Source organism: Rattus norvegicus, chromosome 3 (assembly GCF_021556685.1).
Source record: "Rattus norvegicus strain SHRSP/BbbUtx chromosome 3, alternate assembly SHRSP_T2T, whole genome shotgun sequence".
Classification (NCBI taxonomy): Eukaryota; Metazoa; Chordata; class Mammalia; order Rodentia; family Muridae; genus Rattus; species Rattus norvegicus.
The window spans coordinates 87,870,589-88,158,946 of NC_141536.1; the positions used below are offsets into that span (position 1 = coordinate 87,870,589).

At 42.6% G+C, this 288,358-nt stretch overlaps 2 protein-coding genes, 2 long non-coding RNA genes, 1 other non-coding gene and 3 pseudogenes across 7 annotated transcripts; 3 read left to right on the top strand and 5 right to left on the bottom strand.

Moving 5' to 3' along the window:
- Window positions 1-40,840: 40,840 nt before the first annotated feature.
- LOC147995603 (uncharacterized) lies at window positions 40,841-67,324 on the bottom strand. The gene is made up of 4 exons (XR_015684518.1): window positions 67,176-67,324; window positions 47,652-47,836; window positions 45,979-46,095; window positions 40,841-44,284 (listed from the first exon to the last, which is right to left on the bottom strand). It is a non-coding gene; the product is annotated as an uncharacterized LOC147995603 (long non-coding RNA).
- A 435-nt stretch (window positions 67,325-67,759) lies between these two features.
- On the bottom strand, window positions 67,760-203,345 carry Trim44 (tripartite motif-containing 44). Of its 2 annotated transcripts, NM_001013203.2 has the most exon segments (5): window positions 67,760-72,130; window positions 145,323-145,342; window positions 148,307-148,546; window positions 185,651-185,728; window positions 202,197-203,048. In NM_001013203.2, coding segments are annotated over 5 exon segments (1,035 nt in total). In that variant the 5' UTR covers window positions 202,866-203,048; the 3' UTR covers window positions 67,760-72,102.
- Window positions 79,825-80,280, bottom strand: LOC147995604 (large ribosomal subunit protein eL37-like; annotated as a pseudogene).
- LOC120101996 (U7 small nuclear RNA) lies at window positions 94,923-94,986 on the top strand. Its single transcript, XR_015685083.1, has one exon. It is a non-coding gene; the product is annotated as a U7 small nuclear RNA (small nuclear RNA).
- LOC147995605 (ribosome biogenesis protein NSA2 homolog pseudogene) lies at window positions 98,087-103,352 on the bottom strand (annotated as a pseudogene). Its single transcript, XR_015684516.1, has one exon. The product of XR_015684516.1 is annotated as a ribosome biogenesis protein NSA2 homolog pseudogene (transcript).
- LOC108350422 (uncharacterized) lies at window positions 202,018-207,842 on the top strand. The gene is made up of 3 exons (XR_015684517.1): window positions 202,018-202,083; window positions 207,074-207,260; window positions 207,634-207,842. It is a non-coding gene; the product is annotated as an uncharacterized LOC108350422 (long non-coding RNA).
- Window positions 207,843-243,133: 35,291 nt separating this feature from the next.
- On the top strand, window positions 243,134-243,439 carry LOC147995606 (large ribosomal subunit protein eL19 pseudogene; annotated as a pseudogene).
- Window positions 243,440-250,434: 6,995 nt separating this feature from the next.
- Window positions 250,435-252,536, bottom strand: Fjx1 (four-jointed box kinase 1). The gene is given in 1 exon segment (NM_001108955.1): window positions 250,435-252,536. A coding segment is annotated over 1 exon segment (1,350 nt). The 5' UTR covers window positions 252,400-252,536; the 3' UTR covers window positions 250,435-251,049.
- Window positions 252,537-288,358: the final 35,822 nt, after the last annotated feature.

Here is a 288,358-nt window from a genome sequence, read left to right on the forward strand (position 1 = left end):
AAGGTCTCACTGGGCTGTGCCTACAGGCCTTCAGAGCTCAGGGTAGCAGCCCTCTGCTCCCCAACCCATTCTGGCTCCCTTCAGGGCAGGGAGCTGGAACGGCCTCTGAAGGCACAATTACTATAGCTCAGAGATCATCAGCCTGTGAGTTGGAAAACACATCCCCCCACCCCCACAGAAGAAAACTGACTGCTCCCAGGATCTGCCTGCTGGGGTTGACAGAGGAATGTGCCGAATCACAGGGAAGCAGTTTTCTCTTGGAGACATATGGAAAACAGTTTGTTTGTTACGAAGAAAATCATAACTTGTTGTCTTTTTTCCCCCAGAGGAAAATGAAAACACTCACGCATTAAGTCCTTTCAATCCCTTGTTTGTCTTCGGTGGTGCTTTTGAACTAAACTGCTGGCATGGAGAGAGAAGTGTTTGTGGATAGAGAGGAAATGTTAGTTGGAAGGAAATAAATGGTAAAAATTGTCCCATTTTCCCGAAGGCAAGAAGAAGGGTGAATGACCCAAGTCAGGTGACACATCTCACATGGGGCACAGGCTGCTTGGGACATTAGGGGTGTGTGTGTGTGTGTGTGTGTGTGTGTGTGTGTGTGTGTGTGTGTGGTGTCTCACTGAAGCAAGCTTGTTCTCCCCAGTGGAGATGAAAACAAAAGAAATGCCTGCATTTTCATTGGTTCTCTGCTCCAGAAAACCAAACCCAGGAGGCTGGGTAGATCGTCCAAGGCAAATGCAAGGAGGCAGGAGGCCCAGGCTGGGACTGCTTTCATCTGAAGTGCCCCAACATGGGTTCAGCCCAGGGGGACCTCCCGCACTGCCTTCGTCCGCTGCTCTGAACGGCCCCCGCAGCCTTTTTCTTGGTAACATGAAAATCTCTATGCATAGCTTCCAGGCTCCATCTGAATGAAGATTTAGGCCAAGTTTTTAACGGTCACCCCTCCCGGCCAATAATTCTTCCAGAGAACATTGAGTTGATTTGGAAAAAGTCTACTGAATTCCCCCATGGGATGGTGTGCATCTCAGTTGTGGATGAATGTGGTTCTGGTCCTGCCATCCATGCTCTATGTCCCACAAACGAGTCTCACAAATGTGCAGAAAATGCTCACCGGCTTCTGAAGAGAAAATTGGTTACCATGGAGTGAAGCCAGGTGTGGGCAAAGGAGATGAGTGTGATTCTCCAGGTGGGTCATTTTAGTAGCTTTCTGGGTATTTCCAGAACTGGGACTTCAGTGAGCCAGACTCATCCTGTCCTCCTGTGGAAACAGCTGACCAAGCACCTAATATGTGCCGAGAGCTTTCTTTGTTCCAGGCTTATAAAGACTTAAGAAAACTCACTCAGGGAGCCCTGAGCAAAGAAACACGGAGTCAAGCTCCATAGAACCCAGCTTTCTTCCCAGGACACATTTAAGTGGCAGCACAAGTAATGGATCCCTCAGACAGCAGTGGTCCCCTTCATTGGATGAAGAGAGATGAGGGGTTTCAAAGAAGAAGGAGCTGATCAGAGAAGATAGCCCAGATATCTGCATGCAGGTCCCTCTAGTCTATGGCCACACAGAAAGCTGCACAGGCCATAGGACTTTTCACAGGGCCAGGGGTTGGGGTGGAGGCTCAGTCAGCATATATGTGCTTGTTCCACAAAAAAAAAAAAGACCTGAGTTCAATTCCCAGACCCCACATAAAATGCTAGGCATGGAAGGATGCATGTAAGCCCAGATCTGGGAAGGCAGAGAAGAGGGATCCCTGGAGCTTGATGGCCCGTTTCAGTGGAAGAGCCTGTCTCAAAAACTGAGGCAAAAATCTAACCAGAAGACACTTGCTATCAACCTCTGTCCCCCGCCCCCAACCCGGCCCATGCAGAGCACCTTGCGTATCCTAGCAAGAACAGCTGCTGAGGGATGTGAGCTGGACAGTCTGGGGTTACAAGGATGGCAGACGTTGAGCTGTTGGCCACTCAACTCTACTGCCAAACACTGAGAATTCAGTGGAGGCTCCAGAGATACCAGTCGTAAAAAACAGTACCACCCGAGCACGTGGGCTGCTCTTGACCCACATTATCATCGCTTAAACATAAGCCTCAACAGAATCCAATAGAGTCATGAAGACATTATATGATCTGCAGAACAACTGTCAGCACTCTAGACTCAATGTCATAGTACTCATACTGTCTACCATCCAATAAGAATATTAGTAGGAAAATGAAGTAGCAAAATAAAAGAAAGAATAAGGTCAGAGGAGCATAGAAATGACACAGATATGGGCAGTAGCAAAGACTTTAAGATAGTCACCCCAAGAATGTCCGAGAATAAAAAGTAAAAAATGGACATCTCGGTGCAAATATCTTCTTATAGAAAGGTTTTTAAAAGGCCAATGAAAATTATACGATCAAAAATCTATTATATATATGTAAAAATATACATATTTTATATTATATGTATGGGAGAGAGAGAAAGAAAGAGAATGAGAATGAGACAGAAAGAAATGGTGAGGAAGTAATGGTCAAAATTTCCCCCAAAGATCCATATGTTAGAAATTTGGGTCTTGGACTGGAGAGATGGCTCAGTGGTTAAGAGCACTATCTGCTCTTCCAGAGGTCCTGAGTTCAATTCCCAGCAACTACATTATGGCTCATGACCATCTACAATGGAAATCTAGTGCCCTCTTCTGGTGTGTCTAAAGACAGCTACAGTGTACTCATATAAATAAAAATAAATAAATCTTAAAAGAGAGAGAGAGATTGAGAGAGAGAGAGAGAGAGAGAGAGAGAGAGAGAGAGAGAGAGAGAGAGAGAGAGAAATTTGGGTCTCAACAAAGAGCTATTAGGAGCCAGTAAAAGCTGCCCCAAGCACATGATGTGTTATTTTAAGACAGACCAATAGAACCTAAAAATCAATCATGGTCTTAAATGACTAAAAAAGTGTCAAAACAACCCTTTCTATTTATAAGTTAATTATCGCAAGTGTTTGTTATAGAAACAGAAAGGTGACTAACCTAACAATCAACCAATTGTAAGTCCAGGCTGAAAGACTTGACTAACTACTTCTTAAACAAAGAGGCAGTAGTCAATACACACTCGGCAACGTTCTCACCATCATTAGTCATGGAGAAAAGTCAATTAAGATCACAATGGCATACAGCCACACAGCCGTCAGTGAGGAAAGTTAAAAAGGTCAATGATCTCAAGCAATGAAGCCGTGGGTTAGATGAAACTGTCACCCATTGTTGACTAGTGCATAAAGCAAACTAAGGCAGAAGTTTTTCCACACTCTCACTTCACACTGTACAGCACTTCACTTCTGATATCCAATGGCTGCTCCTTTCACACTAGCAGGGATCCCTTCAACCTTCCACTCACCAAATGTCCACCCAGCCCACTCCATTCCAATGCCAGTTGTCTCTGCCTGTTGCTTGTCCTGCTGGCCAACTGGGTACAAAATGAGGTTTGCATAACCCAACTCTTTTCCTCAGATTCAGTCATTTGCTGAAATAACTCACAGAGCTTGGGGAACACACTTACTGCTTTGTTGTAAAGGGAAAACAGTAAAGGAACGAGATGAGGAGATACCCAGAACTAAGTTCCAGAGGGCCCAAGAAGAACCACATCTATCCCCAAAGAGTTAGGGTTCTCCATGTTCTCGGGGTCTCTCTGGACTCTGTCTTTGGAGATATTTATCTAGCTGTCATTTTATAAGCACAGTCTATTACTAGCTCGGTATGCCCTCCTTTCCCAGGATGACAATAAGGGAGGCTGAAGGTCCCTTGCTTCCATTTATGACTCTCATTCAGATAACCAGGCCTGACCCTGAAGCTAGCCAGGAGCCCACAGCAAGTCACCTCATCAAAACAAGAGAAGGCCCACTCATTCTAGAAACCCCACAGGATTTAGCAGCTTTGTTCCAGGGGCCATGGGGAAAAAAACAAATGGTAGAACAAAGGTGATTGTGGCCCCTCTGTCCTTCAGGAAGCTGCAAGGATGCTGTTCGTCAGAACCCAAAGTGTACTCGCCTTAGTAACAATCTCTCAAAAAAATCATCCAAATATTGTTTATCATTGGTTTCTTAGAGAATTAAATACACCTCTTCTCTAAAGCCAAGCATTTCCCTTAAGTATTCACACCACGGCAATCAAACTGCATAAGGACCGAAGACCTCAGCGATATTTACAGTAGCGTTATTCATTATGACCCGAAAGTCAAAACAATTCAAATGCTCATCAGAAAGAAAACAAAGGAACACATGGCAGTGCCCTTGCACAGATGGAGTTCTACTCAAGGCACAATGCTCAAAGTCGTGTTAAATGGATGCAACCAACATTTTCATGAGAGCGGAGACATTAGGGTGGGACGATCACAGATAGTGCATTTCTACATCATGCAAATAAGTCACAACAGCAGCTACTGAAGGGAAGACTGACTGGATAGAGGGAACTTTACAGAATCATGAAAGTGCTGTCTATCTTACTAAGAATATGGAAAACCTTTAAATGTAGCTAGAAAGATAGTTCAGTGGTTAACAGCACTTGCTTATCAAACAGATGACCCGTGTTCAGCCCCTTGGACCCACATCGAAGCTCACAAACATCTGTAACTCCAGTCCCAGGGGAACAGATGCCCTTGCTTAGGCACTAGGCGTGCCTGTGGTGGGTGGTGCACAAGCACGTAAAACACCCATCCACAGAAAATAAAATCAATCAATATTTTTTAAAACAATTATCAGAAGTGTGGGTTAGAGAGAGATATACTAAACTTTGGGAAACGCGCACTTAAGATGTGAGCAGTACATGGATTTAATCCCAGCTCTCAGAAGGCAGAAGCAAGTGGATCTCTGAGTTTGATGCTAGCCTGGTCTACAGAGTGAGTTTCAGGATAGCCAAGGTAACACAGAGAAACCTTGTCTCAAAAAACAAACAAACAAACCAAACAAACAAAACCCCACCACCACAACCATCACCACCACCACCAAAAAGCCGACAAGTACAGCTCTGTCATGAGACAGATGTGGGTTCAACATCTGATTTTGTCATGTATTATTTACCAGCTTTGGTTAAATCAGGTCTTAGTCTTAAAATTCCTCACCCATCAGAAGGGGGTTGAGGACAAGATAGAATACTGGGTGAAATCAGCAGGTGTCTAGGAATTGTAGTAATTATGTTATGTAATCAAAATAAAATGACACATGATGCTGTAAAAAAATGATAAGAAATTAAATAATCAACTGTAATGCCACCCAGCACAACCCCTGTAAACCTGGAAGTAGAATTCTTTTCTGGCCAAGCATATGCCGGTTTTCTCAGCAAAACTGACAGCTTATGCAATGTTGACTCATGAGCTTGTGCTTTTAGAAGACATGTTTATAAAGATATTAAAGGCTGATAGCTTCTGAAAATCTGTGTCTTCTTATAGAATATCTCCACTGAACACGTGCATCTGTGGGTTGTCATGTATATACATGTGTGGGTTTTCATGCACATACATGTGTGGGTGTTATTCCTCAGCTCCATCACATCAGGTCTTTTTTTCCCTCTTTATTCTTTTCTGAGGCAGTCTATGAACCATTTGCCTCTGCCTTCTGAGTATTGGAAATAAAGGTGTGTACTACTTACTACACTTGGCTCTCCAACCAACTAACCAACCAAACAAACAAACAACTAACCAACCAACCAACCAAACAAACAAACAACCAAAAAACCCACCCCTGCAACACCACCACCGCTGCCACTACCACCAAAAAGCCAACGAGTACATGCTCTGTTTTAGACAGATGTGGGTTCAACATCTGACTTTGTCATGCATTATTTACCAGCCTTGGTAGAATCAAATCTTGGTCTTAAGATTCCTTGCCCATTGTTTTTGATTCAACTAGGTTGGCTGGCTGGCAAGCTCCAAGAATCCCCCTTTCTCTGCCTGCCCAGTACTGAGATGACACACACAGGCCACCCTAGCTTTTTACCTGGGTGCTGGGGATTGAACTCAGGTCCTCACACTTGGGCTGGAAGTGCTTTGCTGATTGCTCCACCTCCTCAGCCCCACAAAATGAACGTTTAAAAAGGCAAACTGTGAGGGCTATCTACATGGTTATTGTATAAAATTGCTTGCTCCAAAGCCTGATTGCTTAAGTTTGTTTACTGGAACCTACATGGTGGAAAAAGTCTCATTTCCTACAAGTTGTCCTTTGTCAATGAACATGCCATGTGTGTCTAGACAAATGATTAAAAAAAAAAACCCAAATCAGACATGGTTTCTCAGACTTCACAGTACATTCAGTGTCATCAAGGCCAAGTTCAGCAGGTCCCCAGGACCTTCATGCTTGGGGAAGATCTAGACTAACCTCGAGGGTTGATGAAGACTCTTCTCCACATGTCTTCCATTCTCCTTGGACCACAGGCTAGCGAGAATGGCTGTTTCTTGGGAATGGGTTCTTGGCAGCACATGGATCTCCCAGTGCTTAAGGCCTAAGCTTCTTTGGGTTGGCACACTGGCATACCTAGCAGGCCTCATGGCCAAGATGATGTCAACAGGGAGAGAAACAGCCTGATTAAGGGAAGGTAAAGGCTAAACAGCTGGTAACAAACTAAGACCAGCATCCAACCTCCTCCAGTGCTTTGAACTCCTGACAGATGGCCCAAAGTGAGCCCTCAAATGCATCACACTGCCTTCAGACATCACACTCCTTTTCTGCTGAGTCCCAGTTTCTCATCTGCCCTTGAAGCTTCTTGATTCTCTTAGGTCAAGGTCAGGTCAATTGTCCCTGCTATGTGGCACCTGTCACAGCCCCCCTCCCCCCCATTTCACATCATAGTTCTATTTCTCTCCCAGCTGGGCTCCTACCTTTATCTCTGAAGGTTGACTGTGGTTGTCCAAGTTATGGAAGGTGAAGAGGGGGAAGTCTGTCCTGGCGTACAGGTGTACATCTTTAGTTTCTGGGAATGGAATGCTGGGTAAGGCATCCTTCAGGTGAGAAGCCTTGGGAAGGACATGTGAGGAGACACACCCCTACTTATCATGAGTTACAGTCAGAAACCAAAGCACAATGATATCTAAGCTCTCTGCTCACCCACATCTCCTTAGTGTTTTTCTTTCTTTTTTTTTGTAACAGCTGCCGGTCTTTTGGAGTCTGTGGCACTGCATACAAGTTTCTGTCTCCTGGGGCTGTGGCCTCCTACCTATGTTCCATAGTCCCTACCTGGGCCAAGTTTAAGCTAATAGGCTGCCTCACCCAGTAAGTGAACATAACAATAGTCTTCCTTCTGAGAATCAACAGACCAGGCTGATAGACAAAGCATTCTCCCGGTCACTTCACGCAACTCCAATTATAAACTTCTCTTGCTTAGATTGGTGGAACTGCTAAGCTTTCTTTCTTGTAATAGCATTCCTAGGTTTAGCTTCCCCTAGACTTCTCTATGCATGGATATTGTCATATCCTCCAAGCACATCCCTGCACTTTGCTTTCATCAAGCTAACCAGAGTCAAAATTAGTATTATTATTAAGAGCACAAAACCTTCCGGTGATCCCAGCAGGTGGCTGCTAGATCCTCCCACACAATCTCTCTTTCTCCATCAGGTAGGGAAGGAAACTTGCCAGCCTGGACGCTGGCCTAACTAGCCTACAAGCTCTTATAAGATTCACTTTTAAGAGAAGACTCCCTGGATACTTCATGAGGCAGGCGGTTGAGTGCCTCTGCATGCACGCATCTTGTCTTTGCCGAAGAGAGAAACTTCCTGTGGCAGTTGGAATATCAAGTGGCTGTTCAACATCAAGTCCTGCAGGTTAAAAACTTACCTTCATAATTATACTTGCAGAGTAGGTCTTTCGAGTATTCTTAGAGCTCTGGGGACAGACAGTCTGTGGAAATTAGCAGGATGGATGGGCTAGTGGGCAGCCTGAGAATCACCAAGTAAATCCCTCTGCTGTCTATCATCTGTCTGTCTGTCTAGCTCTCTGTGTCAGTCTGTCTGTCTATTGATCTATCATCTATCATTCATCTATCATCTACCTATGTATCGATCATCCATTTTTCTATCATCTATCCACCCAGTATTTATCATTTTCCATCCATTATCTACCCATCATCTGTCTATTCATCTATTTTCTATTAATTTTCTGTACATTGATTATCTATCATCTATTCCTCTTTCTCATCAACCTAAACCTATCTATCCATTACCTATCTCTCTCTATATATATCATATATTTATCTATTATTTATTATATATCCATCTATTCCTTATCATTTATCCATTCATTATCTATTTATTATGTATTCATCTATAATTTATCATTTGTGCATCTATTATCTCTCTCATTGTCTATCATCTATCTGCTTGCCTGTCTGTCTGTCTGTCTAGCTTTCTAGGGTCTCTCTCTCTCTCTCTCTCTCTCTCTCTCTCTCTCTCTCTCTCTCCATTAGATCTGATTGCATTTAAGCAGGCCCTAGGCATGTCTGCACTTTATATAAGGTAGCCAGCATGTTGCTAGTGATTTGGTTGTTAGTCTGGCTTGCCGAGAAGGCCTGAGGCACAGCTCACCATGGGCTGATCCTCACCTTGTGATGAAGCTTCCACTTGCTGGATGACACTAGAGAACAGAAGTGTATACTCATTAGTGCATACTCATTAGTGCCTGCTTGTCAGAACTTACTACATCCATGAAATAGGAGATTGTGAAGGACCACCCTGATTTGGAAAAAGTGACACTTCTGGTTTATTCTTAATTGTCCTTCTGTGCAAATTTTTCTTTCCCTTTCTAATTTGTTATGTGAGAAAATATTAAATAAGCCTGAACACGTAGGAACTGTCTCCCAATTTTGAGCTTTTGTTTTAGTTCCTTAGGCATTTAATCAGGGTTTTTTTCTTCTTTTTTTTAAACTAGATTTGTTTGGCAAGTTGGAGAAAAAAGATAATGGGATTGGGGGCTGGGGAGGCAGCTTTTTAAAGGCAGAAGTACAAAAGGAGCTGCCATGTGAGGTCTCAAATTAGGATGGGAAGCACACACTCTATAGCTGTATCTTACTATAATTGAATGTTTAAAACAGAGAGGACCTGATGTGACTCAAGAGCCTGCAATTAAAGTTATTTTTTCTAAGAAGTGCCCTCTTAGTATATAACACAGCCTAATGGTCACCCCTCACTAGCTTGGCGAAAGAGTGTGCTTCACTGTGAGTAGACTCCATGTTAAAGAGCACGTCTCATCTTACCGTACAGATTTCTGAGAGATGGCAAAGCGTTAGGTTTTCTGAAGACCTGGATATTTAACTCCTGTCCCCGATACTCATCTGGTGGGGTAAGCCTGAATAATCTGAGCAGTTCCCATGTCCATCAACGTGTAACTTCTTCCATGACGTAGGCGCATGGTCATGGGGCTCCGTACGAGGCAAGGTGCTCTGAAAACAGGACAAATGTTAAGACCCAAAGGACCCCAAGATGGACAGATTTATGAGACTAGATTGGGCCACGATGAAATGCATACCAAAGCCTCAGAGCCATTTAAGTGGGCTTCCTGACTCCATGGCTCTGACTAGGTTACTGTGTGGAGGGCAAGCTGCTTTCTGCAGGGCCCTTAGAATTTCCCAGTAAAATAAACCCAGTGTGAGCCCAAGGCTTTACATGTGCAGGAACTTGTCCTGCTGAGAGGTCTGCACAAGTTCATAAACTGAGGCCTGGGGCGATGGCCCAGTCGGTAAACTGCTCATTGTTCAAGCCTGCAGACCTGGGTTCTGATCCCATCACCTGAGTAAAAAGCTGGGCATTTCAGTGAGTGCCTGTAATCTCAGCTCTGGTGAAGCAGGCACCTATGGTCCTTTGGGCTTGGTGACCAAGGGGTTAGCTCAATCAGGCAACTCCAGGTTGCTTAAGGATCCTGAAAAAAAGAATACAAGTAGAAAGTGATCAACGAAGATACCTAATGTGATCTAATCTCTCCCTCTCCCTCTCCCCCTCCCTCCCTTGCTCCACCCCCCCCCTCTCTCTCTCTCTCTCACACACACACACACACACACACACACACACACACACACACACACACATCTCTTTTAAAGAAAGAAATAGCTACCTTCGACTTCTCCCTATACTCCATCCTCACAACTCCTGGTTTACGCATTGCCGCAATGAAATACTTGAACAAAAGCAGTGTGGGGGAGGAGGGGTTTATCCTGTGGGGCAGTTCAGTGTGGCCCTCCATGGTGGGGAAAGCGATGCAGTAGGAGCTTGAAGCAGCGCCGCTTTGCATCCACAACCAAGACATACACCGGTGGACAGGTGTGTATCAGGTCCTTAGTGCTCAGGCCTCTGTGTCAGACCGTTAGGGATCCCTTGCTGAGGGAATAGTCCTGCCCGCCGTCAGGATGGGCCTTTCCACATCTATTGACGCCCCTCATGAAGACAAGCCAAGAAGCCCATCTCCCACATGTTCCCAGGTCCTGTCAGAGCTAACCATCACAGTAGCCCTCTGAAGCTTTGATCGCCATGGCACAGAAGAGGAAACTGAGGCGCCAAGATGCATAGGAACCTGCCCAGCACGGCAGGAAAGGGAAAAGGCTCAGGCTCGACGTTCAGTGGTGCAGTCTGGCTGCAGACCCTGAACGCCAGTCACCCTGCAGGCGCAGGTGGAAGCTGAGCCTGAAGCTCATGCAACTTTAAAGTGCCTCCCCCCAAATTCAAGCCGCAGACACAACTTGGACATGAATGAACACCGATTTATAGCGAGGGAAGGAACTACGAGGTTTACACAACTTTAAATAGCTGACAAAAATACCACAAGCATCACAAAATTCAGAAAAATGACTTTTAAAAAATTAATTTACTTTCTTGTGTACTTTCCCCCCTTTTTTTGGCTGCTCACTCTGATCACTTAGGGTTTTGAAATATTCTTGTTTTATAAAGAGAATAGGAAGTTAGCTGACTTTCCCCTGCAGATTGGTAAATAGGCTTCCTCCCTCCCTCCCTCCCTTCCTTCTTTCTCTCCATTATTGCTGTTGTAGCACAGAAGGGATGTCACTTTGGATGGTTGTTTACCTACCTTTTGAGGTACCACACAGGACTCTACCACAGTGGACATCGAGACAATGCTCTGTTTCTGTCCCTAGACACAAAGCCTCATTCACAGTCGTTATTAAGAGTGAGCTGCTTTGTTAAGAGCATTTCTGGTTGTATCTGATAGGCATTCAACCCTGCTTGTGTCCCTCATTCTGAGAACTTTCTGACCTTAGCAATCGGTTGCACATATTTTGAACCACTTCTCTGCTCCAGCAAAATCCTGAACCTTTTTTTCCTCAGACATGTTTGTATTGAAGCACTGAACCTGTAACCCTACGAATTCACAGGAGTATTTCAAGATTTCCCATTTACATGTAGCTAGTGCTATATAGCCACACGCCATAAAAGCAAATTGAATGTGTCCCCTAGAAAGATAAAAGATCAGAAGTATATTCGTTGAATATTTGCTGCCAAAAATTGTAAAAGAAAGGCACTCATGGCAACCTGGCTTGTGCTCTCTCTCTCTCTCTCTCTCTCTCTCTCTCTCTCTCTCTCTCTCTCTCTGTGTGTGTGTGTGTGTGTGTGTGTCTCTCTGTCTCTTTCTCTCCCTCCCTCTCTCTGTCTCTCTGTCTCTCTCAGTCTCTGTCTCTGTCTCTGTCTCTCACACGTGTGGGCAGGTATGTGCCCAGGAGTGCACACAAAGGCCAGAGGAGGACGTCAGGTGCTCTTCTTTGTCACTCTCTGTCCTATTCCCTTGAGACACAATCTCCCACTGGCCCAGAAGCTAGGCTGGCAGCTAACAAATCCCAGTGATCTTCCTGTATCCATTCCCACAGCACTCTGGTTACCAGCACGTATGTGGCCAACCTTGGGGATTTGAACTCAGGTCCTTGTGACTTTTCAGTAAGCACTCTTAACTTGTGAGCTGTATCCCTAGCCAGCAACTTGTTTTAAAAGGCAAAGCACTTGGTACACCCAAGTAGACATCAGTAGAGGGCTGCGTGGACTGTGGGCAGTCAACAGAGTTGATCTATCCTTTGTAGGTTTCAGGGGAAATGAAGTATGCGTCTAGATGCAGGTAAGAAAAGGTGGCCCTTATTTCATGTGAAAGCAACCTTGTGAGACAGGGAGCTAGAGGACAATGTTATCTGTGCAAGTGCTGGCATAGTTGTAAACATACTGACATAATTTGGAAGCACATTTAGGAAACCGAGAAATGCATGTGTCTGGGGAATCTCCGAGAATTCAGGGATGAGAAGAGGAAGCTTTAATTCTTACTTAGCATCTTTTGGTACTACCAGGCTACTATTTGATGGTGAACACAATAGTAGCATAGTCTGTCTTGTAAATGATGGCACTTAAGCTCAAAAACCTAGAAGAAAATGAAGTGACTTGATCCCCATGATCGTTTGGTTTTGTAGCATCAGGCTAGGCTGGATCTGCAGGCTCTGAGGTTATGGGGCTTCTCCTGCTCCCTCTCTCCTCCCCTCCTTGAGTTTACCCTCAGTGAGACTCCTCATCTGAAGTAAAATACTAAATGGCTACTGGTTGGTTCAGACTTCAGCTTCTCTCGGCTCAGGACAAAGAAGAGAAGTTGCCTTTCCAAAGTTTCCAGTGAAGATGTTGGGATCGACTTTCCATGGATCAGTTCTGTAGTCTGTCGGTCACTGAAGCCACGGTTAATGCCAGAACTGGGAGGAGAAAGGCCACCAACCCCAATAGCCATGGTCAAATTAATTAATGCAAGCAATTAATTAAAGCAAGCATTTTTGTTCAAGTGCACAGGCTACCTCCTCCTAAGGTGGGGTTCTGGAGGTTTACATTGGATGTGAGGAAGACAGTTGTTACAATTGTATTACAAGTTATTTCTAATGATGTCTTGAAACTAAGGCACAGTTGCAAGAAAGACCTAACAAAATAGAGAGTCATGACAAGGTAGTCATATGACAAATGGTCATATAACCTTTTGAAACAAGGGTAGAGTTGCAAGATGGTTGGTTATAAACAACTTTTTGAAACAAAGACATATTTGCCACTCCTGGAATAGGCAGCACAGCACCATCTGTAGTTAAGGTTACAGGTGGGGCATAGCCCAATCCTTGAGAGACTGAGGTTTAATCCTGACCAGGAATGAACCTAGTTTGTCTTTACTGTAAGGTGGCTTTTAAGCCTAAAATAGAGGCAGGCTGGAACTTTATCGAATAAATGTAGGCAGAGTAGCAAGACAGAAGGCCAGGCCAGCTTACCCGAGTCACGTGGGAGAGTTGCTGCAGAGGAGTGAGGGGACTCCAACAAGGGGAAGTGTGTGTGTGTGTGTGTGTGTGTGTGTGTGTGTGTGTGTGTGTGTGTGTGTGTGTTGCTGTTTCCTAAACAGAGGGAAGCAGGAAGCCCTCCTCAGGTGAGAACAGCCACCTGCTACACACATTCCATTCCAGTCTTAAACCACAGGAGACCCTTTATGAAGACTGTAAGTCTTCAGGGGAAGATGCCAGAGAAAGCACAATAGAAACCATTGACTACCACAATGATACCCGGGGGAGAGAAAACTCCACTCTGCTGGCTTTTCAAAGGAACCCCAAGTTGCAGTGTGCTGGAGGAATTAGGCCAACAGAATAATTAGTGGTAAGCGTTGGGCTGAATTCAATAAATTATAGTATATCTATACAATGGGGAGTCTGCAGACAGGAAGCCAGGTGGTAGATGAATATTGATGCAGAATGCACTTACCACAACACTTTAAATGCAGACTGAAAAGCAATGTTTACAGCACGAGCTCGCCTTTATTTTTCAACTGTGCACGCCTGTATACAAAACAGAGAACAAAACCATCCCATCATCGCTTCATGGATAGCTGTTCCGGGTTTGTACATTGTTATAAATTGTTCTGTTTTACTTTGGTTCCATATTTGAATTTCCTAAGCATTCCCTAATGAATATTTATTACCTGAACATGAGCAAAGCACGATGATCCACATGTATGAGAATGTCATAATGAAATCCTTTACTGTGTATGCTAACTAAAGATTTCATAAAAATAGTTATTACTGACTGAAAAGCCAGACAGTCCCATGAAATCCAGTGTTCATTTCCGGAGACAAAAATGTTCAATGCTTTGAGCTATTTTTCTGGGACTTACCTAAGTTTCATGAGATTATGTGTTTATGCTGACGTTGGTGATGTTGAGGGAACTATGCAATATGCATTGACTCTCATTGTGCTGAGATTTTTCCAGGGGAGTCATGGCACACATGCATCCGCTCACTGTGGAAGAGGAAACGAAGGAGCAAGAGTGACGATTCTGTCAAAGTCTGGCTTAGTGAACTTAGTAAGCGTATTGGGGTCACCTACAGGGGATAGGAAAGAAGTTCTTACAGGAGGAGGGAGAACATCACTGAAGAGCCCACCGTGACATGGGTGAAGTCTCAAAAGCTCTCTACATGACTTACAGTCAGTTCCAACTGGCCGTATCCACAACTAGAGTCAGTCAAAGTCTCCTCCCGTAGCTGATGTCTACTGTTTCTACAACCTTGGGTAGGGGTCCTCATGAACTGTGTAACTTCCAGCTTTCCAGATTTATGAAGTTTACTTCCAGGGTCTCATGAGCTTAATCCCTTCTTCCTGGGATTGCATTGGGAGTATGGCAGACTCTCATAGGGATGAGAGAGGTACACTGAGTAGACCAACCACTATGGCCATTCTCCTACTGCATACACCTGGCAGAGCTAAATAGACCACACCTTTCTTTCTTTCTTTTTTAAGATTTATTTATATTATGTATATGAGTACACTTGCTGTCTTCAGACACACCAAAAGAGGGCGATTTTATTACAGATGGTTGTGAGCCACCATGCGGTTGCCAGGAATTGAACTCAGGACCTCTGGAAGAGCAGTCAGTGCTCTTAACCACTGAGCCATCTCTCCAGCCCAAACCACATCTTTCAATCAACAGATATGTGTTGTTTTCAGAGTTAGAGCATGTGTTAATATCAACCACCAGTGAGCCATCTGCTGTATTCATATCTCTTTCCCTAAATACCCATTTTTCTTAAGGATTTTGTTTTGACCCCAGAAAATCTGCCGTGGAATGAAAAACTGTTAAATTTAAAGATTAAATTAAGTGGGTGGAAATATTGAGGCATCCCATGTCAACTCTAAAATGCCCAAATGACTTTCTCAGGCAGAGAAATATAGAAGATATGACTATCACCAACATATGTTCAAATATACAATTCAGGGTGAGTTGAAAGTAACTAGTTTATGTGTAATGCCATATAAGGAAGGCTTAGCTTACTCAGCAAAGCTAAAGCCGAATCCAGGACGCGATGATTGATGGGAGCTGTACTTGAAAGCCATCTTCTCTTCAGCAGCTTTGTCGTCTGATCCTTGCCTTTCACTTGAGCTGAACATTTGAGGACTAAAGTCCAACTAAAAGGACACATCCAAGCCAATGGAGACAGCACACACACCATGCATCGGGCTCTGTGACACAGCCTTTCTTGCCTAGGGTCCTTCCCTAAGAAAGCATTGAGCGTTCTTCCTAGCACAGGGAGTGACTAATGTATCCGATGTGCTCACCACTGTCTAGAAACTTAAATCAGTCAAGGTTATGTGCTGTGCCATTGTGTGAAACTAAATGTCAAATGCGATATGTGTCGCATGTGCTTCTGGGTAAAACTTAATCTACAAAATAAAAATTAAAAAAACTGAAGGATGACAAATGAATGTTATCTGGAATTTGGCATAATTTTAAAGTAGATAGTGTGAATAGAACATTTGAACAGTCCTTGTATGAGTCAATTACCTATTTTTTTGTGTTTCTTACACACAACTGTATTTTTAAATTTTTTTTTTTGAGGCAGCATCTTGCTATGTAGCCTAGGTTGGCCTGTAATTCAGTAGGCTTCCCAGGCTGGCCTCAAAATTGCAATTCTCCTACATTAGCTTCTCAAATTGTTGGTTTTCAGAACTTTTCATCATGCCTAGACTCCATTAGTATATTCAAAGCATTATTTTGAAATAAAATTTCACATAATGTATTTTGATAATGTTTTTCTTTTCCCCCAATTCCTCCCCAAGTCCCTATCCATCCAACTTTGTTTCCTCTATCTCTCTAAAACAAAAAACAAAAACAAAAACAAGGAACACATATAGTAAGACAAAAATATGCACAAATAAAGGAAGATGCTACAGTCTATAAAACACCATGAAGTCTACCATCCATCCATCCATCCATCCATCCATTCATCCAGCCATCCATCCATCCATCCATCCATCCAGCCAGCCAGCCAGCCAGCCAGTCAGCCATCTATTTTTGATCTTTTGAGACAAGGTTTCTCAGTCTTGACTGTCCTACAACTCATTCTGTAGACCAGGCTGGCCTTGAACTCAGAGATCCTCCTGCCTCTGTCTTTGAGTGCTGGGATTAAAGGCGTGTGCCACCACCCTCAGGCTCCTCCTTCATTGTAGTGGAGCACATCCCTCACTAAAACCTTTCTTAGAAAGGGACCCAGAGGTAAAACTTTAAGACCTTGCTTCTAGAACTGTCCCTATTTAATTCTCTTTTTTCAACTCCTGTTTTGACATAGTATAAATTTGAAGCTCATTTCCTTCTGCATTTTTAACACACTGTTCTGTTGTCTCGTGTTTGGTGACATTCTGACCCCCATTTCTCCCTGACAGCATTTGTGATCCTTGTTTCTGATGATCTGAAGTTTGGGATGACAGCCTTTAATGAGAGAATTTCTTTGTTACCCTTGGCTTTTGAAGGCTCTGTTACCCTAGAAACTTGCTTCCTCTGTTAATCCTACTTCTCCCTCCCTCTCTCCCTTTTCCTCCCTCTTCTTTCTTCTGTCCCTTCCTCTTTGCTTATTTGCTTTCTTGCCTATTTTCCTCTCACACTAGAGATTAACTGGAGGATTTCTGGATCTCAGGCAAGCACACTCCTACTCAGAGGCCTCTCTAACCCGATTGCTTGGACTTTGGATTATTCTATTAGCCACCTCATTCTCTCATCTCCCATCTCTGTGATGCTCGAATTTCTGGGAATGCTCTTACCTGTGTTGATTGGGTGCTACCTCTGACTCCCTGACTTTAACTTCCTCAAGTTCTTTCTAGTTCTCTTTCACTCTTGCCATTGAGGTATTTTTCTCTCTGATTCCCCATCCTTCTGCATTTTCTTTTCCTTCTGGTCATTGTATTCAGTATCTCCCTCTCACATTACACACCTGACAGAAAACCAGGGGAGTGTCTAGGCTGCTGACCAGAAGTCCTGTCCATTTGCTGGAGTGCCTTGCCATCAATGGGACTTGTCTGTGGATTGTACCAAATGTACCATCTGGACCTCCTAGCTGTTCATGTTTAGAAGCCTCTTTATGGACCGATTAGCCCCCTCCAAGCCCTGTCCATCGTGCAGATGGGTTTAGTCTATCTGCCAGCCAGCATTACTGGACCAGTCGGTATAGGAACAGAATGTTCATGGATCCAACTTCTCCTAGTACAAGCCTAGGGTTTAACAGGGAAAGTTACCACCCTCAGTGGTTCCCGTGTCCAATGCTACAGTGTGACAGAAAGCATATCTCTTACCCCAAGTGGAGTTTCCAGACTGTGAGGATCTGTGAGGTTGGAGATCAAGGGACTTTTCTAGACAGAGCTTTAAAAGGATTGCTTAATTTTAAAGACATTTTAATGGAGAAGGACAGTAGTAGCACACTTAAACCAAATGCATATGATGGCACACAATGATTCTGAGCACATACACACCCAGGCTCCACAAGATGTCTCATCCTGAATCTAGAACATACTCAGTAAGCAGAGATCCAGGACAACTTCAGTTAGTCCAGGTTCTGTGATGAGAGCACTTAAAGCTGCTTCTCAGTTGACATCACATTCCACTACTCCAAAGTCAACTTTAACATGGCTATCAGCAAAAGGCTACTTGGTGCCCTTCTGTGAACTGGAGGGATAATAAATCAGTTTGCCCACAACGGATTTCATGCATACTGGATGCTCAACCTTGTACCAGGTGCTTCCAACCTGTGGCACATTAGACTGGTGTCCTGCACAATCCAAACCCTGTTACTGGGTTCGTAGTCTATATGAGTGCTACCCCGCCCCCGCCCACCCCCGCCCACCCCCGCCCCCGGCCCCGCCCCCGGCTTTTGCTGGATGTGTGTAGTGTACAACCTGAAGGTTTAAATCACAGAAGGGCTGTGGTTTAAAAACAATCCTACAGGGTAGTACAACTCATGCAACAGATGATGTCACTGGTTCAGAGGTGATGTCATTTGCTGAAGTTCTTACAAATCAATAGGTATTGGGTCCCAGAGTCTAGGGCCCACCAGGATGTTGCTTTCTTGTGACACTGCAAGCTCAGCAGAGACCTCTGCAGGGCTGGCTCCGTGCCCCAGCTGCCTGCTGCCTGGTCTTCAGGGCCTCACTCTAGGGCATTGAACACATTCACCTCATGCATTTTTGCCATCTTTGATCGGCAAAACTTGGACTGTAAGTAGCATGGACTTACCCAGTGTCCTCACACATTATTACCTTTGTAGCCAGAACATAAAGGACTTTAAGGAACAGGGCCATTTAGGAAGAGTCAGAAGGGACAGTCCAAGGGTCAGGAGGGTGGGCAGAAAAGACCCAGAGCAGTGTGAAGCTCAGGGCCTGTGCTTGCTGAACCACACCAGTACAACCATGTTCTGTGGGCCAAGTTTCTCACCCAGTCTCAGAGGCAAAGAATAGTGAAATAGCAGTCAAGCTTCACAGGCTCTCCCTCTGCATGAGAACTTGGGAGCTTCTGTGCACAGGCTGTGGTATGGACATACAGGACTCATGTGCATATGCACGCTCATGCATGTGTGCACAAGTGCCAGTGTATATGTTCATGTGATCATATGCATGTGTGTACACATGAGTGCATATGTGTATGAATGTGTGAGTGTGTGTGCACGCACTCGTGTGTGTGTGTGTGTGTGGTCTGTGTGTGATATTCACAATATAGTTTGGAGGGGGTGGGATGGGGTGAGAAGCCACAAAGCCTGACTTCGTGTGAGAGAGGTGTGCATGTGTCTACACACTCGCTCTCACAGGTTTGTACTCTCAGTCTGCTTTGAGCACGCAGCTTCTCTGCCCTCAACCCAGCCATATTTCCAGGCTTTCATATTTTCATCTCTTTTTAAACAACCACCTCTTGTATTTATTGCAATTAAAAAAAACTTTAGTGAAAGTCTGCACACCCGTGTGCTGGTGGAGGTATGCGTGGGTGACTACAGTGTCCTTGGGCACCAGAAAGCGTGTCTGATGCCCTGGAACTGGAGCTGTGACCGCCTGCCATGGGTGCTGGGAGCTAAACTTATGTTCTGTAAACTGCTGAGCCCCCTCCCCAGCCCCCAATTCTTGTGATTGATTGTAAAACACCTGCGTGTTTCCTAGGCAGCCTCTGTGTTCCGACTTTTATGTCATCTTGTTAATGCTTCCTGGATCCCTGTGGAATAAATATTATACATCATTTCCAGGTAAGAAAACCGAGACCCTGAGAGGGGAAGTAATGGACCAGCGTCTTATTATTTATAAACTACAGAGTACACGTCAGAACCCAGATATGATTCCAAACGCGACTCTTTGCAGTGTGGGCAATGAAGCAAATGTTTATTGGGAAGCTACCACTTGCTGGGCACCCCCTCTGACTGCTGGGAAATCATAGTAAGCAGACAAGAGCATCAGGCCTCATGGAACCTAGGTTCCACCACTGGGAATAGATATGCAAGTTAAACAGCAGAGCGTATCAGACATAAGTAATACTCAGAGCTAAGACAGAAACAGAAGGGGAACAAGGAGAACAGTTTGGAGCTCTCGAGCTCGGAACGCTCTGGAGCTTGGGTTGGTGCTGGGATGTGGCTGATGCCCGGAGTCTGGATGGTGCTGGGATTTGGGTCATGTTGGGATTGTGATGGTGTGGGATTTGAGTGGTTCTGGGTTCTGGAGAGTGCTGGGGTCTGGGTGATACTTTGGTACGGTTGACACTGAGATTTGAGTGGTGCTGGAATCTGGACGATGCCAAGCTTTGGGTGGTACTTGGGTTCGCATAGTGCTGGAGTCTGAGAGAGTTGTGCTGGGGTCTAGGTGGAACAGAGGTTGGGTGGTGCTGGCTTTTGGCAGTGCTGGAATTTGGAGTGTGGTGATATGAGAGGAGGTGGATCCATACTAAGAGGTGCATTAATATCTAAGAGACACATTCTCTTAACATTAAAAAACCTGTTTTGATTCCTTATGATTTTTGCATCAGGCACCCCAATCCTACTCATCTCCCCATCCCTTCATATCTGCCCTCTGCCCTTGCAACCACGCCCCAACAAACAAAACAAAATAAAATAAGGCCACATCTCACTGTGGAAGCTGCAGTGTGTTACAGTGTGCCCTATGGTATACCATTCTGCCCATTTCTTTCCATGCAAATGTTCATTACAATGAGTTATTGGTTTGTTTCAAGGCCTCTGGCTTCTGTTTCACTATCAATACTGGATCCTAACAGGGACTCCTCTTGGAAATCCTGTGTTCTGCTGTGTCATGGAGACCCTGCAGCTTCTTCGGATCTGCAGGACTGATCCCTTCATACACTCAAACAGTTTATAGATGAGGGAGATGCTTGGATGACCCAACCCGAAGCCCTGGATCTGGACTTGGGTGGAAGCTGAGTTGGTCAGCCCACCAGCTCTCCTGCACCCACACCACCAGGGCAAGCTCGCCAGCCCTGCCAACTCCTAGCTTACCCAGTGCCACAGTGGCAAGAGGCGGGGCTGGCTCTCCTGGTCTCTGGCCACTAGGACAAGCTTGAGTCACTGAGCTGACGGTCGAGAACTGGCTATTATAGGAGCGAGCCTTTCCTGGCTTCTGGTGCTGTGATATTCTCTTCCTCCGTGGTCACTGTTGCCATGATGCCTTCTGATGTGATATAATACAACTCTGGGGGGACTTGCAGACCTTGTGTCCTGGTGCTGGAACAGTTTGCTACCAAATGTTCAGCAAATGAGACTCTTTTGTTGACTAGTACTCAGTTTTGTGTGTTTCATCAATGTAACAGAGAGCAGACTGACAGAGTGGCCAGGGAGAACTCACAGGGGCTTTGTATGAAGACCTCAAGGGAGGGAGGGAGTTGGCCACACTACGATCTGGGTGGGAAGCATTCCAGTAGGAGAAACAGCCAGTACGAAGGTTCTGCGGTGCGGCAGGGGTGGCAGGTCTATTCCAAGGCCGTGGAACAGATGCTACGTGAGAGGAGGGGGGAATACCGTATTCCTTTGGCCACGAAATGAACACTGTGTTAACCATTTCCCACACATGGGTGATTCACCCCAAGCAGAGTAGACTCACACCCACGTTCAGGCTTCTCTAGAGCAGTGTTTCTCACCTTCCTAATGCTGCGTCCCTTTAATACATTTTGTTTTGTTCCTACATTGGGAAGACCCTCAACCATAAAACTGTTTTCATTGCTACTTCATAACAGTAGTTTTGCTATTGTTATGAATCATAAATGTGATATTCGGGATAGCTGATATGTGACCCCCGTGAAAGAATTGTTTGGGACCCAAAGGGGTTGCAGCTCACAAGTTAAGAAGCGCTGCTCTAAAACCTGCAGAGAGTAAAGGCTGGGTTCTGTTAGGGGAAGGAGTGAGGAGACCTGTCTACCTAAGCCGAAAGAAAAGTGTGTGAGGTTCGTGGCTGTACTCTGTGAGTGGGAACCTTTACACTGAATATGTAACCCTGAAATCCTCCCAAGTGCCACTATGCGTGTTGATCTTTTCTTTCCTAATGAAACCGAGCAAGAAGCCTGTCTAACTCTTAAGGCTGTGTATTCAAGCAACTTGCTCCTCCCTAAACACTGGTTTGTGAGGCGTTAATATAACAGCTGTTATACCTGACAGGTGAAAGTGTAGACCTTTCTGTTGAACCCAGGTCTGAGCTGGAGAAATGGCTCCTGTGTAGCCTTGGTTCCAGAGACAATCCAAGTTGGGAGTTTGGAGGTCTTAAGGAAATCAGGCTCAACCCAAAGGAAATCAGATACAGAAAACAACACAAATTGAATTTTCGCAGGAAATTGCTTTTTGCCTCTCCCGTCTAGCACCCGTTGATTCAATTCTTGGGACTGTATATAAGTTAGTTATAGACAATCAACTTGGTATTTTCCACCTGTTAATCAATAAATATTAAATATTAAAGAATTCAATTTGGGAATGTCTGGCGGGCCTAGGTGACAGGGTTCCAGAAGGCTAGTTATGTCTCTGCTGCCTGCTTGGGTTCCTTCTCCTAAACTACACTGGTGACACATTGGGAATTCTACTCCCTGAACTTGAGGATTGGGTCTCCTCCAAATGACAGCCATCCCCATGATGACCATCTATCTGCCTATAAGGTGCCCCCGCCCATCAGTTGGGTCCCACAGGCAACTATGCGGCCATTTAAATTTCCTCATATACAGAATTTGAGCTCAAAGCCTGAGGGCTTTGTAGCAGGAGCTAAGGATGAAGGTTCAGAGGTGGAGGGGAGGCAGACAGTAGCTAAAGCATGACAGAAGAGGCTGCCAGGGGCTGAGGCGATAGCTCAGTTGGTAAAGTACTTGCCTTATAAGCGTGAAGCCCAAGGACACAAGTTCAATCTCAGAGCCCACAGAAAAATAGCCAGGAGTGCATGTTTATAACTCCAGCGCTGGGAAGACAGAGTACAGGCAGGTTCTTGGTGTTCTAACCAATGAGAGACACTGTCTCAAAGAGAGGGTGGGTGGCACCTGACAGTGTCTTCTGGGACAGGCTCACATGAACGTGCACACACAGAAAGAGGAGCAAGGGAGGGCACCAAGCCCATGATCATCTTAGGGACTTTCTTCTTTCCATCCCAAAGCTCTTCCCTCCTAATGTGTGACTTCATACAAGGGCAGGAGGGGAATAGGAGGAAGAGGAAAAGGAAGAGGAGGGAGGAGGAGGAGGGAGAGGAGAAGGGGCTAGTGTCAAGTTGAATAAGGTCGTATCACTCCAGTTGGAAATGTCATGAGAATGGGGTAGGACAGTGTATACCTGGGAGAGACAGTCACATACATGGTTTGACTCATTTTCTTGCAGTGGGCAGAGGAGAGGGCACCTCCCTCTGCCTGCAGAATGGAGTGTGGAGGAGGCTTTGTGCAGAATGTCAGCTGAGCTAAGGCTTAAAGGACGTGATGTTCTCTAGATAGACCCGACGAAGCAGATGGACACAGAACTACTGGCCCGTGCAGTACCCTGCCTGTAGGAAAGCCAGTTCACATCTCATTTGCAGGGGATGAAGCTTTCGTTATAGTTGAATAGCTATATGGGAACCTGGGTCCTGGAGTGCTTTAATTATCTTGCTAAGAGGTTAATGCTTCAAGCTGAAGAGACATGCAGGGATGCACAGACCTGATTCTGTGCTACTCAGAGAAACATCCATCTCTAGCTTCTAAATCTTGGTCTGAGACAGTGCAAGTAACCCGGAGGCACATGGAAAGCCTCATTTCAAGGCCCGAAGGCATGGCCAGTGAGTCGTGTTCTGACTGTATGCCTGCTCTGACCTGTTCCTGCCACTGCCCATATGATGATATCAGAGGCAGCGTCTTTGGGGCGCTGGGGTATTGAGAATAGAAGGCTGGCATGTGTTTTGTGCAGCTGCCTGCCTGGGCGAACTTTTAAGGAGTGAGTAAAGTATATACTCTCTACCTGTGAGTCCTTGAATTCCCTTCAACTTCCCAGCTGCTTGAGACCCTCTTTTTTTCCTGGCATTGGTGCTTGGGTATCCTACAGGGTATGGTGCAGAGTCCTCATAAACAGGTTCAGTGACCTATGAGAAAAGTGTAAAAGGAACCCTGTGATGACACAGCCAGGCAGTATTCATAAACCAGAGAGCAATCCAGACCCAGGGTCTGCCAGCACCTTGACAGTAGCCTTTCTAAGATGCTTGAACTCTGAGAAACAAGCTTCTACTACTCATAGATCACAAGTATTTTTTTTAAGTAGCAGAATAGATCAAGACAGGCCTTATGTACCAGATCCTTTACTGTATTAGCCAATGCCTCCTTGCAGGAGATAGTGTGAGAGAATGAAGTCGGCAGGAGTCAGAAACGATGTGGGATGGCGGACAACCCCAGATGGAAGCTATATGCTGCTTCTAAAGGGACAGCTGTTTCTGGGCCCTCGCTGGTCAGTTGTTAGCAAAAAGAAATGTGGTCCTAGTTTTGAATATTTGGCTTTTTGAAAGAGGAGAAATCTGGTTTTGAAGTTGTGTGTGTGTGTGTGTGTGTGTGTGTGTGTGTGTGTGTGTTAAAGAAAGCAATGAATTAAAAAGTTTTCACATAATCATGTGGCCAAACTTAATCACAAGCAGGGTTTAGCCACCTGGCTCCTCTACTGACCTGTCTACCTACCCCATGCATCTCCATCCATCCATTATCTGTGCACACACATCTCTGCAGGCCTGCTCTTGGCTATATATTCCCTCATTCACACACTGAACTGTGTAACTGCTCCATCCACCCATCCATCCATCCATCCATCCATCCATCCATCCATCCATCCATCCATCTATCTGCTCGCTTACCCACCTACTCAGTCACCCATTCATCTGACCATCCATTTGTCTGTCTATCCATGACTCTTGCAAGGTTAAGATCCAGTCTCTTTTGAAAGATGGGAACATTTAGTTTGTTCCATTTTCTCCCTCTTCTTTGGACACTTGAAGCCTTGTTTCTGTCCAAGTTCAAACAGATTATAAATTTGTAAGGTGGTGCACATGTGTGAGGTTTGTGCCTGCCTCTCTTGATGGGGGAAAGTTCTGGTTTTCTCTCTCTTCACTGTGCTGCCTGAAGTGGTAGTGCATTTTTTTCCTCCCCTTGGATTTGAGCCTTCACAAGTGTTCCAGAAGAAAATTAAACCAAATAGAGAATTAGATTCCCCTCCCTTTTCTTGGAAATATCTTGCCACTGGGCCACGCTCCCTGGGAATTAAATAACTCTTCAAAAGGAGATCAGAAATAGATTTCTCAGTGGGGTTTCTAGACGTCAGTAAATGAATTTATGGAAAATGGGTTAGGTTTGGCAAATTTTAAACTGAGATCCAGTGGATGTGTAATATCTCCATACAGATTCCTCTTTTTCCCTTCTCCTTCTCCACAGTCAACTAGAACCATTCCTCTTTAGTTCAGCTGTCCAATCGAATATTTTCCTCCAGCTGGATGCTAATGGATGGGAAATGGGGTGTGGTAGAAAAAACTAATGTATGCTGTGGTAAACTCCTGACTGTGCAGTGGCAGCTGTAGTCTGGAGTAGGAACCCAGAGTGATCTAAACTGAGGGCTCTGATCAGGTGTATACACTGTAACTGTTTTCTCATCTGCCAAGTTGGAGAACACTTCACGTTCCCTCCCCTGAAAATACTATGAGACCGTAAAGGCATCCTGGAGCTCTCCCGTCCAGTTAGAGTTAGTCGTACGCAGGTGCACCTGAGATGACATGGACAGAGGGAGCAATATTGAGAAGCAGGATGCCGGAGCCAAGGTCTACATGGCAGCTGCACCCAGGGGCACTTTGAAGCTGCCTGAGGATTGGGGGAGCATGTTTCTCTCTCACCCCTAGATCATTTGACCAGCTGCTTGTTCACCAAGTCACCCTATCCACAAGGACTGGAGGTCAGTCAAAATACGATAGCGTCACAGACTGAGGCTTCTCCCTTATGACACTCTTCATTTCTGCCAAAGAGGAAGAAACGGGAAAGATGAAGCTAACATCGGTGTGGAGTCTGCTTTCTTCTCTGAGAAGCTGCTTCAGGTCAGGTCTCTTCAACACCAATGCCCGGCGGGCAGAGGGAGGGCTCTGCAGCTAGACTAGGGTGAGAGAACAGGTCAGGACGCACCCTACCCCTTCTCCCCTGCAGTGCCCAGGTTGGGGAAAGCAAGCATAGGAGCAGTGGCAGCCATTTTGCTAATATGGGCCAGGCACTTGCCAGGTGTTACTTCCTCTAACCCTGCCAACGATCCCCTGAAATCAGGACTCTCTGCTCCCATTTCATAACCAAGGAAACAGAGGCACCGGGGGAGACTGAAATAAAATTAATGTAGTTAGGACAGGGTTGAAGCAAAAGGGATCCTGAGGCCTACAAAGGCTAAATATTGCCTCTCTGACCCATTACAGGAAAAGCACCGGGAGCAGGGCTCAGAATAGAGCTGCTGGGGGAGCATGCGCTGTGAGGTGGGAGGAGCCCCGGGCACCCCTGATTATCCCCTTCACCACCGGGCTACTTCCTCTTACTCCTCTGCATCTTCCTGGTCTCCTTGGCTTCCTCCACTTTTTCACTGAATTTCGGCTGCTGGGAGCTGAGGTCTGGCTCCCGACTGTGCCTGCCTCTGCCTCCCTGTCTTACTTCTTTGGTGGTTTCTGGAGAGATAGAAATTTCTGGAAGACAAAAACAAATCCATAGTATTTAGGTGTCAGGGAACTCAGAACCATTGGACTTACGAGCCGCGTGACCTCATTGGGTTCCTCACCTTCCTAGGCCTCAGTTTTCCTGTCTGGGCCATGCAGCCGGCACCCACAGCCTTCTAAGCAGGCTGACGTGAATCCAGAGGGGCTCTATTGCATAGAGCTCGAGCGGCTTTGTGGGGTACAGAAAACTGACTGCCTTTCTGCCCTGGATGGTCTCCCTAACCTCCCATCTCCCCATCTCAGCCTCTTTTCTCTTCCAGAGCCTTGTGCCTACTTCCTCTTAAGTGTGGAGTATATACTCCCATTTGGGTATTTTACATGTAGACACATCCTCAGTCCTTTTGTGCTGTCTTCAGAGTCTGAATCTGGGATCCCTGAAGATCACCAAATCCCTGGATGCGTAAGTCCCTCAGACTGGACGGCGTAGCATTTGTACATTGTCTGTGTGATTCTCCGCTGGTGTACTTCAAACCCTCTCACAATAGCCAATGCGGTGCAAATGCAGTTGTAATAGGTGCCGTGTATCTCACTCAGGGGACGGTAAGGAGGAAAGTCTGTACATGTTCACCATGCACAAGTCTCCATCCCTTTCAGTTCGCTCTTCATTCATCTCATGCTACAGAGCCCACCGCGACACGGGATGTGCACAGCTGAGCGTACACACACCGATAAGTGTCCGTTCCTCTTGCTCCTCTCAGTTATCTTACTCATCTCGGCCTCACCGGTGCCGTAAACGCCCACTTGCTCTCGTTAGGCATTTCATAAACTAATAAATGCTGGTTGAATGAATGAGTGAAATTGTGTCTGTTATTTAAAAGAAAAAATATTCGGCACACCCCTGCTCCCCGAGTGCTAAACAAGGACCGTGGTCCAAGCAGCCTCACTGTTCCGGGTGAGTTGGGGCAGTTTGGATCCCAGTGTACCCGCAGATATTGAGGTGGGAACCCTCAGTAGTGGAGAGGTCATGGCCAAGGGGGAAAGGGTGTCTTTTGGCTCGGGGACTCACCTGGATTCCCTCCCTTCCTGTGAGCTCATCCTCCTCACTTCCTCCCTGTGAGGCCTTTGCTGGCAGGTGAGCGGGCAACAGCTGTGCGGCCAGCAAAGCAGGGGAAATGTGTGCAATTTCCTGAGCGGAGGACTAGGAGAGCAAGGTTCATAAAGAAGAGGAAAGCGCAGAGCTGAGACGCGAGCTGGCAGCCTGCTAACCTCATTTCCTGGGGACCCAAGCAACCTGCAGAGAGCCTCAGGGTCCCGGAGGGCGGTTTCCACAGGGTCTGGGAGGGTGGATTCCACGAGAAGCCCATGGGTCAGCAGTGCACAGCCTGGCTCCAGAGTAGCCAGGTCGCAGAGCCATCTTTATCTCTGATGAAGCCAGTGCAGGACTCTGTGGCCCTTAGGGTTTCCTCAACAGCATGTGTTGGAAGTTTGCAGCTGGTTTCAACCCTTCAAACTCAGGCTCCCTTACCTAGTTAAGTGCTTAACCTGACAGGTGAAGACAGCTTGAGAGTTCCCAAGCTTTCTCTTGAGCATGCCGCTGAGAAGTGTGGCTTCTTTTCTTTGTTTACCACAGCTCTGACTTTCCACAGGAGTTCTCAGATGCTGGATAATGCGGACCAGTCTCACATCTGTGGGGTTGAACCCACAGATTCAGTGAATTGTGGGTTAACATTTGTTGTTGCTGTTTTTGAGACAGAGTTTTGCTATGTAGATTTGACCTGGAACTCATGGCAATCCTCCTGCTGTAGCCTTTAGAATCCTGAGCCGACAATATTTTTCAAAATTTGCATCAGGATCCATTAAGATTGCTCCTCAGCTAAAGGATGATGAGTGAGTTTGAGTCCTAGGACCCACAAGATGGAAGGAGGGAACCAACCCCTGAAAACTGTCCTCTGACCTCTACACACATGCCAATAGCATATGTGCGCACACACATGTCTAATAAATATGTAAAATATAAAACATTAAAGACTTACATGAGTACTGAACACATTGAAGCTCTTTACTTGTCAACCCTACCCAGCACTGCCTGACATTATTTGTGGAGCAGTTACTTAGTAGCAACGACTATAAGTAGCCTAGAGGTGATGTAATGTATACGGGATGCTGTGCAAATTCTATGCCATTTTATGTAAGGGACTTTATAGTGATATCCAAGCAAAATCCTGGAACAATCTCAGAGGAATTGTTCAATCTCTCAGCAAGGGATGGCCTTATGTTACAGTCTAACCCCATAAGCACAGTTTGATGTAAGTCTTTGGAAGTCAGGGTTACTTTCTTTAGGTGAAAGAAAACCTCCCAGTCCCTCAGAGTCCTTTTCTGGTGTCTCAGTGTGTGGTAGGGACACATACCATGGCAACAGAGGAAGCAGATGACCTCTGGATCCTTGTTGAAAACTGATGAAGAGTGGTTGTTCTAGGGTACTTTTTGCTCTGGACCTGCTCTTGGACCTGTATGACAGGTCCAAGTCTGGTTATCACGTGGTGGCCACCGAATCCTCTCTTTCTGGGCCAGGTCCTAAGCATGCCCCTGCCTGCTCAGCCCATGTTGGTTCTCACTGGTGGGCACCTGTGACGTCTTCCTTCTCTGAAGCTGGTGGAGACACTGTGAAAGGCCAGGGATCTGTCACGCGAATGCTACCTTCCAAATCTATCCTTTCCTTTTATTATGACACTCTGTGGGAAATATCGAACATACAACACTAGTTTCAAATAAATATACATTTTTTGGTTGGTTAAGATCCAGTGGTTGGGCTGGAGAGATGGCTCAGCAGATAACAGCAATGGCTGCTCTTCCAGAGGTCCTGAGTTAAATTCCCAGCACCTACATGATGGCTCACAGTCATCTGTAATGGGTTCTGATGCCCCCTTCTGGTGTGTCTGAAGAGAGTGACAGTGTATTCATATACATAAAATAAATGAATAAACCTTAAAAACAAATCCAGTGGTCAAGATCCATAGTCACCACCTTACCACTCTATTGCCTATTTCAGTGGCTAGATAGAAAGAGACCATATGCTTAATTAAGGGGGATTTAAGTAAAAATAACTGAGTGAAGAGAACAAAAGAAGTGTCATGTGGTTAACAGAACAGAGAGGAGACAGCAACACTGGCAATAGTGGGGAACTGTGATCACCCTTTGTCCTTAAGGAGTGCACACTGAGAAGTGAGTGCATGGGAATATAGCAAGGCAAGGTGAACATTAGTCACAAGCTTTGATAAGCTATGGCCTATGGCCTACCACTTGTTTTTAAATAAAGTTTTATTAGAACATAGCCAAAGTTGGTTACTCACATACCACACTATCTGTTGCTACTTTATGATTCAGCAAATGGGAAATAGTGACAGAAACCATATCGCCCACAATACTTAAACTATTTACTGTTTGGTTCTATGCAAAGAAAGCTTGCTGATCGCTATTTTTACATGCTGGAGTACTCCCCACTCCATTCATTTGAATTCAGTTCCTCATAATGCAACTCTAGTTAGAGAAGAGGTAATTTTTGCTTGTTTGCTTTTGTTTGTGTAGACAGATTTCCATGTATCCCATCCTAGTCTGAAGCTTCCCATGTAACAGAGGCTGGCCTTGAACTCCTGATCCTCCAGCTCTCAACTCTTGGGTGTCAGGGTCAGAAGTATGTATCACATGACCAGGCTGGGGTAACATTTAACAATGAGGTCATTAGAGTAGCCCTACTCCAATCTGAGCAGTGTTTTTACAATAAGAAGTGAGGATGCTAATGTGTCCACAGGGAAGATCCTGGGGGGACGGGGGTGGGGAAGACAGCCCCCAATAAGTCATGGAGAGATACCTCAGAATAAACCAACTTTGCTGACACAAAGTTTTTTTTTTTTTCTTTCTTTTTTTTCTCGGAGCTGAGGACTGAATCCAGGGTTTTGCGCTTTCTAGGCAAGCGCTCTACCACTGAGCTAAATCCCCAATCCCTGACACGAAGTTTTAATTTAAAAACTATGAGGAAGGAAATGTGTGTTGTTAGAGGCCTTCTGTGTTTGTCCCAGTAGCCCTGAGACATGAATGCATATGCCACAGTAGAATATGTGGAGTCAGGAAGGGACTAGGTGGACTAGGCACCCACTGTTCTCTCCCACTCCTGCACAGCTGTGGAGACACCACTGGCTAAGCCAGTGGAAAGGTTCACCTCCCAGGGACAGGGTCAACGAGCAGAGAATTAATGCAAGAGCAGAGAGCAGAGTGGCCAGTGTATAGGGAGAGAGGCTGTGCTGCCTGTGCCCTGGACACCCAGCCCTACCTGCCCTTGGGGGTTGTGGAATCAGTGACACAGTCTCCCCAGCAGCAACAAGCTCATCTGAACATTGCTTCAAGCTCCTTTAATACTCTCTCCCCAGGCCCCATTGGTCCCAAGACAGCATCTCTTCTAAACAGCAGTTCCTGATTGGCTGGCATTATATGCGTCAGCAATCCTTGGTCTCTCAGGCAGTCTTCAGTTAGGTCCTCCTGCAGGAGATGCCTTTGCAACTCTGCACCCCCGGTGTTTACATAGAGGTGGCCCCCACTGTTCCTCCTACAAGGATGACCACTTCAATGATTGTTCACCACACGGGATCAACAGTTTCTTACTCTTGTGAGCACCTCTCTCCTTGATTTTCTTTTTTGGTAAGGAAGATCACAGACATGATAAAACATTGCCAGGCAGTGTTCAGTGGGTATCGCTAATAGGTAACAACTGTCGTTTTCACACCCCAAAAACTGAACAGACGTTGTTAACCATACCTCATCCTATCCCTGCTCAAAGGTCTCCATTGCCTCAAAGGTGTGTAATGCTTCCTCTCATTTGAAGGCCTGAGTGGTCATATTTATTTATTGAAAAAAAACTTTATTTGTCCTCTTTAAAATGTCTTGCTTGCCACACCCCTGTGCGGGCTCGTTCCTGTCTCCAGAATTTCCTGTAAAGTGCCAGGTAGATTTAAAGTCTCGTTAAGTTATGGGTGGTGCCTTCGACTGTACCACTTTACAGGGGTGGAGCTTCTGCTTCTCCCACTTTCTGTAACGGTGAGGACAGTGGGTTCGGAGATAGTAGCTGACCTTTCTGTTACCAACGTCTGATGACAGCTTATCTAACACGATAGCATATACTGGTGAGCACTGTCAAGCCTGCTCTTCCAGTCTGACTTGCAAAATGTTGATTTTTTTTCTAATCTAATACTTCCTCTATATTTATCAACAAAATTATTCTATAAGGAAGAACTTCCCTTCATTGACTAGAGGCCTTGAAATATAATCTTTTTGAAAAGACAAAAGTTATTTTCTTTATTGCTTTCAGAACACCGGGATGGTAGGACAGATACAAATGGCCATTTTCTTGGTATTATTAAGAACTCAGAGTCTGGGGGCTTATTAGTACTCTGACAGCAGTGAGCCTGCTCAGCAGAGATGAGGAGATAATCAATCATGGCCCTCAAGTAAACAGCCAAGTGTGGCCACTTGGTTGTCACCCCAGTACAGAGGAGGCAGAGGCACCTGGGTCCCTGGGTTCAGTGGCCCAGGGAGAAGCAGTGAGCCCCAGGTCCCAGTGAGACAATTCCTAAAGAACAAAAGCCAACTTTGACTTCTGGACACACACACACACACACACACACACACACACACACACACACACACAGACAAAGAGTTTAAAAATTGTATTTTATGTTTTTAAATCCACTGATGTCAGTATTTACTTGATGCCAAATTGCTCTATCCTCAGCCAGTGGGTGATTTCTCAAATCGGTTCTTGGTGTCCCTTTGACTCAACACCATTAGCCTTTGATAATGTCCTTGCTTTCTGGCATAGTAAGGTGCCACTCTCATCTGCTGTAGCTTTCTCTCCATTAATAAGCCCAGAGTCTCTGCCCAGTTTCTCTAGAAAACAGAAGCTGAAGCAAAGCCAGGTACTCAGACTTTATTGGGAAGAGTTTGGGAAGTAAAAGAGGCAAAAATCAAATCAAAGGCAGGGAGAGAGCGAAGGAGACGCTCATGCGGAGGGCTGTGCCCAGGCTGCCATCTCTTCTCAGTCAATTGCATGGGTGCTCAGAGCCTTTTGAGCAAGAAGGTGTGAAATAACCACACCCCAGAACAATGGCAGACACCATCTCACCTGCTCTTTCTTCCTGTGTATTCATGAGCTGTGATTCTCACAGTGCCTCTCTTTGAAGCAGGAGGTGAGGCCAGAGTATCTACATGGTCAGTCCTGTCAATGTGGAGAGGAGATGGTCTTTCTTGACATCACTGCTCTTTGTGGAGAGTCCTTAGTGTGTGGTGGTAATGGTGATCAGGGGCTTTGTGGCCAGTAGGACAGTGTATTATTGTTAGTACTTTGTGAATCAGGAAAATGGGAATAAATCCAAGGCCACTGATGTAAGTGGACCACGTAAGACTAGGGTAGCTCATTGACTGGTTCTGGTATGTCTGCCCCTTTTGCTAGGTAGATTTACATGTGTGTTTAAATCTTCTTACAATATACAGATTTAATAAGAAATAAATTATCTGCATGTCTGTACAGGGGAGGGCAAATCCAGTTGTTTGAGGTATATTGCAACCTCAAAGGACTTCAAAGCAATTAGTAAATAAAACTATGGTCTAGTGGTCAAGATCCATACTCATCACCTCACCCCTCTGCTGCCTATTTCAGTCCTGCAACATCTGGTTCAATAGAATCCGAACCATCCACATTGGTGGAAACATTTCCACCCAGACTCCAAAACCTTGCATTCGGTAGAGTCTACTGTGACCGTAGGCAGAGGAGGCTAATCTTCTGTGTCTCTACAGGGAACACCAGTAAAGCTAATTATATTTTCACTTGCTCTCTGGACCCAGCAATTTTGACAGCATGCACCAGGTTTGTTCACTGTTTGCACTATTTGGAGCAGAAGTTGTGCAAAATGACCTTGGTTTGGCCTTTTAGCTGTGATTTCACCAAGTCACTACCTCCATTTCAATCCAGGGGATTGTCTCTGGGGAACAAAGTACATGGAAGACTCTGACTTGTGGTTCAGAGTTCCTCTAGGGTAGTAAATGGTGCTCTTTAGTGTGTGACAGTGCAGTAAAAGATCTCATGAGAACAGGTCACCTCATATGGTGGTGCTGGAGTGGTATGGGGGAAGGAGATGCAACCCTATCTCTTGAGTAGTCTGATGAGGAAGAATTGATTTTTCTAATGAAATTAGAAAGCTTGATATCATTTACTTGCCACGATGTGGAGAGCTGGTTACCCCAAGATGTAGTACTGTATCCAAGGCTCAGAATCAGTCCCTAATGTTCTCCTGTATTCATTTAACATCACAGCTAGATCAGCTTCAATGATCATGAACCATGTATAGAGACCATTTCTAGTCCATGGCTACTTCAGTCTCAGGGCTACTTCAGTCTGTAGGCACCATAGAGGCCAAAAAAAAAAGTGCTGTCTAATAGCAGACCTATTTTTTCTTTACCCAATCCCGTAATTTCATTCATGTATTTCTTTCTCCAGGATTCCTGGCTACAGATCTTATTCGTGCCTCTACCATTGTTTCAGTACATTCTGTGTTGCTGTAACAGAAGACCTGAGACTGAGTAATTTGTAACCAACAGAAGTTTATTTCACTAGTGGTTCTGGAAATTGGGAAGTTCACAAGCCTGGCACTGGCATTTGGTGTGAGCCACTGAACTGGGTCACCCCTGGACAGAAAGTGTGAGGGAGAAGGTACGCAATCATTTCATGCAGGTATGTGAGGGAGCACCCAGCCTCCCCTTCTCAATGACCTTTTCCCCTTGGTAACAGCCTTGATCCTTCATGAGGATGGTGCACTCATGACCCAGTCACCTCTGAAAGGTCTGGTCTGCCTGTGCTAGTGACCTGAGGATTAAATGTGCGTAGGCCGGTGGTCAGGGACTGTCTTCCTCAATTGTTCTGTGCCTCCTACACATGAATTTTGAGAAATACATCAAAGCATAGCAGCCACCACCGCCCAACATTTAAGGACCAAGAAAATGGCTGACTTAGCATAGGAGAATCCTGCACTACTGTGAAAGAACACATGGTACTACCAAGCAGGAATGACACTGAAGACCCAAAGGCTCAAGGTTCTCTCATGCCTGTGTATCTCATCATCCAGAAACAACCAGCTAGATAAAAAATGGAGCAATGACATGGTGAAGCCTCCAAGTTAAGAGGCCTCCTCAGGCGAACTGCAGCATCAGGACACTGGAAGTGGTATATGGACTGCGGTCTTTTCTTCAGGTCCCTGACTAGTGGGCCAAACCATTTACTACTGCTAAAGGGTCAGTGTTTCCAAACATTTCCCCTGTACTGTCAGTAGCTCTGTTCATAGGGAGATCCTTCTCCTCATCCCACCCCCACACAATTCCTACAGCCAGTTCTAAAGTCAAGATCTTGTTCTCCTGAGTGAATTTACAGAGGCTTCAGATTCAAGAGAGATCTAGAGGGCTCTCCAGCTTGGCTATGCTTCAGCCGTCCTTCTGCCACTCATGATTGTGACCTAGCAGGTCTTATGGCATTAGAAATGTTCATGGTTGGGAGTTTGAATGCACTGAGAATATAGCCCAGTGGTAAAGTACTTACTTAGCACCCATGAGATTTCGTCCCCAGCACTTCTTAAACTAGGTGTGATAGTACACCTCTGTCATGCCAGAACTCAGGAAGCAGACACAAGAGGACCAGAAGCTCAATGCTTTATACACATATACACATACACAATGCATAGTACACACAGTTATACATACACACATACATACACACATGCACATACATATCATATAAACATGCACATATGTGCATGTAATATACATACATACCCACATATGCACATATACAACATACACACACATACTTACATATACACATACACATATATACATATGCACATACCTATACACACATATACATATATACATATGCACATACCTATACACACATATACATATATGCATATGCATACATACATATACACACATATATACATACATATATACACATTTATACATGTACACATATGCACATAAATACACACATGCATATATACATACAACACATATACATACATATGTGCACGCATATTGACAGAGAGACGGGGAGAGAGACAGAGACAGAGAGACGGAGAAAGCATAGAATTCTATAGCAAGGCTATTGTACCACAGATGTTCATTGGCATCTGAATACTGGTCTGATGGATCATAGTAGAAAAGCAGTGAATCACACTGCATAATAAAAATGGCACATCTGGGATTCCATCTGGCTTAATCCAGAAGGCACTAATGAACGATGTGAGCAGGTGGCGCCAGCCGCCGCGGCACCTTCTTTGCACCACAGTCTTTCAACAGAGGAACAACAGAGGAGGGCTGGTGCCTCCTTCCCACAGAAAGGAGAAGTCCTCTCCAACCCCTCGCTATTAAGGAAAAGGAAAAAAGTCACCATATCAACAGGCACAAGGCCAGTATTAGGTACCACAGCTGGACTAGCAGCTGGACTGCAACTGGGTGGCACCTGGCTCAGATTACAGTAATCCACTACCATCCACCAGAGGCTGAAGAGAGGAGGGGCGTGATGGGAGCCGATGCATCCCTTCTAGTGGGAGAGAGGTGCCCTATTCCTTGGAAGCCTCTTACACCACAGCTTTGCTTCTGGCTTACCACCTTGGTGAGGACAAAGGGTTAATCTCCCCACAGCCCTTCGGATGGAGATGGCCTTTACCACAGAAGCCAGGGACTCTGCTATGTGTACTCATCCAAGCCATGCATTCTAAGGAGAATCTTAACTGAGCATCAGAGAAGCAAACAAAGGGTGGTTCTCACTGTACATTTACACTAGCAAAAAGAAACAGGTCTGTTCTGGAGAAAGATAATTCAAGAGTTCATACTGGTGTTTCCAGCCAAAATGTAAGATTACAGTGTCGACTTGTGTGGGTTTTGCCCATCTCTTGTCTTGTTTCCATTCATTTAAAATTTCTGGGTGTATGTTCACGTGTGTGCTGATGATGCACGTGTATGTGTGTGTGTGCACTGGTAAGTGTGCAAGTGTACACAGGGCGAAAGGACAATCTCGGCTGTTTGTTGACACAGGGTTTCCCGCTGGCTTAGAGCCCAGTAAATAGGTTAGAGTGGCTGGCGAGGGAGCCCTGGAGATTGACCCATCTCTGCCTCTCCAGGGCTGAGGATTGCAGGTGTGACCCTCTGCTTGGCGTTTTTTTATGTGTGTTTTGGGGAACTGATCTTGGGTCCTCATGCTTGCAAAACAAGCACTTTTCTGATGTGACTATTTCCTCCGGCTCTGACTCTTCCTTTTTGGTTCTGAAACTCTAGGTACATAATTACATTGACGAAGGCATTTCTTTGCACATTCCTCAGTTTCCAAAGCACAGTAGCTATCGTGTCCTCTCTGCACTAGGCTGTGCCGCTGCTCGCTCAGATTTGGCCCTGAGCACTGCAGATTATACACCTGCCCGTTTGAACTCAGACTCTGTGACTTTCTTTGGGAGTGCAGTTAGAGTGATGGTGGTCATTTCCAGGGAGAAGGCTTAACAGCCCGAGTATCTTTTCTCTTTGCCTCAGTGACTGGCTTTAAAATATCCCAGACAGATGCTGCTTCCAAAGTTTGGGTCACAGGGGAAGGACGATGTGGGGTAGGGCTGAAGCCCACACATAATAAAGAGGCAGTCAGAGGCTGTGGAAGGCATCATCATTTGGGTTTATTTGGCACTGTAGCATAGCATCGCCCTGGTCCTGTCCATGTGTCCTGGTCCACACACGGCTCAATACAGCTTAAGCTTTCTTTCTTCAGTCCTTAGGATGAAGAACTTACTGTTACGGTGCTGTTATGGCGTTGACTACATTAACTCCTCCTGCTCCCTTTAAACCACTAACCTAACACTGGTATTAGCATTTCTTTTCACTGGGTTACTGTTGAGAAAGATTCATAGATGTGGCGTTGCAGTGCTGGAGGCTAGATGAACTCAGGATTTTGCTCAATGCTACAAACCTCTTTCTGTTCGGCTGGCATCTTCTGGATCTTGACCAGCACCTTGTGATAGGTGAGACTTCAGTCTCATCAGTGCAGCTCCCTGGCAGGCTATTGTACCCACCAATCTGATGGGGAAGGAAGATTGCTCAGCTGAGCCCCGACCTGCCGTTCACGGTCTGAGAAAGTTGAGCTTCTTACCATATAATCTAACGGCCATTTGTGTTCCTCTCACGGACTATTCAGATAGTCTGCCCATTTGGGGTAGCTGGCAGCTTTCTTCTTAAATTTCAGATGCTCTATATTCTTTAGAAACACTCATATTAAGTCTATGATAAAACTGTATTTCAGGGGATGCAATGCAAGGAACTATGGGAAATCTAGTATGATTACTGATGCAGCCCTCCTTTGACCCAGCCACCTCCAGAGGCATTGGACTTGACTTTGCTGAGCTGGTGGACTCCATGTATCTGACTGCTCTTCTTGTGAAAAAAAAAAATCCTTAGCCTTAAGGCAGTCGGCCTTTTGTTTATGTATTGCTTTGGTTGCTTGAAGTTTGAATATATATTCAAACTGCTGTTAATATGTATTTAAATGCTCTCTCTGTCGCAAAGCAGGTCCAAATCTAATCTTTCCCTGTCATTTCTCCTCCTCGTTTGCCTCTGTCATTTCTCCTCCTCATTTGCCTCTTACACTATCTTCTATCCCCCTCACGTAACAATTTAAAATGCAGACTCTGATGCAAAGTCCAGGGTGTATTTCTCAGTGCCTAACAAATGAATTCCCCGGTGATGTAGTTTCGTTTGATTCTGTCCTCCATAAGTGCTGGTCCTAGTCATCACAACGGTGTCCATCAGGCAGAAGTAGATTGCCTTCATTGTCCAGCCATGAATGAATGAATTAACAGATCCGTGGCTTGCTGAGGAGGTGGCTTTGAGATAAAATTAAGCTCTCATTGGCCTACTCATCTTGTGTCGGGTTAAGATGCTCTGAGAAGGCCCTCACCAGTGGTGGTGGCAGCCTTCAGAACAACAAGCCACATAAACTCCGTTCTTCACAATCTACCTACTCCATACCACAGCAGCAGGAAACAGATGTAGATGCTGGGATGTACGAGGGGAAGGTGAGTGGTCAGAGGGTTTCATTCTGTTTCTTGTTCCTCTTTTAGGAGCAAATACACTGGGACGAAAGATAGGGGACGGCCTGGCTGCTGACACTATTCCATTGCTCCATGGAAACCTTGGAAATGATCAAGATGTGAACAGGCTAGACCCTATCTGGTTTCCTGTGCCTGGTCAAGTCCCCTCAGTTCTTTAATCTTTGGCTCTTGTCCTTTCGGTCCTATGAACCATATCTTTCTCCCTTACCTGGCTGAGCTTGAGTACTTCAAGATATCTGTGGTATGCGTGTGAGCTTCCTCCCTCAGGGGGTCCAGATGCATGCACACTGGGCTGGAGGGATGAAGCAGAGCCCAGAATAAGCAGGGACTTCAGGATCCCCAGCCCAGCTAGGAGTGAGTGCTGAGGGAGGGGGACTTCTCCTAGGAAGGCCTTCTCTGAGGATTTTAGTGTTACAGCTCTTTCAGATGATACTTATTGGAAGAGCTCTCTTAGACGATCTTGAGTGAAACTGCTAGTGTGCATACCTTAATTGGGGGTGGACTTGCACACAAACATTTTGTTTGGGGTACAACAAGGGTTATATATGGACCTTGGAGAGTGGGAAGGAGTTTTCAGGGTGAGTGTAAAATTATTGGCTAGAGTTTAATGAACTGCGAATGTTTTATTTGTATGGTGAGGCATTCCAGGAAACCCAGGTATTGGATGGGCAGGCTCCTATTGGGAAAGAGGAAGTTGCCAAGAACTACTCAACCTTCCCTAGGTAGAGAGTGGGGTGGGGGGGTTGTCAGTTTCCCCAGACAAGGTCAGAGAAGGGGCCACCCTACTGGTAAAGGGAGTCCCCCATTTTGTGCCAAGCTCGGAGGAGCTATCCGGGCATGAGAGACTCTGACCTTAATTAGGGAGGTTTCCCTACAGACACCATGTTCAACTTAGGATTGTGCTTAGCATGCCATATGGAGGACCCTAAATTCACCCCTGGTCTGGTCTACTCAACAGGAACAAAAGTACTGGTGCTTAATAATTTATATTCTAAGACATTTATTAAAATGGCCTGCCTTAGTTAGGGTTTCATAATAAACACCATGACCGAAGGCAGCTTGGGGGAAGAAAGGGTCTATTTTGCTTACACTTCATATCACAGTCTATTACTGAAGTGAGTGAGGGCAGGAACAGAAGCAGAGGCTGTGGAGGAATGCTGCTTGCTGGCTTGCTTGCTCCTAATGGCTTGCTCCTAATGGCTCGCTCTGTCTGGTTTCTTATAGCACCAAGGACCACCATTCAGAGGTGGCAGTGCCACAGTGAGCTGGACTCTCCATATCTATCATTGAGCAAGAAAATTCATCACGAGTTTGCTCACAGGACAATCAAGTGGGGGCATTTTCTCAACTGAGCTTCCAAAATGACTCTAGCTTGTATGAAGTTAAGATAAAAGTAGCCAGCACACTGCCATTCCTGTGTGTGTGGCACTTGGGATAAAACCTAGGGTCTTTTCCATTCTGGGCAACTGTTTTACCACTGAGGCCCATCCCTAGCCCAGTATCTACTTCTTTTTTTTTTTTTATTCTTTTTTTTTTTGGAGCTGAGGACCGAACCCAGGGCCTTGCGCTTGCTAGGCAAGTGCTCTACCACTGAGCTAAATCCCCAACCCCGTCTACTTCTTTTAATAAAATTTCACTTATAATAATGTGTCTGTGTGCATGTGCATCTGTGTGTGTGTGTGCATGCGTGTGTGTGTGTGTGTGTGTGTCTATGTGAGTGTGGGAGCACATGTGACACAGCATGAGTGGATGAGTGGGGAGGTTACAGGAGAACCTTTGGGTCAGTTCTTTTCACTCTGGGTTACAGGGATTGATTACCTGATGGACCATCTCACTGGCTTCAGTTCAACTTGTTGTCCTTGCTACTGGGAACAGGAATGTTTCTCATCAGGTCCGATAAATGCTGGTGCTTCCCGATAGTGGGCATTGTGTTGCTTCCTAATGATGAGCAGAAACTGGATCTACTGGCCTGAAAAGGTGGCAAGATATATAAACATATACTGCATTTCCAAATCTCTCCCTCTCTCTCTCTCTCTCTCTCTCTCTCTCTCTCTCTCTCTCTCCTCTCTTTCTCTCTTCTCTCTTTCTCTGTGTGTGTGTGTGTGCACGCGCGCGCGTGCACACGTGCATTTTTTTCTTTTCTTTTTTTTTTTATTAACTTGAGTATTTCTTATTTACATTTCGAGTGTTATTCCCTTTCCCGGTTTCCGGGCAAACCTCCCCCCGCACGTGCATTTTTAAAACAAAGAAACTTACTTTAAGTCTGCAGATTTGTTTTTACTTATTCATTTATTTACTTATTCATTTACTCATCCTTATGTATGTGTATACATGTATTCTCAGGTGTGCACATTCCAGAAATGGTGTCAGACTGCCTGGAGCTGGCGTTCCAGAGAGTACGAGCCGCCTCACATGGGTGCTGGGAATCAAACTCCAGTCTCTGGAAATCCAAGCTATCACTTCAGCTCTTACACTACCAATGCGAGTCTTCTTATTATAGTGACGAACATTAAAACAATAAATAGTACAATAACACCACGATCATTTGAAGGAAACCGTGACGGGGCTGTAGGGAGAGATGGTCTCGGACTGTTACTACTGAGGATCCTATGGCAGAAAAGAAGCATGAAAGAGGAGACAAAATTGCTACTTTCTGCAAAATGGAAATATTATTTATGGTAAAAATTAAAATGGAAATGTGGAAATTAGCATCCTAAGTTATAGCTATAATATTATAATGAATATGGAAAAGTTATACAGGAGTGTGGAAAAATTAAAATATTGATTTAATTACGTGAGTAGAGCTCGGGCAATTTTTGTCTAAGATTCTGTGGCTATTTCGATGTTGTTTTTCCTAGCAACTCTTTCAAATGGGAGCTCAGTATAGCTCCTGGCGCGCAGATGCTCAGTAAATGTCAGATGCTGCTGCAGACACTTTATTTTCAGACCAGCTTCCCAAGCAGCTTCGTGTTCGTTCTTGGACTCCTTCCAAGCGCCATGGCTCCTCACAGCGGCCTCCATGGTTCCTCTCTACACTGCTGCGAGGCTGGTCAACAGTCTTGTCTATAGAGGTGTCTAGTCCTGTGATGCTAAACTCACTGCCTAGAGCATGGCAATACTGAGAGGTGGAATCTAGCCTCAGTTATCCCAGTGACCCCTTGTAAGCACAGAGATCTCTCTGAGAGGGAGGCAAGGCTGGGTGGAGATGCCATGCCGATGGGGGAAGGCTCAAGCAACATCATGAGCCAAGGACTATGGGCAGCATCTGGGAGCTGGAGGAGGAAGGAACGGTCTCCCTTGAGCAGTAGGATGACCCCCAACAATACCTGTGTCAGCTGCTTTTCTCCTTGCTAAGGGAAATGTCATACAAAGAAGCAATTTAAAGAAACAAAGGTTTAATCCAAGCTTACAGTCTGAGGGGATACAGTCTACCATGGTGGCAGGAGCTTATAGGCTGGCTGCTCACATTGCATCTGCAGTCAGGAAGCAGAGAGTAAACAGGAAAGCAGGGGTGGGGGCGAGGAGGAAGCGGGGAGCCCAGTCACACACTTCCTATGGCAAGGCTCCACCTCCTAAAGGTTCCATAACCTTCTCAAACAGGGCCACAGCTGCAAACCAAGCACAAATACCTGAGCCTGTGTGGAACATTTCACTTTGAACCCACTCCTGATCTCCTGCGACTCATTTCAGACAGGCTGTGAGAACTTAAAATGCTTTGTTCTTTCAAACTACAAAATCATAACAATCTTTTACACGACCCATAGCAAACGGATCAAAAGGCTGGTTAAAACATGTCTTGGTATTCCAGTTGCCTATATAATTCCTTTTTCCATGACTAACATTAAGTGCCACACTGTTTTCTGTTTGAATTCCTGTGTGACAGAATCCTAGTTTCTTCTCAGGCAGATGGATGCCCGGGGAACCCTCTAGACAAGGTGTATGCTCGAGAACACAACAGCATACACACATATTTACATATGTACAAATGACAGAAACAAGGAAAACGGGAGGAAATGAAACAAAACATTAGCGGTGGTAGAAATACTAACTTGTTTTACGCCTCGGGCTTTTGAGGATTTCTCCAGATATCTCTAACAAGCAGATATTACTCTGATGAGGAAAAAACATAACTTTAATTGGTTAGAGATGAGACAGTCTAAGTATTTACACCATTCTCTGGCACTGCAGAAGTCATCATGAGGGCTAGAGAGGTGGTGGAAAGGTTTGTGGGAGGACGAAATTCTGAGTAGGGCCTGGAGACATCGGAATTTGAGGACAACAGCAAGCAGAAGGTGTGCCTGGTGGGTGCTGATGTAAGCTGAGGAAAAGATTGTGCTTTCCCGGGTGTGGTGGTTCAAATGAGAATGGCCCCTGTAGGCTCATATATTTGAATACTTGGTCCCTAGTTGGTGGCACTGCTTGGAACGGATTAGAGGGAAGAGTATCACTGGGGCCTGGCCTTGAGGTTTCAAAAGCTCCTGCAGTTCCCAGTTAGCTCTCTCTGCCTCATGCTTATGTCTCAAGATGTAACCTCTCAGCTACTGTTCCAGCTCCTGCCTGCCTGCCTGCCTGCCTGCCTGCCTGTGGCTGTGCTCCCCGCCATGACAGTCATGATCTCCAACTCTGTAACTATAAACCCCACATAACACTTTTAGAAGTTGCCTTGGTTTGGGTGTTTTATCGCAGCAATCGAAAAGTAACGAAGATACCAGGCTAATCAATAAACCCAATTAACTTAAAGGAAGAATCCTTAGAGATTATAAAAAGATTACATGGAAAATGTCAAAATGTTACTATCATGGATAATTAGTGTTGGATACTGTGCTGGTGTACTCTGTGCAGTATCTAATACTGCATTATGTATCATTCCCCTAAATTCTTCCAAACAACTTCAGGAGGAACATTCTAGAATTATCTTATATATGTAGATGAGGAGTAAAAAAAGATGTTGGGTAATTTGCCAATAAATAGTTGAATCTGGATGTGAATTTCCAAATCATTCCAAAGCCTGTGCTTCCAAAGTAGGTCAGAGAAGCAGGTGAATAAAAATGCCCGAAACCTTGTAATATCTATTGATTTTTTATTGTGGTGTAACAAATCACCACAGATTTAGCAGTTTAAAATACCCATTTATCACATTGTTCTGTTGTTCTGAGGTCTGGGTGGGCTCATGCAGTTTCTCCTGATTCTCACAGTCTAGAATCTCAGCAGTGGTCAGACCAAGCTCTTATCTGGAGATTGCAGGGGAAATCCATTTCCCAATGTGTGTGTTGTCACTCAAAGTCTTCCCTTGTGGTGTAGGGATAAGAGTCTTGTTTCTTTCTAGCTGTTGTTAAATGCTTCTCCCACTTCTAAGTTCTAAATTCTTTTGATATTCACTGAGTAAGACTCCATTCCTTTCCATGAGCCCCGCCCCATTCCACACACAGTCTTCCTTTTGCTGTAGACCATGTGATTGGGTGGCATCTCAGCCTGTGAACCAATTCTGTATTCCAAGGGGAGCAGGTTATACTCCTGGGTCATTCTTAGCCCCCAGGGAGATTTTTGATTTTTGTCTTGGTGAAGAAGAACGGTTGGAGTTTTGATTAAAGAACATAATTGTGGAATGGTGGCTTTGAAGAGACTGCGGGACATTCGTGTCTAGAGGATCTGAGGTGAGGCAAAACTGAAAGCAAAGATGCCAAGAGGGCGTTCCGTAGCTGGATTGGGCCGAGCTGAAAAGGGAAGCCAGATGGGAAAGAATTAGCCAGTGAGACTTCCGTGGGTTTGGTGATTCATTCTGCAGGACTCTTGACCTCTTGGAACACTTTCTCACAGTATGTCATCTGACCCTCATAACGCACTTTCAAGGCAACTCTCTCTGGCTGACAAATGAGGAAACTTGCAAGTCTGGTGTGCCTCCAAGGTCAGACTATAGACCTGTGGCCAAAGCCACAATGGGATGGGCCCATTCTTTCTGGATCTCAGTACAAGGACACTAAGTAGCATGGATTTGTGGTCCCACTGTCATGGTCCTCTGGGTTCCTATCATCTACCCTTGCTTGGCCTGGGCTAATTCGTCCCATCCTAAGAGAAACAACTAGGGGAGTCTGATTGACAGGTGTCTGTCAGAGGATAGAAGATGGGAGAGATTTCTCTTGGTCTGAACTCTGGCTTTCTGAGGGGATAGGAGGAGTAGCAAAGGAGAGGATAGAGAGACTCTCCTCACCCCTGTAAGGTGCGGAGAAGGGAGGATTTAACAAGGACTGGAACGTGCTAAGGGGATGGAGGGTGTGTGGTTCACAGAAGGAGTGTGGATGCTTGCTAATTATGGTGAGCTGGACTTAGAGCAGAAAAATGGGGCTCTGCAAAGACAGGAGATGGAAGCCCAGCTGCCCGTACTCCAGCAGGCAGAAACAGCCCTTCCAGGATTTTAGGAGTCAAAGGTTGCAGGTTTTGCATATGGGTATGTGTGTCCTGGAATACGTGCTTACTGCTCCTGAATCTGCTTTCACAACTGATTAATACTGATGAGAGCGCTCTTCCAGTCTCTTCCAGTGACCCATGGACAGGCAGCCAGGAAGTCCTAGAGGAATCCTCCCCCATCTGAGGAAGCAGCTACTGCCCCAGGCAGCCTGGCTCTCAAAATACTATAGGAAAAAAAAATCACTCCATTAAGAAATCGAGTCTGGTAATCTCAGGCCTCAAACACTTGCATTTTCTCCAGTCTGCCTGGCTGGGAGAAAGGCAGGAAGGAGAATTTAAAGTGGCATGTATTGATTGGCTCAGCTTACCAAAAGAAGGCCCTTTACCAGCTCTTCCAATTATAATTTACTCCATAGTGAAAAGGAAACCGGAGAGACACCCCCCCCCCCCCGGAGCTGCTTCTCACTCCCCGTGAATTATGACGTTGTTGTTTTTTTTTTCCTCAGCATTTCCAAAAGCTGCCTGGTGAAGTGCCGTTCCCTGCACCTGGGAGGAGATTGGTTGACGGACGCGGTGGCAAGTCACATTCCAGAGAACTGGGAAATTGGCAGAAGTAGGGAGTGAGTTGAGTTCACAAGGTTGACAACCTGTTAGTTAGCGTCAGGATGATAACAGGATTTGGTGGGAGCCTGACTTGGGCTCCAGTCCTGCCCCTGTCCCGTTCTTTGGTTCTGAGCACTTCTCATGTCCAAGCACTGGATCCTGTCAATAAAGGGACAGACCCGCTTGCACGTTGTGAAGACTCAAATAGATGAGGTCCTTCGGGTGCATCGGCAGGATTGAGCAGAGGTATCAGCAGCACTATGGGGGATTGTGACCCTATGTCCTCTGTGGGTGCTGGGTTACTGTTCCCAACAAATAGGAAGCCATGTCTTGAGTTCACTAAAATAATTACTGGATTAGAAAATGTTAGTTCCCCTTGCTTTGCATCGCCTCTTCTTACCTGCAATTTCAGCAGCTGTCTAAGTCCCTGTCTGGTGAGGGCTCGCTTCCTGGTGACAGATGGCCATGCTGTGTCTCCACACAGTGGAGGGGCTCAGGGAGCTCTCCATGGTCCCTCCTGTAAAAACTCCACTCACCAAACATGTCACATCCTCATTCTATCTTGGGGGCTAGGATGGTAATATGAATTTGGGGGTGTATAAACATTCATCCCATTACAGTTGCCAATAAGGCTAATAAATCTATTTTTAGGGTCCCTGAGACTCCCTTTCTCTGGATTTCATTTCTCTCAGCATTCTCAGGAAGAAAGTAATTACCTCCTGAGGCAGTGAATCACTAACAGTAGCATCTCAGGTGTGTGTGTGTGTGTGTGTGTGTGTGTGTGTGTGTGTGTGTGTGCGCGTGTGTGTGTGTGTGTGTGTGTACATTAGCACACACTGTGGGGGAGTAGGAAGGAGAGACAAGAGGGAGTGTTTTGGGATAGGGATTGAGTTGAATCTTCTGCCTTAGGACTTTATGACCTTCACAAGAATATTCCTTCAGAGATGTAATTAACATAACCAACAAAACTCCATGCTATGATACAGAAGAGAGAAAAAATGCAGAGAGCTACATTTTTCTCATAGATTTCTTCATGTGCACACTTGATGCTCCCCCCTCCACAGGTCTGAAGCCTCCCAGTGCATAGTTAACCAGGTCAACCACATGGGCACTCCAATAGGCTGTTTTCTTTTAGGGGTTCAAGCATGACTCAGATGACTTCTGTATTTAAGAGGCCTGTAGACCAACAGCTGAAATACACAGAGAGTTTTCAAATCTCTGCACAGTATAGACTACAGGCCTGGACAATGACTAGCTAGGAACTCGGAACTCATGTTGGCCTATGTGACTGGGACAAATAATTTCCCTTCCTGTGCCTTGGTTTTAAGTGACTAAATAGAATCAATCTTGAAGGACTCCTCCACACATACATTCTTTTGAATATTTACAATGGACCAAATATTTGGCAATAGATTAAAAAAGAGGGACTTAGGGGTTGGGGATTTAGCTCAGTGGTAGAGCACTTGCCTAGCAAGTGCAAGGCCCTGGGTTCGGTCCTCAGCTCCAAAAAAAAAAAAAAGACAAAAAAGAGGGACTTAGTCATACAAATCTAGAGTTGCACAGCCCGTGGCTGATGTGGCAGTAAGTGGTATAATAAAACCCAGGTGGGTTTTTTAAATTTTTTTGTTTTTGTTTTTGCTATCTCTTTTCTCTGCCACACTTAAAAGAATCAGTTTGTCTCAAGATTACACAATGGTCTTCAAGCAACACCTCTTTGTTGTAAACAAGCAAAGGCCAGGGCAAAAGGAGACGGAAGGTTATGAACAGCAGAGACTGTCTCAATCTATAGGGAAGTGATGACTTCCTATGAAGTCCTGAACTGAGGGTGTAAGCCTGAGTGTGCCAGAACTGTATCCATATAGCCACTTGACTTCAAGGTGGCTAGTAACTGGATTGGACTTGGGTCTGACCCACACTGTTGGCTGCAAACAAGCAAACAAGCAAAACCCAATTTCTGTAGTCCCACATAAACACATCCCTGGACCCTTATGGCCATGACAGCATTGGCCAGTTGGTTTCCTAATGGCTTACAGAGATGATATCTGTCTAGAACACACCTGAACACAAACTTACAGGCTGTAAACTCACGGATACACAAACATTGCTCTCTTGACTTCAGCTGGGTCTTTGGTTCACAGGCTGGTTCATCACATGGCACAGGCGCATATCAAACTCATTTCCCGTCAGTGTGCTTGGACGTCAGTGGACTGTGCTCTCAGGAAATGAGAAACCCGTTGGATAACTGGGTTTTCTGGCAGCTGAAAGGTGAGGCAGAGATGCTGATGATCTCAGATGCATTCCAATTACACTGCTCGAGTGGTTTCTTCACCCGAGGCTGAGAGGCAAAAGCCATATGCTACATGTGTGTCGGGTCAGCATCCCACAGGAAAGGATGGGAATGATGGAGAAGAGCTAATAAAAGGCTGCTTACAGAGGTATGGCAGATTAAGCAAACCAGTATGGGGTGAGGAAGTCCTTTGGGGCTGGTAGTATGGAGGAGCTGTTTTTATTAGCTGCACACACAAGATCCTATCCCTCCCAAACCCAAAGGAACAAAAACAACCAAATAGAACAAAGTGGGATGGGGCCGGGGAAGGAGCTATAGCCCTGCCTGGGCCTGTGTCATGATCAGAGCTGTTACACTTAGGGGGAACTGAATGACCAATGACTGTCCCAGCTCCTTCCTCCCATGTTTGTATCAATACTTGGTGCCTGCCTTTTGCTTAGTGCATTGGAGCCCAGACAAGGAAAGGGGCCTGCTGTCTGATATAGTCCAAGGGCTTCAGACTCCAGGGTATAAAGTGGGATAAGGGGGTGTGGTGTTATAATTTACAACACGAAACAGCTTCAGTCATTGTCCCTGTTCTTAGCATAGAACTCACCAAAACTTCCTGGATTTCTGAAGTTATCAGAGGGATAAAAATAAGAATAATAAACTTTTAGAACCCCTTGAATTTATGCTAATAAGGTGAATTTTGGAAAGCCCCTCTGGAAGAAGGCTGGTTGCAAGGGAGATGACCACTTGACCAGAAGTTTACCTTTCAACTTTCCCCTTGGAGAGAGGAGAGGGGAAAGAAATGAACAGGATTAACACTAGCCCAGGATTTAGTCAGACCCATGCAAGGAAGCCTCAGAAACCAAGCATCACGGAGGTGACCACAAGTAGGAGCCAGGAGGGAAGCATACCTGGACAGGCCACAGAAGCTCTGTGCCATCCCTAAACTCTGTCACATCTTTCTTTGGAGGTTCAAAGAATGATACTCCTAAAACAAGGTGATTTTTTTTTCTTCCTTTTGGTATGTTGAACAATTTTGTCAAACGGAAATGAAAAGTCTTCTGAAGAAATGTGAATCCAGATTCCTACCCCTCTGGGACTCCCCATCCCAGGACCAAGAGAAGCCTTCCTCAAATGCCTCTCACCCTGACTGGCCTAAGCAAGAACTGTGTGGCTTCCAGTCTTCTTACTGGGATGCCATTAGTAAGAAAAGAGACTTGGTCTGTCAACGCACCTGGACAAGTATCTGCCAGAGTGTTGCCCTCTGTCTCGGTCCCACAAAGAATGTGCAAACTGTTGTCTGTTTCATGGACCAAATGTAATCCGAGGCCATGATGTGTTCTCTAACCCAATTCAGCTCCTCCCTCTAGAATCATTTACTAGTCCCTTGATGATCCCCAACTTCTGCCTCGACTACAGAAAAATGGCGTCTACTGGGCAGGTGAGCTAATCACTCTGCAGTGGCCTTCAGTAAAACAATACACATCTGATTTTTCTCCAGAATTTGCTTTTGTTATTTTTATATAAATCATGGATCATCTGAGGACAGAGGGAAATTTCCCTCTTATCTCTTCTGCTCTTTTCCCTTCCTCTGTTCTTGTCTTGTCTCCACCTCCTCCTTCCCATCCCTCCTTCTCCCTTCTCCTTTTTCTTTTCTCTGTCTGTCTGTCAGTCAGTCAGTCAGTCTGTCTGTCTGTCTGCCTGCCTGCCTGCCTGCCTGCTTGCCTGCCTTCTCTTACTTTCCGAATGGCCATATGTCGCCAGGCTAACCTTGAACTCACTGTGTAGCTAAGGATGACCTTGAGTTTCTGATCCTCATCTTCCACCTCCCTAGTTGCTGGGGTTTGCATCACCATGTGCTCTATGTGATGTTGGGGATGAAAACTGAGCACATCCCCCGCACACTCATCTTTTCTACTCTACTGTGTGCCAGCTTTTTGTTGTTGTTATTTTGAAACAGGTTCTCTCTACATAGCCCTGGCTGGTCTTGAACTCACAGAGATCGCCTGCCTCTGCCTCCCTAATGTTAGAGATATAGGCCACTACGCCTGGCTTATGTGCTACTCTTGTATCACATAATTTTGAACCAAAATCTCATGGATAATCAACTTGAGAAGGTTCACTAATCACAGTTCCAGAGGCTTCCATCCATGGTTACTTAGCCCAGGCTTTTGTCCACGTTGTAAAGCCATGCACCATGGTGGGGGCAGGTGGTGAAGGAAGCTGCTTCCCTGGTAGCATCTGGGAAGCAAAAAGAAGGGGATGTCTAAGGGGGTGTTCTAGGTCCCAGTGTTCCTTTTTAGTGCATGTCCCCATATGACTAGGAAACTTCTAACTAAGCCCCATCTTTGAAGGATCCTCCTGTTAGTGCTAATGGTGGAGATCAAGCCTTCTACACATGGGCCTTTCGGGAACATTCCAGATCTAAACTATAGCAGGCTGGCCCTAGGCTTTGCCCTTCCAGATAAACTAGTGTTTTAATAGCCTGGCTTCTCAGGGCTGTTCTTACACACAGGCAAACTTGGGAGGGACTCGGGCTCCTTTGGTTAGAGACTCCTAGTCAGAATCAGAAACAGTCGCCTGGACTGTTGGTGGTCCTGGAGTAGACGATTACTTTGTCAGTCTGGGACCTGGGGAACAACAAAATCAGGGTGGGCAGGAGCTGCCTCTGGGCAGCAGAATGAACTCTATGAAGAGCAAGATTGAAAGTTAAATCCCAGGTGGGGAATCATTTTTAGAGGGGAAAGACACCAGGGTTGCCAGTTGGGGCTGAGTTTGAGGTAGGCTCAGTGTCATTTATTGTGTATCTGCTGTGTGCCAGACTCTGTATTAAATGTATACATCATCACAAACCTGCCGGGAAACCTGTGCTTTTCACCTGGCCGGTCTAAATGAGGCTCAGAGATTCTCAATGTCTTGTTAAACAAAGAACTAGCATTCAGACTCAAGATCACCCAGCTTCAAAGGCCAAATACGTTGACTCCAGTGGCTGCCCTTTGGATGCTACAAACTGCTTTTCACACACACACCCCTTGAACCTCCAGATTTTCTAAAGAACCTTTAAGGCGGGGATTAACGTTCCCAGACAGCATGTTTACCATAAAATCCTATCTGACACCTGTGGAAAAACTGGAGGTTTGGGCAACATGCAGCTGTTGTCTGAAACTGAGTGATAGCTGCTCCAGTTACATGGGAGATTTGTTCTAACCTTTGCCACAGTCCCCAGCCCTCTTTATTGTCCCCTGAACTAAGGCTGAGGATAAGTTGTCTTATCCTATCTTTTGCATTTGGTCCGCTCCACTGCTTTACGCTTGTGTGTGTGCATGCGTGTCGCGTGCCTGGATGTGCGTGTGTTTTTGGGTGCATGCGTATGTGTCTATGAGCATAGACACCATGACCACCTCACTAATGTTCCTCAGGAGTGGTCTACCTTAGATTTTAAAACTGGGTCTCTCTCTGAGTCCCAGGCTCACTGACTAGACCAGTCTTGGCCAGTAGGTTCCCTCTCCTCTCTGTTCCCCAGTATTACAAGTGTGTGCCACTGCGGCAGGTATTTTTTTCAGAGATCCTGAGGACTGAACTCAGGTCCTCAGGTTTTGAAGGAACGCACTTTACCTACCAAACCATCTTTGTAGCCCATTGATTTATGTTGTCTTTTTTTGGCTCCAGGAGGTGCTTAGCGCCAGTCTCCAACATACCCACTTCCCTAAAGTTACAAGATGACCTATTGGAATCTGAGCATGCATTGGACCTCCACCATGTGTGGACTCCTTCCTTTTCGATATTTACTTTCATCTTTTACAGTATACTTATTATTTCAATACAACAGTAATGGTTATAAATAATTACAAGTAAATTTTGCATGCTCTTTGGCCATGTGTGCCCGAAGCATTTCTCCCATAGGACCCCCAGACAGGTTTTAAGGACAGTGGTCTTAGTCCCTACCTTTTCAATATCTGTAGAAAGCATGGAAAATGCCTTCAGCTTTGCAGGCCTAGTCCATTGGTGATTGAACCCAATGGCTCATGTGCACTAAGCAAGCACTTTGGATTCTAGCCCCATTTAATTCATATTTTCTATTTAAGATGAAGTCTTACAAATTGCCTGAGTTGGCCTCAAACTCACTCAAGGGAGGCACTGAGGCACTGAATTTGAAATCATCCTGCTCCACCCTCCCAAACTGCTGGGATTATACACCTGTACCACCAGGCCTAGATGGAGGTTTTGGTGCTACTGTTGTTGTTGTTTTGGTTTGTTTTCTTTAATATGAATGATGGAGGTATTGATATGATCTATTGGAAAATTATTTCAAAAATCTGAATCTGAGCAAACCATCAAGTGCCTCTTTGAGACAAGCGAAGGAGTACACTATATGGTGGCTGGTCTTGAAGGGTGACTGGAAGACTCCAGAGGGTATAAAGCCATCAAGTCAGGGCTGCAGTGCCAGACACCATCACCCCACCAGCAACAAGGATTGGTTCTTGGGTTCACTACTACTGATGTGTGTGTTCCTGGGATAGGGGCAGCTTTGCTCTCATTAAAAGAGCAATCATTACACTTCCTCATTTCCATTCATCTCCTTCCTTCCCTCAGCCTGTTCCTGCTTTCCCAGAGAGAAGACCTTCCTGTCCTTCACCCCAGAATTCTCATTTGCCTTTGGATTCCCTTTGGTCCAGGGAGAGTCAGGATTTAATGGCTATACATTGAGGTGAGGGTATCAGTGGAGTGCATGCTCTAGTTGTGGTCATGACTTTCCTATACCCCAAAGGGAAACTGGAGCCCTGAGACCAGGCATCTTCTCAAGGGCTGGTCAGCCTCATGGTGAGAAGATCTACATGTGTGTGGGATTTCTGTGGTGGGCTGTTCTGTGTCTGTCCTTTTGTTTTTCCAGTGGTCAAGCTTGTAGATTTTTCCTCAAATCCTCAAGGAAGTCAAACCAGCCAGGATTGAAGCCAGTGAGAGAGGAAGTGTCCTCTGCTCAAGACAAAGGACCTTCAGTGCTAAAGCTGGGACTGTCAGGGCAAGGTTGGGTGACTAGAGATTCTGGATGGTGCTGGAATTCAGACCTCAAGAAATACTGTCCAAATGTACACAATGAGTTGGATTTAGGGTCTGTGGGAAGTCAGAGAGCCCTAGAGGAAGAAAATAGGTGCGGGCAGAGTTCACTGTGCTGTTTCTCCCTATGCTCCCTCTCACGGGCAGGAGAGACTAGAGAGATGGTGCTAGATCAGATCCCAGGGGAAGGGGCTACGGGCTGTGCTTCCTCAGAGGCACGCCTTCTGGAGCATCTTCACATATGACCCAGGTCTAAAACCCCTGAAAGGAAGGTTTTACAGACAAGGGGACCAGGGTTTGAGAGGCTTGGAACCTGCTAAGTGTCAGTGTCCCCCAGACAAAATGTGCTGGAGCCTGCCCTTGACCTCTGCTGTGCTAGCTTTCAGGGCCTGTGTGCGTAGCCACCTTTTCTCCAGGTGGGTTTTCTTAACACAGGGATACTTTCAAATCCTTACTGCTGGAACTCAGAAGCTGAGCTTTATTCAGTCTTTCTGTGCCCTTTGAATGCTTGATTTCCCACTATTGGTTGGTTAGGGTGTGTGGCTGAATGTAGGGAGAGGGGGCCAAATGTCAGTGTCTTCTATTTCTAACTTATTAACACCAGCTCAGGAGAGAAGGTCAGATCTGTCAGTGTAATTGAGGTGTCTGTGAATTTCAATTACCTTATAGAACTCCCCACTCCCAGACAAGACAGTCTATGGCTAAGTCTAGTCTAGAATCCAAGAGCAAGGCATGCTACCTGAAGCATATCTCAGCTCCTGTGTGGGGAGAGACAGAAAGTCATGTGCATAGTCTCACTCTTATTAAAATTAAAATATTACTTAAAATATTTGCTAGTATAAGTCACTTGACTTGTTGCTGTGACAAATGCCTCATCAACTTGTACAAGTTGTAACAAAAACAACCCAGGGGAGAAAGGGTTTATTTTGATTCACAGTTCAGTGTACTGTCCATGATGGAACGAATTCTTGCAGCATGGGCCTGAAATGGCTGGTCACAGTCTCCACAGCGAGGAAGCAGAGTGCTGAATTCTTAGTGCTCAGCCAACGTCCTCCTTTTTAAAGAGTTCAAGAGCCCCCAGCCCATGAACTGGTACTTTCCACATTTACAGTGTAGCTTCTTATTTCAATTAACCTAAGTAATAAGATAATCCCTCACGAATATGCTAAAAGATGATGCTAGACCCTGGCAAGTTGATAAGATTAGCCATTGTGACTGACCCTGGACTCTGACCTCATAGGTAGCAATGAATATTGCTAGTAAGAGCACCAGTGGAAGGGGAAGCCCTGGGTCCTGCTAAGACTGAACCCCCAGTGAACTAGACTGGTGGGGGGAGGGCGGCAATGGGGGGAGGATGGGGAGGGGAACACCTATAAGGAAGGGGAGGGGGGAGGGGGATGTTTGCCCGGATACCGGGAAAGGGAATAACACTCGAAATGTATATAAGAAATACTCAAGTTAATAAAAAAAAAAAAAAAAGATTAGCCATTGTAAAGAGAGAGACTGTAAGCAGGTGAGACTTTACTGTGCTCTACTACACTGTTGGTGAATCCCTTGGAGCAGAAGGTATTCCTACAGCTAAAGGAAATCCATCCACTCATTCAGTCACTCTACAGGCAATTATCAGATGTCCCTTATGGGCCAGGCACCCTGGTGGGTGCTGTAATGACGTGGAACTGAGACTAACTACAGCCTTTTCCTCATGGGGTTCCTAGGCCAGCTAGCCACTGACAGGTTTCTAGATAGCCACGAAGAAAGGTTGCACATCCCAGGAAGGTCACAACAGCCAAGATCTTGTATGTAAACCTGTGTGTGCTTGGGACTAGGGAGAGACTGGTTTGGTTCACAGAGCACAGGGAGGAACAAAGGAATACAGAAGGAATCTCTACAGAAAGGAGGGAAGGAGGGAAGGAGGGAAGGAGGGAAGGAGGGAAGGAGGGAAGGAGGGAAGGAGGGAAGGAAGGAAAGAAGGAAGTCCTTTGCTTTCCAGAATTAGACACTTGGAAGGCCTAAGGGTCAATGACAAGAAAATGTTAAAGCTCCCAAGAACAATACAAACTTGGGAGCTGGCAAACTAGGGCACAAATGACGAGTTCTGAAGTTCATCTGAGAGCTTGGTATGTGCTAGTGCATTTATTTCCTGGACATAGCTGTAACTCATCTCGAGGTGGGCTTTGGAGTATGGGAAGAACTTCAGAGATTATAGAGAAAAGCAGAGGACATGTTCTAGCGTTCCATGACTATGACAAATAACTGAGACAGTCACCTTATAAAGAGAAAAGGTCTATTCTGGCTTGCAGTTTTGGAGGCTGTAGTCCATGATTGGTTGCTTTGGAACCTGGGGTGAGGCAGCATATCTTGGTGGGAAAATCAGCAGAGCAAAACTGCTTATCTCATGTCCAGGAGCCAAACAATAAGGGGCTAAGGTTTAACCATCCCATTTATAAATGTACCTCCAACGGCCTAAGGCCTTCTCCTATCACCATCCCCTCAGCCCCACCTCCTACAGACTCCACTGATTCCCAAGAATGCTACTCTGAGGTCAGCCTTTACATGGACCTTTGTAGACACTTAAGGTCCAAAAGGCATCCCAGCAGTGGAATTGGCAGAGCAAGTAGAAACTAGAAGGTTGGCTTTGGGTAGGCAAATCTACTGGGTGACCTGTGTAAAGACAGGACAGAGCAAGCTGTAGTCTTTTCCTCTGCAGACAAGGGTGAGATCGGTGAGACAAGAACACATGAGCTTTGGGAGGCAAACAGATGTGTACAGCTATTTATGGCTTATTTCTTCTACACTTTCCTCTACTTCTGTGTCTTCATCTGCAGATAGACTTCAGCCTGACTTCTCCCTGCAGAGCTGCTGTGAGGGTTGGAGCTGGGGAGCTATGCACACAGGCTGTGCAGCTTTTTCCTTTGCAGTTATGGGGAGCACTTCCTCTTTAGGTGACAAAGTGAAAGACAGGTACTATTTGGGGAAAGAAGAAAACTGGGCCCTATCACAGCTTTTTGGATGTGTGAGATTTTTCCAGAAGCCTTCACAGGTCACATGCTTACGGCTAAAAGAACTACTCATGATAAAAGAGGAAAGACTTTCCCAAGACCAGTCAGGTAAGTCTCTGGAGCTAGGGAGTCTGGCTGTTGGGGTTATCGAGGTCCCTAGCAGGATGTTGTCTAAACCCAACACTTCAGGGAGGAGGAGCAGGCACCTCCCAAGCATCCCAACGTTTCAGAGGTGTTTTACAATAACTGGCACACAGTTGACTCTCCGCCTAAAAGAATTAACATTGGGGCTTTGGCAGATCATCATAACCAGGCCTGGTATGTGAGCAGCCATAGCCAGCCAGGTTCAAGGTGCCTTTCCTTAATCCTATCTCAAGCCAATAAACCTCTAATAAAAAGGAGAGGAGAGAAGGAAGTGAGATTTTTAAGGCAACATGAGTGGCTTAGTATGGCTGGTATCAAAATCATAGTCATCTACAAAGTTCATTTGAATTCATATTGTATTTGACTTTTTAAAACCTGTAACATGAATCTCTGATTCTCCAGGGTGTTATGCCAAGCTTGATTTCATTTAGTACCCACAACCACCCAGGATTCTAACATCAAAGGCATGGAGTCCTGATAGCTCCTTTGACAGCTTGAGCTTATCTGTAGTCAGTGCCCATAGTGAGCTGGATCATGAGAACCTCCGCAAGCTGGCCTTCATCTCATCTCATCTAGAAGCAGCAGCACCTAGCTCTTGAGATTGTAATGATGAAGTCTGGTTTTCCCTGTGAGACAAAAGAGGGCTTTTGGGTGCGGGTAGGTTGGATCCTTGCCACTTTCTGTGATCTCCCCAAAGAGCAGAAAGTAGAAAGTGGTTGTGTGAAGGGAAGGGATGAGCATTTGGCAAAAACCATGCACTCTACAGTTTAAAGAGATGACAGGATTGCTGTTTAGCATGGCAACAAGATATAAATAGGCGCTAATAAGTAAAATCGGGCTAATTGCTGAAAAAAGTACATCTCATAATAAGCCTGCTTTACATAAATGTTTGCACACCCTAAAATCGCTTAATACCTGTGGACTTTATCTTATCAGCATGGAAAATTGCTAACTTTGCCACTATTAGTGGTGGGATTTCAGGCAACTCTCTTCATTTGCCTGAGGCTCAGTTTCATTGGCCATAAAATGAGACTAATAATTAACCTCTTATAAAAATGGCCCAGATGAGGTAATGTGTAGGAAGGGCCTTTAAACACTGGGAAGCACTGTACTGAAGTGTTTAGCAGTAATTGTTATAATTGTGCACAGCAAGTATATATTTCAGGGGGTGAAAATGGTTGAGAACGTAGTTTGAAAACCACCCTTCAGGATGATCCAGAGGGCATGGGGCATGGTTCTGTAGGTAAAATGCTTGCAGTACAAGCATGAAGACTAGAGTTTGACCATGTGAAGACTTACAAAAACCCAGTGTGGTGGTGTGCATGTACAATCCCAGCACTGGGGATGAGGGCCCCTGGAGGTTGCTGGCCAGCCAGTCTAGCTGAGCCTTTGAGCCCAAAATTCAGTGGGAGACCCTGTCTCCAGAAAATAAGGTCAAGGGATTGAGGAAGACACCAACATCAGCCTCTGAGAGCACGTCCCCCAAGAATAATATAGAATCACTATATACTAATCCCCCCTTTTTAAAAATCTTTTACAGTGGCGTCTATAAATTGGAGGCATATAAGTGTTTCTGAAAGAAACCTGGATGGTTCAAGCTCATAGATTAAGGTAGGTCTCCTTATCTCCTTATGAATATATCTTCTGGGTAAATAAAAAAACCTAGATTAAAACAAGCACTTCATTGTGGATAAAAACAATATTCTGTGGGTTGGACTCAACTGTTCAAAATCTGACAAACATGGATTCATTATTTATATCTAGGGATTCTGCTTTCTGAAGCCATTAGTTCCCATTCAAGTGTTTTGTTTTTTTTTTTTCCTAAAAGCAACCAATGGCAGACCCCTGCTGGCCTAGAATGGTACTGTAGTACTGTATAGGGGAACACTCCAATTCCTAGTAATGGAGATTGGAAATATTGGCTAGAGATGAAAGAGTTGAGGTGTCAGATGCTCATGGTCCCCCCACCCCCGCCCTTCTCTTTCCGTGTGTGTGTACCTGTGGAAAATGTCGGGTATCTTTCCCAAATATTCATTCTGAATAAAGGTAATCGTTCTATGTGTGCATGTGGGTGGTGGGTGTATTATGTGCACTACATGCATGTATAGGCCTGTAGAGTTCAGAAGAAGCTGGATCCCAGAAGTTACAGGCAGTTATAGGGTCTTGGGAATTAAACCTGTGCCTTCCACAAGAGCATTTTTTACCATGGAGCCATCTCTGCAGTCTGCACCTTCTTTTTTGATACTGAGTCTTTCCACTAAATCTGAAGCTTGCTGTATCAGCTAGGTTGACTGGTGAAAGAGGTCCAGGGATTGATCCTTCTGTGTCTGCTCCCTTCCAGTGCCGGGGTTACAGATGAGGGACCTGGCCCAACATTTTATGTGGGTGCTTGGGATGTACACTTAGGTCCTTAGGCTTGCATGACAAGCACTTTATCCATTGGGCCATCTCCCCAGCAGTACCTTCCTCTATTTCTAGAAGTGCCTGTATTTGTCAAAAGTATGCTAGAGTGGGGGCAAGAAGAAAAGGCTGAGATTTTTCTTTAATGAAGGGTAGTTCTTTAAGGAGAATCATGGGTTCCAATCTCCCAGTAGGGCAGTTTGGGCTTGGATTTCTGTCCTCCTTCCTTCCAAGTGCTGGAATTAAAAACATGTGACTGCCCAGCAAGTATTTGTTTTTATTATTTTTAATTATGCTTTTTTGTGTAGTATGTATGAATCCCACACAGAAGCCCTAAGTGTTAGATTTCTTGGACACAGAGCTCAGTATAGGGAATAAATGGCAGGAGGGGAATGTGCTCTTAATCACTGAGACATTGTTCCAGCTCAGATAAACACATTTCCACAATACAATTGACTATTGCTGATTTTCTCTTCTAAAATACCTGCTTTGATACCCCACTAATAATTTACTATAGTAATGCTATTATCCATAACTATCCAATTAACCTAGTAGTTCATTTAACCTCTGTAGACTCTGCTTGAAATGTCTTGTTTTTTTTTCTGTCACAGCTTTGAAGAGCATCATAAAATGAAATGGTGAGCTCATTCAAATTTCAGGCCACATGTACTGTATATTCCTAATACTAAGTCCCCATGTACTCCTACATAAACATGAATAAAAACATAAATGTACATTCATACGTACGTACATATACAGATTAAAAACTTCAAATCCCTGCGCAACTGAACTTCACACCATCAATAGCTCTTGCCCACATCTGCCTATCAGTCAAGAACTCCAAGGTAATGTTTGCCTGTCCCTGAAGACAAAGGGGAGGAAGAGTTCAAGGATATGGGTGAGAGGGGGAGGAGAGAACAAGACAGCTGTCCCTGCAAATGGGACTATTTATTCTTTACCATTGCCTCATCCTCCTGTGGCATTCCAGAGGGTCTAAAAATCTCCTAATACCGCCCTGTGTCTCTTTTTTACACAGAGGGCATGAACTCTGTACCAGACAGCCTGTAACTACGCGGGGGAAGTTGTGATCTGGGGGGATCACACACATTTCTGTAAGATGAATAGTATCCTAACTGAATCACCAGCGCGCGCGCGCACACGCACACGCACGCACGAACGCACACGCACACACACACACACACACACACACACACACACAGATTTATCTCTGGGGTAAAAGAAAGGTGATACAAACACTTCACTTAAATTATAATGAGGTGGCAAAAATTACTTCCAAGAATGCCTTTCAGGGAAACAATTGTATGAGGTTGTAAGAAATACTCTGAGAGCCATTTGGAAGTAGGTGGGGTGAGACCTCAGGAGGGATAAGCTGGAGTAACATCAGATGCCTGCTAAATGGTCTTCAGGATGCGGTTAGGGCTTTTTGTTGAGTGTGGTATGCAAGTGCAGCATAGCTCCAGCAGTAAACACCCCAACTCTTCATCCTGCCTCCACCCTCTTCTTTAAATAAACGTTGATCTAATACTGAAAGAACAGCAGGTCGGAGGGGCACAGAGCCATTTTTCTTCCTGATGTGCACATATCTCCTGCTGGTATCGAGTGCACACTCTCCAGCGTTGCCCACCCACATACTGCTGCCTGGCACACCAAAGCTTGTGTCTAAAGGTTCTCTTGTGGCCTCACGGTTAGCATACTAGTAAAGACATGGGAACAGTTAATGGCCAATTCTGTTAGAAGCAAGAGAAAACCAATTCCTTCATTCCTTCTCCTCCTCTTCTTTCTTGTAGTATTGGGTCTGAATCCACACATTCTGGGCAAGTCCAGAATATGAAAGTAAACTCAAACTGGGGTAAAGGAGGCATGTTTGGAATATTCATAAGGTAGAACCCTTAAACAGGTCTGTGTGGTATTTAATTGACATAGAATAAGAACCCTAGCTGAAGCTTGGGTAAGATTTACTAAGATTTTACAATTACAGAGCTGGAAGAGGATAAAAAAATCTCCATCTTAGAGGGCTCTACCTTTATCTTAGGAGTATGCAGAAAGACATGGCTGCCGGAGACTGCACAGTCTGTTGGTGGGAAGAGTAAGGATGGGAGTTAGGTTTCTAAACTCTCTTCCCTGTTATTCTAGGGCAAACAGTTATCTCTTGGTAGCACCACTTGTTTTAGACATTCAGCTAAAGGTATCTTCAAGTTATCAGCATCGTGATATAATATCTGGAGAAAAAGAATATATCCACAAAATGTCTGAATAGCTATGTCAGGTGAGCAATTTTGTTAACACAGGAGCCAACAATATGAAGAGCTACAAAGAATAACCAAACACACTATCGCCTAAGTCCTTAGGTGAAACAGGTGTAAACGGACTGTGCAGTAGCCCGAGGGAGGATCTAAAGGCTGTGTGGGCTAATGTAAGGACTCTATCCACAGGATCTGTCAGTGGACTCCAATGATGGGTGACCAGCAGCAGCACTGTGACTAGTTAACAAAGGCTACTGTTCTTTAAAAGCGCAGTTGTGTGCTCCAGCACTATACTAGGTACTGGATATCGTCATCCTAACTTACTTCCTAAGTTAGGAAAGGACATAGTACTAGAACCAAGACTTGACTTTTGAAACCCAGGCTCAGAAGCAAGCCTCACTTCATTTTTCAAAGGCAGAAGACACATGCTATTTTCCCCTGGAGACATCACAGTAGCATTAAGCAGTAATTCCTATTAACTGTCCTCCCCTCCACCAACCCCCAAAAATCTAGGTCTCAATTCGGTTTTTCGTTTCATTCCATCCTCTGGAGACCCTCCTCTGCTGACAGATGCAAAATCAATTACATCACATTATCCGTCGGTGCTAGTTGTGTGTTTAACACAGAAGGTGGTTTCCGTGAGCAGAGATTTTGTTTTCTATGGTTACCTCTCAAGGGAAATAGAAATACTTCTCTGAAGAGGAACACTCCTCCATTGTTGGTGGGATTGCATACTGGTACAACCATTCTGGAAATCAGTCTGGAGGTTCCTCAGAAAATTGGACATTGAACTGCCTGAGGATCCAGCTATACCTCTCTTGGGCATATACCCAAAAGATGCCCCAACATATAAAAAAGACACGTACTCCACTATGTTCATTGCAGCCTTATTTATAATATCCAGAAGCTGGAAAGAACCCAGATGCCCTTCAACAGAGGAATGGATACAGAAAATGTGGTACATCTACACAATGGAATATTACTCAGCTATCAAAAACAACGACTTCATGAAATTCGTAGGCAAATGGTTGGAACTGGAAAATATCATCCTGAGTGAGCTAACCCAATCACAGAAAGACATACATGGTATGCACTCATTGATAAGTGGCTATTAGCCCAAATGCTTGAATTACCCTAGATGCCTAGAACAAATGAAACTCAAGACGGATGATCAAAATGTGAATGCTTCACTCCTTCTTTAAAAGGGGAACAAGAATACCCTTGGCAGGGAAGAGAGAGGCAAAGATTAAAACAGAGACTGAAGGAACACTCATTCAGAGCCTGCCCCACATGTGGCCCATACATATACAGCCACCCAATTAGACAAGATGGATGAAGCAAAGAAGTGCAGACCGACAGGAGCCAGATGCAGATCGCTCCTGAGAGACACAGCCAGAATACAGCAAATACAGAGGCGAATGCCAGCAGCAAACCACTGAACTGAGAATAGGACCCCCGTTGAAGGAATCAGAGAAAGAACTGGAAGAGCTTGAAGGGGCTCGAGACCCCATATGTACAACAATGCCAAGCAACCAGAGCTTCCAGGGACTAAGCCACTACCTAAAGACTATACATGGACTGACCCTGGACTCTGACCTCATAGGTAGCAATGAATATCCTAGTAAGAGCACCAGTGGAAGGGGAAGCCCTGGGTCCTGCTAAGACTGAACCCCCAGTGAACTAGACTGGTGGGGGGAGGGCGGCAATGGGGGGAGGGTTGGGAGGGGAACACCCATAAGGAAGGGGAGGGGGGAGGGGGATGTTTGCCCGGATACCGGGAAAGGGAATAACACTCGAAATGTATATAAGAAATACTCAAGTTAATAAAAAAAAAAATAAAATGTAAAAAAAAAAAAAAAGAAATACTTCTCTGGAGCTGGGAATGTGTGTGGTTTGGGAGCTGAGTTGACAAAGAGTGGGTCCACACCACACCTTATTTTTTTCTGCTGTGAAAGGATCTTAGCTATTTGCCCCCAACCCATCCAAACCAAATCCTCTTACTCCCGAACAATGACCCAATCCTAGAAATTTCCCAAACATCTGAAATCTGAGAATATGTGTCTGGGGTCCTTGAAGTTCATGGTTTCCAGATGGAGAATCTGGAAGAAGGCATAAAGGAGTAGGAGGTAGGTGGGTGAAAGATGGGGAAGCCTGAACTTTGGCTCACTTCTGACTGCCATGGTGTCTGCCAGCCAATCATGTGCCAGGCAAAGCAGCAGTCGTCCCTCTGGGACCCGCCAGTGATGAGGTGGGAAGCAAGTCATTATGAAACTGTCTTCCCCAGGCTAGTGATGGCCTTCAAATAACACAATGTAAAAGAATGCCCATGACTTGGCTCTCAAGAATGGAGTAAACATTCTGTGTGGGCTTTCCAATGATCCCACAAGTAGTTGTCCCCAGGTGACTGGTTCTTTCTCCACAGTTTTTCTGGGGAGGGCTTAATAAGCAACTTTAGTAAATAACAGGCAAATATATTTGGAAAAAGGAGGGATAGGTATAATTAGCACACATGCTCTACCTTCCAGGGCATTCTAATCTACCAGTTAACAAATAGAATTGGCTAAGTGTTGAGAAAATAATCATCTTTCATTTTTACCCCTTTCCTTATTCTTGGATTTTATTTTTGTCATTGTTTTGTCTTGTTTCTGTAAGCCCAGCCTGGGCTTGACCTCAGAATCATCACCTCTCATCCTGCCATGAATGGAACTGGAAAGTATGATGTAAAGTGGAATGCATTCAGTCAGAGAACAAATACTGTCATCTCACCTATAGGTAGAAACTAAAGAAGTCAAACTTGCAGAAAGAGAGCATGGAATAGAAGAACCACAGGTTAAAACTAAGAAATGAATCCTGCAGAAAAACAGGAGAATACAGGAACTGAAGGTAGAAATTAAAGAAATGAGTCTGAGAGGGGGGGTCGGGAGGGGGCAGGCGAGAGATGAATGGGGACCAAAATACAGTTATATTAGGAGGAATAAATTTTGGTCTTTTGTACCACAATAGGCAACTATAGTTTATAACAATCTGCTGCCCATTTTAACAGAAGATGCCCACTTCATTGCTATCAGTGATTTGTCATTTCTACCCAGAACCACCCTCCCTCCCATTCTCACCATGACCACTGTTTTAAGTATTGTCCCCTATGGTAGTTCTGGCCTCTTGGAATAGGTTGAATTTAATTCTAGGATAAAGCCTACACCTGGGTACAAAAGGTCTTTTAATGGGTGTAGAAAAAAATTAAGTTACTTTCAGTTAATACCCCTGACAACTCGATGTTATAATAAAATAGCTTGTAGCGAACAGCTACATCCTTGGGCGTAATGTTCTCAAAGTCAAGGAGGGGTCAGCCTCTTCTGAACCTGATCTCCTGGGACACAGGAATGTTTAAAAGTGTCCTGGTTTAGAGAAGCAAACAGAATCTCCTGTGGTGATATGCCTGCAGACTCATCTTACCCTGAGGTCTGAAGAAACCACCTCTGCAAGCTAAGTGGCACCCAGTTTATAAACTTTTTGGAGAAGGACATGAATCTGGAACCTTGGGCAGGTATTATCATTGGGAAAACATGGGTATTTTCCACCTCTCTCCTTGCCTGTTGCTGACTGTGTGGTTCTGAAGCAAATCATGATTTAATTTCTTCTATAAAAAGGTTGCAAAGAAATAATGAAAAATATTTAAGTAAAAGGAAGAGGGTTGGTGGACATTACAGTAAAGACAAAAATTCTGATTGTAACTAACAGCAAAAGGCTAGCTATGGAAAAATGCTTGCTGGTGCACAAATGGCGTGAAACTGCGTAACACAACTCTAAACATAACCAACGCAGCACTGATTCTCTAACATGTGGTATTCACTGGAAGAACGGACAGTTCTACTTGAATGTTCCTGGATTTGGAAAAAAAAGTTTGGGTCAGCAGATCAGGGTCAGGTTACTCCAAAGTCCTCAATGATCCACGAGAAATGAACTGAATCTTCATTCCAGGCTTTAGTATCTGCACTCCATCGGATTAGACGTCAACTGCCCTTTGGTTGATGGCTCCAACATAGAAGGTCAGAAATGGCTCTGCAGACAAAGTTCTACAGGGTGAATGCTATCCAACTCCATGTTCACTTTGCTTCTGAATTATTCTCCCAGAACTAGCCAACAGCTTCAACAGCTTTCTAGGCTGATATTGTGTTGACATAAGGTTGATTCTTGTAGGACAGACTTGGAGAAATAGAAGTGCAATCTGTTATTACAGGTTAATTATGTTACACTCAATTTGCAGAGAGGGTCTAGCTTCTTTTTATTATACTTCTGATTTTGTTGTAATGACTATTGCCTAAAATAAATGGCAATCGACAGAGGCTTAGGGATGCCTAAGTGATTTTTATAATAGCAGTATTTGTTGTTGCAGAATTTGACCTGTATTCTGGTTATTAGTTTTATTCATCACACTGAAAACTTGGCACTTATATTGTTCATGCCATTATATGCAAAGCACTGTAGCATGAAAGTCACTTATAAAGCTAGAGGGAAAACTTCTCTGAACAGAAGAGTCTCATGGAACAATGAACCCTCAGTTAAGGGGATGTATGTACATTTTGTTTAGCTAAGTGTTCTGGATTGTCAAAGGTCTATTCCTTTTAATCCCAAGGTTTTCTTTTTTCTTTCCTTTATCTTTCTTTTTAACCATCTGTGTTATAAGCGTTTAAAAAACACTTGCTCTACAAATACTTAGCTTTGAATATGTGTGGGCTGTGTACTGCTCAGTCATCATTTTAAATGTGCCATACTGGTACTCTTTTGGGACCAAGTGTTCTCCATAAATGAGATTTGAGCTCCTCTGGCCCACTTGACATTTTGTCTATTGCTGTCACTCTTTTTCTTCATTGACTTTGGTTTCTCTGGAAGTCTGTTCCCCTTCCTTAAATTCCATCTTCTGTAGACTTGAAAACTCGTTAAACATTTAGAATTGTGTGAGAAGTGAGAACAGACGTTCTGGGAAGCGCCCAATGGTTGGATGTATGGCCTTTTGCATGTTTGCTTCGGCATTTATTTCCACTGGGCAGAAGACTTGGCTGCTTATTTTTCACTTGTTAGTCATTTTTCTAAGAGTTGCACTTCTGCTAAGGGTTTCCCAGTTGTCTCAATTACTCATTTTCAAGACATTTATTTAGATTTTATGTTCATGAACTACGAATAAATGAAGTTATCAGATGGCTGAGACCAGGTAAATGGGTAACAATGGAAACCTCAAGGAGCATGAAAATTGTGATCCATTTTTATATGACCAATGGCATATTGTAGCCACCTCGGACACAGAACTACTAGCCATCTTCATGATACTTAATTAAACAATGGACTCTATCAGAGCTGGTTGACTCTGAAGAGTCTAAGTCCACAGTCAAAGCAGCACTGAACACCATCTCTCTGTGATTCCCTTATGTGTTGCCTTAAAATGAAGGAGGTAGCGGCAGTCTTCCATTGCACTGCTATCTTCAGTCCTTCTGTCATCCTGTTTTCCACACTATACAAAGCAAAGGCCCGATACTTACATCATGGCTGAACTGTATGGACAGAGTGCTGGGGACAACATGCTATTTATCAAGCTAGATGACTTGGTGTGGCCAAATATGAAGAGCAGACACTATACTCTGTTAGCCTTGACTTAAATCCTGGCTCTCTGCTTATAACATCTCTGAGCTATACAGTGAGAGACTGTACTATTAGTGCTTTGAGAATTAAATAGGGCAAACAAGGAGAGTCCCTGGCCCAGACAAAGAGCTAAGTGGTAGCTATTACTGTTAACAAAAATAAGTGTTTTAATGCTAGAAACTGCAATATTTAACAAACAGACATTTGGTGCGGCCACTGAATAACTTCAAGTGGTCTTGCTTCTCATTTATTTGTTGAGACATCATTCCTTCTTATTGAAAGGCTGGTAGCCTGACTTCCTGTTGAGCATATCTCACTCTGGCGCCTTGTGAAGACCAGGAGAGATTCCAGACAAGCTGCAATTTCATGTTTTTATGAGTCTAAAGGAAATGAGGCTACATGTAAGTAGAATCAAGAAACAATCAATTTTAAAAAGGAGCTGTCTAAAGGAAAGGCAATAGAACGAGAAGGATGTGAGCCATAAGATGTGGTATTGAGGGACTGGCCCTGGGGGCAGGGATGATAAACCTGATACACTGTGGTCTGAATGCTGAAGAATGCCAAGTGCTACAGTGCCTGGCAATGCCACCTACCGACTGCCCAGCGGAAGAGGTGCCCTCAGCGACTGGGAAGTGGTACATAATGATTGCTCCTAGAGACAGTATTATGTCCTGGGGCTTTAATCCAGCTTGGCTTACTGGATGACCTTGAGTGACTCCATTGCCCTGGTTTGCATAATTTTCTAAAGTTCTCAAAGTACCATGAAGAAAGGGTAAACGAAGAAACATCCGATAGAAGCAAATTAGATCAAGGTTCATGAACATACCTGCTCATAGCTTTTAGGATTTTGAAGAATTATGTTTTGTGCTTTTTGGAAAGGCTTTCATTTTCCAGATTCCATAGGGCTTCACACTGGGCTACTGATGTCCTAAGTACTTAAGTCCAGGTTTCAGTACAACTGCTGGCCTGTGTTAGAAGCCAGACTGAAATGAGTTTACTTACTACTTAATTCTCTTATCAATTATATTCAGATACCTTTAACGTTCCAGAGAGATGGTACTGCTGGTAACTTAACTATATTTGCCCAAGGGTGCTGGTTAGTTTTTATTTTAAAAGAACATTTGCCAAAAACTAAATTTTGACTTTCTTCCTAGTTAATCAAAGTCACAAAGCTGAAAAGATTCCAGGAATAAACACCTTATAATCTATCTCATTACCTAATCCTCTCTGGTCTACTCTTCCCCACCTTCCCAAAGTCTCCTGTGGCCCTTTAAGAGGTCAGGAGTAACTTAGGTCCCTCATCTCACCATCATCTCCAGCATCACCACAGATATGTGTACGCATATACATATGATTATCTTGGATATTTATACTTAGCAGGGTCCTTTGTGAACAACTCTGAGAGACAAATGGTATTTCCAGTAATAGTTTATTGATTTCCAAATGCACAGGGGAGCCAAGTCCGAACATCCTGGGATAGCAGTAAATCTCTCTTACAAAATAATTTACAGTATGAAAATGATATACTGAAACATTAACTCAGATATGTAATTCCCTTGAAAGACTGAGTGTTCCCTTGTTTAGTGTAAACGGTGGAAGGGGAAGATGACCAAGGAGGGAATGTGACTGTGTACAGGACAACAGGCAGAAGACAATGGACTCGTTGGTTCGACCCACTCACGCATGGTGGCCTGTCACTGCAAAGACTGGTCAGGTTTAACTTCCATAAAGTATAAACGACTGGTCCCCTTAAAGCCACATTAAGCCCAGCATGGACTCTGGCTATTTTCCCAACAGTGCACTCCAAGTGTCTTCATTTATCTCCATGTTCCTGCTCTGGTCCTTGTTCTAGTGTTTCTGCTCAGCCCCAGATAGTAATGGGGAACCAAGCGATCCAAATGATCTCTTGTGTGATCTGAGGAATGCCTGGCTCCTGTGGCTCTGGGAATTCTATAGGACAGTGGGCCTCAGAAACACTGATGGGTGAAGGCAGCGTCAGTGAGATGTGCTATGGCTCTGTGGGCCTTTTCTCTTAGGGCAGGGCTGGACTTGATTTATAATGGGACTTTTGCCTTTAAACAAACAAAAATCTAGATGTGCTCAGCACATGGTAAACATGCAACCAATTTATAGAGACGTGTGTACCGAGCACCTACTTCATGAGTAGAATATCAGGAATCAGCAGGACATTTTCTCTGTGGAGAGAGAGGACTTCTTAGACCACTGACTACTACAAGGTTATAAATTTTGCAGTTCTATATTCGGGCCCAGATGGAGTGACAAAATGATCCAGGTCACCAAATGACAAGGCATCTGCATTTCCCATGTTATTAGTCATGGTGGAAGAGGGTTGGGATGTCACCTTGGCTTAGTGCTGTAAGAGTTGACACCTACCACGGGGTTATTCTGGAAAGCCAGCAGCCACACTCCCAATTATCTGTTTATACTTACATGGACCTAGGAGAAACCTTTGTGGTATATAACATCACCAGGAGCTGCTTTGAGCTTCACTTAACTCTTAAATAATTAAGTGGTATAGTGTATGTGGGTGTGTACAAATCAACCCACCCCTCTCCAGGAAGGGAGTTCAAAGTTAGTGATTTGAATTGGCACCTCTCATAGAGTACAGACTTGGTAGCTGGGTTTCCTAAAACATAAACATTTGCTTTTCTATAGTAAAGGAGCAGGTGGTATTTAAATAAAGTTAGAAGACTACCATCACCTCCAACTCTGTCTAAAAACTTTACACTCTTGAAGGCCTTTATTTTCCTTTGTGGGGATTGTACCAAAAAGAAAGGCTCTCCCAGGTCCTGGAAGGAAGCTCAGGTTAACAGTGAATACTTACACATTTACTAGAGTAGAGGACTAAGGCCATCTTGATGTCTTTGAAAAGGAATTCATAGTGTGAATGGGCATACTGCACTGGGAGAACTGAAAACCTCTCTTTCAATCTGTAGGTGAGTCATGATGTGGGGCAGAAGGCTGACTACAGCTCAGGGAGTGCTGTGTTCAAAACTGGTTCCATTGTTTTGCTAGCAACTACAGACAAGTGACTTGTCCCTTGCACATCTACAGAGAGGCTCATAGCCTGTCCTAAGGTTACTTCTTCTTACTGGCTGTCAGAGCTGAGAAGTCAAGCACTTCTTAGAACTGCGCTAGATGTAGTGGTATCAAACCAATGAACCAATTACTCTCAGCACTTAGACACTTAACATTCAGAAGGTATCCAGGACTTGTTTGGAGGACCCAACTTATTTTAGAGACATTCATTACCTGCATCACTTGATGATTTGGGTAAACCTTGCTGTCCATAGTCTGCCAGGACACATACAACTCTGACATTCTTAACTCACACTGACCTGGAAAAGCAAGAAGCTTCGTTCACTATGGGACACAAAGCCAAGCAAGAGGTCATAGCTCTGAGGACGAAGCTGATACCAGTACAGGAAGCATCCTAGTTCTTACATTGATAATTGCTGTCACTAGGAACTTAGGGATCTAGGCAGGGGCTGCTATGAAATGTTTAATGCTTTCCTGGTTAAAGTTTTATCAGGTGCTGAAGACAGCAGGAACCCATAAAGTGAACCTGAAACCCTTTCTAAGTAAAGGGCAAATGCTTTCCTTGAGGACTCTAGAGATGATAACTAATAGAGACGGGTTGGCAAATCTTCTTAGATTTGTGTTTATAACCACTGTACAAATGCTTGGATTCCCCAAACACTGATTGAAAGTAATAGCATGATTGGGTGGAGAGGCAATGATCCCTTCATTGCTAATGAAGGTCAACATGTAAAGATCAATGATTACTGGGGAAAGACAATACAAGCTTCCAAATTGTCAAGCCTTTTCAATCTTCTGATATTCTACACTCTTTCTAGAATGGTCTATCTTTTAAATTTTTGTTAGAATAGGATCTCATTGGAGGTTGTTAACTCTAGATGTATTAAATTCTCCAGTCTTTGCAGACAGATGGTAAAGCACCAAAATTGTCTAAGCCATCTACTAGCTACCAGTTTGGAGAAAAGTATCTTTTGATCTTACACTCCTCTCTGCCCCAGTATTCTTGTATGTGTAGTGAACTAGGGTAATCCTAGCCTAGAGAATCAGGCTTGGCAGTTTCCTGGCCTCAAAGGGATAAATCATTTTCTAGCATGCATAGGGATGAACAATGACATAAACAGGACTCCTACATAAACATATGTTGTTTCTGCCTTAGAACTATCCTGTACATACACATGTTAGCTGCCCCTAAAGCTTTGTGGTAAGTACACAGGCAAGCTAGATGACAGGAAAAGGGAGATTTATCCCAACAGGGACTCCTTGGATCTGGAAGTCTAGACCTTGGTCAACAGCAACCCCAAGGCTGCTTGAATCCAGTTCGGACAGAATCTCTGCGTGTACATGGAAATACCACACACGAAGAGGAGAGGGAATCATGTCCACTTACAAATAAGAGTTTCCTTCCAAGTCTCCTATTTTATGTTAACGATTTAAGTGTATGGACATTCTCTTCTATAACGTGTTTGTTCTATTAAAAATACAGTTACCCCTGACTTTAAATCAGTTGGAAAGAAAAACTAATGTCTCAAGAAGATATGGTGTTTGTGAGCTTGCAGTTGGGTATCTCCTAGCACACTATTTCTTCCTTGACCCTGAAAAGTATGGTCATAAGAGACTGTGATCTGCTAGTATGAGATGGCCAGGAAACCTAGCTGTGGGGCATGCCTGGACATGCTACATAAAGAGAAAACTGGGGTGTGTGAGGTGAACCGAAGGCCTGCTGCAAGAGAAAGGAGGATTCCAATTATAGTAAATAGAGGGAATGCTTGTTAGCAGCCAGGGAGTGGCAAGGATTCCCCTCATAGTGCACTGACCACGACAGACTAACCTCAGAGTGGAACTACTAAGTTTTACAGTGACAATCTCCACCTGCCAATATACATGCCAGCCTTTTATGTTGTGACAAGCCCGTTAATCCACACAGCTGGCCCAAGAATTCAGGTTTTTATCAGATGCTTTTGTGACCATTTTGGAAAATTCGGGCAATCTGAATTCTGAAACACTGATTTCAACTTTTAATCAGATTTCTTTGCCTCACCCCAGTCCTTAAGGTCATTTCCTTTCCACCATTTCAATCATTTTTTTTCCATTTCCACAGCACTGAATTATGAATCTGAAGTCCTAGATAACTTCACATACTAAAAATATCTTCTTTCTAGCTCTGGACTCTTTCTCCAACCCTATTTCAGCCCAGCTGCTCTAACACTTTTCACAGAGGCAGGACTGGACCATGACAGACTGCCTCCTGAGTCAGTTTGGCCCCACTTGGCCACATTTGCTTTAAGCTTCAGTATAAACAAAGTGGGTTTTCTGTTTGCAGGTAAGGAAAACTGATTTCCTTTCGAGATGTTCTAGATCTTCCTAAGAAAGTGATACTGTTGACTTGCACAATAATAATCCAGGGGCTGGCTTTCCTGAGTAAGTTCAAAGCAGCCATTGGGGAGTTGTCTGAAGAGCCCTCCAAGTTGATCAAAGGGGCTCCCCCATGACCTATCACAAGAGAACAAGAAGCACACAGTCAGTATGCATACAATCCCTGGTCCCTTGGAAACGTGTGCCTGCTGTGGATCTGGGGACATATCCAGTGGAAGAAGTTTGTTGCCGGGCAGCTTTCACAGATATCAGAAGCCATTACATACACACTGTCACATACACACAGGGAAGGGGTATTTTCTGCAGGGAATGGTGAGTCTTCATGTGTCCTCTTCTTCACTGGCACCACTACAAAAGAAAAGGAGAAGCAAGTGAGTTCAGACATCACAGAAAAGGAAGCTACACAGTACACAGGTTGACAGCCTCAGGCTACTTCTATCATGATCGAGCAGTAGGGCCACAGGAAAGTGTCTTAGCTTCTTTGATTTCTCATTTCTAAATTTAACTACAGCGATCATGAAAATGAAAAAAAAAAAAGTACTTACTATCTCAGGTTCTGAGAGACTCAAATAAGATTACATGTAAAATACACAGTGCCCAGTATATAGCCGGTAAGTAAAGGAACAGGAAAGCCATCAGACTGTGAATTTAACTAACAAAATAAACTGCTGGTGGGTTGGGGATTTAGCTCAGTGGCAGAGCGCTTGCCTAGGAAGTGCAAGGCCCTGGGTTCGGTCCCCAGCTCCGAAAAAAAGAACCAAAAAAAAAAAAAAAAAAAAATAGGCTGCTGGTAGAAATCAGTTTTATTTCCTCTAGGTGTTCAGACACTTATTATTAGGTCAGAAAATCAAACAGTAGCAGCAGCAATTGATGGCACTTGGCACTAGGCAGAGCCAAGTTCTCATCCATGCTGCAGAGTCAGTCTCCAGGAAGTGCTCTACCTCATCACGTCACTGGGTCATTCTCTGTGTACCTTCCTTCCTTCTTTGCTCTTACGCATTCTATAGTTTGGCATTTATTCTCATTCCTCCTTCTTCTGCAGTATATAAGGTAGCATTACTACTATCTTACCAATGACTACACATCTAGTAGTTGTACAATGATCATGAGAAGTGTTCAACGGTGACTTCTAAAAACAACAGAAACAAAGGGTAGGAGGAACAGATGGAGTTGAAAATAGCCCCAACCACTATTGAGATAAGCAGAGGATTCCTGGCATCAGTGTTTCGGTGTCAAAACATAAGTGCACAAAGGCATGACTATTATTTCAGATGCTTGGTGTTAAAGTGTCACTGGTCTGGTTCTGGACAGCACAGTATCACAGAAGACAGGGGCAAGGAGAAGACACAGCCAGAAAAAGAAAGGCAAAAGGGATGTGTACATTTACAAACAGGCAAAACCAGCAACCTGCCTAGGCACTTCTCATCCACTTCTAGAGGTCCCCAATTCATAGATGAATAAGAGTCAACTCCATCTCCTGCTTATTAAAGCTGAACACAGAAGTACCACGACCTGGAGGTTGGTGTTGTTTACCCAAGTTTTCTACCACTCCATCCCCAGGATACTGCCATTACTATTTTCTGCACTGCCCGGATGAACAAAGTGAAGATTGAGATGTAAGAACCTAGGGTCCTTAAGACCAAGTTTTAATTTTGACTGGAAATCTAAAGTTTCAAGCTGGTAGAGACAGAAAAGGTTTGCAGTAGATTAGCTCTCAGCTATGACCTAGAGACATTCTCAGAAAAGGATTATCTTTGTCTACATAAATCTATGTTCTTTGTTTCCTTCTGGGGAAACCATTATGAGAAAAATATTCTAGCTGTGAGTTTGCAGTCCTTCAGAGATGGAAACACTCCAGATACAGTCCTACAGAATGAGGTGAGTGAGTACTCTAGAAGCCAGAAGAGCCACTTCAGCAATATGCCACACTCACAATCCTGCCCTGTTTCTACTCTTTTCCTGTTGACTATCCAGTCATGGGATGAAGGGTACATGTAGGCAGGCCTGGCCAGAGGACTGCCACTGAGGCAGTATTTGGTGGCATCTGTCCCAAAGGAAACAAAGGGTCTTTTATAAAAAGCTTCTACCCCACAATCAAAGAACAGATGAGCCTGGCACCATATCCTCCCCTCAGTATTACATTCAGAGCAAGCTCAGTTTGTTTCCCTGTCAGTCTTACTTCTAATAAGCGAGGACTGACATTAACTCCGCCCTTTCCTTAAGCTGCAGGTCATTTTTTAACATTCTTGAGATAAACGGTTTATGAACCTACTGAGATTGTATTCAGAGTTTTGTCTGTGTGTGTCTTTGAGAAAGGCCACAATTTTTACCATAGTTTTGAAGAGGTCAACAACTCCAACCCCAAAATGAGAATATCAAACACACATAATTTCTTTTCCAGTTTTCAGGTTTGTTTTATAAAACTTGGAGCAGCTTAGAAAAAAGGTCAGAAGTATTTACCAACAAAATCTGTTTTCATTACCCTAAGAGAGAACTCTTCCTGGGACTGACAAGGTTTATCTTACCATTTATAGTATGAGACCTTGTGTCTCTGACATATCACTAATTTCTTCAACTGTTAAACATTTATTCAGCTTCCTGTGTATTAGGCTGGATGGGCACAGTACTCACCCATCAAGACATCACAGCTTAGGAGTGATGTGGGCTGGGGAGATACCTTGAGTTTCTATTGTTTTTTAGAAACAAGAAAATATTTTCATAGCAATAACCTGTTTCTTGTAATAATGATAAAAAGACCTTAATCAAATCTGTAGCACAGCTTAACCCAGTGGTATATGGTCTCTTCTGATGGGTTACCCATAACTTCATCAGTGGGGGTGTCATCTCCCTCTACATTCTGCTTTCACTTATTACATCAGCCAGTGCATATGTGCACGTTCTTATCTGAAGTGCCTAAAGTCTTCATCACCTCCAAGTGAGGAGCACAGTCTTTCCCCTTATGCACTCATATTCTTCCACAGAAACACCCACCTGCCAGACAGATGTAAAACTGGATGGAGAGGCACATTACAGAGACCTTCTTGGTGCCTGTTTAAGGAATATATTAATTTCTAATGGACAAGAGCAGGGGCAGCATTATATAATGACACCGAGGTCATGAGACTGATTAAGCCTAAATTCTTGAGTGAATCTCAACTTCCTTGCCATATATCTTACAGTGTATAAATCAAAGTACAAATGAAAACTTTATATATTTTACCCAATACGAATGATTTTTAAAAAATTCAAAATTCAAAATTTAATTCCTCCTAACCTTCCTTTAATACCTTTTGGTTTAGTATCTTATATTACAGATTAAGTATGCTATTTTCCAACTGCCTTCAGATACCTGAGATGAAAGGTTTTTTTAGTGTGTGTGTGTGTGTGTGTGTGTGTGTGTGTGTGTGTGTGTAGCTGAGCATGTGCCTGTATAACAAGGTGGAGGGCAGAGGTTGATGTTTGATGCCCACCTCCATCTCCTCTTCACTTTTGAGAGAGCCTTACACTGAACCTGAAGCTTGCTATTTCAACTAGAATAAATGTCAGCAAGCATGAGGCATCTGCCTGTCACCAACACTGTTCTCCAAGTACTCAGGTGACAGGCATGCACTGCCAAACAGTTTCCATGTGAGTTTCAAATTTAGATCCCCACACATTTGTAGCAAGCACATTATGCATTGGACCATCTCCCTAACCCTTTTATTTAATGACAACTTCAAAACTAAGGAAACACAGGGATTGGACAGAAAGTTTCATGGTTCTAACCATCCTAAGGAAGTTTCTAGAAAAAAGTTCCCCTGTCAATGCTGATAACAGTGGGTCACTGAGTGCTGTGGATTAGCCAAGTGGCTTCTGCTCAGTCACTGACTGGTCTGGTTTGAAGGTATTATATCTAGAAGTAGCAGTCTTAAAGCTGTAGTGCACATTCCCTGGTTGTACTTAATGACTTTCCAGGGATGACTCAATCATGGGTGATTGTAAAGAGACCAATTTACAAGTCCTTAATTTCTATATATTTTCTCCCCTAGAAGTGATCATCTCAAGAACGTGGGTATAGTTGATCTTTGTAGCCATGTCCACTTTCAAAATCACCTTATTCTCACTTCAGAAAAAGATATGAACACGTTTCTTGACACTGCTTTATCTATGCAAAGGCTTTAAAGTGATTCCATGAGGGCAGGGTGAGAAATAGTAAGACATCATTCCCTAGTGTGTCTAGACAAGGTTACGTGCTTACCAACAGGTTTCACTAAGATTTAAACTCAGAAGACAGCTGTCAAAACGTACCATACCAAAAAGTATGTATATTTGAATTGGATACAAATGAAATCAGATCTAACAGAAAGTGAGTGCAATTTGGCTAGATAGTTTGGGTATAAGAAATGGATCTGTCAATAAGATTATATAGTGAATCATGTCTGTAAATTTAAGGTCTATGATGCCAGTTTTGATAAAAACATACATAAAATGTCATGAAAACTACATGATGTCAGCAGTCACATCTTTCTTACTTATCTAAACTTGACCCAAGTCCTCAGAAGTTGACGTAAAGGTAGGTAAGAAGGCACATACTTTTCCATACATTCCTTTACAGGATGTAAAATCAGAAAGTTTAGGTAAAAGAATTAGGAATACCTAAATTCTGAATGGGATGGTGGTGTAAAATTTAGCACCTCTCTGGCTAGAGACAGGGTTTGGGGGAATGGAATGGGGCCAAGGAGTCCCAGGTAGTATAATAAATAATATCCTTTTCCCAGACTAAACATATAAAGATAGCCTTTCTGTAGCACGTATTAATGCAAACTGGGAGAAGTATCCAAGGCCCAGTCATGTTCAACTCTAACCCTGCTGACAGAATGGTTATCATGCAGAAGGGAAGCTTTGGGAATTTTTAAAGATGTGATCCACAGATAGATGGCTCAGCTTCCCAGGTTGTGTCCTCAGAGCTGCAGGAATGGAAGAGGAATAAACATGTGAGGTGGCAGGCACTCTGAGTTCACAGACTTAGGAGCTTCTTTTCCTATCTAGATAATAATATACTTAATTAGACTTGGCATTACTTGTGTCTGATGAGTTTGTGGCTATTTGTTAAGTAACCATTTCTCTAAAAGAATTATTCAATTCAAGAGAATAGGGAAATTAAAAGAAAACTAGATAGAATTAAAAAAAGATAGATTTAGAATTCTTTAAAAAAAATTTAGGCCACATAGGCATTGCACAAAAAGCTACCTGGGAAAGCCTTGAGCGTTTGCGGAAGCAACTGCCTAGTTCTAGTTAGTATTCAGCTGTGTGTGGGAGGACCACATACTCTGACCCAGGAGCTTTCCTTCAGGAGACACACCCACCTACCCCTACAGCTAAGGGGAATGAGCCGCCATGCCATTAAGCATGGGAACTTACTCTTACTGACCTGTGGGACCAGGTAGGCATAAACATAAAACAAAGCGAATGTTCCTGTTCCTCAGTCTAAGGAGAAGAGCAGGAGAAGGCTGATATTATAGTCCAGGCTCTGCTAGGTGATTTTGGAACATTTTTCTCACTTGAGAAACTGGGATAGCCTGAGCAATAAATGTAATTTAGAAAAAAACTCCAAAGCAGATAAAGGCCAATAAGGTCCTCTCCAAATTAAACATATGTTGAGTCCAGTTCCAAAGGACCCAACATCACCTCCACCATCACCTGGTATGCATGTAGTACACAGGAATACATGCATGCAAAACATATATACACATAAATGAAAGTCAATGAATCTTTAAAAAAGAATTTGGATGCTATTATTTTTATAAAGATTCTGGTAAGCATCATCTCTATTTTACAAAAGAGACAACTGAGGTACAAGGAGGTTACATGATTTATTTGTTCACGGTACACAGCCTGTAAATGGTAGATGTATGGGAAACAATTAGCTTCCCGAAACACACCAAATTCAGCAAAGAGCTGAGTTCGTAATCTTCCAATTCATTGTTTCCCAGTCCTATAACAAGTAACAGTTATTTAAGTTTATTTTAAACACCTGACAAACAGGACAGCAATGCCCAGCGTTTTTTTTTTTTTTTTGGTAGTGGAATGAAGAAATGTGTATTACTTTTTTTAAGATTAAAAAAAAAAAAAGGCAGGCTGGAGAGATGGCTCAGTGGTTAAGAGCACTGGCTGCTTTCCAGAGGTCCTGAGTTCAAATCCCAGCAACTACATCGTGGCTCACGACCATCTGTGATGAGATCTGAAGCCCTCTTCTGGTGTGTCTGAAAATAGCTACAGTGTACTTATAATAAATAAATAAATAAATAAATAAATAAATAAATAAATAAATAAATAAATCCTTAAAAAGAAAGGAAAAAGGCCAGGTAAGAAGGCCTATCGAAGAAGGAAATGCAGAAATGCAGATTGGGTTTGTTTCACAGAGCCCCTAGGTTTGCAGATCTATTTAGAACCCTTAGAGAGGCTTGGTCTCTTGTATAGCTTTAACCAAGTGTTAAATATGATCCCTATGAACCTAGCAACCATTTTCACAGGTGGTGCTCCTCACACTTAAAAGTGTGTGTAAAGTCCTGCTTCTCTAGATTTATAGCCAGTGTCCTGATATCGGGAAGAAGGTGGATTAAAAAAAGGCAGGATCCTTAGTTAATGCCACATCTGCTTTAGCGTTCTTTTTGAGGACTGAATCCTTTGTTGCTACCAGATTAAGTACTGAAGTTACTTCTAGCCAAAACAAACAAACAAAACCAAAACAAAAACCCAACAAAACAAAAAAACACCCCAAAACAAACCACCACCACAACAAAAACAAAACAAAACAAAACCCAACAACAACCCTAAAACCAAAGTAACCTACTGAATATCTTTCGCTTTCTATGTTAAACGGGCACTGCTTCTATGAAAAAGAAAAACAAAAATTTCTATAGCACTATACACCAGGGATAATCTCCATTAACACACAGAAATACATTTGCATCTATCTTTATTATGCATGCATAAAATACACACCTATCTTTCATAAACTTGTTTGGTCTTTCCTAACTTCATTTTACCTACTTTTCCCACTCATCCATCAGCCATGAACTTTTTTCTCAAGAAATGTATTTAAAATTATGATTCATGATTGAATTATATATATTTAAAAGACCAAATATTAGATATTTAAAGGATTTCTGCCTTTTTACTATTTCCTACATCTCAGTGAAATACATCAATGTGGATGAATCATCCTTAATAATTTCCAAAGAAAAATAGAGGGGAAAATCCTCGGTCAACAGGCATATTTGTACTTTTAAAATAGACTGTAAATTTTTGAAAGACTTTAGGTTAATAAAAGAGATTATGCTTAGGTTTCCCTGTTGTCAACAAGAACTGATTCATATCTTGTTGTCATTTTCTGTTCTGGGAAACCACATTGTGTGGTCTTGATTCCTGGGACTCCTAATGATTGCCAGGGCTATTCTTGATGGTATAGTACTGAGATATTCTGTAGGGATGCCCTTCACATGGGATGTGTCGAATGTCTTGCTCATGATTATGGGGCTTTAGAAGAAGACTTCAGACTCTATCAAAGGTTCAAGTTCAATATAACTTCACACTGTTAAAGCTGATCATGATCATTGGTTTCAATACTGATTGGTAAATATTCTTTTCCCATTTCATATAATGTACCATTTGGAATAAAGTTACTATACTAAGCTCAATTGAAATTAGAAGCCATATTCCTGTCTCTTTGAAAAGTATTTACATAAACCATCTGAAATATTTTTGAACATAAGATTTTGTTCCTTCTTTTACTCACAACTTCAATCATTTGTACCAATGTAGACTCCCGAGTCTTGATTTTTTTACTTGAGATTATAAAACTACATTGTTGCTTGGTTGCTCAGCCCCCAATGCCATTTCCTCACCGATATGACCATTTTAGCTTGCCTTTGAGCACATCTTCACTTTATGGTGTTAGAACATATGGGGACATGCTTGTCTTACGTATTTCCTAGTTCTTAGAATCAGCTATTTCTCCAACAAGCCAAGGGTATATGTTTCTTTTTTTTTTAAATGGAGTATTTATTTTATGAATGATTGAAATCCTTAAGATGAATTGGATGCTGCAACAGCTGCCCTCTTGGGTTTAGGTGTTATTCCTTCATGGGATCCGTGTCTGAATCTGCAATAGACAATATTTAGGTGCCTCATCCACCCAGTCCCGGTAGTGTTCCATTTCTTAGCTTTGATACTTCAGTTATACTTTCACGTATGTCTGTCAGGGTGGCTACAATTGCTATAGGTTGACTCCTGAAGGTGGGAGGCCTTAGAATCACAGCAGCGACACAACATTTCCATTTTACTGTAATGCTTTCCAAAGGATGATGTTCCTTTTGTCAGGGAAGAGGGGGTATGTGTTTCTAAACGTTCTTGATGCACTATTGGTAAATGTGTGGGAGAAATCATTGTGTGCTGATTTGTAATCACTACTCACACAGGGAGAATGTGAGAATGCTCATTTTACCTATACTCCTGCCACAAATGGGATGATTTGAAAGCATATGCAGAAAACTGAGGTAGCACTGGGGTGGAGAGGAGAAGGAGGAGAGAGGGGGAAGGGAGAAGAAGAGGGAGGGGGAGGGGAGAAAAGGATGAAGGAAGAGGGGCTCATGCCTGTTAGAGGCAAATGGCAGGAGCCTAATAAGTTTTCCTTTTCTCTGACATTACACTGTCTGTTTGCAACCTTCTTTCCTTCCCCCACCATTTTTGGATCTTATAACACTGCTGATCTTCCATGGTAAGAATTAAGAGGAACCTTTCCATACCCTCCATTAGGGTTCATGCAACTCAAGGAGGGTGAAAAATGAGAAGCAGAAAATAGCCCAAACTTTTGCCTTCCCTGCTTCCTATACCTTCAGGAAATCACCTGACCCAGTTTTCTCATCTTCACTTGGCATATGAATAATAGAAACCAAATCTCAAGCAGTTTCCTTAACACCCCCCCAAAAAACTCCTTAAACCTAAGATTTAATAAAATCTGGGTCTCAAAATTTCTGTTGCTGCAAGCTGCTAGATCGTACAAGTTACCAAGGTAGAAGGGGAAAAGATCAATAAATACTGTTCTTGACACTAATCTCATCTCTATGTGAAAAGTAGCAGTGTGCTCATGATGACTGTGAGATAAGGTCTGCAATCTGCAGATCACTCTATGTTGGAAGAACTATAACTCTTAAAAAACTAATGCTACTTCTATGACTAAGAGTTATGGATGTTGATCTTGGAGTTAAGTACACCAATTTGAGTCACAGCTCTACCATTTAGTAGAGCTTTTGAGTTCTGTGCTTTTACTTGAAAATGAAATTAGTAACTTGAAATTAGTAAATAACTATTCTAAAGAGTTGCTAAAAGGAATTAAATGAGATTAGCATATATGTATATAAGTTCTATCTAGAGAATATATTGATATAGAGTATACACACATACACACAAGTGTGTATGCATGCATGTGACCGAACATGGTAAAATATTTGTCACACATCTTATGAGTACGTAAACGACTGAAATCATCACATAAAGAATGAATATTTTAAGAAACCTTCATAGCAGACCATGTCACTTGTTGGTCCTAGAGACATTGCTCAGACAACTATGTTAACAGGTTTTATAGGTAAACAGTTGTTTTTACAGGTAAACAGAGAACCCATTTTCTTTTCTAGTTGTCACTGAAATGAAGTCTATATAATCACTCCAATACTAAGTATAGATTAAAATGCTATATCATAAACAATGACTGCTCTTATAAAAGAACAGTCTTGCTGGTAAAGGGCAGTTCTGGTCAATGGACTGGTAAAACTCTTATCTTTGAGGGCTATTTTAGTTACTTTTCTATTGCTGTAATAGCATGATCAAACATTTTATAGAAGAAAAGAGTTTTGGAGGCTTACAATTTTGGAGGGCTAGGCAGGCAGATAGGCAGGCATGGCACTGAAGCAGTATCTGACAACTTTTCTCTTGACAGCTAACTGGGAATGGCATGGAGTTCTAAGACCTTCAAGCCTACCTCCACTAGTATACCCCTCCAACAAGGTCACACACCCCTCACTCTTTGCCAACAGTTCTATCGACTGGAGACCAAGTATTCAAATATATGAGCCTATGGAGGCTATTCTCATCCAAACAACCAAAAGAGCACAGCAGAAACAAGCTTATATTTAACATCTCTGATGAGAAAACCTCAAATACCTATTTATATCCTTGCAGGAGGTTCTCATCTTGCTTCTGTATTAAGCAGCTACATGCTTGGAATCGTCCAGTGCTCTGCAACCTAGCTGTGAGCTATTCTCAAGAGAGACCCAACTGCAAGAGTTTGAATCATTCACCCCTTGCTTTAACAACCCATGGTAGGAGAGAGATAAGAATGTTATTAAGTCTTCCAGCCTGAAAGAGTAAACATTCTTCCAGATGAAATGTCACTTGAAGCTTGGATCCAGTAGTGGGAAAGCCACAATGGAATGTGGTTGTAAATACTAGTAGAAAACACATACACTCATCTTCAAGATTATATTCTAGCACACATAAACAGTAAGTTTCTACACTGGTTAAAAGAGGACATAGACACATTACAAGCACTCTCTATGGGAATGTTATAATTATTTGTTATGCTCACGTTTTTATATTGTTTTTACAGTAACTGTGTAGCAGCCCCTTCATTTTATAGATGAAGAAAATGAAGTATGAAAGTCTCAAGGTTCCAGAGCTAGGCAGAAATGCTACTACAATCAAGGCCTGTCTGTTGGTTTTAACACTTAACAGGAAAACTCAGTGATGGTTAGGCAATTCATTAGAAGGCTTGTGAAGTTAATCTCCTGGCACCTATCCAACTAGCTTCCAGCTAATGCCTCAATGCTAAAGATTTTCCAAGGCCCTAGCAGACTCAAAATTTCACTTTGGTTACATTTGCTAAAAAAGTTTTTCATGTTATGGAGAATTCCCAATAGACATGTCAAAGGGGGTAAGACAACAGCTAGATTATTTATTCCTTTCAGCTTTTACAACTATAGAATGTCTCAACTTTCCTGTTATAACCTTGCTGAAAGGCAGCCTTTTCTCTAAGCTTCCAGCAAACAGTCATGCAAAAGACCCACCACCAAGACACATGAGAAACAGAGTCACAAAGACACTTAGAACGGAGTCCCCCAGGTCAATTTCAGTTCTGTCTGTCTAGAGTCAGAAGCACCAAGCTTGCTTGAATAAAACACTCTACAGTAGTAGTTTTCAACTTTTGTCTCATTTTCTTTTTTCTCTTCTGGAAAATCGAATCTAAATTAAGTTCAGATGATGTGTCCTCACACACCCAGTGGTCAGGCCTGGCACTTAGGCCACATTCTCCTGGTAGCATAACCCTCATTCGGTTGATGAGGTGAAAGGTGGAGAAACTACATCCAACAGAAAAGAAGGCCTTTTCCTAGTGTCATTAAGTCTATCTATTTGGAGAACTCTTAAGAAAGATAGTATAAGATTATCTACTTAAGAATATGACCAGGATTCTTGACCAGGTCTGTCATCTGAATTATGTGCCTTTGACAAAGCTATTTAACCTCATCCATTATTTTAGTGATCTATGGAATAAAGTCATCAAATCATTTATCCTTTCAGTGAAAATATTTATTGAACATTTACAATATATTAAGCACCTTAATAGGTCCCGCCTTATAGCGCTGAGAATGACTGATAAGGGTTTGGCTCTCATGGAGCATACTTTCCAATGAAAAGACAATATGCAAGCTAACTGTACTGAGTAGAAAGTACTATGAAGAAAGGGAAACAAGATGATGGGATAAAAAATGATGGGTGCTTATGTCAGGGCTATTCAGGAAAATGAAAACACGAGGCTCCCCCCTACAGCTGAGTAGAAAACAAATAAGACATGGAAAGCCTTTAACATACTACCTAATAATTAGTACTCAGTCACATTCAAATCTTTTTTGTAACTTCTATAACTTGTCTTTTTCATCTCACAGTAGCTGAACCCCTACTATGTGCAAATGAAAAGGAATGAAATATATTTAAGGACCTCAGTGGGCAAAAAAGTAGGTGCTCTGCATACTACAAGAAAAAGAAATTGCGACTTTCACATGACAAGTAAGAAATGGCTTTATCACTGACAGATGGATCAGTACTTCTCAGGAAGACAGTGGAGTCAGGAGGGAGGCATGTCAGGTAGATGAAACAGCTTGAATAAGCTCTGTAAGATGTGAAACAGCTTAGCATGGTCATAGGGCTGCGAAGAGTCCAGAATAGCTAAAGATAAAGCAGAGGAGAGTAGTGAAAGTGACTCATCAGCAGCTCTCAGGCTTCTTTTCATGCATGGGTCATGCCTGAAATGTCTCCTAAGAAGATAGGGGATGTAGACGGGAAAGAATAGAAGATGAGAAGAGTGTCAGAGCTCCATATGGCGTCTACCACACTGCTAGCACTTCAAAATGTGAACAAGAGCAATGTTTAAAATATTCAGGCTACATTCTGTGCAACATTCCCCCAAGACAGCACAAACAGATGTTTTAGGAAAAAAGAAAAACAAATACCCAGTGGTAACTCAATATAAACTCTGCGAGGGGGAAGTAGGCAGGCATCAGGCTGCTGAAATGTATTCATATAATCAAGATTGGCCTGAGACTCAGCATCAAAGAGTGTCAAGAGCCAGTGTTCTAATGCTAAGGGTCTGGAATAAGAGACACTTGCTTCTATGCAGAGCCTGGGGTTCCCTTTCTGCCGGGGCCAAATTAACTTATCTATCCTAAGGCCCATGCCAGGGACAGTAAGAATACTCTCTTAATGGCAAAAGGAAACTCTGGGGAGACAGATGTCTTCTGCCAATAAGCCATGGGTCTCTGTGGAACAACTTCTCCAGGATTCTGAGTAGATGATTTATAGAAGATAACTGAGGGTCCCTGTTCTACTGCCTGATTCCGTCACCTATTCCCCCTCTTGCAGTGGATATGTTTATTATATATTTCTCTAGGAAATGGAAAAATGCTATAAAGGCTCTACTAGTCCCCTATTCAAATATTCAAGAAGCTGAGAAGACAGACAGCAGACACAGACTCAGTGGAATCTGTAGGATTTCTCTGTATAGCCCTGACTGTCCTGGAATTCACCCTGTAGACCAGGCTGGCTTGCCTCTACCTCCCAAGTGCTGGTTTTAAGGTGTGCACCACCACCCATTAAAGAGCAACTTCGATAGGAGTTTTTTATTGGCCTCTGCAGACCTATTAAAAATAATGAAGGCTTTATATGTTTCTCACATGTTCTCATACTCAGCATCTGTTACCTACAGAAGTAACAGGTTCCTAAGACGGGTTCCTATAGTCAGTCAATCTTACCAGAGGCTCTGGATTGTACTCCAGTGTTATCTGATGAGAAACAGCACCAGTTTGGTCATTACTAGAAGACCCCCCAAACCCATGACAACACCAAACAGGAGAGAGGGAAGAGTGAAGAGAGAGAACCACACACACACACAGGGGACTGAACATGGTAGCCTTCCATCTATTGCATATCATCTAGATTAAACTAAACAAAGCTGACTGCTCTGTACTCAATGTGTTCTGCATACTGGAGGAAGTAACAGATACTGAATAAGAGAGCATGTGAGAAGCATCTAAGGTCTTCAAACTTTCAACAACTCTGCAGAGGGCAGTAAGTAAAATTCTCTTTATAAAAGTTGTTCTTCAATGGGTGGGTGAAGGACTTGGAAGGCAGAGGCAGGCCAGTCCTGCACAAAGAAATAATCTCTTGGGGGCTTGGGGATTTAGCTCAATGGTAGAGCGCTTGCCTAGGAAGCGCAAGGCCCTGGGTTTGGTCCCCAGCTCCGAAAAAAAGAACATAAAAAAAAAAAAAAATAAAAAAAAAAAAGAACCAAAAAAAGAAAAAAAAAAAAAAAGAAAGAAATAATCTCTTGGAAAAAACAAATGAAACAAGGGAAAAAACAGAGTTCCTAACTATTCTTGTCATATATTTGACTTGTTCATCTGCTTGAGTTAAAAGCTGGCCGTGGGACTACCATAACCCAGGAGAGAACCAATGAGTTACTAGAGGAGCCAGTTGTAATTACTGAGTTGGTGGGATGAAGGTGGATGGTTAGGCTTTCCTGGAGAAAGAAAAATGCCCAGCTTTAAGGGGCTAGGACTAGTATGTGTGAACAGGGTGCTAAACACAGGTAAGGGTTGTTAAAAACACATTTACTTTCCTCTCAGTTTTTCCTAAAGCCAATTTTCCTATGACATTAAAATCACACAATTCTTTAACTTCGCACTCCATCGGGATCTGCTCATGTTTATCTCAACACAAGTCTAGTGTCATGGTATTTATTTATGATACTTGTGAAACAATCACTCTCTGTTGGCCCTACTATAAGGCTCTGCCAGATAGAGGAGTACAAGAACTCCAGCTGATAAACAACTTCAACAAAGTGGCTGAATATAAAATTAATTCAAATAAATCAATAGCCTTCTTATACAAATGATAAACAGGTTAAGAAACAACTTACTTCACAATAGCCACAAATAATATAAAATATCTTGGTGTAACTAACCAAACAAGTGAAAGATCTGTATGACAATAAGTTCAAGTCTTTCAAGAAAGAAATCAAAGAAGATCTCAGAAAATGGAGCGATCTCCCATGCTCATGGATTGGTAGAATTAACATAGTAAAAATGGCCATCCTACCAAAGGTGATCTACAGATTCAATGCAATCCCCATCAAAAATCCCAACACAATTCTTCAAAGACATGGAAAAAGCAATTCTCAAATTCATCTGGAAAGGAAAAAGCCCCAGAATAGCAAACACAATTCTTAGCAATAAAAGAACAGCTGGGAGAATCACCATCCCTGACCTCAAGCTCTACTCCAGAGCAATAGTGATAAAAACTGCATGGTACTGGTACAGAGACTGACAGGTTGATCAATGGAATAGAACCGAAGACCTAGAAATAAAACCACACACTTAAGCACAGTTGATCTTTGACAAGAAGCCAAAAATATACAGTGAGAAAAGAAGGCATCATCAATAAATGGTGCTGGTCTAACTGGCTGTCTGTATGCAGAAAACTGAAAATAGACCCTATTTATCACCTTGCACAAAGCTCAAGTCAGAGAGGATCAAGATTCAGATACACTGAATCTAATAGAAGAGAAAGTGGGAAAGAGCCTTGAACTCATTGGCATGGGGGAAATTTCCTAAACAGAATTCTAATGGCTCACGCTTTAAGATTAAGAATTGATAAATGGGACCTCATTAAACTGGAAAGCCTTTGTAAGGCGAAAGACATAGTAAGACAAATTGGCAACTTAAAGACTGGGAAAAAAATCTTCACTAGCCCCAAATCCAATAGAGGACTAATATCCAAAATATATAAAGAACTCAAGAAGCTAACCACCAAAGAACCAAATAATCCAATCCAAAAAATATGTTATAGAACTAAACAGAGAATTCACAACAGAGGAATCTCAAATGGCTGGGAAGCACCTAAAGAAATGTTCCTAGTCCTTAGTGATCAGAGAAATGCAAATCAAAACAACCTTGAGATTCTACCTTAAACCAATCAGAATGGCTAAGATCAAAACCTCATGTTGGCAAGGATGTAGAGAAAGAGGAACACTCCTCCATTGCTGGTGGAATTGCAAACTGTTACAACCATTCTGGAAATCAATTTGGAAGTTCCTCAGAAAATTGGAAATAGATTTACCTAAAGATCTACAGCAATACTACTCTTTTTTGGGAATATCCCCAAAAGATGCCCCATCATGCCACAGGGACATGTGCTCCACTATGTTCATAGCAGCCTTATTTATGATAGCCAGAAGCTAGAAACAACCGGGATGTCCCACGACGGAAGAATGGATACAGAAAATGTGGTTCATTTACACAATGGAATACTACTCATCCACTAAGAATGAGGACATCCTGAGTTTTGCCAGCAAATGGATGGAACTAGAAAATACCATCCTGAGTGAGGTAATAACTCAGACCCAAAAGGACATGTATGGTATGTACTCATTAATATGTGGATTATTAGTCAAAAAAAAAAAAAAGAAAGAAAGAAAAGAAAAAGAAAAAGAAAAAAAAAGTACAGAATACCCAAGATACAGTCCACAGAACTCAAAAAGATCAACAAGCTGAAGGGCCCAAGTGAGGATGCCTCAGTTCCACTTGGGAGGGAGAAGAAAGCAACCACAAAGGGGAAGAGAGGGAGGGACTAGAGAGGGAAAGAGGATGGGGGTGGGGTGGGTTGTAGGGTGGGGGAGGGGAACATGATTTGGTATTGGGTGGGGGAAAATGACTGAAGCCCTGAGGGCCAGCAGAAAGAATGGAAACAGGTGACCCTGGGAGGTAGGAAGTTGGAAGGACCCTCCAGAATGCACCAGAGACCTAGGAGGTGAGAAACCCTCAGGACTTGGGGGGTGGGGACCCTAGATGAAATGTCCTACAGTGGTAAGAGGAAACTTGTAGAGCCCACCTCTAGCAGAAAGACATCAAGAGAGGGATGAGTTTGCTATTCCACAGTCAAAACTCTAACCCATAATTGTTCCTGTCTGAAAGAACTACAGGGATGGACATGGAGAGGTGTCTGAGGAATAAAAGATCCAGGGACAGACCCCAGAGGGGATCCAGGTGGGGGTGAGGGGGGCGCAAGGCCTGACATCATTACTGAGGCTATGGAGCATTCACAAAAAGGGGCCTATCATGACTACCCTCCAAAAGACCCAACAAGCAGCTGAGTCAGATGCAGATATTTGCACCCAACCAATCAAAAGAAACTGCTGACCCCTGTGGTTGAATTAGGGAAAAGCTGAGGAAGAGGGTGACCCTGTAAAGAGGACCAGCAGTCTCAATTAACTTGGATCCATAAGATCTCTGACACTGGATCACTAACCAGGCAGCAAACACCACCTAATGTGAAGGCCCCAATACATATACAGCAGAGGACTCTTGAGTCTGGGTTTAGTCAGAAGATGCATCTAACCCTCATGAAACTGCCCAGGGAGTTTAGAAGTCTAGCGAGGTGGGGAGACCCTAGTGGAGACAGGGGTGGGGGTGGAGTAATGGGATGTGGAACCATAGGAGGGTGGACTGGGAGGGGAATAAAATCTTCAGTGTAAAAATTAAAAAACAAAAAAACCAGGGGACAATGCCCCGAGTAAAGCCTAATCACCTGCTAAGTCTGCCTAATTGAGGGTCATCTGCCAACAGTCTGGATGACAGGCTTCCCTGCTGCCAAAACTTACAATTTTGCTTTTCAGACTCAAGAGAAACAAGGGTTAGTCAATCCTTTCACTTAGTAACTCTCCTGCAAAACTGACCCTCCTTGGCCTCAGTTTTCTTGCTTGTGACTCTTTATGAATAGCATAGGAAACACTGGTAAATGATCCACATTTCCATTAAATGTTATGAGGACAATGTCTGCCTACAGTAAACATACAACATAATGTTCTGCTCCCTTCTTCCTTAAAGAGTTACAAGTCTCAAGATTCTTATGTTCTGAGCCTCAACCTGCCTTGTTTAATATAGAACAATGCATTACAGACAGCTCTGTACACTAGCATGAGAAGTAAACAGAAAATACATAGACTGTTTTGCTTTCCCAACCCACTGTATTTAAAACATTCCCTGGCTATCTTCACTGAGGCCACAATACGTGTGGAGGAATGGTTACAAAATAACGATTTCATGCATCACTTCTAGGAGAAGGGAATTCTTTTGTTTTTGTTTTTTTTTTTTAACTAAGATCATTTGCTCTGAGACAACAAGACACTCCTTTATTAAACTATTTTTAAGGACCTTCAGATAAATAAATAAATTTAACAACTCTCAAGTTTAAATAAAGCCCCTGAGAATTTTTGTTGTTGTTGATTTGGAGAGATGGCTATTTCTCCACAAATTGATACTCTTAAGTATCTCTCCAGTCAAACTACTTATAGTAAGTAGTAGGGGACCTGGTGGGCCTAACCCACTGGCTGTTAGTAATAATCATTTGTTCACTGAAGAGAATGGGCAGACTAAGCCCTGGAAAATTAAATGCAATGGAAGCTTGGAATCACTGGTGTATGTAAAAAGCAAAATGATCCCCCTACTTATCTTTTAATTGTTTTAATTGGCATGGATGGCTATGCTTTATATATGAAAAGACTGAGGCTCAGGGAAGTTGGAGACATGGCCACAGCTAGAGCCCACATTTGGCCAATTAAAAAACCCATGGTTTGGGGCTGGGGATTTAGCTCAGTGGTAGAGCGCTTACCTAGGAAGCGCAAGGCCCTGGGTTCGGTCCCCAGCTCCGAAAAAAAGAACCAAAAAAAAAAAAAAAAAAAAAAAAAACCCATGGTTTTCAAGAACTAGAAAGTGGAGGCTGACTGTGGATTTTTGTCAAGTCTGCATCCTTATTAATTAGGAGATGGATGGGCACAATGCAAAGCATGGTAGAGCTTCTATGCACCCGATCAAAAGACGTTTCAAACTACTGGTCTCAGGTAGACTATAATACAATCTCTCTGGTGGATCTTTCTTTGATCTTACCAAAGAAAAGGGTGGGTATATAAAATAAAGAAAATAAACCAAGTAAACTTTGGGGGTGTCATTTGTCTCTCTGAATTCCAGTGCTCTCAGCTGTAAAATGTGTCATATATAACCTATGTAATAGTGTAGGTGTGGGCCTAAACGGGAAACCTTACTAAGGCTCTAGCACAGGACAATATTTTTTTTAAATAAACTACTAATGTAGCTATTGTTTTATTTTTGATTAATAGTTTATAAAGCTCATAGGCTGACATCAGTTTGTTCTCATTCAATAAATAGTATTTATAGTTAAAAAAACAAAGTCAAACAAGACAAAAGAACTGCAGTGGAAGTACAGGGGACAGGGATTGTGACATAGTCACATTTTCTTTAGGGCCAGCCCTCTCCCATATGCTTCAGTCATTTTAGAGCTGAAGAGCTTTGCAGAAATTAGATGTATGTGGAAGGTCAGGAACATTGAGCATTCAGAGGGTCAAAGATCTGTGGGGTGAATTGATGCAAGTGGTTTTGCTCTGGTTTAGAGTTTGCAAAGGTAGATTTGTTAGGCACTCTGTTAACATGGGCATCTCAACAGAAGCAATGATCAGGCTGGTTTTTAGGCTTCCCTGACAGTTTATTTAAACAAAGAGCAGTGAAATGAGAGAGAATCAGACTGTTACCAGAATATTCCTGCTCTCACCTATAATGGCTGAAGTCTGAGGAGCACAGACCAAAAGTTTCCTTTGTTTGAGTTTCAGTCTTCCTGCAATTCTGATGTAAACTTGGTCTGGTGGTAAACTGCACTTACCTCCTATGTTCAGTCCACAAAAAGCTGTAGCAGACACTGCAGGGGGCAGCTTCTCTCTGCACCTTCATCTCCATGTCCCTTTCAAAAAGGCTTTGTAGGCTGAAAAAAGGCCAACCCTGCCCACAGCAAAAATAAAATGTTCTTCAAATCACTTCCCTGAGGAAATGGTGAACATTATGGCTGACTGCCCAGACTCAGGTCTCAAATGTTTTTGTTCTCTTGATGTTTCTTCCTACAGATATATCAGTCACTCAGTGTTTAAACTCAAATATGGGGATCAGAGGTACAATTGACAGTTATTTATTTGCATTTTAACTAATCCCTTAAAACTAGGCATTTGATTAGACAGAATTTGTGCAAAGTACTAGTAGGTTTCTAGGACAAGTATTAGTAGCTTTGTAGCATAAAGGGGCAGAAAATAACTTCTTTAACATTATTGCTTGGTTTCATCATTGCTTGTATTTCTGGACAGGCACAAGGAAATTAGTTCTTCCAGTTATTGACAAAGGAGTCAGGTGATACTTTGTGTAAAAATTAAATTTTGAAAGACTCAGAGAAGGAAAAAAATCCCCCCCCATGCCACAGAAAAGGAGACACCGGAAGTTCCATAATGAATTTTTGGATAGACTTTCAGGTATAAAATTCTGCTAGAACTTACTATCTCATAAAGATACAGAGAGCATTTTAACTTTCCCTAAGCCAATTTCTAGAAAAAGTCTAAGCCTTTTCTTCCTCTCTTCCCTACCCCTCCTTTTTTGGGTAACATTTGTTTGAGGTAAATGAACATTTTTTTTGAACCCTTAACACATTCGTCTTTATATATATATATATATATATATATATATATATATATATATATATATATATAGTATATACAGATAAAACATAATACACTAACACATTCTATGTTTAGTTTACAACTACTATCTTGTCTTGGATTTAATAAATCAGTGATCTTAAATGAAGTAATCAAACTTTATTATGGGGGCATTCCTAGATACACGATTTAGCTGGTGTAATACAAGCATGTACTATTCCTTAGGATATTATTATGGTCTGTGGACTATAAGCCCTCTTACCGTTTAATTCCTACAACTTGTGAATAAAGATTCATAATACTGGCTCTTACAAGGTTTTCTCCCCCCAGGCATTCTTTAACTGCTAAGCTCAGAAAATGTGTCTGATAAACTGTGTATGTATATGTAAGTCTCCCATAATGCATCCCTATAGACAGGCTGAGTGGCCACACCATCATGTGTAGATACATTGTGCAAACAAAAGACTTAACTTCTTGGATAATAGAAGTCTACACCCTCCCCTCCACCTTCCGCCAAGCTTCCAGAGCTTACATCCATACTTAGCCTTTACTATACAACCCAACTCTTACTATGAAGGTCAATCCTCACTACTCCCAATCTCAGCTTATTCTGCTTCCAAGTGGGGTTCTTTCACTATTCACTCTCAACACTGATGGTTATGTCAATGTGTGGCTGACAGACAAGCAGATGGTAGGTCCTAAGCATAACAGCAACCCCTGGTGGCTGTGCACTTTAGAATGAGATCTTAGAGGACACCATTTTCATTTTCTTACAAAATCTAAGTACAGTTTATGCCTACCGAGTAGCCCAAACATTCACAAAGAAATCTGCTTGTGTAGGTTTGCCAGTAAGCACACAAATATTCTTCAATGTGCCCTTCCAGAAAAGACCTAGACTCTCATTTCAGGCACACAATTCATTTTGACCAAACCATTGTATCTGCTGCATGAATGCAAGAACATATGCACACACACAGGGTGCCCCTCATTTCCTCTGGAGTAATGGGAGCCTGGGCAATACTTTAAGCATTCATTTTCTAACATAAATTAGAATGAAACATCAAAAACGCCAGTGACATCTGCATGAAAACAAAATGTAGCCATTAGAGTTGGTGCTATTACAATGAAAGGAAATGTATTCATAATGATAGAACATTTAAAATAATGTGTTGCTAGATTCTGTGTTCATAAAAACAATAATGAAGAAACAGGATAGGTTACATAAATTAAAAGGAGAAACAGGAGCAGAGAACTACAAGGGCTCTGGGCAATGTCAGTGGCATGGTACATTCCTAGATACACAGGGACAAAGTCTTGATAGATAAAAAGTAGAAGAGGCTTGAAAAGCACCAGGCTGGCACTAATAAAGTCTGAATTCTGTTTCTGCTCCATCCCATCCAGTTTTGTGATACCTGGCAAATTACATTACTACTTGTCTATACTTCTGTTATTCAGATACATCTACAAAATAAGGAGAGCTGAATCCCTTCCCACCAGCCCCAGGAAGGGAGGAAAGAACAACATAGATAAAGTGCTTAGCATGCAATGCATAGTAGGCATACAAATAATCAATAAAATCCTTTTGTTTTTGCTACTCCTAAGTGTGTGACACTATGATTTCAGCATCACTTCTCCAAATGAAGTGGAATTAATAAACCCCCCACTTTCTAACACACAAGCTTACTATGAGCAGCAAACAAAGTCTATTTTATATTCGTCAGATATTACATACTCATTGACTTGGTAGTTGTTCCCAGCTCATTCTACTAAAGAGTATTTGCATATGTATCCTACACTGCAGTTAACATTCATCATGCAATCCTACTGCAATGTGTATTATAGAAAAAAATCTGGTTTGGTAGTAGGGTTATTAAGTATGCTCTTGGGAAAGTGTGTACTTCCTTGATTAACAGAGACATGGTCCTTTCATCATGCTTGAGCCTGACTACAATATCTTAAGCTGCAGCCCCTTTTCAGTCATAAAAAAAAAAAAAAAAAAAAAAAAAAGGAATCCTAAGGTTTGCTGATGACTGAGTAAAGGAGCTTGATGTCAACGCTGCCTGAGTTTGATCTAGGACTCATATGACTGAAGCAAGATCAACTCTTGCAACTGCCTCTGACACAGAAAGTACTCAGAAGAATCAAAGGCATACACTTGGCTTTATATTTTCTTTGCCAAGATTTTTCTTTCCTTGGTTTTAAACCTGCTGGCAAGGCCTTGGTGGGGTAGAATGACATGGCTCTTGCCCCTGGAACAGAGCTAACAGGGTACAGGCCGCTACAAGTATAGATGGCTGCTGTGGGCATAAGGCTCGTTTGTATAATAATGAACATATTTTCACAAACCTCTAAGGAATGAATGCCCTCCCTGTTAATGTTAATGATTCCATGCTAGTTAGAAATAGTACAAGTCTAAGAGGTGAGAGTGTGTCTGTATCTGTAGCAAAATGGTAAACATTGAGACTTTTAGGACAGTCCTAAAGGCTGTGGATAAAAACTCTAAAACACGAATTGGAAAATATATAATTTCTCAACTATGCAAAAATATAAGGATGCAATATAAACTGTATAAGGAGCTTCACAGATAGAAAGAAACAGAGGCTGCTATGCTATGAGCCAGCTTGTCAGAAAGATACTGAGATAGGCAGAGATGCAAATGCAGGCAGATTCCTGAGTTCAAGATCAGTCTGGGACATAGTGAGTTAGGTCCAGGCTTGGTAGGAGTGGTTAATTCCATGGCAGGGTCCGGTCTTGCTATTTTGCTGTCTGTGCTTTTATTGCTTGCTGTCTCTTCCTAAATATCAAGGGGCTATGGTCATGGAATGTTGATTTGTGGCACGGTCTAGAGGGAAGTTAGATAAATAACTGAATTGATATGTAAATAAAAAACTGAACTTTTGGTCTGCATGAGCTAGCAGAGTGCCATAGTGGTTCTCTTTTAGAATTTTTTTTTTTTTTTTTTTTTTTGTCTAAGGAGAGCTGAACTGTCTGGAGATCTCTAGAGAGAGAACAAAGCTCTTTTAGAATTTTTTCTAATTGGATTTCTGTCCTTGGTAGGAAATCCCAAGAACTTCTTAGAGAGCGAATACAACTGTTTAAAAATGTTTTCTAGCAGCTATCCAGAGAAGGCTGTCTTAAAGAGTGAACACAGGGCTTTTAGAAATTTTATTTTTTATTTTGATTGGAAAACCCAAGAATTACTTTTAGAATTTTTCTAACAGGATTTCTGACTTGATTGAAAAATTCAACAATTTTTTATAGCAGCTTTTCTGACTTTGGTCAGAAAACCCATGAGCTATCTAGAGAGCTTTCATAATTTTACTAGCAGGGAGAGCTGTCTTGTGCAGAAAACTTGGTGTCTCAACAAGAGAGTTTTTTAAGAATAGCAAGAAAAGGCTGTCTTGAGCAGAACACACACACACACACACACACACACACACACACACACACGGGGAGGGAGGGAAAGAGGGGGAGGGGAGGGGAGGGAGGGGGAGAGAGAGAGAGAGAGAGAGAGAGAGAGAGAGAGAGAGAGAGAGAGAGAGTGAGTCTGAGTCTGAAAAGCTGTCTCAAGCAAACTACAGAGCCAAGCCCTATCTATAGAGAGCTGTCTAGGGAGCCATCTTGACAGAACACAGACTGCCAGCTTGGACCAACACTTTGACCTTGAGTTGTTTCTTTCTGATGCTCCCAAACACCCTTCCTGTCAGAACTGGGACATGGTCAAGGCTGGTCGTTGGCAATGATCACTAACTTACATAATATTCTTTTTGTATGGACACAGGTTTTATTCTTCAGATCTCATCCACCTTCTTTTACTTGTGTTTTTTGAGACAGGGTCTCACTACTCTGGAGGTCACTGTGTATAGGCTAGGCTGGGTGGTCTGTGAGCCCCAGGGAATCTTCAGGTCTCTCCTCCTCAGAGCTGGGGTTAAAATTGTAAACCGCACCTGACATTTCTACATGGGCTCTGGGCATCAAATTTGAGTCTTCATGAAAGTATATATTTTACCAATAGAGTCAACTTTCTATACACATTTGAATTGTATTTCAATCTGTTTTCTGGAACTCTGATTTGATATCATTGTATTCAAAGTTACCTGCATTTTAAGTTATAGCTTCCTTATCCTGCCTCTGAGTTGAGAAAAGCATGGGTAAAGACAGTACTGTTGTCTTTAGCATTTTAATAGTTACTTCACGTGATTCAGTGAGTTCATGCCTTTTTCTCCATTCCTCAAAGTATTTTATACCATATACTTAATCTACTCTTATTTACACAAAATAGTTTTATTTCTTTCTTGGCTATTTACTATTTTTTGTTTTCCTTCTTTCTTGGTAGTAATCTTACTTGGCACCAAAACACATGTTCACATCACTCAGCAGTTCCCTTCTGAGGTGTCCAAGTTCCATTCTAGTGATCAAGACTGGAAACTTCCTGTTGCATCAAGTACTGACCATTCCTTCTGTGGTCTACAACTCAGGATGCACATAAAGTTAGGTAGTTCTCTGACAGAAAACAACATAAACTCTGATGCTCTCACCCGCTCACAAGTCAGCTTGTCTCTGGGATTTATAAATTGCCCCTTCTTAGAGTAAGATCATTAGCTTTCTTTCCAAAATACCCCCAAAATAATAACACTAAATAATGTAATACTGAATGCACAATGAATGACACACTGGTCAACAGAACCATTACGTATGCAAGTGGTATATTATACTGCTTAATGATATCACAGCTGTTTAAAAGTTCATTTTATACATTTACACAATGACTAATCACACGTTTCTCAGAAGGGTTCCATGTTGCTGATGTATGACTATATTGTAATTAAGATATGTTGGAAACACGTTCCATAGTTATTAAAAACACATGAGAGCAGGAAAAAGAAGTCTAAACATGTAGTGGTCTCATGTAGGACTGGAGCTCTGTGCTCTTTAACTGAAGCTCCACATCCACCTCTTCTATTCGTTGTGGCTTGGCTAGCTCCTTGGTTTAGTCAGCTTTCCACTCACAAGCCTCCTTCAATCCTTTGAGCATTTTCCTCACTGTATCTATAGCAGCTTGCTCCCCCATGCTTCTGACTCACTTCTCTTTGGCTCATATTCTCTATAACATTTCCATCTGAAATGAGTTTTTTATTTAGTGGTTAGTTTTACTTTGCTTTTCCAGGACAGAGTCTCAGTGTGTATGTAGTCCAGGCTGGCTCTAATCTTCCTCCTGCTTCTACTTCCTTAGTCCTAGTACTATAGGTATGTGTCACTATGATCAGCTTTGTTAGGTTTTTCTTTTCCTTTTCTTCTTTTTATGTCTCTTTTTCCAGTAGAATAAGATTCTACCAAAGATAAAGATATATTTATCTGGCATCTTGGCATCAAGGGCTGTGTTCAAACGCCTAAAAAATATGACTTGAAAACAAGAAAAAAAAGTACCTCATGTATTCACTTAGTACACCTAATCTGATGATCTTGGTCTCCTCTTAGAGGAGGGATTGGAGTTGATGAATTGGTGCATGCTATGAGCAATGAGGTACACTCTGGGAGGCTATGTGGTGTTGAGGAAAAAGCAAAAGTCCTGGTCCAGTCCTTACAAAATGCATAGCAACTAGAATAGAGCTTTAGTTTCATCTCTATGAGAAAACTGGTTCAGAGGATCATGAAACAGGATATGACAGTTGGCTAATTCTTTGCTTTGAGGAAGCAGTGTAGGTCTCCCAGCAAAGTGGTCTAATATTTTACCCATTTCAAGTCTCCTTAGTAAATGTCCTGATATTTTAGAGCTTTGATTCTCAACCTTCCGTTCATGTTGTGGTGATCATTTCATTGCTACTTTATAACTGTAATTTTGCTAGTGCCATAAATCATAATGTAACTATCTCATCTGTAACCCCATAGGGGTCATGATCCACAGATTGAGAACCATTGTGTAAAGCAATAACATCAAGTTGTCATGAAGTTGAGCCCACAGGCCAAGACTTGAGTACATTTTCAAGACCCTGAGCATGTGTCTGCCCTAAAACATGATTTACTTTTCACTTCTTACTTGATGCTCATTTATTTAATTTTTTTTAAAATTGGGCAGTGTTTTATTTTCCTTTACAATCTAATAACTACTTCTTGATGACTGCACATGGGGTAAGGCTGATTGGTAGTTCAGAAAGATCACTGCGATGGTGTTTTCCTGACACTGTAGCCTTCCATAGTGAGTGGAATGACTTGTATGACGTCACTGTCAAACCAGCAAGACTGCATTTATGTACCCATCATTTTCAGGATTATTGGTAACTTGAGCACACATTCTTCAAATCACCTTGCCTCCTTGTGTCACAAGGCTCAGCTCGCTCACATTCACTTCAATGACTGTACCTTTGGTGATCACACCCGGGTTGTATATAATGGGGATGAGGGATTGTTTTTCATACCGAGTATAGGCAGGCAAAAGGTAGTTTTCAGCTCAGGGTGTGTGACATGGGCTTTTTTGAAACGTAGACCCATTGGCCTAATGAACCTTTCATATTTAGTTGGTTTTCTTGTAAAACCATCACCAACAAAGCAGACTTTTGTAACCATTCTCTTCCATGCCTTCTTTTTTATTTTTCCTGTTCAAATAACTTTCAATACTTCTGTTTCTCCTTGGGCACGAACTTTGGGTAGAGGGACCTCCCATTTTCCTGTCTTTTCTGTTTCTGCTTAATCATGTTGGAAAATACTTTTGCTCTTGACTGCCCCTCTCTGTCCAGCAGGTAGACAGGAACTGCTCCCTATGGAGTCTTCTCGTCATCCTTCTGCTTGATGTTTCTCTTTTCATGCATCTTAATGGTCTTTTTCATTTGTATTTTCTCGGCATGGCACTGTTTATGATAGAGCTTAGCCTTCAGGCCGATCTTTTTTTTTTTTTTTTGCTTTCTTTGAACGTTCATGGGCCTCCAGACCTTCTTTCTTTTTCTCATGGTAGTCCAAACGATATCCATATCGCTTGTGGTGCAATTCAATATATTCATTCTGTGGCATGATAACAGCCACAGAGCAGTCGTCTGCGACCTCCCGGGTTCCAAAAACTTCTTAATTCCTGGGTATCACTGGCCCACCAGCCTGCTTCACTCAGGCCGGAACGGGAAAGGGTAGTTCTTTAAGTAGGTCGAGTGAAGCTCGAGCGCTGCACAGCAGTTCCGTGTTGTCTCTGTTCTTACGTAGAAGAGCCGCTCATTTATTTTAAATGGCTAATGCACCCACTACAGTAAGGACACAGATCCATTCTAGAGAACTGTGTTGATGCTTCCAAAACATGACTCCTTTGGTTTTTATCGAACCAGAGCATTCAAAGCCTCAAGGCCTGCTGGAGAGAATACTTGTCACAGCCCTTTGGAAAAAACTCAATACCTTACATTCATTTCATTCTTTTTATTCATTTGTTCATCAGTAAGTACTAAATAAATGCCAATTGCATGTGTAGACCTAGTGGTAAGTTACCAAGCCCTGAGCAGTTATTAAATGGTAATCATTATTACTAAGAATATCTCCAACCTATAGACAAGAAACCTAAGGCTGAAAAGCTTATATAAACTACCTTCTTAATTAAGAAAGTGCTTTCCCTCTCCGTCTCCCTCTCTAATTTCTAGGTCTTGCAAACTGGTCTCAAATTTGTAATTCTTCTGCCTCATCCTTTCCAAGTGCTATGTGTATAGGCACTTCACTCCACCACACTTGGCTTAATTAGGCCTTTGTGATACCAAATCCTATGCTATTAATGACTACATTCTAGCAAGTAAGTTCTGAACATGCCTTGGTACCTATAAGGATGTTAGATACTTTCTTAAATTAAAAATAATCCAGCTGCATATGTAGCACAAGACGGCATTGTCTGGCATCAATAGGAGGAGAATCCCTTGGTCCCGTGAAGGCTTATTTCCCCATTGTAGGGAAATGCCAGGGTGTTGAGGTGGAAGGGAGAGCATCTTCACAGAAGCAGGGAGACAGGGAGTAGGTGAAGGGGGGAACTGGGAAAGGGGATAACATTTGAAATGTAAATACATAAAATCCAATAAAAATAAGACAAATACTCTATAATACCATTAGATGTTATTATTTTGCAGCAGAAAAACAATAATCAAAGAATACTGTAATATGATAATGTCATGAATCTTGGTTCTCAGAAGTACAGGAGAAGCTTTGCTTTGCCCCTCTCTAGGACGGATTCAATGTTGATGGCTAAAAGTTCTCATTCATGGGAACCACTTTACCTTTGAGAATGCCAAATTTTAATCATTAGACTCAAAAGCACTATTGAATCAGCAAAAAAAAACCAAAAACCAAAAAACAAAAATAGAATAAAAACTGCATTTTGTTTTATCTTATAACAAATGTTTATTGTATTTGATGCATGTGTGTACTGACTGGTATTGTAATTTATGGAAGTAAAATTATATTTTAGAAGTATACCGCAGGGGTTGAGGATTTAGCTCAGTGGTAGAGCACTTGCCTAGCAAGCTCAAGGCCCTGGGTTCGATCCTCAGCTCCAAAAAAAAAAAAGAAGTATACCGCAATAAAGTTGAATATATATTCATAAGAAATTAACTTAAAAAAACAATCAACTAGATTATGACTTTCCTTAGGTTGGAAGATTCTATCTTATGACAGGTAGAATTAGTAAATGAACTGGGTTAAAAAAGACTGTGGTACAATGAAGTATTTAAAATTTGGATTTTAAATGCTGATCTGAAAATTTAAAACTATTCAAGGCAGACAAAACATACCTTTAGGACAGATTTGATTAATGACTTAAGTTTGCAGTCTTAAAATTCAATTAGTATCTCATAAATTTAAAAATATTTTCGTATGTATTTGAGTGCATGTGTGTTGATATACATGAGGGTGTCAGATATCATGGAGCAGGAGGTACAGGTGGTCGCTGTCCAATTTTAAGTGTGGGGCACAGAACTCTGGTCCTCTGCAAGAGCAGCAAGTGCTGTTAACTGCTGAGCCACCTCTTTAGACCTAGTTCATAATCCTTTATATTCAAGGGCCCTCACTTACCCTCAATGGACTTCAGATTTTGGAATTCTTAGTTTTGTGAGGTAAATTCTTACTTACCACACTGCAAAGAGAGTAACAGGCAATGCATGACAGTCTTAATCTTCTAACAAAAGCATTTCAAGTAGTTAATTAGCTTCTATATAAGAATTAAATATATTAATTGACTATAATTATAGGAATATATTTGACGAATAATTAGATATATTAATCAGGTCTTCATAGGAGAAAAGTATTATTACTAACTTTATCCTAAACAAATAAAGGTGGCATTTTTATTCATGAGTACAGCTTAATGTTAAGATTTTTTCATTAAAGTTTTAGATTACTGAAAATACATCATAGATTTTATTTCTATCTTGCAATTTGGAAATTATATTTATTGAATTAGGCAAGTGGGCTCAGTGATCTAATAGCAGTATAGTGGAAAATATGTACTCTAAGATTTATACTTTAAGAGACGGTTTCAATCCTAGCCTTTACTGTGTGACTGTTCTAGTGTGATTTCTGTTGCTGTGAATAAAAACTATGACCATGAGCACTTGTGCTCTGTGTGTGCGTAGGAAGGGCAGGTGTGGTCATGGGGGGGATCCCATCTGACATCACTGAGGAAAGCCAAGGCAGGAACTTAGGCAGGAGACAAAGCAGAAACCATAGGAGGTTTCTCTGGCTCCAAGGTCCATCTGCCTTCTAACTGTGTCTATCACTTACTGATATGATACCCACAGTGGGTTAGGCCCACCCACATCAATTATCAATCAAGAAAATGTCACACAGATATGCCTACTGGCCAATCTGATGGAAGCAATTACTCAATGGAGATTTCCTTTTCTCAGGTGTGTCAAGTTGACAACCAAGATGGTCACTATAGTGACCTTCAATAAAGTATGCAGCTTCTTAAGTAATTTCAACTACATCATAGGATTTTCCTGGGTAGTAAAATGAAATCAAGGAGACAAGCTACTTTGCAGGGTGCCTGCCATTATCAGGATATTAACAGTAAGACTTCGTTAAATTCTGTTCTGTGCCTATGCTCAAAGCTTGAATCTGTGTTAAATGCTCTCTTTGGGCCACCTAAAATGAATCACTGAGCTTTTAATTTTCATTCTTCACTTAAACTTCCTTTAAAACATCTTATGTGGTAGGCCTTTATAGGTCACCTTTCATCAGAACTCACAGACTATAGACTATGGTCCAGAAAGTACTACAGTGCAGCACAGTAAGCAACATCTTAGACTGATTATAGTTTGAGAAGTTTTCCTACTGTCAATTACTAAAATGTCCCCTGCAGCTACCCACCATTTCACTACCTCTACCTGGGTGAAAGTTCTCAGGGCCAGGATCATCAGGAGCCTATATAATTCTAACTGTATCCATCACTTATTGAATATATGAGTGTTGAGCCTTGTTCCTGCACAGTACAGGTAGAAAACCTGAAGGTCACACACAGGTCAACAAAGTTACCAAGGTTATATCCATTAGAAAATGGTATGACTTTTGACTTTTATCTTAATTTCAAAGGCCATGCTGTCTGGACTGTACTAAATTGTCTTTCTCCAACTAACAAATCTTGGGTATATGTATTTGTGTATTTGCACATGTATATATATGTTAATGTCCTCCTTTCACAAACACAGAGACTGTTTATGAGAATGTTTCTCCATTATTCCAAGCACAGTAGAGAAACAGAACTGTCAGTGCCTCTAACCTCCTTCCTGATTCTCCCTCCTGGAACAGAGCAGCAGCATCAAGGATTATCAATTGCAAAAGAAATCTGAGGGATGGAGGAGGAGAGCCTTGGATGATTACAAGTCTTTTCTTTGCTCCTATCTCCATTCAAGTAAATATTAGCCTCCATGCTTTTATTCCTCTCATCCTAACTCAAGGAAGCACCTTGATAACACCCTGCTTAATATTATTCTTATTGTTAAAATAGTTCTGGCTCACGAATAAAATGAAAATTCTATAACACACAGAACCATGATGATGGGGAACACACATCACCTTCTATTACATCTTTATTCAGGGTAGTCCAGTGGTTGATGACAGCACGAGTTAGAGCTGAAGAAGCAGAAACTTAGTTGTTGAGTCTTACTGAAAGCCATGCCTTATTAGGTGAGCAGATATCAGAAGAGTTATTTCTTACCTGCTCATGCTGATAGCCAGAAACCAAATATTTCCATCTCTATCACAACAGTTAGTATTTACTAACAGTTAAATTCATAATAAAGTGATTCAATATCGCCAAAGTTATCTGATAAGATTTATCATGGCATTATATAACACATTATAACACCATCAGTGAGGCATGAATCCACCCTGTTTCCTGTATTAGGGAACAAGGATCCTTCATTTAACTATAATATCCTGAACTGGCTATGACTAACACAGGGAAAGTTAACCAACACTCAAATGGTTTTGCTGTGCTTTCTCTGAAGACAGCAGTAAATCCTGTAAAGCAGTAAAGTAAACCCTGCATCACAGAATTCCTGTAGAGCTGAGGCCAAAGTGGTGCTTGGGCAAGGAAGCAGAGAAGGCTCTTCTGTTGTGAGGACAATGCATTAAAGAAGCAAAGCAAAAAGTGAAGAAAGCAAAAAAGGAAACTGGAAAAAAACCCGAAAACCAAAAAACTGTCTCTTATTCTATCCGGACTCCACTACCCTCAGCAAATAAACACCTCTTCAGTTAGATGAATAACACTTTTCCATACTGCTCACCTCACCTGTGTTATTTAATCTGTTTTAAGGGGGCGTTTCTGTTGTTTTTAAACCATTAAATTGCTTCTGACTAACACAACAACAAACAGGAGACATGAGAGCAACTAAAAGGGTAGATGGTTAAAAGGAAACTAAGCTTTTTGGTCCTATCAGATTCTACAGAAAGCATAGAGAAGAACAGACAAAATAACTTCAAGATTGAGAAAGCCTCAGTGTAAATTATGACTTCTTAGAACACACATTTATTTCAACCACGTTGATGCTCTTTTTAGAGTTAGAACGATAAATACTGGGGAACCTCTCTCCTTCACACAGTGAAACCTGATGCCCACAAAGAACTTAGAAAAGTGCTTTCTTCATTATGGACCAGAGTTCAAATTTCCCTTGTAACTAATGTGCTTCTCACTAATCAGGCAAGTTACTTCTTTTCCTAAGAGAAGCACCAAATAAAGGATAAAAGAAAGACAGAAGCACGCCCTTCAGAAGAACAAAGACTTGGCAGAGTTTCTGATTATGTAGAGATGTGGCAATAGGGAAAAATAAGATTTCTCTGTAGACCTCGGGGCTGGCATTTATAAAGACGTTATGATACTGCAAAGTATACTGGTGGGAACATATAATGACACCAGGATATCAAAAGATGCTGGAGAAATGTTGTACAGAAGGCTACATTAATTCATGACTTCATGGCACTGTATGTTTCCAAAGATCTGACCTTGCAGATGAAGGATCAATTCTGTATTTGGATTCATAATACAGCCTAGAAGAAAGTTGGGGAGAAAGCTGAGCAAACTTGGAAGGCCACGTACACCAATGCACTCGGACAAATACAAAATGGAGCTGTTATTAACAACTTTTGTTTCCAAACTAACCTTCCTTTCCAGCAGTGCCCCTTCTATTAGTCTGTGATCTCCAGAAACAGACATTTTAGAAATACATTGAGAGGGTTAGAAGGAAGTTTTAGGAGCACATCAAATTCAGGACTCTCATTTTCTAAATGTTTAAACTCAGGCCTAAAGAATTCCAAGGACTTTCCTGAATGTTTTTAACTAAACAGTGCCCCTGCTAAGCTTACTCAGGCCATGATCTTCATTTAACTCCACCCTTCTTTTCATTGTTGCTATAAAGGCCATGCTCACCACTTTCTAAGAAACAGCCATGGACTAAGGAGTCATTTTTCTATCAGGACCATGGCAGAAAGGGCTCACTCACCTTAAACAGATCTACTACACACTGCAGAGAGAAAGAAAAATCAAAGGACTCGAATTCTTGTATGCAGGAGCATGCATAGCACACAAAGAATGTGACACTGAAGGTAAGTTAACAATAGAGATCAAAGTGGGAGTCCAAAAAATGAATTAAAGAGGCAACCTTGAAGGAAAGGTCTGGGATGGGTAAAACAAAGGCACCGAAGTCTCCCAACAGCAGAGCTCTATAGTAAGAACCAGCTGAAATGGCCCCCAGCCACTGATGCTGTACTAGAATCAGAATGTTTTTTTGAGTCATATAAGGACGATTTCCCCATTGCATACAATAACTAACTTCCCTTTAATTTAATTAAAATATTACCATGCTTTTCTCTGACACAACACCAAAAATTAGTTAATACCAATAAAAAGAAAAACATGTTTAATTCAAAGTCTTAAGACCCAAGCAAGTCTTCACAGGTAAAATTGTTGGCATTTACTAGACATTTAGTAGACCCGAATGAACAAATTGTGTTATAATTTTACTAATTACTATTGCCAAAGGGGTATAATGTTCTATTTCACTTCTTGATATTTTGATAAAGAATTAATGACTGTAATTTGACTCAGTTCAGGAAAAAAGTTAAAATAGAGTACATACTTATAAAATAAAAATTTTTGAATTTTGCAAACATTTATCAGGATAAATTTTTGTGAGGGAAATATAACACAAATGCAATGGCAAGAAAAAGGAACAATACATAGTTGAATACTTTACATGAACTTATTACTAAATGGATATGGGTGGACTGCAGCTTATTAAAATATTATATTCTACTATATAAAATTTAAAAATGGCATAAAAGCAATTATTATAATTATCAGTATATATGATAATAAAAATATGAGATCAGACCTTTTCAACTAAGAGTTAATCACACACTAAAATTAGGCAGACCCAAAGAGCATACAACTCAATGGGCTTATATGCAATTAGAATTGCCCTTCAGAACAGAAGCTGTGGAACATCACAGTGAACTTTATACGTTCAGGCTGCAGAGATGGCTCAGCACATTATAGCCCTGGCTGTTCTTACAAAGGACCTGGGTTTAATTCCTAGCATCTACAAGACAACTCACAACTATCTATTATTCCAGTTCCAGGGAACCTGACACCTCACGAAGTCACACAAACAAAAATTAATGTATCATAATACATTTTATGTACTTACTCTCAGTGTTTTTCTAGCTCTAATTCTGTTGCGGAATTTTACTTATTTTGGTTGTGGAAAAACTAATTTAATAAAAAGGAAAGAAGGAAGGAAGGAAATAAGGAAGGAAGGAGTAACAAAGGAAAAAGATACAGATGTTCAGACACAAATACCTTCAGCCTCAGAGCTGCTTTATTGACATGCTTCTGCTACACTGACTTGTCTCATCTATTAGGCTACCTCCAGAAGCAGATAATAGCATTTCCCCAATCTGTACTCATCAACCCGAGGGGAGAGGAAAGGAGAGGGGAGTGGAGGGGAGCAGCAGGCAAGGCTCTTGGAATGGTCCAGTCCTTTTACCTCATGAAGAAATCAACCCTTTATCTTTGTTTAGTATAAACCAAAGCACATTTATGATTAGGTCTTACTTATTTGTGGGGAGAAACTCATTGTTGCAAAATATATGCTACCAGTATCACACAACTTACGGAAGTCAGAACTTATACTGCACCAGTTTCTACTGAGAATGAAATGTTTCTAAGTAAGTACATACATTAGTCAAAGAATAAGCAGTTGGCTTCTTAGATAAGGTATGGGGAAAAGAGGGACTATATGGGGCAGCGGGCAGTGAAAGGTACCCTGAGTGCTGGTAGAGACAGACTGAACCCCGAGAGACGCTCAAAGGGATGGCAGGCTCATTCCCAGACTTCCAGATCAGGGCCTCACTAGCTGCAGCCCTTCACAAACCCCTGTAAAGAGGTTTGAGACAGACCCTCCTCCACAAGTGAGAACGTGACCACAGGTCACTTAGGCTGAAGTGAAACAGGACAGAGAAACAGGACCATGCCTCTGAATATATAGATGAGGTCTTCCCAAGCTCTCAGGCCAAAACAATAGGAAGTACCTGGTGTCAGACACTGACCCATCCAAAAAACTGTATTTAAGTGCCGTGTTCAGAATTAAAGGTGTGCAGAAATTAGTCCATCATCTGAGAGCTTCTGTTATAAGAACTGTAACATCATTGCTTGGGGAAGAGATTTGCTCTCCCTGAAATCACCGCCAGAAGCTCCCCTGCACACCTCACCTGCTAGTCTGTCTCCTGCTGGCAACCGAAGTGGGCGGAAAGAAGGACCGACAGTGGGGGTGGTGAAAGCTGTTCTCCCTCCCTGCCTGAGTTCTCTCCCCCTTGCCCAAAACCACACACATTTAGGGCCAGAGATGCTGTGAAGAGAACCTCGGTGCCAGAGCCCTACAGGACTGAATCCACTAAGGCCACTATAGGGTTATAAGTTCACCATAGGGGAACGACAAAGGGTAGATGTCTCTGAAGGGAGTTTTGCAGTATGTGAAACATGGTGCTTACAACAGGAAGAGCAGTTTCTTCAAGTTAGTTTGGTAGCTACATATCTTTCAAAAGAGCAACAGTACAGATCTGATTTGAAGTAATGATAGTGTTATTTGTTTATGTATGCACAATCTAGAATTTATCTGAAACAAAAAACAAAGAACATACTTTACTATCATGACAGTCCTCCCCAAGTGAACAGTCTAAAGTGTTTTAAAATTATTTGACTTTTAGCAGTAATTATGGTGCATAAGTATTTCTTCCAACCATTTGGATACTAACTAACCATAGGGCAGAGGCAGCTCTTGAGTTGTTACTCTAAGGATGAGTAAAGGCCCTAAACTGAGATTATGACACAGTCTGAGCAGAACCTCTGCCCGTTGATTCCTAAGTATTGAGTACAATGTTGCTGATGAAATAGATTTGAGGGATTTTCCCTTACAATGCTTTCTAAAGGGAGTACAGGCTGAGTCACACCAACATTTTCTCCTCCATATCTAAAACATCTTACTATTTCCCCAAACCTCATACATTCACACATTTAATTCCTTGTTCCTAACTGCTAGCACTTTGCTACCTACAGTTTTTGGACAACAGAAGCAGGCTCATAGTAACAGCTGAAGGGATATATCTTAGTATGATGACTGATTCTAATCAAGCAAACTCAATGTCTTTGTATTCCAAACCAAGGTTCTTAACTCTACTTCCAAAATAAGATCTGGAAAGATACTTATTCATTCAAAAATAAAATGAGTGTCTATAATGTTCTATATAGCACATTGATCAAAAGGCCAATAAAAAAAAAAAAAAACAACCAAAAACAACCACAACCATTCTTTCCTGACCAAGAATGAAGAGAATAGTCAAATATAGAACACATTTTTATGTGGCACCAGGTTTTTACAAAACTAAAGCAGGATACGGAATAAAGCCCTAAGAAGAGGCCTGGATAAAGGAAGTGAACAAAGGGTGTGAACATCCAGGGATAACCAACCATTCAGGCACACAGGTCAGGATGTAAGAAAGAATTCCTCATCTGTGGAAGAGGAGGTAAGACATGAGTGTGGCTTAAAGTGTACAGTAGTGCAAACGGCTGGCATGAGGGTGAGATGGTGGGCAGAATGACACCTGGGACTTTACAGTCGATTTTTTCTCTGGGTAACTCTAAAGCAAAGCTGGGTGTGTATGCCAACGACTCCATAGTACATGCTGTTCTCAGCACCTGAAGTTTCCTATACCTTCTATGTGAAGAATTAGATGGAGAAGGTGAGAAAGACTGGCAAGAGCAGCAGAATTCTCGGAGAGAAGTTATGTATCCTGGACAATGAAGGAAACCTAGAGGTGGTGACAGTTTTTGGATTTGGCAGATGCTTGAGGATAAACCTACCAGGGTCTATCAATTAGGTATGGGATGCTAAGAAAACAGAGATGATGAAGATGACTGCTACCCCGAGACACATGTTACCATTTTCTAAGAAAAGAGAGTCAAGGATAAAAGCATTTGGGAAGAGAAGGAAACAGGGTCATGTTTTGAAGAAACCAAGCTCTGAGAACAAAGACATGTAAGAAGGAACAAGAAGCAGCCCTTTTAAGTCCTCTCAACTTGCAGCTCCAGCTGAGCAAACCTGGACAAGCTACTCTTCATTCAATTTAATCCCCTGCCTACTACACTGACAGTAAAAGCACTTCTCATGACTGACATGTTTGTGGACACCCTGTAAACTGTAACAGTTATGTATCAAGGTCATTCCTTGCTTCTCTTTTGATAATTCTCATTGTGAATTTTGGTGTTTGTTTAAATATTTCAATCTGAGGTTTTCGATATAATTATGTCTTCACAGATACCATGACAAAAAGACTTGAGGATAAACATATCAATTAGGCAGACAACTTGACTTATCATTGAATATTATTTTCTGTTTAGTAATTTACATTTCAAAGGGTATAGTATATATTGTTTCTGATGGTTTTTCTCATATATAACCTTTTACATGTATTATCTTAATATATACAAAGGAACTACTAATGCCTCTAAATATGACAGATAGAAGGCAGGCAAGTTCTACTTAGGCCTTTCTGGTCTCACTATCTGGTTGTTGGCCTGCAATTCAGAAAACTGAGATCTTGGTATAAAAATCTATTTTTCAGGCTGGAGAGATATAGGTTTGTTGGGTCCAGCATCTGCTCCACCACAGGGCTTGACTGCTTGGGTTGGCAGGATGCTGAAAGTTGACCAGGCTTACCCCACACTGGCACCTGGTGGGTGTCGTGGCCTTAGGGAAGATGCAGGATACTGCTCCAGGGGTGGGGAAGCACAGTCTGAGGCACAGGACATAGCCAGAGATGGCTCGGGAGTCCCTGGGCCTGCAAGGAGGCCAGGCCGCCCGGTTCTCAGGCTTTTGTGCATCCAGGCACTGCTAGAAGCTGAGTAAGAGCTGAGAACAGATTTGGAACCCGTGGGCTGAATCTAGCCCAAGGCCAAGGCAGAAAGAGGGAGCTCCTGTTGCTCCCACAGCGAGTTCTTCTATGGGAGATTAGATGGTGGCTCTGTAGGCTCCCCACAGATGGCCTGATGAAAAAAGACAGTCCATGGTTCTAAGGAGATTACTGTCATGGAAGAAAATAGATGAGTAAAGCCATACCCTACTTCTCAGGGTAGACCTGAGAGTAAATATATCAGATAAAGGAAGTTCATTGGCCTTTAGGTACCTCATTATAATGGAAATCTGTTTTGAGCCTACAGGACCACATGATTACTAGCCACAAATCTATGGAGGGCTGTAGCTAGTGACAGGGGCCTGGTTTCCCAGGAGTCCCTTCAGGGCCACAGGGGTCTCTAGGCTTAGCTCAAACAGGAACCAGGCTACCTTTCACGGTCTCACATGGAGATGGCTCGCAGTTAAGAGCACTGACTGTTCTTCCAGAGGTCCTGAGTTCAAGTCCCAGCAATGGTAGCTCACAACCATCTGTAATGGGGTCTGATGTCCTTTTCTGGTGTGTCTGAAAACAGCTAGCTACATTATACTCATATACATAAAATAAATCTTTAAAAAAATCTATTTGTCATTGAAGCCTAGCCATATTAAGGGACTTTCTGACTCACTAAGTAGTATTTTCATGACCTTTAGTGAAAAACAAACAAATAAACAAAACCCAAGACTATTCAACAGATGCAGCATTTGATAGTTTGCAGAATACTTTTTTTGGGGGCTCCTGTCCATGTAAGATATCCTTGACATCTTCCAGATGTACAAGAGTACTATCATGTAACCAAAGGATAATCCTATTTTAAAACACTGACTTTAAACTTAAAAAAATACCACAGTAGACTGCTGCTTTACATTCAGTAATGGGCCTTGCTGCTTTTGTGCATTCACTCATTTAACCAACATCTGAATACCTTTGTGCTAGCTAGCATGCTACATGTCTGGGATTCAGTAGCATCAGAGCTATGCTACTGTCAAAAACACGAGAGGAGAGCAGGTGTGGCAGGATACTCCCAGCATTTGGGAGGCTGTAGCAGAAGGATCCTGAGTTCAAGGCCAACCTGGGCTATTACAGAGCAAGATCCCATTTCATAACACCAAAAAACTCAAAACAAATAGAAAAAAGAGATTACAATGTTAACTAAAATGAAGATGATGAGTCCTATTTATGATATTTTAAAACAAACTTATGGGAATTGTCTTTTAAAGATAAAGAAGAGTTGATTAAGAAATTATGGAAATTGTCTTTCAAAAAAATAAAAATGATTTTTAAAAAGTCTCAGCAGTCTTTTCTAGGTTACCTTCTTCCAGGAATGTACAGTAGCTTTACTATATGTTCATTATATGTGCATTTGACATTTACATCTTCATTTGTGTAGGAAAGAAATAATAATAGCAGTGAAGTAGTATAAAAGTATTTTGAAGCAATGGGCAGTAGGATTTAAAAGTATGAAGGTGAGGTCATTAAATCTTTACGCCCTCTTCCTGGATTAGCAACATGCAGTGGAGAATGAGCAGCATGTCCACAGCTCAGCTAGAGACGCACTATTTATCAAGAGCGTGTTGTGGGAAAGGAACCTACTGATCATATATGGAAATGCTAGGGTAAACAAAAAACCCACACCTTATTATCACAGGACACGCTTAGTTTTAATCATATCATGGGGTTTGTGAAACCCCAAGAGTCAGGGAAATAGGCAGCATTTGCCAAATTTAACACTGGCACATGGAGCTGAGTTTAGAAGGTCAAGTTAACAGCTCAATTTAAAATCAGTCTCAATCTTGCTAGAGGATTTCTACTTGTAGCTGCATGTGACATCGGTCTTCCTAGTAGTTTGATGATTCTTTAGGTTTGCAGAGTTTTGAGCTAATAGAAGGAAAGAAATGCAGAGAAGACCATAGGCTAATATAGTAAAGAGATCAATGCCCACAAGGATTGTATGTGGTTTTATTTTCTCCTAAGATCCAGTATCTAGCTAGCACTGTGCCACACAGGTTGGGCATTTGATGAAATCTGTTATTCAGCCTGATGAAAAGTATGATAGAAAGCTCATGAGATTTTGGATGACAGTCACAACTTTCTTCCGTCTTTAATTATTTCAGTTTCTATATCTATTGTGGTAGTTTGAATGTGCTTGGCCCATGAGAAGTGGCACTATGAGAAGGTGTGGCCTTATGGGAGAAAGTGTGTCACTGTGTGGGAAGGCTCTGAGGCTCTATGCTCAGGCTCCACACAGTATAGAAGAGATTCTCTCTGCCTGGCTACATTTGGATCAACGAAGCGCTCTCAGTTATTCCTGCATCATATCTGCCTGGATGCTGCCATGCTCATCTAGAGATACACCATGATGATAATAGACTGAATCCCTAAAACCGTAAATCATCCCCAATTAAATATTATCCTTTATAAGAGTTTCCTTGGTCATGGTGTCTCTTCACAGCAATGAAACCCTAAATAAGACAGAAATTGGTACCAGGGATTAGGGTATTACTGTGATAGGCCTGACTATTTTTTTGTTTGGAGGATTGTAGTTTTGGAACTTAGGATTTTGAAAGCAGTGGAAGGCTTTAAGAGGAGCTTAATCAGCCATTATAGTAGGAATATGGCAGACATGGTGCTGGAGGAGCCAAGAGTTCTACATCTTTATCCAAAGGCACTCAAGACAGAGTTTCTCTTCCACACTGAGTAGAGCTTGACCAAAGACCTCAAAGCTTGCCTACACTGTGACACACTTTGTCCAACAAGGCCACACCTCCTAATAGTGTCACTTCCCATGGGCCAAGAAACCACCACATCACAACTTTCTTCTGTCTTTAATTATTTCTGTTTTCATACCTATACTTTTTTTAATTAATTTTTTTTGGAAGAAAGCATTGAAGACTATTCCAATGGTCTTTCAGACCATGACCCTTATCACATTCACATGCACTGTTTTTGTTCATGATCGGCACATTAACAACATGCATTTGAAGTAATCCTATCTCTATTATACAGGATAATTACATTTTCGAGCATAATTAGAGTCAACTGAACTAAATTCTGAGACTGTATCATATGCACGTTAATTTACTAGTTTGTGAAAGTTCTGGAAAACTGTAAATAAGCTCAAGAGTTTTCAGTAATAGTTATCACTCTATGTTCCATACTTTCCTTCCAGTCACAAGGATTAAGAAGAATATCTTTTGTCATGAGGGAAATGCAAATCAAAACAACCCTGAGATTCCACCTCACATCAGTCAGAATGGCTAAGATCAAAAACTCAGGGGGTTGGGGATTTAGCTCAGTGGTAGAGCGCTTGCCTAGCAAGCGCAAGGCCCTGGGTTCGGTCCCCAGCTCTGAAAAAAAGAAAAGAAAAAAAAAAAGAAAAAAAAAAAAAAAACTCAGGCGACAGCAGATGCTGGCGAGGATGTGGAGGAAGAGGAACACTCCTCCATTGTTGGTGGGATTGCACACTGGTACAACCATTCTGGAAATCAGTCTGGAGATTCCTCAGAAAGTTGGACATTGAACTACCTGAGGACCCAGCTGTACCCCTCCTGGGCATATACCCAAAAGATGCCCCAACATAGAACAAAGACACATGTTCTACTATGTTCATAGCAGCCTTATTTATAATAGTCAGAAGCTGGAAAGAACCAGATGCCCTTCAACACAGGAATAAATACAGAAAATGTGGTACATCTACACAATGGAATATTACTCAGCTATCAAAAACAATGACTTTATGAAATTCATAGGCAAATGGATGGAACTGGAAAATATCATCCTGAGTGAGGTAACCCAATCACAGAAAAACACACATGGTATGCATTCATTGATAAGTGGATATTAGTCCAAATGCTCGAATTACTCTAGATGTACAGAACACATGAAACTCAAGAAGGATGACTGAAGGATTAAAAATTAATAATAAGCCGCCTAGCTACCCAAAAAGAAGAGGTAGGGTCTGTGAGAACATGAACTTTTCGCCCCTCCCTTGCTGTACAATGGTTCCTGGAACATTCTTGCATGAAAGGTTTCCTGGAACAGCCACAATGACCCATAGCCTCCGGCCACAATGGTCCAATGGCCCTGTAAAATGTCACTACCCCTAATCACAATGTCACAAAGTCCTAAATTGTATGGGCAGTTTATGGTTTTGGAATTCCCCTCCTCCCTCCCTCTTGATCCCCCTGGTTTGTGGTTTTTTCCTTTATAAGCTCTGTGAAAATTCAGGTCGGGGTCGAACTCCTCTACTCCCTGTGTGGTGTATGAGTCTCGACCCCAGCATGCTGGCCTGAGCTCTCGTTTCATCTCGCTCACAATAAATCTTCCTCGTGTGATTACAGCAGGTCGGTGTCTGTGTCCTACTGGGTGCGCGTCTTTCCCGAGACTTGAGTGGGGGGCTCCCTTCGGGGGTCTTTCATTTGGGGGCTCGTCCGGGATCTGCGCGACCACCCAGGGGTCCTAGACCCACTTGGAGGTAAGATTCTCTGTTTTATCTCAGCGCTGTGTCTGGGTCTGTGTCTATGTTCTGTCTGGGAATCTGGTGCGATCGCTGTTTCGGTTTTGCGGACGCTCAGTGAGACCGCGCTCCAGGAAGGAGAGCGGGGTGGATAGGGATAGACGTGTCCAGGTACCCACCGTCCGTTCGCCCTGGGAGACGTCCCAGGAGGACAAGGGGGGACCAGGGACGCCTGGTGAACCCCATCTGATAGGTCCAGAGGAGACTTTACTCCTTGACGACCGGTTTGTTAGGCAAGGTCTGCGACCTGCCGATCAGTTTCAGTGCCTCTGGTCGACACGAAGTCGACGTCGGTTTTGTTTTGTTTTTTTTTTTTTCTCTTTTGTTTGTGCTCGTGTGTGTGAGTGTGTGTGAATTAAGTCCTGTAGTCTGTGTTTTTCGGTACCGGTTTAAGGTCTTAGTGCACTGTCTGGGCAGATGAAGGATTCCTGCCCTGTGCACGAGAGTCTTAGTGCACTGTCTGGGCAGAAGAAGGTTTCCTGCCCTGTGCACGGGTGGAAGAAGGTTCCCCACCCCGAAATGGCGCCTGTGAGTAGATGAAGGATTCCTACTCCGAATAGTCTTTTTCTTTCTTTTTTTCCTTTTTAGAAAGCGCACCGGGGGACGCCCCAATCGCGCAGGCTCTGGGACTCGTGAGAGACGTTCCACGAGTCAGCCTTTGTTGGGTCCTGGCTCTGGGACGCGTGAGAGACGTTCCTCGAGCCGAATTTTGTCGGGAGGACCCCGCAACGGACAGTCAAAAAGATCTGACTGTGACTTTGGAGGTCGAGTTCGGCTGCCTATTTAAGTATAGGCACGGACAAGTGTGCTTAGATGTGTTAGTGTCTGTTGTCTGTATTCTGTTTCTGTGTTTGGTATCCCGGAAGCAGCTAAGGTTAAGCTGCAGTTTGGGCCAGGTACTGAAGGTACCAGGCATCTGTGGAAATTGGTTATAGGATGCTTTGTCTTGGTCTTATTTGTCTGGATTGTTTTCTGTGGTATTGTCCAGTGTTTTTTTGACTTTTGTTTCGTGTTTGAATTTGGACTGACGACCGTGTTTAAAATCTTGGACTGACGACTGTGTTTGAAATCATGAAACTGTTTGCTTTGTTCATCGAAGAGTTTTACTTGGTCCCCTTAATGCTTAGTAAGAAACTTAATCTTATGGACCCCGCTCTAGTGGCGGTGTGTTGGTTGATAGCCAAAGTTAATTTTTAAAATAGTGTTTTATCTGTGCTTGTGCTCGCAGCACACAGTAGAGGGGAGCGAAATTAGCTGCGGAGCTGCTGCAGCGAGCATGGGGACTTCTCAAGTCTCACCCAATTTTTCTGGCTCTTCAGGAGCTGTTTAAAAGGAAAAGGCTTAAGGTAAAAAGAAACACTATAGAGAGATTTCTTAGTGAATTACTACACCTTGGTTCGCGATCTCTGGGAATCTCATGGTGGACAGCTGAGATAAGCTGGAAAAGGATTTAAATTTTGCTTGGGAGCAAAGAATCTTAAAGGCGGAGTTTCAGCCGGTATGACACTTAGTGCGTAGCTGCCTAAAAGATCAGAAATACTGTTAATAGGCTATAAAAAAGGGACAGGCTGTGTTAGAAATGCTACAGGAAGAATAATCTAAAAAGGCTGAGAGCTAGGTGGGGCTATAAGGAAAACAAGAATAGGAAAGGAATTTCTGACATTTGCTCACAGTAGGAGAGCACTCATTTAGAGAAGTTCTTTAAGGAAGCCTGCCTTATCTGCTGTCTTTATTCCAAGGGAGGAGTCAGTCTCCAGCACTAAATTACTTGGAGGTAGCCAAGGTCAGGATTAATGTTTTCTTTTCCATGGGCCTTTAAACCCAGTGAGACAGTTTGGTAAAGGGCTACTACTGAGGTCCTGATAGCCCCAGGTGAACTGGTTACAATTCTTTTATCAGCCCCCTGGCATCTAGCACCCAGGTTCTAACCATCTCTCCATCCTTTTGTTATTAGTTGTTACTAGAAGCCTAGTGTCATTTGGAGGCTGGTTCTCTTGAGAGGCAAAGCCATGGAGCTGACACTGACAATGGCCTTTTTGTTCCAAGAAAGGCCTCCTGGTTTAGCTGTGTGACTAAATGCTGTTTGCCCTCTTCGGTAGACTCTATTCTCAAGATTCTCTTGTTTTCTCACCATCCCATTTGATATGCTTGTTAGTAACTGTTACAGGTCTTCTTTACCACTGAGGAAAGACGGAATCCTACTAGAGGCCAGAAAAAAAAAAAAAAAAAAGGGTTCCAACACGCATAGAAGGCCCTCACTTCTGCCTGCTCTCTTCATACCCCTGAAGGTAGGGAGTGCTCCAGGTCTGCCCCCAGGCTCCAAGGGTGGGTCTCCTAGGGGCTGGAAAATGCCCCACCAATCTGGCTAAGATAAGGAAAAGATATGAAGAGAAAGTTACAGAAACTTGAAGGGTTAAGCTAAGTCGCTGAGAGAGTTATTGTAAGTTGATGCATGGTTCAGGGTCTGTGCAGAAAAGTGGACAGCACCTAATAGCTGTAGAAGAAGATGCAGAGAGACAGAAAAAAAAAGAAAGAAAGAAAGAAAGAAAGAAAGAAGGTAAAAAGAGCAGGAAGCTAGGGAAGAAAAGAGACTAAAAGAAGAGGAAATTAGAGAGCTAAAGAGAGATAAAAGACAAGAGAGGAACATATACTGGCCACAGTAGTTAGGGAACCTAGGAAGACAGTACCTGGCAACAGAAGAGAATTCCTGGCTAAAGATCAGTGTGCCTAATGCAAAGAAAAAAAAAAAAAGACACTGGGTCAGGGACTGCCCCAGAAAGAACAAGAGGGGACACTGGAGAGCCTCTTGGTCCTAGAGTGCTGGCTATGTACAGAGATAGAAGGGAAGTGTGGATGCAGGGACCCAATGCTCTGTGCTCCTATGCCCCCCTCCAGTGGGCCAGTATCCAAAGACCTTGGGTACAGGGGCCTACTGGCAACAAACAATACTTATGGACTGCCCGAAGAACAGTGGACCTTGGCGGGGGCCGGGTAACCCACTAGTTCATAGTCATTCCTGACTGCCCCTATCCCTTGCTCATGAGAAAATTGCTCTCCAAAATGGCTTGCGTGGGCTGAAATGGCTGGGTGAGGCCATGTGTATGCATATCTACAGACTGTGTATGCGGAGCTTAAGACCTGTCTCAGTGCACCAGTACCTGATGCTGGGAGACGAATGGCTTAGCGCTGTTCTACTTGGAACATATCACTCCTGCCAGCCGGGCACTAACAATTATCACCCAATCCAGGACTTAAACTGTGATAGAGTGGCTGATGTTCTGCCTTTGAATAGAGTGTCCCAAAAGATGGGACCACTGGTCAGCTGCCATGGACTAGATTCTCCACCGGTTGGGGACAATCTGGTCACCTTGCTGCCCAATCCGGACCTGGAGCCACCACAGCACGAGTGTCAAGTACTGGCAGAAGCCCATGGGTGGAGGAAAGACCTCTGCGACTGGCTGATTGACCCCTGCTGAAAGCCGAGGACCTTGTCCACAGACGGGAACAGTTCTCTTCATGAATGAAGGTCAGAGACAAGTGGGTGCTGCCATGGTGGACAACACAATGTCATCTGGGATGGCTGAACCTCTACCCCCCCCAGTACATCAGCACTGCAGATGCCTTTACCATCTCTTGGATGCCCTGGTGAAGCCAACAACTGTGAGTACTATTCATTGCTCAGGATATCAGGAGGGAAGAGATTCAGTGACATGGGGCAATAACGAAGCAGATAAAGTGGCTCGAAAAATGGTTATGCAGGAGCCCATCCTGGTTGCAGGCCTGCAAGAGACAGCCACTGGGAACTGGGATCGGACTAAGGGATGGCCTCACTTAGAAAAGGCCCAAATTGCTTAAAAGATAAAGGACAATGGCACATTGAGGGGAAAGCTATACTTCCCAGAGAACAAAGAAAAGACTCACTTTGCCAAATACAGAAATGGACTCAATTAGGAGATAAAAAGTTTGTCCAAGTAGTTAAGTGTATGTAATAGACTTTAAGATTTTAGCCAGAGAGACAGTAGAAAGTATAAGGTATGTCAATAAGTGAATGCTTAGCAAGCAAACAGGGCAAAGAGACCTAGAGAGTTTGGTGAAAAGTCGAAGTGAACTTCACTGAGATAAAACCAGAAAAATATAATCACAAGTATCTCCTAGTGCTTGTAGATACTTTTTCAGGAATAGATAGAAGCTTTCCTCACCAAACAAGAGACGGCCTCTGCAATCATCAAGAAGATACTGGAAGAAATCTTCCTCCGATTTGGAATGCCCAAGGTAATCTGGTCAGACAATGGCCCTACTTTCGTTGCCAAGGTAAGCCAGGGTGTGGCCCAAGTATTTAGAGGTCGATTGGAAATTACATTGTATTTACAGACCTCAAAGTTCAGGACAGGTAGGGTAAATAAATAGAACTCTAAAAGAGACCCTGACCAAATTAACCATGGAGACTGGCACAGACTGGGTGACACTCCTTCCCTCTTGCTCTCTTCAGAGCAAGAAATACCCTTCCAGATTCAGCCTTACCCCCTTTGAGATCTTATATGGGGCCTCAGCCCCCCTGACTGTATTAGATGATGTTACTGAACCAACATGTCATAGTGCCATAGTAATAATGATTTGTGTGCCAGGCTAAAAGACCTACAGGTGATACAGAAAGAAATCTGTTCACAGCTGACAGCAGCCTATGCCCCGGAGACCCCTGAGACATCCCATCAGTTCCAGGTTGCAGCTACACTGAGTCCAGACACTCGAGCCTCGCTGGAAAGGACCGTACCTGGTGCTGCTGACCACCCTGACAGCTGTCAATTCTCAGCCCTCACCAGCCATGTACTAGCTGTTGGGGCTGAGAGCTAGAGGGAAACTCAGTCATGTTTGTCCTGGGTTCTATCAAGATAGGTGTGGGATAGGCTTGATTTCCATTACAAATGATGTAACATTGCATATGTTAGTACTCTTAACACTTCTTGGGACTGTGCCTCAGGGATCACAGTCCGTATAAGCTTAGAAGTTCTAAAAGCTAGTCATGACCTTGGTGGATAGGCTTGGATAGTGTCCAGGTTAGAATCCTCATGTTAAGACTACAATACCAAGCTGTTATGCTAGATGAAGCTGAGTTCTCCATGAAGTTCTAGGATTAGAACTATTAACAAAAAAAGAAGAAGTGGGGAATGAAGGATTAAAAATTAATAATAAGCCGCCTAGCTACCCAAAAAGAAGAGGTAGGGTCTGTGAGAACATGAACTTTTCGCCCCTCCCTTGCTGTACAATGGTTCCCGGAACATTCTTGCATGAAAGGTTTCCTGGAACAGCCACAATGACCCATAGCCTCCGGCCACAATGGTCCAATGGCCCTGTAAAATGTCACTACCCCTAATCACAATGTCACAAAGTCCTAAATTGTATGGGCAGTTTATGGTTTTGGAATTCCCCTCCTCCCTCCCTCTTGATCCCCCTGGTTTGTGGTTTTTTCCTTTATAAGCTCTGTGAAAATTCAGGTCGGGGTCGAACTCCTCTACTCCCTGTGTGGTGTATGAGTCTCGACCCCAGCATGCTGGCCTGAGCTCTCGTTTCATCTCGCTCACAATAAATCTTCCTCGTGTGATTACAGCAGGTCGGTGTCTGTGTCCTACTGGGTGCGCGTCTTTCCCGAGACTTGAGTGGGGGGCTCCCTTCGGGGGTCTTTCATGACCAAAATGTGAATGCTTCACTCCTTCTGTAAAAGGGGAACAAGAATACCCTTGGCAGGGAATAGGGAGGCAAAGTGTGTAACAGAGGCAGAAGGAGCACCCATTCAGAGCCTGCCCCACATGTGGCCCATACATATACAGTCACCAAACTACATAAGATGGATGAAGCAAAGAAGTGCAGGCCGACAGGAACCAGATGTAGATCTCTCCTGAGAGACACACCCAGAATACAGTAAATACATAGGCAAATGCCAGCAGCAAACCACTGAAATGAGAACTGGACCCTTGTTGAAGGAATCTTAGAAAGGACTGCAAGAGCTTTAAGGGGCTTGAGACCCCATATGAACAACAATGCCAACCAACCAGAGCTTCCAGGGACTGAGCCACTACCCAAGACTGTACATGGACTGACCCTGGACTCCAACTGTATAGTTAGCAATGAATAGCCTAGTAAGAGCACCAGTGTAAGGGGAAGCCCTTGGTCCTCCCAAGACTGACCCCCTAGTGAACATGATTGTTGGGGGGAGGGTGGTAAGGGGGGGAAGATAGGGAGGGGAATACCCATTGAGAAGGGCAGGGGGAGGGGTTAGGGGGATGTTGGCCCAGAAACCGGGAAGGAGAATAACAATTGAGAAATGTAAATAAGAAATACTCAGCCAGACCCCGTGAGAGAGAGAGACCTCACCGCCTGGTCAGGTGGGCACTCCTGAGGCTGCAGAGCGGAAGAGACCACCAACACTGCCCACCCCTGCCCACATCCCTGGCCCAAGAGGAAACTGTATAAGGCCTCTGGGCTCCCGTGGGGGAGGGCTCAGGAGCGGCAGGACCCCTGCCTGAGACACCGCCAGAACCTGAAGGAAACAGTCCGGATAAACAGTTCTCTGCACCCAAATCCCATGGGAGGGAGAGCTAGACCTTCAGAGAGGCAGACAAGCCTGGGAAACCAGAAGAGACTGCTCTCTGCACATACATCTCGGACGCCAGAGGAAAACACCAAAGGCCATCTGGAACCCTGATGCACTGAGGCTCCCGAAGGGGGCTGCGCAGATCTTCCTGGTTGCCACAGGGAGCCCGAGGGCAGCACCCCGAGAGCGAACTTGAGCCTCAGGACCACAGGTAAGACCAACTTTTCTGCTGCAAGTGACCTACCTGGTGAACTCAAGACACAGGCCAACAGGAACAGCTGAAGATCTGTAGAGAGTAAAAACTACACGCCCGAAAGCAGAACACTCTGTACCCATAACTTACTGAAAGAGAGGAAAACAGGTCTACAGCACTCCTGACACACAGGCTTATAGGACAGTCTAGCCACTGTCAGAAATAGGAGAACAAAGTAACACTAGAGATAATCTGATGGCGAGAGGCAAGCGCAGGAACCCAAGCAACAGAAACCAAGACTACATGGCATCATCGGAGCCCAATTCTCCCACCAAAACAAACATGGAATATCGAAACACACCAGAAAGGCAAGATCTAGTTTCAAAATCATATTTGATCATGATGCTGGAGGACTTCAAGAAAGACGTGAAGAACTCCCTTAGAGAAACACAGGAAAACATTAATAAACAAGTAGAAGCCTACAGAGAGGAATCGCAAAAATCCCTGAAAGAATTGCAGGAAAACATAAATAAACAGGTAGAAGCCTACAGAGAGGAATCACAAAAATCCCTGAAAGAATTCCAGGAAAACACAATCAAACACTTGAAGGAATTGAAAATGGAAATTGAAGCAATCAAGAAAGAACACATGGAAACAACCCTGGATATAGAAAAGCAAAAGAAGAGACAAGGAGCTGTAGATACAAGCTTCACCAACAGAATACAAGAGATGGAAGAGAGAATCTCAGGAGCAGAAGATTCCATAGAAATCATTGACTCAACTGTCAAAGATAATGTAAAGCAGAAAAAGCTACTGGTCCAAAACATACAGGAAATCCAGGACTCAATGAGAAGATCAAACCTAAGGATAATAGGTATAGAAGAGAGTGAAGGATCCCCGCGGATCACGGCCCGCAGCAGCTCTCTGCTCCCAAACCCCGTGGGAGAGAGACCTCACCGCCTGATCAGGTGGGCACTCCTGAGGCTGCAGAGCGGAGGAGACCACCAACACTGCCCACCCCTGCCCACATCCCTGGCCCAAGAGGCAACTGTATAAGGCCTCTGGGTTCCCGTAGGGGAGGGCCCAGGAGCGGCAGGACCCCTGCGCCTGAGACACTGCCGGAACCTGAAGGAAACAGACCGGATAAACAGTTCTCTGCAACCAAATCCCGTGGGAGGGAGAGCTAAACCTTCAGAGAGGCAGACACGCCTGGGAAACCAGAAGAGACTACACTCTGTGCACATCCAGACGCCAGAGGAAAACACCAAACGCCATCTGGAACCCTGGTGCACGGAGGCTCCCGGAAAGAGCGGTGCAGATCTTCCCGGTTGCTGCCACCGCGGAGAGGACTTAGGCAGTACCCCACGAGCAAACTTGAGCCTTGGAACCACAGGTAGGACCAACTTTTCCTCTGCAAGAAACCTGCCTGGTGACCTCAAGACACAGACCCACAGGAACAGCTGAAGACCTGTAGAGAGGAAAAACTACACGCCCGAAAGCAGAACACTCTGTCCCCATAACTGGCTGAAAGAAAACAGGAAAACAGGTCTACAGCACTCCTGACACACAGGCTTATAGGACAGTCTAGCCACGGTCAGAAATAGCAGAACAAAGTAACACTAGAGATAATCTGATGGCGAGAGGCAAGCGCAGGAACCCAAGCAACAGAAACCAAGACTACATGGCATCATCAGAGCCCAATTCTCCCACCAAAGGAAACACGGAATATACAAACACACCAGAAAAGCAAGATCTAGTTTCAAAATCATATTTGATCATGATGCTGGAGGACTTCAAGAAAGACATAAAGAACTCCCTTAGAGAACAAGTAGAAGCCTACAGAGAGGAATCGCAAAAATCCCTGAAAGAATTCCAGGAAAACACAATCAAACAGTTGAAGGAATTAAAAATGGAAATAGAAGCAATCAAGAAAGAATACATGAAAACAACCCTGGACATAGAAAATCAAAAGAAAAGACAAGGAGCTGTAGATACAAGCTTCACCAACAGAATACAAGAGATGGAAGAGAGAATCTCGGGAGCAGAAGATTCCATAGAAATCATTGACTCAACTGTCAAAGATAATGTAAAGCAGAAAAAGCTACTGGTCCAAAACATACAGGAAATCCAGGACTCAATGAGAAGATCAAACCTAAGGATAATAGGTATAGAAGAGAGTGAAGACTCCCAGCTCAAAGGACCAGTAAATATCTTCAACAAAATCATAGAAGAAAACTTCCCTAACCTAAAAAAAGAGATACCCATAGGCAAAGAAGAAGCCTACAGAACTCCAAATAGATTGGACCAGAAAAGAAACACCTCCCGTCACATAATTGTCAAAACACCAAATGCACAAAATAAAGAAAGAATATTAAAAGCAGTAAGGGAAAAAGGTCAAGTAACATATAAAGGCAGACCTATCAGAATTACACCAGACTTTTTGCCAAAACTATGAAGGCCAGAAGATCCTGGACAGATGTCATACAGACCCTAAGAGAACACAAATGCCAGCCCAGGTTACTGTATCCTGCAAAACTCTCAATTAACATAGATGGAGAAACCAAGATATTCCATGACAAAACCAAATTTACACAATATCTTTCTACAAATCCAGCACTACAAACGATAATAAAGGGTAAAGCCCAACAGAAGGAGGCAAGCTATACCCTAGAAGAAGCAAGAAACTAATCATCTTGGCAACAAAACAAAGAGAAGAAAAGCACACAAACATAACCTCACATCCACATATGAATATAACAGGAAGCAATAATCACTATTCCTTAATATCTCTCAACATCAATGGCCTCAACTCCCCAATGAAAAGACATAGATTAACAAACTGGATACACAATGAGGACCCTGCATTCTGCTGCCTACAGGAAACACACCTCAGAGACAAAGACAGACACTACCTCAGAGTGAAAGGCTGGAAAACAACTTTCCAAGCAAATGGTCAGAAGAAGCAAGCTGGAGTAGCCATTCTAATATCAAATAAAATCAATTTTCAATTAAAAGTCATCAAAAAAGATAAGGAAGGACACTTCATATTCATCAAAGGAAAAATCCACCAAGATGAACTCTCAATCCTCATCTTCGGTTGGTTTATATACAAGTGTGCAATTTCTAGGCTTGAAAGTAAAATGATGCTATCTGGTGCTGGATAGAGGAGCCTTATTTTTTATTATGGCAGCTTGCTATTTTTGTAACATGGTGATTTGGTTGAACACAATAAAGTACAGTAGTAACTGATCTCCCCTTCTTCCTGGATGAGTGAGGAGATGATTAAATGTTGATGTCAGCATCCTTGAGCATATTCAGATGAGCTTCTGCTTCTGTTGAAAAGGATGCTGTGTTTGACTGTGGTCCGAATCTTTGAAGCACTACTTGGCATCTCCTTCCTTGGAGGTCTCACTGTTTAAACATAACAGATTTGATAGCTTTTTGGTAAGGTGAGGTCCAGCTTCTCTCCACCAGGTCATCTTCATGTGAATCCGGTGGTTATACGGTTTTGGTGTAGGGATATTTCATTTTTTTAATAACGGTTTTAGCTGACATTCATGGAGAGAATGAATCCTTAGAACTGTGCCACTAGTGAAAGGAAATCCTGTCTAGAGTATGTTTCCTTACAAAGCTGTGTCACACCATCCTTTGGGCCCTCTGCTGGAAAAGTAGAATCAAGTCTCAAATAATACCTTTTAAATTGTATCCTCTAGTATTATAGATGTAGGACAGTACTGTATCATACCTCTGTGGATGTAAAATAGCTTGTACCTGCTTTATGATACGTACTAGTGACCGTGCTTTATCAGAGCTGTTTTTAATGATGTTGCTCAGAATGTTTTCTTTCCAGATGATGATTGAGAAGCTAATTTTAAAAAAAATGGTGCCAGGTACCACAAGAGTAACAGAACTGTGCTGTTTTCTCGGGTTTTGTTTTTTTACTTTTTTTTTTTTTTTAAATGGAGTGTGCTGGATGTCTCTACAGTTTTGTTCAGATGACTGCAGAACCTGGAAAAGCTGTTGCTGCTGTTGATGCATAACACACTGCTATTATTGGTCTTTTTATATAAATATAAATATATATATACAGATATATAATTTGAATTTTTTGAAACTTTAGCTGTGCTGTCAACTTTGGAAAAAAGTATCCCCGTTTACTGTGTTGAGTTGGCACTGTACAGAAATGAACAGCCATATTGGTCTAGAAATGTTGAACTTAAGTTTTTTTCCATTTGTACAGGGGTAACACACTGTATTAAATATGTAAGGTCTTATCTACGTGGGTTTGATTACAAAAACTAATAAAGTATTCTCTAAATTTAAAAAAAAAAAAAAAGAGAGTGAAGACTCCCAGCTCAAAGAACCAGTAAATATCTTCAACAAAATCATAGAAGAAAACTTCCCTAACCTAAAAAAAGAGATACCCATAGGCATACATGAAGCCTACAGAACTCCAAATAGATTGGACCAGAAAAGAAACACCTCCCGTCACATAATTGTCAAAACACCAAACGCACAAAATAAAGAAAGAATATTAAAAGCAGTAAGGGAAAAAGGTCAAGTAACATATAAAGGCAGACCTATCAGAATCACACCAGACTTTTCGCCAGAAACTATGAAGGCCAGAAGATCCTGGACAGATGTCATACAGACCCTAAGAGAACACAAGTGCCAGCCCAGGTTACTGTATCCTGCAAAACTCTCAATTAACATAGATGGAGAAACGAAGATATTCCATGACAAAACCAAATTTACACAATATCTTTCTACAAATCCAGAACTAAAAAGGATAATAAATGGTAAAGCCCAACATAAGGAGGCAAGCTATACCCTAGAAGAAGCAAGAAACTAATCGTCTTGGCAACAAAACAAAGAGAATGAAAGGACACAAACATAACCTCACATCCACATATGAATATAACGGAAAGCAATAATCACTATTCCTTAATATCTCTCAACATCAATGGCCTCAACTCCCCAATAAAAAGAAATAGATTAACAAACTGGATACGCAACGAGGACCCTGCATTCTGCTGCCTACAGGAAACACACCTCAGAGACAAAGACAGACACTACCTCAGAGTGAAAGGCTGGAAAACAACTTTCCAAGCAAATGGTCAGAAGAAGCAAGCTGGAGTAGCCATTCTAATATCAAATAAAATCAATTTTCAACTAAAAGTCATCAAAAAAGATAAGGAAGGACACTTCATATTCATCAAAGGAAAAATCAACCAAGATGAACTCTCAATCCTAAATATCTATGCCCCAAATACAAGGGCACCTACATACGTAAAAGAAACCTTACTAAAGCTTAAAACACACATTGCACCTCACACAATAATAGTGGGAGATTTCAACACCCCACTCTCATCAATGGACAGATCATGGAAACAGAAATTAAACAGAGATGTAGACAGACTAAGAGAAGTCACGAGCCAAAAGGACTTAACGGAACATTCTATCCTAAAGCAAAAGGATATACCTTCTTCTCAGCTCCTCATGGTACTTTCTCCAAAATTGACCATATAATTGGTCAAAAAACGGGCCTCAACAGGTACAGAAAGATAGAAATAATCCCATGCGTGCTATCGGACCACCACGGCCTAAAACTGGTCTTTAATAACAATAAGGGAAGAATGCCCACATATACGTGGAAATTGAACAATGCTCTACTCAATGATAACCTGGTCAAGGAAGAAATAAAGAAAGAAATTAAAAACTTTTTAGAATTTAATGAAAATGAAGGTACAACATACCCAAACTTATGGGACACAATGAAAGCTGTGCTAAGAGGAAAACTCATAGCGCTGAGTGCCTGCAGGAAGAAACAGGAAAGAGCATATGTCAGCAGCTTGACAGCACACCTAAAAGCTCTAGAACAAAAAGAAGCAAATACACCCAGGAGGAGTAGAAGGCAGGAAATAATCAAACTCAGAGCTGAAATCAACCAAGTAGAAACAAAAAGGACCATAGAAAGAATCAACAAAACCAAAAGTTGGTTCTTTGAGAAAATCAACAAGATAGATAAACCCTTAGCCAGACTAACGAGAGGACACAGAGAGTGCGTACAAATTAACAAAATCAGAAATGAAAAGGGAGACATAACTACAGATTCAGAGGAAATTCAAAAAATCATCAGATCTTACTATAAAAACCTATATTCAACAAAACTTGAAAATCTTCAGGAAATGGACAATTTCCTAGACAGATACCAGGTACCAAAGTTAAATCAGGAACAGATAAACCAGTTAAACAACCCCATAACTCCTAAGGAAATAGAAGCAGTCATTAAAGGTCTCCCAACCAAAAAGAGCCCAGGTCCAGACGGGTTTAGTGCAGAATTCTATCAGACCTTCATAGAAGACCTCATACCAATATTATCCAAACTATTCCACAACATTGAAACAGATGGATCACTACCGAATACCTTCTACGAAGCCACAATTACTCTTATACCTAAACCACACAAAGACACAACAAAGAAAGAGAACTTCAGACCAATTTCCCTTATGAATATCGACGCAAAAATACTCAATAAAATTCTGGCAAACCGAATCCAAGAGCACATCAAAACAATCATCCACCATGATCAAGTAGGCTTCATCCCAGGCATGCAGGGATGGTTTAATATACGGAAAACCATCAACGTGATCCATTATATAAACAAACTGAAAGAACAGAACCACATGATTATTTCATTAGATGCTGAGAAAGCATTTGACAAAATTCAACACCCCTCCATGATAAAAGTCCTGGAAAGAATAGGAATTCAAGGCCCATACCTAAACATAGTAAAAGCCATATACAGCAAACCAGTTGCTAACATTAAACTAAATGGAGAGAAACTAGAAGCAATCCCACTAAAATCAGGGACTAGACAAGGCTGCCCACTCTCTCCCTACTTATTCAATATAGTTCTTGAAGTTCTAGCCAGAGCAATCAGACAACAAAAGGAGATCAAGGGGATACAGATCGGAAAAGAAGAGGTCAAAATATCAGTATTTGCAGATGACATGATAGTATATTTAAGTGATCCCAAAAGTTCCACCAGTGAACTACTAAAGCTGATAAACAACTTCAGCAAAGTGGCTGGGTATAAAATTAACTCAAATAAATCAGTTGCCTTCCTCTATACAAAAGAGAAACAAGCCGAGAGAGAAATTAGGGAAACGACACCCTTCATAATAGACCCAAATAATATAAAGTACCTCGGTGTGACTTTAACCAAGCAAGTAAAAGATCTGTACAATAAGAACTTCAAGACACTGAGGAAAGAAATTGAAGAAGACCTCAGAAGATGGAAAGATCTCCCATGCTCATGGATTGGCAGGATTAATATAGTAAAAATGGCCATTTTACCAAAAGCAATCTACAGATTCAATGCAATCCCCATCAAAATACCAATCCAATTCTTCAAAGAGTTAGACAGAACAATTTGCAAATTCATCTGGAATAACAAAAAACCCAGGATAGCTAAAGCTATCCTCAACAATAAAAGGACTTCAGGGGGAATCACTATCCCTGAACTCAAGCAGTATTACAGAGCAAGAGTGATAAAAACTGCATGGTATTGGTACAGAGACAGACAGATAGACCAATGGAATAGAATTGAAGACCCAGAAATGAACCCACACACCTATGGTCACTTGATTTTTGACAAAGGAGCCAAAACCATCCAATGGAAAAAAGATAGCATTTTCAGCAAATGGTGCTGGTTCAACTGGAGGTCAACATGTAGAAGAATGCAGATCGATCCATGCTTATCACCCTGTACAAAGCTTAAGTCCAAGTGGATCAAGGACCTCCACATCAAACCAGACACACTCAAACTAATAGAAGAAAAACTAGGGAAGCATCTGGAACACATGGGCACTGGAAAAAATTTCCTGAACAAAACACCAATGGCTTATGCTCTAAGATCAAGAATCGACAAATGGGATCTCATAAAACTGCAAAGCTTCTGTAAGGCAAAGGACACTGTGATTAGGACAAAACGGCAACCAACAGATTGGGAAAAGATCTTTACCAATCCTACAACAGATAGAGGCCTTATATCCAAAATATACAAAGAACTCAAGAAGTTAGACCGCAGGGAGACAAATAACCCTATTAAAAAATGGGGTTCAGAGCTAAACAAAGAATTCACAGCTGAGGAATGCCGAATGGCTGAGAAACACCTAAAGAAATGTTCAACATCTTTAGTCATAAGGGAAATGCAAATCAAAACAACCCTGAGATTTCACCTCACACCAGTGCGATTGGCTAAGATCAAAAACTCAGGTGACAGCAGATGCTGGCGAGGATGTGGAGAAAGAGGAACACTCCTCCATTGTTGGTGGGATTGCAGACTGGTAAAACCATTCTGGAAATCAGTCTGGAGGTTCCTCAGAAAATTGGACATTGAACTGCCTGAGGATCCAGCTATACCTCTCTTGGGCATATACCCAAAAGATGCCCCAACATATAAAAGAGACACGTGCTCCACTATGTTCATCGCAGCCTTATTTATAATAGCCAGAAACTGGAAAGAACCCAGATCCCCTTCAACAGAGGAATGGATACAGAAAATATGGTACATCTACACAATGGAATATTACTCAGCTATCAAAAACGACTTTATGAAATTCGTAGGCAAATGGTTGGAACTGGAAAATATCATCCTGAGTTAGCTAACCCAATCACAGAAAGACATACATGGTATGCACTCATTGATAAGTGGCTATTAGCCCAAATGCTTGAATTACCCTAGATCCCTAGAACAAACGAAACTCAAGATGGATGATCAAAATGTGAATGCTTCACTCCTTCTTTAAATGAGGAAAAAGAATACCCTTGGCAGGGAAGGGAGAGGCAAAGATTAAAACAGAGACTGAAGGAACACCCATTCAGAGCCTGCCCCATATGTGGCCCATACATATACAGCCACCCAATTAGACAAGATGGATCAAGCAAAGAAGTGCAGACCGACAGGGGCCGGATGTAGATCGCTCCTCAGAGACACAGCCAGAATACAGTAAATATAGAGGCGAATGCCAGCAGCAAACCACTGAACTGAGAATAGGACCCCCGTTGAAGGAATCAGAGAAAGAACTGGAAGAGCTTGAAGGGGCTCGAGACCCCATATGTACAACAATGCCAAGCAACCAGAGCTTCCAGGGACTAAGCCACTACCTAAAGACTATACATGGACTGACCCTGGACTCTGACCTCATAGGTAGCAATGAATATCATAGTAAGAGCACCAGTGGAAGGGGAAGCCCTGGGTCCTGCTAAGACTGAACCCCCAGTGAACTAGACTGGTGGGGGGAGGGCGGCAATGGGGGGAGGGTTGGGAGGGGAACACCCATAAGGAAGGGGAGGGGGGAGGGGGATGTTTGCCCGGATACCGGGAAAGGGAATAACACTCGAAATGTATATAAGAAATACTCAAGTTAATAAAAAAAAAAAAAAAAGAAATACTCAAGTTAATAAAGATGAAAAAATAAATAAATTTTAAAAAGTACTCTTATTAGGGCTGGATAATAGCTAACTGTAAAATGCTTGCTGTATAAGCATAAGGACCTGAGTTTGGATTCCTAGCATTGTTTTAAAAGAAAGGTATAGTACACAGTTGTAATATACAGAGGTAGATTGTGAGGCAGTTAGATACTGTGGGTTTGCTGGCCAAAAGTTTAACCCAAATGGAGAGCTCCAGATTAAGTGAGAGACCAGTTTAAAGAGTAAGTTGGAAGGGCCAAAGAGATGACTCAGTAGGTCAAGGTACCTGCTGATAACCCCAGTTTGATCCCTGTAACCCAAAAAGAAGAGAACCAACTCAGACAAGTTGTCTGACCTCCACTTGTACACTATGGTACATGAACACACACACACACACACACACACACACACACACACACACACACACACACACACACACAATTAATATGCCCTTTCCTTGAGGACTAGCTATTATAGTATCAGAAGCTGCTATGGAAGATGCCAAGAAGGAAAAGCAAACAATAGCTTTACTTAACTGCAAAGCCTAAACCACAACAATTACCAGCCCACAAGACATCCCAAATGGTACCATAGTGGCGGTTTCATTTTGGGGGTAACGGAGAGCTGTCTAATTAGACGTAAAGCTAGCTCAGTAGGAAGGAATCCATGTTTGGTGGTCTAAACCTAGCCAACTAGCTGTGCCTGGAGAGGTTATAGAACCTATAGAGGAACCTACCACTGCCAATTTCCTAAACAACTCTAGTACCTAATGGTGTTCCAAACACTCACGCCCATAGATAAATGTAGCTCTTAGCCTTCATCAAAACATCTTCTTTCTGCAGCAGATACAGACATTAACAGAGATACACAATTGGTCAAAATGTAAAGATCAAGTGTCTGTGGGGTGCCTAATCCCAATTAGTACATCTAAAATGTAATCTCTACACCTAAGACTAGGGAATATTATAGAAGTCAGGACAGAAAGATTCTATGAGCCAGAGGCTCATAATGCTAGTATCTTTAGATATGATAGGAAAACTGCACCAAAGAGATCTCAAAAACATGGTTGCTAAACATGACCTTCATAATGACATAGCAGTGGGCATGCCAACAGGGATGGAAGCAGTTCTGAAGGCACACCTTGATGAAGAGCATAGGCCATGGCTGCTGGGAAAGAATCCTTCTCCAGAGATAAGCCCCCGATCGGTTATCCAATCCCAGTGGCCCACTCTAACACAGGGACATACATGGACATGAGCACACACATGTAACAATAAGAAGAGGCCATGAGTTTGAGAGGGAGCAGACAGAATGAGCTGGAGGAGGGAGTAGGAAGGGTGGAAATGATGTCCTGTATTAACAACCTATACTTTCTCACGAAAAGCCTTGCAACATCAAAATGCCTGTGTCTGAGAGTGTTTTTCTTTTCTTGGTGCTAATCTTTATAAATACAATACACAATAGACATTTTTATTCCTCTTTTTAGAAATAAAGTAATAAATAACTTAGAATCTTGAGAAAAGTAAGGAGAATGATAGAGGGAAATGCTTGATGTTAACTGCTTGAATCTACACATACACATGTAGATACACATGCACACACACAGTTTTTTTTTATGGATTGTGGATTGTTTAATGTGTACTTCAGGCTGTTTTTGTTTTTTGTTTTTAGGTTGGGATATGATCTCCCAACAAAATGTTATAAGGTAACGTATTAGGACAACAGGATTAAGTATAAGGACCTACAAATTCGCTGGCTTGCTTTAAAAGTACTCAACATTTCTAGGTCTATGAGGATAATACTGTCTTTTCCCTTGGTTGTAAGGTTAAACAAGACAGATACTGGGTCATGTGTGTGATAGTATGCTTTCATTAACACAGCCTCTAAAGAACTAATAAAATAATGCTACGATCAAGTATCTAAGTTGATCACTTCTACAAGTCTTTCTACTTTATAAAAAACCATTTCTCCTTCCAACTGCAGAGGTAGAAATTCCTAAGGAACATGCTTTGTGGCTCTCATTCTTCTGAGTTTTAACAGTATTTCTGAATTGCTTCTGGCCAGGTGATGTCTCTGAGGTACTCATTCACATGCCCTCCTGAGTTTGTTTTCTCTGCCTACATAACATTCTTCTTTACTCATGTTCCTGAAGGAGACTCAAATGTCTATAGGAACTTGACCATTAATTCTTATATATCAAAATTCCCAAGCAGAGGGGATGAATGCTGAATGTTAAGGGAATGTTGGGTTGAAGCATCTGTGCCTGGCCTTTGCATATATGCAGCTTGCCAGTAATTGCGAAGTTTTCTCTCTGACAACAATTATCCCCCCAATTTCTTCATCACTCCCACTCCCCCACCCCCAGTTAATTATCAGTTCTGGAATTAAACTGCTTGCTTCTCCTGTAGTTGTCATGGTAACAGTTGGCCTGCACCTGCCACTGGGTGAACAGTGGCTCTTTGAGAAGAGGCAATGGCAGTTGCTGGCTCCACAAAAGCCAGGGAGTAAACTAATGTTTACCTGTCTGGGGACTGAAGTTCCTGCTTATTCAACCTCAGATTCTTTCTTGGCAAGCCTAGTCTCAACTTATTTTTCCAAACTGTTTGTTTGTATTTGACAAAGAAAAGAAAAATGGTGGTAAAAGGCTGAATCCCTGTTGACTGTTATAATCTTACCCATCAGCTTTACTTATTTCTCGTGAGTAAATTGCAAGATCTAAATGGTCTGTCTCCTGACAAAGGAACTGCAATATAAAGGCTGAACACAGAGAACTTTAAGACTGCTGTATCTGGGTTCTAAATCCTAGTGAAATTGTTTGCTTACTGTATGACCATAGGTGAATCACTCAACTTCTTATAGTATCAATTTTATCATATACATAAGGGTGGAGAGCATAACTAGGACTCCAACAGTTATTTTAAAGCTCTGAGATTACACTGGTTTAGCTCCCATTCAGTGTTCGCGGTATCGTAACTCTCACTGCTGTTGCTGGTTAGCTACCAATCCTGGACATCTCTTAAGATAGGACAAAGCTGCCAACTTGGTCACTTTATACTTGTTTGAGTGACAGTACCTCTGGACAGATAAAATACACTGTGCCGCAACATCTAGATCAAGATGCATCTAAAGCCAGAACAGAGAAATACTGAGAAACGATGCTTTCCCTGCCTGGCACCCTTGAAGTTCTCTCAGCTCCTCCCTCTCTGTGCTGTGTTTTTCATGCTCTGTCTCACTTTCCTTTAAATAGAATTGATGGAATCAGAGTATAAGGAGACATGTATCACCAAGGAAACAAAATCTTTTCATTTTACAAGCACACTTCAACCTACAGAGAACTTGTAGTGGTATTGAGGACTTAAGGGAGGGAGGCATTTACATAAAAAGGAACTTTTCTTCCCTGAGACACCAGCATACAGACAAAGTTTTTCTTTCGTGAACCTCTAACTACTCATGATTAGGCTGTCTAAACAAGTGCATCTTGGTCCATGGTAAGAACAAAACAAAACACCCCCCACTTGAGATACCACACTCTACGTGTACATATACACATCATATACATATATAAGTTTTGTCTTTTCTTAAAGATTTGAAATCATTTCCTTGCAGTTCTAATGTTAAGTCAACTTCTACTTAGTGAATCTAAACCTTTCACCACCTTAAAAAAAAAAAAGGAAAAAAGAAAAGAAAACCAAAACAAAACCTATTAGTATGTGTTCCCAGCATGTTGTAAGGATGTCTCCTGAAAGTTTCCATTCCCCACAACTACCAAAAATAGAAAGTAAAAGGAAAAAAAAAGGGGGGAAAGAAAGAAAGGAAGGGAGGAAAGAGGGTATTAGAAGGTAGAAAAATATGTTGTTACTGTTTGCCTGTCTCTCACTGGGAAGAAAGAAGGAAAAGAACTTGAGACTTAAAGGCAGGTTTCTTGAAAATAAAACAGACTCAATAAACGATTTTTCTGTGACTACCCACATGTGTGTGTGTGTGATAGAAAGGCTATCAAGAATAGTTATTCTTTTAAAAAGAATAGAGTTTTGACTTCCTAAAACATATTCTGCTAAGAACCAGGACATAATGGTTAGGAAGACAAACAAGAAAGAAGAGAGTAGGGCCACAGCCAGAATCCTTAGCCTCAGTTTTAATTGAACACCAACACAGCATCAGTTCTCACCAATCTCTTTGACTAGTTTTTAAGTAAAACGTCTATGTCCTCCATTTGAAAAATGTTGGTACATTTAAGATTGCCTTTCTTCATTTATTTGAAAGGAATTAGGTAAATATTTTCTAGACTTTATTTTAAATTAGAGGAAGGTAGAACTGTAAACATAGGAATATAAATAGAATGAAAATTAAATAAAGCCCTTCAAATATTTTACCTCATTTCATATTTTTGCATGTAAAAACTAAAAAGAAGAATGGTTTCTGTGCTTCATGGTGTTTGTTAAATATAATATGTCAGATTTTTAAAATTACATGTGAACTTTGTGTATGTGTGTGTGTATATGTATGTATGTATGTGTGTGTGTGTGTGTATGTATGTATGTATGTATGTATGTATCCAGAGCATGCATGTGGAGGTCATAGGACAGTTGGTTCTCTACATTTATCACATGAGTCTCCAGAATCAAATTCAGGTCATGATGCTTGGCAGCAAGCCTTTTTAGTAGCTGAGCCATCTCACTGGCCCAGGTGTCAGATTGATGGAGAAACAGAGGCATTAAAAACAAACTAACAATTTATGGTGTATAACAAACTATGAGATGTGATTAGAGGAATGTATAACAAACTATGAGATGTGATTAGAGGAATAATAGAAAATCTTGGCTTCAAGAAGTACTGTGAAGGTACCCAAATTCCAGGAGGGAAAGAGCTAGATTCTCGGAAGTGCAGATAATCCTGAGAGCTCTGGAGACCACCACTTCTGCTCACATTCCTGGCCCAAGAGGAACCGGCCTGAGCCTGCTGGACACAAGAACCTAGGAGCAGTCAGAGACAGGATCCTTCTGGTCTCTGTTGTACCCAGAGCTGAAAGCCAGTCACCAGGAGCTCTGACACACCTGAGAACAGAGGTAAAGCCACTAGTTTTGCTCTGAGGGACCTGCCTGGAGCCCTCAGGATAGAGGAACCCAGGAGCAGTCTGGCACAGCATCCTTCGGGTTTCCACCTGCACCCGGAGCTGACCGTGTGACACAGCTCTCTGTACCAGATCCTGCTCGGAGAAAGCCAGTCTCCAGGAGTGCTGATACACAGGTTTACAGGAGGGTCAAGCCCCTGTCAGAGATGGCAAGACTAGCTAACACTAGCAACAACCAGATGGCAAGAGGCAAGTGCAGGAATCTAAGCAACAGAAACCAAGACTACTTGGCATCATCAGAACCCAGTTCTCTCACCAAAGCAAATACTGGATATCCAAACACACAGAAAAGCAAGGTTTGGATTTAAAATCACATCCCATGATGATGATAGAGGAGTTTAAGAAGGACATAAATAACTCCTTTAAAGAAATATAGGACAACACAGGTAAACAAGTAGAAGCCCTTAAAGAGGAAACACAAAAATCCCTTAAAGACCAATGACTTATGCTTTAAGATCAAGAATTGACAAATGGGACTTCATAAAATTTCAAAGTTTCTTTAAGGCAAAGGACACTGTCATTAGGATAAAACAGCAACCAACAGATTGGAAAAAGATCTTTACTAATCCTACATCTGATAGAGGGCAAATATTCAAAATATACAAAGAATTCAAGAAGTTAGACTCCAGAGAATTAAATAATTCTATCAAAAAAATGGGGTACAGAGGTAAACAAACTCTCAGCTGAGAAATATTGAATGGCTGAGAAATACCTAAGAAATGTTCAACATCCTTAGTCATCAGGGAAATACAAATCAAAACAACCCTGAGATTCTACCTCACACCAGTGAAAATGGCTAAGATCAAAAACTCAGGCGACAATGGATGCTGGTAAGGATGTGGAGAAAGAGGAACACTCCTCTTTTGTTGGTGGGATTGCAAGCTGATACAACTACTCTGGAAATCAGTCTGGAGGTTCCTCAGAAAATTGGACATAGTACTACCTGAAGACCCAGCTATACCACTCCTGGGCATATACCCATGAAGCTCATGAATAAGGAAGACCAAAGTGCGGATGCTTCAGTCCTCCTTAAAAGGGGGAACAAAAATACTCATAGGAGGGGATATGGAGACAAAGTTTGGAGCAGAGACTGAAGGAATGGCCATTCAGAGCCTGCCCCACCTGGAGATCCAACCTATATACATACAGCCACCAAACCCAGACAATATTGCTGATGTCAAGAAGTGCATGCTGACAGTATCCCGATATAGCTGTGTCCGGAGAGGCTCAGCCAGAGCTTGACAAATATAGAGGAAATTTCTTGCAGCCAACCACTGAACTGAGAATGGGGTCCCCACTGGAGGAGTTAGAGAAAGGATTGAAGGAGCTGAAGGGGTTTGTAACCCCTTACGAACAACAATAACAACCAACCATATCTCCCAGGGGATAAACCACTATCCAAAGAATACACATGGATAGACCCATTACTCTGGCTGTACGTGTAGCAGAGGATGGCCTTGTTGGACACCAATGGGAGGAGAAGCCCTTGGACCTGCCAAGGCTCAACTCCCCAGTATAGGGGAGCACCCTCATAGAAGGGGACGGAAGATGGGATAGGGGTTTACTGAAGGGAAACCAGGAAAGGGGATAACATTTGAAATGTAAATAAAAAATATTCAATAAAAAAAAGAAGTAATGTGTAACAGGAAATGTCTAAACCTTTGATGTGTCAATGCGGCATCCTAGTCACTTTAAAAGCTGAAGTCTACTTATCTTCTAGAGTCTAGTTCCCATCGGCACATGTATCCTCATACCTCTAAACCTTTATATTTGTTGGGTTTTCTGTCTGGATGACTTTCTTACTCTTTCCCTCAGAAAATGCCTAGCTTCACCCATCTGTCAGGATCCAGAAGAATTCTTTGAGTTAGCAGTGCAGTACTCTACACGCAATAGATTTTACTTATAGGATTATTACCATGCAACAGTGCAGCTTATACTCTGGAATCAAACTACTTGAGCTTGGAGACTGCCCTTTTTTTTTAAAAACTCCATGATCTCATAAATCACATAAATGTGAAACTTCTCTATGACTAATTTTTTCATCTTTGATGAAAAATGAAAATATATAAACATAAATACAAATTAGGGCTACTGTGAGCAATAAGTGGTTTAATATATCTAAATATTTAAAATATATCTACATACTTGGTACTTCATTAATGTTTCTTTAAATATCTTAATGATAATTATCTTATTGCAATTGAATAGGATAATAAAATTGTCTATTTAGCTAGACTTTGAGACCTTTGTAAATGCAAGAACACACATCTTTGTCCTCCTATCCCTAAGGCCATGGCCCCCTCTTCCTTAACAATGTGGCTACTAAAAAACAAAACTGTGATTTAAAATTTAAAAAATACTAATTAAAACACACCAAGTAAAATTAATAAATATCCCAAAGACTATGTGCTAGAGGTTTGGTTACCAATTCTGCAGTGCTGGGTAGCAGTGTGTGAGACCTAATGAAGAACTACCTGAGTTATGCCTTGAAAGTCTGGCTCTTGTATTTTAACTCCTAGCCACCACCACCATCTACTACTTTCCATGATGTACTGTTTCATCACAGGTCCAAGGACTAGACAGCCAACGATCATAGGTTAAAGTGTCTGAAACTATGCATGAGGAAAACGTAATTTTCATATATATATATATATATTAGAGGAAATAGACTAACGTGATCCTCTGAGGACTGTGTGTGAATTCTCTAGGTTTTCACATAGGGTCCCAAACTATCGCATGTATTTTGTTGCAGCAATGAAACAACAACTAACACAAACCTCCTAACTTGGCAAAGGTGCAGTAGACAAAAATAACAGTACACAAGGTTAAATGACTTGTCCAAGGTCACACCATTGGTTGCAGGCACAAAAGAGAAGAGAAGTAGGTCAATGCCCTTTGTTCTTATTTCCTTCCAAACATGCTTCCTGTTTGATCACACAAGCAGCATGGGTCACATTCACAATCATCTCAACAGGCGCTTTATGTTTGAATAACAGACAACTTTGAAGATGAAAATTCTATAGAAGTTCCCTGTATAGTTGATATTATTAAAAAGCCATTTTTCTCTTAGTTTAAAGAGGAAAAAAAAATAAAAAAAACCCAAAAGCAAATCAAAATTTAATCCTGATCTTGCTCCTTTTTCTCCAAGCACGAGAGTTTAAGGGTCGGTCTTTCTCTCTCTCTCTCTCTCTCTCTCTCTCTCTCTCTCTCTCTCTCTCTCTCTCTCTCTCTCTCTCTCATTGCCTCCCACAAAACAATTGCTTTCACACCAGCAGATCATACTGCCACCCCCTCTCCTCAAGCACATATTACCTCTCAGCAGGCTTCGACAGGGGTAGAGAAGGAGCCAATCTGTGAGGCAGTGAACACAGATCTCCCATAATAGTACAGAGAAGACAGAAAATTGCTGCAGAAAGTGTAAATTGCTTTTTTGCTTGAAGAAGAAATAATCATTCTGGGTTTCAAAGAGACGGTCTTACAAGATGACTCCACAGTAGTTAATATTCACATTCTACATGGTAAAACTTTTGCTTTACCATACCCACTGAGGATCCTTGCCAGCCATGACTGTATATCATGATTTAAGGGGTAGTTACTATATAGCAAGTAATAAGCAACTATCCAATGATGTCAAACAAAGGCTTGCTTGGCTCCCTAGAGAAGCCTCTTGGTGTTGGTGCTTAGGAGATATGGTGTGAAGATTAAATAGATGGCCCTGGATAAGCACAGTAGCTAAGGAGAAATCCCTTTCAGAAAATAGGCCACAGCAATTACATGTCGGTGAGTCACAATGCAGGTTGGAGGGAGTAGACCAAGGTGAGCGTCTGAGGACTGTGAGAATTCTCTTGGCTTTCACACAGGGTTACAAACTTGCCTCCTGCAGATAGTTCAAATGTGCCCTGAAAACAGATCAGACTCATTTCTTAGTTCTCCTACTTACTACTAACTAGCCTGTGATGTCTGTATAAATTTATTGGTAAGTCCTCATTTGACAAATGGGATAACTACATCATAGGTCTTGCATGAGGTTAAAGGAAAATGTACAGAAAGCACTTTGGACATAAGTCTTTAGTACAGAGTAGGTACAATTACTATTGTTGTTAATTTGATAGAAAACTACAGAGCAAAACTTGATGAGGAACAGGCATAAACGATAGCACAATATCTGGCTAACTCTTATCTAACAGCCCAGAAAGCCAAACCTAAGAACAAGGAGACTCCAGCTGGTGGACAGGAAGGAAAGTCTATTCCACAGGATATAGGATTTCTGTTTTTCCTTCCACAGTAGAGGACAACTGAATATGGGATCTAGTATCCTAGCTATTCTTTATGCAGGGAGAAGTACATTTCCTTTACACACCAAACCCTCACTTAATCTCTCAGCAACACAGAAAACTTTGGAACAAAATTCTCTTTGGCTTGTTGAAATGGTAAAGTGTTTATCATAAGTGAGAAGAATTTTAGATCAAAGGCAATCTGCCCTGAAGTGGTAGCTGGAATAGACTGAGCCAAATGGTGTTCAACACAAATAAGCGGAATGGAACCAATAAGCATGGATTTAAAGGTTAAGAAGAAAATATGAATCCTCTCCCCTCTTTTTTGCCAATTTAGAACATGCTCTTAAGTGTACATAATATTGAAAATGATTTTGTCAAGTCGTGGTCCAAGAGAATCCTGCTGACGTCCACAGCAGCCTGGCTTGAGGTAGGCAGCTGACATCTCTATGCCTTGTCAAACGACATTAAGGTATCTATCTCCAGGTAAACCTGAAAGCTAGTCTCACACACTGCCCTGCCAGCATCCTCATACTTTTCTAGTCAATGTTACCTTGGAATGTGACTATAACAAAATGAGAGTGTTCAGTGTAATCGAGCTGTCAGATAGAAGTTCCATGTACTAAGCCACGGAGCCTTCCCATACTTCTGCTAAGCTCTTGTCTTTTAGCATGGTCTTGCTTGAACTCTCTTTGGCAGAAAGAAGGTTTATAGCTGTGACTGTCCTTGATTTCAAGGAGCTGGAGAATAAAGGGGCAAAGTGCTGTGGAGAATCTGGTGTCCAAATCAAATGCTTGTGCAAAATGGTGAAAACTTGGTTAATAATTAGAGCAAACACTGATTCAGGATCCTGTCATTACTAGTCTTGTGCTATAGCTTAGACATGATGTATCCTTGAAAAGTTTGTAAGAAGTAATATAACCTTTAAAGAGTGAGGATTAGTGGAATGTGACTGGGCTACCACCCTGGGAAGAAATTAATTTAGGTCTATGGAATTGGATTAGTTTGTTTTTTTTTTAAATGGGAGTCTGAAACCTCCCCTTTTGTGAGGCTTTCTTCTGGACATATTCAAGCTACCATGATGTCATGCACAATGAGGTCTTCACAAGAGCTAATCAGATAGTGGTACCATGAGCCTTCAAAACTGCAAGGGAATCAATTTCTTTATATAGTAGTCACCCTCGTGTATTTTGTCCAAGAACACAAAACAAAAACCATCTAGCTTAATCAATTTACCTAGGCTTCTTATGATTGCCTCGAGTTAAGTTTTCTACTCTGAAGACAGCAGATACAAAAAACGCAAACCTGCTCAGGTCAATTTTTTGTTTAAATTGCTGTTTTGCTTTTTTAAGAAGTGTCTCATATAGCATAGGCTAACAAGGCTGACTTTAAAACCTTAATCCTTCTGCCTCTACTTCCTGACTGCTGGGATTATAGGACTGTCGTTTCAAATTCTTTAATGGCTTTCCACTGATTCCAGGATAGTGCAAATACTCTAAGAAGGCTTTTAAGACCAAAATTACCACAATGCTTCTTTATCTTCCACTTTCTCTGATCTAGTGCTTTTATACAAGAAATTCCCTTACCTACAACAACAACGCCACACTCAACCTTTGTGTGCTTTCCCATCTTCAGACCCCTGTCTATATATAACCTTTTCTGTTAGGCTTCCTCTATCATTCTTTCTTTCTCCTTTCCTCCCTCCTTCCCTCCCTTTCTCCAAACACCCTCTTGCTTTCCTTTCTTGGTTTTTGTGGAACAGACAATGGTTTAACCCTTTCCTCAAGCAGCCTGACTTCCCTTTTCATTATTCCCTCCATAATGATGCTTTGTATCCTTACCTCTGTCTAGACTCTAAATGTGTCATGTTTGCCTTAGTTACCATTATGTGGGTAACACTGTGTAGTACATGCCTGACACAAAGCAGGGTCACACACACATTTTTATGTTAAGTGTTTGCATGAGTTTATGTGTATCCCATATGAGTCAGAAAGAGGGCATTAGAGCCCCAGGAACTAGAATTACAACAGATGGTTATGACTTGGTACTTGGGAATAGTTATGTCTCTTAACTGCTGAGACATCTCTTCAGTTCCTACAAATACTGTAAAAAGATGAGAAGGATTTAGGAAGGAAAGAAACCATAATATAGAATAGACTTATTCCTGAAAACATTTAGAAGGTTGAATCTGAAGTGATTCTCTGGAGCCATATAGGTTTAAAGCATGATGCTGCTGGTTTGAACCACAACTGACCAGAGCTGGTTATTTCCCTGTAGTTCTGAAGTGGAAGCTCAGGAACACAGTTATCAAAAGAAGGAAGTATCAAAAGATGCACATTAAGGATATCATTTGGAACATCTTAAGAAAGGGGTTCAACTGTGCCAGTATGGGTTACTTTCTATTCATCAGTAGGTCCCACAGACTCTCCCACAACATTATAGGTTATTGCCATTGCTCTTGCTTAGCCCCCAGAAGTTGATGGTAAGACACTATTGTTTAAGACACCACATATTTGAGTCAGTAGACATGGAGAAATTGATCTGGTACTAACTAACCTAAAAGTTTCATCTCTACTGGCTAGCTTCGAAAATAATAGAAAGTACCATGCAGGCTCAGGAGCGGGGAGGGAGGTGTCAATAATCTAACTCAGGTGTACATCTTGCAAGATATGTCCATGGGGGAAAATGGGACTAATGCTATGAGAGTAACTGACAACTTTTCTGGTTAGATTTAAGGTCCAATCCATAAGATAGAATTCATGCCCAGTACTATCTGGATCAAGAATCCAAAGCTGGGTAGGGTCATGAGCCCGAGGGGAGAACCTACTATTATTCTGCTTAACGGACATCATTTTAAATTATTCCCTAAATATGTATCTTTATACCCAAAAATTGGTACATTTTCAAGCCCTATCAGAGAAGCTTCTTTTTGTAGTAAGTGGTGATTAATACAGAGACTCACATCTGATCAATATGCAGAGAACAAGATACTAAAGTCTGTTCAGCCCTTAACAGGACACCCATATCATACCCTTCCTCCACAAATACTCCCCAGGAGATCACTAGAGAAGAGGGTGGAAAGATTGTTAAGAGCCACAGTTAGAGGAGAGCTACAGTAAAACAGTGTTTTCAGGATATAACAGGCCACTACACACATGAACTCAGTGGCTCTGATTGAACGCACAAGGCTTAAACAAAATCAAGCCAGTCCTAACGCCAGAATGGATGAGGTAGAGGTTCACAATGTCCCAGTCCTAGGTGAGGACCTATTGGCAACTGACAGCTGCTAGGGGAAGAAATATGTCAATTTTCAAGGATATAACCTTCCATAGGTTGCCCCTGTTCCAGTGGATGGTCCTACACCCATGACATACTGGCAGCACTAAAGGGTTTAAAAAGAAATACATGGAGTTGGGAAGTAAAAATGATTGTGGGGATATGGAAAGGATTAAAGGGGAGGGAACAAGAGATAGATTTATCAAGACACATATTAATATATGAAATTCTCAAACAATACATTTAAAGGGGATCATTCAAGATGAGGTAATTAGTTTTACCTGTCGATTTGACAGGATCTAAAATCACTTTAGTAGATAAACCTCTATCCATGTGTACTTGGGAAAGACCATCTCGGTTAGATTGGCCTGGACATGGCTGTAGCGAGTCATCTTTATTAGTTTAACTGAGAGGGGAAAGCTTTCCACTGTGAGTAGCACCATTCCGTAGGTGGGATCTTAGACACTGTATAGATAAAGGAAAAACTAGGGTGAGCACAAGCCTACAGTGTTCTTTTCCTCTCTTTAAATGCAATGTGACCTGCTGCTTCAAGTTCCTGTTGCCTGGACTTTCCCACCATAATGGACTGTACCTTGGCTGTGAGCAAAAACAACCCCTCTCTCTCTTAAATTATCTTTGCCAGGGTATATATAGTTCATCATATAGTTCATCACAGCAAAAGCGCGCGGGGGGGGGGGGGGGGGGGGGGCGCAGAAACCTGAGACATGAGGGAAAAAAAGAATGGCATTTGTTGGTCAGAAATAAAACCAGAGTCAAATACTGGCTCTATTGGCAATCTTGGACAGTGTATTTAAGATTCTTTTAAGAAGGAATTGAACTATATTAGTGAATTCTGCACTGAGATCTGAGGAACTCTGTCTCTGTTCAACTGGGATTAAGAAGGTGGCTCACCATGTTTCCTCTACACCTCGCTTTGCATCTTTTTAGTTCCTCCCCTAGAGATCATTTATAGCAGGTATCTTAGAGAAGTAGCAAGCAAAATTCTGTTGACAATGACTTGTAATTTGAAAACTTATTAATATTTAAGTATGTATTAAAATGCGTATGTTGAGAATTGGTAAATATATTCAATGCATATTAAAATGACTCCAAATTAAAAAAAAAATTAAACCTTCAAACCCAGAAACAAACAAACAAACAAACAAGAAAAAAAAAAGGTGGCTCACCAAGGGATATAGTCTTAACTCCACATAAAGAAAAATGTTTTATATTTAGTGAGGTTCTTCTTAAAACCCATTAGAAAGGGCAGTATGTGGTTAAATTAAAGTTTGAATAGCAGAGACCCAGACATCCTTTCTAATATCTCCCTGTCATAAGTCCTTTAGTCTCCATGACAGATGGGGGCTGTCTGGACATTATAGTTTGCTTGATGGCACAGCTCCAGCATTTCCTGTAGTCTTTTCTCACTACTCAAGCAGATGAAGAGGAAAGTTCAAGTTTACCATAAGGCTGAGGCAGTAAAAAATATCCTATTAAATTTCTTCCAACTATTGATATAGAAAAGTACAAAAGCCTTTCCCCATTTAAACAATTTTTATACCTATTACCTAGTATTCATTGTGACATTCATTGTAACAGAAATAATATAGTCTAGTGCACATCCACAAAAGTCAATTTTTATCCAAAAAAGAACACCGTAAGTTTAGTAGGTCCAGCCAGTAGTCTAATTCCCATTCAAATGTAGAGTCTGCTCTTCTTAACAAGGTATTCTGAATGTGCTAAAGAACAAAGCAGAGTCTTTGTCACTTACATACTTTCAAGTCTATCTTTATCTGAAGTTTACAGGCAGAGAATGACACAGATGGGGAAGGAGATAGGAGCTGTACAAATAAAAGCCTCAAAGCCCTGAATTAAGACAGATATCCCTTTTCTATGCTATCCTTTCTTGTCAATATCTCAGGGGCCATTAGAATGCCACAGTGTCATTCCACATCTAAGAACAGACAAGCAGCCATAACATAATCTTACCTGGGTCCTTCCTCATCACCCTGAAAAACAAAGAAGAAACAGTATTAGAATTCATTGTTGGTAAAAAACTGGTCTAGATTTCTCTAATTTCTCTCTTCATGCCAAACCAAAAGCAAGGTTGTCTATTTAACAAAAACAAAGAAGAAGACATCTAAGGCAATGGTTCTCAACCTTCCTAATGCTGTGACCCTCTAATTCAGTTCATGTAATGATAACCCCCAACCATAAAGTTATTTTTGTTCCTACTTCATGACTGTAATCTTGCTACTGTTATGAGTTGTAATGTAATATCCGATAGGGAATCCCTGGGAAAGGGTCGGTTGACCTCCCAGAAGGGTCACAACCCACAAGTTGAGAACAACTGGTCTAAAGGGTAAGATGAAGACTATTATATCCCTATGTTCACACTGCCCAGCAGAAATGAAATGATAATTTGCCCTTGAAGCATGGATTGTGAACACACAGCCCTAGGAGGTCTAAATCATAGCCTTTTGTTTTGTTTTGTTTTGTTTTGTTTTCATTTCTATGTCTGGCAGTATTCTGAGCAAACTGAGATCCTGAAATAGCAGTAGGTCTTGGGCAAAGCTAACCAGCTTCAAAAGCAACAAACTGTTTTCTTCAAAAGCTCATTTCTGTCATGGTCTAGCACTTTTTCTTGAAATAGGAATACAATGTTCTACTATACAGCATATTAAGATGGGAAGACTTCTGAACTGGCACTCAGGAAACATTCTGGTTGAAGTTCTGAAAGTTCTGAGTATGTGCCACCATATCTAAGGTACACAAGTACATAGTAAGTAATTACACAGGAGTTCAGGCAAAGATAGAGCAGGATTTAAAGTTAGTTTCTATTGCCACTATAAGTTAATTCTGGTTACAAACATTAGAAGTGACTAATATTAAGCAATACTCCCCAATCCCTCCTTTAAACATTGTGAGTGCCCGTGGGTGGCACACTGCACAATTGACCTTTTCTATTCCATTAGTGGAAATAAGGTTAACCTAAATTCAAGTTTAATCCTAAACCTGCTTAAAAAACCTGTAGCCATTATGACAAGTTAAACAACAAAAATGAATGTAAGAAAAACAACTGTTGTCCCCAAGAATTGGTTCTTGAGAACTTAAATGCTTCATAACATTGACTATACATGGTAAAAATTGGTAACGAATTTGATTATAGGTGGAACATGCAAAATACTACAAACAGATTACGACAACATCTAAGAGACTACACTTAACTTGCTTTAAATCGTATCTCCACCATTACCAACATTTTAGCCAAGAAGTTTATTGCTGCATTCTTAGGGTGCTGGGAAGCAAACCCACAGCTTTACATACTATATGTAACACTTCCTTTGAGCCATGTCCTAGTCCTAACTGGGCATTTAAAGTGGTAATGGATGTAGGTCATATTGAGAATATGACTTTCAACTTGAATTAGCGAACTTGTATTTTTCTAAAAACACCTGTATTCAAACTCAAAACTAGTAGAATTTTAAAGTTAAAATAAATGTTTAAGCTATGTACATTTTATTTTTAAAAATTTCTCAAAAGAAACAACTTTTTGTATCATTATCTTCCCTCAACTCAGAAAACTCCTTTCAAAAACTGACAGACGGGTTGGGGATATACTCAGCTGATAGTGTGTCTAACATGCACCAGGCTCTGGATTCCAGCCTATGCACTACATACATTGAGCAAGGTGGCACATGTCTGCAGTCTCAGCACTTGGGATATAAAGTCAGGAAAATCAGAGGTCATTCTCAGCCCCATGGCAAGTTTGGAGCCAATCAGGGTTTCACAAGACCCTATCTCAAAACAAAACAAAACAAAACAAAAACAAGACATATCCACTAGGCATAATATGAAAATGTTCATGAATTACAGATACAAATGCTTGATAAAGCATATCAGCCTTTTTTTTAATTTGGATCACATCTCTCATAGCTCCTCTCCTCCGCTCTCTCCCTCCCTCACTGCATCCCTTTCCCTTACACACACACACACACACACACACACACACACACACACACACACACACACACACAAACACACAGTCTTTGGTCCATATTCTAAAAGTACAATAAAAGATAGCAAGAATGTTAGCTACACATGTCACTGGCAATCACTGAACACTGGAGCACAGAAGTGAAGGTCAGATTGCAAGAAGACACCCAGGAATGACTTCCATTATTTCTTAAGCATATTATTCTGAATAACAAAAAAAACTAGATAAAATATTCTTAATATTTAAGTTTGATAGAGCAGCTCAGAAAACAAAGAAGGGAATACTTTGTTTGAATTATGAAGCAAATGTAAAACTAATATCAAACACTGACAAAAACATAGACATAAAAATTATAGATCAATATACCTCATGGAAAGGTATAAAACCTCTTAAATTAACAAACTGAACCCAGATAATACATCAGAACTGGATAAGAAGTCAATCCTAAGAATGCAAGGTTAGTTTAATATTGTAAAATTAGTCAATATAACTAATTAATCATTAAAAAATACAGAAAATTAATCCAGCAAATAAGCCCTCAATTTAAACAGATGGATCCATAACACCCAATGGGAAGTACTCCTTTGCTAGTTGCAAAGTTCAATCCACAGTTTTTCACTCTGGACTCTTTTAGGCTTTACTCCCTGTTCATTCTAATTCAGCCCTGTTTTCATCTCTCAAAGGACTCTCATCATTTGAGATGGGAACGTGTCAGTCGCTTGCTCTCTTCTCTAACTGTGACTAGTATCTGCCTCATTGACTACATTCCTTTAATTTATGTTGGACAATATTTTGCCAGGCCCAGGTGCCAGGAATAGACCTTGGTAGCCAATACCTCCACTTCAGTTGAAATCCTCCCCAAGTTTTCAGTTCATTTATGTTTAGAGATCATAAACGGCCATTTTCAAAGTTAACAAATATGGCAGTCATGTTCCTCATAATTCTCCTGCTACAGATGACCAGCATTTTCATTTACCTCTGCCTTTGGCTCAGCTGATTCATTAGAGGTATCAAGTTGTTCCTTGGCCTGGGCCATCTGAGTCATCAACCTATCCATGTGAGATTGGATGTCCGCCAATATCTCAGTCACATGAGCCGTGGCCATTGCTTCTTGGATGTCCACTAAATGAAGAGCCTTCTGCTCCTCATCAGCAATCACTTTCTGAACTTTCTTAAATTCTTGCTGTATAAATACTTTCATTTGGTCTCGAGTTACCTGTAGAAGAGACAAGAAGTGTAAATTGAACATAATGAAGAAATGAAAAGGTAGAGTTTTTTAATAATATTAGGCAGCTCTGTACAAAATACAAGCTAAACTATGGTTGCTATCTCATTTTGAAGTCTTAGAAGTATGTGTTCAATAATACTTCTCCAACACCCTTTATAAATCTCCTTTATAAATCACCATCTTTATTGTTCAGGAACTAATTCCTTATCCTATTTTTTTCCCTTTGAGTTTTATTGATTTACCAGTAACATATAACTACTTTAAAATTATAATAGATGAATACATAAAATAAAAAGTGCAATTTCTAGCCAGATATGGCGTTTCACACCTGTAATCCCAGCATGCGAGAGGTTTAGACAGAGGAATGCCAAGAGTTCAAAGCCAGCAAAAGCTACTAAAGAGTTCCAAGATAGCTGGGCTATAGATGGCTGTTTTAAAACAACCAACCAAACAAGAGGAGGAGGAAGAACCAGGAATAGCTGTATATGCCTGAAATGTCAACACCCAAGAGGCAGAGCTAGGAGGATCAAGGGGGTTTGAGTCCATGTTCCTCAGTACAATAAGACTGTCTTGAAAAGTAAAACAGGAGAAACAAAAAACTCATATGAACAAACTACCAGTTCTGTAAGTAGTCTATTTTTCTATATAGTTCTCACACATATATTAACTGGGTAATGTTTCTATAAATGAATTACAATAAACATATGGTTCTGTATCTTGCTTTTCCACTTAAAAGTGACTACAGACAGTATCTTCATATTTTTGTATTACTTTTTACCACTTGCAGGACATAAAGATATATCCCATTTATTACACTCATAAGATAATGTATAATTTTTATATTTTTACTATTACAGACAACACAAAATGAATATCGAAGGAATTACTATTAATATTTTCATTACTGTCTACAGAGATCTTATAAGTCATAAAACCATTTTATATATATATATATATATATATATATTATTGAGTGATGCTGTTAAACTACTTTCTGCAAATGATGTAGCAATTATAAAACAATGTGTGAAAGGAAGCATTTCACAATAACCTTATCAATACTGGTTAATATTATAGTTTCACATTTTTCAACATAGTAAGCAAAAATGTTATTGTCTTATTTTATTACAACTACACACCAAATATACACATACAACTATAGCTGAAGCTGTATTAAAAACCTATGGAAATAAGAACTTTTAAATACTCCAAATCTTGACAGTTACTATATATTGCAAGTATGTTATTTTAAAAACTGTATTTTCTTGGTTTTGCTTTGCTTTTTTTGTGGTGCTGAGGATCAAACTAAGAGCGTCACACATGCAGGGTAAATGCTCTGCTACTAAGCTACATCCCCAGTATCAGGGTGTTTTGAAATAACTATTCATATTATGCATGCTTGAGATAAGAACAGGGAAGAGGGCATAGGAGATGGTTAATTTGGTAGAATGTTTGCTGTGTAAGCTCAAGGGCCTGGATTGTTATCTCCAGCACTCAAATAAAAAAAAAAAAAAATGGGTGCAGTGGTGTGTAATGGCAACCCCAGTGCTGGTACAAGAGCAGATGGAACAGGGCAGACAGACAGATCCTGGAGCTCAGTGTCCACTCTAAGAGAAAGAATGAGCTCCAGGTTCAGTAAAAATAGCATAGCAGCCCATCTGTAATCATAAAGGTTAGAAGGCGGGATCAGAATATAACTGTATCTGCAAGCTCTGAATTCAATTGAGAGACCTTGCCTTAATGAATAAAGGAGAAGAAGACTGAAAAAGAATTCTCATGTCAACATTGGACCTCCATTTGCATACACACATCTACATACATGCAAATATGCACATATACAAGTTTGCACATTATATACTCATGAAATTTTAAATTTGAAAGATGAAGAACAGCCCACAGCTCCCTGCTTCCAAACCCCATGGGAGAGAGAGCTCACCGCCGAGACTGCAAGGCAGGAGAGACTGCCAGTACTGCCCACCCTTGCCCTCATCCCTGGTCCAAGAGGAAACTGGATAGGGCTTCTGGAACAGGAAGATAAGGACACTAAATGCTGTGGTCCAAACACTGCCCGGATCTGAAGGGACCCGGTCAAACAGCTCCCTGCACCCAAATCCTGTGGGAGGGAGAGTTAGACCATCAGAGGGGCAGACACGCCTGGGAAGCCAGAGGAGAATACTCTGCTCACATTTCTGACTCTAGAGGAAAATGCCTACCGCCACGTAGGCCCCCTGTGCACAGGGTCCCGAGCGAAGGTGGGGCAGACCCTTCAGAGAGCTGAAACCCAGCTCTGAGGAGCAACTCCAGGTCCAAGACCAGAGGTAAGACCAACTTTACTGCTCAAGGTGACCTACTTGGTGGACTAAGGGCACACGCCCACAGGAACACCTAAAGACCACTAGACAGGAAGGACTACACGCCTGAAAGCAGAACACTCTATTCCCATAACTGGCTGAAAGAGAACAGGAGAACAGGTCTACAGCACTCCTGACACACACGCCTACAGCATGGTCTAACCACTGTCAGAAATAGCAGAACAAGGTAACACCAGAGACAACGTGATGGCAAGAGGCAAGCGCAGGAACCCAAGCAACAGAAACCAAGACTACATGGCATCATCGGAGCCCAATTCTCCCACCAAAGCAAACACGGAATATCCAAACACACCAGAAAAGCAAGATCTAGATTTAAAATCACATTTGATCATGATGGTGGAGGACTTCAAGAAAGACATAAAGAATTCCCTTAGAGAAATGCAGGAAATCACAAATGAACAAGCACAAGCCTACAGAGAGGAAATGCAAAAATCCCTGAAATAATTACAGGAAAACACAATCAAATCTGAATCCAAGAGCACATCAAAACAATCGTCCAAAATTATCAAGTAGGCTTCATTCCAGGGATGCAGGGATGGTTTAATATACGAAAAACCATCAGTGTAATCCACTATATAAACAAACTGAAAGATAAAAGCCACATGATCATTTCATTAGATGCTGAGAAAGCATTTGACAAAATTCAACATCCCCTCAAGATAAAAGTCCTGGAAAGAATAGGAATTCAAGGCCCATACCTAAACATAGTAAAAGCCACATGCAGCAAACCAGAAGCTATTATTAAACTAAATGGAGAGAAACTTGAAGCAATCCCACTAAAATCAGGGACTAGACAAGGCTGCACACTCTCTCCCTACTTATTCTATATAGTTCTTGAAGTCCTAGTCACAGCAATCAGACAACAAAAGGAGATCAAAGGGATACAGATTGGAAAGGAAGAAATCAAAATATCACTTTTTGCAGATGACATGATAGTATATTTAAGCAATCCCAAAAGTTCCACCAGAGAACTACTAAACCTGAAAAACACCTTCAGCAAAGTGGCTGGGTATAAAATTAACTCAAATAAATCAGTAGCCTTCCTCTACACAAAAGAGAACCAAGCCGAGAAAGAAATTAGGGAAACGACACCCTTCATAATAGTCCCAAATAACATAAAGTACCTTGGTGTGACTTTAACCAAGCAAGTGAAAGATCTGTATAAGAACTTCAAGCCTCTGAACAAAGAAACTGAATGGAAAGATCTCCCATGCTCATGGATTGGCAGGATTAATATAGTAAAAATGACCATTTTGCCAAAAGTGATCTCCAGATTCAATGCAATCCCCATCAAAATTCCAACCCAATTCTTCACAAAGTTAGACAGAAAAATTTGCAAATTCATCTGGAATAACAAAAAACCCAGGATAGCTAAAACTATCCTCAACAATAAAAGGACTTCAGGGGGAATCACTATCCCTGAACTCAAGCAGTATTACAGAGCAATAGTGATAAAAACTGCATGGTATTGGTACAGAGACAGAGAGATAGACCAATGGAATAGAACTGAAGACCCAGAAATGAACCCACACACCTATGGTCACTTGATTTTTAACAAAGGAGCCAAAACCATCCAATGGAAAAAAGATAGCATTTTCAGCAAATGGTGCTGGTTCAACTGGAGGTCAACATGTAGAAGAATGCAGATCGATCCATGCTTATCACCCTGTACAAAGCTTAAGTCCAAGTGGATCAAGGACCTCCACATCAAACCAGATACACTCAAACTAACAGAAGAAAAAGTGGAGAAGAACCTCGAACACATGGGCCCTGGAGAAAATTTCCTCAACAAAACACCAATGGCTTATGCTCTAAGGTCAAGAATCGACAAATGGGATCTCAAAACTACAAAGCGTCTGTAAGGCAAAGGACACTGTGGTTAGGACAAAATGGCAACCAACAGATTGGGAAAAGATCTTTACCAATCCTACAACAGATAGAGGCCTTATATCCAAAGTATACAAAGAACTCAAGAAGTTAGACCGCAGGGAGACAAATAACCCTATTAAAAAATGGGGTTCAGAGCTCAACAAAGAATTCACAGCTGAGGAATGCCGAATGGCTGAAAAACACCTAAAGAAATGTTCAACATCTTAAGTCATAAGGTGTAGAGAGCTGCGACATGCCGCGCCTCAAAGATGGCGCTGGTTTCCGCCTTCCACCCTTCCATCGGTGAGCGCTCCTTGCAGTAAACAAGTCCTTATTTGACTATGTCTGCCTGGCCTGCTAGCTTCCGCATAGTGACAGCCTATCTACATGACCCACGTGGCTTGCTAGGACTGGCCAGAGCTAGCTATTTAAGTGTGGTGCAGGGTGTTCCCCCGGGGAGAGAGAGTAAGAAGAGATAGAGGTCAGAAGATTGTACCAAGATTCCTGAGTAAAACTGCTTGAAGAAGATCTCCTGTGGTCGTGTCTTCCTTGCTGGTCGAGGTTGGGCGCGGCAAGTGGTGGCCCGTATGGGGAACTCCTCGAAGCCACCGTAAAGGGACTCAACTCTCTCTGAGATCAGAACTTCTTGCAGTCAGGGCAGCGCTGGAGAGTTCCCAAGGTAAGGTGGGACCGTAAGGACCGCAGGAAATAGCGGCTATAAAGTCTCAGGGTAGTGAGCAAGTAAAGTTCGTGGTAGCAGCAAACCAAAAGTAAAGTTCGTGGTAGCAGCGAACCAAAAGGAGACAATAAAGTTCCCAGGTTTTGGGACGAGGGTTAAGTTCTCGGATTGAGACAATAAGGTTCCCGGTTTTGGGACAAGTCGCAAAGCTCTCGGATTGAGACTATAAGGTTCCCGGTTTTGGGACAAGTTAAGAGGGACGTAGCTTACACCTGGAAATCTGGAGAGTTTTCTGCATTACTAAAGCCATTGTTATTGTTAATAGCAGTTTCTGCTGCCGCAGCCATTGCTGCGGCCATATCCCTTACCTCCGTAGTACAGACTGTGGCAGCTGTAAGTAATTTATCCGCAGCTGTAAGTAATCTATCCGCAGGTGTTGCAGAAGCTTTAGATGTTCAGGGTAATATTAATAGTCAGTTAAAAGCAGGAATTTTGCTGCTGTATCAAAGGGTCTATTTGCTCCAGGAACAAGCAGATATTATGATGGGTGTGACTTTGAGTTTTATGGTTATATTATTACTCTGGGAGAGTGTACAAGATACAAGCTTTTCCGGTTTCAGACTAAGGAACACAGTATTCTGGGAGAAAGATTTTGTCTTAGTGCTTTTAAAAGGTGTGATTAGGCTCTGGAAACCTCACAGAGTCATACTGATCAGATTTGACAGAGGTAGACAACCTGAAAAATTTATTCAGGAGCAGCGAACTGAAAGTATAGTTCGCGGTAGCAGCGAACCGAAAGTAGCAAGACGCGTGGTGAATTTAGCCATAGCAGCAAAGAAAGTTTTTGTCATGGGGACCTCACAGTCTCGTCCAATTTTTCTGGCTCTTCAAGAGCTGTTTGAGCGAAAGAAACTAAAAATAAAAAGAAGCACCATAGAGAGATTTTTGAGTGAATGCGATGCCATTGCACCCTGGTTCGCAGCCTCTGGTAATCTCACGGTGGCGAGCTGGGACAAGTTAGGGAAAGACCTTGATTTTGCCTGGGAACAGGTGACTCTAAGACCTGGGGTCCTTACAGTATGGTGCTTAGTGCGTAGCTGCCTTGAGGATCAGAACTGTTGTCAGGCAGCTATAGAGATGCCCTAGAAATGCTTCAAGAGGAGAGGTCAGAAAAGCAGGGAAGCACAAAGGAGACAGACTCAGAAAAGACAGATACAGAGGAGGAAACAGACGAAACAGATTCAGAAGAAGAGTTACAAGAGTTGATAGATCAAATACGGAAACAGTCTCTAAGGAATAGACAGAAGAAGAAAAGGAAAAAGCCTAAAATGGTGGAGGAACCTCCTGGGCGGTTCCCCTCGGCTCCTCCTCCCTGCAATGTTGTAGAGGGAGGAAGTAGAGTTTCGGGTAGTACATTCTGCCCAGAAGTGTGGAAGGCAGTCCTCACAGCTGGCCTATCCTGTTTATGTGGATGCTAATCAACAAAGGTATCCTGAGCCTTTAGACTTTAAGGTGATCAAGTCCCTGGCGGAATCAGTCAGGACATATGGCATTACGGCCTCATTTACCACAGCTCAGATAGAGGCTCTGCACATATTTTGCATGACTCCTAATGATTGGACCAACCTGGCGCGAGCATACCTCAGCCCAGGACAGTATGTAGATTGGAGAGCTTTTCTAATTGAATATGCCAATGAACAGGCTGCTGCCGATTTGGCGGCGGGAGATTAGAAGGTAAAGGATTGATTATTGCCCCTGAAAAGGTACAAAAGGGCAATCTTGTAAATTATTTAGGAACAAAAGTAAGCCCTTATATCATTATCCCCCAAAAGGTTGAATTGAGGAAAGATAACCTTAAGACTCAATGATTTTCAAAAATTATTGGGAGATATTAACTGGGTCAGATGTTATTTAAAATTACCAAACTATGAATTAAAACCATTGTATAATATTTTGGCTGGGAATTCGGCCTTGGATTCTCCTAGACAATTGACTGATGAAGCAAGGGAAGCTTTAAAGAAGGTTGAAAAAGGATTACAAGGCGCAATGTTAATCGATGGAAGGAGGGTGCAGACATTGTGCTATGCATTCTAGTCACCTACATGCAGCACACAGGATTATTGTGGCAAGATGGCCCTCTGCTTTGGGTTTATCCCAGAGCTTCTCCAGCTAGATCAGTAGAGTATTATCCTACAGCAGTTGCACGGTTAGCCCTGAATGGGATTCAACAGTGCATACAATATTTTGCTGTTTCCCCAACCTCGATCATAGTGCCCTATACAGGTCAGCAGATGAAGATCTTATGTGGCACTGTGGATGATTGGGCTATATTACGCTGTGGATTCCATGGAGAGATAGTCATTATCCAAAACACCCTTTGCTATCCTTCTTTAAGGAACATCCCGTGATTTTTCCTAAGGTTACCTCCAGTGTTCCCATACAGGGGGCCCCAAACATTTTTACAGATGGATCCAAAAATGGCTGTGGAGCCTATATGGTTGACCATCAAGAGCCAATTTTGTGTCAATATCAACCCGCTCTCCACAAATAACTGAACTCAAAATTGTGCTGGAAGTGTTTAAAAATTGTTCTTTTGCCTTTAATTTGCTCTCTGATTCATCATATGTTGTTAATGCAGTTAAGATATTAGAAGTGGCTGGCCCTATTAAAATTAGCAGCACGGTATGCCAGCTGCTGAGGGAACTTCAGGAATTGATCTGGAAAAGAGGTCACGAGTTTTTTGTCCAACGTATTAGAGCTCATACAGGTTTGCCTGGTCCTCTAAGTGAGGAAAATGATGTTGTGGATAGATGTACCCGAATGGAGTTTATCTTCTTAAGCTCATCATTGGATCAAGCCCGACAGTTTCATCAACAATTTCATGTGCCTACCAAAACCTTACAGCAGAAGTTTCATCTGTCTCAAGCAGATGCTCGACAGATAGTTTTAGGATGCCAACAGTGTATCACTTTCCATCATCCCCCTAGTGTGGGGGTTAATCCCAGGGGCTTACTGCCTCTAAAGATTTGGCAAATGGATGTAACTCACATATCTGGATTTGGGACTCTAAAATACATTCATGTTTCTGTGGATACCTGCTCAGGTGTCATTCATGCTACCCCTATGAGTGGGGAAAAGGCACACAATGTTATTGGACACTGCCTAGAAGCCTGAGCTGCTTGGGGAAAAGCCTCAACACTTAAAAACTGATAATGGCCCAGCATACACTGCCCAATCTTTCAAATCCTTTTGTAAACAGATGGATGTGCAGTTGAGCCATGGTCTGCCTTATAATCCCCAAGGTCAAGGTATTGTTGAGCGAGCACATCGTACCTTGAAGGAATGCTTAATTAAACAAAAAGGGGGAATAGGCCAAGGCAGAACTCCTAAGGAACAGATATCCTTAGCCCTTTTTACTCTTAATTTTTTAATTTTGAATGATGATGGCCTTTCTGCCGCTGACTGACATCAGTGTTGGGCGGGCACATTGAAAGGTTATGTGAAGTGGAAAGATGTGCTCACTGGCTTATGGCATGGGCCAGACCCTGTGTTGGCGTGGGCAAGAGGGTCTGTTTGTGTGTTTCCTCAGGACCGGCAAGATCCGTTGTGGGTCCCTGAAAGATTGACCAGGAGGTGCAACAAGAATGAAGATCCTGCTGTTGCTGACACTTTTCGGTGTGACCCAAATGCTGGTCAAAACGGAGCCCCAGAGTGGGATACTATCGGTGTTCCCGAGACTCATGCCGATACATCATGACCTTTAAGCCCACTCCTCTAATTTGTCTAAACAGTTGTCAAGTTATTTTTTAGGTAATTGGACTGGAGAATTCGATTTCTTAATGGATCAGCTACGTGTAGCCATTGTGACTGTGAATTCCACATGTGCAGATGCTAGACTGGCTACGGAATTGTCATCTTGGATTGCTGCTGCTATGAATCATCTGAGGCAGTGGGTGGGTATGGGAGCCCTAGCTGGATTCTTGCTGCTCGTCTCCCTAGTGAGCCTGTAGTGTCTCTGTAGAATGAGGTTTGTTCAGAGGCGGCACATGGCTATGGTGGTACAGACATTTACAGCCATTAAAGCAGGACAGTCCTCTCAAGCCTGGCTTATGGTCATTCAGAAAACCTAGTTGCACCTCGCCCCTGAGCATATGTGAATGACCTTGCCCAGCGACGGGCAACTTCCCTTCTACCTAAGGATTGGAACCTTGTGGGCGACGAGGTGTCCTATGATGGGTTTAATGAGGGGATGATCCTAAGACAGGGGGGGGGGGGGTCGCCATGCTCAGCGGTGCCTTTGCCTGCTTGATTAATTAAACAAAAAGGGGGAACTGTACAGGTTGGCGTGACAATAAGGGAAATGCAAACAAAACAACCCTGAGATTCCACCTCACACCAGTGAGAATGGCTAAGATCAAAAACTCAGGTGACAGCAGATGCTGGAGAGGATGTGGAGAAAGAGGAACATTCCTCCATTGTTGGTGGGATTGCAGACTGGTAAAACTATTCTGGAAATCAGTCTGGAGGTTCCTCAGAAAATTGGACATTGAACTGCCTGAGGATCCAGCTATACCTCTCTTGGGCATATACCCAAAAGATGCCCCAACATATAACAAAGACACATGCACTACTATGTTCATAGCAGCCCTATTTATAATAGCCAGAAGCTGGAAAGAACCAGATGCCCTTCAACAGAGGAATAGATACAGAAAATGTGGTACACATCTACACAATGGAATATTACTCAGCTATCAAAAACAATGACTATGAAATTCATAGGCAAATGGATGGAACTGGAAAATATCATCCTGAGTGAGGTAACCCAATCACAGAAAAACACACATGGTATGCACTCACTGATAAGTGGCTATTAGCCCTAATGCTTGAATTACCCTAGATGCACAGAACACATGAAACTCAAGAAGGATGACCAAAATGTGAATGCTTCACTCCTTCTGTAAAAGGGGAACAAGAATACCCTTGGCAGGGAAGAGAGAGGCAAAGTTTAGAACAGAAGCTGAAGGAATACCCATTCAGAGCCTGCCCCACATGTGGCCCATACATATGCAGCCACCAAACTAGATAAGATGGATGAAACAAAGAAGTGCAGGCTGACAGGAACCAGATATAGATCTCTCCTGAGAGATACAGCCAGAATACAGCAAATACATAGGCGAATGGCAGCAGCAAACCACTGAACTGAGAACGGGACCCCCATTGAAGCATTCAGAGAAAGGACTGAAAGAGCTTGAAGGGGCTCGAGACCCCATATGAACAACAATGCCAACCAACCAGAGCTTCCAGGGACTAAGCCACTACCCAAAGACTATACATGGACTGACCCTGGACTCCAACCTCATAGGTAGCAATGAATAACCTAGTAAGGGCACCAGTGGAAGGGGAAGCCATTGGTCCTGCCAAGACTGAACCTCCAGTGAACGTGACTGTTGGGGGCATGGCTGTAATGGGGGGAGGATGGGGAGGGGAATACCCATATAGAAGGGGAGGGAGAAGGGGGATATTGGCCTGGAAACCGGGAAAGGGAATAACAATTGAAATGTAAATAAGAAATACCCAATTTAATAAAGATGGAGGAAAAAAACAAAAAAAGATGAACAATTAAAAGAGACATTGCACATCAACTTTTAGTATGTGTACAACTGCACACTAGAATGCATACATACACATGTAACACACACACAATGAAGTAGAACTATAGATAAGAAAAAGGACCATCAAAAAAGGGTGTGGGAAGAACAAGTAGTTGTCAACTACGAGAACTTCTTTTAAAATAAGGGAACAGACACTTCTAGGAGAGGAAGAGAGTTCAATTTTCTTGGTCTCAACTTGGTACTTTGTTCATAGAAGTCTAGCAGGGGGAAGTAATAAAACTGCAGGGAAAAAATGTAAGAAAGGAAACTGAGGAGCAAAGAGACTAAAAGTAGGTGAAGGAAGTGACACCCTTTTTAATTAGCTTATTAGAATAATAAGCTAAAGTTTGGTGAGGTCTTAAGCAGCCTTTGTAACAATTCCATAAAGATGCCAAAGCAAAAGAATGCCTTTATGCCAAGTAGTCAAGAACACACCAATCTTAAGTGATCTAAGCCCTCCAGAATTCAAAGTGTCTCTATAGGTGCTCCTCCTGGTGCAGGGAAAATGTTAAATGATATTAATGTTTCTAATGAATTTACCAGATTGGGAACTAGGATTTGTGGGTCTATGATTCTTTTGTATTTCTATTTTAATGTATGTTCATGCTGCTATAATGAGCATTATCAATACATTTCTACTAAAATAAACTGTTAACTGACCTTGGTGCTTCTTTCAAAAACCTAATCTACAAAGTTTCATTAAGGGATGCCTGGTTATCTCTCTAAATATTTTTTAACTCCAAGTGACTGAAAATTGCAATTATGACATAAATTTACTGCAATCTATTTGACTAGACCTCACATACACATGTGATTCAATGTTAGGAAGCTGACATCACAAGCAGGAAAACTGGATCAGAGAAAAGGCAAATTAATCCTAAACTTTAATAATTAAATTTCTCATTTCCTACTGCTTCAAATACTTTTTCAACAAGACACTTCAGCTTATATAAAGGAATTTTAAAAAAAGTAGAGAATAGAATAGTCTATCAAGCCTTTAGACTGTCCTCCTACTACCATTTATATCAATTAACAGATATTCTTCAACCTAGTTCATACTTCTGAGAAATGACTTCTGAGTCATGGCCTTCACCTTATTCCAGAGCTTATGGAATAGCCTCCCTGGGAGAGGGCATGTGGAAGATGAGTGTTCCATACAAGACCTCCTAAATTCTAAACCTGCTTCCAGTTCTATTCTACCTTGTCATTGAAACTATCCTGCTAAAAACCACAGTTCTCAAAACACAGTAAGCTTCATGCTTACTTCATGCTTCAGGTTCCTATTACCTGGAAACCTCGGTATTATTTCTGCATGCATTTCTTGCTACTTTTTCAGCCTGTCCTAAAGTTCAGCAATAGTTTCACTATATGTGATGTCGATAAAAAGGGGAAATTCTACAAAGTAAGGGAAGAAAGGTAGATATACAGAATGGTGGAAGTGGAATCAGGAAGCTTCTTTCTAGAAAGTATCTACTTAACAAGCCTCACTCCAAACTAAATCTTAGTGTGGAATTTCAGAGGCTAATTAAACCAAGATGCAACTTCTTAATTAAGAGAAAACTATGCCCCCTCCTTTGAAGTGTATACTTAGTAGGGCACCGAGTGTCACCAGGAAAATGTCACCTGAGAGATTTGGTCCTTAACACGAAAGAAACTGTAAATGGAGCGTCCTCTCTTTGGTCATCTGGTTTCCAATTTGCCAAAACCCTTAATGCTTACCTTATATGAACATAATCTTCTATCGGGTTACAGCTGTATTAGGGTATAATGTTAATACTAAAACACAGCATTGTCTATGATTTGGAAACATTGGTGGTTAATTTTTATATGCTCAGAAACAACAGGAAATATCAACATAATCAACAGATTAATAAGAGGAGCTCTGGGGAAGAACAGTCATAATGTCAAGTTTGGTCCTGTACCATATGTTTTCTGCTATAATATCTGCCTCTACTGATCACTTTTGAACTGCTCAGGTCCTTCTAGATAATTTATTTACTTGAGGCCTGGCTGTTCTCGAACTCAAAGAAATCTGCTTACTTCTACCTCGAGTTCTGGGATTAAAGGCATGTGTCACCCCACCTACCAATGGAGTTCATTTTTACCAAGTTATTTCCATATTTTTTAAATTATTTATTTATTATATATGAGCACACTGTAGCTGTCTTCAGACACACCTGAAGAGGGCATCAGGTCCCATTAGAGATGGTTGTGAGCCATCATGTGGTTCCTGAGATTTGAACTCTGAACCTCTGGAAGAGCAGTCAGTGCTCTTAACCACTGAGCCAACTCTCCAGCCCTATTTCTATATTTAATAGGACACTTCTCATATGGTTACTACTAGGATAAAGATTTTACATCTTACAGAGTCAAATCTTATTTCATGATATATTGTGTTTGTTCTTGAATTTAATATTTCTTTGCTAGACTAGACCCAAGAGTTATGTACACTAATATTTTACTACACATACATAATTGAACACATAAAATCTTGAATTAAGAAGCTTGTACTTAAAAAAATATCCACTCAACATATCTGACATGAACTAGAAGCTATTAACTCCTTGCTAGCTGAACAACAGAAGAGCAAGGTTTTATTTTACTAATTAGAGGTGGCTTAAAAAGAACAAGAAGATGGACAGGAAACTGGGAAGGGGAATAATGTTTGAAATGTAAGTAAAGAAATATATCTAATAAAAAAAATTTAAAAAAAAGAACAAGACTGATAGCTAGGAAGGCACGTGGCTTAATAAAGATGGCCTCTTCCAATGTTAAGGTCGCCAAGTTCATATATGACTAAAAAGCTAGTTTATGAATTAAACAACAGAGCATTTCTCAGGTTAGGAAAATTATCAAGAAGTTTAGAAACAGTTCCTGGTTGCTGCCGCCAAGGAGAGCTCGTAGACAGAACCCCACGAGCAAACTTGAGCCTTGGGACAACAGGTAAGACTAACTTTTCTGCTGTAAGAGACCTGCCTGGTGAACTGAGGACACACAGAGGCAAAATTCCTCTAGGACCGGGCACTTCCAGTGTTTACCGGGAATCCCAAACCCGCGGATCCCGGCCCCCAGAAGCTCTCTGCTCCCAAACCCAGTGGGAGACAGACCTCACCGCCTGGTCAAGTGGGCACTCCTGAGGCTGCTGAGCGGAAGAGACCACCAACATTGCCCACCCCTACCCACATCCCTGGCCCAAGAGGAAACTGTATAAGGCCTCTGGGTTCCCGAAGAGGAGCGCCCAAGAGCAGCAGTGCTGGACCGCTGCGTCTGAGACACCGCCAGAACCTGAAGGGATCTACCGGATAAAGAGTTCTATGCACCCAAATCCCATGGGAGGGAGAGCTAAACCTTCAGAGAGGCAGACATGCCTGGGAAACCAGAAGAGACTGCACTCTGCACACAAATCTGACGCCAGAGGAAAACACCAAACGCCATCTGGAACCCTGGTGCACTGAAGCTTCCGGAAAGGGCGGCGCAGGTCTTCCTGGTTGCTGCTGCCCTCGGAGAGCTCGTAGGCAGCACCCCACGAGCAAACTTGAGCTTCGGGACGACAGGTAAGACCAACTTTTCTGCTACAAGTGATCTGCCTGGTGAACTCCAGACACAAGCCCACAGGAAAAGCTGAAGACCTGTAGGTAGGAAAAACTACACGCCCGAAAGCAGAACACTCTGTCCCCATAACTGGCTGTAAGAAAACAGGAAAACAGGTCTGCAGCACTCCTGACACACAGGCTTATAGGACAGTCTAGCCACTGTCAGAAATAGCAGAACAAAGTAACACTAGAGATAATCTGATGCCGAGAGGCAAGCGCAAGAACCCAAGCAACAGAAACCAAGACTACATGGCATCATCGGAGCCCAATTCTCCCACCAAACCAAACACTGAATATCCAAACACACCAGAAAAGCAAGACATAGATTTAAAATCATATTTGATCATGATGCTGGAGGACTTCAAGAAAGACGTGAAGAACGCCCTTAGAGAAACACAGGAAAACATTCATAAACAAGTAGAAGCCTACAGAGAGGAATCGCAAAAATCCCTGAAAGAATTCCAGGAAAACATAAACAAGTAGAAGCCTACAGAGAGGAATCACAAAAATCCCTGAAAGAATTCCAGGAAAACACAATCAAACAGTTGAAGGAATTAAAAATGGAAATAGAAGCAATCAAGAAAGAGCACATGGAAACAACCCTGGATATAGAAAAGCAAAAGAAGAGACAAGGAGCTGTAGATACAAGCTTCACCAACAGAATACAAGAGATGGAAGAGAGAATCTTAGGAGCAGAAGATTCCACAGAAATCATTGACTCAACTGTCAAAGATAATGTAAAGCAGAAAAAGCTACTGGTCCAAAACATACAGGAAATCCAGGACTCAATGAGAAGATCAAACCTAAGGATAATAGGTATAGAAGAGAGTGAAGACTCCCATCTCAAAGGACCAGTAAATATCTTCAACAAAATCATAGAAGAAAACTTCCCTAACCTAAAAAAAGAAATACCCATAGGCATACAAGAAGCCTACAGAACTCCAAATAGATTGGACCAGAAAAGAAACACCTCCCGTCACATAATAGTCAAAACACCAAACTCACAAAATAAAGAAAGAATATTAAAAGCAGTAAGGGAAAAAGGTCAAGTAACATATAAAGGCAGACCGATCAGAATCACACCAGACTTTTTGCCAGAAACTATGAAAGCCAGAAGATCCTGGACAGATGTGATATAGACCCTAAGAGAACACAAATGCCAGCCCAGGTTACTGTATCCTGCAAAACTCTCAATTAACATAGATGGAGAAACGAAGATATTCCATGACAAAACCAAATTTACACATTATCTTTCTACAAATCCAGCACTACAAAGGATAATAAATGGTAAAGCCCAACATAAGGAGGCAAGCTATACCCTAGAAGAAGCAAGAAACTAATCGTCTTGGCAACAAAACAAAGAGAAGAAAAGCACACAAACATAACCTCACATCCAAATATGAATATAACAGGAAGCAATAATCACTATTCCTTAATATCTCTCAACATCAATGGCCTCAACTCCCCAATAAAAAGACATAGATTAACAAACTAGATACGTAACGAGTACCCTGCATTCTGCTGCCTAGAAGAAACACACCTCAGAGACAAAGACAGACACTACTTCAGAGTGGAAGGCTGGAAAACAACTTTCCAAGCAAATGGTCAGAAGAAGCAAGCTGGAGTAGCCATTCTAATATCAAATAAAATCAATTTTCAACTAAAAGTCATCAAAAAAGATAAGGAAGGACACTTCATATTCATCAAAGGAAAAATCCACCAAGATGAACTCTCAATCCTAAATATCTATGCCCCAAATACAAGGGCACCTACATACGTAAAAGAAACCTTACTAAAGCTCAAAACACACATTGCACCTCACACAATAATAGTAGGAGATTTCAACACCCCACTCTCATCAATGGACAGATCATGGAAACAGAAAATTAACAGTGATGTAGACAGACTAAGAGAAGTCATGAGCCAAATGGACTTAACGGATATTTATAGAACATTCTATCCTAAAGCAAAAGGATATACCTTCTTCTCAGCTCCTCATGGTACTTTCTCCAAAATTGACCATATACTTGGTCAAAAAACGGGCCTCAACAGGTACAGAAAGATAGAAATAATCCCATGCGTGCTATCGGACCACCACGGCCTAAAACTGGTCTTCAATAACAATAAGGGAAGAATGCCCACATATACGTGGAAATTGAACAATGCTCTACTCAATGATAACCTGGTCAAGGAAGAAATAAAGAAAGAAATTAAAGACTTTTTAGAATTTAATGAAAATGAAGATACAACATACTCAAACTTATGGGACACAATGAAAGCTGTGCTAAGAGGAAAACTCATAGCGCTGAGTGCCTGCAGAAAGAAACAGGAAAGAGCATATGTCAGCAGCTTGACAGCACACCTAAAAGCTCTAGAACAAAAAGAAGCAAATACACCCAGGAGGAGTAGAAGGCAGGAAATAATCAAACTCAGAGCTGAAATCAACCAAGTAGAAACAAAAAGGATCATAGAAAGAGTCAACAGAACCAAAAGTTGGTTCTTTGAGAAAATCAACAAGATAGATAAACCCTTAGCCAGACTAACGAGAGGACACAGAGAGTGCGTCCAAAATAACAAAATCAGAAATGAAGAGGGAGACATAACTACAGATTCAGAGGAAATTCAAAAAATCATCAGATCTTACTATAAAAACCTATATTCAACAAAACTTGAAAATCTGCAGGAAATGGACAATTTCCTAGACAGATACCAGGTACCGAAGTTAAATCAGGAACAGATAAACCAGTTAAACAACCCCATAACTCCTTAGGAAATAGAAGCAGTCATTAAAGGTCTCCCAACCAAAAAGAGCCCACGTCCAGACGGGTTTAGTGCAGAATTCTATCAGACCTTCATAGAAGACCTCATACCAATATTATCCAAACTATTCCACAAAATTGAAACAGATGGATCACTACCGAATTCCTTCTATGAAGCCACAATTACTCTTATACCTAAACCACACAAAGACACAACAAAGAAAGAGAACTTCAGACCAATTTCCCTTATGAATATCGACGCAAAAATACTCAATAAAATTCTGGCAAACCGAATCCAAGAGCACATTAAAACAATCATCCACCATGATCAAGTAGGCTTCATCCCAGGCATGCAGGGATGGTTTAATATACGGAAAACCATCAACGTGATCCATTATATAAACAAACTGAAAGAACAAAACCACAGGATCATTTCATTAGATGCTGAGAAAGCATTTGACAAAATTCAACACCCCTCCATGATAAAAGTCCTGGAAAGAATAGGAATTCAAGGCCCATACCTAAACATAGTAAAAGCCATATACAGCAAACCAGTTGCTAACATTAAACTAAATGGAGAGAAACTTGAAGCAATCCCACTAAAATCAGGGACTAGACAAGGCTGCCCACTCTCTCCCTACTTATTCAATATAGTTCTTGAAGTTCTAGCCAGAGCAATCAGACAACAAAAGAAGGTCAAGGAGATACAGATCGGAAAAGAAGAAGTCAAAATATCAGTATTTGCAGATGATATGATAGTATATTTAAGTGATCCCAAAAGTTCCACCAGAGAACTACTAAAGCTGATAAACACCTTCAGCAAAGTGGCTGGGTATAAAATTAACTCAAATAAATCAGTAGCCTTCCTCTACACAAAAGAGAAACAAGCCGAGAAAGAAATTAGGGAAACGACACCCTTCATAATAGACCCAAATAATATAAAGTACCTCGGTATGACTTTAACCAAGCAAGTAAAAGATTTGTACAATAAGAACTTCAAGACACTGAAGAAAGAAATTGAAGAAGACCTCAGAAGATGGAAAGATCTCCCATGCTCATGGATTGGCAGGATTAATATAGTAAAAATGGCCATTTTACCAAAAGCGATCTACCAGATTCAATGCAATCCCCATCAAAATACCAATCCAATTCTTCAAAGAGTTAGACAGAACAATTTGCAAATTCATTTGGAATAATAAAAAACCCAGGATAGCTAAAATTATCCTCAACAATAAAAGGACTTCAGGGGGAATCACTATCCCTGAACTCAAGCAGTATTACAGAGCAATAGTTATAAAAACTGCATGGTATTGGTACAGAGATAGACAGATAGACCAATGGAACAGAATTGAAGACCCAGAAATGAACCCACACACGTATGGTCACTTGATTTTTGACAAAGGAGTCAAATCCATCCAATGGAAAAAGATATCATTTTCAGCAAATGTTGCTGGTTCAACTGGAGGTCAACATGTAGAAGAATGCAGATCGATCCATGCTTATCACCCTGTACAAAGCTTAAGTCCAAGTGGATCAAGGACCTCCACATCAAACCAGATACACTCAAACTAATAGAAACTAGGGCAGCATCTCGAACACATGGGCACTGGAAAAAATTTCCTGAACAAAACACCAATGGCTTATGCTCTAAGGTCAAGAATCGACAAATGGGATCTCATAAAACTGCAAAGCTTCTGTAAGGCAAAGGACACTGTGGTTAGGACAAAACGGCAACCAACAGATTGGGAAAAGGTCTTTACCAATCCTACAACAGATAGAGGCCGTATATCCAAAAGATACAAAGAACTCAAGAAGTTAGACCGCAGGGAGACAAATAACCCTATTAAAAAATGGGGTTCAGAGGTAAACAGAGAATTCACAGCTGAGGAATGCCGAATGGCTGAGAAACACCTAAAGAAATGTTCAACATCTTTAGTCATAAGGGAAATGCAAATCAAAACAAGCCTGAGATTTCACCTCACACCAGTGAGAATGGCTAAGCTCAAAAACTCAGGTGACAGCAGATGCTGGCAAGGATGCGGAGAGAGAGGAACACTCCTCCATTGTTGGTGGGATTGCAGACTGATACAACCATTCTGGAAATCAGTCTGGTGGTTCCTCAGAAAATTGGACATTGAACTGCCTGAGGATCCAGCTATACCTCTCTTGGGCATATACCCAAAAGATGCCCCAACATATAAAAAAGACACGTGCTCCACTATGTTCATAGCAGCCTTATTTATTATAGCCAGAAGCTGGAAAGAACCCAGATGCCCTTCAACAGAGGAATGGATACAGAAAATCTACACAATGGAATATTACTCAGCTATCAAAAACAATGACTTTATGAAATTCGTAGGCAAATGGTTGGAACTGGAAAATAATCATCCTGAGTGAGGTAACCCAATCACAGAAAAGCACACATGATATGCACTCATTGATAAGTGGCTATTAGCCCAAATGCTTGAATTACCCTAGATGCCTAGAACAAATCAAACTCAAGATGGATGATCAAAATGTGAATGCTTCACTCCTTCTTTAAAAGGGGAACAAGAATACCCTTGGCAGGGAATAGAGAGGCAAGGATTAAAACAGAGACTGAAGGAACACCCATTCAGAGCCTGCCCCACATGTGGTCCATACATATACAGCCATCCAATTAGACAAGATGGATCAAGCAAAGAAGTGCAGGCCGACAGGAGCCGGATGTAGATCGCTCCTGAGAGACACAGCCAGAATACAGCAAACACAGAGGCGAATGCCAGCAGCAAACCACTGAACTGAGAATAGGACCCCCGTTGAAGGAATCAGAGAAAGAACTGGAAGAGCTTGAAGGGGCTCGAGACCCCATATGTACAACAATGCCAAGTAACCAGAGCTTCCAGGAACTAAGCTACTACCTAAAGACTATACATGGACTGACCCTGGACTCTGACCTCATAGGAAGCAATGAATATCCTAGTAAGAGCACCAGTGGAAGGGGAAGCCCTGGGTCCTGCTAAGACTGAACCCCCAGTGAACTAGACTATTGGGGGGAGGGCGGCAATGGGGGGAGGGTTGGGAGGGGAACACCCATAAGGAAGGGGAGGGGGGGAGGGGGATGTTTGCCCGGAAACCGGGAAAGGGAATAACACTCGAAATGTATATAAGAAATACTCAAGTTAATAAAAAAAAAAAAAGAAGTTTAGAAACAGAGCAGATGTGAACTCTGAACTACATTCCATCAACATTCTCAGTAAAGCCATTCTCATCATCTAGTTAGAAACCTGACTTTCTTGGGTTTTACACTGGGGTGTTGAAAATATTTGAGAAGACATTAAATACAGTGATGTTCAAGTCTTCCTGTTGGGATACAGCCCAAGAGTAGAGTGCTTGTCTCTGATGTGCAGTGTTCTTGGCTTTGATCCCTAGCAGCATAAACAAACAAACAAACGAACAAACACCCAATCTTCTTTAAACCAGCATTCTCATCTTCTTTGCATGCCTTCAGAGAAAAGCAGCCATGTGTATGGTCTTCCCTTTCCTTCATGATCCCAGTTATGTTAACAAGCTCTAGAAGATATCCACTTCTTCAAAAACTTTACTCAAGAAAGAATGTTACTTAGGAATCACTTTTTATCTGTTATTAAAGATAAGAATAAAACCACTGCGAGATGGGGTGTGACTGATTCTGAGTAGTAAGACTGTAAGTACATCTCTAATTTTGGGACTGATCTATCTACATCTGTCTGTCTGTCTGTCTGTCTGTCTATACATACATACATACATACATACATACATACATACATACATACATACATACATCGAAAAGACATGTATTTTTTTATGTACTCTACAACTAACCTACATACTTTTAACCCTTCAGTCTAAATTTTCTATAATAATGTATAGTATTAATTGTGTAATGAATTTTAGAAGTGTGGCTTAAAGAAAGAGTTGGAAACTAGATGTGGTGGTACACACACCTAACTCCAGCAGGAAGATTAGGAGTTCACAGTCATCTTCAGTTACATAGTGAATTTGTGACTATCTTAGACTACAATGATATCTTACATGAGACCTTGTTTAATAACAAAACAGAAGAGAAAATTAAATCCTCAATAAGCTATTAGCAAGTCAAGTCCACCAATGTCTAAAAAGAATTATATAGTACATAAACACAAAATTTATGCTAAGGTTAGTTCATCACTTGAAAAATCAGTTCATATAATCTATCCCATCAACAAGTTAACCATAGTCCCCATGATTAAATGATTGTCACTAAACCTTTTAGAGACTCATTTTTTATTCTAAAAGGGGACCCCAAATTTAATTTTTTCTAAAATGATATAACTGTATAAACTAAAACAATAATTCACCAATCCAGATTTGTCTCTGGATACATTTGCTACCCAAACAAGAAGCTTCCTTCTTCAGGGGAATGGAGTCCAAATCAGCAGTTGTGACAAGTATAGAAAAACACAGAAGAACCTTTTCCTATGTTAATGCTGTCCCATCAGCATCACCCATCTCTCCTAACTTTAACCAAGCGTTATCAAGACATGTAACACATGCAGCCCTTTCTTTTCCACCTTTAAGAAATACATTAGTCACCAATTCCATATCACTTCCATTGAACTATCTATAGGATTTGAGCTGTACCCTGAATTCTTTCACAGTTGCAGCACTTCTCTAGCCTCCTCATTATCAGCTTCATCTTGGCAATGCTATACAATATTCACATGTCACTAAGATTGAGTTTTCAACCCTGCACCATTGACACTTGTAGATAGCAAGTAATTCCTTGCTGTGGGGAAATGCTAAGGCATTGTCTGATGGCCAGTAGTATCCTCCCTACCTCAGCTATGACAATCAAAAGTGTCTCTGGACATTGATGGAAGCAATGAGAAGCACTAGACTCTGCTTTAGCAATTTCATCCCATCTCTGAAATGCAATGATCACAACCTTGGAGAAGGCCCTTTATACCTGGACTTTCTCTCCTGGCAACCCATCTCACTGCTCCCCTTGACACAGGACCCTCTCCATCTGGGTACTTTTCTAGTACTTAAAGCCTCATACTTCAAGCTGAATCACCACCAACCCCTTACTGTTCCTACATTTGTTTTTCTCCCAGTATTTCTTGTGTTAAAGACTATCAGAAGCTCTATGTGTGTATTTCTTCAGTTAGTCAGCACTAACTAGGTACCTTCACTGTGAGGAAGCTATTATTATACTTAGTTTACAGATGAAAAAACTGAGGTAAGGAAAGAAGTCTAACTCTGCCCCAAGTAAATGGCTGACTGGAGTTCAAATTTGCATAGTCTGAGTAGATAATTTGCCTTCTAACTATGTTGTTTTCCATAAAACACTGATGTGCCCTCCCACCTCCGTTCAAAGGGCATTTAGGCAGGCATCCAAGATACCCAGCTTCAGTCCATTTTATTTTCCTCACCACTCTCCTAATCTCTGGGTCTTACATACAGCAGGAGGCCAATAGTTCTGAATGAAGCCACACTACCCTTGACCTTCTACAGTGTAGCTGGGGTTTCTCCTGTCTATGAAAATCCCCTTCTCTCCTTAGCATCCCCTCCCACTGCTCTTAAGTAGACACCCAGACCCACATGTTAGCTCTCCAGTTCAGCCCTCCCTGCCCATTCTATTATAGCCCTTTAACCTGCTCCCATCCCTCCCACCAACTTTCTAAAACTTCTAAGTCACAGCATTTGACGTGAGCCTATGGTTAGAATCCTACTCTACTTTCAACCATGTCTTAAATTTCTTCTCATTTCTTCTTGGCCCTGAATTCTTAGCTTTCTGACCTGGACTTCAATGTTATTTTGATCCTTTCCGTCTTAGTGACTACATACAGTCCCCAATCTCACCACATTGGAGGCAAAACCCTAGCTTTGATAGTTTTTCACCTGGTTCATACCTCTAACTTTTCAAATCATATTCTCACGGACAATAATCCAAAAATTCTATCAAAAATATCCCATCCTTCTTCTAGTATTTATTTCTTCCCTCAACTGTGAATTTTGGTTTTTGAGCCCTAAGTTGTAGAGTTTTCTACATATGGTGCTATGCTTCCTTCTCTCTTTCCCCCACAGTTTTCCTTCCTCAACACAAACATGCCTGTGCTGTGTAACTGTCAGAGGCCAATGTGTCTTGGAGATTCGGGTACTTGAAAGGGTCTGATAAGTGCATGAGTGAATCTGCTGATGAAATTGAGAAGTGAAACACTGTCCCCCGGGAAGCTGAGATACAGTCACTGTCAAAGCAGCCTTTTTGAGAGGCATGAACATCTAACCAATTAAGAACACAGCATTTCTGCCAAGCATCTTCTCCTTCTGGGACTGCTTGTCCTGCTGTCAGCTGCTGTGACTTTATGATCTTGACAACCTGATGTGTAACATGCACTGAAATGGATGCAAACAGTTCACTGAGGATGAATGCTGTGTTCGCATTGATGTGACATTGATAGTTGCTCATAAGATGTTTCCCTCTTTGCTGACCCCAGAATAGTAACAGAGGCCAAAATTACAAACTTCTGAGCATCACTTCTGAGAATGACCTGTACTATGGGAATGTAAAAGTAGACAGTCTCCAAGGACATGCAGGACCTATAAAAACTAAGAAGAGTGCTTCTTGTTCATCTTGTTTTCCTGTTTCCTCTCCACCTGAACACAGCATAAACTAGAGAGACAGCTATTGGTAATGAAGTGGGAGGAGGAAAATGACATTAAAAGTTTGTGGGACAACAGCACAGAATTTATACTACTTTTGAGGCTGTTACATTAGAGAGAAAGAAGGCCTATTATTTTATTTCCTGAAGACTAAAAAGGACTTAGCTCTTAACCCAGGTCCAAAAAGACAAAATACCACATATTCTCTCTCATATATGGATCTTAGCTTGAATTTTTAGTTGTGTGTGTATAATTTACAATTATCTATAGAGCTCAGGAAACTAAAGAGATACCATGAGAGGGGGGAGTAAAGAGAGGAGAGCACATGTATGAGAGTAGATGGAGAAATACTGGAAATTAAAGCTTTACTCAGGGGTGAGAATGGGGAAATAGAGGACAGGATGAAGTGGTGATTTGATTAAACCAAACTAAGGATTTATGAAAAACGCTATGGAAACTCACTACTCTGTAGGCTAACTTAAAATAAATAAAGAACAGAGAAAGACTCACCTCTCAAACTCCATTCTAGTTGTCTTTCGACCTGAACACTTTCCCCTCAAAACCAATTACTTGTGTATTAGGAAAACTCTAACCCCAAAATAACTGCATACCCCCAGGAACACTCACGAGGGTCTTTGCTCCTGCAAGGGCCCACAATGGCAGAGCCAGGTAGCCTGATGTACTAGAAAAAGGGTTTTAGGACTGGCTCTGCTAAGCCACTTTTTGAAGCTCAGGCAAATAAAAGTTTATTTGTAAAGTAGAATAACTGTTCTCGTAGATATTTTTATGAATTTAGCATAAAATACCACATGAAAGAGCCATGTGCTATTCCCAGCATATAGGCCGATGAGTAATCTGCTGCTGAGAGATAACAGTATCTGAACAGTTACTGTGGGCTTCTGTGTGATACAGAGCTCTCATAAGCTGTTTCTAGCAAGCTTTCTTAAAGAAAGACTCCACACTTAGGAACTGAAAATCTAGTTTCTCGAGAGCACACAGGAAAAACCTTCTTAGAAATGGGGATTGAAACATTTTGCCTCAGGAGTTCCACACTGTTAAAAAGCAATGGCAACCTTCTCTAGTTTGATAAGATCTCACTGAGCTTCATCCCAGATAGTCTAGACTACAACAATAGCAAAGCAGAATATATAGGAAGGGCAGGTCACATTCTGCTCTGTGGCACCTGTTCAGAGTGTGCAGACACAGAAGTCTCTTCAATCTTACAACTTGACTCTATGTCTTTTTCTGTGCAGATATAAAAACCCTATTCCTTTCAAATGAGAAATTCACACCCTGTTTTGTATAAGACAGCCTCAAGAGCAAACTACCACTATTTTCAGAAGTTGGGCTGGACCTGGTCATCAGAGTTAGGCTTGCTGTCTGTTGGCATTCTCTTGAAAGGAAGCAATGGGAAGGATCGTGCAGCACATGCCTGAGTATCCAGCCCGCCCTCCTATGTGTGTCCTAAGTACATATGGTCTTTGGTCTCTGGGAAGGACTAGAGTATAAAATGGGGAATTATGTGGGGAAGAGGTTACATCTATGCAGCTATAGGGAAGCTACCATCCTTCCTAGGTGCTAATGTAAGGTCACTTCTGCTCCTGGTCCATACTCTCTCACCCATTGCTCTGTAAGGAAGTCTAATAAACTGGATGAACCTTGATGGAATTATAATTTGGTTTGTCCTTGGACCTGAGGAAGAGGGGTAGACACTGATCATGTCTCTCTTCAAGGGAAGAAATTTTAGCAATACCTGTATATCAAAAAGTAAAGAACCATAGTGGTCATTAACGAACATGCTTTTCAGGTTCCCAAAGGCTGTGAGAGCAAATGTTCATTCATTTTCTTCATATCTCCTCAAAACTCTCCAATTTGAGGTCTACATTTGTAATTCAATGATATGGTGCTACTCTAGCATATACAAAGTCCCCAGTTCACTCTCTGGAACCACAAAATAAAATTTTCCATCTTCAAAATATTAATTACAACACAATATGATTAATTCCATTCTAAAGATAAAACTGAAGGCTCAAGAATATTAAATGACAGATAATAAGTGCTGTGCCAGGTGGACTGGACCTTCTGACACTTTTACCATAAGTGGAAAGAAAAGCATGTCATGCTTGGTATAAATATTTCACCTTAGGGTGTGTGGAAACTAGTGTGGTTTAACGTAGTACATAACGTGTACATAACGTAGTACAAAAAGCTCAGCTACATGATGGCTTCAGAGTCTGTACTGCAAGAGGCTTTTAAGAGAATGCCATTTGTCAAATTTTCATGTTCAAGAACACCCTCTAAGATCTGTACAGTGCACTGAAATAGTCTTCACTCCATGCTTTAGTTTGGCTCTGATTGAATTGTGTCCCACAAGGAATGGGATGAAACTTAATCTTCATTGGAGTGAAGGGTAGAATTTTCATGAATTAAAATTAAATAAGGTCACCACAGTGAAGCCCCTATGACTGAATCCTGGTGGCTTTAAAAGAAAGGGGAGTGAGGCCAGAAAACAGACAGACAGACAGACAGACACAGAGAGAGAGAGGGAGAGACAGAGACAGAGACAGAGACAACAGACATAGACAGACAGAGGGGGGTGTACTATCTGCTTTTTACCATGTAAAAACTACCTTAAGATTAGGCCGGCTTGTCATGTATTCAAATAAACTGCCTTTCTTAACAAAAAAAAAGATAAAAAAAATATTTCACTTGAAAGTCTGAATAAATTCTGCATTGGTATTTATTCCTAGTGTACTTGTATAGGTAAAATGTCAATAATGTCCTACAGATACTACATAAAAATCATAGAAGCCAGGTATAGTAGTGCATGCCCACTACCCAGTACTCAGGGAGCAGGTCGACCTCTGAGTTTGAGACTAGCATAGTCAACAAAGTAAGTCCAAGACAGCCAGTGCTACACAGAGAAACCCTATCTTGAAAAATAAAAACAAAAAAATAAACAAAAAGGTCACAGAAAGAAAATTCATCAGCATCATAAGCTCTATGACCTTCCATAAGTTACTTTATTTCCTCAACTTTTGTTGATTTTAGCCTTCTATCTACATGCAGAGACAATTAAAAAGGCATTACTCTTAATAATTTTATATCTACACAGCCTTAAAAGCATCTACATATAGACTTCAGTAGACTGAGAGTTGCACTTTGAAGACTTAGTTTTAAATTATCAAAGAAAGCATCTTTTTACTGAATATACTATAATTTTAGTTTTTGAAAGGTTTAACTTATCAGGAAAAGGAGAGGAAGAGTAGGGGGATGCAGGCTCTTAAATAAAAGTCTAGCTGGCTTTATCACCCCAGTCATTGTAGAGTTTTCTATCTAGGTTCCCAGGCTCCTAAATTAAATGTCAAATGCAATCCTGCATTCCAAACATGAAGCGTGACTGCTATTGAGGAATCGGACAGCTCAGCTCCCCTCTTCCTATTAGCCATGTAATCAGCCCCTGCAAGCATTCAGCAGAGTAGATTATCAAGTCTTCTGTCAGTATAGAAAGAGCAAGGGCAGACATCACAGTAACTTAGTTTTATTAAGCTATTTAACGCTCAGTCCCTTTATTTTCTAACAATACTCCAGCTCACCTAGTGACTCAAAAATCATTGCCACCTTACTTTTAAATTACCTATAGTCAATGTATGTAGGAGTTCATTATGATTTGAGGGCTCCAATAAAAAAGAGTACAGTCAAAGGCTAAAGATTCAGGGGAAAGAAGAGGGAATAGAGGGAAAATGAAGAATCTTCATGGCATTTACTTAAAAGTGGGGCTACAAGTGGTGTGACTCTTAAACGGAACATACCTGCTCTTTCCTTTAATTTGGCACTAGGTAATTCTGCTAACTAGAGCGTAGTCCAGAACAGCACAACAGATGCTATGCAGTAGTCTTGTTTCTATCAGGAATACCTACGCACAGCTGACATACTCATGACGGACATATCTGCCTTGACTTGCATGAGCAGAGAGCTACAGCCAAACCAGACCCACAGAGTGAGCCTGCTGGCCACACCAAGAGATCCCAACTGAGAGAATTTAACTCAATCTATTTGCATATCATTATCACTCAAAGAAATGTTGATGGTCCTACAAGAACTGATTCTCAATGAGAATAGATTCAATAAAGACTCTAGTTATAGAATCAATATAGAATCTAGTTATTTTTAAGTGGGTGACTCTTTTTCAGAAAGGATTGGAAGGGTCTCCTCAATTTTGTAGGGAAATAGCTGTCCCCAAGTCCACTTGTCCCCCTTGTGAAGAGGTTTCTCCAGGACTAGAAGAAAACTAAAAGTAGCTGTACTGGCTGGTTTTGTGTGTCAACTTGACACAAGCTGGAGTTATCACAGAGAAAGGAGCCTCAGTTGAGGAAATGCCTCCATGAGACCCAGCTGCAAGGCATTTTCTCCATTAGTGATCAAGGGGGGAGGGCCCAGGACATTGTGGGTAGTGCTATCCCTGGGTTGGAGTCTTGGGTTCTATAAGAGAGCAAGCTGAGCAAGCCAGGGGAAGTAAGCCAGTAAGAACATCCCTCCATGGTCTCTGCATCAGCTCCTGCTTCCTGATCTGCTTGAGTTCCAGTCTGACTACCTTTGGTGATGAACAACAACACGGATGTGTAAGCAGAATAAACCCTTTCCTCCCCAACTTGCTTCTTGGTTATGATGTTTGTGCAGAAACAGGAACCCTAAGACAGTAGCCATCATTAATAAGATGTCATATTAAAACATTTTATCTCATATAGTCTTCCATACACCCTATTAAATATATTCTACTACCCATCCCACTCCCCTTTTTACAGACAAAAACCAAAAAAATCAAAAGGTGAGCAAGCACAGGGTTTGCCCAAGCTTTACTCTTGAGGTAGGAGCTGATTCCAGAAGACTGCGCTGGGCCCTTGAAAACATCAAATCTACTTTCTATTTCTACAAACTTGCCAGTTTCTACTTTTATATAAGTAGAATCGTATAATATTTGGTCCTCTGTGAATAACTTTTTAAAAACTTATGTAAGGGATATGATAGCCCCAAATGTCAGGGACAAGATATTTCAAAATACAGCTGTTGAAGAATGGAACAGGTTACCTCAAAATACAATTCACTTTTAGATTATTTTGAGTTGACTTCATTGTTACTGTTTTATCTTATAGATAAGATCTCACTATGTGGCCCAAGTTGATCCTGAATTCACAGCAATCCTCCTAGCTCAGTCTCCTAAGTACTGAAATGACAAACACCCTTTACCATTCCCAGCACTGACCTGTAATTATTTAACACAGAAAACTTACAGTCTCATGAGAGAAATTTACAAAGAACATCTGTCTAAGGGTTTCTCCCTCTCTGTTTAGAAAGGGAAGGTGCCTCTATATCACCAATGCATATGTACCACCTATACCCTCTCTCCCTTTTTGCTTACCAATCTGTTTTGGCCATCTCCCAGAACTGGCCTATTTCAGTGGTATTCACATCTCAACTCAAGCCTATTCACTGGGATATACCAGCAAATAAATTTTTATTCTCTTTTCTCCTGCTGATCTCTTTCTGTTAAAAGTTTCTAAATTAACTCTGACTAAGGGCTAGAGAGATGGCACAGCAGTTAAAAGTACTGACTGCTCTCCCAGAAGTCCCGAGTTCAATTTCCAACAATCACATGGTAGCTTACAACTATCTTTAATGGGATCTGATGTCCTCTTCTGGTGTCTAAAGACAGCAACAGTGTACTTATATATGTTGAAAGGAAGGAAGGAAGGAAGGAAGGAAGGAAAGAAGGAAGGAAGGACAAACAAATGAACAGAGGGAAGGAACAAACGAACAAACTCTAATAGAGAAAAGAGTTGTTTTTCCACTACATGATATTTCCAAGGGTACTTGATAGTATGTCCTATATTGCTACTTCATTTTTCATTGCTAAGTAGTATCTCACACTTTATCCATTTAACAGTGAAGGACAAAGGTGTCTACTTTCTGGACAGAATGACTAATGCTGCTGTGAAGAAAAGTGTGTATATTTTTATGTTCACCTGTTTTCATCTCTCTTAAATATTTTTGAGTACCCAACAACAGAACTGCTGCATAATATAATTCAATGATCAAAGCCATTAAAGGGACTGAGACTACTGACCAGTGTGACTATTCGTCCTAGTTACAAAGGCACGCAGGTTGCAGTTTCTTTATACTCACACACTAAGGGAAACTGCAGAGCTGGGGCTGAGTTGTCAGCCGCCCCCGTTTCTGTTAAACTTGGCTCAGTAAGTCTTTAATTCTTGGTTCTGTTTCTTCCTCTCTGAAGTGGTGAGAGGACTGGAGCAGGTGGGCATCTTTACAAGTGAGCACTAATCAGCCACCATATACATGCCATATTAACCATTAAGGACACTGATGTAATGAAGTAGGTAGTGTATGACTAGGAGCCCAACTTTGCATTTTCACTGTTCCTGAATTAACTGTAGACTATATCTGTCATATTTATCAAAACACACAATAAAAACAAAACAACAAAAACAAAAAAATGCTGCACAGAATCTTTTCATGCTATGAAAAAGCTTAAGGGTAAGCAAAATTTCTATTTGGCAATAAAGGCAAACTGGCTTTCATGATTCTAGTACCCTCAAACTAGGGATCAGTGTATTTAATGACACAAATGTAAGCATTTATAAAGGCTGTTACATATAAAGTTAGAAAACAAAATTACATATATAGTATGTTTATACAGAGAGAGAGAGAGAGAGAGAGAGAGAGAGAGAGAGAGAGAGAGAGAGAGAGAGAGCGCGTGCGCCTGAAAGGCAAAGCACAGAAGCATAGTGGTATCCTACATTTTAACATCTCTCATTTAACATCACTGTCTTGTACCTGCTAATGATCTAAGCAGATCTCAGAACTACCACTTAATCATGTGAAGTAGCTGAGATTCAAGAAGCAGCACTAACAAAACCCCCAGATTTTATAAACGAAGATGGGCAATTGAATAAGTGGTTTCTTTCCTTCCTTCCTTCCTTCCTTCCTACCTTCCTTCCTTCCTTCCTTCCTTCCTTGTATGTTTAAGTATTTTTCAAAATATTTACGGAGAACTCACATTATTTTTCCAATAGAGGGGTATAAAGAAGGGTATAAAGAAGTAAAAAAGACTCAGTTTCCCCTTTGTGCTCTCTGAGTGTCTACAGAGGATGAAAGGGACCACAACTGAGTCTGGGTGGTTCTTATGCCAGAAGCTAGAGCTGGCCAGAGAAAGGAGTGGTTTTTCCAACTGCTGTCCTCCACCAATCAAGTCAATCACCTGAAGCTCTTTCCTTAGCAGAGCTCTATGTCATGGCTCTCTGCCATCTTTCCACGTTGTCCTTTAGAAAAGGTTACTAGCCAATTCTGGTGCTCTGGGACTGTGGCCACTTTGACTGAAGGATCCCAATAAGGGAAAGGACAAGAAGATGTGAAGGGAAAAATAATTCAAGAATGGCCGTTACAGTCTACATGCATCTATAACTTTTATCTTCTTGTTTACAGATTCAACAGAGTAGAGGTAAAGAACATGTAATAAGACAAACCAAAAGTTAAGTCCTTAGCCATGTGTGGTGGTACATGCCATTAGTCCCAGCACTTGAAGACATGGGCAGGAGGATCTCTATGAGTCTGAAGCTACTCTGGTCTACATAGTTGGGTTCTAGGCCAGCCAGGGCTACAGAAGGAGAACCTGTCTCAGTAAAAAAAAAAAATGTTCAGTCTGGTCCATCACTTACTAGAAGCTATTTAACTCCTCTAAGTCTCCAACTGCTCATTCATAAAATGAGAAAAAATTGTTTATTTCATTGTGATTCTTTTTTTTTTTTTTTTTTTTTTTTGGCTTCATCCCTTGTGGTATCAGGCATCATACAACCAAGCACCAAGCAGGGAAGGACAGAACAGAGCCAAGTTCCCCTTGGTGTGCCAGACTGCAAAGCATACAGGGTGGGAAAGGATGAAGTGAAGTCTGGAATTGGTGGTTCAGCAGGATCCTGGTTGGCAGTGAATGCCAGCAGGGAGGAAGTTTCCTCCAGTGATATTCATGAAGCAGCTCTCTCAGTATTCAACAGAACCACTTGTATGCATACTTTATTCAGGGTGAACAATGACTATATAAACTGTGGAGAGTAGGACGAGGTCTGCTTAGGGTGAGGTTTCTCTGGCTAAGGTTTAAGGTTCTGGAGATACCTCACCTGCATGGAGAGGCATACCGGGAGGTTGGACCTGTAATTCCCACCAAGGGTTAAGTGGCATTCCTTAGGTAGTATGTATGGGGGGGTCTGGGGGGATAAAAACTGGGGGGTGGCGGGTGAGGCTTCCTACATAAGGTAGAGAAGATGAAGCCCTGCTGGAAAGAATTCCTCCATTTTGCACCAAGCTCAGGAAAGTTATCCAGACATAGGAGATACCAAGCTTAATTAGCAGGGTTTCCTAATATTTCATGGGTGTTGTAATAAATGATATATATTAATTACTGTGTTTCAAGATCCATACCAGTAAGTGTTGAGGTTACAAAACAAAACAAACATGACTTATACCATCCAGCATTCCTACGTATAGCTTTGTAAATAAAAGGTACAGAAACAGGTCACTAATTCACAGAACTGTTTAATCAAAACAGCAGGCTCACATGCTGTAAGCAAACTAACCAGCATAAAAGGTTAGTTTGAGATTGGTATGTTATGCTTTTGATTCAGTGCTTTCTCAGATAAACTATAAATGGCCACTCAAGAAAGCCATTAATATAAAAGAACTTGGTTTTAACTTTCTTACATGTCCAGGGCTCTCCCATACTACCACACAGGTAAGCACCTACATGACTATATATTTTTGTTTGTTTGTTTTGATTTATTCAGCATTGAAGCAGAGTCTCACTGTGTAACCCACTAGAATTCAGGGTGAGCCTGCTTTAGCCCCAAAAGTACTAAGATAGCAGGCCTATGGCATTACTCTCAAGTGGACATCTCTTATTTCACTGAAGTCAAGCAAAAGTATAAGAAATCTACATGCAAACAAACAAGCAAGAGACAAAAAAGAAAACAAAAACAAAAACAAAAAAACCCTGTTTTGTGTAGCATGTTTCTGAAAGTTTGATTAGAAAAGAAATTTTTGCACATTGGATCATATCAAACACATCTGGACAGTTAATACTCTAAAAGGCTACTTCCTACTAACCATTTTTTGTTGTTATTGTTGTTTTTACAAATTAAAGGTTGTTATTAAAAGCAAGCTTCATCCACAATATAGATTTGAGATACCTGGAGGAATGTAACCTTTAAAACAAGGTCCACCAAAGCACACATACATGATTCCTTTAGACTAGTGTAATTTCTTACCCATCTCTGGCTCCGATTCTTGTTCTCAAGGTTAATGCTAGTAGCATGAGCGGTTTCCTCTGTGTCCTCTTGTTTTAGAACTAAGTCTCTTCTCAGAACCATAGCACAGTTTACTTACCCTCCTGTTCTGACTTAGCACCTCATTTCACATTCCTCTTCCTGACTTGGCTATTTCTATATTAGAAAGAAGACTGTGAAACCACCCCATCCTCTCACACAGACAGAACTGACTTCCCATCTCCCTTTCCCATCCCCATTTCTTTGTTACTTCTGTTCAATTCATTTGTTTCCTAAGCTTAGATTTTTATATATTTCATTTTCTTTTTCAAATTTAAAAACAGTCATATTTTTATGTGCCCTTCTATTTGAAGAAAGCAGAAAAATAAAACAAACAAGTGACAAAACAAAAAGAACAAAAGGAAAACAGCCCAAAGTTGAGCACAGTGGTTCTCACACAGTCTGGGATTCTGTTAGCCCACATCAACCAAATCAAAATTCTGGGGGTAGGCCCAGAACTCTGTTTTAATAAATCTTCTGGGTGATTTTTATGAACAATAACATTTAAGAACAGCTGATCTAGAAGAAAGTGTGTGACATGCTTTGATAAAATGAAGTGTTAGTTTTCCTTTCTCTAGCTTGATAAGCTTACGTTTTCATATCATAGTCTTCATGCATACAGAAGGGAAGCCAGAGCAGGAACTCAAGCAAGAACTTGAAGCAAAGATCATACAGGACTGCTACTTACTGACTTTCTCACAGGTTCATGCTTAGCTAGCTTTCTTAACAGGACCACCTGCCTACTTAAGGTGGTACCCACAAGTAGGCTTCACCTTCCACCATCAATTAGCAGTTAAGACACTTCCCCTACAGACAGGTTCACGGGCTAATTTGACCCAGGTAATTCTCTAATGAACACTTTCCTCCCAGATGTCACTAGGCTATGTCAAGTTGACATTTAAAGTGAACTAGGACTCGAATCATATCAATAAGAGTAACTAATATTCTATTGTCAACACAGAAGAATGTCTAGAATATTTTCATAATGAAAAAGACAACATAAAACCAGAGGCACAATATAATTTTTGCAAAAAAAATTAAAATTCAAAAAATCTAGAAAGTTATATATCAAACTGTCAATTGTTGTAAGTAATTTGAGGGGAATTCACTCCACTTTCCTTTATGAGTACCTGTACCTTTTATCTATAAGCATATATTGTTTTATAATTATAGAAAACAGTTAATCTATGCATCTTCCATTGCTCTTTGGCAAAACACACAGCTAAAAGTGAACTCAGAGGCTGGAAAGATGGCTCAGTTACTAAAAACACTGGCTACTCCTCAAGAGGACCTGAATTTGATTCCCACATGGGGGGTCACCACCCACCCCAGTTCCTCCATGAGCACAGCATGTGTGAAGTGCACAAACATACATGCAGACAGAATCCCACACTCAATCAGTGAGTGAGTGAATGAGTAAGTAAGCAAATAAATAATACAAATTTTTGAGTAAATTCAGTCTGCAATAGACTTATCTCTGGACTAATCAAGTTTCGCGATGCTTTAGAAGTTCTAGAAGAAGTAAGGCAGAGATAGTGCTCAGTCCCCTACAATTCAATCACTGTACATAAGGCAACTGAGTCCCAAAACGACAGGTCATAAAGCCTGAGCTAGTTTGTCCTTAAATAGGTCAATCCAAAAAGGGGATGGTAGGGCACTGTAGGTTAGCAGAACAGACAGAAAACTTAAGGGTACTTTTGGAAGATAACAATTGATTTCTGAGAACATTTTTTTTTTCAAAAAGTTTCTATTAAAAGTGGCCTGTTTTTATACCCCCTTACTGGTTGGCTGTTCTTCACTTACATTCACCCTTTCTCAAGCCAGCTCCATATACACAAAAGCAAAGCCTTGGAGTAGTGAAAAGGGGGCTTGAAGGTAAAAGTGTGGACAGTGTATGCACCCATATCTAAGAAGAAGTCAGGCCCTTACGATCATCTTTTAGCTTACATTAAAGCAGTGGTCCTCAACCCTCCTAATGCTGTAACCCTTTAGCCCAGTTCTTCATGCTGTGGTGACCCCTAACCACAAGATTATTTCCACTACTACTCCATAGCTGTAATTTTGCTGCTATTATAAATTGTAAATATCGGGGTTGGGGATTTAGCTCAGTGGTAGAGCGCTTACCTAGCAAGCACAAGGCCCTGGGTTCGGTCCCCAGCTCCAAAAAAAAAAAAAAAGAAAAAGAAAAAAATTGTAAATATCTAATATGCAACCCCAGTGAAAGAGTCATTTGACCCCCAAGGGGGCTGTAACCCACAGGTTGAGAACTGATGCATTAGGGTACCCTTTGTTAGATTCTTCTCATCCCTGCCAAGTTTCTAAAAAAGGTACTGTCTGTATTCATAATGGAGGCCAAAGCTCTTCACCTATAACATCACTCTCTCTTCACTTTGCTAATCACAAACATACAGGTATGGCAGAGACAGAAAATATAGCTTGGTTTCTTGTAGCACAGCTATAACCCACAAAACCAAAGAAACTTCTCAAAGTGTTTTTCAATTATCTTTAGTACTTAATTGGTTCCGCTTTATCAATGGAAAAATTACTTATACTAGGAATCCTAGTAGAAGAGTGGTTAAAAGTTACACAATGGGATTGAAGAGATGGCTCAGTGGTTAAGAGCACTGACTGCTCTTCCAGAGGTCCTGAGTTCAATTCCCAGCAACCACATGGTGGCTCACAGCCATCTGTAATGGGATCTGATGCCCTCTGAAGATAGCTACTGTGTACTCATATACATAAAAAAGAAAAGTTATGCAACTTTTTTTTGTTTTTTGGGGTTTTTGTTTTTGTTTTCTGTCTAGACACTAACTTATTCAGAAGGAGAGGAGCCAGCACTAAGGTCAGTACTTTCAGCATCATCTGAAAGCAGACTACTAATGGCTGCAGTTACCTTTCAAAGAGCCCATTGCTGTCAATGGCTCTGCATCATCAGTGCTGCAGCTTAGAAAACATGACTAAGAGCACGAGATAGACTGATACTTGGTCTGCAGTGTGAATTGAAGACAAGAGTAAAGGTACAATTATCTGACTTTCACCTCCACAATATTCCAGATTTGGAGCAAATAACTCTATTCCTTTAAGCCTCACTGTGCTTAAAATAAAGCAAATTAATCTGGGATAAGGAACAACTTCCCGGGAGTTTGTAGCAATCAAAAATATGGGGAGAGAGGGAGAATCGAAGAGTTCTATCTAATAGGGACAAAGTTTTAGTTTGAGACAATGAAAACATGCCAGAGGTGGACAGTGGTGATGGCTATGTAGTACTGTAAATGAACTTAATGCCTCTGAAACACACATTTAAAATGATTAAAATCTTGTCATATATTTAATCACAGGACCTAGCTTCTTAGATACTCCTATTAAAGAATTTGTGAGAAAAAAAGAAAAAGAAAAAGGAGAGACATAAAAATAAAAGCATGTTCCTTTCCCTATTTAACAGTGAAAGGCTCTGAGTTTCCAACATAGCCAGCTGGTCCCAATACCAGGTAGTGGTACTGTAAGGTAAGTGTCTGGGTGAGAAGAGAAGTGAATCTACGAGTCATAATCCCTCCTGCACATTCAGCTCCCAGCCTGCCACCTCCACCCTCACCCCCATTCCGGTTTGGCATCTCCCAGAATATCAATTTTCCAGTTTCCCAAATCTTACAAAAACTCGAGGATGCTCAAATCATTTCCTAGATCAGACTCCAGGTAATGAAGATAAAGACATACCCAGGGGCCTCCTGTAAGTCAGGGAAAGACAAAGTATATCAGTACCAACTGGCTGGGCGTCCAGGGCCAATAATTATGTTGATTGGTATCTCAGATACCTTTGGCTAGATCTAAGGGACACAGAGGACAGGCGTCTCAAAGGTCTCGTAAGGAAAGATTAAAAATCCATTTCTCTGTAATTCAGAAATAAGTATTAATGATTATGTGTTATAAATCATAAAATGGAGAAAGAGAAAGAAAGTAGATAACTTTCCCCCAGGCATATTAGAACACTGCTTGTGATGGAGAGGTTTATTCTAAACAGAAAGTACAGATAGAGAATCATTAACACCCCCTGGTCTTAGACCAAGGAGAACAAATGCTTGAGGTACCAATACCCAGTTAATTCCAAAACAATACTTACTTTAGGATCTGAGCTCTTGAACTTTAACCTTTCCACCAACTCTATCATAGCTGCCTTCAGTCCACCAGAATCTTTGCTCTAGGAGAAAAAACAGTCAGAGTTACTAGGCAGCATATCATCGAGCTCTCAAACACAGTATTTCAGAGAACAGAGAGGATAGTGACACAGAAAGTAAAACTGTCTTCTTATCAGATAAGAGGACTAAACAATTAAGGAAGGCATGCAGTCCCATTCCCCTTCTCCATGGACAAGGAGAGGCAAAGCACAATAGTTGGGATGAAAATTAAGCACATTTTGTAGCTGGGTGTGGTAGCACGGTACCTTTAATCCTAGCACCCAGGAGGATCTCCGAGAGTTTAAAATCAGACTAGATTACATAGTGAGTTCCAAGCTAGCCAGTTAGTCTATGAAAGGAAGGAAGGGAGAGAGGAAGGGAAGACAGAGGGAGGGAGGGAGGGAGGGAGGGAGGGAGGGAGGGAGGGAGGGAGGGAGGGAAGAGGCAGGGGAGGGAGGGAAAGTTAAAAAAACACAATGTGCACTAGATGATTTCACTGCTTCATCTCAGATTCAGTTATGTCAAGGCCCTGCAAAAGAATTTCTATCTTATGGACTACTGATTTTTATTTTGAAACTTTATGTATCTGATACAGAAGTATGCATGTTATATATACTTATTAAAACAGCTCAGGTTTAAATTCAAGTCGAATTACTGTACTCAAGTTAAGAAAACAAGTTTTTGTGTCAGACATATGGTTTTGAAGTTGTCACTAATTAGTTGACTAACCTAGGACAAATTATTGAATTTCTCAAATTCTCTCTTGCCTACAAAACAGGGATAATATACAAGGGTAATATGAGTAAATAGGCAGATGAGGGTAAAATGAGGCTTATTTGAAATGTTTGCAGAATTATTAGCAGAGTGTACAGCACACAGTGTTTCAAAATGACACCTGTCTGTCATTTATAGTGCAAACCAATAAAAATGTAATGTGAGCCCCCACAGAGGCAAGCCTCTATGAATGTTAAGTTTGAGAGTGCAATCCAACAAAAATGTAATGGAAGCTCCCATAGAGGCAAGCCTCTATGTAATCTTAAATTTTAGAGTAGCTATAATAAGAAAGTAAGCCACCTTTAATAGATTTTGTTTAAATCATTGTCTAAAATATCAACAACATATAATTTCAATATGAGGTCTTAACTATTAAGTCTCTGACCTTTGTGTGCTTCTCTTGGGAATTCTTTCTTTTCAAATAAATATATTACCTCCCCCCTTACACACACACACACACACACACACACACACACACACACACAGCCCTCAAGGTGGGTGGAGATGGAAGGAGGGAGGAGAGGAGGGAGAGAATGCTTATGCTTCCTACCCATCTCCAACTAGGTCTTCAAAATCCAGTTCTTATTCTTACAGCCACATTTAACCTGACTAGACACATTTCCTGTAATATGAAGTGTCATGTGACACGTGGCTAGTGCGCACTGTAAAGGTCAGCACAGAATGTAGACCTTTACCGTATGGCTTCAAATGCCAACTCTCTCACCAGCTGTATGAGATTAGGCAAGTCTATCTTGCCTGCTGCACCTCTATTTCTGTCTATAAAATGAAGCTAACCTCAGGTGACAGCAGATGCTGGCGAGGATGTGGAGAAAGAGGAACACTCCTCCATTGTTGGTGGGATTGCAGACTGGTAAAACCATTCTGGAAATCAGTCTGGAGGATCCTCAGAAAATTGGACATTGAACTGCCTGAGGATCCAGCTATACCTCTCTTGGGCATATACCCAAAAGATGCCCCAACATATAAAAAAGACACGTGCTCCACTATGTTCATCGCAGCCTTATTTATAATAGCCAGAAGCTGGAAAGAACCCAGATGCCCTTCAACAGAGGAATGGATACAGAAAATTGGTACATCTACGCAATGGAATATTACTCAGCTATCAAAAACAACGAGTTTATGAAATTCGTAGGCAAATGGTTGGAACTGGAAAATATCATCCTGAGTGAGCTAACCCAATCACAGAAAGACATACATGGTATGCACTCATTGATAAGTGGCTATTAGCCCAAATGCTTGAATTACCCTAGATGCCTAGAACAAATGAAACTCAAGACGGATGATCAAAATGTGAATGCTTCACTCCTTCTTTAAAAGGGGAACAAGAATACCCTTGGCACGGAAGAGAGAGGCAAAGATTAAAACAGAGACTGAAGGAACACCCATTCAGAGCCTGCCCCACATGTGGCCCATACATATACAGCCACCCAATTAGACAAGATGGATCAAGCAAAGAAGTGCAGACCGACAGGAGCCGGATGTAGATCGCTCCTGAGAGACACAGCCAGAATACAGCAAATACAGAGGCGAATGCCAGCAGCAAACCACTGAACTGAGAATAGGACCCCGTTGAAGGAGTCAGAGAAAGAACTGGAAGAGCTTGAAGGGGCTCGAGACCCCATATGTACAACAATGCCAAGCAACCAGAGCTTCCAGGGACTAAGCCACTACCTAAAGACTATACATGGACTGACCCTGGACTCTGACCTCATAGGTAGCAATGAATATCCTAGTAAGAGCACCAGTGGAAGGGGAAGCCCTGGGTCCTGCTAAGACTGAACCCCCAGTGAACTAGACTGGTGGGGGGAGGGCGGCAATGGGGGGAGGGTTGGGAGGGGAACACCCATAAGGAAGGGGAGGGGGGAGGGGGATGTTTGCCCGGATACCGGGAAAGGGAATAACACTCGAAATGTATATAAGAAATACTCAAGTTAATAAAAAAAAAAAATGTAAAAAAAAAAAAAAGAAAAAAAAATGAAGCTAACCATAATAGTACAAGTTGCATACAGCTGAGAGAGATAATTGTGTTCATATATGCCAGGATAGTTAGAACAGGACCTAGTACTAGATAAAAAGAATGAACTATGAATTTTTTTTTTTTTTGGTTCTTTTTTTCGGAGCTGGGGACCGAACCCAGGGCCTTGCGCTTCCTAGGTAAGCGCTCTACCACTGAGCTAAATCCCCAGCCCCATGAACTATGAATTTAATTATTATTTTTGTTTGTTTTCTTTATTAAAAGTTCCTAACTTTTAATGTTTGTATCTCTTATACCCTGCTTCAAGAAGGTGCTGCTTTACCAGGGCCAGAATAATGGCTCAGCAGGTAAGGCACTGCAGCTAATGCTTTCAAGCCCAATGACTCGAGCTCAATCCCTGGAGCCCACATAAAGGTGGAAGGAGAGAACTGATTTCACAAATTGTTCTCTGACCTTCACACATGCATTGTGGCATGCATGCCTACAAATATTCTCTAAAAATTTTAGGACATACAAGGTAGTGTTTAAAACAAAGGTGTAAAATGTCCACTGAAAGAAATTAATAACTGAACATAAAATCTTAAGAAAAATGTTCTTGTTGTAATTCATGGAAGTAGCAAAATCTAAAGTCACAAGAACTAATTTATTTTCTTATCTCAAACATTCTATGAGCTAGGACAAGACCACTTACTGTGCAGTAAGGAAACAAGCATAAAGACAATTATTGTCATTTTTTAAGGGAGAAGGGTCAATTAAGGAGTGCAAGGATAAACATACTACAAAAATCACTTACTCAAAATCAGCCAAGAGCAATCATAGGACCATCTCCAAATCTACAAAGCAATTCAATTCCTCCCCAACAGGAAACACTTTGTATGAGTCCATTCCATAAATTAAAATACACTCAAGGCTGTCTTCTCCTGCTAAACTCCTTCCCCTCCCAAGACTACAAGTCTAGGATCATAGGACCATGCCCAGCATTTGCCTTAGATGTGCTCTTTAAACACAACTCAGATCACATTTCCATTCTAGCCATGGTTCTAAAGTTTAGTAATTTTTATTTTTTAAAACAGCTTCTCCACTCATTTAAGCTTTTAATCTCTATAGTCTTACAACTGACAGTTGGGAACAGGAATCTAGAAGTCATATACCAGGAAGGGTGAAACCTTAGTAGCTAAAAAAAGGTTAAGTTGCCAGATACAATCCTGCTTTTTATAAGATGATCAGACAAAAAAAGCCTGTCTGGTGATATCATTCCTCTAACCTATTCTCATTGGCTGAACAAGCAGGACAACTTGTCCCTGGAAAGCTTTTCCTAACCCCCAAAATACACACACACACACACACACACACACACACACACACACACTCTCTCTCTCTCTCTCTCTCTCTCACTCTCTCACTCTCTCACTCTCTCACTCTCACTCTCTTACTTCAGCTGCCAGCACCCATTTTAAGCTATTCAGCAAGAACACTAATGGATTATGACTTTGCCCCTGGCTGTAGAAAAAAAAGGAATGCACCAAACCATGTCTTAAATACCTTCAGAAAACAAAGAACGAAGAAATCCCTCAGCAGCCCACAGACTGAAGACAGCTGTGCCTTGCTAGTATAGAGATGAGGAAATCCTTTGTCTTTTCCTAAAAATGCATTTAACCATCAGAATCCTTCCTCCTGCCCACAAAGCACCAAAAGCATCACTGACCCACAGGAGACACAGAGCAGTAACTGAGAGAGCCTCCCTTCAGGAAACCCCATTTCTACATTTCCAGCCAACTCAGTTATTCTCAAGCAGTCATTGGGCTTTCTATTGAGCCTGCTATGTTCAGCCTCAAAACGAGAATGAAGAAAAGCTTCCCTAATACAGCCACCCCCAAATAAAAATGAAAATGAAAGTCTCTCAGGGCAGATCTGTCTCTAACAAGTTTTAGAATTGATGCAAAACTACAAAAGGAAGATCCTGGTACAAGTTCACCCCATCCACAGCCTGTATTCCCCACACCTATTCCTTCCTATACTTTATGGAGTCTTATGCATAGGTGTTCAACCCATGCAAACACCTTCTCAGTTTCCATGGCCACAATATATCTAGTCCCATAAATGAAGAGATTCTACCATGTCATCTTGAACCAAGTAACATGGCAGGAGAAGAGAATGTATTATGGCTGCATCCCAGAACACATTCCAAGACACTGGCCAGTGTGAGCATACTTTGCTTTATGCACTTTTTCCTCCATCAAAAGTGCAAAATAAATAAGTGCTATGCTGTGACACCTAAAGCTCAGAATCTGACCAATGCTCACAAAAGTCAGTGCATAGGGACAAACCACAGTAAAACTAAAGGACAAAATGACTCCCACTTCACAGTCAAAGCTCCAAAACACTTCCAGATACTCTTTCTCTGGTATTCCTCAATAGCCTTAAAAGTGATGTATTCTCATGTCATAACTATGAAAAATAGCTGGTGAAAATCCAATGAGGAACCCAAAGGGCTTGAACACCCTTTCACTAGCAGTTCACAGTAAAACAATAACCAGAGGTAGTGTGTTCACACTTCACAGTGTATAAGAGTGTTGTGGAAATTAAATCATGCATCCCAAATCACAGAACCAATCAGGGGCAAACCAGGAACAGAAAGATGGAATTAAAGATTTATAAAATGCATGAAGGAATTAATAGCAACAATATATGAAAATGTTTAAGGAATTTCTATAAATCAGTACAAAAAAGCCAAGTGAGCTCCCAAAAACTAGAATGGAAGATATGAATAGGAAATGTGAAATGACTGACAAATACATGAGAAGACACAAAAGATGCTATTAATAATTATGTATTATTTCTTACCCATCAGGATAAAAAGAATGTTTTAATCTGGTAACAGTACTAAGTGGCTTTGGGGAAATTCCATACATACATCATTTGCTTTTGGATCTATAACATGGAAATGCTACTCTGAAACCACATGTCTATCAGGTACACTGTCATTTTCCTCTTAAGAAAAGATATGTCAAAGGGGCACACACCAAATTATTTTTAATATTTTCAATAGTGAAAAACTAGATACCATAAGCATACAGTAGTGAATGGATAAGAAACTATGGAATTAAAAACTATGGAATATGATAATAGAGTAGATCTATATAAATCTTGATTTATGACTATGAGATTTCTTTTAAAGTTGCAAAATAATTCATATAATATATATTTGCTATGGGCAATAAACATATAAATATGTAAGTATATATTATATAAATATATAATTACATATATATTTAAAAAATAGGCCCTAGTATTTAAATTTAGGCAAACTAATAAGGAAGGCATTAGAATTAGGGGCCCTGGCTTTTCTTCCTTACATCTTGTCTTATTGCTGTTATTTTTTTGCAGTAAATTCATGAACCAGTAGGAATGAGAGGATCTTTATCCACTGTTCTTGTGTAGATTTCGAGAGGTGGTTTCTCTTAAGAGTTAGCATAAGGGGCTGGAGAGATGGCTCAGTGGTTAGGAGCACCGACTGCTCTTCCCAAGGTCCTGAGTTCAAATCCCAGAAACCACATGGTGGCTCACAGCCATCTGAAATGAGTCTGATGCCCTCTTCTGGTGTGTCTGAAGATAGCGACAGTGTAATCATAATATATAATAAATAAATAAAATGTTTTTAAAAAAAGAGTTAGCATAAGAAAAAATACTCTATTTCAAAAAGAGAGAGGAAGAATCTCAAAATTTCAAATTTAGTGATAGAGCAGGAAAGTTCAGAGAAAGTGAGTGAAGCCAAACACAACCTCAGCCCAAAACAAAGCTCCTCAGCAGGAGGAGGGGAAGCAGAGCCTCACCTAAGAGATAAGCCAGCAGGGCTGAGAAAATGGGACCAGCAGCCCTAGCCATCAGACAAGCCCACAGCTAAATTGTAAGCTTTGGAGAGATGGTGATTACTCTGACAGATTCTAGGAGAGCAGTGCCTAGACACCTAGTAGTGGGAGAAAGCTACTATTTCAAACTGAGCTACCCTGGAGGCCTGAGAAAAGGAAACAGTTACAAGTCAGGGAGCTAGAACTCAACTACCAAAGCCCAGAGTGGGAGAGAACAGGACACTAAAAAAGCAGAGGCATAGAGGCAAGAGGCTCAGTGAAATGATTGATGCCCACTGGGAAAAGGAGCCCTGCTTTCCAGCAGACATCATCAACTGAGACTAATTATGAGGTCTGGTATTCCTGAAACTGAGGTTAGCAAGCAGATCAGACAGCTAGAGCCACCAATCGGCCATACTTTGCTGTAGAGGCAAGTACTCTGAACAAAGAACCACTTGGCACCGCCAGTGGGGCAGTTAATACTTTCTAGGTTTTGAAAGGACAAAGACAGGTCCTGTACAAATCTCAAGACTGTTTTGCCACCCCTCACCCCCAATACACTTGGAGACATACATCCTCCAAATCTATCCCAGACAGAACATTAACCACCCTAGGGGACAGAGTCTGGGAAGTCTCCACAAAGAAAAAAGCATGCCCAGCCATTAAAATACAAAGCTACATGTGGACAGCAGAAGCTTTTGATATGCAAAAGGAAGCTACCAAAATGAAGAGTGAGACTCTTGTAGAGTTCAGGCTCAGCACCAGATTAAATCATCTGACAAGCAAAAGTTTTCAGGTTCAATATACCTTCCCTAACTCAAGAACAAAATGTCAGTCTTCAATTATTGGGGCCCAGGAAGAGACTGCTCTAACTTTTCATTCCTATTTTTTTATACCTTTTTGCTTTGCCTTTTGAAGCCAGTATTACTCTGATATCAAAATTAAGACAAGACAACAACAGCAACAGACTAAAGATGCAAAAGTTCTCAACAAAATACCTGAGAACCAAATTCAAGAAAATGCTAAGATCATCACATATCATGATAAAGTTGGTTATCCCTTGGGATGTAAACTTGGCTCAAAATATGAAAAGAAAAAAGGGGGAAAGAGGATACAAATAGTTAAGGAAAAGTCAGACCTGCAAATATTTTTATTTGCAGATGATATAACCATATACTTAAGAGACTTAAAACTCTACAAGAACATTTTCAGACTTAAGTACCTTCAGCAAAGAAATAGGATATAAAGATAAAAGAAAATTATGTACCAAGAACAAACTTTTCCATGGACAAGTTAAGAAAACTATCCCATTTATAATAGCTTAAAAACAAAATCTTGAGCTTAAATCAAAACATAGAATTAAAAGACCTCTAAAATAAAAACCTAAAGACATTAAAAAGAAAAAACAAAACAAAACTCTGAAGACTCTAGATAATGGAAAGACTTCCCATGCTCAAAGATACAGAATTAATATTGTTGAAATAATGACATCACCAAAAGTAGTCTACATATTTAACAACCTACATCAGAATTTCAATGGCATTGTTCACAAGCAGAAAAACGTTATGGACAAGAGCCCAAATAGCCAAAATAATCCAAACAGGAAAAAAAAAATCAATGCTAGAATGATCACAATATTTAATCGTGGCTTATATTACAGAATCACAGTGATAAAACTTTATGGTACTGTACAAAACAGAAATGTAGACCAATAGAAAAGAACACAGGACCCAGAAACCACACAGCTATGGTCCCCTAATTTTTGACAAAGCTATCAAATACACACCAGGAAAATGGTCCTTGGAAATTGGGGCAACCACATGTAGAAGAAATTAGATTGGTACTTTTTTTTTCCTGGACAAAATCAAATGGTAATAAATCAAAGACTTTAATTTAAAATCTGAAATTCTGAGGCTCTTAGGCTCTAGGAGCTTTCCTCAGGAACCTACAGGAAAACACAGCAAACACACATCAAGATAAAGATACAGGAGGCAGGTGACAGTGGAGACAGGTGTGGTGATGCACATCTTTAATCCCAGCACTTAGGAGAGAGAGGCGGAGGCGGAGGCGGAGGCGGAGGCGGAGGCGGAGGCGGAGGCGGAGGCGGAGGCGGAGGCGGAGGCGGAGGCGGAGGCGGAGGCGGAGGCGGAGGCGGAGGCGGAGGCGGAGGCGGAGGCGGAGGCGGAGGCGGAGGCGGAGGCGGAGGCGGAGGCGGATCAACTGTGAGTTCAAGGCCAGCCTAGTTTACACAGTAACTGTGTAGCCCAGTCAGGGATACATAGCAAGACCAAGTCTCAAAACACAAATAATAAAAAGCAAACAAAAATCCAGGTGGTGATGGCACACACCTTTCATACCAGCAGAGGCGGGAGAAACTCTTGAGTTGGGAGGCCAATCTGAGGCTAGTTTGTGGACAGCTAGGCCTCTCTCAAGAGGGACAAAAGATACAGAGGTAGATGTTTAATGCAACACCATTCACAACAACTAATTTGTGGAATCAACATAGGAATGGCAGAGTATGATATACACAAACACACAATGAAAATATTTTCAAAAAAAGAATGAAATTATGGCAATGGCAACAACTGGAGATACTCATATTAAGCCAATTAAGACAATGGCAAAATGCTAAATAGCATGTGTTCTCTTACTTGTGGTTCTTAGATGTATGTGTACATGTATGTACCTGTGCCTTGAAAGCAGAAGTAATGTGAAGGGGACCAAAGAGAAGACAAGGGTTGGGAAAAGGAAGACTGTGAGGGGAAATATGTTCAACACACACTAATGTACAACAGCTTAAACATATAAAAAAAATTGTTTTTTAAGTTTGAAAAGAGGACTCAGTGAGTGCACCCAGAAACCATCAATGAAAATTTAAATACTAAATGAAAATTCCAGTTGGAGAGATGGGCTATTTTCCTTTGAGTTACCAATCAGGGAAGCCCCAGAGAATGTAAAAATGATAAGACTCCCATGACTTTATGTTAAGACCATCTAACTGAAGATACCAGATATTTTGGTTGCAGGATATAGAGAGAAATCAAATAGGAGCTGAGCTGAAAGTTTCCTCCATGCTGACTGGCTTTCACAGTGCCAGAAGGTTCCACGCAGGCTGCTGCAGGAGAGATGTCATTAACAGTTTTACCCAGCTATGGATCCTGTGAAGGTCCAGGCAGTAATGTGCACACTAGTGCAACAATGAATGGCAAAACTTTTTTAGAGGTAATCAACTCCTTTTTGTTTGGACTGTATTCACAAGAGCAAATTCATATCTGGTACTGAAACCTGACTAACACCCATGGCCAGGGAGATCATGGGCCCTTGTGGAGAAGTTACAGCATCAGCATCGACATGTAGCTAAATGGACATGATGTGCCCATCAACCTGTTTTATAAATGTTTGTGCTTATGTTCATAGGTTAGTGTTATCATCAGTTTTGGTCAGAGAAGCTTCTTTTTCCAGTGGGCAGTTACTGGAGAGGTGCATAACCACCAAAAGTCCTAAGTTGACCCTGAATCTGTCTTAAGGGTATTGAAGTGAACTTTAGATTTAATTAAGCAATCCTAGTTAAGGTGTGGTCCTGCCCATTATTAATTTCTCAGCTCAGGTCCTGCATGTAGTCTGTAATTTGTTAAACCATCAGTTTGTTAACAGCTAAGGCAACCTGGCCCTCATGAATTTTGATCTTCATCTAAAAGGTGGTCTGTCCTTTCAGGTTTTGCTCTTCTTAAAAGTCAAGATGACTTAAGAAGAAAGGTTAAGGACAAGAACTTATTTCTCTCCTTCAGTCATAGCACAGAATGAAGGCAGATGCCAGGCTTCTGTCTTGCTTTTGGATGTCTGTCAGCCCATGTGAGGAGTCAATACTGTTTAGCAAAAGTAGTTTCTATATACCTGTTTCAAGGTAAGTCCTATTCAGACTCAACAGCCTTCCTCTCTTCTCATCCTACCTGCTCTTTGTCTCCCTCTCTATTTATCATGAAATTGAGCATTATTTAAAATATTATTACTTAACTTTGTTTAGTGTTCATAGTGTTAGTTTTGTTCATAGAATGTAAGCAGTGACATCAGGGACTTAGAATTACTTATTGTTAGGTCCCTACTGCCAAAAAATATTCCACATATAAATTATTTTTTCTAGAATTTTAAAATATAACTGTAACTATTCAATACATATTTTCTACCAGTTGCCTGCTTTTCAAACATTGTTTTGAGATTTATTTATAGCTCTGGTTTATTCACTTTCATGGTAATTTATAATATTTAATAATGATTATTCCATAATTTACTTGTGCTATCTTCTGTCAATTGGCATTTTAGTTTCAGTGACTAGTTGGAAGCAAACTCTCTTTTTTCTCTCTTTCTGGTGAAAATCTGACTCACTCAGGTACATGAGAGGTTCTCTTAGCTGATGGCTCAGGAATTCCCTAAAAAAGGTTTGGAAAAGTGTGCTTCCTCCTACACATTTAAACGGACAGTGAAACTGAGCATGCATGGGGCACACACCTATAATCAATCTCAGAACTTGGAGGCCTGAGACAGGAGATGTCTCAAGTATGAGGCTAGACTACATTATCAAGTACCAGACATGCAAGGACTACATAAAAGACCCAGTTTTAAAAAGTCAAAAATAAAGAAATAAACATAAATTGACAGCTAAAATATTTCAGCATAAACTTTTACCCAGAAAATTTAAGAATTTCAATAAATACATGTTGAATGGATGAAATCAAAAGAAAAAAAATTTTCTTCAACTAACACAATTTCAAATAACATAAATACAGCTTAATAATTTCTCATAAAATTGTGGATTTAAGTTAAATGACAAGCGTGTTTGAAGTTTACAGTACAGACCATAGGTCACAGACAGTTCTCCACACATTTTTGTTGCCATTGTAATTGTTACTAAGTGAATACACAGTAACAATTAAATATCAGATAATAAACTAAAAAACTGCTGAAGAGAAAGAAAACAAAGAAAGCCACTTGTTTTGCAGAATAGAAAATCAGAGGGATGAGAAAATAGTTTGAAAGTATTTATTTATACAAGAAGTACCCAATAAACAGGAAAAATGTTTCTGTGAAATGTAGAAATCATAAGTGATTTCTAACTGCAAATCCACACAGAATAAAAGCAATAGGAAAAATATACATTCTAGTGTCAGAACTGAATTCAAATTCTTCTTTTTACTTACTACTGTGAAATGAAACAAACAAATAGCCAAACAACAACACTAAAAACCCCCAACTCTGTTATATCCCACAAGGCTGATTAGAACTTCTCATCAGAAGCAAAGAAGTGCAGGCCAACAGGAACCAGATGTAGATCTCTCCTGAGAGACACAGACAGAATACAGCAAATACATAGGCGAATGCCAGCAGCAAACCACTGAACTGAGAACGGGACCCCCATTGAAGGAATCAGAGAAAGGACTAAAAGAGCTTGAAGGGGGGGTTCGAGACCCCATATGAACAACAATGCCAACCAACCAGAGCTTCCAGGGACTAAGCCACTACCCAAAGACTATACATGGACTGACCCTGGGCTCCAACCTCATAGGTAGCAATGAATGGCCTAGTAAGAGCACCAGTGGAAGGGGAAGCCCTTGGTCCTGCCAAGACTGAACCCCAAGTGAATGTAATTGTTGCAGGGAGGGCGGTAATGGGGGGAGGATGGGGAGGGGAACACCCATATAGAAGGGAAGGGGGAGGGGTTAGGGGGATGTTGGCCCGGAAACTGGGAAAGGGAATAACATTCGAAATGTAAATAAGAAATACTCAAGTTAATAAAAAAAAAGAAAAAAAGAAAAAAAAGAACTTCTCATCAGAACTTCTGAGATGATGGAGAACTCGAATGTTGCTATTCTGAAACCAAATTATTTTACTATCTTTAGTGCCTTAAATAGCTATTTATTCGCCCATCTCTATGTTTAAACTAACACCCTTTTAACTATCAGACAAGATTTTTGGAATGTACAAACTCTAATTTCTACAAATCCAAAGGGTAAGAATCTTACCAAAAAGCACCTGAGGTCTATATCGGAAATGTCTCCACTTTGCTGTAACCTGTTCTCTGATGTTCCCATCAATGGATTTTTAAGACACTTTTATCTATGTCTTCTTTGTTCTGTTACTATACTTCATAGACCTATTACTATGTTGGGATAAGGTAACCTGAATAGGGTGACCTGAACCTGTGTTCCTGAACAATAGTCACACATACTTGGCTCTGATATAAACTCTTATTCTCTTTGCAGTGAAAATTGTGATTTTTTTTTTCACTTACTACTCTAAGTGAGTACTGAGTCAAATCTGCACTTATACCCTATCGGGACTTATAAAGATTCCAAGTCTTGCCAGGTCACAGGGGCACACACCATGCTCATGTTAGAAGTAACCAAGACTCAGAGAAGCTGACTGAATTAGCCAACATGACACAGCTAGGACTGTAAAGATAAGCAGGACAAAGACTTCACTATTCATCCTACCATTCCTCCTTAATAACAGAGTGTCACCTTTTAAGCTTGTCATATTATAGCTTGGAGAAATCATTTCCCATCCTCTCTTGCAACTAGATAAACCATGGGATTAAGTTCTGCCTCATGAAACCGAAGTCAGAATACATACTTCTGGAGAGATAATAGAGGGGTGTGTCTTTCACTTCTATGTCTGTTATCTTAGAAGTTAGAACTGCTGGCTAGACCTTCAGAGGCCATCTCAGTTTGTAACAAAGATATCAGAGAGGAGCTGGCAAGTGCCAAGCTTTCTCTAACCCCCACCTACCTACATCTAGACTTCACTTACACCAAGGAGAAATACACATCCATGCCACATGAACTGCTGCTAAAGTTATCCCATTACTTTACATATAGTTGAACTTAGTCCCAATATAGATATTGATACACTACAACACAATCTCCTTATCACTTCTTCAGCAATACCTTGGAAATAGATAAAATTATTATACTTCATAGCATATATTAACCAATATTCCATGTGTGTTTATTATCTGATAAGCCTTCTGTTAGGTGCTAGGAATACAATGATAACTAATACATACTACTAAACTTAGAGTTTATAGCACAGAGAGAATAGACCTGACACTGACATAAAACCCAATACTTTGTGAGACAATAAATGAATACAGATTGTTGCTATGGCATGATAGAGAAGGTTTATGTAACATCGTACCTACCTATTAAATGCTTCCCCTCTTTCAAAGCATGTTTCAAATACCACTTTCTCAATACACCATTCCTGGTCATGCCTCAGGCTAAAACCACTTTCTTTCTCTAAATTCACACATTGTGTCAGTCTGTAACTCTAAGGCCAAGAAACAACTCTTCACAGAGGTCCTCTAAATATTCAAACACACACACACACACACACACACACACACACACACACAAAGCAAAACTATATTTCAATAAAAATAAGTTTTATTTTCCCACTGTTGTCTGTCTGTCCGCCAATGAGTATCTGCCTCCCCTGGGCCAGGTTTTTGCATTTCTCATACGATTTCTCATCTCCACCCCACACACCAGAACTATACAGCTTTGTTCTTTGACTAGACTTTGCCTTCGCTTCGGAAAGGCCTATGAGTATCACTGCTCATTCCTCACCCAACAGTTTAGCCCAAGTTAAAGATATTCAAGCAGCCAACAGGAAGAAATAGATGAAAATAAGCTACCATCCCAGACTGAACAACAAAAAATTCTCAAGTTGAGGCTGAAACAAACTCCCAAGGCTTGAAGAATCTTTCCACTGATCCACATAAGGAAGGTTCTGACTAGATACCAAGCCATTCCCCTTTATCTTCAGCTTTATCCACTTCTGATAAATATACTTACTAATCTGTGTAGCAGCCAGTGTTTCATGGGTACTATTAATATATTAGAAAAGGAAAAGAAAATCCATCAAACAGAAGATACTAAAAATACATATAAACACTAAAGAAACAGTATCTACCTACATACATACACACATGTATATGTGTATACATATACACTCCTGTAAGTTAGTGAGAAAAAAGGAGATAACTTGAGTCTGCTCTTTTGACCTAATGGTACTTTACAAAAGAGGAAATACAAAAGATAGTTAGAAACCAAAGGAATGAAGTTAAAACCACAATACATCATGTTACATAATTAACACATTGAGAAAGATTAAAAGTATTAATACTAAGTGGTGGTGAATATCAGGACAAGAAGTGTCTTTATAATCATGAAACTAGAACAACCACTTGGAAAGCAGATGGTAACATTTGGTACTATTTCCAGTTAAATATAGAAAATGGATATCAGGAGGCATGACCAAGAATACCAGCATTACTTTTTGAGGGGGTGTGCCATAGAGACAGTAATCTCACATAATAGGCTAGCTTCAAACTCACTAGAGAACTGAGGTTGACCCTGAACTCTGATCCTACTGCATTCACCTCTGGAATGCTGGAATTACAGGCGTGAGCCACCTCACTAAGTAACTGTTTATAAAAGCAAAACATTCCAGAAAGCTGGAAACAAGTTAGAGTTCATGTACACAGTGATTTCTGGCATATCCATAAAATGGAATTCAATACACCAGTGGAAAGTAAACTGCTGCCAGTCAATGAATGACTTCACAAATGTCTTAAAAACCCAAACTTGGGGCTGGGGATTTAGCTCAGTGGTAGAGCGCTTACCTAGGAAGCGCAAGGCCCTGGCCTGGGTTCGGTCCCCAGCTCCGAAAAAAGAACCAAAAAAAAAAAAAAAAAAAAAAAAAAACCAAACTCAAAACACTGCATGTCAGTAACGTAAAACCATAATGTCAATTCACGTTTAGAATGCATACAAATGCTGTAAACACGAAGGTAACCAAATAAATTGTTAGCCCAAAAGTCAGGAAAATGGTTACCAAGACACAGTTATAACTGGAAAGTTATGAAGTGTCAATATTACTAATAATAGTAGTAATACTAATAATAATTAGTAATAAGTACTAATAATGATTTCTGATCTGGGTGGAGGTCTCATGAGTAATCACTTTGTGGTTATTTGTTAAACTCTATATTTTGTGCAGTTCTGAATGTGTACTTCACATAATAAAGGTAGGAATAAGGAAAATATTAATATGGAGCATTTTCATTTTCAAAATAGTAGTTATTTTGAGGCCAGCATTTGTAAAACTGCATAGGGAAACATAATAAGCAATATTAAGACGTTTACCAACACTCATTACCTAATGAACACAAAAATGTTATCAATGTAGCCGTCCACTGTATACATAAAAGGCACCCCAAATACAATCAATATTTACTAAATGTTTACTGCTGACCAAAACCAGGTCCAAGCTGTATCCAAGTCTAGCCAGTTAACATAAAAACCTCCATCTCCTCACCAATTTAGCTTTCCGGCTACACTTGTTTCCTACTAAGTCTCAAAAAAACAAGGTATCTAAGGCAACTCAAGCCAGGCACCAAAACACCAGTACCATCATCTTCAGTCTTCTACCAGAGAGCAGCTACTTGGGTTTGATCAAAAATCCTGGTGTCTCACGTTTTCAGGTGGGCAGAGTTGCCATAGCAAGAGCCCTAAGTCAAAACATTTATCCTAACATCGGTGATGATGTAGAAATTGGCCTAAATGGCGTCATAATTCTCAAGAAAAGGTCTGAGATCCAGGGAGACGTTTTTGCAAATTGTCAGAAATTATACCCAAGATTTTTCTGTGTACTTGTATTTTCACAGATGAGAACCGACAACTTGACAATTTCAACCAAAATGGTAGGCAATGCTCCCAACATGGCGACTACATGAAAATGAATGTGGTCACAGCTACGCTATCTGAAATTGGGGGTCCTGTTCCCTTTAGACATGTTTGAATGCCCAATACTCACTCTCAGCTCTTCGAAGGCTTCATCTAACGTGGACAGCTGGTGGCCCCGGTGAGCCCCAATGACTGGACACAGGACACAGATAAGCTGCCTATCTTCCTGGCAATAGGTGCTCAAATCCAGCCCATGGTCTGGACACTTCCTCTTGGCCACTCTCTCCGCTTCCATCTCTATTTCGGGGTCAAATTCGCTTTCTGCCTCAGTTTCCCCTTCTGCCTCAGATTCTCCTTCTTGGTTGTCTTCCTCCGCCTCACTTTCCTGCTCATCTTCCATCTCTTCCTCGCTGTCTTCTTCACTCTCCTCATCACTCTCATCCTCACTGTCTTCCTCTGTCTCGCTCTCTTCTTCCGACTCACTGTCTACCTCCGACTCGCTCTCTTCTTCCCCGACCTCGCTCTCTACCTCCCCCTCGGCCTCCCCTTTGGCCTCGACGTCTTCGGGGAGCGCGTCGTCCCCGCTGGCTGGCGGAGTCCAGGCCTGGGCGCCATGGACGTACGCGGCCAGGCGGTGGCTGAGGAACTTCTGGCGGTGCGCGTCAGCGTGGCGGCGGCAGTAGCAGAAGCCGCAATCGCGGCACACCTCCTCCGCCCCGGGCGCCTCGTCGGGTTCACACTCGTCACACGTGCCGTCGGGAGGCAGCTCCTCGCAGGCCGCGCCCACTCCGGAGGCCATGTGGCTGCAGGGACGAGGCCGAGGCCTAGCAGCTTGCGTACTCTCCGCCTTCGCCGCGGGGCCTCCTCACGCAGGCCCGCCTCCCCGGGGACTGGCCAGCCGCCCCGCTCCGCTGCGCCGCGTCTGCAGCTGCTGAGGCCTGAGGGCCCGGCCAGCCGTCAGCGCTGGGCCTGGCGCCCACTCAGTCTCTCCGCTGCGCGCCGCGCCCCGTCCCTCACGCGCCACTTCCGGCGCGGCAGCCCGCGCCCCGTCGGCCCCTGCGCCGCACTGCTCGGCCTCCGTTGCCGGGCAAAATCGCGGCCGCCGCGGGCCCACGCCGCCCCGGTTCCACTTTACCCACGCCGTCAGCGGCCTCCTTTCACTTCCTGAGTCACTTAAAGCGGCAAGGACCCTTTTCTGCGTTTTCCCGCGGGGCTGAGCATCCCCCCGGAAGGAGAAGCTGGAACGCAGTCTCTTCTCGGGGAGCAGGCGACCGGCCCCGCCTCCCCCACGCCCTCCCTGGAGGTGTCAACCTGACCGAAAACCACTAGCCTGAGGTCCCTGCGGGCTTATGTCACTGTAGAGACAATCTGTCCCCGCCCCATTACAGCCCCAGGATTCTTCAGGGGCCAAGGACCAAGGTGCTTTATCACACCTCATCTGCCCTCCTGGGATTCCATAAGGCCCCCAAAAGGGCTGTCTTGGTTCTTCTAGTATCCCGGGGTCTCAGTCTGGCTGAGCAAACAGGCAACGTTTTCGATCCAAAGCAATACTGCGCCTTGTGTGTTTGCAAAGTCTATTTGCATCCTAGCCTTCTAGGGATTCAAAATCTCTGGGTGATAGCTGTGTCAGGTGAATGGAGGTGCAGGAGATCATATTTTTGAAGTGATATTCCAACTCCCAGTCACTAGCCTGTCACTCTAGATTGAGAACTGACTCCGAGAGAAAGGAAAGCAGCTAATACACATTAAGCGATGTTAAAATGCCCCCAGACCGTGCTGGATCTTTTTGTGGTGTTTTCAAAATCCACTAGAGTCTCCAAATCCTAAGGCCATCACTTAGTTTTGTAATCATGGACAAATTAATTCACCTTTCTGTTTTTCCATTTTAAAAACAAACTAAAAAAACTCCTTCGTGGGGACTTGTGGATTAAATATGAAGTAGTCTGTACTGAAGTGATCACTAAGCTTTATTAATTTTAGCACAGTTTGTAGTTAATGCTGACAATGACCCTTCGAAGGTCATTTTGTATCTTAAATGTAAGACATTTTTGGCAGTCTGCTGGTAATGTAGGCATTCCCCTTCTCTGCCCTCTATGTTGTCTCTCCAGTAACAGAAATTTCCTTGTATTTGAGAGAGGAGAGGGGACATTTTGATCTAGTGGGGCAGAGGAAAAGTGGGTTACAAAATGGAAAATGTCTGGGCAGATGATGCACACTTTCCAGCACTTGGGAGGCAGAGACAAGTGGATCTCGGGTTTCGAGGCTAGTACCTCCTACTTAGGGGTTCCAGGACAGCCAGGGCTACATAGATCTTATCTTTGAGGCTAGTGGGGGCAGAGGGAGGAAAGGAGAAAGGGATGGGTAACCTGGTTTCTTTAAATAAGAGTGCTAGGACTTCCAGATCGCCACAAAAACATCAAGGGATGTAGATTAATAGACATTTTAAATAATGCTTGATATCGCTTAATATATATTTAATCTCTGTGCGGTTTTTTATTAAATATATTTTTTAGACAGGAGTTTTGTTCTTTTTCTTTTTAACTTCAGAACAGTTCTATAGAATGCTGGAAAAATAATTTGTTTTGTTCCAATTCTGTGCACATTTCTGTTTTCCTTCAATGTATTTCTCAGAAAATGACTTCTATGTCTTCACTCAAAACAGGGATTGAGGCACCATTCTGGAAAAAGAAATTGACCAATGGCAACCCAGACTCCAACATTACTCCATCTGTGAGCAGTGTTTGTTGCTTGGTTATTTCCATCTGGGCTGAGAATAAAACTATTTAGGCTTTAAAGGAACACAATGGCATTGTAGTTACAAAATTTTTCAAATGGAAATACATCTTAAAAAGAATTTTTGACTATGCATGGTGGCACACATCGTTCGTTCCAGGTACTTGGAAGACTGAAGCAGGAAAGTTGTATGTTTGAAGCCAATCTGGTCAACTTAATAAGACACTGCCTCAAAACAAGATTAAGGAAAACTGTAAAGACTGTAGCTCAGAGGTAGAGTACTTACCCAGCACACAGAGGCCGGGGGTCAATACCTAGTGCTACACTCCCTAAAAAACACATTTATGGGTCCCAGAGTCTTTGGTAAGAGGAAGTAACATGTTATCATTATTATTTTTGGTTCTTCTTAATTCTAACTTAACAAAACACAATGCTGTGATGTTCAATATGTGATTCTAATCCTCTGATCCTTCTGTGGAAAACGTCTTAGAGAAGTAGATGAAATATTAAAAAGGGACTTTATGAAGTCTGGTGACCTGGTTAGCAGATTCAGTAAGGTAATCAGATTCCCTACTCCTCTCCAGTGAAAGCAGAAGCATCCAACTGTGGGCGCCGTAGTCTCTGTGAATGTCTAGAGATCGGCAGACATACCAATCTATTACTTCCTGGGAATCACCTTACAGTGCAGAACCTGGATAGAGCAGACTTCAGTGCTATCACCTCGTTTCCATGAGTAAAGAAACCAGGAGTGGCTTAACTGTGCTTAACTGTGTGTGGCTCTGGCTTAGAAATATAAGCAAGGACATGGTACTCTAGGCACTTAAAGGCTAATCTGCAAATGTCCTGTGGCCATTGAGAGGACCTAATTTTTACAGGACTGTTTGATTCTCTTGGTAAGCTGAAGTTCCCCAAAGCAAGAGAGAACATGGTGGAAGACATAATGTCTTGTATGACCTAAGCTATACACCATTATTTCCAACATAGATTGTTGGTCACAGAGATAATGTTGTCCTATCAAGTGTTGGAAGAAACTGATCAAGGGCATAAATACCAAAAGATCTAAGTTTTGGGCATCATCTTAAAGGCTACCCAAGTTTACCTTTCGGTCGTCAATGATCTATGCATCTCCCAAAAGTAAAATATTCTCACTTTTTCCCATAGAAATCTCAACCCAACTATCATCACTCCAGACTCAGATCATCTAAACCCACTGTAGATGTGGGTAAAGCCCCCGGGTGTGCTTTAAGATAAGCTTCTCAAGTGTAATTCCTGTTCATCCTAACATCCAGATACACTGGTGGGATAGGCTCAGCATAGCTGAAATAATCTGTTCAAAAGGAAGTTAGGAAGCTCTGAACGGGAAGACCCGTCAGGACCCTTCAGCCCAGTTATGTACGTGTTGGCGTTTGATTGGTTAGGGCTTTCAGGCCTATTGCTGTGTAGGAAGGACTTTCTATAGTTAATGAGTTCACCTGTTGGACTCTTAATTCCTTTTCCATTTAAAGTAATACATGTTTGGAACTGTATACTTTGTCACTTTGATTTCTAATAATAGACTATAGCAAGTCCATATGACACTTTAAGTTACACTTTCTCCATCCCTGTTGGTGATACTTTAAAAAGTCTCCTATAAATACAATTCAGTTTATTCTGCTATACAAAAGTCATACTTATAAATCTGTTCAAAACAAATCCTTCCCCTCAGAGGCGGCCCCCTGCTGAAGCTGCGAGGCGCATATCAGGGCATCTTTGAAGTCCTATTTTTGTCTGAATGATTTTTCCGATTCCTTGGGATGGGCAGTTTTGAGTTCTAAATAAAGGATTGTACAGCCATATTCTCAGTCCATCACTGGTATTTGCAACATCCTGGAATTGTCTTTGTCTAGAAGCCATTTTTTTTTCAGAGCTGAGTCGAACCCAGGGCCTTGCTCTTGCTAGGCAAGCACTCTACCACTGAGCTAAATCCCCAACCCCTGGAAGCCATTTTTTAATTTCAGCATTATCCGCCACCTTTAGCTGGAGATTTTCAAACTAGACGCTTTTTTGAGGCATTCTTCCTTTGGATTTTCTCTTTCCTTTCACATTTAAAAAGGTATCAGGCAATACCTTCAACACTCTTCTGGGAAACGATGTTGGCTACAACATCCAATGATTAGGCGCAGTTTCTATTTTCCACATCACTGTAGGTGGCAGTGCCACTAACCTCCTGTCTCTGTATAACAAATGCCACTTCTAGTTCCCAATAACATTTTCTCACGTACAACTGTCTTGTAGAGAGAATATCCTTGTGTCTATATGGATGTGCACCTGTCAATAATAAATCCGATTGATGGCCTATGGCTTAGGCAAGAAATAGGAAGTGGAACATCCAGGAGGCAGAAAGAATTCTGGGATAGAGCCAAATACCAGAAGATTCGCCCAGACGAATGTGACCAGACAGAAGCACGGTAACTGAGCACAGGTAATAAATAAGCCAAATGGCAGGAAGTAGGGTAAAATAAATGGGATAATTTAAGTTATGCGCCAATAAGAGAAAAAGCCTCGCTATATGGCCAAGGTATTTGTAAATGTGTTTTGAGTCTGAGTTTTATTTCTGGGAGCATGGTGATGAGAGGAAGAATTGGGCCAAACTTCAACATTATCTCAAAGACCATTAGAATTACACTAGTAGCTTCTTTGTGTTTCCTTTTTTTTTTTTTTTAATCTAATTAATATTTACCTCAAAATCTCCTTGCTTCTTCCTGGTGCTCAAGCCTAAAGCCCTTCCAATTTTAGAGTTTTCTTACGGAAGAGCATCACTGAATAAAATCTGTACTCACGATCTATTGCTGCAGAACAGTTACTTCGAACTTTGAGCTATCTTCAGGCCACTCAGCACACTTGGCACTGGCCTTGTCTTCTCCCTGTGGCTAGCAGCAGCTGTGAGGTATCTATCGCTAAGGTGCTCAGCCAGCAGATGTGGAGGACAGAGCATTCTGCAGCTGTGACTCTTGTGAATGCATGTGAGGGTTTCAGAAATAAATGATACATTTCTAAATAGCAAGTGTGTGTCATTATGTGGCTATTAGTCTTAAGCCTTTAAACATTCTGTCATTGAGGATCTCCCTTTGACTCCCTATGACTTTCTGGTCCTGGGAACCTCCTCTAAAAAACTTCAGACAAGACACACAGAGCATAGTGTAGAAGATAGGTAGAGCCTTCTCAGGGGCTGAGAGTGGACAGGGGCCAAGAGGACCTTTGTAAGCAATGCCCACTCTTAAGGGGTGACTGTTGGACAACAGCCAAGGAGAACATTATGCTGATCTAAAAATTTGGCAGGTTTTAGCCTGTTTCTAAAGTCTCTAGAAAAGACTGCTTTTCCTGTGGTGTGAGTTTTCTATCCAAGTGATTGACAGGTCCACTTGGATTGATTTTTACAGGAGGGAACAATGATAAGTACCAGAAAGCCTGCTGCTAAACATTAATTTCACAAAACTTAGTTATCTAATAATAACCTCCCAGGAAGTTTAGAATAGCAATGTCTCTAACTAGGGCCGGAGATAGGGCTCAGATCTCATTCTTTTGACCTGTAATCAGAGATTTGCAGTTTTTACACACACACACACACACACACACACACATCAAAAAAACAACACCAACTTCATAAAGGTTACCCAACCCGAGTGTAACTGAGCTGAGATTCTGGCTCCTTCTTGCTAGGTCCCTCCAATCCCAACTCCCCCACCCCTACCCCTACCTCAGCTGGGATAGCAACGTGTATCCTCTTCCACTGCTTCAAGTACGGAGAGTTAAGGCTAGCGTGATCCATCATGTAGCACAATTAGTTTCAGAAAGGCCTTCAGAAGTTCAAAAAGAGAGCAAGAAGAACTTCAAAGCCCACTGTTGCTGAGAAAGTGGATGGGCCCCCTTCTGCTGCTCAGATTTCTACGAAATTAGACCATCATCTCAGCGCCTGGTTTCATTTTCTCCAACAAGCCCCTGAGATCACCTAAATCTCTTTCTGTTATCATATTAACTACCATCTTATCCTATTATGTCAGTATAGTGAAATATTATACCTCCCAGCCCAGCCCGGCCCGGCCCCACCACAATATAAAGAGTGAAGTCTTTGGGGCTGGGGCTGACTCTGTCCCTCAGAAGGCTGTTGATGGTGGATATACAAAATACCGAGCTGCTTGGTGCAACTTCTGAACACTTCATTTCGTTCAGTGCTCACACGTGAATGGTTGAATGGTTCGCTGCTGCTGTGAACGCTTAGTTCCACCTTAACAGCAAATACCTGCAAAAATAATCCTAGATACATTATCAGCCCTGATCAAGATACTTGAAGACATTCAGTTAGTATGTTATCCGTTCAGCATGCATCATTTTCCTGATCATCGTTTCACTCACCTCAAGAACTCAAAACATTCCCCTGACACTTACGTCATCAGTGCTTTCAAATGCCTTCTATAAATCACTTCCTAGTGGGTGCCTCCATTGTGCCAGTGTGGAAACTGCAGGCTGGGGGAAAGAACATCCAGTCAATTGTGAGTTAATCTCCGACTTCCTCCCTGGTCTCCAGCCAGCTCCCCAAACCCAGGCTGATGCTAATTCTTTTTGTCAAAATGTTGTTTTCAGGCTCCTCTTCTAGGAAGTGCTTTCCTGGGGGGTGGTCTTGGCTTTTATCTGCACAGACTGTTAAGGAGGAAGACAGGCACTTAATCATCTGTGAGATCTGCACTCTGGGAATGAGGAGGGGAAAAAGTCCCTGTATTTGCCTTGCATTTCTCACTTGGAAAAGCAGTCACCTCTGGACTGGAACTAATTAAAGACTTTGTATTTCGGAGGCTGGTGCACTGCACTTGTAAATCAATGATTATGAGGGCAAGTCTCCCCGAGGCCTGTTCTCTCTGTTTATTATTTATTTTGGAACTTGAGTGCAGGTAAAGCAGTTAGCCACACCACTCAGATCCTAATCTGACCTTGGTTCACGCAAGACAACTTTCTTACTTTGTTTAATTTTAATTTAACTTTATTTCTTCTTTATCTTTAAACTCTATTTGTATTCTCCCAAGTTTTTCCCAAAAGGTTTCCACAAAAATTCTCTTCACTGTGTTAGATAAATGTCATTACCTATGTATGTATTTTTTAAGCATATTGTTTTGTTTAATGTATGTATTAAATTTTACATAAGAATAAAAGCTGAAGGGTTTTTTTGTCTCATTATTTTACCATGCTGTGTTGTTAAAAATCTGTAGTATAGGGACCGAAGAGATGACTCAGTAGGTAAAAACACTTGCTGCTTTTTCACAGGATCCAATTTTGCTTCCCAGCACCCATGTTGTACAGCTCACAACTACCTGCGACCCAGGTTCCAGTGGCTCTGACTCCCTCTGCTGCTCTTCTGGCCTTCATAGGGACCCGCACACTGGGTGCTCCAACATACACTTGGGCCCACAGACGTGTGTGTGTGTGTGTGTGTGTGTGTGTGTGTGTATGTGTGTGTGTTGCTATTGTTGTTTTGAGACTGGGTCTCTCTGTATAGTCTTTGCTGTCCTAGGCCTTACTCTGTGAACCAGGCTGGCCTCTAACTCACAGTGATTCTCTTCTGTCTCCTGAGTTCTGATAGTAAAGGTATGTGCTACCATGCCCAGATGTGTGTGTGTGTGTGTGTGTGTGTGTGTGTGTGTGTGTGTGTGTGCGCGCGCGCACACGCGTGTGTATAATCTCATGAAAAATCATTACAATACTATTTTCTTAGCATCTTAGTTTTTTAATAAAAGTGAATAGTTCTTTGAGATGAATATTCTGTTCATAATTTTCACATTAGTATTTCATTTTCCTTTATTTTATTATTTCTTTAGGATGATTTCCTTGGACTTTCTAGACAGTAACTCTGGTCAGTTTAAACCTTGAAAACATCTTCTGATCTCTACCTGTCCACTAACATTGCTAGTAAGGTGTGAAAAGAGGGCTTATGTATTAATGTGGTCAAACCTATTTGTGTTTAAGAAGTCTTTCTTTGCCCCATGATCATAAACATATTGACAGTTGGAGTAAAACACAGCTTTTGCCTCAAAAGAAATAAGAGATGACTCATTCTCAGAAAAATATATGACCCTAGTCCAGGAATGCAGATTCAGATTGCCCACATGGAAGTGGTTGCATGGATTTTTATTGTCATAAATAAGATATTTTCTGAATATACTGGTGGGAATATCAGGAAGGCAAGTATCATCAGCCTCAGAAACTATCTGTTGGCTACTTCTTAGCTTTGGGTTAGTGTAGTGCCATATTGGATTTGGGCCTGGCTGCTTTGTAACTGCATGGCCACAGTTAAGAAGTCATGGGATTGTTGGACAGAGGCCTCTCCCATGTATTTACGGCACAGGAAAAAAAGACCAAGTAGTAAACACCCGATATCTCCACTGCATGACCTCTGCTGAGCCCGGCTGATGCATGTGGAACTGACACACCTGGACCACACCTGGGTGGTGGTCAATTTACTTCTGCCTTTTACTTCCTCAGCCTTTATCCTTGAGATTTAGGCTGGTCTTCTGGGATTTCTCCCTAATTAATTCAGGTCTCGTAGTTGGTCTTTTGTTTTGTAGCCAGGTAGTCACGAGCCAGGGTTTCCCACTGTGCTTCCCAGTTATTTTCTACCTGGAGACTTGGGTATATAAGTGGTGAATAAAGCTACAGGAGACTCTCACTCTTCTTCCTCACTCTCACTCTTCCTTCCCATCTTCCACTCTCTCTCTCTCTCTCTCTCTCTCTCTCTCTCTCTCTCTCTCTCTCTCTCTCTCTTTCTCTCTCTCTCTTTCTCTTCCTCTCTTCCTCTCTTCCTCTCCTGGCTTGACACGATAACCTGTGTGTGTATGTGTGTTTCTTTCATCCCGTAGGCTTTCGCCCGATTCTCGGTACCAGGTCGGTGCTGGCGCCGACAGGTTAGTGGAAGCTAGTGGTCTGATAACTTTATATATTCTAGTTGTTTTACCTGGCAGCCAAAGGGATGTTTGTTTATTTGGATGTACAAATGGGCTATGAATGACTTCTTTTTAAAGATTTATTTTATGTATATGAGTACACTCTCACTGTCTTCAGACACACCAGGAGGGCATCAGATCCCATTACAGATGGTTGTGAGCCACCATGTGGTTGCTGGGAATTGAACTCAGGACCTCTGGAAGAGCAGTCAGTACTCTTAGCCACTGAGCCATCTCTCCAGTTCCCATGAATGACTTAAGGGAATTAAAGACAGCCCAAGTTAATTTTGACTCTGATTCTGCAGCATTCCAACTCAGCTCGATCACCATTTTAAGCAGCCGGTCAACCCTGTAGATCTGTAGCATAGAGCATGGCTGTTTGGGTTTTTATTATTCCTCCTCCCTCAGAAACCTCCATTTACATCTTTCATCACTGTCCTTTAATTTTCACAGTAAAGACTATTTTCAGGTCACTTTTGTGCACAGCTGAGTGGTTTAGAGTAGGAATCTATATTTTCCTTATAGAATTTGACAGCTTTCTTAACAGCCTAGTTCACTTTTGCATCTAACTATTGCTGTAGACTCTTGTCTGGTACGAGGGACCGCAGATAAAACGAGAGGTGGCTGTCGGCTAACTTGCTCCCTCTTTCTTGTTTGCCAAATACGTTGTCTTCAAAAAAACAAATTTTAACACGGTATGTTGCCCTGGTAGTTCCTTCGAGTTTAGACTATCATAACTAAGCATTACAAGAATTCAACACATAGGCCGGAGGAGCCATGGTCATGGTCAGAGGTGGAAGAGCCATGGTAAAGTACTCCGGTCCACCTCCTCTGCTGAGCTGTGATGAGAGTTGAGAACAAGGAGTTGCATCAGAGTGAGTCACTGGTTCATTCCCTCCCTCAGTGAGATTTGGCTGGTTTCCATGGCTCAGATAGGGAGCTCTGAGGAGTATGGAGAGTGAAGGAAGGACAGACTCATGCAGAAAAGCAGGGTCGGGTGGGCTGCGCTCTCTGATGGAGCTGTGCTAGCAGCAGCCAGAGAATTCATGCAGCAGAAAGGAGGGGAGGATTAGCCGATCTCATGAGGGGCCTCTGCAGGGGAGCAGTTTCGGCTTCCGTCTTCTAAGGAGTGGGAAGCTGTGCTTGATAACATCTCAACACATTATCATCATCGACACTCAGACCTCGAGGGCCTTTGCATTCCCATGGGTCTGAGGCATTGTGGTTTCCGACGTGGCAGTGTTCATGTCAATAATACATGCTCATTCACGATGCTGTTGCCTCTCCACAGACTGACAGGAATGAAATTACATGATCTGCTTATCCACCTTCTCTGACAGTAGCTTGTGAGCTGATCAGATCCTTTTTTATTGTTTGTTTGTCTGTTTGTTTGTTTGTTTTTTGAGACAGGGTTTCTCTGTGTAGCCCTGGCTAGCCTGGAACTCACTCTGTGGACCAGGCTGGCCTCAAACTCAGAGATTTGCTTCCTCTGCCTACTGACTACTAGGATTAAAGGTGTTTGCCACCACTGCCCAGAAGATGATCAGTTCTTACAAGGCTTCATCTCATGCCTGAGAGGAGAGGATACTGCACCAAGAAGCAACTGAATGGACAGGCATTTACAATTTTATTTTATTTACACTTTTCTTTGGGTTTTCTGTTTAGTCTATTAATCACAGTTACACTGTTGGCCTTAGTCCAGTCATACCTGTGCATTAGAGACTCCATGAAGGAAAGGATGGGGTTCGGAGAACTTCTGCAGAGTGACACATGGATGTCCCAGGGGAGTGGTACACCCAGACAGGACACGGAAGCTTCTTTTATTTACGCCTACTATGGGGGAGCCAGGCCAGTCCAAGACTCTCTCAGAGGCACTGTTGAAAGAAGAGAAAAAAAAAACCCTCAAGTTAGGTGTTCCTGCCTAGGCGTGAACTCAGCAAGGCAAGTCTGAGGCTGGAGCATGTTGCTGGAGGAGTTAAGGTTGCAGTTTCTGGGGACCCAATTCTTCCCCTGGACTGTGGTTATTAGTCCTAGGGTAGCTGATATTCTCCTTGCCAATGTTGTCTAATTTAGCTCTCTGCTGACCTTGGTCATTTTCTCCTGAAAATAGTATGTAGGAAGCTGAGCTTAATAAACATAGTTTGTGCAAGTCCTCCTGACCCCAGCTTTTATCATTCTTCTCTATCTTTCTCATCCCCTGGCACCCCCCACCCCTCAGGATCCTGTCACTGAAGAATGATCTGCTGGCCCAGGTCACCATCTAGGCCTTACCCCATTCATCATTTGTCTGTCTTGGTTTATTTTGTTGTTTCTTTTTATTTGTTTTTCAGGTAGGGCATTGTGATGTAGCCCAGGCTAGCCTGGAACTTGAGAGGTTCCTCCTGTGTTAGCATCCTAGGATTATAGCTTTGTTCTTCTACACTCGGGACCTTTGAATTAGTATCCTTTATCATAAAATTGTAAATGTGTCTGCCTGGGTTCTGTGAACCACTCTAGCACATTAATCAAACTGACAGGAAGGTTGTAAGGAACAGGATTTATAGCCAGTAAGCCAGAAGCACAGGCAAAACAACCTACAGCTTTGTGATTGGCATCTGAATGGGGATGGTAGTCCCAGGGCCTGAGTCCTGACTGAATTGGATGCGATCTTCAGAAAGGTGTCAGCATCATGTGGAAGGACCCATAGCTGCTGCCCACTGCAGAACTTAGCATTTTCTTAATGTATGAAGGAAGCGCCTTCATTCTTCAAATGCACACACCTGATGCCAGGCCCAATCTGGACTGCGAAGCAACCACAGGCTGTACTCTGTACTACCCTCCATAATGGCTGTGGAATAACTTTCCTGAAACTCAGATTTAGACAGTAGCCTTATCTTCTGAACAGCATAGATGACACCATTGTCAGCTCTGAACAGGGTGTGACATCCAAGTCCTCTGACTGGGCCATCTAACTTCTTTCCAATCTAAAGTCTCTCTCTTTACTTCCTCAGCTGTCCACCTGGTGTCCCAGGGACCAAGTCATAGTGTGTCCCTGAGTATCATGTGCCCAGATAAGGAGATTTCCTCCTTTTCTCGTGATAGGCTCCCTCCCACGTTTTTAGTCAATTTAAATGCACAGCAGTATGGGGTAAGACTGAAAATTTGCAATGTCTACGTTAATATTTAATATGTTTCATTAAGTTAGTTTAAATGAACTATTACGTGAAATATTTGAAAGCTGGCTTTCGTCATTGTTAGCTAGACAGCATTTATGTATTTATGCTCGATTGAACTCAGGGCTTCATATATGCTAATTATGCCCTCTACATTGAACTGTGCTCCTAGCCCTTACATATTGATGGTTTTGTTCTAGTTTGCCTACAAGTTTGGGAAATGATTTACTCCCATCTTCATTAGTGGCTCAGACTCTTCAACATCACTAGAGCCACTTTCACCTCCTTGCTAAGCAGCTCAAGCTGACTTAAAGTCTCAAACCTTCTGCCCTAGGCTCCCCAGTGCTGGGATTACCACCACACCTGCCATAGGGCCACTTTCTAAATCAATGAATGCAATTATTCAGAGCATATTATTGTTACCATTTTCTACAATGTTTGCCACTTTTTGAGAGTCAAATGACAAAGCCACAGGCAAAGAACAATACTAAGTCTCTCTCTCTCTCTCTCTCTCTCTCTCTCTCTCTCTCTCTCTCTCTCACACACACACACACACACACACACACACACACACACACATCCTCTTTATTGCTTCCCCATCTTACCTTCTCCCACAAATGGATTTTTTTTCATTTAAAATAAAGCTAACTAGGAGACCTTCTCATAAAATGAGGTCACATGGACGCTGAATGTGGCAGCTCATGCTTACAATTTCAGCACTTGGGAGGATAAGACGAGATTGCTACAAGGCCAGCCTAGGCTACACAGTGAGTTTCAGGCTAGCCTGGACTTCAGAACAATGTCCTGTCTCAAAACCATAAGCAATACCGGAAATAAAAGATTGCTGTTGCTTGTTTTTGTCTCTCATTTGAAGTGAGATACTTGAGGAAATCCCAACAAGATGAGGCTTGCATTGCACATGGCTATTGGGAGTGGCTGAACGCTCCCTAGGTGTGCATGCCTCTCTGCTTCTGCCCTCCTGCCTTTGAGTTTGCTGTTCCCTCTCCTGATATCCCTGCTTCACCTCCTCCCACAGATGCTGCCCAGCACTGTGCTCCACGAGGCCTGCTACTGTGCTGAGTTCTTTTTTTGGAAAGCAATTAATGTGTCTTCTGTGTTATGACTTCTTCCAAGACAAAGGACAGAGAGGGGCTCAGCACTGGCCACCTCTAATATCTACCTCTTTCTAAAACCCCGGAGTGCTGTGCTGGGAGCGCCACATGACTGACAGGGTCAGGATACCATGCGATATCAATGGAGCCTATCTACAGTCAAGTCAGGACACTAGGTATAGATCAGAGTGGCCCCGGGCAAACTATCACACACAGTCATTGTACACAGTGACAAGCAGTGATGGCTTCGGTTGCTAGTCTCTAGACACTCCTAGACCATAGTTTGTCCTCACTGGCCCAATGTCCTACCTGCTTATCTCTTCTTTCCTGTCCTTCCGGACCCCTCCCCTCCCCTCCCCCCTTACCCAGCAAGAGTGTACAAAGTTTCTAAACCAGAATTCAAGGCTCATCCTTTACCTCACACGCAGTTTAAGGATGAGAAGAGCCCAGGAATCTTAATGCAGAGTAAGAAAACATGGTGGGGAAGGAATGAGAAGTGCCATGAATGTCACTCATCGAGGAAACTCAAGGCGTTTTATATTTCCACCCCGTAGAAGGAGTCCTAGGGATGATGCACAGCGAATGTTCAGTAATGCAAAACTCTTTGAGGATTCCAAACAGATCCACTCTAGCTTAATCCTGAAATCTATACTTACCCCAAGGCACAGTTGAGACACGGTGAGAGTTGGTCTGAGTGCAATCGCTGCATCACACAAGAAAGAAAAACCTCATCCATGGGGAGGATGCCTCTGAGAGTCAGTGAGGCTGTTTATCATGGTGGTTAATGCACAAATATCTCAGTCTAGCATATTGGGATGTGAATCCAGGCCCACTCCTACTTAGCCAGCAGACTCTAAACTCATTATTTAACTCACTGTGGAGCCTTGAACTCCCAGTCCTCCTACAACAGCCTCCCAAATGCTCAGGTTATAAGCGTGCTTTCTCCCCACCCCAACTCCACTATTGAAAATTTAAATTCTATTACGTATAAAATTCAAGAGCATGTCAAACCTGAGCTAATATATATAGGATTGTGCCAAACACATAATAGGCAATCATTTAATGGGAGTCACTATGCCTGTCAACAGAAGGTAAAAGTGCACCCATTGTGTACAATGAAACAGTTATGCCAGAGGACTGAGAACACTGGAATATGAGTTTTCACTATTTTTTGTTTTGAAGCAGGGTCTCCAGTCACAGATGCCCTTAAGCATCTGATCTTTTCACTTCCTCCTAAGGGTTTGGTTTATGTGGACTGTGGATCAAACCCAGGGCTTCATACACACCAGCAAGCACTGTATTGGCTGGGTTACATGTTCCACCCTGATTTTTGAGTTTTTGAAATAGGGTTGCATACAGTTCAGACTGGTCTCAACTCATTATTTAGCTGATGACAACCTTAATTGATCCCCTACCTCCAACACCTGGTACCTGTGTCACCTCACTTGCTTTTTTTTTTTTTTTTTTTACTTTGGTTTGTATTTTATTGATTTATTTTCAAGACATCTGAGTACTTGAGCTGGGTATGATGACACACATTCCTTAAGTCCAACATTTGGGAGCTAGAAGCAGGAGAAAGCATAGCTTAAGGTCAGCTTGGGCTTCCTATTTAGTCCCAGACCAAAATGAGCTACACCAGCTCCCTATCTCGTCGTCGTCGTCGTCGTCGTCGTCGTCGTCGTCGTCGTCGTCGTCGTCGTCGTCGTCATCATCATCAACAACAACAACAACAACATCAAAATCCATAAACTCCCAAACAACAGGTGAAAACATAAGAAACCAGAATTCTCACCAAGTTTTGCCTCTCCTAAACCAGGATGTTCTGAGCAAGCCTTCGGTTTCACTGGCAGCCAGAAGTGAGTGGTGCAGAGGGCTTCTGCTCCCGCTATTTCCATGCCACACAGGCCCCCAAAGTCTCATGTTTTAAAACAGTAATAGCCAAGGTTTTTCTTGGGACCTCGTGAACCAGCAGCACTCAGCTGAGCTGTTCTGCTCCATATGGTGTTGGTTGAGGCCGCTCATTCAGCTACAGGCAGCTGGAGGCTCAGTGGGGGCTGCCATGCCCAAGAACCGGTCACGCACATGCTTCCCAGCTGTTCGCCAGCCTCGGTTCTCCTCTGTGTTCACTCTCATTTTCCGGGGCCATTTCTTCGCTGCACATCCCCTCCAGTACGATAACCTCTTTATGTAGAATCTGGATTCCCAGAAAACAAAACAAAACAACAACAACAAAAAAAAACCCAAAAAAACTCCAAACAAACAAACAAACAAACAAACAAAAAAAACCAACAACAACAAAAAAATGGAAGCTTTAAAGCTCCTTAAAGCCTAGGCAAGATGTCACACATACTTTCACTATAACAGTATGTCAAAGCAAGGGAGAGGCCAGCCAAGAGTCAAGAAGAGAAGAAAGCTTCTTCCTGACTCGGACTCGGACTCGGGCATGCACGGTGGGAGGGATTGAAAGGATGTTAATTTTCACTGTCAATTTGACTAGATTTAGCATCATCAGACTTGATGATGCAGAGCTCTGGGTGAGACTATTTACAAAGAAGATGGGCTGATGGAGACTCATTCCGAATGTGGACTGTCCTGGGGACTAGGTCCTCAAATGAATGAAATTTCCATAGGTGGAAGCCAAGTTCTCTGATACTTCCTGGCCTGAGGTGACGTGAGCTACCCTGCTTGCCACGCCCTCCCTGGCACAAGAAACTGAGCCTTCAGAACTTGTGAGCTAAAACAGATCCTTTTTCCATTAAAATATACAGGTCAGGCCTTTTGTTTCAGTGACACAACAGTAACTAAAGCAATGTGGCCATGCTGGTTCCAGTGGTCCTTATTTGTGCTTGAATCTCTGAGGGATTTATTGTGAATCCCACTATGAATTCCTTAATAGAGTACCTAGTATGTCCAGGCCTTGAACCCTTCTTTGTGTCTGTTTCTGCTCCAACAGACATCCTTTTTATAATATTCATTGAGACTCTCTCTGCCTCTTTCTCTTAACCAATATACCCAACATCCGTCCGGATATAGCTGGTTACAATTTTATTCTCATCCTTCTAAATAATTCCCTACAAACTATACAAGGCAAATCTTGGGGGAAGCTTCTGGAAAATATTTTCTTCCTGAACAAAAAGAAAAGAGCATATAAAAAGAAATCCATCTCTCCCTCCCTCCCTCCCTCCTTCCCTCCCTCTTTTCCTTCCTCCTTCTTCCTTCCTTGCTTGCTTTCTACTTTAGCATCTTGCTGTGGTGGTGAAGCTGTGGAAGCCATCTTGTAATCTTGGAGGCACCTAAATGGTCAAAGAAGAGCATGTAAGCCCTTGACAAGACTAAGCTTCAGATTTAACCAGATAATCCCAGCCTCTGGATTTCTTGCTATGGGAGTTAGGAAGTCACTATAAATAAGCAAGTCTGTTCCCTGTGGTCTATAGTACCCCTTCCTGATTGATCTCTGTGTGTTTTTATGGTTCTGGAAATACTGGCTCCCTGCTGAACTCAGAAAGGATCAAGTACTGGAACACAGAGGTAGCTTTGAAGATAGACCAGGGTCTCTGGCAGAGGCAATGAGGTAGGAACTGTAACTCTCCTTGGGACCTTTGGAGAGAGACAGTCACTTGGTTTTCTTGCTAGATTTAAAAGCTGAAGAGAGGTGACAGTTAGGACTGTTGTGGCACTTGTATTAACACAAAGAGTTAACTAGGAGGAAGGCAGATCCCGGAGAGAAGAGCAAACTGATTGTTGGCAAGTATGGCCATGTACATCATTCTTTCAGTACTGTGGGGTGTCCCAGCATTTGGGAGGTGGAGGTGAAAGAATTGGAGACCGAAGGTTACTCTCAGCTATCTGGGAAATCCAAGGCCAACCTGGGCTCCAGGACCTGTTTCCACCCTTTCTCTCCACAAAAAGCAGATAACTGATAAGATTACTTAACCCCCAAATCCAGCCATGCCCTGGCCCCTGGGTTTGGAGTAATTGTTCTGATAATACTTTCCATCATCCTCAAGGACAGACTGTCGGCAGAGGAAATTTATATACTGTAAAGCATGCACTAAGCTGCCATTTGGATTTTTAAGGTATTCTCTTGAGACTTTTCTTCAGAACACCTCTTACTCGTTTAAGATCATCCACACCAGTAGCTGACATCCATAATTAGACAATTTGTGTTGAGAGGCCTTGCAAACAATCCTAGGTTCAAATCCCAGCTCTGCTAATGATTACGTCTATGACCTTGGATTTTTTTCAAGTTCTGGGAGCTTTAGTGTTTAAAATCAGGGCTATGATGTTCATGATTCACTCAATGGTTGTAAGGATAAAAACAATGATGTTTGCAAAATTTTTAGGCATCAAAATGCCTGATGCATGTTAGACTCTTTCAAACATTTGCTATTATTTACAAAAATGTAATCCATATGGTAGGCAGAGCAACAATTCAGCAAAGATATCTGTGCTCCGATCCTTAGAACCTGTGACTATGTCATGTTATATGGTAAAGAGAAGTTAAGGTTGCCAATGGAAAGTTATTGTATTAGTCTAGTAGAACAGAACAGGTAGGATTAATAATATATATTGAAAAGGGATTTATTAAAGTGGCTTACAGGCTGTGATCCCGCTAATCTAACAATGATCATCTACCAACAGGAAGTCTAAGAATCCAGTAGTTGTTCAGACTATGAGGATGGATGTCTCAGCTGGTCTTCGGGATATAGTGGGATCCCTATTAAGTAGGCTCTAATGTCAGGGAAGGACTAGATATGGCAGCTAGAGTGAGGACAAGCAGGCAAAGACCAAAGAGCTACCTTCTTCCATGTCCTTTATATTGGCTGCCACCAGAAGGTATGACCCAGATTAATGGTAGATCATCCCACCTCAAAAGAGCCAAATTAAAGATGGTTCTTTCTACTTCAGGTGATTTAATCGAGACCCCCCCCACACACACACACACCATAGGTGTACCCAACTCTTGGGTTTTAATTAATTCCAGATGTAGTCAAGTTGACACCAAGAGTAGCTACCATAAGTCCATCTCTGTCAACTTGGTATATAGTCATATCCCCTATGTCATACTTAATTTCCAAATAGAAACAATAACTAGCTCATAATTACCCCTAAGATAATGTAACTACCGCTCGTAAAATTGTAAAAGCATTACATATTTAACCAGGTCATAATTATGCCTAACATGATATAACTATCCTCTGTACAAACATAAACCCATTGTAAGTTTTGGAATATGTGGCAATGTCCCTTGAGGGACATTCTTTTAGTATTTCGAAGCTTAAATATGATAACCATTGATATTCTCTTGATGTTACATTACATATGGCGGCTTGAATAAAGATGGCCACCATAGTGAGTGGCACTATTAGATGTGACCTTATTGGAGTAGGTGTGGCCTTGTTAGAGAAGGCATGTCACTAGGCACGGGCTTTGAGGTTTCAGAAGCTCAAGTCAGGCCTCATGTCTCACTGTCTCTTCCTGAAGCCTTTGGATCCAGATGGAGAACTCTCAGTGACCTTTCCAGCACCATGTCTGCTGCCATGCTGCCATTCCCACCGTGATGACAAGAGACTAATCTCTGAACTTATGCCCTTGTGTCTCTTCACAGCAATCAAACTCTAAGACAACGATGAAATTGAGAAAAGAAAGCACAAATATCTGAATAAATAAATAATTCTTAACAAGATGTGAAAGAAACACTCATATCAATTATAATTCTTGTTTCTGCCACTGGTGAGTTGGCCTTAGCTGGTATTTGTAATTAGCTTCCTTCACTACCTGTTCTGTATTTTTTATTCACCATCAACAGGTCCCTCAGCAGGTCTTGATTCTATTCTTGGAGGAGCAACCCATACCTTCATTCCTGAAGAGGCTGTGTCCTTTGTAATCAGTCCTGGTTTAAGCTGCTGTAGATCCCCATTGACTTTAATCACAGGACATGTTAACACCAACAGATGCCCTAAAGGATAGCCTACACTCCAGACATAATCTATCTTCCCTCCATTATGGAAAAGCAATCCAACTTCCCCTCGGTTATCTGGATCACCCAGTCCTCCTAACACTGTTATTCTTTTCTTACCCTGATGACTTAAGGGAATCAGAAGCCCAAAGAGGCTAGAAGGAAGTCTGAGCTTTCATTTCAATGGAATGTTCATTGTGGCTTCTGACATGAGCACTCCCTCTTTGGAATACAAAACCTCTAGCAAAACTTAAGGTGGCAGGGACAGGAAGCAAAACTTTTCATTTTCCATCCCTTGATTCTTGGACCTGTGAAGTGTGTCTATGTGAATTTGCACACTGGTTCAAATTATATATTGCTGCTGGAGAACTCTGCCCCAGCCCTCCAGGGTTCTGCTACCTAATTGGTGTTATAACTGTGTCCCCAAAGGCCATTCTATCAGGCCATCTGTTTCAAAATGATGGGAAATATGATAATACCAACAAACTCCATGGTCATGTGCCCATTGCAACACTTCTGACTGGGAATTGAGTTCCTTGATCAGAAGCAATACTATATGGAATACCATGATGGTGGATAAGGCATCCTATACATCCACAAATGGTGGTTTTGGCAGACACATCACATGCAGGAGAGGCAAATCTATAACCAGAAGGAGTATCTACTCTAGTAAGGACAAAGCATTGTCCTTTCCATGGAAGAAGTGGTTCAATATAGTCAACCTGCCATCAGATTGCTGGCTGGTTACCCCTTAGGAATTGGAATCATATCTGGGGCTCTGCTCTTGGCAGAACCTGTGTGCATGCCCTGTTAAATGGCAAAGAGAAATTAAGGTTGCAAACAGAAGGTTACTAACCAGCTGACCTACTAATAATGAGGAGCTTATCCTGGATTATTCAATGTAATCACAAGAACTCTTATAAATTGAAGAGGGGATTGTAAAAGATAGAGTGATACAATGCAGGAAGGACTTAGTATGTGCTTTTTCTCACCTGGATGATGGGGAAAGAGGACCAGGAGGAGACCAAGGAATGTAAATAACTGCAAAAGGCTACTAGTCTTTTATCTTAGGAGAAAATAACAGCTGTTAATTAGACTTAAGGCACACTCAATGGGAGGAAATTCATGCCTGGTCTATAAGCACCCACTGCTGGAGTGGTCATGGATCATACAAGAGAACCTTCTACAATCCTTTTTCCTAAACCAATACAATTTCTACTTGTATTCTAAATACTTATCCTTATGCCCATGGATAACAGAAGCTCTCATCCCTTATCAACAAAGCCTTTTCTTTTTAGAAGCTTCAGGGAATTAGAGTTTAACAAACGATTATAATGCAGATAATAAGTGACTGCTGTATGCTCCATCCTCGGTTGGGACATCTACAATGCAACCCCCACACCTAAGGCTCAGAGGAAGTCCTGAAGGAGGGCACAGAAATGTAAAAGCCAGAAGTCTCAGGATGTCTCAGGATGCCTGCTGTGAAATAATACCACTCAGTTACGATGGGGAAGCTGCACCCATGACTTCTCAACAATGTGGTCTCTAAACAAGACCTGCATAACTGCAATGCCAGTAGACACGGCCATGAGCATTGAGAAAAATTTACAGGGCACCACCCACAGAGGAAGAACTACAGGCATCAATGGTTGCTAAGAAAGGGAAAAGCTGTCTGTTCAGGGACCAGTTCCTTAATAGGTTACCCAATCCCAGGCACTCAGCCTTAAGCACATATACATGTGAACAACACTTAAAACACAACGATACTAAAGAAGAGGTCGTGAATTTGAGAGGGAGTAGGAAAGGACAAGGAAGGAGTTGGAGTAGGGAGATGGATAGGTGAAAGTGATATAAATGTAACATTTGTATATGAAATTCTGAAAAAAATTAAAATTCAAAAAAAAAAAAAAGCCAAGAAAGCAAATTCTTGCCTGGGGCATCAAGAAAAGGATACAGCTATGCTGACCAACATCCTGAACTCAGCCAATGATGCCTAAGCTGAATACCTTTATTGAGTCTCCCTGTGGCTTAAGACCAGGGTCTCAGTCAGGAATGTGACAGACATGCCCTACTCTCACAGAGTTTATAAGGGCAGTGTTCTGTGCTAACTAGCACTTTATGAAATCCTACTGGTGACTGATCCTGGCTTTTCTAAGGAGAATGAGAAGGTGTTAAGTCAGGACAACAACATAGCAGGGATGTGGGACAGAGACCCACGAAGAGCAAAAACGGCATAACATCACTATATGTGTTACAGAGTGCATGTTTATGTCCCCACCAAAACATAGATCAAGATCTTAATCATTGATGAGATAGTATTAGCTTATGGAAACTTGTTGGTAAGTAGATCATACAGGTGGAGGCCTCGTGATGGGATGAGATGCTCGGTGAGTGAGCTTGCTGTAAGAAAAACCTACAAGATGGTCACCGCCAGTCAGGAAGCAGACCCTTAATAGATGATCTGTTGGTACCTTAGTCTTGGATTGTCCAGCTATGGGGCTATGGGAAATTTCATTGACGACATACTTCTGGCTTGTCTATGATTTCATTTCCTTTTACGTTAGCCTGGACAGTTTAAAAATGTCTAAAGTGTGTGTGCCCTTTGAAAAATTTCTTTAGACATTTTATATTGCTCAAAATATTGTGTTAGAAAATATCTCCATAAACTTAAATATTGAACTATTTCATTTATTATGCATTGGATACAGTACTATGTCAAACTCCTGTCAGCCTTATGAATTATGTTTCTATTATGTCCATTTGCTGACAATAGAGTTGAGGCTCTGGGAAGTTGAGTTCCTGGGGTTGAAACTGGAGTTGTTAAAGTGCTTACCATACAAACACAAGGATCCCACCATCCACTTAATAAGCTTAATGTAAGAGCTCTCGCCTATAATCACAGCTCTAGGGAGCAGACAGAGGAGGATCCCTGGCTCTTAATGGCCAGTTGCTCTAACCAACTCAGTGCACTTTAAATTCAGTAAGAGACCTGTCTTTAAAAATAAGATGGAGAAGTCTCAGGGGGAAGAGCATTTGCTGTGTGGCTCAAGCCTGATGACCTAAGTTCAATTCCTAGAATCCATGGAGGAGGGATAGCACAGATGCTCGAAAGCGGACCTTTGACCTCTATACACTCAGTTACTGTGGCACCTGCACCCATGACATGCATACATACAATAATAACAAGTGAGATTTAATTGAAAAAACTAGATGGGCAATGAGGAAAATGTTGGAATCATTCTCTGTTGTCTACACACATGCAGACACACAGACGTGCACACACACACTCATGCAGACACACAGACATGCACACACACACTCATGCACATACTCATTAACATATCGTTGTTGTTGTTAATGTTTAGGTACTTGTTCACAGAGCCAGCAAATGGCAGGCATAATGCTGGACTTTGTGTCTATGTCCTTGATCACTGTTATAAAGCAAAAGAAGAAAGAGCACAAAAGAAGACAAGGGCTTCATTTTCCTTTAAAGTGTATGTGTGTGTGTATGTGTGTGTGTGTGTGTGTGTGTATGTGTATGTGTGTGTGTGTATGTGTGTGTATGTGTACGTGTGTGTATGTGTGTGTATATGTGTGTGTGTATATGGATGTGTGTATGTGTGTGTATGTGTGTATGTGTGTGTGTATATGTGTATGTATGTGTGTGTATGTGTGTGTATGTGTGTATGTGTGTGTATGTGTGCGTATGTGTGTGTGTGTGTGTGTGTGTGTGTGTGTGTGTGTACTGTGGCCCTAGGAGAATATAATTAATGTCTGCTTTGTCCCCAGCCTCTCCAAGCTGCTTACCCAGTTCTCCCCCAAGTTGGTGCTTTTTTACAACCCAGTACTTTTTTTTTTTCTTTTACAAATCCGTCTCTAGAATTTTAATCATTCTTGGCTCACTTCTCTGACAGCTTAACCAGAGAGGAGATGTGTGCTGGAATTGCAATCAGAAAAGTGCCCTGAAAACAGAGAGAGAGAGAGAGAGAGAGAGAGAGAGAGAGAGAGAGAGAGAGAGAGAAAGCAATCCCAAATTCTTTTTAGTACATCTAGTACATCTATCTGATCTACACAGGAAATTAGAAAACACCACATACTCACATACTTAACTGGAAAAATACTTAAAATGAAATGAAAAGTGAGATTTACTGTTATTTAGATTTTGATTAAAAAATGTTTATCCCTTATCTAAGGCTCCAGGACACTGGAAATGAAGGAGCAGAGAGAACGCTCACTTTATAGAACTTTAATGATCTTCTCCTATTATGTTATATTGCTGTTTCTTAAGCCTGTGGTCAAATACAATAGCTTTATTAAAGCTGTGATTCAGTTAGAAAGGGGAATGAATTTTTCTGCCATGGGAGGACTGGTGAGGGGTGGGAGAAACCAGTATTCTAGGGAAAGAAGAAACCCTTCCAAAATTGCAGAAAGCATAGGATGGGGGTGGCTCACTAGGAGGGCTGGGGTGTGTTGTGCCTGGGCAGTGCTTTCCTGAGTTACTGATGAACACGATTAGTTAGTTTCTGGTCCATTTCATATGACAAAATGGGCTGTTGTGAGAAAGCTTGCTTATGTTGTCTCTGTCCCCATGAGGTGTTGGTAATAGCAGTCTTCATCGTTGAAATAGCAGCAGCAGTAATAATAATAATAATAATAATAATAATAATAATAATAATAATGATGATGATGATGATGATGATGATGATGATAATGTAGCCAGAAGAGCAACAACAGCAATGCTCACATTTGTTAGTCATTTGCAATGCAGCCAGGTGGCCTGGCCATTCCTTTCTGATTTTCATATGTATTTTCAGCACTTTCATGTAAGTGTACATTGTCAGTTGAAGAGATTCTTGCCTATGACCCCCTTTTCTTTTTCCAAATTCCTCCCAGCTTCTGTAAGTGTTCTTTGTTCACTTAGACTCTTTCTTTCATGTCATGTATGCATAAATGATTTTATGTGTTTGCTTAAAAATCTAGGAACCACAAACAAGAGAAACCCACAATTCTTTTCTGAGCCTGAGAGATGACTCAGCGGTTAAGAGCACTGACTGCTCTTCCAAAGGTCCTGAGTTCAATTCCCAGAAACCACATGGTGGCTCACAACCATCTGTAATGGATTCGATGCTGTCTTCTGGTGTGTCTGAAGACAGCAAAAGTGTACTTACATGAAACAAATAAATAAATCTTAAAAAGGAAAGAAAACACAATCTCTAGTTGTACCATGTTCCTATAAACAGTATAATTTCATCCTTCTTTATGATAAAAAAAAATACACTGTATACATACTACATTTCTTTATCCATTCCTCTGTTTTTTGTTTATTTTTGAGACAGGATTTCCTCATAAGCCTTGTCAGCTCTAGCTCTTTCTAGAGTTAAGGATGGTCTTGAATTTATGATTCTCTTGCTTCTCTTTCCCAAGTATTACAGGGGCTATTATTAGAAACTGTAGTCCATATCTTATTTTCTAGAACAATCCTAAGATATGAATATAATTATCACTTGTATTTTATAAGTGTGGGAGCTGAGGCAGGGAGGTTAATTTGCCTAAGTTTACTCAAATGATGGATCCATGATTTCAACTCATATTTTAGTCCATACACTTGGCCATCATTATGTGGCTATGTCCAGTACTCTGCTTCCAGCTGTCCATGTTTCCAGGCACATAGGGATGGGGCTGGAGTAGAACGGGCCCTCTCAGAGAACCAATAGCTCACAGCAGCTTGAGAAATGAGGGATTTGGAAGGAAATGTTGCGGGGCCTCCTAACTAAAGCAGTTCTGGCTCCTTTGAAGAGAGAGAAATGGAGCAATTTCAAAGGGTAGGGGAAGGTTAGAGGTCAAGACTAAGCCACCGTAGCTAAGCAGTGTAGAAATGCAAGCCTGTCATTGCTAAAGTAACAAAATAGAATATCAAGACACTTTCACAACAACCTCACATAATCATTATGGAAATTATTAACTGCTGTCATTTCTGAGACATTTTTGTTAGCTACATGAGGGACACATGACATCATGAACAATTACTGATACAGCAGAAGACGAGAAATTGAGACAGGGCAACTCTAATCTTGGCCAATTTACTTAACCTCTCTGAGCCCTAGTTCCTTCATTTGTAAAGTGGAAACATTAATAGTATCTGCATTCTCATGCTCTTGCAAGGCATACAATGATAGTAATATAAGCAAAGTGTCTGAAATATTACACTGTCCATAGGAAGTGCCCAATGGAAGTCCATTCTTCCTCTCTGTCTCCCTTGTTAATTCTATCTGCTCTAATACTAGATCTCAGTTGTCTTGAGAGAAATGTAGTATTTACCTATGGATACAACCTTTGAATTCTAATCATTCAACAAACACTTACGGAGCATCCTGTGTGCCCCAGGGAGGATGTTACATGCTAGAGATGTAGGAGGGCTTTCTGCAAGACTTATGCAGTTTATAGTTTGATGCAACGAGGATGTTGACCATAACAAGAGCAGCAAGGCTGCAACTTCTGTAGGAGTGGATCTAATGCATTGTGAGAGATCAGAAAATGCCTTCAGGATGCCCCATGCAGACTGGAGTCTAGAGAGCTAGGTTATCAATGGTGTGAGAAGTTAGGAATGGAATGGTGGGTTTATTGGCAAAAATGAGCCCCTTATGTGAAACTCAGAGGTCCACAATCTCTGTTCCACCAGACTCTAGATATTAGAGCCCAGAATGATAGAATTCTACAAGCTCTTATATTCCTCCATGCTGTCTAAATTCACTAGAGAAAACAAAGACTACCTAACGTGTCCAAGACTGAAGGTTCATGAGGCAGGGACTTAGAAACGGAAGGTGAAGAGGGTGGCTGGAAAACAGAGAGGCAGCCCCTGGCCATCTGTTTCAGCAACCCAAGAAAAGGGCTTCTCTGGGGCTCTCCTGGAAGCTACTGAAGATCACCCTGTCCCTCAAGTCTGCCTGTAACTACCTCAGAGGAAATGGTTTCTCCTATTTCATGTTCCAAATATGATGTCAGGGCTTTGTCAATCAGGCTTCACCATGGAACGAGGCAGGGAAAGGGGTTCTGAGAAGACTAGTTCCTGGCCTCTCCTTTCTGAGATGTAAAACATTTTGCCTGGGAAGGAATGTACTGTACTTTTGTCCAGTCTAAGACACACCTTTATTGAACGTCCTTCAGGAAAGAGGAATATGCTAGTTAAGCATTGTATTGCTTCCTTATCAACAGCTAGGTATGTCTCCATTCCAATGACATAAAAATACATGAACACACAGCATCTCTAATAATTGACAGAAGGAAAACTATAACAGCAAATGTTGATGCCAGTGGTCTTTCTAGATGCTCATCTTCCAAAACAATGCTTACCAAGGGAGAACGAAGCAATGTTGGGTGTCTCATTTGGTGAAGCTCAAGGGCTCCTTTCAATGGGAGTAAAATGCCTGTCTTGCCTCTGCCCTGTGCTGATCGATCACCTTGATTCACTTTACAGTGTTACCCACAGGGACTGAGAGGAAATTGCAGCTTCTAACAGGATCACAAGAGTTACCCTTGATGTACAGCCAATCTTGAGGTTTTGTTTTTGTCTGGCCTTGACTTCACTATATAGTGCTGAATTCCTAACTCTCTCCTGCTTCTCTCACAAGGACTGGGTTTGTATATATGTCCAGATGCATGTTCATGTGTGTGCAGGCACATGTGTGTATGTGTGCCTGTACACCGGAAGACAAGCCCAGGTGTCATTCTCCAGGTGTTGTCCATCTTTTTGTTTTTGTTTTGTTTTGTTCAGTACCTCTCGCTTGCCTACTAAGCTAGTCTGGCTGTCCAGTAAGCCCCAATAATGACTGTGTCTGCTTCCCCAGTGCTGGGATGGGATTGTAAGCCACCATACACAACATTTTTAAAGTGGGGACCAAACTTGGGTTCTTATACTTGCAATGTAAGCACTTTACCAACAGCCATCTCAACTCTAAACTTTTTTTTAAAACATTGTTAAAAATTATAAACTGTATCACAGAGAAAAGTAGACAAGCCAAAACCATCACATAGTAAGACAACAAAAAGTACACGCACACACACATATACACACATACAGAGAGAGAGAGAGAGAGAGAGAGAGAGAGAGAGAGAGAGAGAGAGAGAAAGAACAGAAGCCTCAGAATCTGTCTTTGTGTCCGCCTTCAGTCAGGATTTCTGCCTGTTTCCTTGCCTGAGGTTATTGTCCTCTTGGCTGGTCAGTGTTGCCTTCTTTTAAACTGAATCCAGGGGCTTCGATGACCCCTCAGTGGTAGAGTGCTTGCCTTATGCATGGGACCTTAGGATCTATCCTCAAGGGATGCAAAACACAAAACAACAAAGTAGAGAATGATGAGAATAGAATGGGTTTTCTTGGCACTGCTTCCCTTCTCAGGTAAGATTTGTCCATGTTGTGTGCCATTGTTCATTCTTCATGACTTGTGACATTCTATTGTGGTGTTGGGTAATTTGGGGGCACTTTTGGTGTAGGACTATTATAAATGCTACAGATATCCTTTTGTGACACGTTTCTGTTGGCTGCAGTTCTAGTAGTGGAACTGAATATGTAGCTGGCTTTAGAGATGCTTTAAGTGTTGAGCATGAAAGTGAGCTTCCTGGCTTTTGTCTATCAGTGATCACAATAGCATAATTTTTCAGAGGAGCTTCCAGATGTAGATTTAAACCCTGGATAAAGTCCATAGAGAAGAAAATGACTGTTCTACAGTAATGAGATAGTGGAGCAAGCTCATGGTCTCAGGGCATAAGAAAGAGTTTGGAGGTGGAAAATGCAGTACTGTTCAGTGGCAATGGAAGACATTTCTGTTGGAAGCCTCTCTGTGGGGAAAACTTTTTCCATTGTTTTACTTGTGTGGCTACCAAAGCACATCCAAAGTTCTTGGCTTCAGCTGTCTTTTTTTTTTTTTTTTTTTTTTTGGTTCTTTTTTTTCGGAGCTGGGGACCGAACCCAGGGCCTTGCGCTTCCTAGGTAAGCGCTCTACCACTGAGCTAAATCCCCAGCCCCGGCTTCAGCTGTCTTTATGTGTGCTGCTGATTTTTGCATCAATGGCAACACATATTTCACATACCATCTCATTTCAAACAATGGGAAATTAAGCATTTGATGTTTCAGATGTTGAGGTGAAGAGTGGAGGAGGCGAGAGACTGTGTTTCCAAGTGGCACCTTGTCAGACGGAATGTTTAATGCAATGCACTTAAGGGAAGGTGTTGCTAGAAAATCTTGTTCTGTGGTGTGCATAAAATTGTTCCCACTTCCACTTCCTTTAGCCTGCTCTGCCCTTGCTTGTTGACTTCATCTCATAATGCAAAGCTGTACACACTCACATACATGCACACACACACACACTCACACATACATTTACACACTCATACTCACACATGCACACACATACATTCACACACACTCTCACACACACACTCATACTCACACACACACTCACACACCCACACTCTCACACACACTCACACACCCACACTCACACACACACTCACATGTACACTCACACACACCCCCACACATTCACATACACACTCACACACACAAACACACCACACACTCAGACATACACACACACTCTCTCACACACACACACTCTCTCACACACACACTTACACATGCTCACACACACAAACACACCACACACTCAGACATACACACACACTCTCTCACACACACACTCTCTTACACACACATACCACTCATACACTCACACTCACACTCTCACACACACACTCACACACCCACACTCTCACACACACTCACACACCCACACTCTCACACACACTCACACACACATTCACACACACTCACACATGCACACACACACACATGCACACACACATATACACACACACTCAGGCAAGCAACAATTGTAGAAATAAAGCAAAGAAAAATTCTTAAAACCAGCCACCTGTTTGCAGACTTTCTTTTTGGTGTCTCACAGGAGCTGGCCTTCTCTAAATATCTGGTTAATAAGTGACCTGAATGCTGCCTAGTGTCTCGGCAGCAGGGAAGGTGACGCTGGGGATCACATTCCATTTGGGCACCCATTTTCCTGTCATGATTCCTAATGACTTAATGACTTAATTCTATGATTATCTTTATGCCCTAATAAAAGTGCTTTTTAACAATTAGGGGTTGTCGCTCTGAAGCTGTTTTTTAAATTAATTAGACAGTGTATTTCACAGCTTCCACTGTCTGTTAATAGTCCTGTGTTGAAGAATGGCAGGTGAGTCTGTTTATAGTGACGATTGCTGTCTCTCCCTTTGGTTTTGTTTGGTGTGTGTGTGTGTGTGTGTGTGTGTGTGTGTGTGTGTGTGTACATGCCTGTGTTAGTTTTGTTTTCTCTACCCATCAGCATCAAAGAAAGAGAAGGGATGATAGGCCAGCAGAACTGCCAGAATGAGAAATCAGCTCCAACGGTGAGAAGTAAACAAACCGTGGTCTTTCCTTTTTGTCTCCTTTCATGTTGAAGCAAGCAGCATGTTGCAAGCAGCTTTACGGACACAACAGACAGGAAGCAACACTCTTTTCTTGGCAGCTTTTGGTTGGAGAGGAAAAGGTCTCAAGTCCTTGTCACTTGCACTTCTACATTTAAGGACAACCTTTCATTTGTCTGAGAAGCACACAGAAGGAACCACAGGCCACAAATGTGTGAATGCCAGGTATTTCGAGTTGAGTCTGGCAGGTGGAAACAAGACCCTCTGACACGTCTCTATTTATCGTGTTATTTTCCCCAACAAAGGCTCAGATGCTAACTAGCTTTGTGAGTAATTTGTGGATGGGAATGTGACCATTTTTCTAAGTCAGCCGGTGGGCTCAGTTCATTGCACTCCCCACCTAAAGATAAATTCTCCGGCTGACTGAGAACATACCGAGACTTGCTGCAAGTGAAGCAAACTTATGGGGACCATTAAAGTGCCAGGGCATTGGAAAATAACAGTCAAGTGAATGCTGATTTGCATTTATGTCATAAAATAACTTGTCACCTTCAATTTATCATAGTAATTGGTACCAGAGGAGAATGTGAGATGCTTACACTCGGTTCAAAGCCACCTTTCTTCATCTCCCATTCCCTGCCTGAAGCAGCAGTGGGTAGACTTCAGAAAAGAAGGGGACTCAGACTGTTTCCCCATACCTTTGGAGTTTGAGGGATGAGAAGCATCATTAGATGCAGGAAAATTAATAATTGTGATTAATCCATGCCCAAGTTTCTTTTACAGTGGGTGCCCCTCTGAGTAGGGTTTTTATTCATCACTGAAGTCAGATTTCACAACCACCTGAAAGTTCTGTTCTATTGTTGTCTCTGTAGCACCCAAGCAAAATGGAAGGTACACAAAAGTGGAGTCACTTGCTCAAGGTCATATAACCAGTGAGTAGTAGAACCAGATTTGTGCCCATGAGGCAAGACTCCTGAGCGTATGACATCACACGGTCTGCTGAGCCTCTGTCTGAGGCACAGTGCAATATTAAGGCTGCACGGCCACCTGGGAAAACACTAGATCTAGGAACAGAATATAATGCTAATGAACCAGCATTGTCCCTCACTAACCAAAAGAGACACCTGGCTGGGACAAGTCACCTATTCTAACTGACTTTAAGAAGCGAATCAGTGGCTGGTGGTTTTTAGTGAAGGCATGCTTCTCCGGATTACAACGGACTGCCTTAGAGACTGGGATTCCAGTTCGGCAGAAAGAACTTCCACACCGATCCTAATTGTCATCTCTTGATGAGTGCCGTTCTCCAGGTCTCTTCATACCACTTTCATCAGGGAAGACTGCATATTTTATTTCTGTGAACTAGAAGTCATCTTCCTCTGATGGCGTCGTCTAACATATTTCTGATTTTGGGAAGGAGGTCAGCAAGGCTTCATCTGACTGTTGTATAAACACCCTGAGAAGGTAACACATGCTCAGCTTTCGGGAGTATGTAAATCACACTGCATTTGATGACAGACCAGGGTTTAGATCTTCCCTTCCACTGCAATGGAATCCAGCCAATTTACTCTACCTCTCTGAAGTAGAATTTCCTTTTCTGTCAAAGCAAGCTGATGATATTTCCTTGAAGAACAAGGAGAGTCAAGTGTGCACGGTTAGCTAAGATCAATCAGACACATAATAGATGATGTTACTCATGCTGGCTTACTCTCTGGAGGGACTCAGCTGTAGACGCTGTTTTGTTTTGCTTTTGCTTTTGTTTTTATCTTCTGAACACTGTAATTTGACTGAATGTTCATCTGTGTGAGGGCCTCCCATCCCTAGAACAGGAATTACAGACAGCTGTAAGCTGCCATGTGGGTGCTGGGAACCCGGGTCCTCCAAACAAGTCGCTAGTCCTCTTAACCACTGAGCCCTCTAGGTCTTTTTTTTTTTTTTTTAATATTGTAAGATATACAGTTGGGAACCTTATTGAGCGCCATGGCCTTATGTCACACACATTGATATATCATCATCGTCGTCGTCGTCGTCATCGTCATCATCATCATCATCATCATCATCAGCAGCAGCAGCAGCAGCAGCAGCAGCTGTGTTCACAACTTTATCAACCCTGTGCCCATCAAGTGATATCTCTTCATACCCTGGCCACCACCTTTATACTTTTGTCTCTGTCAGCCTGACTAATCTACTTATCTCCTATAAGTGGGAGAATGGAGTATGGGCTGAACATCTTCAACCCAAAAAATCTGGTATCTGAAATGTTTTAGAGGCTGAAGCTTTCTGAGTACCAATGCGATGGCACAAATGGAAAAATTTACACCAAGAAACTTCATTTTATGTTCAAAATTATGAAAATAATTGTATAACGCTATCTCTATACCATGTATTTAGATATATAGGAAACAGAAGAGAATTACAGTTTTATATTTATTTATATATTTATATTTATATATTTATCTATCTATCATCAATCTATCAATCATTTATCTATCTATCTATCCATCTAAAGTATTTTCCTCAATTTAAAAATAAAACATGCTCGTTATAAAATATCACATAAAGGAGTCTCAATCTAGATTTGTGTTTTTGTTTTCTGTTCTTTCGGGACAGCTTACCACTTTGTAGCCCTGGCTGGCCTGAAACTCATTAGGTAGCCCAGGCTAGTCATGGACTCTCTATTTTGCTCCACTACTCAAGTTCTAGGATCATAGTAGTGTGCAACTCGACCTTGCTTTTATCTGCCATTTTGAGCTTGGGTTATTTCGCTTAGCACAGTGTCTCCACTGTTTGCACAAGCTGTAGCATGCGCCACATGCTGCACAAGCATAAGTCATCCTGTCCTTAGGTGGAGCGTTGTCTGTGTGGTGTAGACATGTTACATCTTGCTCTTCCTTCATCACTGTGGGCATTTTGGATACTTACACCCATTGGCAGTTATGAATGATGCTGCTGTAGGACCCGTGTACAAACATCTGCTCAAGTCCTGGCTCGTGCAATCCATTTATCTAGATGTGAGATTGCTGATTAAACAGCAATTTTATGTGTTGACATTTTGTTTAATTCTTATGAGTCCAGGTTCCTTTTGTATATGCTGTTTGGACTAGAAATGATACCGAAATGCACCCTGTGGGGATTCTCCAGCATTCTTGCTAGACTGCTAATTTAGGTCAAGGACCTAGAAGGCAGCACCATAAAACCAAGAGTGTGTTACTCACTCATTTGGGCTCTCTGACGCCTACCTCTCTTTTCCTCCCAGTTACAGGTGACAGATTGCCAGAGCAGGAGAAAATAATCCCAGAGCAGGCAGCAATATGGTTTAAAACTATTTTGCTATAGATATGTGTCTGACTGTGACACTTATCCCGCCCCCAGCCCACCCCCTCCTTTCTCCGCTGGAAGAGCTAAGGCAGTCACTTCCTCGGAGTTTGTTAACCCTTCTGGATCCAGCATCAGCGACTCCTTCAAAGTGTTTGATGCTTCAACAGCCTTGCCTCTGAACAGAAACGTAGCCAGGAAGCTGACAGTCACTTGATGACATCAATTGTACCGTAACTGACAGACACTGAAAAGTCTCATTATCACCAATAACAAGAACGCCTCACCCATATCACACCTGTCAAGGCAGTCACGTTGGGTCACCTGTGTTGTATGTGCCAGCAAAAGTTGGCTTTTGCCTTACAGACAAGGAGACGCCTGCACACTGCTGATTGAGCTTCCTGTCCAGCCTGGTCTTCAGAGGGACGTTGCAGAAGATCAGAAAGAACACTCTTCAGAGACTGAATTCATTCTTCTGATGGTCTTTTGAACCTGTTGCTGATCTTAAGAGAGACGAGCTGTTTAGAGAAAGTGCTAACTTAGGGGACCGCAAGCCAATGGTAGAAATGTTAGCAAAGGGTCCTCTGACTGGTGCAGTGACAGCGGTTCAGTGGTCACTTGGCAAAATCATCTTCAAGATGCTCTGGCTTTCTAGGAAAATCACTTTTGGCTGTGGTATTGGGAGGCCTATTTAAAGGTAGACGTCACTGAGGGTGATGTAGAGATCCCACGGTTTGGCAGCAAATGGGCTGGGGTTATCTCTATACTAATAAAGTATGGTATAGGGGAGCAAATGATTTAATCTTGTTGTGACCGGTTTTTCCTATGCCCTTATTTAGATTTGTATACCACAGTGATGCACATATTTTTTCAAAATAGCCAAGATATGGAGCCATCAATAGATGAGTAGATACAGAAATTCTGGCCATATACACAGTGGAATTTTATTCAGCTGGGTTTTGTGAAATACACTTGTAATCAACCCTTGGAATCTGAGGCAGGAGGATCAGCAGTTTGGGGGCAGGAAGTCATTTGGATCTGCAGTGAGACCCCCCACTATATTTAAATATTGTAACAAAGTACATACTCTGTAATTATTAAATATTAGTTTTATGCTACTTTCATTTTTTTAAATATTAGTGTTATATATACGTATATATTCAGAGGGTATGTACAGAATATAGAATTTATACTCAATTAGAGTACATCTGTGTTGGATTTCCCTGAGAACAACTGGCAGCATCATTCCTTTTTTTTTTTTTTTTGGTTCTTTTTTTCGGAGCTGGGGACCGAACCCAGGGCCTTGCGCTTCCTAGGTAAGCGCTCTACCACTGAGCTAAATCCCCAGCCTGGCAGCATCATTTCTGTCAAGGCGTCTGAGTCTGATGCCACCTCCCACATTCTGGAAGCCAGAAGCCTTTCCTAATCGGATTCTGAGTGTCAGTCGAGTAGCATGATCAAGTGAGTCACCTCCAGACTCAATTACCAGGGTTCGAATTACAGCACATCAATCTCCGTGCCTTAATCTTTGAACAGCTTCTTATTTTCTTCCTGTTTCTGTTTCTTAAACTATAAAATTGGGGAAAAACTTCTATCTGCCACATAGGTCTTCCTGGCGTGGTACTTGGCAGGGTGCACACTGCGGAAGCGAGGTCAGACATTTTTACTACTCCATCTTGCCTGTACACGTGCTGTAGGTAGATGTAGAGAGGTAGTGCTGGATTCCAGCCGGGGCACAACGGCTCAGCTCAGAGCTGGTTGTGTATGTGTCCCCAGGTCTGCACTCAGGAGACCTCGCCATGCTGTTACACACATGGGAGTGCTTGCACCATGGACACTGGCAAACGGTGCCAGTCAAGTGCTCTCACCTTGCTCTATGCAATGCCAGTTACTGAACATTCACCACCACACTGCTGGGTACGAGAGAGTCCACTAAGTCACCATACCTGCTTTTCCATAGCTCCCTCCAAGAGGTGAGTGGGCCTCTGGACAGTTCAAAGCCCAACAAACCATTAAGCACATGGGTAGGGAGAGATTTTCCTTTCTTGGATCTGTAACTACAATGACAAAGAACTAACATATTAGATAAAATACATACTAATATTAAAGCATTCATTCATTCATTCATTCAATAGGTTCTCAATAGGTAGCTCAGACTAGCTTTGAACTCATAATAATCCTCCTGTCTCAGATTCCTGAGTACTGGAATTTCAGATGTGTACAAGTATTACTTTATCCTTTCTACCCATGATTGCTCTCTCTCTCTCTCTCTCTCTCTCTCTCTCTCTCTCTCTCTCTCTCTCTTCTCCATCACTATCACCACCACCACCACCACCATCATCATATCCAAGGTCTTCTTATGTAGCCCATTGCTATGACAATCCTCCTGCTTCTGCCTTCAGAATTACAAGTTGGGTCACAAGTTTGACTCATTATAGTAAACTTTATTCCCTCTGTTTAAAAAATACATTTATCTACTGGGTGTGCGCATGTGCTCTGTGGCGGTCGGAGGACAACTTGAGGGAGTCAGTTCTCTTCTTTCACTCTGTGACTACTGGAAATTGGATTCGGACCATCAGTCTTGGTGGCAAGTTTCTTTACCTGCTGAACCAGATAACTTTAGCAACAAAATCAGGCCCTGGCAAACATGAGGGAGTATGGAAATTTAATCGCAGGAAATGGAAGAATCACACGCTTAGAGAAAAGTTTGTGGCAAGTGGCTTGAAACAGACAGGCCCTGGCAGACACACAAACTTCTAATAGTAGGGACCCTGTTGCCCTGGCACTGTCTCATAGCTCAGACACAGAGTCTTAGAAAGAGGCAGTGTGACTGATGTAATTTAATCTGTATACTTCTCAGAGCAACTAGATTCGGCAGAGTCTCAATGGCATGCTCCCAGGCAATCTGCATATCTGGAAGAAATGCACATTGGTGGCCACAACTGTGCCAAATGTCCACTTCTAGCTTCTTAGTTCACTTGGTGGAAAATGTTTGGTGAGTCCTCTCTTTAAAGAGTCACTAACCAAGCCTTCCATGCATAGTCTTTCAGAGAAGGCAAGCGTTACATGAAAAGCTTCACAGCTACCAGACTGCAGGAAAGAATGACATCCAGGGAAGATGCTAAGCTTATAAGGTGAATGCTCTTGGTTTCCTGAATTCATGATGTGCCCTTTGCAGAGCCATCTCTACGAGGCTTTCCCTAGGGAAAGCCTTAAGAACTTAATCGGCCCTTTCAACTCCAATTTCTCTGTTCCTGCCCAGGGTGATTAATGCACTGATGGCTTTGATGACAATGCCTCAGAATCCCCAGGGATCTATAATCTTGGGATGGCGTCCTAGGACAATTTGTTTCCTCGCAGGCCCCAGTGCATTTCTGTAGGCATCAACTTAACTCCGGGGAGGGTCTTTTGTAAATTTCCTGAGAGCCGAGAGTGGAGCGCCGCTGGGGCTCCCAGAGCCTTGCTCCTCTGAGTTGCTTTCCCCTTGCACTCCTCACTGCGCTCGATCCTGGAGGTTTTATTCTCTGTCATTCATTCTTCTTTGTTTTGTTTTATCTTGCTCGTAGCAGTGCTATAGATGATGGCTTCATTTCTTGGACACCATGTGGTGGCTGCAGAAACCCTCAATGGCTTTACTGTTTTGGGTAGAAATCTACCAAGAAAATAATACGGGGAAGTAACACCCCCTCCCCGACTGAGAGACACACATATGTCTGATGTTGGTGACAGAAGGGAAGAGGACAGCAGGGTAAGCATCTCATGAGCAGCAATGCACAGGGCACAGCAGCACAAGGCTGATGCATTGAAATAAGATTATTATTACAAAGAATATTTTGTTATGCAACTACCTATGAATCTTCCTGTACTTAGCTTAGCCTCCTGTGTTGTATCCTAAAGTCCATTTCCAGTGTTCCTCAACCTCTTCCTATGAGTTAGGCATTGTCCTAAGTGCTTTGCATGTGTTGGCTTGTATGATACTTGGATCAAATACAGAACAAAAGCAACTTATGGAAGGAAGGGTTCATTTTGGCTCTAATCTGAGGGTACAGACCATCATGTAGGAAATTCCTAGCTGTAGGAGTAAGGAGTAGCTGATCCCATTGCACCAGCTATCAGGAAGGAGAGAGAGAGAGAGAGAGAGAGAGAGAGAGAGAGAGAGAGAGAGAGAGAGAGAGAGAGAACTACTCAGCTCACTTACTCTTTGTTCAGCACAGGGCTCCAGCCCATGGAGTAGAGTCATCCACATTCAGGGTGGGACTTCTCTGCTCTATTAAACCTTTCTAGAAACACCCTCATAGACATAATAGACATAAACAGGGGTTTGTTTCCATGAATATTTTTCTGTCAATTTAACAATTATGAACAACCATCACAACTTATTAAAGTAGTTTTATTGCTATTCCTATTTCCAGACAAAGATGCTGAGGACCAGAGAACATGGCAGGAGGGATTTAGCTAGTCATAGGTCTAGAAAATTGAAGGGGGGCCTTGGTAACAAAGAACTTTTCTTTAGAACTCAGCCTTTTATCACTATGCTCCAGGGTATCCTGAACAGACAAGGATCATGATGTCATCATATCCTGCCCTCTGTGCCTGTCACTCAAGGGATGCCTGTTTTCTTTACAGCCTCAAGTTCTACAGTTCCCTTTCTGGTCCCCACTTTGGCCTTCTTTTGTGTCTTAGCAGTAGGTGCTTTCTCCCAGGCTCTCAGACAAGTTATTTCTGATCGAAAAGCTCTCTCCTCCTACTTTCCTCCTCCAAGACGGACGACTTTTGCTCAGTGCTCTGGTCTTTGTTTAAATGCCACATCCTTCAACCTCCAATGTGAGGTTGTCCCTTATTACTGCTCTTAAAGGGCAATGTATTTTCCTGTCACTCCATTTATTACAGTAATGATTTGCTTAATGTCTGTCACCTCTACCAGATTCTACACTCCTAAAGATTAGAAACCATGTCTTTTTAGTTGACTTACTTGTCTCTACCACTTAACACAGTGTCTGGCCCAAGGTGAGCGAATGGGAGATACTTGGGGCATAGGCAGATATGCTCACTGTAGTTTTGCCCCAATAAATGAAGACTTTGGATAGAGCAGAAAGGACAGGTTTTAGGATGACAGCATCACTGCTCCACAGATCTGGGCTACTACATCTTATAGACAGGGAATGCTGGTCAAATCGTAAAAGGAGAAACTAGGGCTTATTTTTTATTTTAGAGTAGGGGCACTATCCAAGAGAATCTTCAGAATGTTAATCTGTTATGTGTTCCTTCATTGGACCGTATGGGGGAACTGCTCAGGAAAGGGATGGCAGTGGCTAGCAAAGTAAAGAAGGCACTTTGGTGATTTGGGGCCACAGGCATTTGTTAAATGAACTGGAGGAATTTCAACAGTGTTATAGCCAAGACAACTGTGTTGGTATTTGCAGAACACACCTGGGCCATAAGTATCCTTTGAAAGAACCCAGTAGGGATTTCACATTGAGCACCAAATCCTGAGTTGCTGGGTCAGGATCATTATAATAACGTTTTACAGCACGAGTCATGTGTACAGGGTCATAGTGTGAGAAAAGGCACAAATTTTCTGTGGAGCTGGGTACTGAGTATGACATTATAGAGAGACTTTGGATGACTCTCAATTACACAGATGGAGGAGAGGGTCACACAGCAACATTTTTTTTTTTTTTTTTTTTTTTTTGCCTTGTGAAGTAAAAAATGCTTTACCTCCTCTTTCATTAACCTTTTTTTGATTTTGCTAATAGGTCACCAGAGAGGGGCTCACAAAATGATGAACCCAAATGTTCTGCCCCTGGAAATGCTAGGTCGAGATTCAATATACAATCTCGATGGCTTCATTTTTTTTGTAAGGTTGCCAGACTGTGGTCTCCAAAGTCATGAGGCCAAAGATCAAGTGCCCGTGGCTGGGTTTTGCATCGTTGGGAGCTGTGGCAGAAGCAGGAAGCTGACTTTAAATGAAAACTCATTTTCCCTGGAGTTGCTTGGCCTTCCTTTAATCCTAGCTATAACCGGCCAAGGTGAGAGCTCGTCCCTCTGCAGTGAGGCATTATTTGATATGCTCTGATGCTGGCCGAAGGTCAAGCTCAGGGCTCTATGCACCAGAGGCTAAGGCTGCACCTTGGGTGGCCCTGCTATGTGGACGCTTTTTTTGTCTTGGTCCCACTTTTACCTTTTCTCTCTTTTCCTTTAACTCATTTTCCTGGTTTGTATCTTAGACTTGCTAGTGGCAAACAGAACAGAGTTTGTTATTGACTCCCAGGTCACTTGTTTCATGGATTACTTTAGGTCAAATCCTATTAAAGTTAATGTCTCTTCGGTGGGAAATCTCTGAATAACCAAATAGGGCATCTAATCCTCAAGGAAGGACCAGCCTATGGCAAGCAGCGTTTGATAGCACGGTTTATAAGGTGCTCAGGTGGACTTTGTCTCTGGCAGTAAGACAAATGACATGACCTAAAAACCTTCCCTCTGTAAAACACCTATAAATGTTTTATAAAATATAACAAACATCTTTTTAAATGCAGAGCTCAACTCATAAAAATGTAAGGAAATCCCTAGGGCCTCCATACAAAAAGGGAACCCAAGGCATAGTGATAGATGTGAAGAGAAAATGGGTCTGCCTCGTGTGTATGTGTGTGTGTGTGTGTGTGTGTGTGTGTGTGATCTTAGTAAGAAGATTAGATTTACTGTGCCCCAGCTAGAGGGAAAGTGGGACTTGTCTGAGACCCTTCAAAGCCAAGATCCTCAAAGGAGAAAGCTAGCATCTTACAAAAGGAGATTGCTTGTTGCTTGTCTTACCCAGACGCTGGCTCAGAAAACTTAGTCTCTCCTCACCCCCATGTCAGCCTCTTCTTCCACTCCCCTCCTGCTGTAACGCGCCTCTTGGTTTATTCTTTAGAGCTCTCTCACCTGCTAAGGACTTCAACTACCAGGCGAAATAGTTAAAAGACCAAATTCTGGTTTCAACTCTGGGGATTCTGACCCAAGAAATGAGAACAAAGGGGGTAACAGATTAAAAATCTCCCTGAGCATGAGCTTATGACCCCAAATTACAAAATGCAATGCCTCTAAGCATCAGAATATGTTATTTAGGAGAACAAAGGGGAGTGCTCCGCTAACTTTGCATTTCAGAAATATAATACGTAATTTTCAATATACTATGTCCTAAATATTGCATGCAACATATGTATATTAAACATTGATTCACTGAAGACTTAAAATTTAAAGTTGACTTGGCGTCCTGCGTTTTATGTGGCAACTCTAAAAATCAGCAAGATTAGACTACCCCAGAGCCTCAGACGCTGGAGCAGTCTGGTGCACGCTTGTGAATGACATAGAGCGCCAAAGTCTAGAAGGTGACCTGGATGAGGAGGATGAGGATCCTGTGCCGGCTTCTCGGGAGATACAGGGAATCTAAGAAGACTGACTGCCATATGTGTCACAGCCTGTACCTGAAGGTCAAAGGGAGTGTGTTCAAAAGCAAGCGGATTCTCATGGAGCACATCCACAAACTGAAGGCAGACAAGGCCCGCAAGAAGCTACTGACTGACCAGGCTGAGGCTCACAAGTCTAAGACCAAGGAAGCATGGAATTGCCTGGAGGAGAGCCTCCAGGCCAAGAAGGAAGAGATCATCCAGACTTGGTCCAAGGAGGAAGAGACCAAGAAATAAAGCGTCCCTCATGTCGGTACATAGTGACCTGGCTGTGGCCTCATGTGGATCAGTCATTAAAATAAAACGAGCCTTTCAAAAAGAAGAAGAAAGTCTAGAAAACCAAAGAAAGGAAAACAACATAAAAACAATGACTGGGAAGTCCTGAGAGAAAAAAAAAAAAACAAAAACCAAATAAAGCTTCTGGCAGTAACAGAGCAATGTCTTTGAGTTAAAACGGTTGAATCTAAACTTCAGAAGTGGACTACACAGTAACTTTGATGTGTGGAGAGAGAACTCATTGATCAAGAGACAGATCTTCACACTCAGTGGATGTCTCAGAAAAGTAGAGACGGAAAAGATGTGAAATCATTTGGTCCATTGAGGATGGAAAGGCAACCTAATATATGCCCAATAATTATATATTATATTATATGCCCGATAATATTTTCAGAAGAAGGTAATAGGGTAGAAAAGAAAATAAGTGAGGAAACAATGACTCAGAATTTGTTTAGACTAAGGAAGGAAAATCACAAAGAGAACTTTTTAGCTTTGAGAAACACATTAATTTTTCTACCAAAAAAAGTAACAGCCCATATTTAGAAACATATAATGGAATTAGAGGACAACAAAGACAAGGAGGAAGTCTGGATATGAACACAGTCTTAAAAGCATAAATGAGAAGGTGGGGGAGACAAAGGGGAAGAGAAAAAGCATTTGGCACTAGAAAGACTTGTCTTTAAGACTGAGCCCCACCTCATCCAGCCACAGGGGCGCTTGACTTAGGTCTGAACCTTCCTTTCCAATCTGTAAAAGAAATATCCTCTCATTGCTAATCCTCAGAGCTTTCCAGGATGTGTAACAAAGCCTTGTTTGTTAATATGCAGTCAGCAAAAAAATAGCTATTAATATTATTGACAGACCTAATTTCCCCCTGATATTAATTCCTACCATGCCCTTCCTATGCACCCAACCTCAGGAAGATTAATATTTAGGTGGATAACACGTTGCAGATAACAAATCTACTAGAAAAACATTAAACCACCAGTTTAGGGCACCCTAACCCCTCTGCCCCTCACCAAGAGAAACAGCAGAAGCCACACCCTCTAGTAGTCTGCACCCCAGAACAGCCACAAATTGTTTCGGGGGAACTGCCACAATAATTCCCATATTGTACTCTCCCTGCCAAAATTGTTCTAAATTTCAAAAAGTAAAACAAAGCCAAATTGTCAAGGTTCCTGACTTCTGCGTAGGTCAGCTTAAGAAGTCACACTACAAGTCCCATTGCACTTTTCTCCACTGCGATTTACTTAGCACATCTAATTTCTGCTAGATAATTTTCTGTTTCCACTCTAGGTTCCAAGCTCCACAACGGGAGATCTAGTATCTGCTTCACCGTTGAACCACAGTGCTTAGCTAATGGCCCAGACTAGAACGTTGAAAGGTTATTCTCTCCACCGGTAAAGAAACAAGACTCCAGGAATAGTATTTACCCCACATGTGAGGTTGGCATAGATAACGATGTTTTCCTAGAGCTGAAAAGGAAGCTAGAGATGTGTCATCTTCCCATGGCTTTTCCAGAGGGAACTAAGGAGGTCCTTAATTTGACTCAACTTCCTGGGCTTTTATGGTGTAGGAATGAGATTTGAACACAGTACAGCCTGTTACCAAAGTAATGCCTCACTTTTATCATGTTGCCTCCATGAACAAGACAGTGGGCAGAGATGTAAAGTAAAATAGAGCAAATATCAGATGATTCCACGCAGGAAAATATCCAGAAGAGGTAATTTTATACAGTCAGAGAGGTGACTGGAAGCCAGAGGAGACGAGGGATGAAGAGTTACTGCCTTATGGTTCAATTTTATTATTATTATTATTGTTATTATTATTATTATTATTATTATTATTGGAGATTGGTGGGAAAATTCTAGAAATAGTGGTATGGTCGCACAAGTTTGTGAGTATATAAAATATACAATTAAGCTTGCAATTTTATGTTGCACATACACATTTACAACTTAAAAGAAAAAAAAAACCCTCATGGCTGTAGTCAATGTCTTAATCTTACCTTTCTAGGCAATGTGTAGAATGGGACAAAGTAATGTACAGTAAAGAAAAAAGACATCACCAGGAAGTTATAAACAGCAAGCAGAGACAGCTGTGGAATAGAGAGCCACTGGCTTAAAAGTGACAGGTTTCTATTATAACCCATAATTTCTCAGCAGAGTAAAATCTCTGAGCTGCTACTAGAAAAAAAAAAAAAGACAGCTCTATAAGCTACTTAACTTTTCTGGATAGGAAATAAAATAACTATTAAAACCATAAAAGATACCATACGGCATTCAAGAAAGGGGGAGGGGGGAAGAGATCATTTCCACGGTTGTTTCTTCAACGAACAATTAGTTCTCTATTCTCCTATGGATACGAAATAATAAAGTGCCATTAAGAACAAGAATCTCAAAAGTGCCAGGAAGATGTATCTGAAACAGAAATAAAGTTGAAAGATAAATAAAATAAGCATTCCTTTGCTATATTTGGTGGAGTCCTGCAGAGAAAAAAATTCCAGCTAGGCAGCATTGAGACATAGTTTATTAATGCAGTTTCCCCCACAGCAGGACACAGAAAGAGAAACTGGTAAAACAGCCGCATTAAAAAATTATGACTCTTACATCGGATCTTTATGAATACACAGAAAAGAAACTCCTCCTGAGCCATCCTTGAGCCCCGTGAAAGTAGAGATGCGAAGAGTTATTGTTCTGTTTTTTTTTTGTTTTGTTTTGTTTTAAGCCACAGCATTATTTACTCACACATGCTTAGAGCAGACTAAAAGTTACCTCCTACATTCAGAAGTGTTTATGAGAAGACCCTGTGGAAGATGCTGACTGGCTGGTTCTCTCATCTACATCTTGAATCTTCATTCATCCCTTTAAGTCTTTTCTGCCTACAACACTGAGATCCACGTGTGTTCCCTTTGGGGGAAAAGGCAGTGGGCTATAAACTGGTTGTAAATGGAATTTTCCCAGAGCACAGTGAGGAGCTAAGCCAATGGTTTGTGTTGCACCTCTCCGATCGATTAAGAAACCACTGTAGAGGGAGAAGACAGAGCACCACCACATAAAGAGCCAAAGGTGTGTGACAAGTACTGTTTGATGAGACTTTTGTTTCATTTGCGTGGGCGCGCGCACTCGTGTGCATGTGCCTGCCCATCTGTCTGTCTGCCCCAGGTCACACTGTAAAGTATCTAATCCTGTGATTCTGGAAGCTAACAGCCTCATCAATCATCTTCTTCCATGTAGGAGAACCGGAGCCAGAGAGAGGAGATGGCCGACTTTTCACAAGGGGAGCCAGGAGCCTGGATCCTTTCACACCCAGAATCCTTTCCATTCAACTCTATTCATCAAAATATGCTTGGAGGCGATTTGTGTCTGTGGATATGGGGCGTCAGCTTGACAGGATCTAGAGTCATGCAGGACACAAACTCCAGCGTCGTGTTTGTCGAGTGGTTTCCAGGTTTGGTAGAAGAAGGGAGATCCGCCCTCAGTGTGGGCAGCATGGTTCTACCGGCTGAGATCAGGAGAGTGGACTCTGTTAAGATGTATCTCTCTCTACTTCCCGGCTGCCTATGCACTGTGACCAGCTGTGTTACACCCCTGCTGCTGACTTCTCTGCCAGGACACCCTGCCATCTAAGACTGTGGGTCCAAATAAACCCTCCCTCTCTTAAGTTGCCTGTGGTAACAGAGTTTTTATGTTACCTCAGCAGCTGATGGGAGCAATTCTGGGGGCTTTCCTTCCTCCCTCTCTTTCATTCCTTTTGTCTTTCTGTTATTTGGGATCAGTCGTTGTGTTGGGGTGAAGCAGGCCTATAGAGGGGCAGAGTAGCACCCACCCTCAGATGATCCATGGCTCATAAACAGCTTCTGGTATTAGAGGAGCCTGCGAAATGCCACAGCTGATTCTCCCTGAACCTGACAGGCCACATGAAAAACAGAACTACAGTCTCCCTGTGAGAAAGAGGGAGGTACCTATGCTGACTTTACCAGACATCCTCAAAAACAGATGCCCTAGTGAGGCAACAGTGAACTCTAGGTATTTCCTACCAGACTCATGCACTCCTCTAGCCTGTAGAAAGTGTTCTTATAACCACAGTGAAAAGGCTGGATCATGGGAGGATCTTGCCTGGTATTCAAGGTGTCTTGGGCTTTGACTTAGCCAAGAAATGACATGCCACTTTAATAAATCCCCACTGTGGTTCCTGTGTGTCAGGTACTCCTCTGAGAGTCTCGTCAATATTTACTCATTTAGCTCACACTGCCTGCCTCTGGGTTTCAGAGGTCTTTCCTAGCTACAGTTGTAGTTAGAAGGCTGAGAAGTGTCAAGATGTGCTAAAATCATTTGCTTTTCTTTCCGATTTGAAGACAGGAGGGTGAACATACTTAATAGAGTTTAGAACTATGTCGCCGACAGAGTGAATTAATCAACAGTCAAACCGAAGGAGAAAGGTCAACTGCCTACTTTCTCTTGGCAGAAGAAACTGGGAAGAGGATTGTTCTTGCAAAGATTCATCACTTTTTGATGCTTTCCAGAAGTGGTGATGGATTTGCAATGAGCCATCTTGGTTAGTTTTTTTTTTTTTTTTTTTTTTTAATCTTTCTCATGTATTTTAGCCCAGCTGCCTTGGTACCAGGGATGTGCTGGTTTCTGAAAACACCCACTTAAAACCACGCGGAGATCAAACCTGTGCCCTTGGCTGACTGAATCGGTGTTTTACATAGTGCCAGAAGAGGGTCCTCCACAAACACTTTGTTGAATTAATTTATCACCACATGTCAAGACTGATCTTGACCTTAGAAACAGCTAGATTTGGCTTTGACAAAGAGCTAAGTAGAAGCTTCCTGGAGCATAAGAGGAAAAGATTTTTTTCCCTTAAAGAGAAATGGGAATTAAGGAACTTTTTCGTCCTGCATGCTTCTGATATGTGTGTGCTTTATATGTTAACATTGAAATCCCACAGTACACTGATTGCAGTTCCATCTCACAGATGAGGGAATGAAGTTAAATGACGTCATGAAGGTAAATATGTGAGGGACAGAATTCAGATTGTAGTCTCCCTGCAGAACCCATTGCTTTCCCCCCAAGTCATCCCCAGTTCAGAGAATGAATCCAGGGATCATTCATTGACCATAGCACACTGTTAATGGATCTTTCCATGCCCCGGCCTACTGACTAGCCACAAGGAATACCAACAGTTAAAGCCCTTTGTCTATAATTATGCCTTGGTTCCCTTAACAACGCTACCATGCAATTAAGCCGATTTTGCCAAGGGGCAGATAAGCTTCAGTAGAGAATCTGAGAAGAGCCCTTTACATTATGCTGTTTCCTGTTCATGTAACCCATGGTCAAGTCTGGGCTTGGAGCTGAAACACAGGAAGAATGTCTAGAATGCTGTTGTCCCAGAACTTGCGCATGCTCAAGAAAGCATGTAACAGGGCAGGGTGCAATTCCTGTGCAGTTGGTGAAACTCCTACCTTACCTCTACTCATTGTTCCCCTCAATGAAATGTGCTAAGGAAAAAAAAAATGCCAGTGGCCTAATATCTACCCTGCTCTTGGAGCAGCCTCCATTAACTTCTGCAGCAAATCTCACAGTTATTAATCACCAGAAATGAAAAATGTCTCTTTTTCAAAAGTGTAATTATCAGAGGTCTCACCGTGTCTAGAAAGAAGATGCATTTGCCATTATCAGCACATTCTGTATTTAGTCTCTGAAAAAATTTGGCTTGCACCACACGGTTTATGCACCATATTTTACTTAAAGCTAGAATAAAGCTGTAGAAATATAAGGATAGCATTAAATAGTTAAATTACATACTACGTTACAGTGCTGAGTGAGAAGGGGGACCCACAGAGGCTTAATACTTTCCTGCATCCATAAAACTAGGTTTGCAAACGCAAGTCAAATAAAAAGCTATCGGGGTTGTGACTAAGAGTTGCTTGGATTAAAGATCATTAAATGAAATGGTAATGAGCAAGGCCACCTTGGGCCCAGACACCAATCCAAATTTCCTAAATGTTAAGTTTCCCAAAGTCCACAATCCAAATGTCATGTACTGAAATGCTTACTGTACCCTTTGTTGTCCCAGGGGCTGCCCTGAGAGGACATGCAGTTACTAACTAGCCCCCAAAGCAGCCCAACCTCCACAGAGCACCAGAGGAGTCCAGATGTTCGAGATTATGATCCCCTGAATGCAGTGGAATGTATGCCAGAGATTAAAAGGCAGAATTAATTTATAACACTCTCTACCTGTCTGCAACCTGTGCTTAGCTTATTATCTGTGCACATTGTGTTGCACGGCAATTACAGTGTTGGAAATAACCCGCAGCACGTGACCACTGCCGTTAAGTTTAAAAGGGGAGCATTTGTCATGTTTTAGCCCGCACATCTGGTTCTACCATATTTACCACATGATTAATATAGGAACATATTACAGTGAAATCCTTTCGTATCAGTTTTATTCGCTGGAAATGAAGCATTCTTCTTCCCAGTCCCCCTCTCTCTTTCCAGGCTGAACTCAGATTTCCAGTCTTAAGGTCCATTTGAGGGGAGAAGACAGAGAATCTGCTTTTGCCTTTGTTCAGCTCCCCAGCCCCAACCACAAAGGGGGTGGATCTGCATCCTTTGTTTTACAAAGCACACCCACTAGCCAGAGAAAACTAACCCCTATGCCAAAAGGAGAGGAGATCAGAACCCTCCGTCAAACCAAACCTCAGGAATTAAACTCTAAATTTTAAACTCCCTTTTATTGAAATATAAGTTTGTTTAGTCTATTTACACCACGATTTATGCACATATATACACAGAAGGCAAATTCTGTCAAATAAAAAAGTTTTCTTACTAAAAAATTAAAATTAAAAAAAGTAAAGTGCATGAAACTGATTTTTTTCTTTCTTCTGGTGAACATCATCATTGTCAATTTTGGTCAATTGGGAGATGCGGGAAGAAATTCATTATTGACTCTGCTTATAACTAGTTCCGAATTCATAGCCTTCAGGCTAAAATGACAGGGGTTCAGGAATGGGTCAGACAAACTGTCAGGGTCTGTAGGGCTCCCAGGGGCGGGGAAGTCTTGCTCTCTTTGTCCTATCCAGAGCTGTCCCTCAGCTTGGAACAGTTATCTCACCATCGTGCGCTGGAACAAAGAGAGAACACAGGAAGGGGGCTCCACCAGCCCTTGTCACAGCCTGCTCTGGGGCCACCGGCGCTGTGTTTAGTAGGAAATAGAGGAATTAGCTCAAACGGAAGTTTTCCTTTTTTGGGAAGGGGGGGGGGCAAGAATGGACTGCATCTCCCAAAGAGACTGCCATTCAGGGGCCAAACCCCAGCAGCCAGTTTCTTCGGATCCAATCTCCACACAAGCACAGATTCCTTTTTATAAGCTAGGTGGAGGGAATGTTACACTTCTTGCCTCGGTGAGTTTGCCCTTCCAGAACTTGGAAAGGAAACAGCCTGGCATGAAAAGAAAGGGGCAAGTGGGTAACACACAAGTTTTTAGACAGCTTGGTATTCAGACCACTGGGTGGGCGTTGGCCGGTTGGTCATAGCCCGTGGCAGAGAAGACAGCCCTAACCCGCATCATTCATAACCCAGTCCCTCTCTTCCTCGGAGTGTTATTAAGTCCCCGGGTCGGCGGCCGTACTTGGCCTTACAGTGCAAAATGTGTTTGGCGAGGAAGTCAAGGCGGCGCTGTAGCAGCTGAGCGTGGGGGTCTGCGAGCTCCGCCAGCTCTGGGAAACGCGGTTCGTGGCGACTGTAGAGGCGCAGGAGCCGGGCTGCCGCGTCCTGACCCCGGTGCAGCTCCAAGACGCGCCTAGCAGTCCGCTCTCGGAATACACACACCGACTGTAGCAGCGGTTCGTTATACTTGTCCCACATGCCGGCTACCCGGTACCCGTGCACCAGGCCCGCCTCATTGTCCAGAAAGACCAACGCCCCTCCTGGTCCTCGGTGCAGGTTGCTTGTAGCGCGGTGCATAACGCGTGGGTCCCACTGTAAGCTGAAGAGGTTGCTTACAAGCCGGTCGAAGTTGGCTGTCAGGTAATCGAAGAGGATCAGATCGGTCCATTGTACCAGGTCCACCAGCTCCGCCTGGCTGAGGTTGGTCAGCTCGCCCCCGGCGTCGCGCAGGGGCCGCAGACGGCCGTCCTCTGATCGCCAGGGCTCGGGCACCACCACGTCGGTGAGGTTAGGCAGCCAGCGCGTCAGGCTCACCACGCTGCCCTCGGTCCAGTGCGCCGTGCGCAGCTCCTCCTGCACCTGCACCCACTGCGCGCCCCGAGCCTCCACCCGAGCCAGTGCCAGCGGCGGCACGTGGCGCTGGAGGCCCAGCAGGCGCGCAAGGTAGTAGGACAGGGCCTCGCCCTGTATCTGCTCTGGGTTGATGCCGTAGCGTACACAGGCACGGGTGCCGTCGGCAAAGCGGGCTAGGCGGTTGGAACTGCGTCCACAGCCCCCGCGATCCAGAGCCACCACCCGAGCTCCCCGTGCCACCTCCAGCCAAGCTGCTGCTTGGGCTTCGGAAAAGCCCCGGGGCACCTGCTCCTCCAGGCCGCGGCTCCAAAACACGCCCCCGTGCACTGCCGTGTGCTCCGCTGGCCAGGACAGCCCGGAGGGCACGTGCCGCCCGCGATCGTCCGGGTGCCTCCCAGGCGGGTTATCCGCGCCGGCCGCCAGGGTGAGCAGCGCCCGGAAAGTTTTCAGGGAGCCGCCGCGGGCGTCCCACACTAGGGGCGGGGGCAGAGGGAATCGCGGCTCGGGCGCGGGGCCGCCACTCTGGATCGGATGCCGAGGGAGTCGATCTTCCGGCGGCCGGGAGGCTGGCAGCTCGGTCCGTGGTGGCAGGAGCCCTCCCCACAGCGTTAGCAGCGAGCCCAAAGCCAGCAGCCAGAGCCCCGCGGCGGCGGCGCCCCGCATCTTCCGCCCCATGCTCCTGCCGGCGCGCCGGTGCCACCGCCGCCGCTTCAAGCCAAGCCCGGGCGCCCGGGTGCGGGCGGCGAGGCGGGCCCGGCTGCTGGCTGGCTCCCGGGCTTCGGGTGCCGGAGCCCCATCGCGGCCGCGGAGCGCTGCGGGGCTCTGACCAGCGCTCTGCCCCGGCGCTGGGAACTCGCCTCGCCGTGGCTTCCCAGCTGCTTTTGTATTTCGCTGTGAGACCCTCCGGCGGGCGCGATTCACAGGCGCCCGGACCACGTGGGAGCAAGGGGGATCCCCCTCCCCCTCCTCTGCCTCCTCTCCCCGCCCCCACTCCCCCGCCCCTTCCCTTCCTCTTCCCCTTAAAGCGGCAACCGATCCTTCCAGGAGCGAAAGGTGGCCCCACTCTCTGTCCCGGACTTCGGGACAGGGAGGAAGCCGGACTGGCGGCGTCCATGCGGGGGCGTCGGAGCGGGAGGGGGCCGAGGAGGGGCAGAGACCAAATATAGGGCTTGGCGGTAGCGGCGTGTCCGGTGCTCTTGTGGGAGTGGGATGATCCCCTAGTACCCTCGTTTGGACTGTGTCTGATCCGAAAACTTCAGGCAGACTTCCACCGCAGTACAGGAAAGGGTCAGGGTGGGTCCTTTTGCAACTTCACTTGCTGTGATTCACGCTGGCTTATGTAAATTCTCGGGAATGTCCGGAGCCCTAGAGGATGTGACTCCAGAGGGGAGAGGAACCATCAATGACTTTGAACCCACAACCCCTCTCCAGAGCAAGCTCTCCAGTATGGATCATTGCAGTCTTGAGAGCCATGTGGTTGACTTTTGTGACTTTTCTTAGGGATGCTGTGCAAGTTGGATATTCAAGTCAGGTCTCCTGGTCTCATGCCACTTGGTTTTCCCTTTTTAAAGAATGTTCAATATGTAGGAATAGCGATATAAAGACAGATATAAACATTTATTGCCAACATTCTCAACTTGTTTTTTAGTTGTCATTTAGTCACCTTTTCCCCAATTATAATTTTCACCCAAACAAGGGAAAATAAACAACAATCGTTTTTACTAGTTTAGTGTAAAGGAGAAAAAGTGGGAAGGGGACAGTGAAGAAAAACCAAACCAACACAACATAAAAACCGATGCATCTTCCTCCAGACTTTCTTGGTTTAATCTACCAGAAAAGTCACTGGCAAACAAACTAGCTCTTTTCTTTCCTTTCTTGTATCCCATATCCAAAATCAGAGATTCTTAGTCATAAGTTCAGGGCTGTGAGGGTTCAGTTGTCCCGAGAGCCAGATCTGGCACGCCAGGGAACTGTCCCAGGACCTGTGCATACTCCCAGGTTCTCTAAAGGCTACTCCCACAGCCCTATAGCCAGAGCTTAAAATCGGCTTCTTTCACATTGTGGGTCTTTTCCTCTCCTTATATCCCTCTACTCAGTACACATGAGAGGTTTCAGCTGCCATACTGTGTATATTTATCCTGGAGTTATAGGGTAGACAATGTAATGTTTCTAACAGAGTAGAAACATTAACCCTCTAAAACATAGCTGGCCCAGCCCTGACCCAACACATACACCTTCATGGGTTTCTTCCCCACGGGTGCTCTGTGTGCTGCGTGAAGTGTGGGGTCTTTCTTGAATGTGTTCCCAACCATGGGCTTTTTATAGCTCAGATCTGATAAAAGGATTACAGTGCCTCCCATATGGATCCAGTACAATATATTAATTCATTAAAAAGGTATTTTTTTCTCGCCTTGTGCAAGCTTCCCCCTGGTCTTTCCCTAGAGAGCAGGGGCTGTCTCTTATCAATTTTTATTTCATTTACCAGCTAATATAGTATATTACATGAAATAAGCACCGAATTCATTGATTTTTATTTTTGCTTTTGGTTTAACTTTTTTTTTCTTTCCTGTATTGGGTTCATTGTGGGCAAAATGTAAGCAAGATCGCCACCTTGTGGGCACAATCAGAATGTCCTCTAATTAAAGAACTACATTTCACAGTGGTGATTTAGTTAAACTCAGAATGCCACCCTGGGCCAAGTTATGTCCTGAGGGCAATGGGGCAATTTGAAGTGCTTGGTGGCTCCGTGTTTTTGGCTCTTAGCAGAATCTATGAGTGTGTAGCTCCCAGTGATTCATCATGGTACACTGCATGGGGAGTTCTCTTGCCCAAAGCCTGGCACTGAGTGAGTATTCAGCAACAATCTGGAATTGAGATGAAACTTTTCAAGTAGCATTGTCAAGCTTGTTTGTTTAAATATCTCGCTGCTACAGGATACATAAAACCATTTTTCTCAAGTTCTTAAAAGGGAAAATTATTGTTGAGGCCTTTGCACAATGAATGTGAGGAAAGCAAGATTATTAGTCTGGGAAAGCAGACTTTAAAACCAGTCACCCCAAATTCCAGACTCTCACAGTCGTGCTAAGGGTACTGATGAAAGGGAGGCTTGCAGAACCAGGCTAAGATCCCATATCTCAGACGATGAGTGGACTTTACATTTGAGCCCCAGGACCTGACTTAGCCCCAGGCCTGAGTACACTCTTTACCTGGATGAGATGTATGAATAAAAGGTTTAACAGCCAAAATGCAGAAAAGCAGAGGAGTAACCTGGAGAAAGGAAGCACACATAAACACGCCCTGCAGAGTGGTATGCTGTTTGATTTATAGTGACATTTGATTATTTTAGACAGTGTTTATAGAGCCTACCCGTGTCCTGTTAGCTGATTGCCCTCCTAGCTCTTTACATTTGAAGTATGAAGACAGCAAGTCCGCCTGCTTTCCCCGAGGCTCCCAGGCAGGGAAACACCATCTCTTTAGACCTTTGGCAGTTGCTTAGGGTTGAGGTGCCACTCATCTCTCCCCAAATAAGAAGCTATTGTCTCTTTTAAGAGTTTCTTAATACTCCTTAAGCTTAGACTTCCAATATATTCAAAATTGCCCACAGTTCTTTGTGAACCGTGATCAGGCTCAAAGAATGGCACTTTCTGGGCAACACAGAAAAGGCAGGGTGAGCGCTGGGAGCCAAGAATGAGGCTTGACGTTGGAAGACTTTGAGTCTGGCCTTCCATTTTTCTGACTTGTTCCTTGGGCTAGTTTTCATCTTCCATGCATTTCAGTTTCTCAACTTGAGAAATGAGGATAATAAATCGCACCAAACTTACAGGTTGTTATGCAGCTCGGGTGAAATATTAACGGTAACCATAACAACGGCATTAACAGGCTCTTATGAATTCCTTACTTCTGGGCGTGGTGTGGGGCTCAGCCCAGTCTGGGCTTTACTGATCCATGTAGCCCTCCGAGCAAATACGATCATTGTCCTCATTGGAGAGATGGCAGATTAGAAGTATAGCCGGAAAGTTACATGGCTGACAAGTGACGGAGCTGAGGCTCCTGCACCTTTGGCGTATTGTAAATGGGTGGATGCAATACCAAGCATAAAAATGGTTGCATTAAATCAAAGATTTTCAACTCAAACTAAGTTTCTCCCGAAGCATGCTTTGGGGTTCGTACTGAGTGAAATGGCAAAGGCTCTCTCTGTAGTCCTGACCTCTGTGTATAGCTCAAGCTCTTTCTCTTCAGTCACATCTTCATTTCTTGGTGGCCGTGGTGGCAGACATTCATCATGTGCCTGGATCCAGTGAACCTCCAGGCAGCCTCAGGCAACCCACTCATGGCTGCCTCTCCACCTGGCCTCCTTCATTCTGATTTTTGCTGGCTTTTCTGCTGAGCTACATTCTCCTCTCGAAGATAGAGATGCTCGAGTGCACTTTTTTTTATGCTTCTACAAAAGTAAGAGAAAATGTGGTGGTGATGCACATAAGTAGATCCTTCTTTCCTGGAGGTGGAAGCAAGATCACACGTTTGAGGCCAGCCTGGGTTCCATGGTGAGACCCTGTCCTAATAATCAAGCGAGACGCTCTACAATAAATAGATAGAAGAGAGGGAAAAGAAGACCCTTCACGCTTACTCTGATTCCAAAATGATTCTGTGACTCCAATGTTGGTCAATACTGCTGACCTTGCACAGCTTTCTAGCTTGAGGCTGCAGTTCCATTGTTTGTATTGTTATGGGCTGGGTGGCTGTGTTCCCTCCAGCGTTATGTATTGAATTCTCAACCCTAATGCCATTGTGTCAGCTGCAGGGCCCTCTGGAAAGTCATTGGATCCTGAAAGTCGTGATCCCTTCGTGAATGGGATTGATATCTTTGTAAAAAGACCCCATATCTAGTGCTCTTTTGACCACACAAAGACCCAGCCAGAAAATTGCTGGGTATGAACCTGTAGGCGTGCCTTCAAAAGACACGAACTCTCATGCACTTTGCTCTAGGACTCCTCAGTCCAGAAGTGTAATAAACATGATTTGCTCTTTGAGCGACATAGACTGTGATACTTTGTTGTAACAGCTCAAATTAAGACAGTCTTTACTCTCCATTTTCTCTCCCAGGAAAGCACAGCACCTTTCTGTCTGGGGGTTGCTCTCCCTGTCTTGGTCTTGCTGTATGACCATGATATGTGTCTTTCTAGAATCACTTAGCTGTAGCTGGAGAGATAGCTCAGTTCGTGAAAGTCACATAAAAGCCAGGCATGGTGCAACTTAGTGTCATGGCGTGGAGACTGGCAGGTTTGGGCCTCATGGACTAGCCAGCCTGGCCAAAATGACAAACTCCAGGATAAATGAGAGTTTGTCTGGAAGATAAGGTGAAGAATGATAGAAGACAGCAACCTGTGCTCTCCCACTGCCACACACACACACACACACACACACACACACACACACACAGAGAGAGAGAGAGAGAGAGAGAGAGAGAGAGAGAGAGAGAGAGAGAGATATGAACATACACACACAGAGTCAGACAGATGGACAGACAGACACACATACACACAGTCAGACAGATGGACACACACACAGAGAGAGAGAGAGAGAGAGATATGAACATACACACACAGAGTCAGACAGATGGACAGACAGACACACATACACACAGTCAGACAGATGGACACACACACACACACACACACACACACACACACACACACACATTCAAGGATTGCTTAGCCAATCTCATTCTCATGGGTGTGGTTGTCATAGGCAGTCCTCATCCAGAAGGACTATCTCCCAAGCTCTCCAGCGGCTGCTTGGAGTCTTGCTATGCAGTACTGAACCCTCCATTCCCTTACTTCCATGTCTGCGTGGCTGGATTGCCACACAGTGTATGCATCTTTATGCCCTGGTACCTCCTCATCATTTACTCATTTACTCATGAGCTTTGAGATCGTCATTAAGAAAGTGTAGCATACTATTGTGACCAATAGTCTGGTGACAGATGGGTGGGCAGCATATACAGCATGGATAACCTGGGCTAAAGGATAACTCATATCCAGAGCGCAATATTTCGTGTAGCTCACCTCTGTGATGTTCTGCCTAACTGTAGGCCTGGCATCAATGGGCTCAAGGATGATTGACTGAACCCTGTGAAACTGTGAGCCAAGAGAACTCCCCCCTCCCCTGCTCAAATGGTCCCGTCAGATACCTGGTCACAGCCTTGGGAAAGTAACTGATTCAGACGGCATGATTCAGATGTGGATGGGAGCCCTGCAGTTGAGACAGGCATTCTATAGGGGAAAGGGAAAGGTGACTCAACTCTACACCTTTTAGCAGAGGAGAAAGATGGAAGGAACCAGAGTTCCTGGTTTCCATTTGTCCCAGTTCATTGGCCACTGTTCCCTGGACTTCCGTGGAAATTCACTTTGAGTTGGAACTGTTTGCAAGTTGGAGTTTCAAGGGCTACGTGCCCTTACAGGAGAGCATACAAACTAGAGAGGGGGACAGATATGCAAACGTCTTAATCACAGACGGACTGCTGGGGCGGCTGTGCTTTTGTTCTTTGGGAGTACAGCCAGGCTGTCTTGTATGCAATAGCTGTCTCACCTAAGGAAGATCACCTTCCCTCTCTGGGCTTGTTAACTCATCCGTGAAGAGAAGATAACAATTCGGTGTTTCATTACCATGTAGATGAGATGTGCCTTCCACATTTAGTAATTGCTCAATAAATTTTTATTGCCTGCTATCACAATCTTGGGACTTTATTTAGGAAGAACATTGGAGCACAAAACAGGGAGCAACTGATCCTCCCAGGGAAGTCCAGGAAGGCTTCCCCAAGGAGGCAGATGTTAAAATGGGCTGCACTTGGAGGGCACATTAGGACTCATGAGTCCCAGTTTGAGGGGTAATGGGCGACAGAGAGGACAGCCGGTGAGTACAGCAGCCAGGTACCAAGAGTACACCACCACACCTTTCAGGCATTCCATTTCTTAATCCTTGAAAGCATCTGAGTGAGTGAATTTGTTTAATCCTCTTGTGGAGCAAGTGTTAGCCCCTCTCCCTCTCCCCCTAGCCGGAGAGGCATGATATGAGAACTTCCCCACCCCTTCACCAACACTCCTGGACTGTCCTAACCCACTCTGAAGAATTTACTCAACAAACATTTTCTGCTAGAAATGTGACTGTCCCCAGCTTTGTTGACTTTGGTGCTCCCGGGCTGCCTGGAGCTTTACCCAGTGCGTAATTAGCGATTCTGCACCTCTCCAGCTTCCCCCCGGCCTGAGTCTCATCAGTCACATAGATGCTGAAGCTTAATTAAGCTTGTGAAGCCTTCTGATTTCCTCCGATGAGAGGCGGTCCGTGAGTACCAGGTTTTATTTTGGTGGCTCCTGCCAAGTGTTATTATAAATGGGACTTAGTGCGATGTGGCTGGGCTCTTAGGGTGATAATGTGTCAAGACCAATCGAGGCTTCGGAGAGCAGAGATATTATCATAATGGTTCCATCGTCTGCGGTGGGTGTTAATGGAAGTGGACGTGAACGGGGGAAAAGAAGTACTGCAGGCAGCAGAGCTGGGATGGAGGCAACTGCAAGTGAAATATCGCAGCTCCTGGGATCTCCATCATAATCATTAACTCTATTAGCCTCGGAGCTATTCTTCTGCCATCTCCCCTAGATCAGGCTTGGCTCAAATAAAAAATGGATGCTTTAACTTCAAGTGAAAATATATTCCTTTGCTGCTTTTTAAAATCCATTTATGTTAAAATGATGGCCAGCAGGTAGTAATTTATAACTGGGGGCTCGCCGCAGTACAGGCTAGTCCTGAGCAGCTCCAGTGGGAGAGTGAGGCACTCTGGACCCAAGGAAGGATGTTGCCTCTGGACTGCAAAGCTGGTGTCAGGGAGGAGGAAGGATGAAGGATGCTGCTGGCAAGGAGGAGGAAGGATGCACAAGAACCTGAGGACACTCACCTGGAGGAGGGGATAGTGAACACAGAGGGGGTTCCTGTTTCCACAGAGAGATGGGTCCAGTTCCCTCTGTGATGCAGCCCTACTTTAGAATGCACCAGTTTCCTCAGCTCCAGACTTTGGCTGAAAACCATTTTGTGCCTCCTGTGGTAACATCAGTGGTCCTGACAATGGTATGAACTGGTTGCTACCTGCAACTCCTCTGTATCCAAAGTCCTATTGGCTGGAGGGATCCAAAGACTTTCTCCCGGTCTGTAGCATCCCTAGAACTTTGCCTCTCAGGCTTGTCTCCTTGGGTCTCCTTCCTGCTCTCAACACAGGTTTCTATTTTGTTTTTTCTTTTAATGATCTATTTATTTTTACTTTATGTGTATTGGTGTTTTGTTCACAAGCATGCCTGCCTGCATATATGAAGGAGTCGGACCTCCAGAACTGGAGTTACAGACAGTTATAAACTGCCATGTGGGTACTGGGAGTTGAACCAGGGTCCTCTGGAAGATCAGCCTGGTTCTTACCTATCTCTTTTTGAGCTATCTCATTTTGTTTTAATTATTTATAAAATCATGTACCCCCTCTGTCTCTCACTGTCCCTCTGTGTCTCTCATTCTCTCTCTCTCTCTCTCTCTCTCTCTCTCTCTCTCTCTCTCTCTCTGTGTGTGTGTGTGTGTGTGTGTGTGTGAGTGTGTGTGTGTGTGTGTGTGTGTGCACAAGTGGAAGCAATAGGACAAGTTTCTGGAGTCAGATCTCTGGCTCACTAAGTGGGTCTCAGGGATTGAACTTGGGCCAACAGGCTTGTCGGCAGGCATCTTTATCAGCTGAACTGCCTCACAGGTCAAGTTGTGAAGTTCCAAACCAGCCAGCCCCTTTCCCCTCAGGTATCAGCAGTTCAATGAGTTTCCTGGCGTTCTGAGGGGCTTGTCACCTCACCCTACCCTCTCCATGTGGCCTCCTCGCCTTCTCCCCTCTCTCCTTTCCCTTTGTAGAGAAAGGGGGAAAAGTCCCTTTCCTGTCCTGTAGAGCCCACCTCTCCACCTCAGCTTCTGATCCAGGTTGCTCCAGGTGTAGAATTGGGAAGCCCGAGTGAAATGTTCTGGTGGACAAAGTTTAATATTTTCAGTCCGTGCCTTCACTACCAGAGGATGCTGAGAGCCTTTCTACTCATTTCATCTTTAAAACCCGCTTCTTATCCCCATATAATTGATGGAAAACTAGGGGAGCAAGGCTTGGCTTCCAAGACTGCTACTGTGGTACAAAGGAGAAACCTGTCTACAGTCTCCTGAAAGGCACACATTACGTTGTTCCCAACACCGGCTGAGCATCTCTAATCCGAAAACCCCAAATTCAAAAATCTGCAAAGCCTCAAGCATTTTGAGTGCAGACATGACATCATAGATGAAAAATTCCACACCTGACCTCATATGATGGGTTGTAATCAAAACACAGGTGCAGCAAAAACATTGCACCAGGCTAAGCGTATGAAGACACTTAGATGAACATTCGTAAGTAAATTCTGTGTTTAGGCTGGGGCTGGGGTGGGAATTCCCATGACATCTCATGATAGATATAGTCACATGTTCCAAAATCCACAGTGTTCAACATCTGAAACAAACACAATTTGGATAAAGGGCACAGTACACAGCCTGTATGTTGCAGGATTCCGGGGCTCAGAAGCTCTCTACTGTCTCCTCTAAACTTGTCTGAAGTTGATAGTTCGCACTCTGAATCTCTCCTCCCGTGTTAAGGGCTGGAGCCCAGGACTACTCACAGGAGATGAGGGAAAGAGGGCAGACTAACAGTTGTGAGGATAGCCCCACCTCTGTCTTGGATCCTGGCACAGATGAGCTGGCTGTCAGTCCCCCTGTGGTTTTGACCTCCTCTTCCCTGGAGCCAACTCTGAGTTGTCACAGAAAAGGTGTCCCAGTGGGGCTGGGCCATATTTGTTATGACACTGAGACTGGCTTTGGAGTATCTCCAGCTGCCTTTCATCTCTCCAAAGGATATAGGAAGAAAGAAACCATGGAGGCCATTTCCTGCTGAGATTAAAGACTGGCTATGGGTCTAGGGACACCTGATCTAAGGAATAGCAGAAGAATGCTTGGGGAATTATTGCGATTCTCATATGGTATATTGATATATATTCATATTAAAGGGACTCTAGCCAGTCCAAGCATGGCAATGTCTTACCCTTCTCCCTGATTCCCTGTCCTTTGTTAGAAGCCATTAGATTACATTCCTAAAGCTACCCTCCAAGGTCTATTCCCTTATTTGGTCACTTCCTTCTCCCGAGGCTGACTATCAAAGTATTGAAGTGTAGCAATCAAAAGCCCCCCCCCCACCCCCGTTGGCCATCATAATTAAAATGCCCAATTAAAAGTGAACACCTCATCCTGACACAGGATTTTCCCTTTTCCCTTTATAAACTGCCATTTTCCTATGGGCTGTCTCCTCTCTATCCAGAGGTAGTCCTTTGTCCCACAGAACAAATATCCTTTCCCTCCTCCCTTGTTCTCTTCCCCTTCTCTCTGTCCTCTACCTCCTGTCTTTGTCTTTTGTTCCCTGCTTTTTGTCTGTCTGAGGCAAATAAATCTCCTTTGTGCTGAGAAGCTGGTCTTGAAGTGTCCTGTTCCAATATGGGTCCCTTTACCCCCAATTCACATTCAGCTTTGTTAGTCTGGCTGGTGGGGTAACAAGGCAAGGAGAGTGACTGCTTTTGGTGAAGAGAAAGACCCTTCAGAGAGATGCGAGGCAAGTCCTGGGTTCATAGTTTCCAACATTCCTGAAGCAGGAGTGCATTTTACCTGACTCCTACCTCAGTGGTTCACATGATGACTTCCTGACCCCCACCCAGCCCCCAGGGAGTTTGCTCATCACTGCACACATCTGCACTCTCTGTCACCTCAGAGGTGTCTCTGGTTTCCATTGCCTCAGATCCTTACTGTCATCCACAAGCCAACTACGTGTGCATGGTTCATGTATGCACAATCTCCACAGACATGCCAGTAAATGAGGACAGAAAAAGAAGCCTGAGAATCATCGAAGGGCTAGAACATTCCCAGCCCCACTCCCATTTGATATAATATCTCTCTCTCTCTCTCTCTCTCTCTCTCTCTCTCTCTCTCTCTCTCTCTCTGTGTGTGTGTGTGTGTGTGTGTGTTGGGTGGAAAGAGAACATGATTACTTTGAAATCATTTTCTCTGACTTCCTGTTTCTGTTGGTGACCACAAGAACTAATCAAAGCAGCCAGAAAGACAAAGTGTAATAAAAAGGAAGAAAGCAAAAAAGAAGGAAATAAAGAAGGAAGGAAAAGAAGAATAAAAAGAAAACATAAAATGACCCGGAGATGCTCACGAGAGAATGGCGAAGAGCAAAGGGCTTCCCTCATTTTCCTGCTGCTGTGATGCCCTCACCCCCGAGGGGAAAGCAGCGCCACATGCTGTGCTCTGTGGCCTTTCACCTCTGGAGGGCCATGGAGTGGGGGGCAATGGTGGATCCTCATGGTTGTATAGAATCTATAAGCCTGCCTGGATGACACAGGAGTTTTCCCATCTTGGTTTTCTCCCTTCCAGAATGAGATAGATATTCCTGCTTCTTCACCGAAATAGTCTGACTCAACTGAGAATATGGGATTAGGAACGGTATAACACGTGAAGTGTTGGTTCCAGAACATCGTGGTTTTAATCAGTATTAAAAGCCCCACACCCAGCTGCATAGATAACGGTTATACTTTAACTGTACACATTTTCATTCTATTTCATAGAGCATTATGCATACATGCGGGGTGTGTGTGTGTGTGTGTGTGTGTGTGTGTGTGTGTGTTGTGGCACATATTAGGATCAGATTCAGAGTGTTAGAGAATGGAACACTTTGCACGCCTGCCTGTGCGTGGCTGTACAATGTAGAGGCGTCCCACTGGCGTTGGCCGCTAGCTATTACATTGTGGAAGACTTGGGGCCGACAGGCACAGACCAGTGTTGGGCTGTGTAAGCATCTGTAAGCAGGCATTATTGTTTTTGTTTTTGAGATGGGTTCTCACTAAGTAGCCCAGGCTAGCCTTGAACTTAAGGATCCTCCTCCTTCAGCCTTCTGAATGCTTAGGCTGCAGATGCTGCCTTTGCCTTGGAGGCTTTCTATCGAGGGTGTGGCCTTAAGATGTCCCTGTTTACCATTTATTTGTGCTTTTACATTCCAGGAGGGAGAAATTTGATTGGTCCCCTTAGAGACAAAGATTCCAGACTTTGACCAGTAGCAGAGCAGGTATTGTTAAAGGGTGGCTCTGCATGGGACCACCATTCCCCATATCTCGCTCCCAACTATTTTCTGTTTTTTGATTTTCAAACAAGTATAGCCTTGCATTCCTTTGAAAACAATAATGAAAGCTCTCTGACAGTGAACAAAGCAGCCGGAGCCAGACTGTAAGATCTCAACAAAGAGCATTTGCTTATCTTCTATGGGGAGCCAATAAAAATTGCAACCAAGCAGCATGATCCATCATTCATTTGCTGTGTACTACATGACAGGGTGACACATCGCCTTGGGTCTGAGTAAATGGTGATGGCGTTCCCTCTGCCCTGCAATAGCAGTGAGACCCGTCTTTGTAGTTCCCGCAGTTAGCAGATCCAGCATTTCCATACATTTGCTTAGTTCTGACTGACAGATTAATAAAGGTTGCCATTCAAGACCTTGGTTTGTACAAAGAAAAGTAAATAGGAGTGGCTCATTTTTTCTACAGCAGGCTGAGTCTCATATTGATAAAGTGTACAGAAAGTATGAGGAAGATTGCAGATGGGGGACAAGGGCAGGCCAAGGAGAGCAAACATCCCATTGCCCCCAGGGCAGGATGATTTAAGGACTGCCTGGAATAAGCTCAAAGGCAGGCTGCATTTTCTCTGCTGCCTGTTTGTGTTTCCCAGGAAAGAGGAGCCCAGCCAGGACTGGAGAGGTTGAAGAAGGAGTGAGAAACTGAGAAAGTGGGAGCCTGGCCATCCGGGAGGGACTGGGAATGCTTTTGCCCTTAGCAATGCTTCCTGGCAACGTCTGCCCACAGAGGACTTGCCTGGAGGCCTCCCTTTCTCAGCCATAGAATCCGTCCCAGGGTCAGTAAATCCTCCTTCAGTCTGTCCAACTCATTCCTTGTGATTTGTTTTGTTTTGGGGGAAATGGAGTTGTGGTGTTGGCAAATGGTGAGAAGCTCTGTGTAGAGGCATAGTCCTCTCTGGTAACCGTTAGTCAAATGTGTAGGACTCACTACATGTAAAGCAGCTGGTCTCCTTACAGGGACCCTTGGGTGAAGTTACGGCCCCCATACAGAAGAGCAAGTAAGATTCAGAGAACTTAGGTGGATGCAGAGGGACAACCAGGTGCCAACCTGTGGCGGGACATTTCCAGACCATCCACACTAACCTCTGTATTTCGGAAAGCAAGTGTACAATGACCCCAAATCTTGTATCTCTGTAACACATCTCTGGGACCTATCAGAGAACTGCAGTATTAAAGCTCATAGAGTGAGAGTTAGGGCGTCCATCCTGTTCCCTAAAAGCTGTAATAGTCCTGTGACAGCAATCTTATAGTTTGGATCTGAAATGACCCTCCAAAGGCCATGTGCTGAGGGCTCTTAAGGGGTGACTGGATCTCACTCATAGGATGGTCTGATGATATATTTATAGTTGAGTGAGCTCTTGGGAGGTGGTGGACACTATAGAACAAGGTTTACATTAGAGGAACTAAGTGTCAGGGGCACGCTCTTGTGACCATTTTTGTCCCATCTCACCTCTCTCCATCTCTTGTCTGCCACCTTTCTGCTACACCTGCTCCCAGTCACAATATTTTGCCTCTGGAGGGCCCAGCAACAGAGAACCAAATGGCCATAGACCAAAACCTTTGAAACTAAGAGCAAGAATAAAGCTTTTCTCGTTTCAGTTGATTTTCTCAACTATTCTGTCACAGTGACCGAAAGCTGATTAAAAGGAGTAATTTTAAGTTAAACCTTTGAGTCTCTTTTCTTTTTATTGCTAAATATAAATTTTTAGTTAATTTTTGGGGGAATTTCAAATGTGAAATCTATTGTTAACATGTGGTCAGGAGACTAACGTACTGTGAACAGCCTACAGTCCGTAACTACACACTCAGAAAGGAGAGGAAAGCTCTTTCTAAAACTTATATGGAAAAAATATTCCTTCCTTCTGCCCCTCCTGGTTCCCTCTCTCCCTCTGTCTGTTTTGTAGATACTGAATTTAGTAAGTAGCCAAGGATGTCCTTGAACTCCCAGTCAAGGGCTGGGATGGCAGGAGCATGCACCGTGTCCTGTTTAGGCAGTGCTGGGGACTAAGCCTGGGCTTGTGCACATTAGTAGAGGAGCACGCTGTTGAGCCCTAAAACGTTTCATTTCCTGCAACCTCAGGCTCAGGGTGTCCTCTTCTCTGGAGGCACTAAAGCAGGACAGGAGGTTGACTGGTTTTATTAGAATTAAAAATACTGTGAATTGTGAGCTAACTGCCTTTGGCCATAGCAGGAATAAAAATGATGCCACTTCAGATGATGCCATGCACTAATTAAAGCAGCAGAGACAGGAGCAACAGAAATACAATAGCAACAAAAACGAGAGTCCTGGGCCTCGGCTCACTCCCCTAGTAGGACGGCTGAATTTAAATTTCCATTATTTTGAGTGAATGGGGCCCCAAGGAATCATATAGGGATGGTATTTTATGTGATTTCAGGAAAGTCTCTCTTGTAGCAAGAGAGCTTTTATGAAACTCTGCTGTGCGTTGTTGAAAAATAAAAGTACCAAATACACACATTTCCGGAAAAAACTCCAGGCAGATACACACCTAAGTGCTAATACACATTACAGAGGAAGACATTTAAAGAGAAAGCTTTATTTTTAATTAAGAAAATATTTCTAGAGTCATTAAATTTTTTATATGCATAGTTGTTTTTGAAAACATTTTTATTAGCATGTGTCACTCATACTTGATGAAGTGTTTCATTGTGACATTTCCACAATTCACATGTATTTCAACCATACAACCCTGATACCCTTCTTGCTCCTTTCTTACTTCTACCAATCTTCTTCTTCTTGCCACCAGCCCTCCTTCTAGGTGTGTGTGTGTGTGTGTGTCCTAATGAGTACTATCAGAGTGTGGTCTGTGGGTAAGGGTTATTTACAGAAACATGAGTGCCTATATCATTGTAGAAAATGTCTTGCCCTCCACCATCAGCCTCTAATTATGTAAATCTCTACATAGGGGCAGGCCCATGAGCTTTTCCCTCTTCCAAGACAGGGTGTTGATTAGCATGATCTTGGAGGGACTTTGGCACCACCTCTTTTTGAGCAGGCAGGACCAATGATGGCTTGCCTCTGGAATGGTTTGTGCTTCACTGTACTAGATCATCAGAAGAGAGCGGAGACAGCGACTCTTAAGAGGCAGGATGGATGATGTAGCTCAACTGATAGAGTGCTCACCTAGGCCCTGCGACCCCTCAGCCCATCCCTGGCTCTGCACGAAGCCCACATGTGGCTCAATCTATAACCTTAGCATTCGGGAGGTAGGAGTAGAAAGATCGGAAGTTCAAAGTCATTCTTGGCTGCAGCGTGAGTTCAAGGGCAGCCTGAGAAACAAGAGACCCAGTAATAACTCCTGCTCCTGCTACCCTTTTCAAGAAAAAAATATTAAGAAGCTGCCCCACGGGAGGATGTGAGCCTCTGCAACAGCTGCAGAGAGAAATGAAAGCAGAGGGTGGGAGTGTAAGTGAAACACATGGCTCCAGGGATCACCTGAACTGACTTAGTAACTTCTGCTATGGCCTGAGAGTAGCCCAGTGGCTGACGCTGGACCATAGAGGGGACCCCCCCCCCAAATCCAGGATTTGGCTATTTAGATATTGAAACAATGGTGCAAGGGACTAGAATACTCACAGGAATTTCATGTTGGGAGAAGGAAAAGGCTGAGTCCCATTGCCAGATGTAGGGGGACCCATCTATGGAAAGGAGATGTCCCACCGTTCTGTCTTGTGAGAATGAAGCAGAGACAACAGTGATGGGAGAGATCACGCCTGGACAAGGGCTGCTCAGTTATGCATACCTCTTGCCCTCTATTTAAACCTGGACCTCCTGTTAGAACCTCGGACATAGGCTGGGGGAAGGAGGGGGTCACTGGGCCTCTGTGATGCTCATACCAGCACGGCCACACTGAGTGAATCTTTCTCTGATTTCCCTGCTACCTGCCTGTTTAACTGGCCCATGAGGGCAGGCCAACCCTCATTTGAGTAGCCAGAGCCCAGACTCTAACAACTCTAGTAACAGTCTCATTGGTTCCTCTCCACACCCCAGACAGAAGATGTTTATATTCTGTCAGCAATTATGGCACAGTCGCCTTCTTCAAACTCCCATTATTCTTGGAAGAGTCTAACACAGGGATTACCACTCTTCCACAGATCTTTTCTGTTTCCCAGCCCCACACTTGTGCAGTAGAAAGTGTCTAAAAAGCTCCACCAACAACAGCCTCAAATCAAATGTTATTGGCATCTGTTATTGGGCAGTGCATCCCTGGGGAGAAGGATGGGTAACTTCTTTGGCGCTCATCACTTTGGTACCCATCTCAGACTCTCAAAGTGATGCCCAACTGGCGTCTGGGATTTCAGGAACATTTCCCCCTGTCTGCTCAGTACTTCCAGTGCCCCTGAAAGGCAGCCTACTTCCCACAGTCCTCAGGGAAAGCTTTTAACAAACAGAGGAGCAACTGTTGACTCAGGCTTTGTTTGCTTGCATTTAATAAATGCAGGCTCTTAGCTTAATAGGCCAGTTATTGTGCATCGTCAAAATGGCAAATTAATTGCTAAGGACTGTGCTTGAGATAGACCAGAGGTGTAACCAAGTTAGCCACTTGCTCCTAATGTGCACTAAGCATTGTATTCCCGGACCAGGTGGTATTTAGCTCAAGTAACTATGTTGCTAAACGGTAGCCAGTTAATTGGAAGTGAAGAATGACTGTCAGCAGGTAAGGAGGGTTGGATCAGTCAATGCAGAGAGACACTTCCACATACCAGGATGCCAATGCTGGCTCAGGAAGCTTGGCGAATTATCAATAGTTCATCATCCAGGAACAGAGCCAGTTATCATCCTTGCATCAAGTACCCCCCCCTCCTTGCTTATAAACTTATAGCCACGATGTCAGTGGCAGCCACTCTTCTCTGTGCTCATGGTGTGACAGGTGCTTTGAGCGAGTACTCTCCAGTTCTGATTTGCAGAGGGAAGCTGGCATAGAGTGGGCATAGAGTCTGCCCAAGGTCATGGATATGGGTTAATTGGCAGAGCTGGGTTTCAAATGTAGAGCATTGAGTGCTAAAGCTATCCTCTTTCCAATTGCAGAGACCCTGAAGCCCTGAGCATGAGAGTTTGGGTTAATACACAGGGAGGATCTGCCCTTGCCTTCTTGGATTACAAGCTGATAACCAGAACAGTTTGTTTTACTCCCGTGTTAAGCCCTGGGCTTGCTCTATCATACTTCTCCTTATTTGCAGTGCTTCTTGGATGCCGAGGAGAGACATCCCACCCTATGCCTGTGAAGTCACTGCCATATGCAGTGCTGTGTATTCAGCAGGAGGGCTTAGGCTTAGCATCACACTCTGATGAGAACGAACAAATTCCCATGGAGAAAAAGAGTAAGTCCTACCCTCTGATGAGTTTCCTGTCTGCTTTGCAAACCTATCTACAGCCCTCAGTTACAGGCTTCTGGCTTAGCTGAGACCCAGCAGTCAGTGGAGAAACCCAAAGACTACCTGTCCCAGATGGCCTGACCATGGGGCTGAGTGGCCAGGTCACGTGGTTCAAACCAACCAGTGGATAGAGCAGAGATAGTTCGGAAGCTGGCAGCCCATTTGCGCCATTCATTACATATTTTTGTTTGGCTCCCCCCCAGTGTTGATGTAAAGGGTCTGTGATATCACATGAAATGTCTTTGAGGCCCAGGACCAGTACAGGAAGAAGCATTCCTAGAGTCCCAAATAGTCCCAGGGCTAGCACTGGATTTCCCATGTCTGGAAACATCTCTGCCCTGTGGGATGATTGCTGCCTTTTTGGTACCTACCTTCTGGACAGTATGTATCATTTCCAAGTAGCCATTGTGTGCCAGGGCTGGGAGAGCAGCAGAGGGCAAAGGAGGTTCCTGTGCTCCAGGGCCTCTTTCAGCAATAGTAGATCATTCACTCAAGCATGAGAACTATGACTTGTAAGGAACTTGAACCTGAGTGCTACTAGGAGGCTTGCTAATGAAGCTAGGAAAGCTATGTAGTAGAAGTCTGTTCTAGTCAGGGTGGTTAGAAAAAGCCTACATGGGGCTGGTAGTGAACAGAAGTCTTTAGGAAGAAGAAGGCACACACTCAAGGGAAGATTTGGGGGGGAGAAGTAAGGTTGTTCGAGCTGAAGGGTCAATAGCAAGGCCCTGATGTGGGAACAAATATGCAGTCTCTGGGGGAGGGGCCATAAGAAAGGTTAGAGTAGGCTAGTGTAGGGAAAGGGGAGAGAAAAGAGGAAGGGAGGAGTGAGTAGAGAAGCATGTCGGGGTCTCTGGTGGTGGAGTGCCTTGGTAGATGCCCTTGGGGACTACCCCTCTCAGAAAAAGAACAGTGGTCTGGAGGAGGCAGGTAGGGCTGGACAATGTGCTCCACGGGACTGAGAAGGGAACATCTGTTATGATTTGAATGTGAAATGTTCTCCATAACTTCCTGTGTTTGAACAGTTGGTCCTTAGCCAGGGGCACTCTTTTGGGGAGGCTGTCAAGCCTTTTAATCATAGGATCTAGTTAGCAGAAGTAGGGTTGAGGAGTAGGGTGTGAGGGTTATGGACCACCTCAGCTTCTGATCCTGAGGTCTCAGATCATCAGAAAGCTGATGGCTGATAGAGTATAACCAGTAGCCTCAAGCTACCATTGCCACAGCTAGGAGCATGACTGGTACAATGCCTCTCCCGCCACACTGGGCCATGTCCCCTGGACCCTGTGCTAGAGAAAATTCTTTAAGCTGGGGGAGGGAGTGGTGTTCTGTCATAGCAAAGAGAATTGTAGCTAATGTTCATATCACACAGTCCTTCCCACTCTCATGCCCTTGACTTGTGGGGTCTTAGTAAATGGGCAGCCATCACACTTGCAGGGAAGAGTCATCACATGCTGAATCATTCAGGGGCTATGGTGAGGCCCAGCATGTGCCCAGCACAGATTGTTTTCTTTATGGTCATCTTTTTAGCAAGTACAAGAAGAAAATGGCTAAGCAAGCAGAAAAGTTCCGCATTCTTTGATCCATCCATCTTCTTGTGTGATTTCTCATTGGGGAACTCGCTTGAGCGGCTCCTATCACCAATCAGGAGATGGATGGAGATGGGAAGTCAAGCGTTCTTCCCTTCATTGCCATCAGAAATCTTGTAGCATCTGACAGACCGAGACAGATTGCCTCTCACTCAGTCAGGCCTGCATTGCAGAAAGGGTCTAGCCTGAAGGCCCCAAGCTCTGTTTCAATGTTGTTATTGGCAACATGATTGAAGGGAAGTCAGCAGCCTGTCAACTTGGCCTTCATGGGACTATTAGAGAGAAGCAAGTGATAAAATGTAATTTGTTTTCAACAAGATTCCCTTTCTGTCCTCCATGATCAAATCCAAAACATACCATAAAAAATGGCTCCCTGTCCCTCCTCTTAGGGCTCAGAAATTGTTGGATGAGAGTGAAGACCTGAGAGTCAATCTCCATTAAGGAATGTGATGTTGCTTTTGGTGAGGATGATGTTGGTGGTAGACAATGTCTCCTCCCTGAAATACAATAAATCCTGTGCATATGTCATGTCATATAGACAAGGAAAGGTCAGGTTGCAGGTAGATTCAAGGAGGCCAACCAGCGGCTTTTAAAACATGGAGAGTGGACGTGGAGTGGTGGCTTGTGACTTTAATCTCCTCACTTGATAGGCAGAGCCAGGTGGAGTTCCACACGGCAAGCTCCTGGGTACCAGAGATAACCTGTCTCAAAACAAACACCTCAATAATAATACCTGTCTAATGGGCACGGTGGCATGATGCTAAATCTCCACACTGGGGAGATACGGAAAGGAAGATTGCTAGCCAGTTAGTTCCACTTACTTGGGTGAGCACCAGTCCACTGAGGGACACTGTCTCAAAAAACAAATTGGGCAGCTTGTGACATAAAGACTGACCTCTGACCTGCACACATGTTCTGTGTGGGAGCACACACTGGCATCCACATTTATGACCATATAACATATGCCCACCTTATCATACACATAAACAAGTTAGTAGAGCAGGGAGACTCTCCCAGCTTATCCAGGTGGACCCAATGGACCTAGTGGGGCCAGTAAATATGCAGGTGGGGATATTGGAAGGTTGGACTCCCTGGGAAAGTTTTTGTCACCGCTAGTTTTGAAGATAGAAGGAGCTCACAAGCTAAGAAAGGAAAGTGTGCAGCCTCTAGTGGGCAAAACCACAAAGGATACAGATGAATTGTTAGAGTCTTCAGACTGGAGCCCTGCTGACACTCTCAGCTCAACCCCAGGGGAAAAAATGGTAGTGTGGGACTGGGAGACAGTGGGGAGATAGCTTAGTCAGTAAAGGGCTTTGCTACACATGCCTGGGAACCTGGGCTCCATTCTCAGTCATGGAAAAAGGCCACAGGTAGTGGCATAATGGTAATCTCAGTTCTGGGGTGGCAGAGACAGGAGGATTCCCATCACTTGTATTGATGGTTTGTAGAAGGATGAGATCATCAGTTTGTTTCACTTCAAGCTACAGGTTTGTGGCATTGGGCTATAACAGTGATGTCAAACAAAAACTGCATTTTATTAGATTATTGATCACTTAAAAGTCAATGTTTTCTTTTGCTATATATGCAGCCAGAGTCATGGGTCACTCCATGTGTACCCTTTGGTTGGTGGTTTAGTCCCTGAGTGCTCTGGGGGTTCTGGTTGGTTGATATTGTTGTTCTTCCTATGAGGTTACAAACACCTTCAGCTCCTACAGTCCTTGCCCTAACTTCTTTATTGGGGTTCCCATGCTCAACCCAATGGTTGGCTGGGAGTATCTGCAACTATATTGGTCAGGCTCTGGTAGAGCCTCTCAGGGGACAGCTATACTAGGCCCCTGTCAGCAAGCGCTTCTTGCCATCAGTAGTAGTGCCTGGGTTTGGTGTCTGCAGATGGGATAGATATCTAGGTGGGACAGTCTCTGGATGGCCTCTTGTTCAGTCTCTGCACCACTCTTTGTCCCTGAATTTCCATTAGACAGGAATAATTCTGGGTAAATATTTTTGAGATGGGTGGATTGCCTTATCTGGCATCAATGGGAAGAGAGGTCCTTGGTCCTGTGGAGGCTTGATACCCTAGTGTAGAGGGATGCTAGTGCAGTGAGGCAAGAGTGGGTGGATGGGTAGGTGGGGAAACACCCTCATAGAAGCAGTGGGGAGGGGGATGTGATAGGGGGTTTGCAGCGGAGAAACTGGGAAGGGGGACATTTGAAATGTAAACAAATAAAATTATCAGTAAAAAGAAATAAAACCAAAACCAAAATGCCAATGTTTTAAGTGTCCTCATTTACGGTAGGCTTTGGACAAAAATAGTGTTAGCATTAAAAAAAATCCTAGGGTCTATTGTTGGTTTGTTCATGAAACTGAGGAAGTGAGATCAACTTAGCTGTCCATCAAGAGATGAATGGATAATGCAAATCTTGTCCATATGTAAAATGGACTATGTTTCATCTGTAAAGAAAAATCATAAAATTTGCAGGAAAATAGATGGCACAGAGTGCATGAGGTCATATAATCTCAGAAAGAAAAAACTGCATGTTCTCTCTCATATACAGATCCTAGCATATATATACATATATATATGTATATGCATAATGTATATATGTAAACAGATGTACATTTGGGTGTAGCCTAACGTGGAAACAAGAAAGAATACATATTGGGTGATGAGGAAAAATGGACTTCAGGTAATGGGCACATTAGTCACTAAGGAGGATATAATGCTAATAGTTTTTCTAAATTTGTTATTGAGTTTTCTTTTTTGTAGTGAATAAATTCATAAAAGTACAATTGATGGTAAAAGTGCAAAATCCAATGTGATACTTCATAGTCTCAGAATGTCTATTCTAATGTATACCACTTCATTAAGATGTGCAGATTGGTACTGACTAATCTCACTGTGTATCTTTAAAATAAAATTTAAATGCATATTTTATATTATGCAAAATACTTACATAATATATAATTAATATAGAAATACATTAAATTAAGTTTAAATATATAAATATATAAATATATAATATTTATATGACAATATTGATATATATTTAAACTTCATTGTAAAGATACACAGTGATATATATCACATATATATACACATATATACAGGCACATACATACACACGTGCACGATTCAGGGTGGGGGTTTTTACCCTGCTCCTCCTATTCCGTAGGAAACTACTTGGAAGCTATTTTTTCCAACCAGAACGAGTCATCTGGCTGATGAGTCTGGAAAACATGGCTGAGCATGCTGTCATGGACTCGTTCTATTTGCTGAAGCTATTGTGGGCTAGTGACTTGGTCAGGACTTAGTAGGTATGGTTTGTCTCTGTGCCATGTGGTCTTAGTTCAGTTCGCTCATGTGTTTGTGGTCAGTGGCTTGTCAACTGGGTGTAGGTTGATTCTGCATGATGGCACTCCTAGGCCCAGCAGTAGCCAAGGTTTCAGCTGAGGCACTGTGGTATTTATCCTCGTGCCCTTCCCACTGGTATAACAGTGTAAACTTCCTCACTTTAGATGGGCTCTAGAGGAAGGATGTAGTGAACCCTTGACTCAGCCTTGCCACAGAAGTTGAATAACACTATTTGATGCTTTCTATTGGTCAAGGCAAGTCACAGGCAACTGTGGTAAAGAACTGGGAAATACTCTCCTTGATGTAAGCATGAGTGGGTCCCCACAATAGGGGTGGGAAGAATCCACAGCTAATGTTTGCAAGCTCTGGCCTCAGTGGCTTTGCAGTGGCCTTCTTTGGCTTGATGACCTGAAGCTCATATATTCTGTTTTCAGTTCTGGCCCTTTTCCTTTGGTGATGTTATGAGGGCCCAAGGTTTAACTCTGAAGGGGAGAACCTTGAATATGTCCAGCTGCTATGACGGTGGAGAGATCACTGAGTGTAGTTCAGAGAGGAAGGACTGAGAAATTAATCAATGATACAGATTAGTTCCCACTCACAGAAGTAGCTAGCAAAAGAATGCTTTCATGGCCTTGGTCTCATTCCTGGGGGCATTTTTCCATTGCTTTATACCTTAGAGGAGAGAAAGCCATAAATAACAAAACCTCACAAACCCGACGACAGTAAGGACTTGAAGGAGTTAGAGAAATAAGTGACAGCACCAGGCCAGGGGATTATTCTGAAAGCCATGTCACAATTTCTATCACAAGAGGAGGAGCTAGTTGCACACTAGAAATGCTTTCACTATTCTCGAGGACCACACTTGAAAAGTGCTGATGAATTCCGGGAAGCATTTACTGCCATTGCATTAACATTCTGCTTCTGTCTTCCTCTGCTGTTGCTGACTCTCGGACAGCTCTCCGGAGATGGTGATGGGATGTGGCATAAGCTGGCATCTGAGCATTCAGATGTTGCAGTTACTTCTAGATCGTATTTTCCACAGACGGCCGGAGAAGGATGCAGTAAACGCATGTATGCATAGACACACTTTGAGTATTGTTGATACAGCTGATGGTGGACACAGATGTGAAGGATACTATGGAGGGTGAGCCCAATTCCGTCAGTTTTTAATCTAGAAAGACTTCTCTTCCCATGACAATAGTAGAGGAAAATGAGAGAATTCTACAGCAGCTCTCATTTTGTAGGATCCATAAGGAACATCTATCTTTCCCATGTGGCCTCCAAAAGCTCAGGGATTCACTCAGCCATCAGGAAACATTGTGCTCTGCAGACTGAAGTAAAGGCTGGACTTTGGTCTTTTGTATTTGCGAATTCCTCACTTTGAAACTTTGGGAAGTTTGTTTTTTAATTCGTCTCCATTTCTTCTGTAAAATGAGTGGATAATATTCATTACATGACACCTCAGAGGATTATGTCGCATATATTTCTAATGTCTGTACCTATCATGTTGCACATTGTGATGGCCAAATGGCATCAAGAACTGACTGAGAGGAACTGTGATTTAAACCATTACACAGGTTTGTGCAGTAGTTAGAGCAGGAGGAGATGGGATCAAAGCTAAGTATTTTGAAGGATGTGTTTTTCTACACGTGTTAAGTACAATAGTGAGAGACAGTATTAGAATAATGAGTGTCTTTCAGAGAGTTCTTTAACATTTTTGAAAAAGATTTATTTTGTTTATTTTAAGTTGATGGATGTTTTGTTCCAATGTTTGTTTGTGTACCACGTGAGTGCCTGGTGCCCACAGAGTCCAAATAAATGTTGGATCCCCTGGAACTAGAATTACAAATGATTGCGAAATACATGTGGGTGCCGGGACCTGAACCAGGATCCTCTGCAAAGAGCAATAAGTGCTCTTAACCACGGAGTTACCTCTCCAACCCTCTCAGATAAGTCTAAAAGGAAAAAAATATATCTGGTGTCAAAGCCAGGGCTGGTGGTGACAGGGTTTGGTGATAGGAGGTAGAGGCAGAATAAGATGTGCTTAGGATCAGCAGAGGTGTGCCACACCGTAAGAAGGTGACCCATACTGCTCTTGAGTCACATCACGGTCACTGTAGAGGCCCGGTGTTTGTTCCTCTTGTCTCCCCTCTGGTCTATCTCATTGGCTTGACAAGCATGGTTCTGTTGAAAGTCTTAGACTGTCAGTTCTAAGACTTCTCAATGTGTTCTAGCATGACAGGCATACCAAAGGACAGAAAGCAAGAGCCCGCACACTCTCCAGTTGAGCGACTCTGGCAGCCAGTGAATAGCCAGGAAAAAACCACTTCTCAGTTTAGCTCTTTCCTCCACCAGCCAAGGTCCCCAGTGCTTCTCCAGCTCCTTTTCTACAGCCCAACATAGCATTCGGGAGAGAAGGAATCCAAACTGTCTTTCTAAACACCAGTCCTCATATTTCTGGCTCCCTTGTTATTACAGTGGGGTCTCCTTAGGGACAGTGAGCCACATGCTGAGAGCAATGAACTGGCATCCTTGGAGCTAGTCTGACTTCCTCTGTCCCAACAGGGTCAGGAATGAGTCCACTTGCCAGGAGAGTCAAGAAAAGCTTCTTTGTCGTGATCCTGTCTGTGTCAGAGCCAAGGCAGGCCCAGCTTTGCACATTACAGCTGAGATGTGTGAAGAGCCTGAAAGGAATTTCCTTTATTTTAATAATCATGTCCTGCTCTCTGAAGTACCACCGTTCCTACCTCAGGAGAGTAAAAAAAAAAAAAAAAAACATATGCAAGATGACGCCTCTGAAATGTTCCAGTTCAAAATGTCCCTGTAGGTAAGTAGGCTAACCGTCTTCTATCAGATGGTTTTTCTTGTACGAGGTTGTTTTCCACTCTTTTGGGAGCCGGTATCTCTGGTGGAGGATGGTGGAACTGTAAGCATCCTGCAGAGAAGGGGAGGAGCCTTTTGTCTCTCTGCGGTCCTTTGGGCCACTGTTCCCTGGGGTCTTGCCCTAGCCACACAGCCTTCCCTGCATCTGTGAGAGGATTGGGTACATGAGTCTTCTCTCAGGTAGTGGAATGTAATCTCAGTCGTCTCTCAACTGATTCTTGCCACCTGCTGACAATGGTTCACCAAGACAAGGTCACATCCTCAAACAGCTCCCACTGCCTGGCCAGACCCCACTGTGGCCTCTGCTCTGGAATTTCTTCATCTTATGCTTAGTGAGCCCTCATAGGCAGGCTTCCAACTTCCTCATTCTCACATACTGCCACCATGTCTTTCAGAAGCTCCTAGATCTCTGTGCTCAGAGGAGCCCAGAGGAGCCATGATTCAGAGTGGTATAAGCTCTCTTGGGTCTCATCTACACAGGAGCTTCGTCCTACTTTCCTGGTGGTGCTCACACCCAATGCTCTTCCATAGACTAGGGACTCTTCGTCAGCCATGGCTTGCTTCTTATTTGTTTGTTCAAGACAAGGTTTCTCTGTATAACAGCCTTGGTTATCTTAGAACTTTCTTTGCAGACCAGACTGGTCTCAAACCCAGAGAGAACTGAGTTCTGGGATTAAAGAAAAGCTATGGCCTTTTAACATTTCACAATGTCCCTGTGTTTACTCACACCCAGCCCACACTGCGGATTTGATGTGGATAGGGAGTAGAGTGAGGAGGCCATGTCTCTCTTGTTCACCTTTTCATCTCCTTTAGCATCTCCTTACTCCCTGGAAGCACTTTCTGCCACCCCCACAGGTGGGTTGTCCATATCTCGTTCTTATAGAGTACTCTTTGACTTCGACCTTTGCCTTTTGGATTCAAAAGAACCATAGAGAAAGAAAGAAGACAAGACAGCCGTCTATAACTGTACACTCCAAGGTTGGCACAGGCCAGTGAACCATGAGTGATTTATGTTATATTGAGAGGTTATGATGCCTTTTGTGGATTTTGAAATCAAGAAAACATAGACTCTTCTGCTATAACCTAGAAGAAGACTCAGAGAAGGGAAAGGACTTGCCCAAGCAATTACACTCCTAATTAGTAGAAGGGACCCAGCGCTCTCTCTGCTGCCCCTCTAGCTTCCTTTGCCAGTTAATATAGATCCTAAAGCACAATGAAGACAGACAGGGAATGAACTGCAACAATAGGAGCCTGAGGACAGCCACCGAGGATGGAGAGGAGTGCAATTTGTCAACTCTTTGGTTAGTTATTTCAAGGAAATAGCATTAGTTGTGTGCGTGCGTGCGTGCGTGTGTGTGTGTGTGTGTGTGTGTGTGTGTGTGTGTTCTATATTCTATATACTATGCACATCTATCTGTCTGTCTGTCTGTCTACCTATCATGTTTCTGCCTGTCTTTTAGTATTTCATATATTTTAAAAAACATGATATATAATATATATATATATGGAGAAAGAGAGAGAGAGAGAGAGAGAGATTTGTCAAGTTCAAAATCTAATAGAGGAGCCTAGCAAGCTAGAGCTTGGAGCTGCAATTTAAGCCCACACTTAGTCTTCTGGCAGAAAAGAGTCTTCAACAATATGGAGAATAATTTTTTTTCAGGTGTACTTGGGCACAGGGTTTTATTTTTTCTTCCATTTTTATTAAGTTGGGTATTTCTTATTTATATTTCAAATGTTATTCCCTTTCCCGGTTTTCTGTCCATCATCCCCCTAACCCCTCTCCCTCCCCCTCTCTATGGGTGTTCCCCTCCCCATCCACCCCCTATTACCACCCCCCCAACAATTCCCTACATTGGGGGTCCAGTATTGGCAGAACCAAGGGCTTCACCTTCCACTGGTGCCCCAATAAGGCTATTCACTGCTACCTATTGCAGTTGGAGCCCAGGGTCAGGCCATGTCCCTGGGAACTCTGGTTGGTTGGCATTGTTGTTCTTATGGGGTTGCAAGCCCCTTCAGCTCTTTCAGTCCTTTCTTTAACTCCTCCAAGGGTGGCGTCCCATTCTCAGTTCAGTGGTTTGCTGCTGGCATTCGCCTCTGTATTTGCTGTATCTGACTGTGTCTCTCAGGAGAGATCTATATCCGGTTCCTGTCAGCCTGCACTTCTTTGCTTCATCCATCTTATCTAGTTTGGTGGCTGTATATGTATGGGCCACATGTGGGGCAGGCTCTGAATGGCCATTCCTTCAGTCTCTGTTCTAAACTTGCCTCCCTACTCCCTCCTATGGATAGTTTTGTTCCCTTTTAAAGAAGGAGTGAAACATCCACATTTTGGTCATCCTTCTTGAGTTTCATGTGGTCTATGCATCTGGCCTAATTCAAGCATTTGGGCTAATATCCACTTATCAGTGAGTGCATACCATGTGTGTTTTTCTGTGATTGGGTTACCTCACTCAGGATGATATTTTCCAGTTCCATCCATTTGCCTATGAATTTCATAAAGTCATTGTTTTTGACTGAGTAATATTCCATTGTGTAGATGTACCACATTTTCTGTATCCATTCCTCTGTTGAAGGGCCTCTGGGTTCTTTCCAGCTTCTGGCTCTTATAAATAAGGCTGTTATGAACACACTGGAGCACGTGTCTTTGTTATATGTTGGAGCATCTTTTGTGTATATGCCCAGGAGAGGTATAGCTGGGTCCTCAGGCAGTTCAATGTCCAATTTTCTGAGGAACCTCCAGATTGATTTCCAGAATGGTTGTACCAGTTTGCAATCCCACCAACAATGGAGGAGTGTTCCTCTTTCTCCATATCCTCGCCAGCATCTGTTATCATCTGAGTTTTTTTATCTTAGCCATTCTGACTGGTGTGAGGTGGAATCAAAGGGTTGTTTTGATTTGCATTTCCCTGATGACTAAGGATGTTGAACATTTCTTTAGGTGCTTCTCAATCATTTGATATTCCTCAGCTGAGAATTCTTTGTTTAGTTCTGTACCCCATTTTAATAGGGTTATTTGGCTCTCTGGAATCTAACTTCTTGAGTTCTTTGTATATTTTGAATATAAGCCCTCTATTGGATGTAGGATTGGTAAAGACCTTTTCCCAATCTGTTGGTTGCCATTTTGTCCTAACCACAGTGTCCTTTGCCTTACAGAAGCTTTGCAGTTTTATGAGATCCCATTTGTTGATTCTTGATCTTAGAGCATAAGCCATTGGTGTTTTGTTCAGGAAATTTTCTCCAGTGCCCATGTGTTTGAGATTCTTCCCTACTTTTCCTTCTATTAGTTTGAGTGTATCTGGTTTGATGTGGAGGTCTTTGATTCACTTGGACTTAACCTTTGTACAGGGCAATAAGAATGGATCGACCTGCATTCTTCTACATGCTGACCTCCAGTTGAACCAGCACCATTTGCTGAAAATGCTATCTTTTTTTCCATTGGCTGGTTTTGGCTCCTTTGTCAAAAATCAAGTGCCCATAGGTGTGTGGGTTCATTTCTGGGTCTTCAATTCTATTTCACTGGTCTATCTGCCTGTCATGGAGGGTAATTTAAGTTATTCAAAATGTATCTAAACCAAATCCCCTTCCCCTTCTCTGTCTCTCAGTCATTGTCTCTCTGTCTCTATCTGTCTCTGTCTCTCTGTCTCTCTGTCTCTCTCTCTCTGTCTCTCTCTCTCTCTCTCACACACACACATACACACACGTACCCTACAAACAAATACACAGCCACAGAAAGACATCTTCATAGGGTAGGACATGGTGGTAGATACCTTTAATCCTAGCTCTTAGGAAGCAAAGGCAAGCAGATCATGGTGAATTTGAGGCTAGCCTGGTCTGCATAGCTAGTTCCAGGACAACTAGAGCTACATAGAGAGATTCTGTTTCAAAAAAAGAAACAAAAAAACCAAAAACAACAAAACAAAACAAAACAAAACAAAAATATTCACAGAAACATTCAGAATAATGTACTGAATATCTGGACATGGGGCTACATACATACATACATACATACATACATACATACACTAAAATGAACTGTCATAGGCTGAAGAAGCTTCACTGTAGACTGGGTAGTGGTTGCCAACAATGACCCACTGCCCCATCATGAGCTGAAGTTTCTGAAGCTACAGATTTCATCTGCATTCAGGTTTGCAATGGCACCCACCAGACATTCCCATAGAGAAGTAGAGAAGATAAAGGATGCTGAGCAAGGAGCGAGTGGCAGGAGCTTTCACCTGCTTTGCACAGACCATGTACAGCATCGAGAAAAGCTAAACGCGCAGTTCTGAACGACAGAAGCCGGTCTGCAATGACTTCATACTGTGTGATCCCACCTGCATGGCTTTCTGGAAGACACAACGATATGAAGACCATGATGAAAGTGGTGGTTGTCAGGGGTGAGCATGGAGGAAGGGTCCATATGCAGAAGATTTAAGAGGCAGCGAAAATATTTTATATGACACTGTATTGGTGGGAACATGTACTTGCACATTTGTCAAAACCTATAGAATGTAACCTTCAAGAGAGGAACCCAGATTCTGATATTTAGGGGATATTCAGGAGTCTAAGTCGGCATATCAATTTTTCCCCAGTTAAGATCTGGTTTTAATTTCCCAATATAGGCAAGGATGCCATTCACCTTCTGATCCCCTGCCTCTACTTCTTGAGTAGTGTTATTATGTGTGTGCTACCATGTATGTGGGGTTGGGGATTGAATTCAGAGATCTCCTACATGCTAGGAAAGCATTCTGTCAACTCAGCTACATCCCCACATGTACATCTTTTTTCTCTTTGGAGGCACGGCCTTATGTAGTTCAGTCTGTATTTTAACTTGTTATGTAGCTGAGGATAGCCCTGGACTCCTCCTTTCACCTCTTGAGTGCTGGGATTGCAGGCATGTGAGGCATTGTGGTCAAGGAAATGGACCAGTTGTAACAAGTACATTTACTACTCTGGAGGGCATTGGTAAGACGGGAGAGTGCAGAAACGGCTGGCTTCATGGGAGAATTGCCAATACTTTCCTTACAATTTTATAGTAAACTCAAGCCTGCTCTTCAACAACATGAAGGCATCATAAAGAAACACAGCAGTTGAAGCTTGCTTTGCCTGAAGGGGTCATTATAGACACAGGAGAATCTAGGAAGTCATCAACAGCAACACGATGGGGTTTGGAAAAGGACTGGGTTCAAGAACGGGACTGAAAAGCATGACTTCTGGGTTCCATGTCTCTGCTCTCCACTGCTGTCCTTTGTTGGAGGCTGTCTTCCTTGGCTTCTCCCCTCCCGACTGGAGGTTATCCACTGAATCTCTGATCTTTTAAGCAAAGTTATACACACTCTTCTTTCTTGAGTCTGTTTCTACTTCTTGGAAAAACTTTGCTCATTCAGCCGAGGTGAATAGCTTACCTTTGATCTAGCCAATTATGACAGAAGATGGAGGTTAGACTTCAGACAGTTACTGGCAGAGGCTGCAGGGACAAGGAGGAGTTAAAGGTTTCTACATGAACTGGTCAGATAGTGCCAAGAGGAGCCACTCCTCCATCCCAGTGAGCAAGCACTGCGGGATGCTGAAGTTCATAGGCATGGGGATTGGAACGCAGCCTGCCTCTTATGAACCCCGCCACCCCGACTTTTGCAGGAGGCCTTCCCACTGTGACATTTCTCAGTTGGTGACAGTAGCAAAGAGAGCCGATGGGAAATGCCAGCCTACCCCTCCCTTCCGTGGAGGGCAGATTGGGTCTTGTAGCTGTTAACAACCGTGGAACTGAGGGTCACACTATTGCTTTGCCTGAAACGAGAGCTCATTCACAATTCAGTTCATGGTTCAAGAAACAAAAATAATATTTAATGAGCAAAAATCTTCTTTGTTTAATTACGGGAAATGTCAAGGTTGAATCCAAGTGCTTTGCTTAAGGTCAAATGCTCAGCGCTATCAAAAAGCATTTAAACCAAAGCTGATGGGCTATTAAAGCCCAGGCTAGTTAAGAACCGAGCACAGTTCCTCAGTGATTTATTTCTCCCCATTGGAAGCAGACACACTGGAGCTGGAACAATCCACCAGCGGCTTATGCCTTGCTCATCCCTGCAGTATTCTGTGGACTGATGATGAGTTCCATGATGAAGTCAACACCTCGAGCAAGTCTTCCACGGAGTTACCCCCAAGGCTCAGGCATTCGCATTTCAAATTGACAATGATAAAAATGTACTGACCTCTTCCCAGGGCGTCTAATCTAATCAGTGACGGGTAAGACCTGGGCAATAGTATTTTTTAAAGGCTTCTAAGGGAAGTGTTTTCAAATATGTAGTGGGATTAAAAATAACTGGCCTAAATGGTTTAGTTAAGGAAAATAAATGCCGAGAGCTGAGGACCCTGTGTCCTGGACTTCCCTCCATATTTCTATCCTTTCTTGTGGTTTGAACTCAATAAAACACATATAAACATCTCGGCTGGCCTGTGCTTCCTTGGAGCCCAGAACCCCCTCCCTTTTGGAAGGGGCTTGTGTGAATGGGTTTCATAAGGCACATGTTCACCATAGCACACTTCCCTTGTCTTTGGAAGTGAATGGGATGTGAACTCTCCCTAAAATATCCCAGCCCTCGCACCACATGGGTCCTGAAGGGCAGTTCTGGCGCCTCAGGAGAGAGATGGGAGCTCAGACCAGGTCTAGGTCCCTTTGGATGGTCTGTAAAGAAGAGGCCAGTGGGTCGTTCCTGCATGGTGAGAAATCTTTCTCCTGTTATTTATGCATATGGCTTCGCTGTTTTTTTTTCTTTCTTTCTTGTCATACAATAGAAATAATGATCTTGGTGCTGGACCCTGTGCTGCACTAGGACAATTAATCACCCAGCAAGTCATTTATTTCCTCTTATTCTCGTCCACAAGGACCATTATCCTGTAGGTAAACAGAGGTGACTGTAAATCACACAGAGAACACAAGTCCACGGGAGAATAGTTGATTAAGCGCCCCTATAACTTATAGTTACATAGTGCCTCTTATCCCAAAGAGCTCCAAGCACCAGATAGAGTGATGTATGTCCTGGTACCTAGCCCCTATATATGTCATTTTCTACCTCAGTGCCCAGGTGTGTATGTGTAATGTTTATTGTCCTGTCCTATCATCACCCCCCCTAACTGCAGTCATGGACCAGGCAGGAAGCAAAGAACCTTTCCACTTCTGTGGACCTACAGGTACTCAGCCATCAAGCAGAAACCCAGTAGTAATGGAGGAATAACCCAATCACCCTCTCGAACAAAACTCCTTGGGCTCATGACATGCTGGGCATCTTAGAGCATTCTGCTTTAAATCTTCTGTAGTTGGCAGTAAGCAAGCAGGCTCAGAGGCAGAGTGTGAGCTGTGTCCTGATCGAAGGTTGCCAGGGGGAACATGGTCAGAGTCTGCGAGATTGATATTCTAGGGGAGAAGTCAGCAATGATTACCTGCACAGAGGCCTCAGCACTATTCATGATAGCCCTGCCCCTCAGGTTTGGTAGCATATGGACCTGCCTGAAAGACAGTAAGAAGCAATTTCTGTTTATAGCCAGTATTTATTTCTATCATTTTATTAGCTATGTGGCTAATCCTCTATATATCATACCAAGTAATTAAGGATTAGGGGAGGTAAATAACCCCTCCTCCTAATTACCAAGGATAGTGTGGGGTGTTTCACTCTCATATATCTTAGTTGATCTTTTTCTTGCCTGGGGTTTTCTTCTTTCCTTCCTTCCTTCCTTCCTTCCTTCCTTCCTTCCTCCCTTGCTCCCTCCCTTTTTTAGAGGGGAAAATAATGATAATTTGAGCCAAATATTAGGAGTTCCTAATCAGACTCATCCTATGCATCTGATATATGTACAAACCCCCAAAATGTTAAATTAAATAGAATTCAATACAAGTTCATTTTGAGCAAAACAACAAAGCCAATGCAATTCGATTTAACATTAATTTAATGGAAAGGATGATGTTGTTTTGCTGAAACCAAATTGCCCATCAGATGAAAGCATGATGCTGATTGCTGCCTGCCTGTGGCTTGGCGGGCTTGTGCTGCCAGGTGCCATGTGATGACCATGGTTCCCATAATTGCTTTCAATTTAAACTGCTGTGAGAAAAAAAAATCTCTGTGAGCCACGCTATCAACTTATTGGGCCTTTATTTTGGAAAACCTCACATTTCTCTGTGAAGCTCACGTCTCTACCAGAGAGCAAGCAAAGGCTCCTGGGATCTCAAGGTATGATTTGATTATGAGGAGCCACGAGAAAGATGCAGAAAATGACAAAATTCAATTTTAAAACTATGGTCAAAGGGGAGACCTCAATTAAGACAGCACCATAAAAATTTTAGCACACTCCTGGGAGTCTCTGGAACTAGAGGCCCCATATTGAAACAGATGTTGGAGGTAACTAGGTTTAGGCTAATAGTGACTTTAAAGATGGAATCAATGGAAATAAAAACAAAGCAGCAAAATAAGATTTAAACATAACATGACAATAACATTTATTTCTTCATACCAGAGTGTGGACTCTTATAGGCATGCCAGGGACAGCCAAGTCTAAGTGTTTCTGTTCATTCTTTTCCATTGAGTGTGTGTGTGTGTGTGTGTGTGTGTGTGTGTGTGTGTGTGTCTATGTTTTAGATGCCATATGTATAGTGTATGTTCACCATGTGTATAGTGTATATTCATGGTATGTGTTCACATGTATATATGGGTATACATACTTTTGCATGGGCAGGGGCTAGGGGAGAACTATTCTATCACTCTTGGCTTTGTTCTATTGAGACAGGATTTGTCGCCAAACCTGGAGCTATGTTGACAGCCAGGAAGCCCTAGACTCCCTCCTGGAAACTGCCACCACACTACTGGGTTACAGACATGTAAGTCCCACCCAGTTTTTTACACTTACATTCAGGATACAAACACAAGTCCTGATGCTTTCGAGACAAGCATTCAATCAGACCCACTGAGTTATTTCCCCAACCCCTCCTTAGTTTTTTGATTAGGAAGAGGACGCCATAGGTAGTCTTAGACGTTTGGTGTGGTGGTTTGAATATGCTTGGCCCAGGGTGTGGTGATATTAGGAGATATGGCCTTGTTGGAATAGTTGTAGCCTTGTTGGAGGAAGGGTATCACTGTGGGGTGGACTTTGAGACCCTTCTCCTAGCCACATGGGAGCTAGTCTTCTGTTTGCCTTGTGAACAAGTTGTAGAACTCCCAGCTCTGCCTGTACTATGCCTGCCTGGATGCTGCTACGCTCTTGCCTTGATGATTATGGATTGAACCTCTGAACTTGTAAGCCAGCACTAATTAAATGTTATTTTTATAAGAATTGCCTTGCTCATGATGCCTGTTCACAGCAGTAATACCCTAACACATTTGACTAATCAGCTGATCAGCAAAACTGTTTTCCAGTTTTTCATGCAGGTCATGGTCCTAAAGTCAGACTCCTGCTTAGTTAATAGGAGCAGAAGTCTTCACCTTCCACACCCTCATTGCAAAGATTGCCTACTTTCCAGATTCCTCTGTTCCCTTGGGTGTGATACTGATTGGCCAGCAATAGCCAGGAAGAAGCACTCTGAATAGACCTAGAGGGGAAAAATATAGAAGAAACCTGGACCACACTGTCATTTTATAGACCAGAGCCTCAATCTGCCTTGATCACCACTGTTCTGCTTTTTATTGGTTAAACCATAGTACTTTGGTTTTTTGTTAAAACACATTTTAGATATACTCTAGCTGATACAGAAAGTTCAGTTCTATTTACTGAAGTGCATTTATTTTGGCCTTACTAAACGGTGGTAGATTAGGTATCAAACAGTTCTGGGTATTCCTGGAACTGGGGAGTGACCCGGAATGCTTTTCTCTCACATAGCTTGGTTGATCGTTGCTTACTTGGGGTTTCCTTTTCTGAAGGGAACAATAATGATAGTTTGAACCAAATTATAGGGTTTCTAACCTCAAAACAATGTTTACTCATTACCACAGAGCCAGCATTGTCCCCTGTGTTTATAGAGATGTACAGAGAACCCCACAGTCTATCAGCACTACAACGGCCAGCATAACTCAGAGAGGGAGGCAGAGGTTGGGGTGGCTAGTTGAAGCCAGTGCTTACAAACTGGAGTTGGGTTAGGTTGGTTCACTCTAGTGTTCTACAGCAGAGCCCGGGGATGAGGAACAGCAGAGAACAAGGCTGAATGCAGCAGCTTCCTTCCCCCAATCCTAAGGCATTCTCCTCCTCTTCTTCCTCCTCCTCTTCCTCCTCCTCCTCCTCTTCCTCCTCCTCTTCCTCCTCTTCCTCCACTTCTTCCTCCTCTATCTCCTCCTTTCTTCTTTCTCCTCTTCCACCTCCTCCTCTCATCCACCACCTCCTCCTCTCCTCCTCTTCCTCTGCTGCTGCTTCTGTTTCTTCTTCCTCCCTCCCTCCCTCTCTCCTTCCCTCCCTCCATCCTTCCTTCTCCTCCTTTCTGTTTATATATACTTTTGTTGTCCATTTCTCCAAAGAAAAGATTTCCCTGGTTTTGTATCTGCCACCGATTCTCTAGTGACCAGAGAAGAACTCAAAGGCATTGTTGAGCCAATAAAAGAAATAAACAGAAGTCAGGAGAGGACAAATGCAGAAAGGAAGACACATAAATCATGATACCATGAATCATAGCCAGAGCTGTTTATTTGCTGGCAGAGTAAAAACTGTATGTTTTCAGTAAAACAAAGAAATATCATTGTGTCCTACTAGAAAGATGTTCTCGCTCTGGAACACCCCTCCCTGCCTGCTGCCTTTCATTGTCTTATCTCTTGATGTATTGGTCATTTTGGGGAGATTATAATGGAGCCTGAAGCAGGCTACTTGTGAAGGCTAAAAGTTTTAGCAGAGTAGTGTGGTCCTGCTACAGGTCCCAAGACAGATACCATATGCTGTAGGAGGATGGGTCACATGGTGGATTGTTGTCTGTTCGCAGGTGAGGTTGGGTGATATCTTATTAGTCAGATAAGGCTAGAGCCTGTGATTGGGCAGTGGAAAAAGAAGGCAGAGCTGAATGTTTTAGAGGGGGAACAGAGAGAAGAGACTGAAAGAAGAATGAAGAAGATGAAGAACCAGATCCACGTGGCCTGAAATAGCTACAGGTAGCTATGGATATCATAGAAGAGCATAGAATAATGTAGGGCACATCTGTTC

Bases quoted from the DNA above. Each gene is read 5' to 3' on its own strand.
- Trim44 (XM_087653270.1), bottom strand. From the start codon at position 202,865: ATGGCCTCCGGAGTGGGCGCGGCCTGCGAGGAGCTGCCTCCCGACGGC. The intron at 148,547-185,650 runs GTAAGTATTGTT...TCTCTTCTACAG, and splicing joins TCAAGAGCTCAGATCCTAAA to GTAACTCGAGACCAAATGAA. The intron at 72,131-148,290 runs GTCATCTGTAGC...TTTCTTTTGTAG, and splicing joins AGAGGTAAATGAAAATGCTG to TGGTGCCAGTGAAGAAGAGG.